The 288,226-nt window shown below is 44.9% G+C and overlaps 2 protein-coding genes across 3 annotated transcripts; both read left to right on the top strand.

Moving 5' to 3' along the window:
* The first annotated feature begins 37,095 nt into the window (after window positions 1–37,095).
* On the top strand, window positions 37,096–114,765 carry LOC138303869 (targeting protein for Xklp2-B-like). The gene is made up of 17 exons (XM_069243369.1): window positions 37,096–37,118; window positions 37,620–37,730; window positions 42,914–43,037; window positions 43,114–43,344; window positions 44,399–44,452; window positions 44,674–44,781; window positions 46,971–47,101; window positions 47,191–47,345; window positions 60,564–60,747; window positions 67,902–68,040; window positions 75,323–75,542; window positions 75,644–75,742; window positions 75,867–76,037; window positions 76,253–76,402; window positions 76,653–76,761; window positions 77,072–77,242; window positions 114,309–114,765. Exons 2-16 carry the CDS (start codon window positions 37,628–37,630, stop codon window positions 77,230–77,232), a joined length of 2,139 nt encoding a protein of 712 aa, XP_069099470.1. The 5' UTR covers window positions 37,096–37,118; window positions 37,620–37,627; the 3' UTR covers window positions 77,233–77,242; window positions 114,309–114,765.
* A 12,932-nt stretch (window positions 114,766–127,697) lies between these two features.
* LOC138303867 (interferon regulatory factor 4-like) lies at window positions 127,698–253,743 on the top strand. 2 transcript variants are annotated; one of them, XM_069243368.1, is made up of 9 exons: window positions 127,698–127,760; window positions 170,395–170,574; window positions 172,633–172,822; window positions 187,115–187,236; window positions 194,752–194,887; window positions 217,614–217,715; window positions 219,567–219,959; window positions 221,222–221,340; window positions 253,018–253,743. In XM_069243368.1, the coding sequence occupies exons 2-9, from the start codon at window positions 170,401–170,403 to the stop codon at window positions 253,156–253,158; spliced, it is 1,377 nt and encodes a 458-aa protein (XP_069099469.1). In that variant the 5' UTR covers window positions 127,698–127,760; window positions 170,395–170,400; the 3' UTR covers window positions 253,159–253,743. The 2 variants fall into 2 exon arrangements, with proteins under 2 accessions (XP_069099469.1, XP_069099468.1); XM_069243367.1 differs by lacking the exon at window positions 127,698–127,760 and having other exon boundaries at window positions 169,227–170,574.
* The last annotated feature ends 34,483 nt before the right edge of the window (window positions 253,744–288,226 follow it).

Below are 288,226 nucleotides of genomic sequence, written 5' to 3'. Positions count from 1 at the left end.
TCCTAACGTGTTCTGGATTGGCCGACAACCACTGCAGTGAATCGGTTCCCAGGCAAGAGTCTGCAGCTGGTTTGAGGGTCTCCGATGGCAAGACCATGGTTCAGGTTTACTCCAGCACAGGCTTTCTAAAGAGCTTCAGGTTGATTCTCTTTAACAAGCATTTGTAAACGCATGTGACACCTTGCCCAGCGACACGTCTGTTAAGAGCATGCGGATCAGACCTTAGTTTTTTTATATGAAGGTTTATATGAAGGTTAGGCAGGTTTTTTGCACTAGATATCTGCTAAGCCTCTGTGGGCGGGAGTGTATTTTATGGGAGCACAACCTCAGATACTCGTAGACAGTTAACTCTAGAGACGCACCCCTGCGGTAATTCTTGTAGTAAAGCCAGTGGTCATGTTTTGGGATGGCTAAAATGCTAGTGCTAATTGCATTGATCCAAGGGCAGGCTGCGAGGAAATGGGCACTTACTTTTAGTAAAACATTAATCCAAACATTGAAAGAAAAAAAAGGAAAAATTCCTCTGTCTCTTTCTACTTTACTCATATTCCTGTCCAAACACGGATTACAAATTTTCGAAATCAGTGCAGGTCTTAAACGAGTTAGAGCTATTAGCATTGTACACTCCTAAGTGGACTTTTCTTTCCACATAAATTGAAAATGAAAAGTAATACAGTTTCACATAAGCGAGCCGATTCAAAGCGCCACACCATGAGCATGAAGATACACAAAAGGAAAAAGAAGTTTGCTCGCAGTCAAATGTTTTGGCAAAAGTGCAATTGAGTTGATGTCCAAGGCAGTAACAAAACTGCCCCAAGGAAGGACAAACGTAAAGCATTTACCAATGATAAGAAAGGATTTTTGAAGGGCAAGCCCATGAACAAGTGATAGTAATGGGCGTGAGGTGGGCATGGTTAAAAGCCCAAATAGATAGCAAAACGTCAGAAAAGCAGTGCTTGCACGCTGCTATGCTCGACCTAAAAATGAAGAAACCAAAATAAATTTGAGCTATCATTCTAAGTTTGATTAGGGCACAGTCAAGGTTTAGTCAACTGAGCTTTCATTCTCTAGGGGAATCGCATTCATCACACTGAATTAATGCATCTTATTTGCCTACGTGACCAACTACATCTTGCACGGTACCATATATTGTGGATAGAATTAAAAAGTCTACTAGTTATATACGCATGACCAAAAGCAAGGAAATACAAAATACCTTGTTAAGTGCTTCATGAGGTGCAAGATGTGAAAAATAAAAACCCAGTCATGGCTAGGAAGGACCCACTGGAAGTGGATTAAGGTTACCAACCTTATTTTCCATTGTGTAATTAAAAAGGAATTCAGAAGATGGAGTAATCCAATAAATGACTGAGACATCGCTTGGTCCTAAAGGGGCTTAAATCACATCATTTTTACGCAGAACACTTAGGCATTCATTTTATTGATTGTTCTGATCAAGGTCAGCATTCATTAATCATGGAATTTACACCCCACAGGTTCATATCCAAAATAGCAAACCCACTTTCCTGACCCCCCAAGAAATATCTACTGAATGCTATAAGGGTCCTTTAAAAAGTTTTTACAATAAGCATCCAGTAGATATTTCTTGTGGGGTCAGAAGAGTGAGGGGTTTTGGTTAGGACTTTGAGCGGAGGGCAACCCGGTGTTGTCCATTTCCTCTCTATAGCTCCTCTTTGTTGGCGGACCCCACGGTGCCATGCCAATCCAGGCCTTCAGCAACTGAGTTTTGAGTACTTAAACCACCTCAACTGAATTCAACACACCCACGCCTCACATCTTCTTGGCCCTGATGTAGCAAACAACAAACTATGATCACTACGAGCAGGTTGGTGCCCGCACCCCCTTAGTCAACTGAGAATGGAGAGGGCACTCTATAGGACAGTTTGCTTATCCCACGAAACATCACATCTCGATGTGCAAATGAGTTTACATTTGCCTATGTGAGCCTTTATTTAAACGTACTTCTTACAGGATAGTTTATAAATGCCATTTTTGATTTAAAAAGTCCCTTTGGGATTGTACCACTGATATCACTGTATCATTGCTTTAACCTGCCCGGTACACTCAGTTACAATCCAGTACCACAGTACACCTGTCAAGAAATACCCATTTGTCGTTCAAGAGCCATAGCAGAGTGGCTGGGCCTTACTTTGATTTGCCTAAACAGAGCATCTGAGAGCACTTGTGCACACCCTCTTACTATGGACAGGCACTAGCTTCTGGTTCACCCAGAGAACTGCAGAGCTACAACTCCCCTCATAAGTAGAAGATGTACGTACTTAATGGACGCAAATTACATTCCTGAAGAGAAACAACTGTTTGTTTTCCCCATAGTGATGGGTAAAAATACCATGAAATTTGAAGAAAAAAGCTTGCATGCAGTGAACTTCAAATGAAATTACTCTAAAGTACTATGTACAGTCTGGAAGGAATAGGCTACATAGCGCTTTATTCATGCAAGAACTCAGAGGATTAGCTTAGAGACAGTGTCGTACACAGAGCTTGAGGATTTTCCCACACGGTAGAATCTCTTTTTATGGACCTTTCAGTGTTTTGCCACAGAGTTCTGTGATTGTGCATAAAGAACAGATTTTATCTTAGAGTAGGGTGTCCAGAACAGGCAAGAAGGGCTTTAACATGCAAAAGAGTGTCCGTGTAGACCTGAAAAGAGTTACCACAGACGGTGGTGCCCTTACACAGACGTGAAGTGTTTTGCTATGGAGAGAGAATTGCACATGCACACAACTGGAGGGTTATTGCATTGTGAGCAATGCACATGCATTGACTTGAAGGATCCTGGCATAGAGCGTGGGGTCCATGGACATGCCGGAAGAGTTTTGTGATAGAGATGGTGTTCTTGGACAGAATTCATGGGGTTTACCATGCATTGTGGTGGGCATTATTGGAGCAGCCCAGGTGTTGCTTGGATTACTGTAGGTTGGGAAATCAGGCTGAGATCATTAGGGGTGCTACTGACGAGAGACAGATGTCTGTAAAGTAGGTATGGTTGCCAAGGTTCTGACTTTAAGGAGTTTCCTATGGTAGGAGCGTGTCTGTGCAGAGATCTGGGCTGCATAACAAAGTAAGCTGGGCATGTTCATGTCACAGAACTGTACCAACATATTCCATGCAGAGAATGCTAGAGTGCAGCCATGTGTTCAGGAATACACTGAGTGAAGGTTCCATGATAGGTGTGTCATCCTGCATAAAGCAGCAGTGACACCACATAGGCCTGAGTTATGTTTCCTTGGCAGGAGTGTCCAAAAAGAAAATTGGGGATTGTGACACCCTTGCTGAGACATTAAAGAACCCCAACCCAGCCTAAGGAACATTGCCAGTGGGAGACCACCGTCACTGGGTTTATGACTGAATCCTAGAGAGGTGGTTTCTTACTGCGCAGTGTTGTGTACTCCGGCTACACAATAGGTACTGTTGAGTTGGATAATATTAACACCTACACTTTAAGCTGTAAATGATAATTCAGCTGGCTTTTGAGATTCTTTTATTATAAAGCGCTTAAAACCAATGGTTAAATCCTTTAGGACAAATTGGTAATGAAGACCTGCTATCATTTAAAAGGATGTATGGAATAAGAATATTTCAGTTGTTTTCCGACACTGAGGATTTCCCTGCCTTTTTGGAGACAGGTCCAAATGTTATTTCATTCATTAGGACCGGTAACTGAAAGTGATCACCTCCCAATGTGTTTGGGTTGAAATTGTCATCCATCAGAGCAATGGTGGTTGCTGCAGGTAATAGTGTGCTGTGTTACTTGTAGCTGACGTTTCCTTTCAAAGGGTGATGTGCATTGGAATAATGACAGTGCTCGTGTGCAGCTATCCAATTAAATAGAGACATTCTGTGCTATTATAAACTAGCTTAGGAACACCATTTTGTAAAGACTGATCGTTCTACTTACCTACCTACCAGAAAAGAACTAATTGTGTAAACCATATACAATGGCGCCTCAGCAAGTCTACATGTTCACATTTCTTGAAATAAAAAAATGTGACTCATTTATCTGGAGCATCCCTGGTAAGTTCGAAAACTTACGGAAGCCTCCGGAAGTCTCCAAAATCAAATTTTTCCATGAAGATACAACCGTAAATCACAAAACATTTTAATAACAAGCAGAGAATAATTCTTTCAACTGTTTGAATTACATTTAAGTAGGCTGGGATTTTATTTTCTGGTGCAGAATAAAGCCCTTCCCTCAGCCATAAATTGGTGGGGTCTACAATATCTCAGTACAATTTGGACCTCGTTAAAGTCCTAGATAGTTTGTTTGAGCTAAAACACATTTTTGATAACATTTATGATTTATGCAAATTGTTGCAAATTATGCAGAAGGTGAAATATGTAGGTCATCAGGAAATTCATATATATGCAGAAGAGGACACAGCCAAAAAGCACCTTTTTTCCAAAGACACTCTCAAATGTCGGCACGAGCAGCACACCAAACCCACTACTTTGATGATAACAATGGCGAAGACCTGTAATGTACATCTGAAGGCTGAATGTCTGTAGGCACTAGTATGTTTATTTATGCAAATTATTCCTCAAGGAACACCAAGCACAGAAGATGAAACCTGAAAGAAATTGAAGGTAAATAAGTTTGCAGCTGTCCCAGAACTTCTGGAGAGAAGACCCCAGAGTGAGGTTACTGGTAAGGCACTCCTTAGTTTGCAGGTCAGGTGAAAGAAGCCCATCCCTCCTGGTCCTTTGTTAAACACCCGAAAATCGAAATCCTTGCTGCACCACTCCTGGCCAGGTGAGTGCCAGTGTCTCAGAGGTGTGGTACGGAGGACAGAATAGGGAAGAGACTGGTGTGAGAGATGCCAAGGGTGCCGTGACAGCTCCGAACAGCCTGCATATCCGTGGGAATGCTAGGGTATCACACAAGTGTAGAAATCCAGCCCATTTATAACATTTGTGGCTCAGTCACAAACAATTAAATGTTACACAGTACCGTGCAATGTGATTAGGACAGAAGGTCAACCAACAGCTGCAAGACTGGCAACGAACACAGGTGTGAGTAATTTGTAGAGCGTCCTATATTAGTAAAAATAAATAAATGTTACTAACGGTGGCCAGTCGTAGAGGTAGAAATCGCACATCCACATTTTCCAACTAATTTTTGCTCCTTCTAATGGCCATCAAATATATCAAAAAAGAAAACTATTTACACAGTTAAAAACAATGTATCAATTGCATTCAAAGTCAAAGAGTCCAGCATCCATACAAAATGCATAAATACTATAAGAGCTTAAATTAACTACAAGAAAACCTTGTGGTAATCAATATAGAATTGATGGATCCAAGGATGTAAAAGTTCTATGGCATGACCAGTTTCGTTACGCTTGTAATGGCTTGGATTAGCTGTTCTATTCTCTTTTATATCCATCAGTTCCTGGCTGCATTTGTCTCTCTGGATACATCATTTCTGAATCATAGATGGACTAATACCAGCCTCCAAGAGAGTAATGAAACTGGACATGCAACACAGCTGTATAATTCTTGAAATAAGCATCGTGCCAGCATCCGTTTGGTCTCTGACTCTAAAGAAAGCCTGCTTTGCCAGAAGAATACCTGACTGAAGATTGTAAGGAGGACACCTCAAGAATCCGAGTTGCCCAAATCCCACTAGGAATGTTTACCTAAACTGCCCAAAACTGATTCAAGAAGCATCTGGGTGACACGAGATTGAAGCAGAGACACGTTCTGGGACAGTTACTGCAGCCAGCCTCAATTATGCCCAATCTGCTGAGTACTGTCCCTGGAGAAGGGGAGAGTCTGTATCCTTCACTTTCAAAGTCCAAGGGAGCCCTTCACGCACACCCTGGGTTAATGCTCCATTGACTGCAAGTGGAGGCCCTGAGACCACCATTTTGTTAATAGTTTTCCTCTCGTTTATTTTTCCATAGCTATCACTCACCCTTAATATTTATGGTTGGTTCCTGGCCCTAAATTCCGTTTCCCAGGCCCATCTTGGGGGGATTGTGGGTCCAGCGGAGACACACTTCTACCAAACATCTTGTCTATGAGAGTTCAGCTCCAGGATAGATGCCTCTAAAACTTGGACAACTGCCCACCAGGTGACCGCAGAAGTTATTTCTGTTCTAATACCCAGTCTCCTGACATTGACTGAGAGATAAATTAAGACCTCAACTGGCGTCCCACAGCAACTGTGCCCAGTGGAGCAGTCCTCAAATTAGCATCTCTCTAATGTTCTCATCAATTTCGGTTATTAGTTGGAGGATTTGATGTTTTTTGTGGGTAACTCATTTTGGAAAGTCAAATACAGAGATTAAAATCCACTGGGTTTTCTAGTCTTGCACCAAAGTCTCTAAAGAAAGTTGAACAAATATATGTCCAACTTGACACACTGCATCTTTTTTATAGCATCTCTGTTGCATTGAGGGCATTTTGTAAACAATGAGCATAGTAACACCTTGCGTCAAATTTAGAGCAACAGGTTTGTACTACAACAGCTAGAGCTGGTTCGATGACTAACACAGACACACATTCGTCCTAAAGTCTATAATCATTTTTGGAGTTACGGATCAGATGTAGAAGATTCTAGAACCTGTTTTATGTGTGCTACCTAATTTGAAATATCTTCTGTTTCTACATGGTAAATACAATATTTATGTAGGTATGGTTACAGCCAGAGTTTATTGGTTCCGATTTCTTACATCAAACTGATCCAAAGTCCAAATTCTTTACCGCCTCCTAGATTACTCCTTAGCTGATCGGCTCGCTGTCCTTGGAGAGTAAAGTGTACGAAGGGAGTAACCTCATGTTCAATAGTACCCAAAAACCTGGGATACCAGTGTTAAACAGAAGAACTGATCAGTAATACCACTAATTGTCCTAGAACCAAAAGAGTATACAATACATTCATGCACCCACTTGAATACACCGTCCCGTTATTTTTGGTGTGGTGGCCTGAAAAGTGAAAGACAATTTGTCAGACTATAGAACTTTGTCCAAGCTCTAGACTATCACTTTCTTATATGTAAAACATTATAATCAAGTTACATGTCATTAACATAATGATCAGATGCATTAAGCATTGCACATATGGATGGTGTTTTATGAAAAGGGGCAGGGGTGGCAGGGCTGACTTGTCATTGGGGCAAACATTGCTACTGAGCACTTTGTTCTGACTCCTCTTTATTGGACCACCCAAAGCTGCTGGAGGGCTCAGAGCAGATATGGTACGTCCCCTCTGAGTGCATATCCCGGTGGTTCATGAGAGGATTGATGCTCTTGAGTCCATCTTCCCCACGTCCACAGGAAACAGGAGATCAGTGGTTTCTGTCAATCCAGTTGCCAAGATGGCAGCATCAGCGCTCCTGAGCCTTAGCGGGGTGTATTAAGAGCCAAAGCAGACATTGAGGAGGGCCTCCAGGGAGGCCCTGATAATTTGAAAGTGGGCCGCAACAAGAAAAAGAGAGACCAGTGGTATACTGGAAACACCCGGTGGCACCCTTGATGGATGAGGAGGGCTTTGCCGCAAGCCTGGAGATGTGGGAGAGACTCTAAGTCCTTGCAGCATCTCCTAGAGAGAGTGAATTGACACCACTGCTCAAAGGCTGATCCTGGAGCCCTAGGAAAGACTGGTGACACCATGCCTCCCAAAGAAAACAAAAACAAGAGTAAAAAAGATCCAGCAAAACCCTCAGAGTAGAGGGACAGTAGTGTGGGAGATGATGGACGAGGCTGAAGCAGAGACAACCAGAGTACAATCGCTGATTGTGTTGGCTCGAATAGACCTGCAACAGAGCATAACTGAAATCAAGGAGAAGGCAACCACCACAGAAACAATTGCCTTCACTGACTACAAGCTTCGCAAAACAGAGAGGACATTACAGGAGAACAAGATGAGAACCAGCAACTTTGAAACTAGGGTGACAGTGCTGCAGGATGATAACAGCTGCTGATGGGTTGATAAGAGCTGAAGGTATTCAGAGGCTGTTCCTTTCCAGTTTTAGTTTGCATGCAGTCACAAATCGAATGCCTGGAAGACCGGATCCGTGCAGCCAATATCCCCCTTTTGGATGTTCAAGGACATCTAGTGGGTGACAGAACCCTAGCCAAGAGGTTTTTGAATTCTGAGCTCCTTTCCGTGGATGATGACCGAATTTTCACAGTAAGGAAGGAGTACAGACTTCACATCAAGAAAACAAAAGGTATTCAGAAATCCAGATGGAATTTTATAGTGAAACATGGAAGCAAACAAGAAAGAGAACAGATTCTGAGAGGGACATCCAGTTATAAAACAATCACCAAGGTTCACACACTAATCAATTCTTCTTTGCTTACAGCAGGTCACAGAGAAAAGGTGAGACATTGCCGGTCATCCACAAATTACATTAGACCTGGAAGCATCTCTTTGGCATTCTGCCAAGCTGGAGGTAACCCATGAGGGTAGATGCCATGTCATCACAAAGAATGAGGCAGAAGAGATCTTCCTCCAAGTGAATAAAAAAGATTATGCATAATTATGATGGGACAGAACCTAGGTGTGGTCACACTGGACTGGACTTGGGCCCATTACTATTGGCTTGATGGTACTGTTACGGATAATGTGGCTAAGGAGTGGAGAATTAGAAATGGCGACTAAGGGGGTCATTATGACCCTGGCGGAAGGCGGAGAAGCGCCGGTAAGACCGCCAACAGGCTGGCGGTCTTTTTTTTTGTATTATGACCATGGCGGTTACCGCCTCGGTCATCCGCCGCTTCTCCGTTCCGCCCGCCGGGCTGGAGACCTGGGTCTCCAGCCCGGCGGCTGTCACTATACCGCCGGCGGTATTTTGACCCGACTTACCGCCGTGGATTTCCTGCGGTTGGAACCGCCATGAAATCCATGGCGGTAAGCACTATCAGTGCCAGGGAATCCAGGACGTGATTCGCTGGGCGGTGTTCTGTTGGCGTGGCGGTGGAGGTGGAGCAACCTCCACTTCCCCGCCTCCCGCCAGTACGGCTGTTGGTGGCTCTCCGTCCGTAAAAGGATGGAGAGCTGCCAACAGTCATAATAGGCCGAGCGGCAAACCGCCACCACTGGCGGTCTTCCGCACGGCGGTCTTGGAAAAAGACTTCCGAGGTCAAAATGACCCCTAAGTGTAGGAGGCTGGCCTGGTTTGTAGTGGGTACCTTGGGTACTTACACCTCATACCAGGTCCAGTTATCCCTTATTAGTGAAGTAGTAGTGTTCTAGCAGCTTAGGCTGATAGAGGTAGCTATAACAGGGCAGCTTAGGCTGAATTAGGAGACATGCAAAGCTCATGCAATACCACTTATAGTTACACAGTACTTATACACAAGTAAAGACAATACTCAGTGTTACCAAAAATAAAGGTGTTTATTTGGGTGACACAGTACCAAAAATATCTTAGAGACAATATTCCTTCTGGAGGTAAGTATTATACACAATATATACACTACACACCAAAATTCGACAAGTAATTAGTCATAGGATAGTGCAAACAATAGGAAATGCTATAGAATGCAATGGGAGAAAATAAGTATAGGGGCAACACAAACCATATACTAAGAAAGTGGAAAGCGAATCACAAATTCCTCCTTAGACAAGTGTAGTGTGTGCAGAATCGCTGGGAGAGTAAGAGTACAGTGAAGGTAAGTAAATGACCCCACCCCAGAGCCCAGAAAAGCAGGAGTAAAGTACTGCAAGTTTCCTTAGGACACACTACACCTTGTGATATGGATTATTGCAGTAACCAACCAAGTCTGCAAACAACAACTGCTGGATTCCTGGACCTGAAGACCTGCAAAAGAAGGGGATCAAGTCCAGAAGTCGAAAGAAGTTCCAGGAAGGACAGGAGCCCCTACCAGAAGAGGGTGCAAAAGAAGAGTCCCCAGTTAGTTGAAGACTGCAGGAATGCACCCTAGGAAGTTGCCAGCGGGTTCCTGTGTGATGCAAAAGATGTCCCACGACGTGAAGATGGATGCAGACGTGATTTCATGTTGGAAGCCACCAACAAGCCTTGGTTACGACAAATATGCATTTTGAATCAAAATGGTGGTGTCTGGACCCAGGAGAGACCTGGGGGCCTCAACTCTGTGTGAGGAGGAAGAGGGGTCTCTAAGCACTTCAGAGAGCTCTCAGGATGCCAAGCAGCACCCACGGGCATCTGGGGACATGAGGACAAAGGAGGTGCAAAACGTGGTGGGTGCAGCACAACAAAGGAAAGTCCCACGCTGACTCAGTGAGTTGAGCGTCGCAGGATGGAGTGCTGGGGACCTGGGCCAGGCTGGGCACGAAGGAATTTTGCAAATAGTGCACTGTGGCCTCAGGAGGTGAAGAAGGCATAGTACACAGGGGTACCGTCGCTCTCAGGGAAGGCAAGGTCTTACCTCCTCCAAATTGCGTCAGCAGGACCTCAGGACAGTCTATGTCGATGGGGTCCACCCTCTATGTCCTTAGGAGCACGCTCGTCGCTGTGAGAGGAGTCCAAGGGTACAGGTCGTCTTCTTAGAAGGTGTCTGCATGAGCAGGGTAGTGGCTCCGTCACCCCACAGGAGATTTATTCGGTCCTTCTGGTGCAGAATGAAGACAGGGAGTCCCCAGAGCATGCCCACACTGGAAACTGTTGCAGTTGCTGGCTAGAGCTGAAGTTGCAGAAGAAAAGAATCCCTTGTGGATACTTTGTTGGTGTTACAGTGGTTACTGGAGCAGGCTGCAGTTGATCCGAGGTCAGAGGATGAAGTAGTAGTTGCAGAGGGTTCCTGAAGGAAACTTGCAAGCAGAATCTGAAGAGAACCCACAGGAGAGACCCTAAATAGCCCTGGGTTGGGGATTGGCTACCTTATTAGGTAAGGACCTATCAGGAGGGGTCTCTGACGTCACCTGCTGGCACTGGCCACTCAGAGCCCTCCAGACTGCCCCCACACCTTGCAAAGCAAGATGGCTGAAGTCTGGGACACACTGGAGGAGCTCTGGGCACCACCCCTAGGGTGGTGATGGGCAGGGGCGTGGTCACTCCCCTTTCTTTTGTCCAGTTTTGCGCCAGAGCAGGGGACAAGGGGCCCTTGAACCGGTGTAGACTGGCTTATGCAAGGAGGGCACCATCTGTGCCCTTCAAAGCATTTCCAGAGGCTGGGGAGGTTACCCCTCCCCAGCCTGAAAAACCTATTTCCAAAGGGAGAGGATGTAACACCCTGCTCTCAGAGGAAATGCTTTGTTCTGCCTTCCTGGAACTGAGCTGCTGAGACTTCAGGAGGTCAGAACCCTGTCTGTGAGGTGGCAGCAGCTGTTGCTGCAGTGCAAGCATCAGAGAGCTGGTTTGGCAGTGCTGGGGGTCCATGGTGGAGCCCCCAGGATGCATGGACTTGGCTCCCCAATACCAGATTTGGAATGGTGGGACAATTCCATGATCTTAGACATTTTACATGGCCATATTCGGAGTTACCATTGTGAAGCTACATATAGGTATTGACCTATATGTAGTGCACGCATGTAAATGCGTCCCCGCACTCACAAAGTCCCGGGAAATGGCCCTGAACTATGTGGGGGCACCACTGCTAGTGCAAGGGTGCCCTCACACTTAGTAACTTTGCACCTAACCTTCAACAAGTGAAGGTTAGACATAGGTGACTTACAAGTTACTTAAGTGCAGTGAAAATGGCAGTGAAATAACGTGTGCGTTATTTCACGCAGGCTGCAATGGCAGGCCTGTGCAAGGGTTCGGCTGAGCTCCCTATGGGTGGCAGAAGAAATGCTGCAGCCCATATGGATCTCCTGGAACCCCAATGCCATGGGTACCTAGGTACAATATACTAGGGACTTATAACGGGGGGTCCAGTGTGCCAATTGAAATTGGTAAATGAAGTCACTAGCCTACAGTGACCAATTTAAAAGCAGAGAGAGCATAAGCACTGAAGTTCTGATTAGCAGAGTCTCAGTGACACAGTCAAGCACTATACAGACACACACATTAGGCCATAAACTATGAGCACTGGGGTCCTGATCAGCAGGATCCCAGTGAAACAGGCAAAAACATACTGACATACAGGTAAAAATGGGGGTAACATGCCAAGGAAGATGGTACTTTCCTACACAACGCCCTCCCCCCCCCCCAAACGAGGGACAATAAGGCTAACTTTGCCCAGATGAGTCTTCATTGTCTAAGTGGAAATATCTGGAGAGTCCATCTGCATTGGAGTGGGTACTCCCAGGTCTATGTTCCACTGTAGAGTCCATTCCCTGTAGGGAAATGGACCACCTCAACAATTTAGGGTTTTCACCTTTCATTTGTTTAAGCCATAATAGAGGTTTGTGGTCTGTCTGAACAATGAAGTGAGTCCCAAACAAGTACTGTCTCAGCTTCTTCAGTGCGCAGACCACAGCAAAGGCCTCCCTCTCTATGGCAGACCAACGCTTTTCTCTAGGGGTCAACCTCCTACTAATGAAAGCAACAGGTTGATCCTGGCCCTCTGAGTTCAGTTGTGACAGTGAAGCCCCGACCCCTAATTCAGAAGCATCTGTTTGAACAATTAATTTTTTGGAGTAGTTTGGCTTCTTTAAGACAGGTGTAGAGCACATTGCCTGCTTAAGCTCCTCAAAAGCTTTCTGACAGCTAGCTGTCCACAATACCTTTTTAGGCATCTTCTTACTGGTGAGGTCATTAAGAGGGGCTGCAATGGAGCCATACTTCTTAATGAACCTCGTGTAATACCCAGTGAGACCTAAGAAGGCTCTGACCTGGGTAGGTGTAGTAGGGGGAGCCAAGTCCATAATGGTCTGAATCTTCCCCTGTAGTGGCGCAATCTGTTCTCCACCTACCAGGTGGCCCAGATAAACCACTTTCCCCTGCCCTATCTGGCACTTTGAAGCCTTGATAGTTAGGCCCGCCTTTTGCAGGGCCTCCAAAACTTTCCTTCTTTGCTATGTGGTTTGGGGACAAGTACCACTGGGATAGTCCAAGGCTATCAGAAGGCTCAATAACTCCAAGGTCTAAAATTTTCTGAACTTCAGCTTTTATGCAATCTCTGACATGGTCAGGTTGCCTGTAAATTTTACTTTTGACAGGTAAACTGTCTCCAGTGTCAACTGTATGTTCACACCAATTAGTTGTACCAGGTGTGAGGGAGAAGAGTTCAGAAAACTGATCAAGGAGATTTTTACAGTCTTCCTTCTGCTCAGCAGTAAGGCAGTCTGCTAAAACCACTCCTTCCACTAAGCCATCAGCTTTAGTGTTGGATAAGAGATCAGGGAGAGGGTCACTCTCTTCTTCCTCTCCCTCAGCTGTAGCCATGAGCAGGGTTAAGTCAGCCCTGTCATAGTAAGACTTTAGGCGATTGACATGAAGCACCCTAAGGGGGCTTCTGGCAGTGCCTAGGTCCACCAGGTAGGTGACCTCACCTTTCTATTCTACAATTAGATGGGGTCCACTCCATTTGTCCTGGAGTGCTCTTGGGGCCACAGGCTCCAATACCCACACCTTCTGTCCTGGGTGGTACTCTGTCAGGACAGCCTTCCAGTCAAACCATTGCTTTTGGAGCTCTTGGCTGACCTGAAGGTTTTTAGTGGCCTTTTTCATGTACTCAGCCATTCTGCTTCTCAAGCCAAGTACATAGTCCACAGTGTCTTGTTTTGGTGCTTTTAAAGGTTGTTCCCAACCCTCCTTAACAAGAGCAAGGGACCCCTAACAGGGTGACCAAATAGGAGTTCAAAGGGGCTGTAGCCCACTCCTTTTTGGGGTCCCTCCCTGTAGGCAAAAAGGAGGTATGGTAATAGGACATCCCATCTCCTTCTGACTTTTTCCGAGAGTCCCATAATCATGCCTTTGAGAGTTATATTAAACCTCTCAACCAATCCATTAGTTTGTGGATGAAAAGGGGTGGTGGACTTGTAGGTAACACCACACTCCTTCCACATTGCCTTTAGGTATGCAGACATGAAGTTACTACCTCTGTCTGACATCACTTCCTTAGGGAAACCCACCCTGGAAAAGATTCCCAGGAGGGCTCTTGCCACTGCAGGAGCTGTAGTGGTCCTTAAGGGGATAGCTTCTGGATACCTTGTGGCATGGTCTACCACCACGAGGATGAATCTATTGCCAGAAGCTGTTGGAGGGTCAAGGGGGCCAACAATATCAACCCCTACCCTTTCAAAGGGCACCCCTACCACTGGCAGTGGCATTAAGGGGGCCTTTGGGGTGCCACCAGTCTTGCCATTGCCTTGGCAGGTGACACAGGAGCGACAAAACTCCTTTGTGTCTTTTGACATATGGGGCCAGTGAAAATGTGGAACAAGTCTGTCCCATGTTTTACTCTGGCCTAAATGCTTAGCTAAAGGGATGTCATGAGCTAGAGTTAGGAGGAATCCCCTGTACTGAAGGGGGGTGACCAGTCTCCTGGTGGCACCAGGTTTGGAGTCCCTTGCTTCTCTTTCTCCACAGCCAGGGATTCCCTGTCTAAGGCCAACTGTTGCTGCATTAGCCTCAGTCTGGCCTCCTCTAACCTCAGCTTTCTGAGTTCCCTATCTAGGGACTGGTCCTCAGGGTTAGAATTGTGGGATGCTTCTGAAACAGAGGTAACATGAGAGTGTGCAGAGGTAGATCTATCTCTAACAGGGGCCACTCTAGTGACCTGGCCTCTAGGGATGAAGGGAGCCCTACTTGTGTGTGAACCCCTCCCACTACCAGTTGTACTAAGTGGCTTATTGACAGATAGATCTTTGGAAGTACCCTCCTCAGGATTGTCAGTTTGCTCCTCTGAGCGTTCCTGGTTGGAATCATCCTCTACCTCTTCTCCTTTCTGATCTGGACCAGTGCTGAGTCCCTGGTCATCTTGGAGTAGAAGATTTAAGAGGAACTCCTTATTGGGGTTCTTCCCAATCCCCAAACTTCTTTCAATACAGAGACCCCTCAAACTTTTTAAAGTTAAGACTTTCATATGTTGTTTTCACAACTCTAGGGGTAGCTTCTACAGAAGACATATTGAAAGAGAAAAAAAGTTTGGGAAAGTGAGTAAAAAGTTAGTAGAATAACAGAGCTAACTTTATAGAGAAAAGAAGAAAACTTTTTAAGACTTTGTAAAAACTTTTGCAAAGTTTAAAGAACTTTTAGAGAGTTAGAAAATGACTTCTAGGTATATACGATGTATGCTCTAAGTATTGGAGCAAGCTTTTCTTGTGAAAAGCACCAGTAACAAAAGTGGTAAAGCAATTGCAAGTACTTATCCCATCGCTGCTGCCAATGTAAGAGGCTGGCCTGACTTACACCTTATACAAGGTCCAGTTATCCCTTATTAGTGAAGTAGTAGTGTTCTAGCAGCTTAGGCTGATAGAGGTAGCTATAGCAGAGCAGCTTAGGCTGAACTAGGAGACATGCAAAGCTCATGCAATACCAATTATAGTTGCACAGTACCTATACGCAAGTAAAGACAATACTCAGTGTTACCAAAAATAAAGGTATTTATTTGGGTGACACAGTACCAAAAATATCTTAGAGACAATACTCCTTCTGGAGGTAAGTATTATACACAATATATACACCAGACACCAAAATTAGACAAGTAATTAGTCATAGGATAGTGCAAACAATAGGAAATGCTATAGAATGCAATGGGAGAAAATAGGTCTAGGGGCAAGAAAGTGGAATGCGAATCACAAATTCCACCCTAGACAAGTGTAGTGTGTGCAAAATAGCTCAGAGAGTAAGAATACAGTAAAGGTAATTAGAGCATTGGAATGTTGGCAGCTCCATTGAAAACAATGGAGTGCTCCGGGTTTTTACTGGCCGGTAAAAGCCCGCAGCGCCAACATTTTAATCTTCTTTGTTCACAGCAGCAGCTGTAAACAAAGCCTCATGGAGCCTGAGGGGATTTTAATCCCCTCCCATTCCGTGAAGGTTTTGTTTTATTTAGGAGAACATTCTGCCCTCTAATGCCCAGAAGTCAAAAGAAGTTCCAGGAAGGACAGGAGCCCCTGCCAACCCAGAAGGGGGTGCAAAAGAAGAGTTCCCAGTTAGTCAAAGACTGCAAGAATGCACCCTAGGAATATGCCAGCGGGTTCCTGTGTGATGCAAAATATGTCTCACGATGTGAAGATGGATGCAGATGTGATTTCGTGTTGGAAGTCGTCAACAAGCCTTGGTTACAACAAATATGCGTTTTGCGTAAATATGGTGCTGGCTGGACCCAGGAGAGACCTGGGAGCCTCAACTCTGTGTGAGGAGGAAGAAGGGGTTCTCAGCACTTCAGACAGCCCTCAGGATGCCAGGCACCACCCACAGGAGTCCCAGGTCACGGGGACAAAGGAGGTGCAAAATACGGTTGGTGCAGCACAACAAAGGAAGGTCCCATGCCGCCGGAGAACAACTCAGTGAGTTGAGTGTTGCAGGATGGAGTGCTTGGAACCTGGGCCAGGCTGTGCACAAAGGAATTTTGCTAATAGTGCACAGAAGCCTCAGGAGGGGAAGAAGACGCAGTACAAAGGGGTACCTTAGCTCTCAGGGAAGGCAAGGTCTTACCGCCTCCAAATTGCGTCAGCAGGACCTCAGGACAGTCTATGTCGATGGGGTCCACCCTCTGTATCCTTAGGAGCACGCTCGTCGCTGTGGAAGGAGTCCAAGGGTACCGGTCGTCATCCTTGAAGGTGCCTGCGTGAGCAGGGGAGTGACTCCGTCACCCCACAGGAGATTTCTTCAATCCTTCTGGAGCAGGATGAAGACAGGGAGTCCCCAGAGCGTGCACACCGTAGAAACTGTTGCAGTTGCTGGCTGGAGCTGAAATTGCAGAAGAAAAATATCCCTTGTGAATATTTTATTGCTGTTACAGCGGTTCCTGGAGCATACTGCGGTTGATCCGACGTCAGAGGATGAAGTAGTAGTTGCATAGGATTCCTGAAGGAAACTTGCAAGCAGAATCTGAAAAGAACCCACAGGAGAGACCCTAAATAGCCCTGAGAGGGGTATTGGCTACCTTATCAGGTAAGGACCTATCAGGAGGGGTCTCTGGCGTCACCTGCTGGCACTGGCCACTCAGAGCCCTCTAGAGTGCCCACACACCTTGCAAAGCAAGATGGCTAAAGTCTGGGACACACTGGAGGAGCTCTGGGCACCACCCCTGGGGTGGTGATGGGCAGAGGAGTGGTCACTCCCCTTTCCTTTGTCCAGTTTCACGCCAGAGCAGGGGACAAAGGGTCCCTGAACCGGTGTAGACTGGCTTATGCAAGGAGGGCACCATCTTGCCCTTCAAAGCATTTCCAGAGGTTGGGGGAGGCTACCCCTCCCCAGCCTGTAACACCTATTTCCAAAGGGAGAGGGTGTAACACCCTGCTCTCAGAGGAAATGCTTTGTTCTGCCTTCCTGGAACTGAGCTGCTTAGACCCCAGGAGGGCAGAACCCTGTCTGTGAGGTGGCAGCAGCTATAGCTTCAGTGCAAGCCTCAGAAAGCTGGTTTGACAGTGCTGGGGGATCCATGGTGGAGCCCCCAGGATGCATGAAATTGGCTTCCCAATACCAGATTTGGAATGGGGGGACAATTCCATGATCTTAGACATGTTACATGGCCATATTCGGAGTTACCATTGTGAAGCTACATATAGGTTTTTACCTATATGTAGTGCACACGTGTAATGGCGTCCCCGCACTCACAAAGTCCAGGGAAATGGCCCTGAGCTATGTGGGGGCACCTTTGCAAGTGCAAGGGTGCCCTTACACTTAGTAACTTTGCACCTAACCTTCAACAAGTGAAGGTTAGACATATAGGTGACTTACAAGTTACTTAAGTGCAGTGAAAATGGCTATGAAATAATGTGTGCGTTATTTCACGTAGGCTGCAATGGCAGGCTTGTGCAAGGGTTTGTCTGAGCTCTCTATGGGTGGCAAAAGAAATGTTGCAGCCCATATGGATCTCCTGGAACCCCAATGCCCTGGGTACCTAGGTGCCAATTGAAATTGGTAAATGAAGTTACTAGCCTACAGTGACAAATTTAAAAGCAGAGAGAGCATAAGCACTGAGGTTCTGATGAGCAGAGCCTCAGTGACACAGTCAAGCACTATACAGACACACACATTAGGCCATAAACTATGAGCACTGGGGTCCTGACCAGCAGGATCCCAGTGAGACAGGCAAAAACATATTGACAGACAGGTAACAATGGGGGTAACCTGCCAAGGAAGATGGTATTTTCCTACATTAAGGACCTGATTTATTGGGGCGAGGGGTTACTCCGTCACAAATGGGACGGATATCCCGTCTGCCATATAACGATCCCATGATAGCCTATGGGGATCGTAAGATGGTGGACGGGATATTAGTCACATTTGTGACAGAGTAACCCATCCACCAAACTCTAAGTCAGGCCATAAGTCTGTTCACTAGTTGTAACGGGCGTCTGCTTTTTTTTCTGCACCATCTCCACACTTCACCCCAACCACTGCTCCATCTCATTTGGGATGGATGTGGGTCAGAATAGCTATGTAGTGGGGGAATTAGGAGATACTAAATATTATATTTCTTTTATTAAGGGTTGTTCATGTCTCTGTTTTGTTTGAAGCCCTTAGTACATGTAAACTAGCTATTACAACCATAAAAAAGTATCCTAAAAAGAGATAAGGCTATGATATAGGTGAAAGACCTTAGGTCTTTGTTGAGGATAGGGATATTGTAAGAGGATCATACCTTTTAAAATCTGAATAAAAATGTGCCTTTTTTAGCACAATATAAAAATAAAAGCATAAAACAATTTCTGCATATTGAGAACCACATAAAACGTTTGTGACCAACCACCTAGGGAAGGATTCACTCCATGATTCAGCTTCTTCCAATAACGTAGCAGAGGCAAGGAGTCGCTTTGACCAGCAAACCCCACCTACTGCCCATTAAAGTGAAGACAGTAAAGCTAATTCAGATACTCAGTTCAGCCATATCACGTGAATTACATGTGCACTTTATTCAAGGAGAGGTTACAAAAATTGCTTCATAAGTACCATATTAGGTTGGAAAGTATGGGGATAGCGCTGTATCACAGTTCTAGCTTCTATTTCTGACTCAGGGAAATATACTGGATATATCCTGGTGCCATTTTCCAACACTGGTGCACAATTTAGAAGAACCTGCATGTTGTCTGCATTCCGTTCAGTGTAGCAACCCACAGGCAGTGAGGGGACTTTCCTATTTTCACATCTCAGCTGAGCCCAAATTATTTAACTGGACATCAGTCCTTCTTTTGTTCAAGTATCACCGTGGCTGGGAGCCATCTGGAGCCTAACACCTAGACACTAATGCACTGGAAGAAAACAAAGGCACGCAGCTTGTTAACACTTCACAAGTACTTTACAGAAACTACGACTTGAAGCCATTTTTATTTCTGTTTTATTGCTACTCATCCCACTGTATAGTGTCAGAGCACTTTACATCACACACAGGCACAATGAATCAGTGTGTAAATCAGTGTTCAGGAAATGTTACTTAAGACAAGGAAGGTTACAAGGTATGGGAATTACATGTCGTCTTCATTTGTAAACATAATAACTTTAGAGTGCCCAATTGGGGGGAAACAAAAAGTCAGGATATAAATCGTAAACCAGCGATTGGGGTTGCTTGTACTAACATGACTTTATTAATTTCCAGAGGAGCCCTTCTTTGCAATCCTCGAATAACAACATATTGAGAAAAAAAACAATAAGGATCTAAACCTGTGACTTACAGCTCCTTAATGTGGGTAAATAGATGACTGTGCTAAATTAGAAGGATAGCAACATATGACTGGAAGTAACAAAATGATCTCACTGCCACAAACAGTAGCTGTAACAGAAGTGACAAGAGCTGTATGGAACACGATGTGCTTTGCAGCAGGTACAGCAACCATCTATATTACAAAGTTGTGATTGGACAAAACACAGAACACTTCCAGAAATACATTAAGCATTAAAGTTATCTTACGCATATTAGAGTCCCCTTAAAATAGCTGGACACACAAATATCTCTTTAACAGGTGTTTTAACCCTGTAAGATATTTTAAATTACAACGTCCTTTTGACTAAAGTAAGCTAGAACAGATTTGCAGTCCCATTTGTCCTTCTTGCCAATTTATTTGCAGCACATATTTTTTTAAGTAAATGTATAAGCTGTCAGTCTCTGCTTTTCTCAAACTTGTGACATCACCCCTTTCTTCTGCCATTCCCTGACCCCCAATTTATAGGTTCCTGTAGTTTTTGGTTTTCAATTTCATTTCCTGCTTTAACTATACCAATAAAATACTGTTCCATACCACGTGAAGTTCAATTGTGCAATGTCTGTTATAACATTTCGCAAAGCACAGCCCTAGGACAGGCAAGTGGCATTTCCTCGTCCTTCCTTGGTAGTTGTGTTCAACGAAACGTCTGCGTCCTGTCAGCCTACGCAGTGACTAACGAACCACATTTCCCAAAAATGCTAGCGCGCTGCGCACTGGCCGCCCAATAGGAAGAGACGCCCATAACTGACAGCATCCCTATTGGTCCCGTGAGAGAGAACTACGACGGCTACAAATACGAGACAGTACGTCGTCCAAAAATGTAAATATATGCTTTGAAAGGACGGCGCGAGGCGAGGGTGGACGAGAGTCACTTTTAGTTGTTTGGCTCGAATAACGCACCTGCAAGAGGTTCAAAGAGGACTTGCGTCTCCTGCGCGCTTCTAGAGCGCAGACACGTTGGTAACACGTTGGTTTTATTATTGGGAAGGGGTAAAGGCGGTCCGAATATGACTAATTAGGTCCTTCCAAGTGGTTTTATGGTGCTAATCCTTGACTACCCTTCGTCAGTTTTTACGAGGCTTTTCTGTTCGTATAGATTCTACAGAGATCTTCGCAAGCTGTGAAGCAGTTCCTGTATAAGTAAATAAGTAAAATGGCTATTGGCATGGGTATGTGCCTGCTCTGCAGAAACATCCCTTAATAATTAAACTATTCCAAACCAAGTGTCCTTTTCTGCCCATGCCTCTCTTTTAAGCTTTCTAGGGTATTTTTGGCCTTACCTCGCATGCAACACTTGTTGAGCAAAAAGTGGCTTTACGTCACCTTCTTACTACTTGGAAAATATTTTGTGTAAATGGGTCAATTCATTTCCCTTGATTGTTTTTGCTAAAGCTCCCTCAAATGTTGGCAGGTGATGGTTAACCCGAAAAATGCAAACACCAGAATGCAACTTGAAGTTGAGTAAGAGTCAGGGGGAATCACATGACCTGGGACCACCTGATCGTTGCATGTCTTAAGATTGGTGTACACGTTATTGTCCGGCCCTGTTTTGGAGGGGCAGTGACCTGTGGCAAGCATAGGACCTGGGCCTCAAACGTGGAGGTTGAGGTAGTTTGCCCCTCATGTCCTGTGGTTTGTCCTACTATGGCTCTGAAAAACTGGGCCAAGTACAACGCTTTCAGTACTTGATTTCTCAATGGTAGCGATATCGCAAGCTTCTGTGGGGGCTCAGGACGTAAGCTCAGGCCTCCACAATCACACAGGAGCACAATAACTAAATGTCCAACCAAGTGTTTATCTTTCAAGGATCCAAAGTACTTTAATGCACACTAGAACGTAGTAATAAACTTACTGTTAGGCAAAGCACAGTTTACTATCTTGGGCAGGGCTTTGCCTCTCCCTCATGGTTAGGGCAATGGTGGGATTACTACTCTGGTTTAGATCCCTCCTATTCAGGTATTTGGGCTCATTCTCTGTTAACTAGTTTCAGTTTCTTACCGTTTGCAGCATAGCAGTCCTTTGGGCAGCTGGATGTATTTGTCTCAGTGTGCTGGATCCTTCCTGATTCTGGGAGGAGATGCGCGCTCACCTGCAGCTCAGTCTGGGGTCTCCTTATTGACCACGGTTGCCCACCCAGCAGACACAGCTTTAATGGTTCTGCTTTTGCACATCTTTGTTGGTTGCTGGCTGCAGTCAAGCAGGCAGGGTAAGGCTCCCCAGGGAAAGTTTGATCTTAATGTGTTCTTGTCAGCTCTGCGTGCGTGGGTTCCCTAGGATTACTGCAGCTATGCACCAGTTTATCTCTTTCCGACTGCAGCCACAGATCGGTTGATATTCCTGAGGTATTGCAACACACAGGTTGTTCTTGGCAGTGTGACACGCATAAGCAGATTTGGACTTGGATCACTGCTCCAACCAGGCTTTAGTGACCCCAGGGGATCTGTTTCTGGAGTGACTGCAGGCCCATGCCCTGGGGTATTCAAATCGGGCTCCATTGTTACGTGGAAGTTCCACCAGGGACCTACTACACTTAGCTCCTACTGGACAGGACATAACAACCCCCGCTCTCTCCCCGCCCCCCAAACAGGGTTGGCAGGCTCCTTACCTTAGCAAGCATGTTAGCTTCTAGGTGCCTTAGGATAGGTGTACAGCTCCATCAGAAGGGGTAGATGTCCCCACACCTCTGGGAAGCTGGCTGATCGGCAGCCACCAGCTCTGGTTGCACAGCAGCCCTTGGAGTGCTCTTCTTGGGCCATAGAGGACTTTGAACTGGAACGTCAGATGGGCTAATCTAGTCCCACATTTGAACAGCAAAAGGACACAGGAGGTGTGTATCTACGTCCAGGTTTGGGGTTCTTTTCCTTTAAAGTGTCCTTTCCAGATGCACACTTTGTCTAGAGAGATGCTTCTGACAAGCAGGGGTGTTGCCGATGTGGTGCACCCACAACAGAGGCACAAATAAGTGTTACGTTTTTATACCTAACTGTCATCAACCAACTGAATATGTAATCAAGGATAGACAAAAGGCCGTATCTCACTGTTAAAGAGAAATAGACTAATTAGGCACGTTGTTTCATTGGCTGCAACCATTTTGGGTGTATTTGGCTTGTCTGGACGTTGATGGTATTACCAAGCAATTAGAGACTTTGTCTGGATGTGGTATGATGTAGAGAACATGTAGTTCATTTCACACTCTTCCCACATTGCTTTCATGTGTATCATTATGACCCTTCCGTTTGATATCAGTTGGCCTTTGAAGGTGTGGGAAGAGGGATTAAGACAATAAGAAGACCGAGCTCCAGAAGGTGCACTAGTGCTTTTCACTGGTGCTTACATTGTGGCATGCTCCACAACCATCACGGTGTATTTGTTTTTACAGATATCAAGTTTGTGAGGCTGTGATTGTCTGTTGTCATAGGACTCCCTAACCAGCAGAAGTGACACTAACAAAGACTTTGAGCCATCCCTGGCCACTGATGTATGAATTCAGTCAAGTCTAACAACACCCTCCGCTTCTAAACCAATGCTAGGACTTTTCAAGTAAATAAAGAGCTGGTCTGGGGTCTTCTTGACGTCAGGTTGCCTTTGCAAGCAAGAGTGTTCTACTGCACTTGGTTGAAACCGGTCTCTGACGGACTCAATGTTCTAGGACAGGCTGTTCATTATGGAATAACTCAAACCTCTAAGTACTTCTCTTTAATTATACATTGACTTACCTGCAGAGTACTAGACTGAGACTCTTCTAAGCAGGCTTTTGTTTTTTACTTGGCCCAAGATAAGTTAATTTGCCATTGACTTTCCCTTTGAACTTGTTAAAATTCTTCAGGCTGGAGCCTTTGAAAGTGAGTGGCCAATTAATTGGTTCTGACCTGTTGTGTTATTTGTGTGTGTGCGCACCCACACACAACTGGGCTGGCAGTTAAAATTATGATGAGACATATTTAGGCTTTTCAAAGACATGTTAAAAGGGATAAATTCAGTCTGGAAACTGACTACAATTAATCCATTTAGGGTGGTAGGCTTTCCGTTTAGTCGGGGAAGGGCACCAGCCCTCCACTGTTGTGCTATAATTCTGTGAGCAACAGTCTCTGATGCATCAATACCTTATGGTACCTGTTAATACCAAAGTCATCCATAACCTGATGTAAAACTAGTTTGCGATAGTACATAATCTGGCAGCTGAGTACTTTTGACAGGGAAGTAGTCTCATCCCCCTAATGATTTGAATTATGTCACCACTCCAGCTCATGTGGGAAAAGATACCTATTTTGGAATGACATGTAACGAACTGGGAGAGTAATCTGACCCCTATTTCAGCCTTTCACGGTTCGAGTGATATTATGTAAGTATTTGGAATGGATAACGGTTTATTGCATGGAAATGACCATCTACTAAGGTGTCATGAATGTACTTCTCAAGTCAGGATTTTCCCACACAAACAAAAATGCTTTCTTGCCGCAAGGCAATTACAAGTGCCCTAGAAAATGAGTGTCTTTGCATTGTTAATACCTGGCTTGGAAAACTGTCTTTGTCAAAGATTATTCTGTTACTGTCAACATTGCAGAGCACCATGCATGATCCGGTAGACCTATCCTGATTCACAGAAAAGGCAATGCTACAAGTCGTAGACGTATGCATATTATTTTTGTAAACGTACTCTATATTGATATCCAACAAAATACTGAATGCTATGCTCTTAACCTATGATTGTGTATGCCTTAACAAATACTTCCCAATTTTCCAATGACCATAAATCGATCAGTTTACATTTAGAATAAATTGCAAATGCACCTCCAGTTTCTCCTGCCGTAATCTCTATAAGTAAAGCCTTTTCTTAATGTCGCTAATCTTTGACCTACACAATTTCTCAGTTGCAAAAAGCGTTAATTTTACCTTTTTGTGTGTTATTCTAGGAACAGCTACTTTAGTTTGATTGCATTTGCTGCATCTGGGTTAAGAAACTTGAACTCACAACACACTCCAAACTGATTTCAGGAACCATGCCCTGCTGTATTTTCAATCATTTTCTCAGTCTGTATTTCAAAATACAGCTGCTTGATTGGGAGGCTAACACTGCCCAAGTGGGGACATTCTTCCAAGTACTCCGTGCTAGACCACATTTGGGAGTCCACAGGTCAGGCAGACGCTACTGGACCACAACTGTGGTTGTCTGCCTCTGCTCTGGGCCAGTCTGCTATGGCTAAATAAACTGGGCCAAGTACAACCATTTTAATTTGATTCTTCAGTGGAAGTGATGGCAAACAGTCAAGGGCTTCTTAGGAGCTTAGTGTGGGGGTACTCTGGTTCAGTAATCGATACCATCCCTAGCAGTGCAATAAGATCAGTGTCCAGCCCAGGACCTATCTTTATAAACGACAAACACTTTATTACAAAAACATTCTATACAGTACAATCACTTGGGAATACCTGATTCACTGGTGTGAGTCTCCTGTGATTCAAAGTGGATGCGCTCTCTGCAGGCACTATGCTCCCTACTCCAAAGTTTCTGTTCTAACATTCGTGACGTAGCTTCTACTAATGTGAAGCATGCTTCCCCACTTGTCTTAGCTCAAACAGTCTCTAGGGCACGGACCTGTCGGAGTCTGTCACCTGTCCTTGGTTGGAGCTGCACAACGGTTGATTTGGCTAGTTCCTTGGGGGCGGATTCACCAGCGTTAAGCAGGGTCTGCCATGAAACCAAGAAGTGCTACTGGACGGAAGCAACAGCTGGCCGAGCTGCGGATCCTCATGAAGGCCACAGCAGAAGGAGGTATTGTGGTGTAGGCCCTCTTTTGGGCTTTGGCGTCAGTAGATGCGGGCAGGCCTCGTCCCGACACTCCATTGAGTCGCGCTGGGACCACCCAGGCAGAGGTAACTGACACACCTCTTCTCTTGGTCCAGGGTTCCGGCCATGATGATGTGCTCCAGGCAATGTCCTGGGTTTCGGCAGCAGTCACCCAATTGGCTGCTGAGCTTTTCAGTGCCTTGGTTTCCAAGGGAGGCACTTTACCTCTGGCCCTGGATATCACTGGCAAGAAAGTTTGTGGGTTTTTTTGTGCAAGGAAATCCATTAACTGAATTAGAAGCTCATGGTGGGCAGTTGGGATTCTCTATGTAGAATCTTCTGTCACGTAGGCAGTGTGGCAGTTAATAAAATATCAATCAGGTCATCCGGAGGAGGAAACGTCCAGAGACCCAAATAAGTGTGGCAAGAAAATCCACACATCCGGCTAGGAGATAGACCAGCACAGGGGCATAACTACGAGGCGTACACTTGAGGGCAGGGAAAATGGCACCCAGGTTGGAACCGGTAGACTGAGATGTTGGGATGGAGTGATGAACTGCACCCTAAAAGTGTCAAATTCAGACAATGAGATAGACGCTCATAACCTGGACAGGGAGTCATAGTCTTTATTCCAACATGTACATCTGAGAGTTTATTAATGCTTTCCGTCAGGCTGGCATCTGCTCACAAATCCCCAACCCTCCTGTTCCCTTACCTCTATAGACTGGTTTCCTTTCATGCTACTCTTCTCTCTTGGGCCCCATCTGCCATCCATATCCACTAAATAAAATGTATTTATATCCAGTGATGAACACAAGCATCAGCACTTTACCACAAATACAAGGGCAATGTAATCCAGGGAGAATTTGAGTGTCAAGTGAGGTGAGCAGGCTAGAAGGTGGGCAGATCTCTTAGGAGTGGCGAAGAAGAAATGCTGTGCTAGGAAGTGCACGCAAGCAGAGGACATGCACACACCCTTGGACTTTCATGCGAGTCAGCTAGTACTTTTCATGGAAACTCACCCAGTACTCATACTGATGACATACATGTTTTTTGGGATCAACCCATTATCAAGGGAACCACTGATCATGCACTAGTTTCAAGGCCTAATCGCTTCAAACCTTTTCACATGCGCACTGGTTCAGTGGATTGTAGCAAGATTCCCACTGCCTTCCTCCTTTGGAGCAATGCCCATTGGAATTACGCAGAAAAAGACTAATACTGACACCGGCAACACAGAAAGCCACTCTAGATACCCCCTATGTAGCCCGTCCATTGTTTATACCTTTGGCCTTTTCCTGATGATTGGTCTGTAGAATCAAGGCTTTATTACTGCACCGCAGTAAACTCTGGCCTAATAAACGGTGACCTACCTTTTACAAGAGAACGAAAACAAGCCCGTAGGCAAGCACCAAACTTGAAACAGTATGTTACATTGGCATCTCTTGATTGGACACCTTCTCTGCTTTTGGGCTGAATCTTCCTTTTTGTGACAACTCCTGCTTTATTAAAAAACATTATTTTGCACAGGCAATTTCAACCCCTGTCATCTTGTTCTTTTACGCTTTTTTTATACCTTTCTCTTGAGCTGTGGTTAGACAGTCAAGCTACCTGGGTTGAGAAGTGTTACATAGCAAGAATGTTTTGGAAGCATGCCACTGTCCACTCCACTCAAGCATTCAGCAGAGAGGGTGAGCTACTGTGTGGAATGGTCCAACAAAATCCATTGGATGACAAAATCTAATAAGAATGGGAACAGAGCTGTCACTGGGCCTAGACTTGTTGATATGGAGGCACAGAAGCAAAGTGATAGGTTTCTGGTACACTGAAACATGAGGGCACTGACAAGCTGATTTTAACAGGAAATTAGGGAGAGAAGTGAAAAACGTATACTTTGAGACAACTGGGCAGAGCTACAGATAGAGGGAAAGTGAGATCAGTTGACAACAGAACAGGGAAATAAGCATTTCCAAACACAACTTCAAGACCAAAGCCTTGCGGAAGCGGAGTAAAGACAGCGGGGAAATAAAGAACTGCACACTCGGATTGCCGCCATCCGCTTCGAAAACAGAAAAACCCTCTATGCTCAAAGAAGGGTTGTACGTTGACCAAAAGGTGGGTCAACGCACATGAGGTTATAAAATCCAAGGACAGGAGGACATTTTGTCTATGGGTCAAATGCTTTAAGCCAACCCACAATGCGTCCAGCACTAACTCCTACCATGGGGTATGGGAATCTTACATAAAGGCTCTTTAGATGAACACTACAGTGTCTGCCCCATAGCCAGTCAAGAAAGCCAGAAAAGTCTCTTGCTTCTCTTATGATGCAATCGGATCCAGACTGAAGACTCCTGACTAACCTCAGCCTGTGAAGTCAGCGCACCAATAATCCCGACTCAAGTGGCGCTTGTCATCAAACCAATGCGAACAGGAGGCGTGCCAGGACTAAGCTGCATTCCAGGCGCAGTATGAGTGGGCCCCTTCTCGATGGGCTGCAGTGATGGTTCTATTATTTCAGGAATGCCGACTAGGAGGAAGCATCCCAGAGCCATGGAAGGGTGCACTCCTGTTTCCCATCCACAAAAAAGGCTTTTAATAATGTGCTGGAAATTACCAGCTGATTGCGCTACTGGACGTCGAAGGGAAGTGCTATGCCAGTATATGGAGTCAAGAACGCCAAGTGTGGGCTGAAGAAAAGAAATTGATTCCCCTATCGCAAACAGGTTTCAAAAAGAGATGTTGTATTGAAGACAATCTATTCTGCATTGCCAATTTCAAGATGCAACAGCAGCTAAGGGATGCGCCCTCTATTTGGGGTTTATTGACTTCTAGACCGCCTTTGACAGCGTGTTGTGGCAAAACTTTGGGCTAAACTGAACCGCTGGGGCATCCCGCAGAATTTACTAAAAGCAATCATCACCCTTTATTCGGACACCTGGGTAATGGTAACGGTTGGCACTGGATGGGCCACCATGGGCAAAATCCGGACAAATAAAGGCCTGAAGCAAGTCTGCATATTGGTACCAATTTTATTTAATCTTGGCAGACCTCCCAGACCATCTGGCATCGGTGAGGGCCTTGACACCTAAAATGGCTGGCTTCAAAATCCAAACACTGCAGTATGCGGATGACACAGTTCTGCTAGATCAAATGCCGATTGGTCTCCAAAACTTCTTTACAGCGTTAGCTGGTTACTGTAAGGTCAGTTGCTTGAAAGTGAATTTAACGAAGATGATGATTTCACAGAAACTGGTGAAAAAGGGGGCATGGTTCATAAAGGAAAGCCATCGAGGTGATGACGTCTTGTAAGTACCTAGGAGTTTAGCTGAACCACAGAGGACTCCTAGCAGCCCACATCACTGCCCAATTGGGGGCACCCAACTCTCTAGCAATGAGTATGCTGGGCCTGTTGCCACTCCTGAGAGCAATAGGATGCAAATTTCTTAACACAATGGCCTATTAGGCACTGACCTTCAGAAATAGAATGGACAACTGGCTAGATAAACACAATCATCTTGTTACCAAAGAGTTTTGCTGCTCCCAAACTGCACTTCACATGCTCAAATTTGTTTGGTGTTTGAGCTAACTTCGCAGCAATGGCTACTACAATCCATGTTTTTAGCTTACAGTTTGAAAGCCAAACAGGCGAGGGAGGATACCCTCAAAAACTGCATATGGAAACTAATAAGCAGCACCCCAACAAGCTGGCATAAGTGTCTCACTCAGATTCTGGAGGACTTAAAGGCACGCACAATTTGGGTAAGCGGATGTCTGGCAATGGGACAGGTTAATTTCAGCAGCTCAGAATGCATGCAGAGTGAAAACGTAAGCATGGTAGCCTGGCTGCAATGTTTTATGAGCCCGGGTCTCTGCCACTCTACCTGTCTGTACCCTTCAAACTAACTTTGAAATGTCAGTTCATGGGCTTGTGCTTTGGGCTAGTCCCCTTGAAGGCCTACTGATGCAGCAGAGGAACTTGATGAAGGAGGATAGGCCATGCTGCCTTTGTGCGAAGGGTGAGGAGTCACTGACCCATGTGTTATGTATTTGCAAAGAGTTGATCCCACTAAGGAAGTCTTGGCTTCCACTGCTCTGGCGTAATTTAAATATTCAGACTTGCCAAGGAGCTCTAGAGATTTGTTTAAGGAGGGAATCCACACAAGTGGCTGCTCACCTTGTGAAATTTACGAAAGTTGCAGTATCTCTGCTGGCCACTTTGGTAACCACGAAGGGGCTGCCCCCAACTAGAACCCTTACAAATGATCAGTCCTTGACTGAAGAGTAAATCTTTGTGCAAACCTTCCTCTCCCATGCCTGGAAGGAAACACTTTTGGGCCGTGTGTAGTGGGGATTTTTTTTGTGGCTAGCGGAATCTGCCTATTTCTGTCTCCCCACTTGCGATGTCGGGTCCTAACATTTAAAATTGTTTTTATCTCTGTTTTTGTTGAATTATCTATTTATCTTTGAGTTCTTTTATGTTCACGACTGTGGCCACTGCTGACACATAAGGCTCATTTTAGATGTAATGATTTTAAGTAATCGTGCAATAAATAAATTTGAATTTCAAGACCAAACATGGAACAATGAATACCCTGTCCAACATATAGGTGGTGTTTTGGAAGGTTCTGAACCCATGCTCCCTAACGAGTCCTGCACTGCCCTCAATGATGGGGATTCTGGAGACAAAAAGCCCCCCCCCCCAACAATCCCACAAGAAAAACCTCAATACTGAGCAACGTAGATCAGGCTGACTGGTTAGGTAGAACCCAAGATCCAGGTCCCATCACCTCTACTCTTAGCCCTGCCATAGAGGGAACAGGTGTATACATGGAGATACCCACGCACCCATACATGTACCGTTTGGAAAATCTGATCACCTGATTTCTGCCTGAAATGGTGAAAACCCAATAGTAGATGTTTGCAAGTTACAAATAATCTCTCACAAGACACTAGTAGCTAGAAAAGCAGCCAGTACAGATGGTTAATTTTGAGCATATTGGTAGTAAGACACTACTATACAGTATAATTCTGCCCGAGTAAGATCTTCCGTATTGAGCCTCCCACTGCTCTGCCAATTGATTTCCTCATGGCTGACATCCCCAATATTCTCTCCGGACATCCACGTTGTTTCTACGTTACAGATACAGCACACACAGTAACGGTGTCAAAACATTACAAGTGAAATTTCCTCACTGGGGGGGGGGGAAACAAATGGAAGACAAATAATATCCGAGATCAACCACCCCAAAATGTGGTTCTGATGTGAACCAACAGCCCGATAGATCTTATAAAAACATTGCGTTTACATGACCAGGCATACTCTAGATTCCAACTCAAGCTGAAGAAAATTGTTCCACGAAAGAAGCGCAACTAAACACCAAGGGCACAGAATGCCACACTTAGACCTTCCTTTATAACTGAGACACGCACAGAATGCAAAACAGTTGGCGTATTTGGAGTGGTGCAAAGACTGTAACATGAAGGGAGGGAGCAGACTTTCATGAGTATAGGTGGGTTTTCAGTGCTGTATTCTGTTTGAAGGTGCACCGCTTAGGTACACATTGCATCTCATGCTCCTGAAAGGTCCTGCTACCTTCCATGTTTCATGCAGTGGAAGAGTGGATGCTTTGGTGATTTCACGTAAAGGGTCAAATCTCAGTGGGTTATTGTTGGTGAAATTTGCTTTCAGATAAACTAATATGAGCAAAAGTGTACTTTGTTTTTAATTATCTCGTTATTGAGAGTATGCACGAGTAATTGTATCTGATGAATAGTTCATTTGCCTCTCAGAATAAAAGAGGTTTTTCTCCTTCTCAAGTTATAATTGTTAGAGGCTGCAGTGCTCAGTCAACATGAAGGTTGGTTTCCGGAATTTCCGCATACAAGTAGTTGCCATAATCGGACTGTGAGCTGAGATACCCGTTACCAACATTCACTTATTCTCTGAAGAACACCCAAGTCATGTAGACATCCTGGCTTCTTTACTTGAGGTTTCGGTGTTGATGCTGAGCTAGTGATTGAAACCATTTGAAAGGCACAATCGCGTGTGTGTATTTAAAACTAAAATAACGTGTTTACCTTATGTTCAGTAACTTAACTGCTTTGATCCCCTGTGAATTCAAGAATGGGCATTAGAAGGAGAAAGTTAGCCTCCATGAACTCCTAGTATCATCTTGGTTAAGTATCATCGTGTTGTCGCTGCTGAATTTAATCCATGTGTTGAATTTTTAATGCATGTATTCTGACAGAGGTCATTGAGTTTGTGGGCACATCACTCGCAGTTTCCAGTGGAATTTTTCAAGACTTTCCCAGTCTGAGAAAGTTAATTACTGCTTTGCAGATTAAATTCTGTGTCAGGAACGGAGGTTTTGGATTAAGCTTCTCTTCCTTTACTGACTTAAATACAGCAGCCAAAGAGTTAAACATGAAAAAACTACAACTCCCATAAACATCTGTAGTCCAGGCTGCCCAATCCAAGGCTAGCCTCAGCTAGAAGTGTCACCATAACAACGACGACTCCTCTTTCTTTGCTACTCCGCAGCCGAAGTTGAGTCTCGTTTTTCTTTATTATTGCGATACTGTTTTTTGAATTGTATGCGATTTCTTTATTCTGGCCTGGGGAGCGGGGCCGAACGGCGCTGGATTGGGCTTCGGGCGATTCGTCCCTCTGATCTTCCAACGTGCGTTCGGAGGCTTGTTTGATGCTGCCTCCGATCGCGCGCCGCAACTGCATCAAGAGATTTTGCCAGCTGCGTGATCTTTGATCTGCGCGGCTCTAACTTTATTTACTCGGTCTCCCTGCAGACCGATCCAGCGCCAGCTTAGGAGAGCAGTCCGCTCTCTATTTCCCCCTTTTTTCCTCCTCCCTCGTGCCTGCACGAGTCGGAGCTGCGTACCTCTTTCGGTCTCTCGGCTTGTGCAGCACACGTTGGGGGAAAGAAGGATCTCTGCCCCAAAACACCCGACGGGGCGGGTAAACGTTAAAGGCTGGGCCTAGGAGGTTAGCAGGTGCTCCCTCCACGTGATTTGGCCGATTGCTATTTGATTTATATATTTTATAAATACATTTTGGATAACCTGCTGGGGCCTCCTCCCCCCTTGAACTCTATCTGTTTCCTGCCATGGCTTATTTTGCTGGGAGGAGGAATATTACCAAGAGGAAGTGGAAGCTCCCTTCCCTGAGCAGATGGAGGAGAGATTGGTTCAGGCTCTTGGACACCATGTTCAGGACTCTGTTAACCAGGCCTTAATTAAAGCCCTGAAACCTTTTACGGCGCCCTTAGTCCGATATGGACGGAGAGAGTTGATGGGGCCTATTCCCACTGGATCAGGGGCTAGAGACCCTACACCCAGAGATACTGGTTTACCCAGTAAGGGCCCGTTGGCTCCGCTGTCTTCAGCGGAAATTCTAGCCCAGATGGCATCGTCGGTGATCAATAATCACGAGTATAGCTCGGATCTTCAACCTCCCTCTGACAATTTCTTTCCCCCCTCTGGGCGCCTAGAGAATTTTCTCAGTCCTCTGTCTCACTCAGATTCCAACTTATCTGAACCCAAAATAGGAGGCAAACGCAATCGGAAAGCTAAACACTATGCTGCGGAGGAATTTTTCCCTCATGGGAATTTACTTTTTGACCCAGAGAACATTGTTCACCCTAGATCCACTGATTGGGTTCCTTGTGCTGAGGTGGCCCATTATGTTCAGGACAGGTTACGCAAGGGATTTGACAGATATTCGCAGTACTCTGCGATCAGAATGCCCTTGACCCTTTCTACAGGGCAAGGTGGCCGACACCCTGGAGCTAGATCCCAGTGTAGCAACCTTCTTGAAAAAATTTACAAAGGATCCCAAAAAAGGGCTTGACCGTGCCTGGAAGGGATGTCAAGAGAAGATGTTGGACCTGGCCGGCCACATTACTAAAATCCTGGAGTTGGCAGTCCAGGCCAAGGAATCTAATACTATGCTTGATCCTCAGACGATAATGGAATGGGCCCAACGGGCCATTTGCCTTCTCGGAAATGCAAACTGCGCCATGTCTTCCGAACAAAGGAAGTCTTTTCTCATGAGAATTGACCCAAAACTGGCAGAGCTTGCCCCCTCTGAGCCAGGTCCCTTGGCCAATGGTCTCCTTTTTGGAGAGAAATTTGTTAAAGATATGGGTAAATACGTCTCTGTGTTCACGGCCCTAGACAAAGCCCAATCTTCTATGAAGCGTATGTGCACTGGTGGCCTTTTTACCAGGGCCGGACGCTACCGAGGTCGAGCGTAAGGCCGTGGTTTCCAACAGACCTCCACCAACTATGCACCCAGAGGTCGGGGTACTATCAATCCTCCGGTTTCTACCCCTCCAGAGGTAGAAGAGGCCGTGGCCGTGGCTTCAGAGGTCGAGGAGCTGATCGCTCTCAAGACTCCACTAATTCAGGTGAGAATTATTCTTTTTTTAGAAGTGATTCTTGGGGGAAGATTAGAGCGACACGTTCAAGCCTGGGCTCGCATATCTCAGGACTCCTGGGTACTGCAGACAGTCTGAGGGTACAAGTTGGACTTTTACTCCACTCCGATCCAGGGATGTCCCCCGCCCCCTCTCCATTTTTCCCTAGCAGAAAGCAGTTTTATAGACGCAGAAATCGACAGCGTCCTCCTAAAAGAGGCGATTGTCCCCTCTATGCCCCTGTCAAATGGGTTCGTCAGCACGATTTTTCTCGTTGCAAAGGAAGAAAAGGGCTTTCGCCTAATGTTGAATTTGAAGGACTTCAACCAGTGGATAGTCTACCGTCATTTCAAGATGGAAGGAATCCACATGTTACGCGATCTGCTTCAAGAAAGAGATTGGTTAGTGTGTTTAGACCTCAAAGTCGCTTATCTGTCAGTGCCTATTTTTGCCCCTCATCTGCGTTTTCTTCAGTTTCAATGGAAACACCAATGGTTCGAGTTCAAGGTCCTTCCCTTTGGCCTTTTTTCAGCCCCATGGTGTTTCACGAAACTTCTCCGTCCGGTAACCCGATTTCTTCGGGAGAGGCTTGCGCCTCATCATTTATCTCTAGATCTTTTGATCATGGCTCAGTCCAGGGACTTGGTCCTAAGGCATCTCTCTTGGACAATTCAGATCCTTCAAGACCTAGGTTTCTTGATCAACAGCGAAGTCGGTGACCAGTCCGTCGCAATGTATAGAATTCTTAGGGTTTCAGGTGGATTCAGTGCTAGCTCAACTGAAATTACCCTTGGTAAAGCGGACATCTATCAAGAAAGAGTTACGGAAAGCCCTTGCCTCTCCGACTATATCGTTAAGGATCTTAGCCCGGTTGGTGGGGCTTCTAGCCTCTTCCATTCAAGCGATTTTTCCAGGCCCCTTACATTACAGAGCTCTCCAGCGCCTGAAAATTTTACATATGCTCAAGGGCCTGTCCTATACGGACCAGATTCCGCTGTCAGAGGAGGCCAAGACTGAGATCGTCTGGTGGCTGAGTCATATGGAGGCGTGGAATGGCAGAGCCATTTTTGCTTCCTCTCCGGAGATTGTCATAGTTGGATGCCAGCCGTTGGGGCTGGGGAGCTCATTGTGGAGACGGGAGGACGGCGGTCCTCAGAGGAATTGAGGCTCCACATCAATTGCTTAGAGCTCCTAGCAGGAGTGTTTGCGATTCAGTCTCTTTCCCCAAACAAAGCCAGCTGTTGCATTCTTTTGAGAATGGACAACATATCGGCAGTAAGATACATCAATCGAGTCGGGGGGGGGAGACCAGGTCTCACCTATTGGTGGAGATTGCCAGAGACTTTTGGGATTTTTGCCTTCAGAATCAGATTCATGTTATAGCGGAATACCTTCGGGTCGCTCCAATGTGGTAGCGGACTGGAACTCACGATTTTTGAGGGACAGCAGCGATTGGATGCTGCACCGACTGATTTTTCAGAAACTCATGGAGAGATGGGGGCCCTGTGTGACAAGACTTGTTTGCCTCCCGGCTCAGTGCGCAACTGCCAAAATTTCACAGTTGGAGACCGGATCCGTTGGCAATGGGAGCGGACACTTTTCTTCAAAATTGGTCTCAGCACCTCCTTTATGCTTGCCCCCCTTTTTTCAATGATTCAGAGAGTCCTTGCTCAAGTAAAGAGGCAGTTGGCCGACATCATTTTAGTGACACCCCTTTGGAAAGCTCAAGCTTGGTTTCCGGTCGCGATGTCACTAACGTGTGCCTTACCAGTTCTTCTGCCATTGTTCCCGTCTCTCCTTCTGGATCCCGTGGGGGCCCCTCACCCAATGGTAATCCAGAATCAACTGAGCCTCATGGCATGGAGACGTTGGCAAGTGCCAGGAGTTTCAGGGGAAGCTTTGTTCTTTTTGTCCCAATCCTGGGCTCCTTCCACCCATAAGCGATATGACGCATCTTGGAAGAGATGGATGGGTTGGTGTGGTGAACGGAGTATTGATCCCTTGGGGGCCCAAATTTCCATGATTGCAAATTTTCTTTCTGAGTTAGCAAAGCAGGGGCTCGCTTACAGGACGGTTAATAACTTTAGGTCTGCTATTTCGGCAGGTCATCCCCATGTAGATGGTAAACCGGTTGGCGAGCACCCATTGATTTCTAAGATCCTTCAGGGTATTCGGATGGTTAATCCCCCTCAAGCGCGATATTCGGTTTTGTGGGATGTTAATATTGTTCTTCATTTTCTTAGCGCTTGGCCATGTAATGACGATTTGTCACGCAAGCAATTGTCCGCTAAATTAACGGTTTTGTTATGTCTTATCTCGTGCAGACACGTTTCTGACGTTAAGGCATTGGATTTGACAGGTAGAGTATTTACTCCTACTGGAGTTTCTTTCACAATTTCAAAGCGTTCTAAAACTGCATCTAGATGTATTTCCTATCCAGCTTTCCCGCATAATCAGAAATTGTGTGTGGTGCAATGTTTGAAAGCTTATGAAAGCTGTACGCGAGACTCCTGCAGAGATTCGGGAGGCCAATTATTGATTTCCTTGCATAAACCTTACGGTCCTGTCTCAGCGGCCACTTTGGCCAGATGGGTTAAGTGATGGTTGGGAGAAGCAGGTAGTGATACCTCTGTTTGGGGCCCACTCAATTCGGGGAGCTATGGCTTCCAAATCTTTTGGAGCGGGTTCCAGGCTGGAAGATATTATGGCAGCGGCTGATTGGTCTTCAAACAGTACGTTTAAAGTATTTTATCATAAGCCTATTGTTGATATAGCATCTACTGTGGTAAATCATCTTTAAACTAGCATAATCCGAAGCCTCTGTTCCTGACCTAGAATAAAAAAAATTCTATCTATTGCGTCAAAAATTTTCAATTCTATTAAGGACATGGAGGCGAGGATTATCCCACCCGTTAAACAATATAAACCTGTAATATTAACTGTGATGATTATTGTCAATTGCATATTATGTCTTTGACATGTTAATATTCCCCCCCCCACACCCCCCCCCTTGAGGTTTATTGGTTCTTTCCAAGACCACTACTGGTTTGTTCTGTTTTCTTTAGGTGCAGTTACTAAAGGCGATTGAGTTCCTTTTTCCTCAGATGTCTATGATCGGAGGATTTTCGTTGGCAGGATCCGCTGCAGGTTTTAAAAGAATTGGAGTTTGGTTCGTGTTCGCAAAGAAAGAGGAGTCGTTGTTGTTATGGTGACACTTATAGCTGAGGCTAGCCTGGGATTGGGCAGCCTGGACTACAGATGTTTATGGGAGTTGTAGTTTTTTCATGTTTAACTCTTTGGCTGCTGTATTTAAGTCAGTAAAGGAAGAGAAGCATAATCCTCGCCTCCGTGTCCTTAACAGAACTGAAAATTCTTGACGCGATAGCTAGAAAAAAAATTATTACTCATGCCAGTGCATACAGCCATGAATGCTTATTGTGAATCTTAAGTGGGGAGAAATGGGGTCTAGGTGCATGGTTGCAACCTTTGTGGAGTTTATTCATAGCCTCTGTACTTTTATAAACTGTGGACAACTTGTTCCAAAGCTTAGCCAAACTCATTTCCAGTCCAGAGGTTACCTGCAGGTCTCACTCTCTTTATGAATAAATGAAGCTTGACAGTCCCGTGCAAGCGACTAACCATATGGTTTTATTTTGTGTTACCATTGCAGGTTGCTTGATGGATGCAGAGGTTGTACCTCCAGAGCAAGGTGAGATGCTTCGACGGCCGAGCAGCACCCAAAAGGATCTTCCACGTGCTGTTGTTGCACCTTTTTCATTTGGTAATGTACTGCTTGTTGATTCCAAATTAGTTGCTCCTACTTAAAGGTGTGTTTGTTTTTTTAAAAAAATTTTTTATTACAATGGCGGATGACTGTCTCATATTTAGTTGGGTTATCAACATTGATAGATCAGCAGTGAACGTGGCCTGTGTGCTTCAAATTCCTGGTTCAATGCAGCATTTAGACTGAAGTAATTACCTAGTGCTAGTATGTGCAGCTCTTTAGTGGCTGCCACATTGACATCTTGGCCTTCTTTGGGACCAGACTCCACCCACACTCTGAAGGTGGAGGAAGTTGATAATCTAGCTGAAATAACCTAAAGATATTAGTGGTTTTCAGTGGTTGGTTTGGTGGTGGGCAGAGAGAGGCAGGCATGATTTAATTGGCCGGTTTTAGAGTCGGATGCGTGTTTCAGGGTTGAGGTGCACTTCCCTCCTTCCCACCTCCCTTATTGGGAGGGTGAATGTGGTCAAGCTGTGACAGGGTTCCTCCCCCCCACATGTATGGATTTTGGTAAATGGAGGAAGGAGTGAACTATCCATGCCCTCTACTTTCAACCAATCGAGATAGTACATTGCTTTCCAGTTTTACTTTTGTTTCTCTGTACTATTGTAAGTACACTTTCTCAGTTATAGTTCTAAAATATCTAATCAAGGCTTTCTAAATACCTTTGATGTTTTTCATCTCCACTGCTTTTGCTGACGTGTTTTATTCACTCTTGGCTCCAATTTCTAGCAACCTGCAAAATTGTTCTAGTTCAGGGCTGTTTGCTGAATTGTTTCCCCATAACTAGACAGTCCCTCTGATCACCACCTTTTTCAGGATGCACTAGGATACCTTAAGGGATAGACACCATAAGTCGATGCTTGGATCTCCTGTAGTGTCCCTTGACACCAAGTGTGTGTACGACGGCACAATCAAAGCACTGGCAAAGGGCATCTAAATGCCTAGGGAAAGTGCAGGCTGGAGCTCAGTACGGCAGAGTAAGAGGGCTGTTGCATATTCCATATGCTTGTTCCTTCAAATATAGCTTTTGGATAGTCTTAGTAAAGTCCCTGGAACTGTTCAGCTTCTGAAAGCTGTGAACAGCTGGCCTGTAAGTTATTGATCTGGGTCTTGCTTACGCGTGCAAGACGTTTGTCATTTGGTTGCACAGCAATCATGGAGCAACATGATGAAGAGGAAACATGCTTAATGAATTGTAAATGAATACACACCTGCGTAACGCCAGTCTAGGATTTTGTCAATATATCCCTGCTTACAAGAATTCCTAGAAAAGTACCCAAGTAAAGCACGGCCTCTTGAATGCTCTATCCCTCTTAACTGAATCAGTTTCACTGTAGTTTCTAATACTGTTGCATCTTCAATATTAGGAGTCCTGTTGGATGCCCCCAGTGTTATGATGTTACCTGAAGTGTTCATTGTTGTGGCTACTTTAAATTAACCTTCTTTTTGCCCGTTCGAGTACATAACGTCACCTTGTCTTGCTGTTCTAAGAGGGTTTTGTGATGGGTTGTACGGAAAGAGGGTGAATAACAATACATGATTCAGGGAAAATATAAAATCACACAATTCCAAGTGATCAGCGACTTTATTTTTTATTAAACTAAGCCCTAACAAATGCCTCAGCCTGTCCCTCACTCTTGCTTTACGTTTACACGCCATGGCGATGAAGCACAACCAGATGAATCTTCAGCTAGTCCTGCTGCCGGTGAAGATGTACCAGAAGATGGCTGAGCGTATGGTGGAATTTGAACATTCCACCCTTGTTAAATTCTAGTCCCCAGAACAGTTTGCTACTTAGAGCAGATGTGACTCCGCTTGGTTAAGGGAGAAGTGGGTGTCTAATACCTTTTTGTTTAACAGTATACAAAAGATTACCTGTACCATTTATGCCGTACCATATCATTAGAGGGGCTAGCATTGTTGGGCTAATACGGGTGCATTTAAACCAATGCCAGGTGAGACCTGAATGAGTTTCTTGATGTGTTGTTAAATATAACCCTTTTGGGGTAAGCTGCCACCAACCTAATGCACTCTATGGGCTTCTCATTCCCTTTTCTGGGTGGCTCCCTTTCTTGGAAATGCTGTTATTATGAGCATGTGCAGAGAAAATGGTAAGGCCGCACAGTTAAACAATTTCCTTAACTTCGTTAACACTCTTTTGGGAGAATTTTTTTGCTAACCTCAGAGCCCTCGCCTTTAGAATATTCTGTGGCATCAGGCTTGAACTGGAATTCTTTAAAGCAGTTTCTCCCTCGCAGCACCCCAAAAATGGCAGAGTAAATTATAGGTGCTGCTTATGCATGCTGACATTAGTTTCTATTTGTTTTCGTCAGCACCCTGAAACAGGGAGTAGCTGTGATAAATCGTATCGGTATCTTGAACACAAGAACCTGAGACCATTTTTAACTGGCACAAAAGTCCACTGCACAGGACAGAGATGTAGGACAACAGTGAGGAATGTGATTAGAGCATCAACCAAAACGAGAATTACAAAAAGTTACTTTTTCTGCTGATTGATACTTCTAACTGCATGTTCCTCATCTTCAGAATTACATACCAAAGCAGTACCTCCTTAAAGGTTGAGAGTGTAAGGGGTGAACTAAAACGAAAATGTCCTGCAGAATTGAGTGGACAAAAGGGCCCTCTCTGCAGACCTGCCTGTTTAGGTAGTACTGCTGTGTGAATGTGGTCACACATGTCCATGTTGCAGCTTGACATGTATTCCACACAGAAACACCCTTGCTAATGCCATCTTAGTGGTTAATGCCATGGTGAAATATGAATTGTGGACCCTTCATGTGGGTGCTTCAGGTCATGAGTTGTGGGGTACTTTTTAGACCAAGCATAGTATGTTTAAATTCTCATAAAGATCTACCTTGGTAGGGTCCCTCCCTGTACTGCTTTTCCTCTTGCCAGCAACAAATCTCACAAAGAATTGGTCATAAGTTGGTCAAGAAAACAGCACTCCTTCATGCATTCAATATAAAAGCCTAAAGCTCTCTTGGGCTCAAGCTCACAAAGCCTCTTCTCTCCTTCGAGGGATATGGTGGAGATAAAAATGCTGGGAGGATAATAGATTAACTCAGATGGAAAGGGGATACTACGTTGACCAGGAAGGCTGCCATAGGTTCCTTTGCACCAGTTTGTGTAGAAAGGTGTATGGGCTGCAGTGACCACATATGCAGTTCACTGATACAGCATTCAGACGTGATTGTGGTAAGGAATATTGTCTGTAAGGAGCCACAGGGAACAAGCTGCGCATAAGCTCAGTGTCACAAAATGTGAGGACCACGTTAAGACCCCTTTGAGGTATGATGAAGGGTCCTGGAAGAAGCTTACATCTAAGCTTTAAGAAATCCATCAGAGCATGTGATTTGAAGAGGGGAGGTTGATCAGGCAAACCGAAAAAGGTTGAAATGTTCAATATAGAACCTTTGACTGTGAACACACTAAATCCTTCCCGGGGGAAAAAGACAAAACAAACAATAAAACATTTTACGACCTGCCCTGCAAAGATTGATGGTTCCTAGACGAGGCCACACTTTTCCCAACATCCTGAATATATTTTGTGCAATGCAACGCCTGGCTGCAAGAATCGTATCCACTACTTGAGGCTACATGTCGAAATTCCTCAGTTGACACCGTTCAGCCTCCACACATGGAGGTGTAGATTATGGTGCAGAACTGTGCCCCGTTGCTGAGACAGGAGGCCCTTCTGGAAGGGTAGCCTAATTGGAGGGCAGATGCTCAGACTCGAGTGATTGGGATACCACACACTCCTTTGCCAACCTGGGGCAATCAAGATGGCTTGGGACTGGACTATCTTAAACTTCTTCAGAACTCTACACAGGAGAAGCCGCGGTGGCAAAATGCACATGAGGCCTCTATTCCGTCGCATATGGAATGCATCCTTTAGAGACCTCCACGAAGAAAACTCCAGCATGTGTTAGTCTCAACACTGAGTTTTCTGCAGTGGCAAAAAGATCCAGCCAGGGCACATACCACTGGTTCAAGATATCCTGGACTACTCCGGAATAAAGATGCCTTTAGTGGTCCGTCCGCCTACTCAGTTTGTCTGCCTTGACATTCAGAGACCCTGCCAGGTGACTGGCCACAAGGAAAATCCACTAACGATCTAGCCTTCTCCAAAGGCTCAGAGCAATTTGGAACAAGATCCAGGACCCTAAGCTACCACTAGTACACGGTAGTTAGTAGTCTGTTAGAACCTGCATTCGCCATCCCTTGATGGTTGATAGAAAGGCTTTCAGGGCCAGTGTGATGGTAAGGAGCACCAGCAGATGGGGGAGCCAGCAGCATCTTGATAATTTGCAGCATGACCTCTTTAAAGGCCGCTTATCTGCTGAGGGGCCGATGGGACATTAGTGGTGTGCCGGGACTGCCTTCCCTAGAGTGGACTTAACGTCTGAAGACACTGGGACAGATGGCCCCTGACAGTGTCAGCAGCATTGCTTGTTGCCTGACTTCAAATGGCCTAACTTGCCTGACAAGATGGCCAGGCAAGTTTGGAGCAGGGTGGCTGCTTTGTCAAAGACCTCGTCTGAAATGTACAGGCTTGCCTCCCATGCTCTGATCGACTTCGAGGGCATCATGTCACACTTGTCACCGGAATTTGTATCCTAACCGGGGTTCTGGCTCCAGAATCTCATATCACGGGGGTCCGGTACCCACATCTGATTCCTTCAGTCGCTGCACGGCTTGAATCCCGTTTTGTGGGTTTCCTCCCTAGCACACTGTCAAATTTGGAATTGTTGGTAGGCAGACTAAGGTGGGGGAATAAGGGCCCGACAAGAAAGCAACAGATGTCTGCATGCAAGGGTATATGCGGCCCGGCTTCGTCACTTCAGGGCTGTTATGAGGGGGTTTCGGAGTTACACTGCCATCTGGTGGTGTGCAATGGCAATTGCTTGAAAGAATTACAGATCAAGTCTGGCTAGTGTGAATATTCTAAGGGTGAGGAGTCAGCAAGTAGAAGCATTTTTCTCTCTTTTGGGCTCCTTGCTACCCTGTCTTGAGCACTAAAACTATGAGCAACACTGTCGTAGCATTCACAGTTTTCTATTCGAATGTCCACGTGAAACTACTGCTTCTTTAAGCACAATGTATGATGGTGCGTAGGTGGGTCTTGCAGTCTTATTAGTCTGCCTTTAATTCCACAGAGAGCAGCAACGCGGAGCAGTTTGACGATATTGCTACCGCCCTTGAAAGCACCCATGCTGGTCTAACAAATGTCTCTACTTCCAAAGTGCTGGATGCCAGAACATCTGGGAGACTGCCAAGGAGGTAAGGTAATCAAACAAGCAAGCATCCTTGAGGCCACTGAATCACTTCTGACATAACGTCTAACATCTGCCTTTAGAGTATCCCGGAGGTTGTCCCTTCAGCAAAAGAGGAGGCAGCTGGCAAAGATCCGCGAAGGAAGACGCACCATTACTATCCTACTTCCTGTTGCTATGCCAACCCTTCCTGCTGCCGAAGAGGGCGTGGCTCCTGCTGCAGCTGATGGGTGCTCGCTGACGCCTTCTGAAGGGCACCTGCTGACAAGCACCACTTCCTCTGCTGGGCACCCACCGAATAAGAAGCCAAAGCTGTATGCTGTGTACAAAGAAAATTACAGTGGGGTCTTGGGAGAGGGGTGACATTCAATTGCAAATCTGGGGAGCACTTGCATTAGCCAGTTTTCTCATAAAACCGATTTGAAAACTCTGTAGAGTAAGAAATTTGCACTACTTGGGTAGTCTTTCAAGTGACCAGTAACACATACAAATGTTAATGTAAGACATTTAGTGGTGATGGAAATGTTTGCGTTTGTATTCAGGGATTACTTTCAGTGTGAATCGTCATTTGCAGCTTAACAGCATCTAGAAACCAAAGTGACTTGATGCACTGTGGTGATGGTTAAGGGATGTGGGTGAAGGGATGGCTTGTGAGTGTCATGTAGGCCACCCTGTTGTATGCAGGCTGGATTTTATTTCTGCTACTAAAGGGTGAGTGACCAGTGTATGTGAATAGCTGTGCACCTCTGAGGTGTACCTTGTAGTGTGTGTCTTGGCTCACTGCAGTCTCATTGCCCATCGGTGGCTCTTCGCCACAACATTGAATACATTCGCCTAAGTTCTTCATAGAGTTCTGTCTCCAAGGGCCCTACACGTGCCTTTGTGCGTTGAGTTCAACATGGAGGTGCTACTCTTCCTACAAATCTTGTAGGACTGCCGAAATGAGCAATGGACTGTATTTAGTATCCAACACCAAAATGTGCTTGTTATTTCTGGAGGGCAGTCCAGTACTTTAGTGCCTTTTAGGGTCAAAATCCATAAATTTCCATTATGGCCACTTGGATTTGAAGCTCTAATTTGTAGGCTTCAGTTTGAGAGCATAATCTGTACCAAACCATTTGTGGTGTTTCATTCTTCTTTTAGAATGCTAGCAGTTCTCCATCTATTATCCTCCACCAAGAATGCTAGCTTTTAGTTTGCTGAACGGGTTCTATCATCCTTATTGTGCATCCCACATCCCCATCCCACATTTTGTTCAACGGTGTTTCAGTTTTAAGGCCACAATATCCATGTTTTGCAAGAGAACTAATTGACACCTAAATTGTCTCCAGTTACCTGTGCAGGAGTAATAATGTTTCCTTTCCACAGTGCATGCAGAAGGAGCGCACGGAAGCTGGAGTTCGAGGCACAGGCGGTGCAACGGTAAGTGCTGCATGTGAAGCGGAGGAGGATGCATGGAGTGAGTGCCATTAAACCAACCCGTACCTTCAAAATACAAGTTGTAAAGGGGACTAGCAAACTGAAGAGGGACCGTACAAGCATCCTTAGTCGATGCTGTGGTGTGATTGCATTTGTGGAAGACTCGTGCTTGTTGTTGAACCCTGAATCCGCTAAGTTGTTAATTCTTTTCTGTTCCTCTAAAGCACGCTTAGCAGAGAGACGTCGGTGAGCAAAGGCCTTGATGGTGACTGTGGTGAGTCTATCAGACCAAACACCAAGCGATCCACTCCATCCACGCCCATGGTCCTCAGGTAATTGAGATGCTTTCTTTGAGGGATGAGGAGGACTTTGTGCACTCCCTGATCTCATCTACCTTGGTCACTTCACAGACTCTGGGCAGGAGGCAAGATATTACAATATTGAGATTGTGGGAAAGGGGAGCGCTTTACATCCCCAAGAGCAGTGATTTAGGGACGAGTTTGTCTACTTGCCTCTCGGTGCTATGCTAATAAATGATCTGGTTGAAGAGATCATGTATTCCTATGTGCAAGCCTTAACTGAGGTTTTTATGCCTTGTCTTGTTGGGTTAAGCTGGGGATCCGTATCCATGCAGTGCTCTAAAGCAGAGCATCAAATCATTTCAGTGAACTGAATGGGTATTTAACAAAAAAAATAACAATAAAATAAAAAGTTCCTGGTGTGGTGGATAGAGACGAGCAAAGGTCCCATTTTCCCATCCCGTGGTAACCAAAAGTAAAACTCAGTTTAATTTTCCACTTTCGCCTGCCCCAGTTTTGAGAAAGAAGAGTGCAAAAGAAGAATTCCTAGTTGCAGGCATTAAGGAACAAGGAATTCTTTGCTGCCTGGCACAGTTCTAGGGCTGTTCGTTAAATTAAGGGTGATTTCGTTAATGGGAGAAATTTATTGCGGGGATTTTGCCTTTAATGCTGGTTACCTGGCTGTTGTGCTGTGGCGAGTTAAGTCGTAATTGTGACTCCGTGTTTGTATTTATCGTGTTGTATGCAAACGTTATAGGTTACCTTGATCGTCTGAGAAACCTTTGAATTCTTTGCAGATGAGGTCACAGGATATCCGACGAAGTCAAGGGCTCAATTGGTGTAAATTCTTGCATTAGTAACAAGCATTGGCAAGGCATAGTCAATAGATCTCGCCTACCAAATTAGGGCTTTGGCTTTTTTATATATTTTAATTTTGACAGCCGTTGCACACCACTGCTTTCTGTTTCAGTGCTTGCACAGTTGCAGCAAAGCATTGACAAGCGTAAAGGCACAGTGGTCAGTGGCCACCTGGAAAAAGGTGTTGTTTTTTAGTTTTTTGTTTTTTAATACTTGTACCATTCCAGGATGGTTTCCCCACGTTGCTCTTACACGTGCTCTCAAGCATTGCGACCACCATCTTGGATAGTACAAGTATTAAAATAAGCAGTACCATTTGAAGATGGCTGCTCGCTGTTTTTGCCAGTGCATTGCTTTTTGCAGTTCCGGAAGAACGGCAGAAAACCAAAAGCAGACCAGGCAAAACTGAGGACCTCGGCAGTGGAAGGTGAGGCAGTACCAACAGTGAGCACTCATCAGTGTGCAGAGCCTGGAATAAGCGCGAAGAAAGCAGTGGGTTGTAAGTAGAGGGGCAGGTGGGCACAACAGCGGGAGAGAGTGAAAATAATCCCTTACGCACTCGAATTCAAGCATGACTAGGACCCAGAAAATATAAGGTGAGAGAGAGTCTCCAGTGGACTGACCAAACTGTGACTGACATCTGAAGCCAATGGCTGGAAGAGTAAGAATACAGTAAGTCAAATCTGCCTTTACGTGAGACCTAAAAATGGAGGCCCCAGAATGAATGCAACCGGTGAGTTTTGATTAAGAGCGCAACCGTGGAGGAGAGACAAGAACTTGGATGTAAAATGTAAATCCTTGTGTACCAAGATTTGTTTTGAAATGTACTCATCATTGCAGAGGCTGCGAATCACAAAATAACATGCTTTGCATTTACACGGAGACACATTGCAATGTACATATGACACATTGTGAGTCACAAATGACGTTCCAACTTGCAAAATGGCATTTGTGAGTTAATGCAAGGAGGAGCGATATGACTTCTCCTTTCTGCTTCCGAGTTGTAAATGTATGTATTGGTGGTTTGTGCCCACTGTGAATGTTGCAAGCCCTGGGTGGCATGCCCCCCTTTCCAAACAGACAGTAGCCATTCTCAAATTGTAAACTCTTACCTCGCTCTTTGGTTTTTCACTCCAGTCTGTAAACACTTATTGTGTACCCCATTCCTGTGCTTTGTAGCAAGGCCTGCATCCTACGTCACATGAGCATGTGTGTCCGAGGAGCTATTGATTAGGCCTCAGTTCCCAGGGTTGATGTCCTGGTTTGCAGATAGCAACAGTTGTTGGACTAGCAGGACATGTGAATAAGTTTAAGGGGTACTTATTGCATCTGGCCTTCCCTTGTATCGTCTTACTAACTTGCAGGAGGAAAACCTTGCCCAAAACTAAAAGCACCGAGGAACGGCAGCTGGAGACAATGCAGCAACTGCAGCAGGAGGTGGCCGAGCAGTGCAGGAAGAATGCAGAGAGTTTTAGAGGCGCCATTTTAGGTTCAGGTAAGCAAAGGTACCAGGGAGGGGCCGCGGTCAGCTTTGGAAGACTTGGGTTACGGTTATTTATTGTGTCTTTTTTTCCTCACACTTAGGTCAGCCAGTAACCAGGACAATCTTCCCGATAACAAAGCCAGTTGAGTTTCACTTTCACACAACGACCTGGCTTAAACGACATCCTGTGAGCAAGTCTACGGATGAGTTCAAAGAGATGGATTTCCCTGCACTACTGAGATCTGCTTCTTGCCCAGTAAGTGCAACTTTGTGACTCTAGAGGTCCTGCAGTACAGAATGGCAGACTCAGTAACCCCATGTGATCTCTGAGCTGGAGTACGGGCATTCGATAATACTGATTCTTTCGGCCAATCCCAGATATGCACACAGTGGCTTCACATCCACTGTTCTTGCAGCATTGGCCTCTCTCTGCCCACCGTGGCAATGAGGATGGCTCCCATGCAGTTTGCAGGGCACAGGTTCCTAGAGGCATAATTTATTACTGTATCTAAATACAGCTGGGCCTCATTGTGGGTTTCCTGTAACGTAGGATGGTAATGCCATGTAAGTGAACGCTGATACCACAGTAATGCATCCAGTGAGGTTCACTTCAGAAGGGGGGGATGACGCAGTAATATTGCAGGTTTCCCTTATTCTGATTTGTAGGACTCAAAATATTGCTGGATTTGCCTACAGATTCTTCTAGTTTTTAAGTTCTAATCTGTTTTATGGCCTTTCAGTAATGGAAACCGGAAAAGCGCAAGTTGGAGCTCACGCCAGAAGTAAGCATTTCAATATTAAAAGAAACAACAGTCAAACTGCCCGCCCAATCCCTCCCTGTGGGTACTCTGTCCAAGGCCCCTCGCTAGAAAAGAAAAAATAAACTAAACCCCCCCCCCCAAAATTATCGAATTAATGTAGTTTTAATATTAATTGGAATGAAGACTTTTGTTGTAGGGAAAAAGACTTGATGATCCTCGGTCCCAGGTCATCAAGGGGACACCCACATCTCCAAAAGCTCCGAAAACGTGGGCTATGGGTGATTCTTTATTTAAACAAGCTTCAAATGTGTTAGATTTATATCAACTACAGAGAATAAGAGAGCCTTTGTGTCCACTTTTTGCCATTTACATAGCACACCTTTATTCCTATGGTATCCAATGGGACATCCCATTTTCCGTAAGCTTCTTTTTTAAAAAACATTTTGGATTGTTATGGCCAGTGGGTTGCGATTTGCTGAAGCCACTGGGGAATTACCTGAAAGGCACCCATTTCATGCACCCATTGACATCATTATATGATCGACAACTGAACCACTTCCCCTCCCAGGGAAGGTAATATCGGGGGCGGTATAAATATTTGAAATATCACTTGTCAGTGCTAAATGATAAATCCTCATAAGACTCTTTAACATATCCCCAGGTATTATGAATAAAGTGAGAGTAATTGCCGTCATCCTCACAAAGTCCACAGACCTGATCAACCCCTACAGCACAGAGGGAGACATTCCAATCCCCACCCCACGCAATTGTGTAATCCTAATCCATACAGCACGCCATCTCCTCAATAGCCTTGGCTAAGGCATGGATGATCTCCACATTAGATCTCAAGAAATTGTTGTGATTGAAATGAACTAGTAGGATTATCGGACTACCCTTCACCGAAAGCATCACTAGTTGATAGTAAGGGGAATCAGTTCTATGTTTAATCACTTTAGCGCCTTAGGCGATATTAATCAGTCAGCAGACCCCTCACCACTTTGCCCTGCGAGCATTCGGGTTGCCAGGGTTGTGATTGATTTGAAATCCAATAATAAAGATGTTTCCTGTAGGCAGACTACCTGCTTCTTATCTTTTTTTTTTTTTATCATGGCAAGCCAGTTACTGTTAAGATGTTTCTCCCCAATGCCGGCCACATTCCAGAATAACATCTGCCAATGATGCGGGGAGATCCCTCCACATATTGTGTAGTAGAGTTTAGCCCTTGTATATCAGAGCTTCCACACTCTAGTTTCCGCATGAGTGGTTTAACCTTCTCCCCCCCCCCCCCCCCCAATGTTTTTTCCCCTCAAACCGTCGCTCACATCACCATTATGTGGGGAACTACAAATAGGCCCATTCATATCAACACTGGACACATGTTTCAGGTTTGCCAAGTGGGCTGGGTTGAAAATCCCATCTCTCTCTCTCCTTGTTAACCTACCTCTTTCAAACAGGTGGCCAAAGGGCCATAACAATTCTGAAAGCTGAGTAGGGATGAAGAATTTTAAGAGTTTTTCCCTAGCTGACTATACTCTGCTTAACTAGGCTGATTAAAAGTATCCCAGAGGAACAACCTGGATGTTAAAATCACCATCCTGCGAGGTGCCAAACTGGTCCAATATCCATGCTACCTGCTGGGGGTTTCTGAAATTTATCACCACACAGTCACCAGGGAGACTTTTCTCACTATGGCCTATCCACTGTACCCTCCTCACTCCAATGATGCTCTTCCAAAGAAACTCAGTATTTACTCTTTCTCTCCCCCCCCCCCCCCCCCCCCAAACAAAAGTTCTTCAACCAGAAAACCACTTTGTTTTTCAGTTGGTGCTCCTGCTCTGTAGTTTTGTTAGACCATGCAGGGCCACGTTTTAATACAGTTACATACTGGTAGGTTCCTTCCCTTGGGAGGATAATCGGGCTCAGACCTCTGCAACCCTTCACTCCCAGAGCCCTGCCCCCTACCATCATTTCTTGAGGATAGAGTTATAGATTTAACAGGGATCTCAAAACTATTGTCCGGCCGATCCATGGGGATAGCTGTTGATTGAGTGGGCCCTCTAGGTCTAGATTGGTCAACACTTTTTTGTACCATCTCGTAACATTTTGCTGGTGGGCCCAAGGAGCGAGTCTCCATGTCCGCCTCCACATTTTGAATAGGTAATGTACTATGTTTTGTGGGCTCCAAAAGATGTTTTAAGGAAGAGTCAATACTATTCAGTATATCCACCAAAGGTTTGAGTGCTTTCTCTAAAATATATCCGTATCAGTATTTCTCAAATGCCTATAAATTAGGAACAATTTGGAGAACACTGCATTTTTTCAATGAGCGCGTTTTATCTACCTGTGTACCCATCTTAACCAAATATCCTTCATTGATCACTACAGTTGATTCTGCTGTGATCTTTGCAGGCAGGTCTGCTATATCTGTCAGTAACATTCAGTACATCAACCCTTGAGGCCTCTACTAATGCTTGGTGGAAATTTGTATACAAGGGATGATTTTACTCTGGGTAGGAGCATACTTGGCCCCAGACAGAGTTCCAGACAATCTTGCTGGCATTTTTTTCTGAATCTACATCTGTTCCATGGGGTAGCCTCAAATGCTCTGCAATTTCTCCTCACTTTTATTCTTCTGATCAGACCATTTCCTTTACTGATGTCATATTCTTGGCTCTAAATGTAATATGCACGCAGATAAGTTAATTGTGTTAACATGGAGTACAGCAAGAAAGAAGCCTCTTATTCTACATTTTTTATGGAGGCAGTTTTCCACTCTGCTGTGAGGTTGAATGGTGGCCATCTCCTCAAACTGACCTGAGCAAAATCAAATTATGTGATTAGGATATCCTCTGGCACTCTGTTGTGCATGGTGAACAAGACAAGTGTTTCTTATTATTTAAGAAATAACATTTATTAGAAGGCTCTTCTTTAAAAAATAAAAAATGATTGTTATAGAATCCAGTATCCTAGCCTGTCCGGTTTAAGCTGGCATGTTGGGTTTTTGAAAAGTAAATGCCCAATTCGAAAAGGAGGATAAATTGACATGGGGCATGCCAACATAGTTATCAATTCTCCTGATGCCGTGGACATTCTCAAGAACGAAACTCTATTGGAAGGGCCACCAGAGGATTAAAGTTTTGGGATCATCGATTTGAAACTGTATCTGAGCATATTAAACACCCTGCTTAACGTCATGAAAGTGGTCAAAACGTTCTTGTATAGTGCCTGCGCTTTCTGTTCATGCTGTCCCTTCAAATAACTCATTGTAAGTTGTAAACTTAATACCTAGCAGTTTATGGTCTGTTGAATTCAAATATTTCACCCATGTCTGTTGTGATGGTTTTCCAGCTTTCTCTTCCAGTTCTTCCTGGATTCTAGTCTTCATTATATACTCGCCCACACACCTAATTCTGTTCATAACTACATTTTACCCCCACTAGATTAAAGCAGTTTTCCAGTGATCACTCAATCATTCTCGGGCAATGTATAATCCAAAATTTGACTTAATTTCCCTCCCACACAACTTTGCTAACACAACAAACGCGTCCATATTTATAGAAGTCATGTATTGCAGAATTTGTTATGTATTATGGGATCTTGCATGTGCAGAGCATGTTTCACCTCCAGCGTTTGAGCATGCTTGGCCTTGTGTAACTGAACTTGTTTGGAGTGTCATTCATGTCCTTCAAACAGCTTCTACATGTCTCCTAGCTTCCCCAGATTAGTTGATTCCCTCTTGCAGGTATGGATTATTTGGGAATCATCAGAACTTTTTCGTACAGAGACTCTGCGAAAGAGCATTTTGTGTACAGATTTATCCCTAGAATAACCCAGCCTGGACACTGGACAGTCACCATCTCTGTAGTCATGGGCAGCCCATCTTGACTTGCCTTCTGGTATTGGTGCTTTCGGCGTAAGTTTGGATCACCTGCGGTGCTGCACACTCCAAATGTTTTGCCTTCTTCCTTTGGTTTCCTTGTATCATCTGCTGTTTTGGAGTCATTAGTTCCAGGTACCCGACAGTCTGCGGTTGCTACAGTTAGTATAATGCTAGGCAGTGTTCCGTCAAGCATATGATGTTTCTATCCCACATCACCGCCACGGTAAAGGCAGAGCATGTTGCCAAACAGACAAAACCTTTGCAGCTTAAAAGCCTACAGAGGAAGCACAAAGAACCCAGAGAGAACATAAACCCAGTGCCTTCCACCATAGACTAGCTCCAGGTGAGAGAGTAAAGATATTATTATTATTTTTTTTCCTACCATCCAACTGCTGGGAGTTTGCTGGTTAAGGCATCCACCAGCAAAGTACAAACATATGGAAACTGTTAGTAGGATAATGTTGTTGTCAGTCAGCCTTACCTTTTCTGTCAACACCAGTTGCTTCCTAGGAAGCTACACCTATGCACTTGGGGACATGGTTATTGTGCTATTACAGGCAGCCTCAGAAGAATTGCAGGATTCCTTGGCTGCAACCATTCAGGATGGTTGAGATACGGCCAAGTTTGCCATCAAGTAAGGCCTACCCATCACCTATTGTTTAGGATGGAATATTAGGACAAGTGTGGCTTCAGTGCCACATGAAGATGAGTTTTGCAGGCTTTTCTTACGATGTCCAAGCATCCCTAATGTATATACTTCTTGATGAATGCTGTCGGTTCAGTGAATAAAGCAGACTCTGCCCTGGAGCTTTTTAAAGAGAGTAGAGCCAAAACTCACACATTGGTCTTTTGGCACCAGCTTGGCAATCTCCCCTCCAGTTTAATTTATTTCGGGGATATGCCAGTGGCTTGAAGTATTGGTAGTGCCAGGCCCCACTACCCACACTGTAGGCCTCCCAGCCCTTTTGAGCTCTGACAAGGACCTCTGCAAAAAATGACCAGGCCATCAGGGACTGCATGTCTCAGTCTCTCACTCCTTTGACATAAAAATAAAAATCTCTTTAGTGCACCCTTAGTGGCACACAACCACCTTGTAGGAGTCCGGGTCTGCCACTTCCTCTAGGGCATGGCAAAGCATCAAGTCCAGAAGGGTGCCCCTTCATTTCATCCAACAAGGCTGCGCCTTACCATTCTTTTCGATCTGGTGTATATACATCATTGCAGCTTTTGTAGGACCCTCTGTCCATTTTCTATCTGGAGGTGCGGAATCTTTTGGTCAGGCGCCACAGAGGTTTCCTGTCTCAGAATGGAGGACTGGATGTTATTTCTTTGTGCCGAAGAAAGACTGATGCCTTCAAACTATTTTGTATCTTCGTCCTCCCAATGCCTTCCTGCGGAAGGACAAATTCAGCATGCTCATGCTGGCCCAAGTTCTAACTGCCCTGGATACTGGAGACTGGATGTTGGTGGTGGCCCTGCAAGGTGCCTATTTTCATATCCCCATCTCACCTGCTCACAGACACTACCTGCAGATAAAGATGGGTAACACGCATTTGCAATCTGAGTTCATGGTAGTTATGTTGTCATGATTGTCAGTGTTTTTATTTGTATTTCTATGGTGGTTGGGATGTAAAATCACATACGGAGATTAAATGTGAGAATATAGGAATTGTTTCCCTGACTGGCTGGGGCTAATTGTGTAGTAATACAATCATGTATATATATTTTATCGATTTGTAAATGATTTGAAACTTCTTGCACCTATATGTTTGTTATAGGCTTGAAAAAGAGGGGGTGCCTCGAAAATGAGGCGGCATCTAGAAACGTGTGTTGGCTGTGTGGCAGTACTTTGAAGATTCTTTTTAAACTCAAATACGGGACAAAGGAAACAAAATCGTGAAACCATCGGAGTACACTGTGATTGGTAGCACCTACTTACTTGATGTTTGAAGATTATCCTGAAATTGACACAATCTGGGCTGCACCAGTGGGGGGTGGGTGCTCGAGGAGTGAGGCTTATGGTGGTTTTTCTTCTGACACTTGACTTTTGGAATTTGTTAATAGCATTCTTAAATTAGATTACTTTCCTTTTTAGAGCTACCTTGGTGACAGGTGGTGTATACTTGTTGCTGAAGATGTAAGGCTGGTTCTTGACGGCCATTGGGGCTACTGGAAAAGCGCCTTAATAAACATTACTTGTTGGTTGGATTCCCAGGAACTAGATCTCTCGAAGATCACTGAAATACCAAGCTTTAATTGTCTGGGTATAGCAACGTGAACTACTAAAGCATCACTTTAAAACTAATACATTTTAAACCACACAATACATTGTATTGTTCTGGTAAGTGCAGCCTATATGCGACTTTTATTCACCATTCGGTTCCACAGTTTAGCAAAGATAACATCAGTTAAACGTCTCTGGCCAGTATTGCCACAATCCGACTTCCTTTTCTATTGCATGCTGATTTGACAAGGAACGCCTGTGTTAAAAATCAGGATACAACCTCGGCCCTGAATGTCCAGTCTGTCTGAACAGTTTTCCAAGGGTACTTGTTTCAGCCTTGTGTTCTGTGATACCAGTGGCTTTGTTAGTTGTTTCATGGTCACTGCATGTACAGTTCGGAGTCGCGAGCTGCAGGCCCTTCTAAGCGCACTCAGCCTGGTGGTGTACTCTCGCTTGGGTAGCGCCCACCCCTATTGTTCTGGTGTCCGTCAGCTCGCAGGGCCGGTACCAGTCACTAACTTGGGTATATGCTTCATGATAAATGGGCTGACAGAGAGTATGCAGTGTGTCTCTTAGAGTGTGGCTGGTGTCAGTGCAGAAGAGCGTGAGAGTCTTGGACACTCTGGCTATTAAGAAAAAATGTTAACAGGCTACTAGGGGAAGGCGTGGTCCATTGAGATAAGTTGGTGGTTTGCCTCAAAGAATCTTAAGCCCTCTTCCCTTCTTATAATCCCAGCAAAGCAATGCTCGTCTCTAGAGGAAGGACCGCGCAGGACTCTAAAGAAGATGATCTGTAAATTGTAGGAATTAGTTCAGTGGGGATGGATTACCCCCTTGTCCTCTGGACAACCAGCTGCAAGCTTTCTTATTCATTCCTTGAGGCCTTCGAACTAAAGGTGTCAGAAACTGAGCTTGTGCCCTTGCCCTCACTATTTGCTCACTGAGCTCCACCGTCACCATTTGGTCACTGAGCTCCACTGAGCTTTAAAGATGAATTGATCTTCTAGATATTTCAAAGCTAGAGGAAGTCTGTGCAGTTTGATGAATTTTGTGCAGCACTTGAAAATTTAGAGGGAACAGTATTTAAGTGCATGTTTCTCGTTTGACAATACAGTCCTTCGATGTCTAGGGTCTAGGAATACCCCACTAAGCAGTGTGGTGTCCAACGTCTCATAATACGTCTCATAATACTTTCATGCAGTTCAAATCTTCTGTTTTTTTTTTTTTGTTTTTTTTTTAAATCTCATGTTGTTGAGGCTTCAGTTCGATGTAGCAGCCTGAAAACAGGATGGGCAAACAGTGGATGTGCAAGTTGCACATCCCTTTGACACAGGTGTAACCAAAGGACCATGTCCATCGACCCTCTTGCGCTTTATACAGAGCACAGGCTGCTTTGGAGCCTTCTTATGGCAAACGTTTTCTCAGCAGGAAGAGATGCTGGGTGGACCAGTAATTATAGAATCCAGTGACCTACTGCTCACCCAGGGATTTTTTACCCTATAGAACAGTGGTTCCCAACCTTTTGATTTCTGTGGACCCCCACTTTAACATTAATGGAACCCAGGGACCCCCACTGAATCATCATGGGAATCCGGGGACCCCCGTCTGAGTCATTACTGGAAGCTGGGGACCTAATTTGTCAATATTTGTTTATATTTTTTAATTTTCTAGGCTCTCATGGACCCCCTGAGCAGGCTTCACGGACCCCTAGGGGTCCCCGGACCATAGGTTGGGAACCACTGCTATAGAAGGTTTTGTTTCACCAGCATGGATTCGTTCATTTGCTTTGAAATGTCCCTTGACTAGCAGCAATTCTCTATACTTCTCCCTTTTGCTTTAGCAGCTCACCTCTCGCCATTGTGAGCTCCTTCCCCACACGTCATTCCCTTCAGCTTGATGGGCACGCAGCTCAAAGACAACAGTCCGAATCTGATCTGATGTTGCAATACTATTTAGAAGCTGCCAAGGCTCACCAGCTCCACGTTTGAGCAGGCATGAGGAGTGTTTTCGGACCAGCAGTCTATGAAAGGTTTTTGTAGACAGACGGGCATTTCCTGGGCCTGTTATCCTTTTATTGAGCAATCTTGCTAAACATTACTAATGCTCAAACATGAATGTCATGTGGAGCTTACTTGACACACTGAATTGTTTTCTTCAGGAAAAAAATAAATTCAGAACTGAAACATGTCTTTATTCAGAAAAGATGTTGTCTTTCCGGAGAATCCAATTTATGATTTCATTGAGCATCTCTAGTTCCTGGATTTGTCGCTGGCATAGAAAAATCTAAAGGAGCAAGTCCCTCAAAGGGGCAGACATCCAGCTCTGACATCACTTTCTTAGAACAGCCCAAGCAATGTTGCAATCTGGGGTCCTTCTGAACTTTAGAGGCCCTCTTAAAAACTTTTCCAGGATAACCAGCCTGTCTCTGACTAGCTGCCGCTCTCCAAGACCCCCAGCAAGTGAACCTTGAACCCTGAATGAGGACATCTTTTCCGCCAATTACTCTAACTTGGGAAAGTGGCAAGTCAACCTGTTGACACATTTTAGTAATTCCAGATTTTTCTGAAATGGCCCAAGGCAACCAGTTGGGAAAACACATTTAGGGAGACTCCAATTTTAAAGTACGCCATAAAGGAAGGTAGCACAACCTATTATTCTCAAACACTAGCTGCATTTTTAGAAAGGATATTGTGATCACACAAATGGTTTCCAGCTGATTCCCCTGTTCTAATAGGATATCAAGAGTGCAAAAGTTACTATTGGCACTTTTTCCTCTCCTCCACTTCCTTGGTCTTTGGTTAAGTCTACTTCCAGACATCTCTTGCACTAGTTCCAAAAGAATACTTTAGTTAGTGAATCCAAGTACTTCCGCTAGCACCAGGGTCTTAGAAACATGCTCTAAACACTCAAGATGGTGGTTGCGATGTGGGAAATGGCAAAGAGGATGGATACTTGGATCGTTTCTCTAGGTCAATGAGAATTTTGCTTCTGCGTCTTCTAATGAATGTTAAAGGCTACAGGTGTGTATTATAAGTGCAGCTTAGTGTTATGGACTACACCTTGCTAAAGAAAGTGTATATTCTTTTTTTCATCTTTTGAATGCATTATTTGGTTTCCATATTAGAATAACTTTGACATGCTAGTGCTGCTATTTGAAAGACAACTTTTTTGTAGGGCCTCTTAGGGACCACATTAGAAACTGATCAAGGACCCTAAGGATGTTTCCCTGCCATGTGGACCAAATTGGACAGGATGGATTTGTCTCCCCAAAGGACACAACTCTGTCTGTTCCTCCTGATGGGGTTTAGCTGCTGCTAAAAAAATCTTTCGGAGACAACAGCGGCTAAGTCATTAATTATTTGATAAATGTGATAGAGCCTATGATAAAGAAAAAGGTGTGGTTTTAGGAAAGTAAACTAGAAGAAGCTGCAGCCATCCCTAAAGCACAGACTTCAGCCCGTCGCCAGTCAACCCGAGTTGGTCTAGTGGAAGCAGGGTTCTGCAATTCGGTTGGCATGACACTGCTTGGAGGACAAGGCTGAGTAAAGGCAATGCTAAAGCACGTCATGTCTCGCACTAAGATGAAAAGTGCCTCTCCCTTATGAATGGTTTGATTATTTGAGCATGATTCTTCAAAAGTTAGAAAGAAGCGTTCCCTGACATTTTCCATTAGTTGCCCAAAAGGAGCCCAAGAACTAACAAACCCATAATGCTAAAGATTTTGCATGTTAAAAGTCCACGAATAATTGAGCACTTGTCCTCAAGAATGGCACTTTTATGAATTTACAAGATCTTAGGTAGATGAGAAGGAAAATTACCAGGTATCCAAAGATGCTCATAGGTCCAATATCATCTGCACTACTAATCTGTTGAGTCCCTAGACCGGGACATATCTGGGAGACTGAAACCTACTTCCATGTATAAAGTAGGAGGATGGTGACCAAATCTAGTCTAACTACTTGATAAAATAAATGAGACTGCTGTTATGCAATGCATCTCATCAAATTATGTATAACTTTATTGCTCATGTTGGGGGACCGCCCCTTTTCCTTAGACCTAAAAGTTTATACTTTCCTTGTCCTCATGCATCAAATGTGGTACGTAACTTCATTTTGATTTGGAAGCAGTGCTGTCCAGTTAAAGATACTTCAGTTTAGGATTGGAGCTATAGGTCTTTACCTGTGATGGCCTTTCTTTGAGAGGAGGGAAGGTTACCTGTTTCTTTGGCTTCTTATTGTAAGTGAAAACAAACGTCCATATGAGAGCTGTCCATAAACCAATGAATTGGCACCACCACATTCGTTTAGCCAAAAGTTTTCATAACAAATCTAGGTAAGTATCCAGGGCAGGTAAAACAAGTGGTAAGACACAATTGCTTGCAGCCTGAAAGTCATGTTTTTGAACACAACTCCTCATCTGTGAAATTACACATTACTCCTTGAACTGACATTGTCTTGTGTTCAGTTGATCTTAATGTACAGGCTAACGGTTGATAGCCCATCCAGGAGTTCCTAAATCAATGGGTAATGGTCATTGAGATGTGAGAGGCCATAGTAGTGATGCCCACTTTCAATGTGCCTTAAAAAGGTGGTAGCAGATCCTCAACCTCCAAAAAAGGACCTTAACACTTAAATGCTCAGTTAGCTGTTGAGATAGACTTTTTCTTCACTACGATGTTCACAGGAGTGAGGAGAAATTAGGGTAATTTCGAGATCAGATGGATGCAGTTTAAAAGACTATAGCAGTCAGACTTGGTCTGCATTACCTTTCAAGAGTAAAGAACATTGTGGCAAATACCCTCTGGGGGGGTGGAGGGGGGTCCAGGCATTTCACAAGGGCATTCTGGGACCTATTGGGGCACTTCAACAAATTCTCCAATTGTTTTGGGGTAGCATAGAGAAGGACTGGCAACGAAACAGCTCAAAAGTGCTCACTCTTTAATCCTCACACCTTAAGCACAAGCAGCCTTACTGGGAATAAGGGGTGTTTTTGTTTGTTTGTGGGCTTACTCTTTCTTGGAGTGCTCAATAGAATAAACCAGGCTTCTGCCCAATGATCCACATACACCCCAGGCATACCTGGCCAATGTGGTGACCTAATATACTTTGATTATCACTGTATCCATAACTCCAGTGCAGCCCAAGAATCCAAAGGAAATTCTGCACTATAACCTGTGGGGTTCTGATCTGAGCAGCCTATTTTGTTGAGTTCATATAGAATTTGCATCTTCACATTACGTCCAGTTACTTTCATTCTCAAAACAGATCAGAGTGACTTTTGACCAGGGAGTGTATGCCAACAAAGTGTTAATTTTTTCCTGCATATACCATGGGATGCATTCCGTGCCTGCCTTGCACCACTAGAAACTGCTGCATCATCTTGCACTTGCAGAGTCATGGTGGTTCATAGAGGGTGGGGTGGGAGGGTGGGGGGGGGTGCCTGAAATCCAGAAATATCCAGAACTGTCCACGTTGCTAAATGGATAGTTACATATAAACGAATGTGTTGAGTAGAATCACAGGTAACTCCACATGCAGTAGAGAAGATGCCAGAACTCTTTGCAAACATCTCTCCAGAAAACTGAACAGTTGCATCCAGAAGAAGTTCTTAATAATCGCTCTGTATCACCAGCGCAGAGACTCTGTGTAATAGCAGTACAGAAGGACTCGTCCATAGTAGACTGGTACTGCCTGCTCTGCCTACCCAAGCAATCACTCCTTGCGCTCTTTTGAGGTAGGTGAATATGTGGAAGATCAATCTTTTGGAAATAAAGGTTACTTACCTGTAACCACGTCTTTTGAATTGGTGAATGTTGTAGACTCCTACAGTTCCCTCTTCTCCATGGTTGCAAGGTTGCAGTGCACACTCCATGCTGTAAGAATATGATCGGCTCCTGAGATGCAGAGAGTAGGACCCTTGCACTTGGGCTGGAGGTCATGCTCTGAATTATTATTATTTTTTTTCCCCGTTCAACATAATAGATTAATGTATTTGAATATAATTTTGTACAAAGATTCCGAGGCTGACAGTCTTTCAAATGTAATGGAGTCCATAAAAGCAGTCAATGCAGCAACTGTACTGACATGTGAATCTTTTCCATATCTCGGAAGGTAGGTCCCTGCATGCAGCAGTGTTCTGAATGTGGGGTAGGCCATTTTACAATATCAGGGATATTGCCTTCTGGCAAACACTGCTATACTTATGTATGGTAACAGGCTTACACCCGTAAACCATGTCCTACCACTGAAGTTCAACTATTTAAAAGCCCTTACTGCCTACAAACTCCTCAACCATCCCACTAGCATTCATGATCTATGTAAAGGTGTGTGCTGCAGTGGAGAATGTCCCTGCCCACAGTGATTTATGAACTAAACTTTCAGTTACGTTTAGCAACAAGAATCCATTTGACACAATTATGACTACTTTACAATTGCACTTGGAAGCCTTCAAGAGGGTTTGATAACTATATAACCAAAAGAGCATTTGTGTAATTGCTTCTGGCCATTGCTTCTGCCTGGACTTGGTAAGGATAGTTGATGTGCAGCTTTACCCATTTAAGCTGAAAGTAAAAACTGGTATCCACTTAGATTCTTTTCTCTTTGTCTTTAGGCACGTCTGCCAAAAGGTGGCTGCACTATCCCAAAGCCCTTCAAGTTTTCGAAGCAAAACAAGAGGAAACTTGCGGAGGAAGAAGGACCAGGCAAATTTGTGTCAATGGCGGAGCAGGTTGAAGCTTTCTTCAAGCGCACACCTCTCCGCTTTCGCCAACGGAGCAGACTTCAGCAGAATATGGGTTAGTCTGTCTGCCCACACTTTGTGGCTTGCTAGGTTGTCTGAAAATTACTTTCTCCTATCTTCCCTGGTTTTGGTTAGAGATTTCCTATCGGCATAAATCTGGTTAACCACTGGTAAATGGCACACGGTGCCAGGTACACTTTCTCCTAAGAAAATGTATTAGGGGGCTTTCTACTATTTTCTCATTTTTTGGATGTTTACTTTAATCTTTGGGGGAGAGGTGGGAGGTTAATGCAACTGAAATGCTGGAACTCGAGGCGGTTACTTTGTTGTGTGTACTCCTGGAGTTTGAATGGGGACTCAACAACAAATCTGGTCTCCTCTGAATATGGTTAGAGTGGAAGGGAGGAGTGTGTCCGTTGTTGGCTTTTAGAAACACCTGTCTTACTTTCTACGTATTTCTCATCTGTCATTCCAGTAAGACACCTTTTTTACCTTGTCAGTTATTGATACCCGACTCCGCTATTTTCTCTGTTGTATAGTACAACATACACACCATTTCGAACTGCTGAAAATAAGTCAACAGATATTACCAAAAAGTTGGTTAATTTAAGAGCTTCTTTTATATCTTCAGACTGAAGTGCCTTCACAATTTTAGCACTCCATTTATGAGCCAGCTCAGTGATATCTTTGTGTTGAATGTATATGATGGAGATGGTGTGTGCTTGATCGTAGGAGTTGGATGTGGCATGTAGCTGTAGAACAGGGGATTTAGAAGACTGACTTATTCCAAAAATGCTAAAGTCTGATATCCCACTTTTGAAGTAGGAACAATCTGGCCAAGTTCAGTTGTATTGGTGGGGATTTAGGTAGGATGCAGAGTTAACCAACCACTCTTGTAGAATCAACAGGGTTTTGTTACCCCTGCTGGGCAGTTTTCGACTACCATGTCTAAAAGCTTATTAGCAAGGGTCTAGAAGTTTATAGCGTTTTTATTATTTTCAATTGGAATTTTTTTTTATTTATCTTTTCATAGATTAATGTGGTCCGATTATTTTTGTATTAAGTTAGGAATCCTGTTATTTACCACATCTGAATTAAAAACAAAAATAATTTGATACAGTAGTCTGTTGAACTTGTTTGGGCTCTTCAGCTGTCGCAAGTCAATCTTCAGCTATATTTGCCACATTCAAATAGTCTTTCAGGATGAGCTCTCTATTTAGGATTATACATCTGATTCCGTTAAGAGATTTGTAAACCTTAATATGCATTATTCTTGATGTCTGTAGACTGCAAAGTCTTTAAAGTTCCTGCCCCCTTAAGTAAAGGACTGTACAGTAAGGAATCTACCATACCCTTATTTATCCTCTGGCTTTACACCTAAAATGTGATTTTTCAAACCAGTTTAGAGATTGACTAGCCTAAAGCAAAAAATACTTTTACTTAAAAGTTGTAAAAAAAAAAAAAAGTTTTGTTCCAATAACACTATAGTGATGGTGCTTGTTTGCATCTGTCCCACGTGTCAGATGGTTGAGATGGATAACGGTTGTTTGACTGAAATCGTCAGACTAGTAAAGTAGTATTTATTTTTTGATGAAGATAGTTACCTAATTTCAGCTGATGTATTTTCTCATGTCACCAAAGATCTTGGTTATTGGGAAGAGGAAGATCCCAAGAGGTTTGGTATGGCACCCACCTCAGCATATGTGTAGATCGGAAGCTTTAGAAGGCAATCAAACGGGGATAGCAAATCTTTTAGGCAGGGGCTGTAACTGGGCTACAATTCTAATATATATTAAAATCAGGAAGCATCTATCATGCCACTGTCTAGTAATTTATTTGCGGGCTAGAGGGCCATGATGACAATCCTATCTTTTAGAAAGAATAAAATCCTTCTATAATAGAAGTAGCTTCAGAACTTCGAACTGGCCCTGTGCATCCTACTTTTTGAAATTTTGAAGTTTTGAAGTATTGAAGTTTTGAAGCATATTGTCCCAAGGCCTTGAATGTTGCATGTACCTTGTCCTTCCATTGGCTAACTAACCGTGCAGGAAGCAGTGCTGTTCGATTTAAATGTATGCAAGGTGATGCCAAAGAAATCAACGATAGATTTTGGATTATATTTTGGTAATCTCAATAAATTGTCTTTCTGCACTCCTGCATCACACTAAAGGGGGGTAAAAAAATTCAGATGAAGTCTCTTTACTTATAAATGGGCATCCTAGGTAGACTCTGTTAGATAGACTGAACACAGCAATGCTGCTGTAATCAGAGTCCTCCTCAAATTTATGATAGACAATGAAGGTTTTAAAACCATGATGACCCTGCCACCTCAGAACTTCAAAGACTCCAGGGTACAGGCAGTTGTCAACAACCACAATCAAGGCTTAATATTAAACCTTTACCCACGCTGTAGTAATGACTATGGACATTGTAGATATTTGTTTTCTTCATAAAGCCAGAGCTGGGGTTTTGAATCGAAGTCTTTGCCCAGTCACTCATGCCAAAGTCCTATATAACCACCCTAATGATGAGTTATAATTTTTGGGAAAACAATGTCATTGATACACATACAAGTGCTTGTAAAAGTGGACCAATCCCCCTCTAGGTCCAAGACAGGAGGACTGAGTACAATTGAGGGTTCCCGTTTTACCATAATCGTCGGCAGTGTTTCTCAACAGGAGTCTTTTGCTTAGTTTACCAATAGAAGACAATGGCCATCTGCGTCCAAATCAATCCAGGACAGGATAAAGAAAACAAAGTTTCCAAGTGTTTTGGCCTCACTTCCATTGCTTCCACCTCTTGCACCTGAGATTTGGGCCTGGGGAAGTGGGATGGAGGATATTTGCCACTTTAAAGCATGGCCCAAGTAGAGGTTTTGTGAATGGGAGGAAAGTATGATCCTCCCTGTATTTTGCATAAAGACCTCCCAATAGTCCTTGAAAGGGAAACTCCAAATGGATGCAAGTTGCTGTGAAAATGCTTTCAAGTATTATGAAAAGCAACAGTATAGAAGGGGGCAAGGTATGAAAGATAAATAGTTTTCACTCATTACTTTGTTAGGCAAAAGAACGGGGGGTGATGGATGTTAATGCTGGACCATGCATACTTCATTTTTGAGAGATTACCTTTTGGATGCTCCCCTCATATGTCTTGTTGGGAGGCTGACTCCTAGGCAGTTTGCAGTTGACGTGGATAATGGCTACATTCATATCGCTTACTAAGGAGGCATAGGGAAATTCACAGTTTTGCAGTGGGCTGATCTCACTTTGTGTGGTGCCCGCAAAACATTCTTTATTATGTTTAACCCTAATTACATCACACTTGCTAAGAGATGTGCATCTATACCATGATGACTGACATGTGCCATTTCCATCGAACACAGACAGCTCTTCAAGTAATCTAGACATTTTCACATCTCTAAGGCTGTTTCTCACCAAAATCATGCTAGATCCTCTTGAAGGATAGTGTCTTGGAGAAGAATTGGACCCATTTGACAGGACTTGAGCCCCTCGGGTGAGAGTATTCACTAATGTGCATGGTCACAGAATTGTTTGACTATAACCCAACTGCGATGAAGGAATGACATTCTCCAATACCATTCTAAAACTTCAGTTGCGGTGTATACAGGAAAATCTAGATGCACGATGACTGCAAGTGAACAGCAAAAAGCACGAGATAGCTACTTGTTTCAAGACATTGATTCAGTAGCGAATGGAAACTAAAAAACTTCCAAGGAATTTCTGCTTCTGGATGTTTATCAATTGAGCACATCGGAAAAACCTAGACACGATAGAATGTGATTAGCACCTTAATATACACCCGCCAGTAATGTATCCTGCCTCAGCAACGTGCATAGTGATGAAGATATCCAGTCGCCTGCCTCCACCGACACTCACCACTGCCACGAAGTCCTAGAATTCCAAGTGGCCCAAATGTTATGCAAACCATCACTTAAAAACTAGATGTACATTTGGTCATGATGCACAATCCTGTTGTAAGTTATAGATTGAATAAGAACAGTTGGACAAACTCTTATGTTAGAGTTCGAATATAGACCGCTTACTGCAAATGAAAGCATAACACCAGCACTTGGGCAATAGGGGCAGACAACCAAACGCCTTAGATAGTTTTTTTTTTTCCCCTGCTGGTTCCTCAATACTACTTTTTCAAAGCCTGCTAGAAAGAAGACAGCTACAAGATATCCTGGCCACAGGCTGGGCATGACCAGTCTGTTTGGCAGGTGTGATAAAGTTGAGAATACCTCCTCTGCGCTTTGAAAAGGCCAGAGTATCCTTCAGTCTGACCTCTAAGCCTAGCTGCAAGCACCCCGATATCCTAGAATGTGATCACTGAATCTAAGGAGGGTTCCACATGAGAAGTGGTTTAATTTAAAAAAAAAAAGGAATGTTGTGTCAGTGCAAATGAGATCAAACCCACCAATCCATGCTCTTCTGTCAACCGCTTTCTGTCTCTTCATGTTGCCATGGCTGCTTTACAGCCTTTATAGTCAGTCTATTTGTTGGCTGTTGGTGATCTAGATATCAGCCAAGTCAGATATTTTCATTCAGAATAGAAAACAAAATAATTCAGATTATTTGTAACACGCAGTATTGTTTCCAAACAACCACCTACTTGAAAAATGGATTCAAATCTACCCAATATGGTACCCATTTAAATCCCTAAAAAGTCTTAACAAATAACTTGTCCTGAATTATTCAAAAAATTTGTAGACAACATGCTTACTAGAATTGTTGGCAAACTTACAAGCGTGTTTCATAACTTGAATATACTAGTTTAAGGACCATGGCATTTCTCAAAAATCATGCCGTAGAAGTTTCATTTTAAAATATTATCTTGCTGGTGTACCTTCAGAGATATTCTATTCCAGCAGAGTTATATTTTGAATGTGAAGACTGTTAATTTGTCGTAAGTGAGAAACTAAAAGATTAACCCATCTCTGGGCATTGTAATACGGCAGTGGTGTGGCAGGGGTTTGGGCCTTTATTACTGTAAAAACTATCAAGGTAGATCCGGTCTAGTGAATCATTCTTCTGTGGGTGTGGATGTGCATATGCTTCCAAGGAGGACTTGTAGGGTGTTCAATTACTGGAAGAGACTGAGCAATTGATTTTTGCACTGCGGTGCCCGTACAAGTCCTCCATACAAAAGCCACCTGGCTGGAAGTAAATGGGTTTACATGTCACTGATATGTAAATGTTGATACAGAGACTGGAATAGGTTACGTTTAGAATGAACATTGCAGAATCTGTACTCACTGCAATGGTTGTGTTTTGGTTTGGGTGGGACATATTATTAATTAAACTTGAGATTCCCCCTTTGCCTATGAGCTGGTCTGGGCAATGTCCGTTAATATGAAAAGGGCAGCAGGCAGTATGACAATAGTCTAGCTCTGTCTTTGTTTTTTGATGCAAGGTCTGAGAATTTAGTGTTACTATGTCTTTGGTGCAGTTGGTGTGGCTGTAGCAGTTTCAATCATTCTGAAGCTAGAAAACCCAACAGACCTCCACCCCTCAGCACCGCACTAGACTACTGCCTCGAAGCGTTTGACTGATGACTGTTGGATGCTGAGGGACCACCTAAAAAGGACTCGCCGAAAGCAAATATCCTAACGTGAAGGATTGAAGAATTACTAGCCCAAGAACTCGGTCCTCCAGTGTCAGGTAGCAGTAGGAAGTCTGATCATGGAGCCCATCCAGTCACTGTCCCCAAAGATAATTGGATCACAAGGAATGCTTTTTACACCATGCACACTCTTCATTGCATCTTCCCACACCTGGGGTTCCCACAACTACAAGCTTCCATGCACATTGTTCAGGCTCACCGGGTAAATTCTGCCTTTGGGGTGTGTAAGACGTCAAGAGAATTCAAAGAGGCAGCAAGATCATTCCTATGCCTGTGTTGCCACATGTCCACCCCTTTAAAGCCCACTGTATTGCCCGCAGGGCCATATGTGTCACAGGTCCATTCTTCATTTAAGTAAAACTCACTTAATAAAACCCTTCTATCTATCCTGTCACCACTGCTGATTGTCCCACCTTATTAGAATTCATGCATCATTGAAACCTCCAACTGGCAGCAAAATGATGGCATTCTTTCCTAGCAAAGACCACATGGACTTTATCCAGGCAATATGACCTTCCTCTGCCCTAAATTACTTGTTTTGCTTCTAGCAAGATATGAAAAATCTCCCACACAAGGGTTTGTTTGATTTAAAATAAGGTTCAGGACTTTTTATAAACACATAAAGCAGATGAAAATCTCCAGCAAAAGGGTGATAAGTGTAGTGTCATGTGCAGCTATTTCATTCAGTTCAGGTATAATTGAACTAACCATCACAAAATCGTGATAAGAGCAAGCCGCTGCTCTTTACAAATTGCACCAGAATATTTCCTACAGACATCACACTTACAACCCACTCTTTCAAGGGAACACAACAATGCTATGCAAGCCCATGTATTCCGTCTGTCACTCTTCCTGAACCCACAGCATGCTTAGGTGCCACACATGATCTAAGACCACTTCTCTGGTCATTGCACACAACACCAATACACATGCCACATTAGGAGCCCATACCCTTGAAACCAAGGACAGTTTATGGAGTAACAGTCTACCTGCCTCAAAAGCACTCTGATGCTGTATCACTAGTATGAAGTGCTGTATACGTTTACTTCAGTACAATGAAGGATGCCAGCATTTCAGCAAAGGGGGGTATAAACGTAGATTGCTACTTGTGATGGAATGAGTGGCTGTGCGGGAGTTGATGGTAGCCCCAGGGATGACTGGTGTACTGCATCATTGCTCAGGTCTGATTTACATGTTGGGAACAGCTCAACGGCTTCTGCTTGAATCAGCCTGGGTCCACAAGGTTTCAACTCTAAGGTTGTGTAAATCAACAATTCAAATTGGACAGAAAAGTATATGGTAAGAGTAAACCTCTGACATTTTAGTTGGTTGGGGTGGAGTGGCGGGGGCTAGTTTTGAGGGTCATGAAGAGTAGGATGCTTGTGAGCCCTGTAGGTGGTTTGTTTTGTGGACAGGGGGTTTGCGAAGGTGGTTTACTTAGAGACGTATGGACAATGTCTTTGTGGATTGGCTGCAAAGGGTAAGGGTATTGCAGCCCGTTGTTTTGCTAGTAAAGCACTTCTGCTGCCCTCCCATCTGGGTTCCTAAAGTATATTTTCTTTGAAGGTCCATCACATGTGGAATGTAAGAAAGTCAAGTCAACTAATCGCAATAGTCCTCACTTTGGGACTAAACTCTGCAATCAAGTAACCTGCAAAAGTACACCAGAACCAGAGACTGACAGCCAAAAGCAAATGCTACAGAAGTAAGTACCTTTTTTCTTTTGTTCCCCTTGTTCAAAGGAAACTGTATCTAAATATCATGCCCAAACCAAACAGTTCTCTCATTTAGATTTATCTACCTCATGGGTTTTTGTATGTTGCTGTGGCGTTCCTGTGGTCTTATTTGGCTGCTTTCTGCGTTCTAAAAGCTAGCATGTTGTGTGAAAACCAGTACTGACAATCCAGTCTTCAATTTACATTTTCCTAGCATATTTCAAGCTCACTGTGATTTACCTTGCTGATCCCAGATATTTTGTAATCCATAGCAGCAAGTTAAATGATTTATCTGGGAATATCCTTGAACAGGATGCCTTCGGACTTGTCGCAGTTCCTGTATTTCAGACGTTAATTGATTCTTCTGCTTCTGAGGCTTAGCTAGGTTCCAATGCAGGCAAAAGATTTTGTATTTTTTTTTTTTTTTTTAATCTCTGTACTGTTTACCCTTGCCAAATGTGTACATAATCTTAGCTGCTTATCTCTAAATTTGACTGTACCTTGTTACTGCCGCCTTTCGAACTGCCTTTTCACCATTTTAATCTGCAATATTTTTTGTAATGTTTACAAAGAATGCATTCCCAAGGGTAGCATTTAACAATGTTCGTTACTTAGCTGTTGGAATTGCGACTTCCATTATGACATAGAAGAAAAGAAAATACATTTCTTAAGTAGGTAGTATGGACTGAAGTTGCATGTTTCAAAGATTTGGTTTATGCTACCTAACAATTTGATTGAACCACGGCAGATCAGTTTTATTTTAGCATCTTACCATTTTCTGTGAGACAGTGTTCATAGAACAAAAGAAGTAGGTCGAAGTAAAAGGTTTTATTATTTCACTAGCATACTATTTGACGCACGCATCAAATAACCATGTATTGTGTTGTGATTGGCCCATTTCTACCACTACTGGACATTTTCAATTATGATCTATTGTGGCATGGGAAGAGTGTGTGAAGTGAAAGGGAGCTGTCTTATCCAGGTGGCTGGTTGACACCTGTTCGGTATAAGTCAATAAGGACGCTCAATGAAGGACCACACGGCAATTATAAATACAATTTAGCTTTACTAGAATTTCAGGTAAATGTAGGCATTTAGCACATTAATAATAGTAGAATAAGAATAGCAATGAAAAGCATCTATTTATATATAAGTACACTACAAAGAGCATCTATGCATATATATAAGCAAAAAGTTCATTGACCGATATAAGTTTTGATTAACTGTATACCAAAATGCATCACACTAAGATGTTCAGGAAGCAAAATATAAATGAGTTGAATACTTCAGATAAGCTTTGATTTACTGCACACCAAAATGCATGTTTCAGTTACTGCTGCAGGCTCACACTACGATGTTTAGGAAGCAAAATATAAACGAGCTGAATACTTCAGGTTATAAACACAGTGCAAGCATAAATAATCAATCCTAATAATAGAGCAGAGAAACAAAGGCCTTTCATCCCTGTGTGGAACTTAACTTAGTCCACGAAATGCTGGGAAGCCCTCTACCGCCTGCTTGGGCCTCTCTCCCCCTCAAGCATCACGGTCAGCAAAACAGGGAGGCAGCGCTAGGCCACACTTCAGTGCTAGCTTGGATTCTATCTCATTCTGGCATTTTCTAGCTATGTTATCAGTACTTGGCTGCTCTGCCCTTCTCCAGCCTTTGTTTTCATTCCATCTTCTCCCTGTACTCTCGTTCTCAAGGTTGAGACGGAGTCTTCTACACAAACAAGCTTGAAAATAATATCATGAACTTTTCCACGTTGTTTGGGGGGGTTTTCAGCAGGCATCACACTCATCTACACTGCTCAAGCTAATTAACCCTTCCGCACATTTCCCTGTACTGATCAGGAGCACACCCTGGATTTATCAGACCTCAATATAAGGAAGGCCAAGCCTCCATGTGGTGCATTGTATTGTTTGATGGAGGCATTTTCCCCGTCCAAAAAGAATCTGGTAGTGCTTAGGGATGTTTCTACCTAAGAAGTCCAGCTTTAAGCCTCGTCAGTCCTGCAGTGTACAAATGTCGGTTTCCAAGTCCATGAGGCCCCTTTGTGATGCCAAAGAATGACTAAGTCATGAATCGGATGCAGTCTCATGCACGCAAAGGCCATTAAGTAGTGGGAGGCCAAGCTCTTTATGACCCTTGCACGTGCTCAGCATCTGGTTCGATGCCTGTCACAGTTGGCCTCAATCTTGCACCTCTCCATTCTCCAAGGAAAGGGAGAGGAAATCAAAGAAGAGATGACATCACTCAGTCCATTGTAGGTCACTTTGAAGCATTGTTCCTCAAGAGGAATCTTCTTCAGAATAGGAACTTGAAGACACCACTCTGCCTGAGGAAGTTCCTTCAGTGGTTTTGTAGACTCCAGCATGCACCACTATGCCCATTCTAGTCTGACCCAATGTAGTTCCTCCACAACATTATGGCATAATTCATGCATGTGGTTCTCCCTTCTGCTGTCCCTTGGGGCTTTGTTTTGGGTACCTGAGATGGATCTGCTCCCCATGCTATTCAACCCCAGAAAACACCTCTCATGTGATGCCACGGGCACTGGTCAGAGCCATTCCGGTGTCATGACCACAACCAGTGGCTTCTCCATCAGCGCTAACACCCATGGCGCTGCCAGTTTCAAAACTGGCATTGGTGCTTAAAAAAAAAAAACACATCTATGAAAGACCCCGGTATTCCTGATGAAGTCTAGGAGGAAGGTTGAAAGAAAAGCAGAGCAAGTGAGCCTGAACCCACTGCGTTCCAACGTTATAGCAGACCTTGGATGCCAATTTTGGTTCTGACATTATTTAGATGACCGAAGGGGTGCCCCTTGATGACTATAGCAATAGTGAGGTAGGCTTAAGCACTCTGACTACCTGGCATTACAGAATGCACATGCAGACCTTTGGAGGGAGGGTGACTTTTTGCCTGGAAGGGCCGATTAGGCCATTAGGTCTTGCAGATTATCATAGAACGGGGTTACACTATTCCCTTCTAACAAGCGCCTCCCCAGGTTCCTCCTTTCTAGCCCCTCCAGTCAGAGGATTACCTCCAGGTCCTGTAGCAGATTGCCTAGCAGTGGCTGGTGGCCCTACTGCAGAAGGGAGCAGTGACGTTCCTAAGATGAATGTCAAGCAGGGGTGCAATTCTATGTATGTTGTGCTTCATTCTATGTATGTTGTGCTTCATTCGATAGCAGACCTGAGGGATTTGAAGTTTTATCTTAGCAAGGAAAAGTTCAAGATTCAGCCCCTTGCTCCGATACTTTTGGGGCTGGAACAGGCGTTTAAATGGATGCAAGCACTTGGAATATAGCTGGTTGCGCACTGAACACCAGGGCTGATAGCCTGAGTCTGTTTCATCTTGCCGACCACCAGTGGCCTGTTCACCTGGAGGTGGTTCAGAACATCTTTGCCCGGTGGGGTTTCCCCTCGGGTGGAGATCTTTGCCACTCACAAGAACACGTACTGCCACAGTTTTGTGCCTCTTATTGTCCATTGCATGGTGCCTTGGGAGGCGCATATCACATGAGGTGGACTTTTCCAGTTCACTATCTGATATTGGCATACCATTTGATACCTCTGGTTTTCAAGGAAGCTGTCCAGACCAGGACCTAGTTATTATCGCCCAAATTGGCCAACTAGAGTGTGGGATGCAGACCTCATGTGTTCACTGCTTGGACTACCTCCCATAGTAAACCTCCTCTCCCAGTTGGAGTGGCAGTTACTGCTTTATAACCTCCAGTGTCTCCAGCTTCATGACTGGAGTTTCTACTGTTGTCTGAAGTGGTTGATGTCCTAGTGTCATTTCATCACCCCTCCCCACAATGTGTCCATACACAGAGGTGGAATTAGGCCTTCAATGAGTACACATTGTGCTCTGCACACCATGCGACAAACTATCTGTTGGAAGCTGTGCACTTTGCCTTTTCACTATCACAATAGCAGTGGGCACTGCTTTACTACATTGCTGCTCTCATCTTTTATCGGTCTCTCAATCAGCCTTCCCTGTTCAAATCCCCAAATGTCTCCCAATTCGAAAGGAACTCGGTTTATTTATTCCTACACCCTCTGTGATGCACCATGTTTCGACCCAGATAAGGCTTGAATAAAGCGGAATTTGTGGCTAAGGTGGTGACCATTTTTCATCTGGAGCAATCCAATACCCTTCCTACTATCTTCCCTCTACCTCATCATACCAAATAAGAGAGATTACATTGGCAGGACACAAGGAGGGCATCAGTTACTATATTAGCCTTACAAGTGAGATTAGTTAAGATGACCAGCTCATTGTTGGGTATGTAGCCAGCGGACAGGGCAAAGCAGTGCAGGAGGGAACCATGTAGTGATGGATCGTATTGTGCATCAAAACCTGTTATGCCCCTGTCAAGATGGAACTGCCACAGATAATCCATACTCACTCCACCAGAGTAAGTTTTCAACTTTAGCACCTTCCAGGGTGGTTCATGTGGCCTAGATTTGTCATGTGGTGGCTTGGGATTCCCTTCACATATTTGCAAAGCACTATTGCTTGGACTCCGAAGGGAAAAGGCATGGCCATTTAGCTGGTTCTGTGCTGCAAAAGTTCCTCATCTGACTACACCTTCAGACTTACCACCTGAGAGGTGATACTTCCGTGGTGTCTATTCAAAGGAGAGGGAGAAATATCCATCGGAGGAAATGGTACTTAGCTTCGGTAACTATCTTTCTAGTTTATTCTCTATCTACATGCACATCCTTCACTGACCCTGCTAACCTTTCCATTCAGAACGATGTTCATAGGCCACTGATACTATGAGGTTCCAAGTTAGTTACACTACACATCTACGCTTGATTTGATGCTATCCTTGCCTTTAAGGGATCAAAATGAATGGGCAAGGAAAAGTTGGTTCTGCAGGTAGATGGTAACCACCAGAAAGATCATTACCAACGGTAAGTAACTTTCAATTGCATACCCAGGTTTAGAATGCACTTGAGAGAACTCTTTTGGTGCCACAGTCTACACCAGTGATCGATGTTTAATTGATATCCCTTAGCCAGTCTGAGTTTTGTCAAGAAAAAAATCTTTGTTGATCAAACCATTTGGGAGATGTGCTTTGGTTGTTTTATCCATAGAGTCATTAACTTTGCTCACTCATTCAGTTGCTCGGAATGTCTGCTCGAAACAGTTCTTGGTTCTACAAATTCATTGCATCCATGGAGGTTCCTGGAGTGCATTTTCTAAGAAGTAATTAATAATGGTGAGCTCCATGGCAGCAGTGTATCAGGAAACATGAGGGATTTGTATCTGCAGATTGTAACACCTTGATAAATAACTTATTTTGCAAAGTCTCGACCATCTGGCTGATTCAGCAAAGTGCAATAGTTTGCTTAGTTCTCAAGTTGATAATATTCTGTTAGTGGTTATTTATCGGACAGAGACTTCTAGTTGCAGATTCCTTACCTTAGAATTTCCCCCAGGCATCAGTCTGGGTCCGGAGATTTTTCTTTGAGCAGTATCCTTGTGCGCTGTTGGGTAGCGTTTGTCAACTCAGTGTCCATTGTTGCCATTGTGGTTGCTGGATACCACATCGTGGGTATAGACACCACCCCGGTGCTCTAACTTTGTTTTTTTTCTTTCCATGCCAGCCTACACACAGATCGGGAGAAAGCCACCCTTGTAGTTGCATTTTGACTGTCCTTTCGACTTTGTCAAATTATTATTATTTTATTTTTGTATTTTTTTTAATACAAAGGTTAGAAAATACACAAACTGGAGTGCTGAATTAAAAATAGAAGAACCAAACTTGCTCTTAAGAAGGAGGGTAATCCCAATTTGTCTTGTATAGTCAGAGCAATGCAGTAGTGACTTCCACAATTGGGGACCGTATTTAGAAGCAAAGTGATAGGGCTTGTAAACAGCTTACGAACGTTAGGTTATAGGAATATTTAATGCATAATAGATGGTTAATTAAGGGTATCCACCTTTAAAAATAAACAATTTGTTCTTGGATTACTACAAAAACCTTTTTATTGAAAATACCTACTCCTCTCAATAAGTAGATATCTTTATAAATGTATCCTGACACCTCCAAAACCAGAAATGAAAGAAACTGATTGAACGAAATGAAGTGCTACTGGCAATCTATAGATCTGATAAATTAATAGAGTTGGTTAGTATTCCAATATTATATTACAAAGTCCAGTATCTGTTGGCTGGCAGAATTGGCATTGTCAAGCATACAAAAAAACACTATAGATGAACAAGACAGGATCGTGACTCATGTGTCAATGTGACATGTTGCTGTAAATCTCCATGCAATATTGCACCTCCTGTTAATATTTCACATATATTAGCTCCAAGGATGAGAATTCTTGTTTTAAGCCTTGAACAAGTTGTGGATATATTTTCGAAGTCATCTGGGTCAACATTATGAGCAGCATACCCCTAAAGTATGAAAGGCCTTTCACATGGTCTGTCCCTAATAAACCGGTTTTGCTGGCTAATTGTATGTCACAAGCAGATGATCCTCCGCGCATCAAAATATTTTTTCATACCTTTGGAGATAATTCTCTTTAAGGATAAAAATAACTCAAAAACCATCTTTAACTTGAGTCGTCTGAATTTTCAACTCCTAACTCCGCACAAACAGTGTGATGAGTGTTTATAATCCCACCTGTCAGAATATTCTAAAATAAATTGCTAGTGATAAAGACGTACCAATGAAAATAAATAAAATATGCATTTTGTTTTTCAATTTTGAGGGTGAACAAGAGAAGCCTCAAAGTCTGACCATGTTAATTAGGATTTATAACTTAAAATATGGTTCTGTTTTATCTATTCTCTAAAGGTGTCTGTATGACACTTCTTGCAAAGATGTCAAGTCTACTAATTCTGTTGCGATCTGATGTAAGGGCTAAACTTGACTCTAAATTTAAACTGTTACCTCTTTACCCATTTATTCTACTCTTGTAATTCCAATTTATGTTTAGTTATGTGTTTATTATAGAGTTGGTGTGATGGGCACTTTTGTGTCTGTGTATTTAGCTTTATCCTGTTGACCAACTAGTACATTTTCTTTCTTTTCGTGTCTGAAGTTGAATTTTTGACTCTATTATACAGTTTGTATTGGCTTGTAACAGTTTCCTCCTGGTAGGCTTGATGTGTAAAATTGCTTATATGCAACCTGAACAGCAAAGCCTGCCCACAAATTAATAGTTCTACTACTTTAAATGGATTGTGTGGCTCTTACTAGGGTTTTTTTTCCTTTCTGAGGTTTTTAATTTTTCTTTGCAGGTACAAATGTCAAGCCCAAGAGTTGCATGCCAGACCCCTTCATGAGGGACGAATTCACTCCAAAAAGCAATCTGTGAAAGACTTACCAGATCCCATTGGCTTTGACTTGGAGCATAAGAAAAGGACCCAAGAGCAAAGGGCAAAGAGGGAGAAGCCTGGACAGGAAAAGGGTGCATTCCTTGCGAGGTCTTGTCCGACGAAAATGCTGATGGGAGTGGTGGTAAGACATGTCCTGCTTGGCAATGGCTTGATCTCGCCGACATCGCACTGTGATATTTTTTTATTTTTCAGGCTTCTGGATTAACTCTTGTGTCGTTGTAGGGAGTTCCAGAAAGACCATGTCTTTCCAATACAGTGTCCAAGCCGCCTGACTTTGCTTTGAAAAACAAAGACTGTGACCACGCCCATTTGGTGGAGGAGGTGCGAGTGTTTGAGTGCATGCTAGTAATTCCAGGGGAGGGTTGGATGTCTGCTTTCAGTACAGATCTAGGCAATTCATTAGACTTGGTTGATAAACAATTATTTTTCATTTCTATCCTGTTAGGAGAAACTACCAGTGTTAAAGCCTCATACAATGCCTCATCACGGTGTGCCATTTAAACCAGTATCTTTAGAACAAAGGCGATCCAAGCTTGCACCATTCTCCTTTGACACCAGAGATAAAGAGCTTCTAGCAAAGAAGGTGAAGAAACTGGAAGATCTAAGGAAAGAGGATGTGAGCCCCACTTTGGTCCTTAGAAATCTGTCTATTTAGCAGAGTGAAGTTGATCGAAGACACATCAGCGGAGTGTTACATTAACTTGAGGCTTTTTTGTATGAATGGGAGGCCAGTCGCTATCTGATTTTTAAAGTGGGGGAGAGTTCAGGTACATCGCATTGCAAATAGGAGTGGGTATTTTTTGTAACACGTTTTTTTTTTTTTTTTTACAGGTTCCATTGTTCAAAGCGAGATTGCTGCCTGCCTTTGACAAAGTTGTGCGTCCTCAGAAAAAGATGAAGGCAACACCACCCCCACAAGAACCCTTCCACCTCCAAGTAGATGAGCGAGCAGCAAAGAAAACCCAGCAGTGGCGACAGACGGTTTGTGTCTGTGTGCAAGTGTCAGTTCTATACATTGGAACAGAATGAAAGTAGGATTAACGTTGAGGTTTAATAGTCAGTATCATGTTGAAGCGGCATTTAGTGCACTGGATCCTTTTTTGGGGGGAGTCGGAGATAGCCTTGTAGACCACACTGAGCCATGGTACCTCTATAGCGCTTGTTTAGGGTCTGCAGCCAGAGCTGAAGTTATGAGTGAGTAAACCTAGTTACGCTTACTCTGTATTTATAGAAAGAAGGTGAACTGAAAGAGCAGACTGGCGCTGCAGGCTACAACACGAGTCCAAACGCGGTCATCCATGCAGAAACCTTTGCACCAAAGGACAGTCCGAATTTGTTGGGTAAGTCTTCATCTCTTTCCACACGACCAACCATTTACTGCAGGCTCTTCCCGTTTCTTACCAGTGGTGGCTTGATGGGAGGAAATCTTATACTGTGGAAGCAATGCGACTCTTGCCCCATTTCCCCTGTTTCTTTTCTGCTGCCTGTAGCTATAGTCTGGTCAGGACTAAAGTTGTCTGCATGCACAAGAATTGTCACTATTCTTCCTTCATTTAGCACCTATTGCAAATGGTACGACTGCCATTACTGATACCAAACTATGTCCAAATAAGAGGCTTACTAAATATATTTAGTGTTTATCACTTTCAGGCTGTATAGTTCAAGATCCATTCCAGCTGGTCACGGAGAGGCATGCTAAGGGGAAGGAGGAATTTGAGAAGAGGATTGCTGAGCTTCAAGACTTGAAAGAGATGATGGAAGAGGAGAGGAGACTTGGGAAGGAAGTGCAAAGGGCGAAAGAGAAGGACTAGAATTATTGTGGTAAGTCTACAGATATTGTACCAGAATTGCAGAACTGACTCTGGAGTACACAGATGTGACCTTCTAGCCCAGCAGGTTGTTTGCTATGGTAACAGCAAGGATGGCTGGAATTTAAACAAAAAATTGCATGATTGTCAACACCTGCTTCTAGAGCCGCCAGAGCATCTATTTTTGTTGGAATCGGTGGTGCTGCATCCAGCAATGTCGAAAACACAGCACACTATCACTTATGCAAATATTGGGAACTATCCGATGGCCATGGTATCAGGTGAAATCATGAAACTCTTTCAAAAATCAGATTCTGGATACCTGGTACAAATATATTTTATTTAAACCCACGAAGAAATCAATGTAGCAGGCCTAGTCTTGAGATTACTAAAAATGTATTGGAAATTAAAAAGCTCAAACACCCTGGTTACTTTTACTGAAGTAAGAATAAAAATCTGGTGTGGCTCCCGAAAGCATAACAATCTTGAGGTGTGTAATCATACAGTGAATATGAACAAAACAAGTTAAAATGTGTACAAATCGGAACAAAAAGTAGATATATAGATCAACACTACCAACAGTGTAAAATGTATCAATTCTGTCAGTTGACTTACTAGTGTTTCATCACAATATATCTGAAACACACGTAGACTACCCCCCTGTATCAGGCAGGTTTGGATGCTTTCCTTGTGAACGCATTATATGGTGAGACTCTGCTTGTCTAAGATGGAGCTGACGATCTTCCTCGTATTAATGGTTGGGAACTTTTTTTGGGGGGGGAGGGGGGATACCACCTTTAGACTTTCAGACACTACATTGTGTTTTTCTAAAGAAATGTACACCCACGTAGCTTATGTCATAATCGATTATTGTTCACAGGTTTCCTAATGCAGGAACTTTGAGGCGTGTATAGTACTCAGTTTGTGAAGGGCGTGTTCTGCGCTCCTCATATAAATGAACACACTCCACAGGAGATGTTTTCTTTTATCATGCTCCAGAGTGCCAGATGGACCTTGCTCCTGATGTGTTGGTATGACACCCAAGCCTGAGTGGTCAGAGACCACCCTGTCACCAAGACCTTTGATCAGTCTTTTAAACCTATTGCTGGGAACAAGAGGTTGGAAGTAGAGGGAGGGAGGGAGGAAAAATGGCCTCTAAGATGGAGATTTGGAAATACATGGGCACGTTTATGGCTTTGATGGGGTACAGAGGGTCTGATCCAGTGCCACAGGACAAGATGCCAGGACCCTTCCAAGATCAATGAATTCTGGAATGCCAGATTCATTTTTTCAGTAGAAATGGAGGGGGGGGGGGATATCAACTGTTGTCCTGCCCAAGGCTATCCAGGTGTCTTCCTGAAAATCGCAAATGCCTCTGCTCCAAAAGCTGCAACCTGCAGCAGCAGGATTGGGCATGTTCATACCCTCTAGCCAAAACAGTTAATTCATAAGGCAGCTGGGCTTATGTTCCCTTGTGTTTACCCTGGTTTAATCAGTGACCCTGCTGCCAGGACAGCCGGCAGTGCCGCTAAAGTGAGTCTCTTGCGCATTCATGCCGCCGCAGGGGCTGTTGCAGGGTTCAGCCCTGGTGCCTCCACATCCCTTCTTAAGTTCCGGTGCCAGGGCTCCTGTCCTGCTCCATCCCATCCACCAGCAGTCTGGACCTTTACTTTGGTGATATTCATGTACTGGGACGACCCGGTATTGCCTTTGAACATGGAATGTGCTTTCCTTGCCTGAAGTATTTTTTTCTTTTTTCTCTTTTTTTTATTTTTTATATAAGATGTTAACCTCATGCCAAAAGGAAATCTTCCCTACAAAGAATGGTATTGTTGCTCCAGTGTGGGGTGTCATGTTTTCTATTGCTGTATTTGTGATCTGAGAAATTGCATATAAATTGTTGTTTTTCAGGACCACTAAAGATCATGGCACCCTGAACAAGAACGTTTTCACGGGTTAATCAACACCAGGGCAACCCGGACTTTCAGTGGTGGCATGCAAAGAAAATGTTGCCCCTAATTGAAAAAGGAAGTGAAGCACGTATAGTACAGTGGGAAAGTAGAATGGCCGTCTCATCCAGCCTCACCATGCTGGTTCATGGCAACCAACTGGAACCATGATCAGAGTTTGGTGATCCAACTCTGATTGGCTATGCTGACACGGTATAAGTCATACAGCCGTGCATGCTACCAGCTGCAGTATGCGAAGTCCTGTTTCTGTCACAATTAAAACCTTGTGCCGAACAGAAAAATGGAAAGGACCTCCCATAAATTGTTTGCTCCACCAGAGTCATCCCCACCCACTTATTCCTATGAGGCCCTACTGGGTCTCCACCAGACTGTATGAAAAAGTGTTCTTCCTCCTTTTAAACTGACCGACCGGGCAGGTACATTTTTAGTGTGTAATTTCACTCTAAATTCGTTTTTTGAAGCAGTATTGTGTTGTTGACATGCGCTCTAGTGTAAGTTCATAATATGTTTTACCCTTTCCGTTGCCTACCTGCTTCTAGTCCTCCGTCACCCCCTTCTTTCAGTCTGTTTACTACTTACCACTGCCCTTGCCCATATCTCATGTCCACATGTCTCCTCCCACCTATGAAGCTCCTCCAGTACATGATAGTGCATAATTGTACAATTCTATGCTATGTTTTCATGTCTCACCATTTAATTTGTATCATCTGCTTCTCCAATCTTAAATCTCTTGAGTATTCAACTCAATTGTTCTTATTTAAAGGACTATTGGATCCGAATTTGTTTGATTGTGGATTCCTGAATAGTGTAAATCACACGTTGGCCATAAGCCTGCCATCAGTTTTGTAACATTTTCTTAGTGATTTTAAGTTTACAGCCTTTGGAGTTCTGTAGGTTTTGCCACTGCCTTGTTGCAGCAATGAAATTCTATAGATACTTCACACTCTATCCTATGGATTCCCTTTTGTCTACAACTTACTGTCCTCTTTGGTTGAACTCCTCCGTGAACAAGGGAGGCTTTTGAAAATCTGAATGCTTCCGTGGACCATCCTTTGTCAGAGTGGCGCTGCCAGACATTATTTCATGTTTAGATTGCATCTTTGTCCCTTATTTAAGCTGTCCTTTACATTTTGCCGGTACCTGGAAAGCCTGCAGCATTCAGTGGCCCAAGTAGAAACTAAAGGGATAACGTGTTCTACTGGAATGTCTTTTCTTGGGACGTACATTGCAAAACCCACTAAGGCCCTCATTCTGATTCTGGCGGGCGGCGGAGGCCGCCCGCCAGAATTCAGCCCTCCATAATACCGCTCCGCGGTCAAAAGACCGCGGAGGGTATCATGAGTTTTTCCCTGGGCTGGCGGGCGGTCTCCAAAAGACCGCCCGCCAGCCCAGGGAAAAACTCCCTTCCCACGAGGATGCCGGCTCGTAATCGAGCCGGCGGAGTGGGAAGGTGCGACGGGTGCTACTGCACCCGTCGCGTATTTCACTGTCTGCTATGCAGACAGTGAAATACTAGCGGGGCCCTCTTACGGGGGCCCCTGCAGTGCCCATGCCATTGGCATGGGCACTGCAGGGGCCCCCAGGGGCCCCACGACAATCCTTACCGCCATCCTGTTCCTGGCGGGCGAGCCGCCAGGAACAGGATGGCGGTAAGGATTGTCAGAATCCCCTCGGCGGCGCAGCCAGCTGCGCCGCCTTGGAGGATTCTTAGGGGCAGTGGAAAACCGGCGGGAGACCGCCGGTTTTCCCTTTCTGACCGCGGCCAAAGCGCTGCGGTCAGAATGCCCAAGGGAGCACCGCCGGCCTGTCGGCGGTGCTCCCGCCCCCGTTGGCCCTGGCGGTTCTCTACCGCCAGGGTCATAATGAGGCCCTAAGTGTTTCATAATAACAATCCTGGCTCTTATGGAGAAACGTGCATTCTACAGCAGGACTATTAAATCTTCTGATGTTCTTCTCGAAACTCCAGGTGTGGAAAATAACCTCTGGAGATGCTGTTTGGGTCTGAATACTAGCACCTTGAATTCACCAGAGCAGTCCTGATTGTTAATGAGGACTGACCAGTTTTCCTGGGAAAAATTAGATGTTTGAAGGAACTGTTTTTTGTAAACTCATAGCTAGCAAATTGTCTCATGAGGTTTTCCCCTATCCTCTTAACCTTTACTCTGGGACCAGATCATGAAAATAGCAGGCCTCATGATATCAATACTGGCTTTAAGCACAAGTGATCTGCCACAGCCCACTTCTTTACTATTGGATCAGTGTTTCCACTGATATGATATTGCCTGTTTGAGGACATTTTGTGCAGTACCCAGAGTTTGTCAGCTGAACTAGAAGTAAAAAGCAGCATAAAAACTTTGATAAAGTTGTATTTAGAAGTTTGTGTAATGATGGTACCACTCAGCACCTGAAAGAGTGACAACACTTGTCCAACTCACATTCCTGCCCTATGCCTGAACTTGGCCACCTACCTTCTGTGGACCTAATATCCATTCACTATTGCTTGATGATGGTAAGCGGGATGGTCATCAAAACCAGGTTTACAAGAATATAATGAGTAAAGCGGAGCAAATTTACCAAATGGCACTAGCTAGGCACTCTTTCAGTAGACGCTTTGTCTTTCCTAGGTTTGGTTTAGATGTTGCGTACTGCAGGTCCTGCCAGAGAAGCCTATGGAATTTCTTTTCAGAGCATGGTGTTTGAGCCCGGTTTAGGGATCTCTTTATTTCCCCCCTTTATTTCAGAGAGCTCTTCCTGTGATACTTGAACTTGGCTGTGGCTCATAAACCCTTGGAAACAGTGGTAACCATGTTCTCCAATCCATATGCACTTTTCCTGCTTATCAAACTTGCCCTTTGTTCGTAATGAAGTTCAAGCCAAGTCCCATATTCTGCGTTTGGTGCACAACTCGCTACCTTCCGAAGTGTTCTGTTTGTAAGCAAAATCAGCATTATTCAAATTTTTGCATCTTTATCAAAATGAAAACCATTCACTCCTTGAAGAATTAATATGGTGTTTCACATATGGGAAGCAGATACTCTGGGTACTATTGCATAATAAGCAGCAGTTTGTGCCCTTCATTGCTAAAGGTTTGAAAACTCCTTCCCGAAAAGGTGAGGGCTGAGGCTGTATCATTGCTTTTCAGTTAATGTCCCTTGGAGGTCACCCGTGATACAGCTATTTGAACAGGGCTGCATGATCTAGGCAAACACTATAGTGTAGATGTGAGCGCTAGGGCTGATACTCTGCTTGGTAAGGCTCTTCTGCATAAAAAATACGTTTTTAAGTTTATGTGGAATATTATGAAAAATCCTTCAACCTCTTAAGACAAATAAGATGTTCCATACATTAGGTTGACACCATTTTTGCCTACAACTTTTTTATTTTTTTTGCCTAATATGGATTACCCTTTTCTTCCAGTGCTCTTGATGCTGTGGTCCCGCTCAGGACAAATGCAATCTGAATCAAGCATGTGCCAAAAATGGAGTAGGCTGATACAGCCAATAGCACCTGAAGGGAGGAGGTAGTCTCTACAGATGTCATCCCTACCTAGTAGTTTTGTAGTTGTCGCTTAACAAGTAGCTGAACCTAAATCTGTGATTGTAGTTGTGTCCTTCTAGAGCTAAGGTCACCAAGAGCTCCATGTAGTTCAGAGCCTCTCTGTTCCCCAGCAACTTATTATTTTGCTTAATATTCACCAAAACTTTTACTAATTATCCTATGGGTTGCCTCTTGCGGAAGTGATTGCCTCGTATGACTCAATGTAATACCTATTCTGAAGATACTGAATATATTGTGGGCCTGGTGGTTGGGCAGAACTCCTACTCAGGACAATTTCAAATGCTGCTTCCACTTGGTGGCCAGATTCTCTGAAACATATTACCGAAAAGACATAGGTATTAGTCTTTGGTGAATCTTCCAACTGATTTCACCAGTGGTGGCCACAACTCTGAGCACTTGCCCTCTTCCTCCTTCCAGTGCTCGCAAAGTAGAAGTATGTTTTGTTTCTTAAACTCTCCTGTAAGCCACATTTTAACAAATTAACCCATCTTCATTTGTATGATTAAAGTCCTGAGGAAAACCCTGCTGGACTGCTGCTGGAGCTCTAGTCCAGTCCCTTATGAGTAGGTTGAACTACTGTAACACATTATTTGTAGGTCTTCCTACCTACCTTTTTTTTTTTTTTTACAGGCTGCACCTTCTACAGAACATTGCACCAGACTTGTCTGGGCTTTTCCTAAATCTTCTGAGATCTCTGTTCATCTCAAGCCTACAATTACATTCTATTTAAAAGACATACCTGTTCAAGGCGCTCTGTTTTTGTTGTGGGACTCTTCATGGCCAATCCTCTTACAGCTGTGTATCTCAGTATATTCCCCTTGTAGACCGCTCAGTTAGTTTGGCTCTTATTTTTCTAGTGTTCAGAGGTTCTGCCTGGATGCGGATTGGGGTCGCTCTTTGGCTTTTCTCACTGCTCAAGCCTGGATCAACCTTTCCCCCAGCTAGCCACTCCAATCCAATCTTTTGAGATTCCATAAACTTCTGAAAATGCATCTCTTCTGCTAACAAACTGCCTTTCTTCCTGTTCACACTGTCGTATCAGGACACTTTCGACTATTCACATGCTTCATAAAACTGAAATCCAATCATGTGAAAGATGGTAATTGATAACTTTAAAAACTGCTTTCATTGTAAATGGTACCCTCCTTCTCCCAATCTCTGTTTCTCTGTCACTGTCTGTGTCTCACTCTCTCACACGCTCTCACATTCTCACCCTCTCCTGAAAAAAACAAAAGGTTAAAGAGACGTTTTAGTTCTGTAAAAATGGCAGTTAAAACATAGTTTTAAACAAACAAAACCACTGAAATTCACCAGTCATCGTTACCGCAAGTGGCTAACTCGTGCCCTAAAATCTATAACTCTCCTCTCCACCGTGCACAGTTTTGTCAATTATGCCATTTTAGATGTTGCAGTGATGTGTTCATCTCTGTCAGAGAACATGTCATGAGAGATGTAGTAGGTGGGGTAATTAGCAGCCCATGGCAAGGGCTTTTTACTTTCACTTTTTGCACATTAACTTTTTGCATTTGTTTTCAAATTTTTCTGGGTGCTCTGGTCTAACACAGGATACCCCACAGGTGTTATTTTTTTTTTTTTTTTTTTTTTTTTGTGTTTGGGGCCATGGCCCTGCTGACTCCCTGCAAGCTGACCCATTTCTCGTGCCACAGACACTGGCATTCTTTTAAGAGGTGCCCCAGTGTCCACGTGAGGCACCCCAAGTAATTACTTTTGTTGTGGGATGCAGGAGAGCCCTAGGGCCCCCGCAGCCCCACCGACGCCCAGCTCCTGCAAGAACCAGCATTATTTATTTAATTTTGTTTTGGTAATCGTTTGCCCCAGTGCCCGCCACAGCTGCTCCCTTGTGTGTACTCCCTCAAGTACTGATGAGCATAGTCTCCTTCAAGAGTAACGCCATGTACCACATCTCCTAAAGGAACACCTTTTTTTAAGCTTCTTTCCAGGCACGCCATCAATACCTCCTGTGATACTCTTTTAGGCTCTTTAAGAGTTCCTCTCCTTCATCGATCGAGATCTAAGAAAAAAATCTAGAACCAGATCACGGTTCAGGAGATCTTTCTTCTATGTTCAGGCATAAGAGAAGATCACCTACCTAGTTTACAACTTCTTGCTCCTCAGCATGAGATTAATCCCCATCTGTGAGGGGCACACCTTCGGCAAGAGTGTCTCCAGTGGATGATCTCTTGACTTTTAATGACCTTCTAATCGGAGGGACTACCAAATTAAAGTTGGACATTCCCACTACTGCAGCAACTTTCTGTTATTTTAGAGACCCTACATCATAGAGCAGTATCTCGACCACACTTGCCAATAGTTCCGGTACTTTTGGAGCCTGCAATGCAATTATTTTTAACCCCAGCATCATTAAGATCTGCTTGGTCTCAGCTCCTTAGAACATACATAGTTGCTGATCAGGATCCTTGGTTTCTCAGGGCTGATTCTCCTCCTGATTCTGTAATAGTGGTTGCTGCACGGAAATCTCACTCTGCAGTTTTCCTCCTCGCTTCCACCTTATGAGGAGAGTAAGCAGATAGACTCCCTTGGTAAAAAGATGTGCGGAGCATCTGCATTGTTCATGAAGGCATTGAGTGAGTCTGCTATACCAGGAAGATATGAGAGTTCCCTATGAGATTCAGTAACCAGATATACAGAGAAAAATGTTTGGAATCAGACAGGATTTCCAGGAAATTTGGATTGAAGGGACTTTGTTTCTAATCAGATCATAAGTTCAGCAACAGAGAATCAGCTCAATGGGCGCATGTTTACTCGCATGGCATCTATGCAAGGGGACTATCTTGGTTAGATCTCACTAGCTTAAAACCAGAGAATCATTAAATAACCATTCTCTGGTAACACCCTTGTTTGCACTCAAGGATGAGGCGATTTCCAGGATGAAAAATGAGATGGACACTCTCAAAGCTGCTGGGCTGGAAAAGAAAAAGATTTTTGCAAAAGATAGACCTTATGACTGGAGGATTTTCCAGCACAGGGTGCAAACCCCTCACTGGACTCGTGCATCCTTGCCTGCTGCTGATGTCATTATCATCCTAGCAAACCATCTAGAGGAAGAGGGTCACTGTGACAACCTTACATCCACAGGAAAACCTCCTGCGAAACAATGAGTCCTTACTTCCCCCTTCGTCCATCATCTGACAGTGGCGTTGACTTAGTCAGTGGTGGTTCACAGACCTTCTACAGCGGTCATAGAGACTACAGAAGAGACTGCAGTGCAGACAGGATCTCCAGTAGAAGTTTGGAGGACAGCTGTTACATCCCAACCTTGTATCACTGAAATTGACAGCATGACTCCTGAATTCTTCAAATAAGGACATTTACACCTTTCTAAAGAATGCATAAACTTTTAAAGAGAGGCTTAATGACCACCCACCAAAAGATCATATGCTTTTAAATGGAAAAGGTTTTATTTATTGTGTACACAAAATGGTAACAATCCTATTCTGTGTTAAGATATGGTCATTGTGTATCTTCACCACTTAGATAAATCTGGACTGGTCTTCCATTGAGGTACATCGTATGGCCATTATGGCTGATGGGAAATCTGTCAGACATCTTGCTTTAAAATTCCAGTGCTCAAAGTTTTTGGGAAGAACTTAATAAGATGTTCCCACCACTCAGGTCACCCACTCTTCTGTGGTAACTCAATATTGTTATTTTCAAACTTATGGGTCCCCCGTTTGAACCGATACATAAAGCCTCTTTGCAGAGTTTCACCTAGAAAGCCGCTTGTCTTGTTGCCATTACTAGCTCATAGGGTAAGTGAAATTCAAGCCGCATACAGTTTTTTTTATTCCAGTAGAATAGTGATGAGAACTGATCCCAGTTTTCTTCCAAAGGCAGTGTCAAAGTTTCATGTTAACCAGAATATTTCACTACCTACATTTTTCTGTAACCCCTCCACTCCAGCTGAAAGATCGTTACTCTCTCTTGATATTAAGAGAACTAAAGTTGTACTTGAATGAAACCAAAGTTATAAGGAAATATGACCATCTTTTTGCTAGCTGTGGTCCGATGAGAACATGTTTTGCATCCTCTAAACAAACTTGTGGTAGGTGGATAGTTTTGTGTACAGTCTTTTCATACCAGCTAGCTATAAATATCCTTATCTACTAGATCTAGGGCACACTCTACAATGGGGGGGGGGGGGGGGGGCTGAAATTGCAGCTCTGTTAGGGACTGTACCTGTTTCTACAATTTGTAAAGTCACTACATAGAATTCTGCCCATACCTTTTTACTAGGCATTATTGTCTAGATCAGATGCTAAAGCAGATAATCAAGTAGGGCAGGCTTCTTTGACGAGTATTTTTGGTTAATTGTTGGAGCTGTTTTTGTTTTCAAGCCCACGTTTTATGGGATGAGATTGCTTTTCTATTCAGTGCATAGGACTATTAATGAGCATCCCCAAGAAGAGAAGTTAAAATTCTTACCTGTAATCCTAGTTCTCTTCCAGGGGAATCCTCATCAAAGTAATAAGCAACCCTCCCACTTCCTCAAATGGAAACTGTTGCAGCTCTGAACAAATTATGTACCCAGGATTCGTAGTCTCTGCAAATATGACCTAACCTGTCCCCTGTGAGGCAAGATGGGATACAGAGGGTACTGTGAGGTCTTAAAGGCACAGTGCCAGATTTTATCCAATATTAGTGGCTAATAATGGCTCACATTTCCTTTCCTTTTCCATAAAGGCTTTTGAAACTGTTTATATAGTAATTGTGCATTAATGACATGATTTTTTGTGTTGGGACAGTTGTTAAAAAAAATTTAAAAAAAACACAATGTCATCTGGCCTTTTTTTCCTACATACTGCAATTTCAGTGAATTATAATATATTTAGGCATGAGGAAGTGTGGCGACAGCCTCGCTATGGTCTATCTCAATTCCTTTCAAGGCAATGTTCACTTTGTCTGCTTCCTATCTGTTAGGCATTATTCTTTAAGATAGGCTTTACTGACCTTTTTTAATTTTTCCAGAATTTAGTTTTTTTGTCTTTCAGGTTCAAAGTTTGAATTTGTATAGTCCGTAGGGACCTTTTCTATACACTTCCATGAGTTCTGTTCTAGTGGATTTTAACATGCACCTAGAACGAATTGACAAAGATACCATAACATTTATTGACAGTCTAGTTTTGGCCTTACTTAATGGGTTACAATCTCCATGCACATGGCTTGTCATTAATTGGATGGCATTTTTTCCAAAGGCATTGCTCTTTGTTTTAACTCTGCACTACCTTGGACATAGTCCGATCATAAAGGTCCAAGCTTTAATTTAACAATTCCCAAGAGTTCCTGTGCAGACTAGACCGTCTCTGAAACTTTTATCTCAAGCATGGCATAAGGTCACTAACAAAGTTCAGTACTGCTTTAGCAATTACTACCCCGTAAGATTTCCACGGATCATCTTGCTTTGAAGAAATATACTCACTGTTTGCCAGTGGTGTTTGACATCCTAGTTGAGCAAAAACCTGTTACTTCTAAAAGATCTGCACTTATGGCTCTCTGGTTTTCAGATTACCTCAGCATTATTAAACAAAGTCTGAGACAAGAGCAGAAATGGTGCAGAAACTATGATCACTTAAATATTGAAGTATAAGGTGCTTATTTGTAATACAAGTTGCTTGTCTTTGAGGAAAAACTATTTTTTTTCTGCCAAAATTCTTTCCGCCACAAATCCTTTCAAAGAACTCTTATCCGCAGTTGGAGCACTGATCTGCTATCCAAATCCTATGCACAATGGGAATTGCGCAATCTTTTTGTGGTGAATTGGCTTTTTTTTTTTTTCTTCAATCAAGAGTAAATGATATATATATATATATATATATATATATATATATATCAGAAAATACTACCACCATTCCTAGTTCTGATCTTCCGTCAACGGATGATGCCAGAGCTTACTTCAATAGGTTCTTCTATCTCATGGAGAATTAGGTACACACCATCATTGGTATTACTTAGACTGGAGCACCATCAGATCCCTGTCCTTTCAGAATTTTACATCTGGCAATTAACCTAGTTGTTAAACATTTTACTTTGATCTATAACCAAATAATTGATTCAGGAAACTTTCTAAAGCTTTGAAAAAGAGCAACTGTGATACCATTGATGGAAAAACACTCACTTAGCCCTTGCAGCTAAAAAGAATTATCACCCCATTTCCTTGTTACCAGTGTTGACAAAAGTTCAAGAAAAAGCACTCAATCAAGAGTTAACATGATCTCCTGGATGCTTCAAAGTTGGGCTTTCGAATCGATCAAAGTACGGAATCTTCATTAGTCGCAGTGACAGTTGACATCAGAATGGTAGTGGATGGAGGTGGAAGGGCGGCTCTTGTTATGTTAGATCGTGTAGCGAATCTTGACACAGTTAACCCCTCTGTACTTATAAGCTACCTAGAGGAGTTGTGGAGAAGGGAAAAGGCCTTAAAATGTCTTAGCTCTTTATTAGAGAGCTCTCACAGTTTGTATCAACTTTACTTCAAAATATTTTTCATTCCCTTGTGGAGTTCCTCAAGGTTCATCCTTGATTGCTACTTTGTTCAATATTTACGTTCCTGCCCCTCCCCTTGCGCATCTTATTCGATGTTTTGGATTCTCTGTATGTGGATGACACCCAAATTATAGTATCCATTTTCAGTAATGAGCAGGAGGTTGCTACCAACTTTCAGAATTGTATGTGTGAACTAGGACTCTGGATGACAAAAAATTACCTTATGCTAAACGCTGAAAAAAGAGAAGTCCTCCTTTTTCGGTTTAATGCCCAGATTGTGGCCAAGTAAGCTAGGAGTTTTGCCATCCACTACCAAGGCAGCAAGAAACCTAAGGGTGATCTTTGATGAAAAATGGACATTCCCCGCACAGATCAACCACACTACCTCTGCATCTTTCCATATCATTCAAATGCTTAGAAAAAATATTTCCCTTTATTCCCACCTCAATGGGGAAACCGGGGTAGTACTAGCACAGATTTCCTCACATTGATTATTGTGATGTACTTGATCTTAACAGTAAACTGCTGTCATTAAATAACTTTAGGACTGTTCGACATGCAGCTCAGCTTATTCTTAATTTTCCCAAATTTTAGTTTCGCAGGCACTACCCAAATTACCCTGGCTTCCAGATAAAAAGATACTTATTTTCAAGACTCTGCATTACCTACAAGGCCTTGCATGATTCTGGTCTGGCCCATTTAAAAGCAAAATTCCAGTAATGCCCACCTTATAGTAACTTGTGCTCCTCTAAATGTAAAAATTTTGTTGTTCCCAGGGTAAAGAGTCACAGATGGGATGGGGAGGAGGAAGAAATTTCTGTCTGATAGCTTCAAAATCGTGGAATGCTCTCCACCAGGTATTAAATCTTTATCTTCCTGTATCACATTTAGGAAGGCTCTGAAAACGTGGTTGTTAACTTGTTAATGCTCTTTAATTTTCGTTTTGTCTTTACTTAACCTCCGTCTAGTGCAGTGGTCTAGTGCCAAAACCACTTGGATGTTAGGGCATTTTGGAAATTAGATCATTCATTTATGCTCCCTCAACAAGTACACAAGCGCCAACCATATTAATGCATCATTAAATGATATACAAGTATGTCCTTTGTTTCCTGCAGTCACTGTATTCTTCTTTTGTTGGACTAAACAGTTTTGGCCTGATTTTAGAGCTTGGCAGATGGGTATCCTGCCCACCTTATTACAAGTGTATTACAATATAATGCACTTCTAATAAAGCTGACTGGATAGCCGTAAAATTCAAATGAATCACTCCTTTTGCTTCTTGAGTGTGTGTGTTTTTATTGAATAATTCAATGTTAAATTCCACATTTTACTCTAACCCATAATTATTTCCCCAGTAAATACTAAAATAGATGCTGATCTATCTTGTAAACATGACAGCCTGCTTCTTGAGTCGTGGGGAGCAGCCACCTTATCCTTGTCCTTCCACTATGCTGTCTGACAGTGAGACTTGACTGTCACCTGATAAGTGAATGATGGTGTGTGGAGGGAGAATGTGTAGACCAGGCCCTTAGACCCCCTTCATCCTTCTTCACCCCATTGTTACTGTAGCATGACATGGCAAGAACCATGAAGTGTAACGGATCTAGACATAGGTCTAAGACACCTGAGGCTATGAGGCACCAAGCTGGTGCCAGTTTTCATAGGAAAGAAGATGCATCTGGGAGATGTCTGAAGTGTTAGGTAGTTCAGAGCTTCCAGAGCACTGCAGCTAGTTGCTTAACCTCTGCATCCCTGTACGGCTGCTCTTCTGTGCCTTCTGAATGTGTTTCTTTGATGGGTATGCTCATGGCGAACACCTGCGTAGACCAGTGCTGAGCTATATGTTTGCATTTTTTATACTGCAGCCCATTCCTAGTTTAATCTTCTTAAGTTCCAGGTGATGCCTTATGGTAAATAGGCTTTGTTTGCATGTCTCTTCTGTTGGAAACGCTTGATGAGTGGGATGTGTTGGTGCCCCTGTAGAGTATGAGGTGTTCTCCAGCTTGTTGCCATTCAGCTGACAGTCATTTGGATCTCTCTTGTGGTGTCATGGAAAAACAAAGGTTTTCTTTAGGTCAGAATCTACTTTGGAACATTTAGTCATTCAAATCCGTTGTTGAGCTCCTCCTAGTACTCCCTGGCTTTGAAGCAATTTCAGATTCGTTCTTGACCCTTGTTGTGAGAAAGTAGCCTCTTTCTAACATGGTTACCCCCACTTTTGGCCTGTTTGTGTGTGTCATTGTGTTTTTACTGTGTCACTGGGACCCTGCTAACCAGGGCCCCAGTGCTCATAGATAAAAAAAACTAAATGTCAGTGTGTTTTGCCTGTCTCACTGGGACCCTGCAAGCCAGGACACCAGTGCTCATAGTTTGTGGCATAATGTGTGTGTTGTCAGTAGTGCTTAACTGTGTCACTGCTAATCATAACCTCAGTGCCAATGCTCTCTCTGCTTTTAAATTTGTCACTATAGGCTAGTGACTTCATTTACCAATTTCAATTGGCACACTGGACCCCCCCCTTATAAGACCCTAGAATATGGTATATAGGTACCCAGGGCATTGGGGTTCCAGGAGATCCTTATTGGCTGCAGCATTTCTTTTGCCACCCATAAGGAGCTCAGACAAACCCTTTCACAGGACTGCCACTGCACTTAAGTAACTTATAATCACCTATATGTCTAACCTTCACTTGCTGAAGGTTAGGTGCAAAGTTACTAAGTGTGAGGGCACCCTTGCACTAGCAAAGGTGCCCCCACATAGTTCAGGGCCATTTCCCAGGAATATGTGAGTGCAGGACGCCATTACAAGTGTGCACTACATATAGGTCAATACCTAAATGTAGCTTCACAATGGTAACTCTGAATATGGCCATGTAAGGTGTCTAAGATCATGTGACTTGTTCCCCCATTCCAAATGTGGTATTGGGGAGCCAATGCCTTGCATCATGGGGGCTCCACTGTGGACCCCCCAGTCCTGCCAAACAAGCTTTCTGAAGCTTGCACTGCAGCTACAGCTGCTGCCACCTCACAGACCGGGTTCTGTCCTCCTGGGGTCTGAGCAGCTCAGTCCCAAGAAGGCAGAACAAAAGATTTATTTTGGAAGCAGGGTGTTACACCCTCTCCCTTTCGAAATAGGTGTTACAGGCTGGGGAGGGGGAGCCACCCCCAGCCTCTGGAAATGCTTTGAAGGGCACAGATGGTGCCCTCCTTGTATAAGCCAGTCGATACCAGTTCAGAGAACCCTTGTCCCCTGCTGGGGCGCGAAACTGGTCAAAGGAAAGGGAATTGACCACTCCCCCTGTCTATCACCACCCCAGGGGTGGTGCCCAGAGCTGCTCCAGTGTGTCCCAAACTTCAGCCATCTTGCTTTGCAAGGTGTGGGAACACTCGGGAGGGCTCTGAGTGGCCAGTGCCAGCAGGTGACATCAGAGACCCCTCCTGATAGGTCCATACCTGATGATAAGGTAGCCAGTCCCGCTCTCAGGGCTATTTAGGGTCTCTCCTATGGGTTCTCTTCAGATTCTACTTGCAAGTTTCCAGCAGTAATCCTCTGCAACTAAGTACTTCATCCTCTGACCTCAGATCAACCGCAGCCTGCTCCAGGAACTGCTGTAACAGCAACAAAGTATCTACAAGGGATACTTTTATTCTGCAACTTCAGCTCCAGCCAGCAACTGCAGCAGTTTTCACGGTGTGCATGTTCTGAGGACCCCCTGTCTTCACCCTGCACCAGAAGGACTGAACAAAATCTCCTATGGGGTGACTGCGTCACTCCCCTGCTCACGGAGGCACCTTCTATGTCGACGACTGATTATCTTGGACTCCTCTCATGGCGAAGAGCGTGCTCCTTGGAAAAGAGGGTGGACCCCATCGACACAGACTGTCCTGAGTTCCTGCTGTCCCAATTTGGAGGAGGTAAGACCTTGCCTTCCTCCAGAACAACAGTACCCCTGTGCACCATGTCATCTTCACCTCCTGAGGCCTCTGTGCACTATTTGCAAAATTCCTTCGTGCACAGCCTGGCCCAGGTCACCAGCACTCTATCATGTGACGCCCAACTCGCTGAGTTATTCTCCGGCGGCATGGGACCTTTCTTTGTAGTGCTGCACAAATTGCATTTGAAACCTCCTTTGTCCCTGTGTCCTGGGGCTCCCGTGGGTGCTATCTGGTGCTCTGAGGACTCTCTGAAGTTCTGAGAGCCCCCTCTTCCTCCTCACACAGAGTTGAGGCCCCCAGGTCCCTCCTGGGTCCAGATAGCGCCTACTTGACACAAACCGCAACTTTGCTGGAACCAAGGCTTGTTGGAGGAATCCAGCGCCAAAACTCACCTGCATCCAACTTTACGACGTAGGACATCCTTTGCATCACGCAGGAACCCGCTGGCATCTTCCTAGGGTGCATTTCTGCAGTCTTTGTCCAACCGGGTACTCTTCTTTTGCACCCTCTTCTGGGTTGGCAGGGGCTCCTGTCCTTCCTGGAACTTCTTTCAACTTCTGAACTTGGTCTCCTTCTTTTGCAGGTCTTCAGGTCCAGGAATCCACTATTTGTTGTTCGCAGACTTGGTTGGTTCTTGCAATAACTATAATCACAAGATGTAGTGTGTCCTAAGGAAACTTGCAGTACTTTACTCCTGCTTTTCTGGGCTCTGGGGTGGGGTAATTTACTTACCTTTACTGTATTCTTACTCTCCCAGCGATTCTGCATACACTACTCTTGTCTGGGGGGAATTTGTGATTCTCATTCCACTTTCTTAGTATATGGTTTGTGTATCCCCTAGACCTATTTTCTCCCATTGCATTCTATAGCATTTCCTATTGTTTGCACTATCCTATGTCTAATTACTTGCCTTATTTTGGTGTCTAGTGTAAATATTGTGTATAATACTTACCAGCATCACAAACCAAAATAAAATGATGGACTGAGTGTTTGAAAAGTTTCAAACATTCACCCCCAGTCAAAGATCTGGGTTTAATCCATCGTTATTTTGCTCGCCACGTCACCCCAGATTGGACCCAGCCATATGCAAATCAGGCTTGACCCTGTTCCCCATGGCAACAGTCCAGCCCGAACTGCTAGGCCAGGTCCTCCCTGGACAGGAAACTAGCATCCTGGGACCGGTTTCAGGGTATCACCCTTCATCAGCCAGGCTAGCTTGAATCGAGTGGCTCAGCAAGCAAGGGACCCACATATGGGCATACCCCTGTCCCTTAGGGCGCACAAAGCAACATCGCAAAACAAAATAAAATAATGTGTTGCTATAATACTTACCTCCAGAAGGAGTATTGTCTCTAAGATATTTTTGGTACTGTCACCCAAATAAATACCTTTTATTTTTGGTAACACTGAGTACAGTCTTTACTTGTGTATAAGTACTGTGTGACTATAAGTGGCATTGCAGGAGCTTTGCATGTCTCCTAGTTCAGCCTAAGCTGCTCTGCTATAGCTACCTCTATCAGTCTAAGCTGCTAAAACACTACTACATTTCACTAATAAAGGATAACTGGACCTGGTGTAAGTACCCACTACAAACCAGGCCAGCCTCATACACTTGTATGCGTATCCTAGGCCATTGACATCAGTAATGACGGGCCCTTAATATCTGGGTCTACTTGCACCAGTCTGAGGCCTTAAGTGGGAGATGTGATAACACACATAAATTTACACATGCACATAGGTAACATGTATCTAAAGAGGGAAAGCTCTCCTACTCTGGTTTCAAATAAGCTTAAAGTATTTTTGCCATCTCTTGCTCAATGCTCAGCATGCCATCAAATTTTTCATTATACAGATTTACTTTTACTCAATCCTGTCTGCAACCTAGCTCAGCCATCATGTTGGATTTTCTGATACCTAAAGGTTATTCTGGTCTGAGGTGTGACCATCCTGTGCAGGTGGAGGGCTTGTGTTCTTTGTAGGCCTGGCTTACTATAGGCTGTATTGTTCAACAATTTAAACCAGTACTCAACATAAGTGGGGATTACTGTGTCGCTGCACACCCCTGTGTTGTGCCATGTCTTTCTTTCAAACCAGAAGTGGTCATCTTGTTTAGTGAGCTATACTTTTTGTACTTTATTTTCGCATTATATATTTTTTTTACTTTGAATAGAAATTGTCACTGTAATAGCCCTTCTTTGGGAAGGGTACAGTTGGTTTTTGAAACTATTTTACCTCTTTCTCTAATTTAGTAGTTTGTGTAACAAGCTTCACACATCTCATATTGTCCCCCTTATGTCATTGTCATCTCTTTGGTCTTATTTCTAGATGATGATCTGCTGGTGTAAACTATGTATATTGCATTTTCTTTCCATTCACCTGTTTCCGGTGTCTCTACTCTTTTTTCCATTAGCTAGTCTTGTATAAGTGTTTTTGCACCTTAGTGTGCCTTTGGGTGAACTTCTGTTATGCGCAGACTGGAGAAGTCCTTACTGGGCTCTTTTTTTCAAGTTCTCTTGATCACCATTGTGTCCTTCACTGGTAAATATTTTATTTCCCATTTATTGTCTTGTAGTCTTATTCATCCATATTAACTGGTTTACCTACTTCTGTTTGGTTATCACCATTCAGGTGGTAAATGATGTCATGAGTTTTCTGTTTGGGAAATCTCACTAGATCTTGGAGTGGCTTTTGACAACATCTTGAATATCTCTTAGAGAACAGTTTTTTTTTTTTTTTTTTGTTGCTGTGTTTCTTCCCCCCCCCCCCCCCCCCCCCCCCCCAACACCTACCCAGAGCTTATTGAGGGGTTGGAAACTTGATGAGATAATCGGTATGCTAATCATACTCCAATCCTAATTTAGAATGATTTTTGTGGACAGAGCTTCCATCTGATGGTCTGTATCCGTTTTGAGGGCAACTTGTATCTTCACGTGATAACAGAACTCTATTCATATCAAACCCATGTGTGCTTCCAGTTTTGCCTTCGCATTAGGTTCTGTCTTCTTTTAGTATTTCTACCACTTTAGCTTCTACTGCTCAACATTCAACTTTTTTTCCAGGTTCACACTTTAATGACCATTCTTGTTATAAAATTGTCTTACTTTTCTCTTTAGCTTCTTTTGCTTTGTAGAAACATTAAGTCATCCAGCTTCTAGCAGGGGTGTTCCCGTAGCTCAACACCCAGGGCATATTGTTTGTGGTCAAGGACAACAGGTTTTCATGTTTATTTTGTCCTTGGGACAAGTAGGCCTAACCTCCTGCAGCACAGATTAAAGGGAAGGGAACTGTCTGCAGTTGAGGTAATATTTGTGTCCATATGTTAATGCTGTTCGAACTTGTATTTATGGTTCATTAATGCGAGCCTTGAATATTAGGGTGAGCAATCTAAATAAACATTGTAAAGTCACACTGCACTACTGATAGTGGTTGCAGTGAAAAAATGTGTGTACACACATTTGAAGAGTTTAGCAATATGAGGCTCTGTATAATACTCCCAGAATGCTCTGATTAGATGCAAATGTTTGCAGAAGCTTGAATGCAAGATTGATGATTCTTTGCTTTTAAAATAAAATCTTAAAAAAAAAAAAAAAAAATGCAAGTAGGGGAAAAAAACGTTTTTCTAAATGACTATGAAATTTTAGATACTATTACTTTGAGTAAACTGGGTTGATGCATGCAAGTATTTCCAAATAATATTCATAATGGAAACTCAGTGCAACAATTTTCAACAAGATTATAGAAACATGAAAATAAACCCAAACTTGCAAAGCGAACTGATGCGACATTGGTGGTTAGTCTTTTGGTTTTGTCAACGAGTGCCTTGTTTAGACATTGCTTTTGTAACACTTTATCATTGTGGGAGCTGCCAGGCCCTTGCCATTGTAACAAACATTGGCAAAAAGCAAAACAACTGTTCCCAAAAAAGCACACATTGGCACAGTAGTTCCTGGCACTGAACAAAACGACTTTGTGTGCCAATATGCTCCTTTTGGAAGAGCAGAATGGTATCACTGACGGTAAAGCCAGCCGATTGATGGATAGAGAGAAAAATAATTTTAATAAAAACAAAATGTCTTGGTTAACGCCATACCTAATTGTGTGCCCAAAGCTTAAAGTTAAAAAAAGAGCACCCGTGATATGCCTTTGCATTAGTGGCTTTCATGAATTCACAAGAATTTACAGAAGTAGACCAGACAATAGTACTCCTACAACATATTTGTGAACTGTATTTTAACATGAGCAGATATGCATGTATAGATTTGCTCATGTGAAAATCTGTTGAGCGTTTACAAGTTTACTTTCTCTCTAACCACTTTTTCCCAACCCTGGAAAAACATCTGCTTTGGCCCTTGTCAGGAGTAAATTTCCGACTATTCTCAATGTGGGAAAAGATTAGAGAAGAGCTGGTGAAAACCCTTAAAACGTGCATTTTAGTAGGTTTGCACAGACTCTCGCATTCCACCCCTGGAATTATTGCTTGCTGCTTCCTCCAGCCCCAGTATGTAGATCTGTGGAAAGGTGGCAAAATAAGGAAATTGCTATAATAGGGCTTAAAATTGCTAGTATTCAAACCGTACTACAGTATTAGCCCTGGCATAATAAGAAAGCCTTATTATCCGAGCTCTTACATAATGAGACTGCTGCCATCGTTTGTCGACGCACAACATGTCACCAAAGGGACAAGGAGATTCTTTTTTGTTTTACAGGAGAAGTAGATTTATGAAGCAACTTGTCCCATGGACAAGCAGGTATTTTATTCAATTGTTATGCAACTGTTCCCTTAATGCTGTTTTCTGTTACTTTTCTGTGCACTGTGTAAATTGGATTCAGTCATTTTCCAGGCACTTTCCTGGGGAATACAAGGCATTAGTGAGAGGTTGACTCTTAGGAAATCTTTGATTGTGTTGGAGATTCCAAAACCTAGACACTCCAGCAAGCTCCTTGTTTGTGAAACTCTTCCCTCATCATTTCACACCAGTAGGTCATTCTGCAATAATGAATTTCATTTAGCTAGCATTTCCATAACTGCTCACAACTTGAGTGATCAGGTATTATCCTGGATAATTGGAGCATTAGTTTTTTTATTTATTTGTATTTCTTATTTTTTATATATGTTCACTGAGAAGTACATGTCAATATATAAACAATGTGTTTGAAAGAGAAACAATAAATCCAATTATGGCCACATAGGAAAATATTATGAAATATTAACTTCTCAGATTTCTAAGTAGAAGAAACATTATATTATACAGAGATCAATACCTGAGTGATTTTTCAATCGGAGGAGTCCCGTTCGATAACTCCTCTTCCAGTACATTATGAGGGAGGTGATGAGGACAGTCCTGCTGTCTCTTCGCAAGCTGTTTGTGCAACTGGGTAATGGTGGGTTAGCCCAACCCAGAGAGCAGGTGAATGCGGCGGCAAGCAGAGAGAGAGAGTACTCTTTTGGGAGCTCCCCAATTTAGTTCAGCCCCAAATTCCACCACCCAAATTGTATTGTGGAGACATCAAAATTATCTATGGCAAAACAAACTGGTTTTGTAAGGCAGGCACCTGTGTTTTTGGCCCTGGATTCGGTGGCCATATAGAGAAACACACTAAACCCAAACATTTCTGGAAACTAGACATTCGGGGGAGTCCACAGAGGTGTGACTTGTGTGAATGCCCCGAAGTTTTCTTACCCAGAATACCCTGCAAAGCTGAAAAGTTGAATAAAAACTCTATTTTTCTCGCATTTCTGTCACACAAACTACAGGAATATGCTGGGATCCACAAAATTCCTACCACCCAGTGACTTCTCACCTGTCCTGATAAAAACACTACCCCACTTGAGTGCCTACACCTAGTGCCTGCGTCAGGAATGGATCACCCCAGGGTCAACAGCTGCCTCACGTAAGGACCAACATTGACCATTGTGTGATCTATTCCTGTCGCGGGCACCAAGCCTACCCACACAAGTGAGGTATCATATTTATCGGGAGACTTGGGGGAACGCTGGGTGGAAGGAAATTTGTGGCTCCTCTCAGATTCCAGAACTTTCTGTCACCGAAATGTGAGGAAAACATGTTATTTTAGCCACATTTTGAGGTTTGCAAAGGATTCTGGGTAACAGAACCTGGTCAGAGCCCCACAAGTCATCTCATCTTGGATTCCCCTGGGTTTCTAGTTTTCAAAAATGCGCTGGTTTGCTAGGTTTCCCCAGGTGCCGGATGAGCTATAGGCCAAAATCCTCAGGTAGGCACTGTTTTCTATGAAACAATTTGATGTGTCCACGTTGTGTTTTGGGGCATTTCCTGTCGCGGGCGCTAGGCCTACCCACACAAGTGAGGTATCATTTTTATCAGGAGACTTGGGGGAACTCTGGGTGGAAGGAAATTTGTGGTTCCTCTCAGATTCCAGAACTTTCTGTCACCATAATGTGAGGAAAACTTGTTTTTTTAGCCACTTTTTGAGGTTTGCAAAGGATTCTGGGTAACAGAACCTGGTCAGAGCCCCACAAGTCACCCCATCTTGGATTCCCCTAGGTCTCTAGTTTTCAAAAATGCATAGGGTTGGTAGGTTTCCCTAGGTACCGGCTAAGCTAGAGGCCAAAATCTGCAGGTAGGCACTTTGCAAAAAACAGCTCTGTTTTCTGTAAAAAAAAAAATGGGATGTGTCCACGTTGTGTTTTGGGGCATTTCCTGTTGCGGGCGCTAGGCCTACCCACACAAGTGAGGTATCCTTTTTATAGGGAGACTTGGGGGAACATAGAATAGCAAAACAAGTGTTATTGCCCCTTATCTTTCTCTACATTTTTTCCTTCCAAATATAAGAGAGTGTGTAAAAAAGAGGTCTATTTGAGAAATACCCTGCAATTCACATGCTAGTATGGGCACCCCGGAATTCAGAGATGTGCAAATAACTACTGCTCCTCAAAACCTTATCTTGAGCCGATTTTAGAAATGCAAAGGTTTTCTTGATACCTATTTTTCACTCTTCATATTTCAGCAAATGAATTGCTGTATACCCAGTATAGAATGAAAACCAACTGCAGGGTGCAGCTCATTTATTGGCTCTGGGTACCTAGGGTTCTTGATGAACATACAAGCCCTTTATATCCCCGCAACCAGAAGAGTCCAGCAGACAAAACGGTATATTGCTTTTGGAAATCTGACATCGCAGGAAAAAGTTACAAAGAAAAATGGCTGTTGTTTTCAGCTCAATTTCAATATTTTTTTTATTTCAGCTGTTATTTTCTGTAGGAAAACCTTGTAGGATCTACACAAATGACCCCTTGCTGAATTCAGAATTTTGTCTAGTTTTCAGAAATGTTTAGCATTCCGGGATCCAGCATTGGTTTCACACCCATTCCTGTCACTAACTGGAAGGAGGCTGAAAGCACCAAAAATAGTAAAAATGGGGTATGTCCCAGTAAAATGCCAAAAATGTGGTTTTCTGACTCAAGTCTGCCCATTCCTGAAAGGTGGGAAGATAGTGATTTCAACACCAGAAACCCTTTGTTGATTGCATTTTCAGGAAAAAAACCTTCTTCGGCAGCCCTTTTTTCCAATTTTTTTGGAAAAAACTAACTTTTCACTGTATTGTGGCTATTTTCTTGGTCTCCTCCAGGGGAAACCACAAACTCTGGGTATCATTAGAATCCCTAGGATGTTGGAAAAAAAGGACGCAAATTTGGCGTCGTTAGCTTATGTGGTCAAAATGTTATGAAGGCCTAAGCCCGAACTACCCCAAATAGCCAAAAAAAGGCCTCCGCACTGGGGGAGGGGGGAAGGCCCAGCAGCTAAGGGGTTAATAATAGCATGACTCTAAACAATAATAAAATTGTCCTAAGAATAAGAGACAAAGAAGGAGAAAACGTATGAATATTACCAGAATATGTATTAGCTTGAAAGGGTTTCCAAATTTGGCTGAAAATCCCAACATTATCTTGCAATCTGTAAATCACAAGTGGCTTTTGCGGCTGCCCATAAGATTTGTGGAGAAGAAACTGAGCCTTTGTTATCTTTCATATAAGTAGTCAAATGTGATTGTAATTGTGACTTTTCTGCTAATAGCGGTTTGTAGCGAGAGATGTTTAATCGCCATGGTTTCCTACAAGTGCGTTTCAGACCCCAATCAAGTAGGAGAATTATACGAGCGTGATCTGACAGTACAATTTCTAAAATATCACAATCTAGTACTTGTGGTGTAATAAAATGTGAAATAAGGAAGTAATCTATTCTAGAAAAGGAATCATGTACTGTCGAGTGATATGTAAACCCCTTATCTGATGGATGTAGTAAATGCCAGATATTGATCAAACCATGATCTTCTCTGTCTTCCAGTATGGCTCTATCTCTATCATGAGTTGTGTCCAGGGGACCCGTTCTGTCTAAGATCACATCTGGAGCAAGATTCCAATCTCCTCCCAAAACTATTCTGGAAATTCCCATTTCTGCTAGAATTCTATGTAGATGAAGGAAAAGGGAGCTTTAGTCCAGAACAGGGGCATAAATGGAACCCACTTCTAATATATTATTTCCACCTTTAAGCTTGGCTAAAACAAATCTACCATCCTCATCTGAATATAACTGTAGTATTTGGAATTGCAGTGTTTTCTGTATTAGAATGGCTACACCACTTTTCCTAGTAGTAGTGTGGGATGTAGTATCTCCTGATACTTGAGAAGGGGATGTGCAGCTGTAAAGAATCTGGCCTACCCAATCTCGTTTTAATGTTTCTGAGTCTCCTGGATGAGAGCAATGCCAATATGTTTGGAGGCTAAATAGGAAATCATTTTCTTCCTTTTAATGTAATTAGTAAAGCCATTTACATTAATAGAGACAATTTGCATAAGACTTGTCATGATGCTGATTGGAAATGTTAGAGTATATTTGTACTGTGTGAAACTGATTAAAAATGCTGAAAATGGGGAAAGGAAATCGATATATTATATGGTAATGTAATAATGGGAAATTATTGGAGGGGGGAAAAACCCAAACTATCTGGAATATAGTAAACCTGAAACCAATATGTGGAACTATAATCATAAAATATTGTTATCACTAAACTCTAAATGGTGTAAGTACGCCGTTCTAAGTGCTAGGATGTAAAAGAACACTGCAGATCAAAGAATATGTATCTTTCATCGGTGGGTCTAAACCTCAATTCGAGACCCAGACTCTGCAGGGGAGGAAAGGAAAACTACTCATGGTAAATAGATTATAACGATAACCATTACATTGAGTTATAAAGTCTATACAAGAGAAAATCTGCATATACAAATACAGTGTGAAATGTACATGGTTATTGATAACAATATATGAGGAAAGGAATGAATTATATCCATCAGAATGAATAACTGCAGTAAAACAGTAATAACATTATATTAATACATAGCATGTATAAATAGCTTCCTCTAGCTGGAAGAAGTGATAGTGGAAGGTTGAGCATCAGTTACTTTATCAAAAGATGTGGATGACTTTAGAGTTGATCTCAATTTGTCTCTGGAATTTTCCTGTGAGTACCTCTATGCAGTGGACTGGTTTCTCTCTGTCAAACTGTTTCTTAAAGGTACGGACGTATAATCTACAGGTTTGTGGATCATTCTGTAATTGAAGCGGACTATTCATAGATGTTTTGTTCAGGGTTGGTGGTGATGAGTCCATATGTTGATCATCCAAACTACCCAGGAAGCATACCAGATCCTCAGGCTCTGTGTAATCCCTTGATTTCCCATCCATTGTGATCCACATTGTGGCAGGTTCTAAAAGACCATATTTGATATCCCATTTACGAAGTCTTGGCCTAAGTTGCAGAAACGCTTTTCGTTTGGCATTGGTTTCAGTGGAGAAGTCTGCAGCAATAAATACTTTATGGCCTTCCAAGTCATACAGACCATGTTTACGAGCAGCTGTTAATATTTGGCGGACCTGTGCATGACGTAAGAGAAATGCTATAATCTGTATAGGTCTATATTCAAGAGATTAAGTTCTTGATCGAATTCTGTGAGCTCTGCAACTCAAGGGGATGGTCAAAAGATATGTTCATTAGCCGCGGTATTAATGTTAGTAGCAAGTTCTTCACATCATTATTGGCTTCCATTTTTTCTGGAATTCCATAAAAACAAATGTTATTTCTTCGGGCCCCGTCTTTCAAATCTATAACTTTTTGTTTTAGATGCCAGAACTCCGGGCCCCAGTACTCCGCATTATCTAATTTCTCTTCCAAAAAGGTGGTTCTTTTATCTACAATTTCCACTTTGCTATGAAAAGAGTTTAGATCCATCTGTAATATCTTAATTTCTGTTGCGGGATCTGGAATTTGGACATCCATAGATCCCCATCTTTGCCCCACGGCAGACATACCTTTTAAAATAAGGTCCTTAGAAACAATGTCTTGTGGGACAATAGTAGAAGTGCCTGGAGGTACAGGGTTCCCTACTATTTGTGTAAAACAAAGGCTTTCTGTTAGATTTGCCACTGGCCGTACTGTTATACTTTAATGTTCGAGAAGACAATAAATAAGTACAGCTTAGTAATTATACATGGTATCCAATCGAGTCACAAAGTAGGTATATATTAACCCCAGTAAATGTTGACAGACATCTGGGATTTTAAAATTATGGCTATATGTTTTCAAGAGTCGCTGAAAAGCAGTGCATCAGGCAGTTTTCTCCTGCCTATCCAAATTCACTTTACCGCCTCTGCTGATAGGCATTCCAGCGTTTACTTAATTTTGTAGTAGTCTGAATTGTCAAATTTAGAGCAATACCTCAGAAGTGAAAGTTCATATTTTTCTCATACAGCAGCCTTTTGACAGTCAAGGAAAGGAATTTCACATCTCTTCAGAAACTGTCTGTTTCCTGATAGAATGAGTAATTTTCACAAACTCTCTCAGCCGTAGGAACGGTGTACAGCACTCACTTGCCAAACTGTATTTACGCCACACACCTGGAGACAAGAAATTCCTGCACTTACATAATCCTGTAATGGAATCTGAATAGTTAAGTGAAGAAATGCCTCAGAGTTGAGAGTTCTCATATACTTCTTTTACAGCAGCCTTTTTACTTCTCATCAGCAGCTGGACGTGTTTCCTGACAGAATTAGTCTTTTCCCTAGACTTCTAGAATTTTAAAGAATGACTGAATGCTTTCAGACAGGTGTCCCTGAAAACCAGTGCTTCAAAAATAGCTCCCATCTTTTGCCTGCCTATCCAAATTCGCTTTACACCCTGCTGATAGGAATTCCAGCACTTACTTAATTGCGTAGCAGGCTCTAAACTGTCAAATGAAGAGCAATACCTCCGAAGTGAAAGTTCATATGTTTCCCGTACAGCAGTCTTTAAACTGTCAAGAAAGGGAATTCCACTTTTCTGTTAAACTGGCTATATTTCCTGACAGAATGATTAACTTTCCCAGACTCTCAGCTGCAGAAATTGTGTACAACACTCACTTTCCGAACTGCATTTGCTCCACACTCTGCTGACAAGAAATTCCTGTGCTCACATATTCAGGTAATGTACTCTGAACAGTTAAAGGAAGAGAAAATACCTCGGAGTTGAGAGTTGTCAGTGGCTTTCCCTGTACTGTGTGGAGAGTTCAACCAGAGACCAACGGTAATTTAATTTCCCTGGTGCAGCCTCCCAGTTTAAACACAAAGAGAGCCCCTTATCTCTTCAGCAGCTGACTCTGTTTTCTGACAGAAAGTGTTGTTCTTTGCTCAGCTGAGGGGCCAGTGTTCAGGTGATTTGTAGCCAGGCTTCAGTTAAGAACTCTGTTTTAACTGTCATCTCTCACTTGGGAAATAACTTCAGAGTTATGTCCCTGTAATCACATTTATCTTGCCTTTCATTCTGGCTCCAAGGAGGCTTTTTTACAGCTGTTTGGGTAATCCTTCTCCCCTCGAGTATTGGAGCTCTATGTTGAGGTGGCCATTTCAGACAGCAGACAGACTCTGCGGAGCATTAGTTTCTTATTCAAGTTATTTTATTTTTCAAATTATCTGTGTATTCATTCCTTCCTTTTTTTTTTTTTTTTTTTTTAAGACTTCCTTAAAGACCTATTGTGGACAGTACCAGTTCTTGGTGGGCTTGAGGGTCAGCACACTGCTTGTCATTTGCTTGGTTTCTTGTTATTCTCACTTTGCTTTTATTCGATCGCTTCCCTTGTGTTTGTCCTCCCTTTAAGAATAGCTTCTTTACCATCCTTTTCATTTAATGATTTGTATCCTTCCTCAGCTCACGGTGAGGGAACTTTTTTCTTTCGCTTTGCACTCCACAGGAAGGCAAGTGTGTTCTTCCATTTTTTTCTATGAGCTTCTTTGCTCCTCATCTGTGCCTCCCTCCTTACCCTCCACCCCCCAATACTTACTTGTTGCTCCGCTCCATTTTTTTTTTTTTTTGGTTATCTTCTTCTTTAATTTAAACCCTTCCCCCCCCCCCCCACATACTCTTGTTCTCACCCCTTCCTTGTTACTATTGCTTTTGCTGCTCGATTTGGCGATCTTGCCCACTCCTACACCACCCTGCCCTTCCAATCCTTACTTTATTCAGCGTGTAGCCCCGCCAGGCCCATTGTGCCTTTTTTTTTTTTTTTTAAATATAAATAAGGTCTGCTGGACAAGAGCTACTCCTTTAGGGACACACTGTTTTGCCCACATGTAATTTTAGTTATTTTTATTTCCTATGCTTATATTGGCGTCTGATCTCCGAGCACTACATAATCTTGACCTGTGCTTGTACGTACTTCATTCCACTATGCCACTTTAGCATCATGATGCGTAAGTGCACTTGCGGGATGACTAATGCATGCATACACCGTAGTGCATTTTTGCAGAACAGCATCGGCAAAACGCATTTGCAAAGCCAATATGTCTGCAGAGGCTAGTCCCTATTTGCTTTGCCAGTGCTTGTTATATGTGCTCTTAATGGGTATCTCTGAGTAGATTGAGATGTTCAATCAGCTTGTGAGTAATGTTAAGGTTTTTACTGTGGCTTTTTTTTTTTTCTTCAACCTTATCCTAGTTTCAGTTTGATTCTTGTGTCGCGCCCTTTATATTTCGCTTTGATAGTGTTTTATTTGGAGCGTTTTTTTTTTATTTTAACGTTCGTTTTAATTACTTTCATGTTCTGCTTAGACTTGTTTTGGCGCGGAGGGAAGGATACGGCTCCTTAGCAGATGCCATTTTGAATGGTTAGCGGCTAAGCTGTGTCAAGCACATATAGCATGTGCAGACAAGGCCAGGGTGAAGAAGCACTCTCTGCGACTGTGCAGCGCGTGCACCAAAGACGAGCTCATCTGCCCCGTCTGTCGGGCTCCACTGATCTGGTCCGGAATGCTGCCAGTTCCCTTCCACACTTTACCCTCATCAAGTAAGATGTGCTATGCTCGAAGAATTTGAGAACTAAAGTAGATAGTTGTGCCTGAGCAGCTATTGGCATAGCTGGAGCTTAAAATCTCCTGACTCACTCCTGACTCACTGCCAATTAAGATTTAGAGCGGTCAGAGGCACTTGCCCTTATTATGCGGGAAGTCCGATCAGGAAGTTACAGTGGCAGTGTGGTTTTAAATCTCGCCGCAGACTTTGATAGAGTGGACCTTCACTGCCTTTTGGTCTTCATTGAAGGCTGCAGAATTACAGGGCAGGTGCTATCATGGTACAAGTCCTTTCTGAAGGGACATATTTGGGTGCTCGTCCTACCATCCTCATCGTTCTCAGGAACAAGTCATCACGTGTGGTGTGCCACAAGGGTCAGCCCTCTTGGCTTTCCTTTTTAATCTCTACATCCAACCCCTGATGGACTTGATCAGGGCATGTGGCGGTGTTGTGCCCCCTGTGCTGACACACAGTTAGTAATCTGCCTACTGAAAGTCCCATAGGCATGGCCAAGCAGTTGCCCTAATGCCGTTTAGATACTCAGGCCTGAAAACTGAAATCTTGGTAGATTCTTTTGGCTGCTCAACTGTTCAGGCTCCCTCATATTAAAGAGCTCCCATCCTCGCATTACTATCAATTAACGAGTCTGAAAAAGGCTTTGGTGTTTCTGCCAAAGAACCTGCACAAACTGGTCATTTCCTCATGTAGCCAATCAACCTTCTACATACAGGCCTCCCAAATTCAGCATGGAAACGTGCCCCGGATTCAAAACTATGCAGTAAGAGTCCTCTTGGGACTTTGGAAAGTGGACTCCGCCTCAGCAGCACATCGGAGTCTGTACTGGCTACCAATCAAACAACAGATTCAGTTCAAGTCATGGTGTCTTTTGTATAGGGTCTTTTACCGATTCGAAGTCTCCCAATTGGCTGCTTGTGTTTTTTTTTTTTTTTCTTTTTTTCTTTTTTTTTTGCATTATGGATCGAAATTAAGTCTCTGATCGAAATGTACTCTGTATTCAGTTGCTAAATTTACTAGATCCAGGCTCGGAGGTAGAGCGTTAGCTGTGCGCAGCCCATGCCTATGAAATAGTTTCCTAGAATTTGAAAGGTATTGTATTCTATCAGACACTAGCATCAGGAATGCTCTTACAACATCTGTTTTCTGTTAAGGTTTTGTCTTTGACGGGCACTCCGTTTTCACCGTTAAGACTATCCTAGCCCCAGGGTGCCCTGAGGGGGTATGGTTTTGCTTTATATGCGTAATATCTTTCATGTGTAATGTGTTTTTGTTTATGTGATGTAGTAAACCGTGCAGTCCCAAGCTTGCCTCTGGGCTAAGGGCCTCACTTTCCTAACATTTATAGATCAATATGCATCAGCTATTGTGAACGATATGGTCTTCTGCCATCATTTTAAAGCATCTGCTCTCAGAAAATGGCAAATATTTCTCTGTAGTTGGTGTGGTGGGGTTCTCCCAAGGTTTCGAAGAAGATTATTAATTGAATACTTTATACCCTGATTGAGTATCAGTAAGTTTTGCAAATAACACACTTGTAGAGAGGCTCATATGAACATCATTCAGAGCAGCGTTAACAAGGGTCGAATTAAGTTCAAGAAAATGTTTGTTTTTTTACATTGTTGCAGTGCGAAAAATTGGAATATGCTTTGTTGCATACAGCAAATTTAGAGTGGAAAAAGATGGGTGCTGAAAAGAATGTTTATTTCCATCATGATGTTGTTAAAGATCCATAAAGTTAGGCCTACATACTCTGGAGGTCTGCTTTTACAAACGTGAAAGCACTATAAAGTGGTGCAACCCTTTCTTGTTGATTGTTATTACATCGACAGACCTCAACACTTTTGAAACAGTAACTTAAGGTATCTGCCTAAAGAGACCTTGAACAATCTCCAGGTAATTAATGCATTTAAACTTTAACAATGTGTCCCTACCCGAGGGATACACAATACATTTGTCCAGACCTGAGAAAATAAAGGATACAGAAAGCACTAACGTTTTCTCTTGATCCAACGGGAGCGAGGCATTCTTCCACCTCTCGCCACATCCATAACCACCCCCACACTGAATGAATGTGTAAGCTAATGGTGACAAGATGAATGGGATGCGAGAGAAAACCAACACTGGATATCAGCACCAGGGCTGGTCACTCACCCGAGCAATGGCATCTGCAGGTAAAGCGGGGCATCGAACGATAAATGAGACCGCTTTAATAGTCTGTCATTGAAGCGGACTGTGTGGCCCTAAAAGCAGATAGGATGTGCCTTACCCGTATCTTTATATACCCAACTCTGTTTTCTTGAAGTGAAGATTATTTTTCTGAAACTGAAGCAAATTAAGATTAAGTGCCTCACGAATGTTAAGCTTCCCTTCACCTACCCTGATGATTTAACTTTCTTCTTCATAAATGTGTTCTGCCTCCTTATGAAAGGATTGCAACGTAACTGGCATGACTGTGCAGCTGAACGTAATTAACATTCTTCAGTATTCAGATTCCTGTTGCACTTTTCACTATTTATGTATACATATCCCAAATATTCAGAGCTTCTTTGAGAAATTGTACTTAACAATTTCTGTATATATACACTTGCATCGTTTTTTTGTTGTTTTTTTTACTAAAATAGTTCAAAGTATGTTGTCTTCTAGCATGACTTGATTTGCGAAAGATGATTTTGTGAATTTCCAACTTCCTTCCAGGCTATCTTGTGGTGTGTGTGTGTGTGTGTGTGTGTTTATTATTATTATTTTTTTTATTTTTAATTTTTTTAATAAAACAAACACCCACATTGTAGCACATTTACCAGGATAGGACACCGCCACAAAGGAGATCTATAGCCATTGGTGCTGGTATCTCCAAACAAAAGTTCATGAATTTAAATGTACTTATCTTGTTGAGCCCCTTTTTGTAATGATCTCCGTAAACGTGAAGACTTTCACCACATGGTGCCGACATTCAGTCAGCGCTGCCTGCCTTTACTTTCTTGGAGTGAACTCTGCTCAAGCAGGTTTGCAGTATTACATCTAGGTCTGGGTGGAGTTCACTGAGTCAGACTCCGCAGAATTCTGTGGAGTTGGAAACAAACATCAGTGGAATTCCACGGAGGTGGAGTTCCGTGACCCATGGAGTCTGAATGCACCCAATCTCTGAAGCACTAAGCAGGGTTGGGCCTGGTCAGCCTGGTTCGACCCTGCTTAGTGCTTCTGAGATCGGGTGCATTCAGGAGGGCCATAGGCAGTGCACACTGGGGTTGGCTGGTGCACCAGAGGCCTGAAACGGCAGCTTTCTTTTGCTGCCTACTGCCCTGGCCTGAATTCAGGCCAGGGCAGTAGGCAGCAAAAGCTGCCAGGCCTGTTGTGCAGTACACATGGGACAGGCTGGTACACAAAAGGCCTGAAACTGCAGCTTTCGCTGCCTACTGCCTTGAATTCAGGCTAGTGTGCACAAACAATAACAAAAGAAAGAAGAGACAAGGACTTAACTGGATCTTCCAGGGGTTCCCTTCTCTACTCATCGTCTGGCGACGAGTCTCAGCGGCTGCTTTGCTCTCATCTGCTCCGGTGCGCACTGCAGCCCAGTTATGGGCTGCACAGCGGAAGGGCAGACTGTCTGCGCTTGCACTGTGCAGCCCATAACTCGGCTGCAGCGTGCACCTGGTGAGCTCTGTTCCACTAACAGAGTTTTTGGATAACTCCAAGCGGAGTGCAGAGTTCCAAAAACTCAGTTAGCTACGCCATTGAAGCGGTGCTCCCCGCACACCCCTAATTACATCCCAATGCGCACTTAACCCTGACTGGAAAACCATGCATCCTGACAGAATGTTCCCGTTAAAAGTGATCTCTCACCTGAGGGCTAAACAAGGAACTCCTGCCTTGTTCACTCTAGTTGCCTAGCAAAAAGATGGACCCTATCACCTCTGCAGCTCTGAAAAGGTGGCTTCTTGATATTGGATAGCTCTCTTCTTTTCCTGGTGGTAAGCTGCAGAGACCAGCACAACCTTCTAGGAGACTCCTGAAATCCAGACGTGAGCGAATCTGTTTGTTTCCCTGCATAGCTCTTGTTCCTTTTACAGATGGCATCTTGCTGCAGGTCACACTTCAGCACCCTTTTTCACAGCAGGTTTGTCCTCCAGGCAGGCAGGGCTGCTGCAGACTACCTGAAGAAAGGAGAAACTAACATGGTTCTTTTCTGGGTATCCCCCACAGGCAAGAACCCCTCTAGTGAAGGACCCTGACTCTTGCTGCTTAAGTGATTCCCACACACCTTGATGAAAGGGTCCTTTCACTGTTAATGAGAATATTGCCACTCTGACTGAGGGTTTCAGTTGCATTCATATGTCAAATTTTTTGACATTGTGTATTCCACAATTTCAACTCTACAGCCAGTTTCGGGCAGTTTGGGCATTTTTTTTTTTTTTTTTAATCCATCCCAGATCAGCCATGCCAGTCTGTCTTCAGTTATCAGTGGGAATTGTTGCTGTGAAGCTGAGCTGAGAATTTGATGGAGAAACCCAAAACAGACATAAAAGAAGTCTTCTTAACTCTGCTACCTCTCAATCTATTGGGCTTAATACCTCTTGGGAGGAACGAAGAGGAAGAGGGCAAAGACTGTCACTTTACTTTAAAGTGGATGTTGGAACAGAAAAGTCCCTCCCAAAGTGATGGATGTGCATCCCTGCCATGGCACTACCGTCGGAATGGCATAAGGCTACGGCCTTACCTGGAATCAAGCAGCAAGAGTGTTGCGGCTGTAAACTGTGTAGGGATCAGTAGTAGTGAATGGTCCTTATTACCTGAGTCACCTACTGGCTCACGTATTTAAAGTTCCGCTGCTGTGTGCGTAGCTCACTCTTGGCCTACATCAATTTGGTTTGTAGTTCTGCGCAGTGTGTGATAACCATGTACTAGGAGTACGTGTGCCTGTGAATTGTACAATATAGGGATAAAGCAAAACTGCAGTGCATGTATATTGTATGTATATGCTTGGTTGTATCTATGCATGTGAGAGATACAATACATAATGGGTGTAGTTCTATATAGAGCATGTATGCCATATGCATGTGCTGGGTGTATGTGTAACTGTGAAAGGTACAATACAAGAAAGACTCAGGTTTCCTTTTTGGGAGGCCCAGGGCTAACTGCAGAATCATGAGGAGGGAACGTAGAGAAATCCCCCTACCTCCATTTCTTCCCCACCCCTACCAGCCACCACCCTGAGAAGCCTTAAACTGCTTGACCCACACTTCCACTGAAGCAAGTGCTGAAAAGGGTACTTGGCCCATTTGTTCAGGATCCATAGTAGGTCAAGCCCCAGGACATCCGCAGTAAAAGTCCTCAACCCCCATGGTTGGGCCCAGTAATCCCTGCTTCCCGGTCACTCTTAATGGCATTCTGACAGTTGTCAGGAAACGATGGGGCGCCTATAGTTCATGGGCCTTGGATACAGGTGTGGTATTGGCCATTTCCAATTTATGCCAGTAGTAAAATAAGTCTTGTTTTGTACGATCAAAGTTGACACTCCTAGACAATGGAAAACACAGGGTTGGGAATAGACCTCCGCAGCATGACCATAGATTAGATTAAGGATTTATGTAGGGGTGGAGGTTGGAGGATTCCCAGGATTAAGGATGGAGAGGTATTTGCTAATTTTATTAAGGACTTTTTTGAGATACTTATTGAAAGCGATGAAGCTATAGTTGTCTCTGGGGAGGGAGCCATTGCAGGAGCCCAGGAAGAGAGCTATGTGGAGTCAGGATGTAGGATCCACTTAGGAAAGATCTATCCCATATACACACACAGTGTGTCCTGTAATGCATTTTCCAGAATGCTCCAGGTGTGTACATCGCCTCACATTTCTATAGTACCACTGTCACCTATTCCATGAGTAAATCCCTTTAGTTGGCTGAGGTGAGCTTAGACTCTGAGCTTTCAGTTGGTGCTTCAGAAGGTTAAGGCTGAGGGGGGGGGGGGGGGGGAATAATTCACTGGGACCAAGAGGAGGAGGTTGGAGAGATGGGAGGAATGGACCCAGGAAGAGAAACAGAAAGGGAGGAGAAACTGGGAAAATGGGAAGAGAGCAGAAGGAAAAAGGAAAGAGCTGGAAAGGGAAAGGATGGGCCTCGAGAGAGAAACTTACAATGGCAAATTCATCTGGGTTAAGTGACTCTACATCCAGGTCAGGCCAGGGTGTGGCCAAAGTTCCAAGAGATCTTTTGGAAGGTCAAGATATTGGAACGTTTTTCGTGCTTTGAGGTTGCTTGTAAGGTGCAGGCCTTAAATGAGGTGTCCAACGCTGCTGCATTAATTGGGTGTATGCCATTAGGAGGGACAGTTTTCATTGGAAGTATGCCTGTGGCAGATGAGACCGAATGAACAAAGGTCTGATTTCGCTGAAACCAGAGATTCTTGAACTGCAAGAGTGGATAGTGTTCGACTTGGATCCATGGTGTATTGTGTGGTTGGGATGAGTGGGTGAGAGGACTGGAGGAAGAAGGGGTTCCAGTCCCTTACCTAGCTGATGTTGACAGAGCAACTCAAGGAGTTCTCTACCCCACTTAGGCAATACAAGTTTGGTGTGACAGGGATCCAGAGAAACTTGCAGTGTAGGCTGACAAGTGGTTAGTCAACAGGTTTCACAAAGTGCTAGAGCAACATGGTTCTAAGCCAGAGGGGGGCGGGGGGAGGAACTCTCCACAGACTGTCTTCAAACCTTGGGGGCAAGGGCTAGGGTAATTCCCATGGAACTCTGAAGAACTTCCCTATCATCAGAGTCCAAGGTGGAGACTTGTAACAAGTGCCACAAGGTCAGACTCTTGTCAGGTGAAAGACCCTGAACCAGCAGCACCATGATAGCAAGCATGATACCCGTGGGTGAAAGTACCTGGTTGCCCTCCACCTAGTAGCTTTTATGGCTTGGACAATGTCAAGCTGTGTGTCCCGAGCACACCGGCCTCCGAGTGGGACTGGGATCATTCCTGATTTGCAGGGACCAGGACCCAAAACAGAGAGAAAAGGAGTCTTCCTTCTCTCAGCTACCTCTTGAGATGTTTTGCTTCCTTCCTTTTGGGAGGAATGGAGAGGATGGGGACAAAGATTGTTACTACACTTTAAAGCGGGCCTCCTTTTGTCACCTCATACCCAAAAGGGTGGTTCACTTCATATGACCTCAGGAATTCCTCGGAGGAGTCCTGGAAGTCATATTGCTGTCTTGGTCTCTTTCCAACCTGTTTGCGTACCACATAGCACTCCATGCTCCATAGTCACTCTATAATCCTCACACACAATATGTACAATGCATAGCCCTTTACCATGCTGTCTCAGTGCAGCTGGCCTTGTATTGAAAGGTGTGCACCACAGGTTGCAGTTCCTGATTCAGCTTTGGGGAGGGGGGGAGGGAAAAGAGGGAGCGAGAGAGAGAGAGATGCTCATGAGTCGGGTCCAAATACTCTGGTAAGCAAGTTAAGAGCTGAGTTTTTATGTGTTGAAGCCCATAGCCAGTTTCAAAGAGGCATTGGGAGGTTCAGCTCCCACCTACAAGAATGATGGTGTGGAGAGGTGTGTAATTTGCCTTTCCTTGTAATGACACATCCTTTTGACTGGTGGGTTTCAAGAGAAACATGAGTTCTACAGCAGTGCTTAAATGTCAGTGTAGCGCTACCTCTGGCTTGCTGTTGCCGTCCCTCCCCCGACACACCCTAACACCTATTTTTCTCCCAACCCTTGTGCAGGTATGTAAAGCTCAAACACTGAAGTACGTGACTGTGAAGATGAAGGACTGTGAGGTGCTGAAGAATGGCCTCAGATCACCCAGCCTTAGACCACTTCCAGTTCTGAACCTGATGCCCTCAAAGTTCTTGCCATTTAAGAGGACAGTTGTGTTTGAGTTGGGGTGTTTTGTGATGTATATGTAGCTTTTGTATATAGCTTAGCCCTTGAGATGGCCTTTCTGTATGAAAGTGCGTATTCCATGTGCCATTAATATTCCTTGTACATCTTTGTAAAGGTCATAGAATCTGCGTCCTCTGACCTCCAAGTAGGTCTTATACCTTCTGAGTGATCTGTCAATACATGTTGTGACGCTTGCATGGTCACTTTTTTAGTGTTAAATTTCTATTTATTACATGAAAATAAAATAGACCGTTGTCTAGGTCTTAATTTTTATATTTTTCTAATAAACATGACACATTAAAAGCGTGGTTTTGCTTTTAATTTATAGGTTGAATTGTCTTGCAGCACGTATAGATTCCAAGCGTTTCTTATTGATAGTGGGAAACAGATAGAAAAACCTTTGGTTAAAAAATAAAAAATAAATCATAATTTTGCATTGGAGCATGAATCTGGCCTTGCACTCAAGTTTACGTGGGTCAGTTACGGATGTGGGACATTTAAAAAAAAAAAAAAAAGCATAACACCCATACCCCATCTACCAACCTTCCGGTTCCTGCGCCCCATTTAGAGATGGCAGAAGTGTTGGGGTTTTGTTGGTGAAGTCCTACGCGGGTGAAACCCTTGGTCCTGCTGTGCATTGCCGGCCGGGCTGATGGTGAAATAGTCTCCTTCTTTCCCTGGCCAGGTCACGGGCATGGAAAAGACTCAATGGCGCTGAAGCACTGGGAGGAAAGTCGTTGTCGGGGCTTTTGTCTCGGAGGATCGAAGGAAAAAAATCTACTTTGAGTTTTGTTTCAGAAACAAAGTGAAGGAATGCAGAGTGGGGTCAAAAACAAGCATTGTCAAAGCCAAAAGGTCTCACCTATGAGACCTATTGTCTTTGCCAGTATTTTTAGCCATGCTGTCCTCATCATGACTGCTGTGCACCCTGACTAAAAAAAACACTAAAGACGGCACCGTGACGTGGCACCTGCATCACTTTAGAGAGACACACCTGTGATCAACGTGTGCCTATTAAAGAACATGGCTTTTGTCTTTTTATTTACTGCTTCAATATGGATCTATGAATAAGTAGTAAAGTGCTTGGTTTTTATATGTAAGATGAATTAACATGTTTGGGAGGGAGTGGGGGGAAGTGGCACGAGGGGATGCAGCATGAGGGAGAGAACATGAGACAAAGGGAGAACACACATGTGGAGTCACGTGAAGCTGGGGGGAAGCCCACAGGCAAGAGCAGCACAATCCCAGGTGGGGGAGAGGATCACGTGGGCGAGGGAGCAGCGTGGCTGTGGGAGAAAAGCACGCTGGGTAGACGGCTGGAAAACACTGCAATGACGTGCTTAAACAGAAGGAAAGGCGAGCAAGGAACAATGGAATCGAGTCAACTAGGGAGCTGCACCATGCTCCACGGAAGACCAACACAAGACGGACAGGCTGAAACCAGGAAAACCACTGGACAGCAAGCAAGGAAACCGAGTGACATTAAAGCCTATCACTGTTGAGGAATGGGCAGGCTGCAAGCCCCTGCGTGCTTACTGATAAGCGTAACCTGATGGTGTAAGGCCTCCTAGACTCCGCCTAGAAGTAGGATACCTCCAGTGCATCCGGCTGCTGCAGCTGATGCAGTGACAGAGATCCATGCAAGGCCGACATGGACCTTTGGGTAAGGAAGGCCTGGTTCTGCCAGTGACTGGGGCCGTGGCCAGGCCCTTCGCTGACCTGGCATGCCTACAGCCCACCTGCCACACCTCTAGATGATCTTCTGAGGTTGTTCCAGACTGTTGGACAGGAACCTTCATGTATCTGTGAAACTTGGCGATCAGAGGCCTCCAGCTGCCAGCGGAGTTCCAGTGAGAGTTGAGGATAAGCTTGTCCCGTAGGAAGTATTTTGCAGGCAGTAACTAGCAGGATGACTGTTCACCAACCTTTTTATTTTTTTATTTTAAATCTCTTGTTTGGGAGAAGACCAACTTCCCGTGTTATGCTATATTTTACAAACTCATGCAGTTGTCCAAAATGTGATGGGACTCACTTGGGCACTTTAGTCAATCCAGTTATAATGCTCAAAACATGTATTGACGTTAAAGGGGAGACTTGTAGAACTCAGTTTCTCCTGCTAGGTGCCAGACTGATCTCTCCAGCACGGTAACCACATGTTGAAATGGATCACTTGGTTGAGTGTGGCCGCAGGGTGCATTTTGTAAGTTTCCTTCTTGCTTAGAAATGGACCGGAGTGGGATCACTGCTAGGTTCATACCCCAAAGTTCATTCAGAATATGTAATGCCTAGTTCACTTTTGTGCAGTGTTCAGTGGTTCAGGTGATGGTCTCTTTTGGCCATATGAAAGCAGTGCTTTGACAGTTCTCCAATAAATGTAACTGAACCCCCTACTTCTGCATCTTGTTGCACAAACCTGAGACTTGGAAGAGGTGAGTTTAGATCGGCAACCTTCAACCTCTTGCATGGCTGGGGTAAGTTCCTTGTTTGGGGGGTGATGGTGGAGAGGTGTGTGCGCTCATACTGGTGGAGAAGAAGCAGTTTAAGATTGATGCATATTGAATCAGGGTTGCAAAGTCTGTTTCTGTGCACGCGACTGTGCCTGCATGGCACCCAAAGGGCCTCAAACAATAAATGCTGTGTGGTTCTGGAGTGTCTCTGGAATACCTTTGGCAAAGCATTTGTTACCTGCGGTCCTTATGTCATCTGCCTCCAGATATTCGGATGCAGTTCTGACCAAAAAAGTTTACTTCTCCTGGCCAGTATTATAGTAATCTTCAATTCAGGGGCACAAAGGAAGGAAGGGCCTTGTGTGTTTTCTGTGCACTGGTTCAGTATCTTCAGATTGCCAGTTGTTCCATTTTACTTCAATAATAAGTTCCCATCACTTGCATTTTTCATGTTGGTACATTTATTGTCCAGCAATTCCTTTTGGGTGTGGGGTGTTTCAAAATGTAGGCTGAGCTTGAGCAAAAGTTACAAATTCTTCCACAGTACACAGTTGCCAACTCTGCCCAGGTCAGCTTACTGTAATTTCTGTGCTCATGCTCGTCCTGGAACCGTCCAGCTCACACTGCCAAGCCAGGTCCTTCCTGGATCAGAAACAAGCATCCTAGGACCAGTTTCAGGGTATCGCCCTTCATCAGGCTAGCTTGAATCCAGTGGCGCAGTGAGCACGAGACCCACATCTGGGCATACCCTTACCACTTAGAGCGACAAATGCAAAAAGAACAAATGATGGACGGAATTCTGAACAATGCAATCATTCAGCCCCAGTTACAAAAATCTGGGTTTAATCCATTGTTTTTTTTGTTCACCACATCACCCCAGTTTGGAACCAGCCATATACAAATCAGTCTTGACTCTGTCCCCCATGGAAAACAGTCCAGCCTGAACTGCCAAGCAAGGTCCTTCCTGGACCAGAAACAAGCATCCTAGGACCATTTTCAGGGACTCACCCTTCATCAGCCAGGCTTGCGTGAATATGGCTGGGTCCAAACTGGGGTGACGTGGTGAGCAAAAAAAAAAGAGTGATTAAACTCCGATCTTTGTGAGTGGGGGTGAATGTTTGCAATGTTCAGCATTCTGTCCATCATCCGTTCGCAAAGGCAGTACCAGGGGTTGCAAGTGACAAGCCAGGGTTGCAGCTGCCACCCCTGGAGACCTCTAAATGATGTCCATGTATCTACCAGCTTATCAATGTATGCATTTAATTCCTTGTATGATGATTTCTCTCTGGTTCCTGATTTCCCCTCGGTTGAGCTGGTTTCTTTTACTTCTTTCATTGCTCAACCCACTTCGAGGCATCCTCAATAGGTGAAGACTTGCCAACCATGATATATCATTAGCTCTAGTGTGGAACCCCAGTACTTTTCACAAGCTCCCGCTACACGTCCTTGAATGAGCGTGTCACATCTTGCACCTGCAGTATATAACAGGAAATGGTGGTACTTTTGTTTTTTCAATTTCAAAGGGCTGGGTTTTCTTTATTCTGATTACCTTGTTCTTTGTAGTTTAGAAGTTGAGTCCCGACACGCCAGCTCCACTCTGCCAACCTCGGCATCGCAACCGTCCCCCGCATCCACCGTACCACATCTGGCGGCAGATCCTTCTCCCACCTTGCTGCCAAAACTTGGAACTCCGTCCCTGTCAACCTACGTCTGACCCAGGACCTCCTGACCTTCAGGAAGCGCCTCAAGACCTGGCTTTTCGAGCAGTAGTACCCCCCCCCCCCCCCCCCCCCCCCCCTCAGTGCCTTGAGACCCTTCCAGGTGAGTAGCGTGCTTAACAAATTACTGATTGATTGATTGAGGTGCTAGTGCGGTCTGTGGGGTACTAAGAAGTTTTCATCCTGAATGTCTTGTATTCCTTGTGTACCACACAACATTCTTAACCACTTTTCTGAATTCAAAACACTTCTAAATATGTCTTCCATGGAACACCTATTCTTAACCTCTTGTGGGATTCTCCCACTGAAAACTCTTCAGACTTATGTGACCCTTCTGTATCCTCAGACATGTACTCCACTGCCTTTGTCTTTGGGAGGAGAAGGAAGTCTGATTTCTCATGTGCTCCATTGAGTCTCCATGAAGATTACCCCCTCTGCTTCCTTCCTTCCTTCCCTGACATCCAATCTTCAACTCTGACTTTGTGTTCAGTTTTTGTTTTCAGATGGTCAGATGCTGAGATACTTTGAGGCCTGCTCAAAGCTATGCTGCTTGCCTTTAGAAGAGTATAAAGGATGAACCCCTAAAATCAAAAAGGGAGCCTTAACTTTGTTTTGCAACGACCGCTCACCGTCTTCTCAGGCAGAGATCTATATTTCTGGAACCATTGGACAAATGACTCCGGCAGCCGTATGCTCTTATATTTGACATTGACCTTTTGGACAATGTTGTGTTGTACTGAATATTCTTATATCACCCCCTAGTGTTATCTTGAAGTCCCTAGAACACTGCTTCGGAAGCCTTTCAATGTACCTGTTAACTGGCATCACCATTAACCATAATGTTTTAGTGTAGTAGTAAAAAAAAAAAAAGTGATCTTTCTATTTTTTCGACTTTCACTTTTCAGGCCTTCTGCTGTGTGCAGTGGGGAGTTGGCCACAGGGCCTGTGAGCAAACATATGTTTTCCTGCCCGCATCTGTGGGAGATTGGGTCCCCCTTAGGACTTGGGGCTGAGTCCTAAGATGGCTGCCAACACTTCATGCTTGATGTGGTGGCAGCCAATCCGATCTCAGCAGGAGTTCTCATGTCCATGGAGCCTCTGGCGTGAAATATAGTATTTCAATATTGATTGCTCGAAAAAACTACTGGACGGATTTACACCATATCACAAAAAGCACTATTTCTGGACCAAGATCTAGCTTTCTGCCAAATGTGGTGTAAATCCGTTCAGTGGTTTGGTCTGTAGCGGTGTCTAAAGTTCCTATGTGAAAATTAATTGGGAAAACGTGTTTTGGGACCCCCCCTTTTTCTCTCGGCCTTTGCTTGACAGAGCACCTCAAACAGTCTGTGTACAAGCTAGTCAAAAAGTAGCATTTTTCAGAAAATTTTGTGGAGATTTGTCAAACTGCGCCAGTTAGTAGCAGCACAAAAAAGGCATTTCCTATGGAAATACGATAACTATAGCTACCCAGTGGCGACCACCACTGGGTAATGGAGAGAGAAGAAACAGCCTTTACCACACAACCTTTACCATGTAGCTAAGGACATAGTATAGGTTTTAACATTTGCCACGTGGTACTTTACCACACGGGGGTGTATATATGTATGTGTATGTATGTGTATATATATATATATATATATATATATATATATATATATATATATATAAAAATTTAGGATTAGGGGTTGGTAGAGGTAAAAAAGTGGTAAGAGCAATTTTTAGGTTTAGGGGTTGGTAGAGGCTAAGGATGATTTTAAGGTTTATTGGTTGGTAAACAGATTTAAGGGTACTCTTAGGGTTTAGAGGTGAATAGAGGAAGGTGAGTGGGTTTAGGGGTGGATAGAGGTAAAGTGAGGTAAGGGTATTTTTGGGGTTTAGCAGTGGGTAGAGGTAAAGGGTGGGAGGGATTTTTAGCGTTCAGGGGAGGGAAGAGGTGAAGAGAGGATAGGAGTTTAAAAAAAAAAAAAGGGGGGGAAGAGGAGGGTGGGTTTGTGGTACCCCCCAAAGAAATGTTAGAGGGGTTCCCCCCCCCAAAAAAACAATATATATATATATATATATGATGTAATACCATGAAAATTAGTGGTAGAAAACTTATGGTGCAATGGAACGTATTAGAAATGTCAATTTGCTTCACATGTATGGTAAAAGCATGTGTGGAAAAATTCTGTTAAGTTGTACTACCTATATAGAGTTGGATTTGGCTCCACTTAGAGGAGTATTATCCTCCTTCAATGCTATTGGCTGTTTGGCATTATTCAATCTCCTCTGTAGTGTTTGCATTGCAATGCATGAGGGATTGTTTTACATCTCAAAGGAACACAATAATCACTTGTGAAGTTCTTTACCTCAGGGATTTAATGTATAGAGAAAGACATCCTTTTTGTTTTTCACTGCAGCTAGTTTTCGTCAAGACACACAAATTGCAAGTCGTGCTGATTACCTTACCAATGTTTGTTTTGATGAACATTGTCAGGGTCGCCTTTAGGGGGATGCGACTGGTGAGGCCACACTGGGGGCTGACCTGAGAGGGTGGGGTGCGAAACCAACGGAGGGGACGCTATGTTTAGCAATAACTTACAATTTAAAAGCACCTGAAGCAGAGTTCCATGTGCATCCAGCTGTCAGGCAACAATAAAAATGTCAGGATAACTCTTGTGATTAATGTTCCTGGCAGAGAGAGATGGAGTTTTTCCAGTGGTAGTTTTTTAACTCACCATAAAGTAGCGCAGAGGGTTAATATGCCTGCTGCAAGAACAAATCTGTATTTTATGTGGATAGCTGAGTGGATTAGTAAAACCAGCCTTTATCAGAACTTTAAAACAAAGGAAATGTATGTGAGAGGAGCTATGGAGAGACGGGGCACTTTTGCTTGGTGGTAGTGCGGGAATCCGAGGAGGTCATTTGTGTGTGGTTGGGGGGGTGGAGGAGGGGGTCTCAACAAAAAATCTTATTGCTGGGGCGCCACCAGTGCTAAAGCCGATCAGAGCATTCCCACAGCTAGCGTTCCTCTATAGCAACGGTACTCAAAGTACGGCCCGCGGGCCGCCAGCGGCCCCACGGACCTAGCTTGGCGGCCCGCGAGACGCACACCAAACGCCACATCATAATGGCAGCAGTATGTAAACATAGAAGAGGGCCGCGGGAGCATGCTCCTGCGGCCCTCCTCTATGTTTACATACTGCGGCCATTGTTTATGGCGTTGCCCTGACGATCCTGGAAGCCAAAGCCCCATAAAAGTCAGCACTTGCAGCTAACTTTTATGGGGCTTTGGTCGTCTGCTTCCTGTCACCGGCTCCACGTCTGCTGCCCGCCTGCCTGCCTGCTGTTCCACATTTGTGGCATCTTTACAGTGCTTTGAGTCAGGTAAGGCTCTTTGGTTATTTATTTATTTGTTTTTAATGTAGTGTGTGTTACTGGGGTAGGCATGAGAGCAGATTGCGCTGTGTGTGTGTTACTGGGGTAGGGGTGAGAGCAGATGGCGCTGTGTGTGTGCGCGCTGTGTGTGTTACTGGGGTAGGGGTGAGAGCAGATGGCGCTGTGTGTGTGCGCGCTGTGTGTGTTACTGGGGTAGGGGTGAGAGCAGATGGCGCTGTGTGTGTTACTGGGGTAGGGGTGAGAGCAGATGGCGCTGTGTGCAGATGGCGCAGTGTGTGTTACTGGGGTAGGGGTGAGAGCAGATGGCGCTGTGTGTGTTACTGGGGTAGGGGTGAGAGCAGATGGCGCTGTGTGTGTTACTGGGGTAGGGGTGGGAGCAGATGGCGCTGTGTGCAGATGGCGCAGTGTGTGTTACTGGGGTAGGGGTGAGAGCAGATGGCGCTGTGTGCAGATGGCGCAGTGTGTGTTACTGGGGTAGGGGTGAGAGCAGATGGCGCTGTGTGCAGATGGTGCAGTGTGTGTTACTGGGGTAGGGGTGAGAGCAGATGGCGCTGTGTGTTACTGGGGTAGGGGTGAGAGCAGATGGCGCTGTGTGCAGATGGCGCTGTGTGTGTTACTGGGGTAGGGGTGGGAGCAGATGGCGCTGTGTGCAGATGGCGCAGTGTGTGTTACTGGGGTAGGGGTGAGAGCAGATGGCGCTGTGTGTGTTACTGGGGTAGGGGTGGGAGCAGATGGCGCTGTGTGCAGATGGCGCAGTGTGTGTTACTGGGGTAGGGGTGAGAGCAGATGGCGCTGTGTGTGTTACTGGGGTAGGGGTGAGAGCAGATGGCGCTGTGTGTGTGCGCGCTGTGTGTGTTACTGGGGTAGGGGTGGGAGCAGATGGCGCTGTATGTGTGCGTGCTGTGTGTGTTACTGGGGTAGGGGTGAGAGCAGATGGCGCTGTGTGTGTGCGCGCTGTGTGTGTTACTGGGGTAGGGGCATTGTTTTGAAAAAGGGGGTGGGGTGGTTGTTCCCCCTCTAAGACCCGCCCCCTCTAAGCCCCGCCCCCCGCTGTCACTTCAGTGCGGCCCTCGGCCGCAAACCATACTGCAATTTTGGCCCCCGAGAAAAAGTTTGTGAGTACCCATGCTCTATAGGCTGCTATCTGTAGCTCTGTGCACCTCTGCTGCTAGGGTTCCAGTAAGGGCCACTTGGATCTGCTCTATTACATAACCTCCCCTTTGTAGCTCCAGTCGTCGTTCCGAACTCCTGATCACCGGCTGAATGCCAGAGAAAGGGAAATCTAATGGGTGGAGATGGATCCCTGGTTCCTGTGCACAAGACTGCAGCAGAGTGTAGAATGCTGGGTCGGTGTCTCTGAAATGTACAAAAATAGCAGAGGGGTGAAAAGAGGTATCTGACATTTCTGTGGATGCTGCCTCACAGCCCTATCTACAAACCACAAAAGTGTCCTAATACCATTAATCTTCGTACAGGAGTATATTTGTTTTTTGTAAGACCGTCACATACTCTTAGTGGCATTTTTCATCATCAGGTCTCATCCCAGTACCCTTTGTACCAGGATGGGTTCAACCTCAACTGGAAAGAACACTTTGATCTTCCTTTTCGGGAGGACTGGGAAAAAGAAATATACCAGGGAGCGACCTCATCGCTTTTTGTTTGGGAGTGGGGGGGGGCGGGGGGGGGGCAGTGGTAATGTTAAAAGGAGATATTGTGGATGCTCATGGATATGATTATCCTGGCATCCTTGGCAACATGTTTCAGCCATACAAGTTCTGCCTCTGTGGGGTCACAGCTTTCATCAGATCTCATAAATAGCCCCATCACTGTTTTTGCTGTCCTATCCCTGCCAGTTTGGTGTATGTGCAGGATGTGGGACATATAAAACATGCTGGCTGGCTTAGCCTGGAGCAGAATCTTCTCCTATTGGTGCACTACACCTGTCTCTTATGCCCATGTAGTCAAACCTTTGTCAAAGGCGCCACGTCACCTCAGCCCTACAAATGCCCCTCCGGCTCCCAGCTACTTCTCTCTGAAACACAACCACGTTACACCAAGACAGTGATAGTCCGGCCAGTGCTTGGGAAAGACTGGTGTATGGAAGAGTCACTCAGATGTTAGTTGAGACCAGTGCTTTAACAACGGTGTGGAGGGTTTTTAAGGCTTGGGCAGTGTCCCTCTCTTGCCAAACTAGTGCTCCTGAAAATCTGGGCAAGAGTATAGCTTTTCCTACAGATCACAGGCCCTCATGAAGTGTAGTCGAATAGACTTTGCCCCTCCCAGTCCTGTAGAGTCTGAGCTGTACGCCGAGCACACCCTCTGGGTGGATGCCAACGGCTTGAGAGCAGAATAACTCTAGTGCCAGGAAGTGCCAGGCTGCGCTCATACGTGTGAGCATGAGAGCACACGTAAGGAAGCCTGTGCTATATGCCCAGTGGCATGCTTCACGCGTGGGAGAGGGGAGCATATTTCTTACTTGGGGTGCCAGATTACAACTTAGAGAAGCAAAAGCAAAATATGTTACTGCAATGTCAAATCGATATGTCAATTTACCTTTTTAGGTCTGGCCTGATGGCACAGCTGTAACCATATGTTATGTTATCAAGAAAAAGGGCAGGTATCTTGTTCCACAGAATCTTATGGCATACCATTAGTAGGCAAGGGTGTTAGTGGCCCCTGGACATACCATGGGGGGTAGACTACATGCACTCCAATAATCTTACATGTCTTTCTTAAGAGGGATTTTCTTTATATTGTTTTCACAACTTTGTCTGTACATATGTTTACTTTATTACAGGAAGGCTGATGGTTCCCTTGTGATAAAGCTTATACCCAGCATAGTATGTCTGAGTTGGTTATGGAGACAATCCAATTATAGTGGTTTTTCGCCTCATTTTTAGCTATGAAAGGTTATGATGAAGGCAGTAGGCCTGAACTATTTATTGTGAAAAGCAGATGTTAAAGCTAATAGGCGTTTGGGGGGTGGATTCATACTCTTTAATTAAGCCTGCTGATAGGTATTTTGATGTATGAAATATCGCAAAGATACAGTAGTAGGCAAAAGATTTTGTGTTGACTAGCCCCACTGATCCATTTTGGTGCAGAAGATTTGCACTGAGAGTCACGGTTACGCCCACGTAGGAGAAAGTCAATAGCTTTGCCAACAGTACTTGTTCCTGTGTTTGTAAATATTTTTTTGAGGATTGCCTTTTGGGAAAGCTTAAATTTAATACAGTAGGACTGAGTTGTTTCCGGTGGCCAACAATTTAGGCCTGGTTATTTTAGTAGGAAAATGTTTAACAGATGGCATATATCGAATTTGATTATGAAAAGTGAAACAAAGGCAGTAGACTTGGTTTATTATGTTGCACAAGTTAAAGCCAACAAGCCTTTAAGAGTGGATTGTTTTTGTGCCGTGTTAAAAGAGGTTACAAAAAAAATCTCGAAGATTACTTTTTAGGGAAGGTGTTTGTTGTTATCCCTTTTGCCAAACATAAGTTAAAGAAGATTTACAGTGTAAAAATTCTTGCCAAAAACTCTTTTGAAGGCCTGACATGGTTAGCTGTTGTAAGGGATCTTGTAACAAAAAGCATTAAATAATACCTGCATCTATACATAGAAATATATATCAACAAAGTGGGCTTTTGGGTTAGCCATGTTATGCATTCTTGTGTTTCAGTTTCATTTACACGGCTTCCATCCACAGTGGCAACCTGCAAGGGGGAATGGTTCATCCACATCAGTCATTGGCTCTGATGGCATTTTCTGACCACATTTGAACATCCACCTGAAAATCAGTATGCTTCAGTTTCCTGATGGTTTGCTAGTCCTTTGGTTTTCTCTCCTCTTTTGTTTTCATTTTTCTTAAAATACTACTACAGGTCCCCAGGCAATGCTAAAGGGTGGCTTGTTTGCTGCTCATTTCATCTGCAGTGTGCTGTATTCATCACTTTTACTTCCTCGAAACAAGGCGACCATTATGGAATGCATTTGTCCATGGTGTAACATCATTTTACCATTCCAAGATGGCCAACATAACACATCGGTTCTGAATGCGGTGGCTGTGTGGGAGCCTTAAAATGATAGACTATGAGGAACAAAACTGCAAAACAGACACCCACTGCTAAGGTTAGTTATGTTAAGTGCAAGCATTTTCCCACCATATTTAGATTGCATCATGTTTTCTTTTTTTCCTACTTGTAATATTTTATTTTTTCTTGCATATGTCATGGAGTTTGTGTCTGTATGGTTTTGTCACATAGTGAATCAAAAATGAGTCTGTGGATGAATGAATTGATACATGAGTGCAAAGATAAGTTACTATAAGATGAGACTTTAATAAGCCAGGCCGGTTGGCATTGTCTGTTCCCAGATGAAGCTGCAGAGAGGAGTCCCCTCTGTGATGCATGGGCAGCATGCAAGAAGTTAGACATGCCAGGACACCGTGGGTCAATGCACCACAGAGGCAACAACTGCACAATCATGGGCGTATATGTACAGCCATTGGTGACGGCCCACCCCGAGAACCCAGTAGTCCGATTTGGAAGATTTCTTCACTTAGTGCCATTTGTACGAACACATTTTCCCATAGACACAGAATGGGTAAAACCCTTTGATACATCTGGCCTTAAGAGACTAGGCTGAGCTCAGTATTCCGAAGCCAGCACGCCAGGAGACATATGACTCAAAGAATCCTAAGTGCATCCTACTTCTTGCCAGGGCGGCCTGTCACTGGGTGTGGCAGTGAATGACTGCTAACGGGATCCCCAGTTCTTGGGACTAAGTGAAGTGTCCTACAACTTCATGAGTGTGAGGTCGTGACATAAATTCAGGCAAAATCAATTGTCAAGAGTTCTGGTCCTCATACTGGTAACCGCTGTCACAAATGAAGCACCACTGAAAAAACAGCTGGCAGCAATACACTGAAAATGCATTAGCACATTCATTACAACATGTCACATGGAAGAAATACCTAAAACGGGTTTACGTGTGTCTCCAGCACACGGTGTTTGAATTTGCAGTTACAATACCAGATCAGCTAGTTCAAGCTGTAATTCTCATAGTTAAACAAGCATAAGAGGCAAGAGTTGCCCCCAGTAGTGGTAACTTAGTGTGAGATTAAATAACCTTCAATTCCAGCAGAGAAGTGGCCTTTACATTTAATTTTTCATAAACAGAATGTTTGTAAGGAAGAAGTTGATGTGAACCTCTGTTTATTTAGACATTCATGTCTGCCCCAGTTAGTTGCATTTCACAGGTAATTTGCAATGATCCTATGACTCTTATAACTTTGGAAAATCAGTTTCTGATGGCTAGGGAGTTGGCACGGTTTATCACTCGATGGCCTGTGCCCGTCACATGTCGCCCCCTCCCTACCCACCTTCCTCCAAGGCACTACCCTGGGACGAGAATGTGGTCATCACCCGGTTACTTCCTTAGCGCTCCCCGGGTGAGGCCTTCGACGTGACTCTGTCACCAAGGACTCCTTTCTCTTGCAACTCATTCTTTTCAACTGTTCGTTTAATAGGATGAACTGAAGTGAACCAGGCCTGAACCTTTCAGAATGCAATGGTTGGTAAACAAACCCCTTACGGGAACACTGTCTCCTTGGTGACGGGGGTGACGTGTAACCTCAGTTACGTCTGTTTGGGGGCGGGAAACAGATTCTTCTAACTTCTAGCCCGGGTGGCTGGAGACCCAGTGAATGAGTGCTCGGCGCGCGAACGCTGTGCCTTCTAACAAAAGATAGGTTAGTCACTGACTCTCTCTTTCCGTCGTTCTCAGTTCTCATTTATGCTCTTATGTTGTTTTAAGGCGATAGCTTTCCCATCTGAAACCCAGACGTACACACGTGTGTTCCCATCCGCGCTGGAAAGTCCCTTTCTCGGATTCGTTCTGCTGAATGCGGCTTCTTAGCCAGAATTCCCCCGCCCAGCAGTGCCTCCCTACTAGGGGCGGGCGGGGCGTTTGAGCGAGGCCCCGCGTCGCCACTGCTACAACGAGCCAAAGCGCTTAGAAGTCTGCAGATCAGCAAGTGTTTGGAGGTTGGGAGCTGCACGTAAGGGAGACGTTCCCTCCAAACTTTAAACTCGCCAGTGGTGGCATGACTATGTGCCACAGAGGCGTGTGAAAAAATCGAAACCGATGGTCAAAATTCAGGACATAAAGTCAATTTTACACAGAGATCTGTTTAAGTCCAGCAACAATATTACTATAACTAAACACACCTCCAAAACAAGTACAAATCAAACCAGATTTATAAAGCAGATGTATGTTTTTTGGTGTGTTTAATACAATGTTGCATTGAACATCATATGTAGATGGGCTTATTTACAGAATAAAAACTAGCAAATATTTCTAAATTTTGTATCCAACATAAAGGATAGTTACCACACGATTCGTCCCTTTATAAATTGCTTTTTATTTACTTTTGCATTTCCACTCCACAGTGCTACATTTCTGACCATCATCAAACCCGCATCCCACATTGAAGATGACCTCCACATCCAGTGCTTAATTTGTGCTTGTTATTTAGGGTGCGGAGCACCAGCACTTATTTTTGAGGGCCAGAACTTAATTTCCTGCCTCAAGCATTTACTGCGAGCAAAAGACACATATGGGAAAGACGGAGGAAGAGAGAAACGAAAATCGTCACAATGGGAGAAAACAGAAAGCTGTGAGTGAGGTGAAGGGACAGGGAGTGGCTGTAAATGGATTGAAGAGGCCCTAGATTACTTTAGTATTCCCTGCCTCATTATTCTGTGTTCGCACATTTAATTGCAGCAGCCGCTTGTTTAAGAGGAACGCTTTGGCCACGGCATGTTTTTATTTACAAATTAAGCACTGTGCACACCCGAGACTGAGGGTCACAAATTGAGAGCATGGGGTTGCGTGAACACGTTTCATGTCCATTACGGTGGGCAGCGTCCTGTGGGTGGGCGGGTGTGAAGAGAGAAGAACCAATCAACAATCAAAACCGGTGACCCTGCGCCCTTTATTTACCAGCGCGTGCTGTTTATTCCTTTTGTTCCATGTTATAATGTAATATTAGGGTCGAGCCTGCGTGGCATGCGCTTGCGTTTCGCTAGCAAGACGCGTTAGGCATTAAAAAGGGCTCGGCGCCCCGTCCACGTCAAGTCACTGTCTTTTATTGGTTCGTGGGTTTGTCTGTTAGAATCTGCTTGATTTCATTAGTGGAAGGCACGTATACATCATGCTTTTTCCTGTGGTTAGCCCTCCTCGCGCATCGACCAAGTACTGAAAACATACGAGGCTCGCTGTTTTCCCTCCGGTTCGTGGACTACTTTTTCTCTATTTTCGCAGCGCGATCTCGCTTGGCAGAAGTCGAGCGCTTTGCATAATATCTACCCTGTTGCACAGTTAATTGCACTTTTTCCGGTTACGTACATGGTTTATGTGGCAAGAGAAGTCCGGTTAGGAGTTTGCAATGCTATTAGTTCTAACACAAGCAAACGCGAGACCCGTTGCATTGCAAATGCTTGTTTGAATAGGGGAACAGTTAGAGCACAGCGCTGGGAGGAGAACGGCATGATTTATGGTGGTGCTGTATCAAATAAACCACATGGTGAATTTTCCATGCGTGGATCTCTACTTTACACCCATGAAAGCCAATACATTAACATGCCAGGGGTAGCGGAAGGGACATCACACGCCATTTGACCTTGACTTTCACTCACACATATGCTTACATACACACACAAACATACATTTACTGTCGCTCACATAAACACAGTCACCTGGAAGCCTGCACACAACCAACATGTAAAAGCATGTTTTATTCCCCTCAGCGGCCACAGTCATATTCTATCTAATTATACGCCATTCGTTATTACACTAACAGTGAATAATGTTGTATTATTTGCTATGTGTAATATATTGACAAAAAAACAAAGAAAGTAGAGCTCCAACAGAATAGGCTCTGGCCAGTGCCTAATTTGTAAATAACAAGGTGCCGGTGCCCATCCTCCTCTTAAACACGAGGCTGCTGCAATTAAATGTGCGAACACAAAATACCGAGGCAGGTAATCCTAAAGCCATCTCGGCCTCTTCAATCCATTTACAGCCACTCCCTGCCCCTTCTGCTCCCTCTAGCAGCGTCTACTTTCTCCCTTTGTGACACTTTTTTGTTTTTCCTTTCTTCCGTCTTTCCCATATGTGTCTTTTGCTCGCAAATCAAATCAAATCAAAACATTTATAAAGCGCGCTACTCACCCGTGAGGGTCTCAAGGCGCTAGTGGGAGGGGGTTACTGCTGCTCGAAGAGCCAGGTTTTGAGCTGCCTCCGGAATGCAGGGTGGTCCTGGGTGGTCCTGAGGTTGGCGGGGAGGGAGTTCCATGTCTTGGCTGCCAGGTAGGAGAAGGATTTCCCACCTGCCGTGGTGCGGCGGATGCGAGGGATGGCGGCGAGTGCGAGGTTGGCGGAGCGAAGTTGACGGGTGGGCGTGTAGAAACTGAGGCGACGGTTGGAGGTATTCGGGTCCCTTGTTGTGGAGGGCTTTGTGTGCGTGGGTGAGGAGCCGGAAGGTGATCCTTTTGTTATCGGGAAGCCAGTGCAGGTGTCTCAGGTGGGCGGAGATGTGGCTGTTGCAGGGTATGTCGAGGACGAGGCGGGCAGAGGCGTTTTGTATTCGCTGCAGAAGTTTCTGGAGTTTAGCGGTGGTTCCTGCGTATAGGGTGCTTCCGTAGTCCAGGCGGCTTGTGACAAGGGCGTGGGTCACAGTTTTTCTGGTGTCGGCGGGGATCCAGCGGAAGATCTTTCGGAGCATGCGGAGAGTGAGGAAGCAGGAAGATGATACGGCTTTGACTTGTTTGGTCATGGTGAGAAGCGGGTCCAGGATGAAACCGAGGTTGCGTGCGTGTCTGAGGGGGTTGGTGCGGTGCCTAGGGCCGTGAGCCACCAAGAGTCGACCCAGGCGGACGGGGTGTTTCCGAGGATGAGGACTTCCGTTTTTTCTGAGTTCAGTTTCAAACGGCTGAGTTTCATCCATTCTGCAATGTCTTTCATTCCATCTTGCAGGTTGGTCTTGGCGCCAGTGGGGTCCTTGGTGAGGGAAAGTATCAGCTGAGTGTCGTCGGCGTAGGAGGTGATGATGTTGTGTTTGCGTACGATGTCGGCGAGGGGGGCTCATGTAGACATTGAAGAGAGTCGGGTTGAGCAAGGAGCCTTGTGGGACGCCGCAGATTAAGTCAGTGGGGTCTGAGCGGAATGGAGGGAGGTAGACTCTTTGGGAGCGGTTGGAGAGGAAAGAGGTGATCCAGTCCAGGGCCAGTCCTTGGATACCGGTGGAGCGCAGGCGGGATGTTAGGGTTCGGTGGCAGACGGTGTCGAAGGCAGCCGAGAGGTCGAGGAGGATGAGGGCGACTGTTTCTCTGTTGTCCATCAGAGTTCTGGATGAGGGCGGTTTCTGTGCTGTGATTGGCTCGGAATCCGGACTGAGAGGGGTCGAGTAGGTTGTTGTCTTCAAGGAAGTTGGTCAGTTGCTTGTTGACGGTCTTCTCGATGACTTTAGCAGGGAAGGGGAGGAGCGAGATGGGGCGGAAGTTCTTCAGGTCGCTGGGGTCCGCCGTAGGTTTCTTCAGTAGGGCGTTGACTTCCGCGTGTTTCCAGCTCTCGGGGAAGGTGGCAGAAGCAAACAAGCTGTTGATGATGGTCTGGAGATGCGGGGCGATGATGTCGTCGGCTATGTTGAAGATGAAGTGTGGGCAGGGGTCCGAGGGGGCACCGGAGTGGATGGAGTTCATGGTAGCTTTGGTCTCCTCCGCGCTGATGTGAGTCCAGGCGTTGAGGGTGATGGCTGGGGTTGTAGGTTCTGTGGTGGTTGGCTGGGTCTGGTGTCCGAAGCTGTCGTGTAGGTCAGTGATCTTACGATGGAAGAAGGTAGCGAGGGAGTTGCAGAGGACTTGTGAGGGCGTGATGGAGTTGGAGTTGGCGTTAGGATTGGAGAGCTAATGCTTGAGGCAGAAGGATAAGCGCCGGCCCTGAAATGAAAGTGCCGGTGCTCCGCACCGGAAACAACAAGCACAAATTAAGCACTGGTCATGGCCCAGTCTCGTCATGTCCGCTATCCAAGGGGAAAGAGACAGGGCTGGCCCCAGTTCACCTAGAGTCCCAAGTGTCGCACGATTCCCCGCTTTATGTCTGAACAACAACACTGGCATCGGTGTGCTATGGACGAATGCGGATTCTAGATCACAGGCAGTAATAGTCCAGAGAGGCAGAGACGAGTACAGTGAGAGGTTACAGCACATTTGAAGGCGATTGTGTGGTCAATGTACTGAAACCCTCCGAGTAACTGTCGATTACATTGTGTTCATGAAGAATAATACAAGAACCCTTACACAATCAAACCTAAAAATATGAATGAGATATAAAAAGAGGAGAGATAACAATTAGAAAAAATCCCCTCCATACAATCCTTAATCATACTGGAGATATGCAAAGCCAGCCTTCTCTAACGATTGGCTGCTGAGCTACTGGTAGCTCTCAAGCGAGTTGGAAGTAGCTCGCCTGTTTGCAGCCCAGCTTAATACACCAGAAGCTTTTGCTTAGCTGAATTAATATATGCATGCCAAATTGAAAAAAACATGCACTCAAAATGAAAATTAGTATGTTTTCAAAACTCAAAAGCTGAGGTTTGAAGAAAATAGTTGAATTTCTAATTGAATTTCCAATTCAACGATTCCATCCACTGAGCCTGGTAATAATAAACATGTTATGTTCATGCCAATATACCTTCCGAGTGAACATGCACTGTAGAAATGCACAGTATGTTCTGTTCTAGGTAACACTGATTTTTGATAAATCATGTGGCAATTTGGAGATTTATTGTTACCTTTGCCCATTGCAGCTCTGATTGTTATTCATTATCAATTTATAGGTATTATAAATTGCTAAAGCTTTTCTTTTTGACATTACTCAGGCAACCCTTACTGAGGCACTAAACAGATTGGGGCTGATAGTTTTGCATTGGGGGGCCACTAATGGAATCTTGTGGGATTTGGTCACTATTAAAACACTAATAATATCAGTAGCACTGGAACATTTTCATTAAATATAGGTAGATCTTTTTGCAGAAAAGGTTGGCGACCCCTGTGCTAAGTAGTGCATCCCAATATGCTCTGCAAAGTTCATCATTAGTCACAGTATAGTGTACCTCCATCAACAGTATGTAGATTACCACCACATATACCACCGAACAGTCCATTCTAACCTGAGGCACACTACGCCGCCATCCTTCGAACCGTGCACCACCACCTGCGGTAAATTACACCATCACTCACTGAGTAATGTACTCCTGCAAATGTTATTGTGCACCAGCATCCAAAGCGAACGGGGGACACTAGGTTCAGTTTACAGGCAGCCCATGCAGTTAATGGAGAGATGGTCACCCTACCCCAGGAAGTCATTCAAGGGAGTTAGACTGGCTGCCAGATTTTCATTTTGGCAGTCAGTGCCATAAGCAATAGTTTTTAGCACAATCCAGTGTGTGGAAGACTTTCACTTCTTCTTTGATGATTTGAGATTTAAAATGCTGACAGGGTCTTAACTAAATTCTGCCTTCGCATCTTATGGCGCTTAGAAGGCTGCTGAGTCAAGTGCCGGAGCTCTTTACAGGGAAAGGAAGTGGTCTATGGTTTGTGTAGCACTAGGCAAGTAACCTTACCTTTGATGGGACCCACGGCTTGTCAGGTGCTCCCTTAGATTGTACCAGGAGAAGCCTAGAGAGCAGGGAGTGCCTGGAGGCATCCAGTAGTTTCAAACTGCATTTGGTGATTCTCACAGACACTCATGGTATCCATATGGGTAGCAGCTGCGTCCTTACTTCAAAGTCCAAGCCAGAACAACCTGCACCTCTGGCAAATACGGCAAGTAGGAGCTCACGTAATACTTCTACACAACAGAAAGGTTAACACAACATTGTTCAGAATGTGGACCGTAAGCTTCAAGAAATTGTGCATATCCGTTCATCTATTTATCCTAACACTAATCCATCCATCAGTTGATCCAGCCATCTACCAAGAGCCATTCATTCACCCAATTACCCATTTATAATCCGCTCATGTGCCTACGAAGATCCATCTATCAATTGTTCAACCTATATCCATCCATTTATCCATCCATCCATATATACCCATCCACACCCTCTTCATCCATCCACCCTTTTAACCGACTGCTTTTTTTGTTCATTCCCACACTCTCCATTCATCCATACCCCTTACATTCATCCAACACTGTGCAACCATCCACCACATACACCTTCATTCACCCCACACTCTCCACCCATCCATCTTCCCCCCCTAATTCATCACAAACACTATTCCTCTATCCGCACCATCTTCATTCATCCTCACACTTTTCAGTCTCTCATGCTACACCATTTTCATTCATTCTCACATCCTTCAATCCATGCATCTACACTCTCCATTCATACGCACTCTTCAATCTACACTTCTATACCCTCTTCACTCATCTCCACACTGCACCATCCATCCCTCTTCCCCAATAATGCAGCCATCCACCCACTCATCAATGCAGCTTTTGTCAACTCTCGAAACTCAAGGAAGTGTTCTTTGTTCACAGGTCATTGGAGGTTTGGAGGGCACCAAGCAAGGTGAAATAATGTAGAGCTATGCAATGAGTAAAGGGGCATCTCGATGCAGAAATAAGCCTATGCTTTTAGTTTTTTTACAAATCAAAACATAACTGAGTTCTGTAGTACAGGGAAAAGCCAGACATCAGAAGCCTAACTTGTATCTGGAGAATATTGGCATATTGCATGGAATTGAATGCGTATTTTTGTGGTGTTAGCGCACTAGAATAAAACAGACCGAAGGCAAAATGGTTTGCTTCTCTGGGAATGTACAGCACATTGAGGTTTGGTGGAAACGCTTATGTCATTTTATAAAAGTAAAAACTTGCCCAGGAATTTTAATGAACCTGTGTCCTCAGTCAGAATTAAGTTTTCCGAGGGAGGAGGTCGTACATGTCAAAGGAGCTTGCTTTGTTTTCAGGTGTTAACAGGGTGTGGGCCGGCTTTGGTGCTGGTGGCGCCCTGTGCCACAGTCTTTTTTGGCGCCCCCCACCCATGACCACCTCCTCCGATTCCATCACTACCACCAGGCAAATGTGCCCCTCATCTCTCCATAGCCTCCCTTTTACATGCATTAATTTGATTTAAAAGCGCTTGTAAAGGCTGGCGTTACTATTCCACTCAGCTGTCCACATAAAATATATTTCTGTTCTTTGCAGCAGGGATATTAACCCTCCACACTACTTTATGGCGAGTCAAAGCTGCCACTATACAGAACTCCCATCTCTCTCCCTAGCAGGAACATAAATCACAAGAGGCATCTTGACATTTTAATTGCTTCCTGAAGGCTGGACTCGCAAGACAATTTTCAGGCGGTGCTTTTAAATCACAAATTTCTAAGTTATTGCGAAACACAGCACCCCCTTGAGGTCAGCGCCCCCAATCCAGGTCAGCACCCAGTGCAGCCACACCGCTTGCACCTCCTAAAGCCAGCAGGGTGTCTGCGTGCATCTCTTCAGAGGGAGTGTGCACCTCTATGAAGACCAGCAAACAAGCCTTGCTCCAGTTCCTTATGTGGGGGTTGGGTTGGAAAGAGGAACACGCAGCCAGTCACCTCATCCCTAGTCTCTCTCTCCAGTTGGCAGCACATGCAGGAATCCAGGGTGCAGCTACCCCTCTTTTTTTTTTTATATAAATACTTATTCTTTGGTTTAGGGAAGAATTTACTGCAGCCATCCAAGTTGTTATTTTGTTGCATTGTGAAGCGATGCATAAAACCTTCTGCTACATGTAAAAGAAAAGATGCATGCTGTGAATGAAAGAGTAAAATCTCACAAAATATGCAAGCAGAGTTTCACATAGCAAACATTTGGTTTAATAAGTGAAGCAAGCAATTCTCCATGGACTAGAACACTTTTCAAAATGATAAAATATAGATGAAAAGTGGTTTCGTGACATGTATAACACCTTTGGCTTGTTCTGATATTTTAACCAACCTCACATTTCCATCTGAGGTTTTGAATCCATAATGAAAGTGTTAAAAGCAAAACTATGAGCCCTACAATGCAAAAAGCTGCTGGCATAAACACCAGGTATGGTTGATTGTACCCTATATCCTAGTGCCACTTGGCAGACTTGTGAAAAGCAAAATATAATTTAGTCTGCCTTCTGTTATTTTAGGTCTTGCCTGTTGAAAGACTTATTGTTAGATTACAGTGAGCTTAGAGCACACCTATTTCTTACCATTTGTTGGCCTAGCTGTCACTCTTGTTTGCCTACTTCTTGTTCATCAACTTCTTTCTGGCTTTCTTTCTTTTTCTTGTGTTGCTCCTTCCCTGAGCACAGATGCATTACTTGTGTCCTTTGACTCCTCATTTTTCTTGTGCTCTTTTTTTAAATTTTATTTTTTAGTTGAAGCAGTTGACAAGCGTGCATGTATTTTCCAGCTGCCTCTTGTGGCTCACCTTCCTCTGCCTCCCTTGCTTCCTTGTCTGTTTGTTGCCCTGCCCACCCTCCTACTTTGTCCGGTTGCTGCACCAACCCCTCCTGCCCACCCTCTATTCTCACTGTGTTTTTAACAAATGTATTTACCCAAGGATACAAGGAGTTAAATTTGTGCAGCAAGGTAAAATTGCATGCAAGATATACCCTGACTATTACGAGACTAATTTCCATTGTTAAAGTAGTTGTTACATGCAATTTGTCCAGAGGTAAAAAATGTTTTTTCCCATGTCACTTTTACTGTCTTGTAATAAACTCAAATTTGACCTTTGCACTGTAGTAGTAAATGTGTAGTAGTAAATGTGTGAATAGACATTTATTAATACATGTGCTCTAAATAACATCTGTTTTTTTGCCACAGTGCATGTTTGTATGTATATCTATCTATATCTATAGCGCTCTCTCTCTCTCTCTCTCTCTCTCTCTCTCTCTATATATATATATATATATATATATATATATATATATATATATATATATATATATATATATATATGGAAAATGTCACTTACCCAGTGTACATCTGTTCGTGGCATTAGTCGCTGCAGATTCACATGCTGTGCACATCCCGCCATCTGGTGTTGGGCTCGGAGTGTTACAAGTTGTTTTTCTTCGAAGAAGTCTTTTCGAGTCACGAGACCGAGGGACTCCTCCCATTTCGACTCCATTGCGCATGGGCGTCTACTCCATCTTACATTGTTTTCCCTGCAGAGGGTGAGGTAGGAGTTGTGTATGCTAGTAATAGTGCCCATGCAATGGAGTGAATACGTATGTATATAATGAAGTTTAAATAATATATTTACAAATTTACAAATGTTCCAGATCAACTTCTAAACGGCTACAGGCTCCCGGGGAGGCGGGTGGGCGCATGTGAATCTGCAGCGACTAATGCCACGAACAGATGTACACTGGGTAAGTGACATTTTCCGTTCGGTGGCATGTGTAGCTGCAGATACACATGCTTTGCATAGACTAGTAAGCAGTTATCTCCCCAAAAGCGGTGGTTCAGCCTGTAGGAGTTGAAGTTGTTTGAAACAATGTTCGTAGTACTGCTTGACCTACTGTGGCTTGTTGTGAAGTTAACACATCTACACAGTAGTGTTTGGTGAAGGTATGAGGCGTAGACCATGTTGCTGCCTTACATATTTCGTTCATTGGAATATTTCCTAGAAAGGCCATGGTAGCACCTTTCTTTCTTGTTGAGTGTGCCTTTGGTGTAATAGGCAGTTCTCTCTTTGCTTTAAGATAGCAGGTTTGAATACACTTAACTATCCATCTAGCAATGCCTTGTTTTGAAATTGGATTTCCTGTATGAGGCTTTTGAAAGGCAATAAATAGTTGTTTTGTTTTTCGAATTAGTTTTGTTCTGTCAATGTAGTACATTAGCGCTCTTTTGATGTCTAATGTATGTAGTGCTCTTTCAGCTACAGAATCTGGCTGTGGGAAGAAAACTGGTAATTCTACCGTTTGATTCAAGTGGAATGGTGAGATAACTTAGAACTACTTTATTCTTGTGTATTTGAATAAATGGTTCTTGTACGGTAAATGCTTGAATTTCACTCACCCTTCTTGGAGATGTGATGGCAATCAAAAATGCAACTTTCCACGTTAAGTATTGCATTTCACAAGAGTGCATGGGCTCGAAAGGCAGACCCATGAGTCGTGTTAAGACAATGTTGAGGTTCCATGAAGGAACTGGTGGCGTTCTTGGTGGTATAATTCTCTTTAGGCCTTCCATAAATGCTTTTATGACTGGTATCCTAAATAATGAAGTTGAGTGCGTAATTTGCAGGTAAGCTGAAATTGCAGTAAGATGTGTTTTTATGGATGAGAAAGCTAGTTTTGATTTTTGCAACTGTAGTAAGTATCCTACTATATCTTTTGCAGATTCGTGTAAGGGTTGAATTTGATTATTATGGCAGTAATAAACAAATCTTTTCCACTTATTTGCATAGCAGTGTCTAGTGGTAGGCTCCCTAGCTTGTCTTATGACCTCCATACATTCTTGTGTGAGGTCTAAGTGTCCGAATTCTAGGATTTCAGGAGCCAAATTGCTAGATTCAGCGATGCTGGATTTGGATGTCTGATCTGTTGTTTGTGTTGTGTTAACAGATCTGGTCTGTTTGGTAGTTTGACATGAGGTACTACTGAAAGGTCTAGTAGTGTTGTGTACCAAGGTTGTCTTGCCCATGTTGGTGCTATTAGTATAAGTTTGAGTTTGTTTTGACTTAACTTGTTTACTAGATATGGAAGGAGTGGGAGAGGGGGAAAAGCGTACGCAAATATCCCTGACCAATTCATCCATAGCGCATTGCCCTGAGACTGATGTTGTGGGTACCTGGATGCGAAGTTTTGGCATTTGGAGTTTTCCTTTGTTGCAAATAGATCTATTTGTGGTGTTCCCCAAATTTGGAAGTAAGTGTTTAGTATTTGGGGGTGAATCTCCCATTCGTGGATCTGTTGGTGATCCCGAGAGAGATTGTCTGCTAACTGATTCTGAATTCCTGGAATAAATTGTGCTATTAGGCGAATGTGGTTGTGAATCGCCCAATGCCATATTTTCTGTGTCAGGAGACACAACTGTGTCGAGTGTGTCCCTCCTTGTTTGTTTAGGTAATACATTGTTGTCATGTTGTCTGTTTTGAAAAGAATGTATTTGTGGGTTATTATGGGTTGAAATGCTTTTAGCGCTAGAAATACCGCTAACAGTTCTAAGTGATTTATGTGAAACTGTCTTTGCTGTATGTCCCATTGTCCTTGGATGCTGTGTTGATTGAGGTGTGCTCCCCACCCTGTCATGGAAGCATCTGTCGTTATCACGTATTGTGGCACTGGGTCTTGGAAAGGCCGCCCTCGGTTTCAATTTATACTGTTCCACCATTGAAGCGAGATGTATGTTTGGCGGTCTATCAACACCAGATCTAGAAGCTGACCCTGTGCTTGTGACCATTGTGATGCCAGGCACTGTTGTAAGGGCCTCATGTGCAACCTTGCATTTGGGACAGTGGCTATGCATGAAGACATCATGCCTAGTAGTTTCATTACCATTTTGACTTGTATCTTTTGTTTTGGATACATGGCCTGTATTACATTGTGAAATGTTTGAACTCTTTGTGGACTTGGAGTGGCAAACCCTTTTGCTGTGTTGATTGTAGCTCCTAAGTATTGCTGTGTTTGACACGGCAGAAGGTGTGACTTTGCGTAGTTGATTGAGAAACCTAGTTTGTGTAGGATTTCTGTGACATATTTTGTGTGTTGTGAACACCGTTTTAGCATGTTGGTTTTGATTAACCAATCGTCCAGGTACGGGAACACATGTATTTGCTGCCTTCTGATATGTGCAGCTACTACTGCCAGGCATTTTGTAAAAACTCTTGGCGCAATTGTTATTCCGAATGGCAACACTTTGAATTGGTAATGTATCCCTTGGAATACAAACCTTAGGTACTTTCTGTGTGAAGGATGTATTGGTATATGGAAATATGCATCCTTTAAGTCTAGTGTTGTCATGTAGTCTTGTTGTTTGAGCAGTGGGATTACGTCTTGTAAAGTAACCATGTGAAAATGGTCTGATTTGATGTAGGTATTTAATGTTCTTAGATCTAGTATAGGTCTGAGACTTTTGTCTTTTTTAGGTATCAGAAAGTACAGTGAGTAAACTCCTGTGTTTAATTGTTGTCTTGGCACTAATTCTATTGTTTCTTTCTGTAGCAATTCCTGAACTTCTATTCCTAGAAGATCTATATGTTGTTTTGACATACTGTGTGTTTTCGGTGGGACGTTTGGAGGGAATTTGAGAAAATCTATGCAATAACCATGCTGGATAATTGCTAAGACCCAAGTGTCTGTTGTTATATCCTCCCAATGTGTGTAAAACTTGGTTAGTCTCCCCCCCACAGGTGTTATGTGTTGGGGATTTGTGACCTTGAAGTCACTGTTTGTTTGTAGGAGTTTTGGGACTTTGGAACTTTCCTCTATTTTTTTTAAATTGTCCTCCTCTATATTGTCCCCGAAAACCTCCCCGCTGATACTGGCTCTGGTAAGTGGGCTTTGTTTGTGAGGTTGTGGCTTCTGTGGTCTGCCCTCAAAACCCCCCTCGAAATTGTGTCTTTCGAAATGTGCCTCTGCTCTGCGGGGAGTAGAGTGCGCCCATGGCTTTGGCCGTTTCAGTGTCTTTCTTAAGTTTTTCTAGCGCAGTGTCCACCTCCGGCCCAAACAATTGCTGTCCGTTGAATGGCATATTCAGCACAGCTTGCTGTATCTCTGGTTTAAATCCTGATGTACACAGCCATGCATGTCTCTTTATTGTTACTGCTATGTTGACAGTTCTAGCAGCTGTCTGCAGCATCCATTGCTGACCGTATCTGATTATTAGAGATACTCTGTCCCTCTTCTACCACTTGCTGCGCTCTTTTTTGGAACTCTTTTGGTAAATGTTCAATAAAGTGTTGCATCTCATCCCAGTGGGCCCTATCATATCTGGCTAACAAAGCTTGCAAATTTGCAATGCGCCACTGGTTTGCTGCCTGTGGCGCAACCCTTTTGCCTGCAGCATCGAATTTTCTACTTTCTTTATCTGGAGGTGGTGCATCTCCTGAAGTATGCGAGTTGGCTCTTTTGCGCGCTGCTCCCACTACAACAGAGTCTGGTGTTAGCTGTTGTGTGATGTACACTGGGTCTGTTGGTGGCGGTTTATATTTTTTATCTACTCTTGGAGTAATGGCTCTCCCTTTGACAGGCTCCTCAAACACTTGTTTGGAGTGTTTGAGCATTCCGGGTAACATCGGAAGACTCTGATATTGACTGTGTGTAGACAACAGTGTATTAAAAAGAAAGTCGTCTTCAATGGGTTCTGAATGAAGGCTGACATTGTGAAATGCTGCAGCTCTTGATACCACTTGAGCGTAGCCTGTACTATCCTCTGGTGGCGATGGTCTTGCTGGATAGCATTCAGGGCTATTATCTGACACTGGTGCGTCATAAAGGTCCCATGCGTCAGGGTCATCTTGACTCATTCCCGTATGTGTTGGGGATTGCATCATTGGTGGAGTGGATACAGGTGATGGTTGCGGAGAGTGATGTGGGGATGGTGGTGGTGTTACTTGTTTAGCCACCTTTGCGTGTGGCTGTTTGTCCTTGTCTTGGAAGGCAAGTTTACGTTTCATTTTGATTGGAGGAAGAGTGCTGATCTTCCCCGTATCTTTTTGAATAAAGAGCCGCCTTTGTGTGTGATCTGGCTCTATTGTCTCTAATTCTTGTTCAAATCTGTGTCTTCATTTGTGAGGACAGTCCTTGTTCCTCTGAATAGGAACTTATTTTCGGTTCCGAGGCCGGATGTTTCGGTACCGAAACCTTTTCGGCTGCTTTTTTCGGCTCGGACTAAACCTTCTTGACTTTCGACGTCGTGCCCTCTCGGTGCCGACTAATTTCGGTGCCGCTGTCTCGATGCCGAATCTTCTCGGAGCCACTATCTCGGGCCTGAGATTGCTGTGTGCCGGTATCTCGACCGGGGTCGGATGACTTCGACACCAACTCGCCCTTTTTCGGTGCCGTGGACGGTCACCTATTTTTCGGGTTAAGCCATGGTCTGTTGGCGGTGGCGTCCCCTGGGCTTTAGCGGCCTTTTCGTGAGTTCTTTGCTTCGACATCTTACTCACGGTTTTCGGCGTTTCTTCGGGAGCGATCTCCTCAGAGTCCGATTCCTGAGTGGAGAATGTTTCTTCCTCCTCCTCGAAACGCCCTTGTCCTGTCAGTGCCGACGCCATTTGCAGTCTTCTTGCTCTTCGGTCCCTGAGTGTTTTCCTGGACCGAAACGCTCGACAGGCCTCACAAGTATCCTCCTTGTGTTCTGGTGACAAACACAAGTTACAGACCAGGTGTTGATCTGTATATGGATACTTGTTATGGCATTTTGGACAGAAGCGGAATGGGGTCCGTTCCATCAGCCTTGAAGAGACACTTGGCCGGGCTGACCAGGCCCCGACGGGGATCGAAAAAGAAAAAAAAAAACAAAGGGCCACCGGAGCTCTTCTTAATTCGGTGTCGATCTGTTGTAACTAACCCGATACCGAACGCAAACAATACCGACTATTTTTCCGAGATTCTAACTAACTTTCCGACCCGAAACTCGGAGCAAAAAGGAACACGTCCGAACCCGATGGCGGGGAAAAAAAACAATCTAAGATGGAGTCGACGCCCATGCACAATGGAGTTGAAATGGGAGGAGTCCCTCGGTCTCGTGACTCGAAAAGACTTCTTCGAAGAAAAACAACTTGTAACACTCCGAGCCCAACACCAGATGGCGGGATGTGCATAGCATGTGTATCTGCAGCTACACATGCCATCAAACATATATATATATATATCTATATCTATATCTATATCTATCTCTCTCTCTCTCTCTCTCTCTCTATCTATCTATATATATATATATATATATATATATGGCTCATAGAGAGAGAGAGATAGATAGATATTGCATTTAGGGGTTCTTGTGAAAACCAAACTCCAATCTAGCTATACAGAATCATATTACATATATTACCAATTGTGTATGTTTTATATTACATGTTTATTTAGTGGTAGTTAGCTTCAAAAAGCTGTTTTTTGCCAAGCAAGTAAATGAGTAACTAACCATAGGCACAAATCCATAATAAAATATTTTGAATTTATATACCTTTCATGAATAGATTTTTTATGGAATTATGGTCAGGGCCAGTGGAACAATGTTATGCTGCACTGCTTACCACATAATTATGAATTTACCTTACTTTCCATATAATTTGCAAATCATTATTGGAAATGTTCCTACTTTTTGCTGGATTTTTGCTTGTTGGCCTTAGGACTCTGTGCACTCTAACACTGCTAACCAGTGATAAAGTGCTTGTGCTCGCTCACTTAAATATGGTTTGATTGGCATATTCCTAACTGGAATATGTAATTTACATGTAAGTCCCTTTTAGAGTGATATACCATACACCCAGGGCCTGTAAATTAAATGCTACCAGTGGGTCTGCAGCATATATTGTGCCACACACTTACGCAGCACTTAAAACATGTCCCAGGCCTGCCATTGCAACTTGAAAGCAGTATCCCACTGCCATGTCGTCTTGGCATTTAAAACCCTTTGCCAAGCCTTGAACTCCCCTTTTATTACATATTAGTCACCGCTAAATTAGGCCCTAGGTAGCACATAGAGCAGGGTGCTGTGTAATTAAAAGGTAGGACATGTACTGTTTAGTTTTATATGTCCTAGTAGTGAAAAACTCCTAGTTCGTTTTTTACTGCTGTGAGGCCTACACCTCCCATAAAATAACATTGGGGATTCCTTATTATATTAAACTGTAATCCCTAAACCAGAGGTGGTAAATAGTTCATGGTATCTATGAACTTGTAATGATAAACCCCCTTTAATGGTACAGTCGGATTTATCAGATTTATCATTACAAGTTTGAAAATGGCACTTTGAAAAAGTTGGTAACCGTCTTTAGGTCACATGACTGGGTGTAACTGACAGTTGGGACTTTGTGAATTCATACCAGAGAGTCATGCAATATGGGGATTGGCACAGCCTGAATGGGCCATTAACTGAGTTGATAGGGGGTAGAGCTAAGCACTACCCCACTTGCAAATGAATAGGCTGGGCTCTGCCACTGCACAATAGGCTTAATGCCCCTGCATTGTCAGTGCAGGCAGCTAGGAGCCAGGGCAGGGGAGGCTGGAAATTCCTGGAACTTCGGTGAACCTTTCTGGAATCTTCACCCAACATCTAGGAGCAGGGCACCATGGTATAACAATTAGGCTGTCAGGCATGCTCCTCAGTTCACTACTGGACCTGCAGAAGGACTCTCACTGGACTGCCTGCTGCTGTGACCTGCTGTGCACTCTGCCAGACTGCTGCTGTACCTGAAAGGACTGCTTTTCCGCGTGGGGCCTGTTTGGAACTTTCAGCGGCCTGCCCTGCTGTTGAGCCCTGCATTACCGCCTGCCCCCGGGACTTCAGAAGTGACTCCAATGACTAGTTAAGGCTGGTCTCCTGTTCTGAGCCACAGGGACATAACAGGCTCCCACCATCTTAAACCTGCATGTGGACCCAGCCTGAGTGAGTCTTGAACCCCCAAGAAATCCCCATCCATTCCCGGACCCTTGGTTGTGATGCTAACAGTGCAGAGGTGGCCAATTTTCCAAAACTGATGACTTGCTCTTTTGAACCTAAACTTTAAAAATTCAGAGCTCAGGTTCTACTATCAGGTTTTACTAATTGGATTTTCATGGTTTTGGTGTCATATAATTTACTAAATGTTCTTTAGTTTTTCTAAATTGGTTTGGGATTTGTGTTGTGTTTTCACTGTGTTGCTGTTTGCGTACTCCATAAATACTTAACATGTTGCCTCTGAGTTTAGCCTGACTGCTTTTTTTGATAAGCTACCCAAGGTTCAGCACAGGTAAGTTAGTGACTTTTTGTGTGGTTCACCCTGCAAGGGATTGTGACTGTTGCTCCACCAGGGCTCACAGCCCAGTCAACCAACAACCCAATTTCTCACAATCGTCCAAAGTATGTTTTGCTCAAATGGATCAGAATAGTGCTGCCAGAGAATGTGCAGTAAGACCCCTCACAATCTGAATTTCCTTGCTGCATAATTTAGATACCCGTGTTGCATAATTTGATTCTATGTTACAATGTAACTGAGTAGTCCACAAATTGTGAAAGCATTGAACAGTAGTTTGAAGCTGTCACTGTGTTGATGAAACCTATACCTCGCAGGGAGACATGGAATAATTTAGATTTTTCATGATTTTCTATGAAACAAATGTGTATATACCACTGCATCTGTGCAAGGGAAATTACACAAAAATGTTAGTAGAGTGTGGAAGGAGCATGGCTCGCATGAAACAGTGCTCCTCAGTCTTCACTATTTTGTCTCTTGCCAGTGCACGCACAACCCTAAAACCTTGATAAACAACTTACTTGAAAATGACTTGGAGAAAAGATGTAATACTTCACAACACCCAACAACAGCTGAGAGTCATTGGTTGCTTGGTGCTTCAAAACCCTCTATGTTCTACCCTATCTGTGTAATTTCAGAAAGTGTGTCATCCTCACACAGAGGGACAGTGCTACAATACTGTCAACCACAAAATAGTGTACCTGAGTAATAGTGTGCTATGGAAAAGTTTAAAAAAATAAACTTTATTGGGTAAAACAAACTTCTCATTACAATTACAGGGTCCCCAGTAGAAATATGTCACATAGTACTGCTCTGTAATGGAATAATATGCTTTAAAAACATCCCATGAAACTGGGCATCTTGGAATATTGGGTCAAGAACAATCATTTAAAATACTGTGTCGGAGGTCAGTTCCAGTAGAGAAGAGTTTTGTGGTTTATATCCTCTCGTGCTCTCCAACTAGGCTTGCCTGCCAGTCCCTTCCTTGTGGAGATTATTCTTAGTTCATCTGGTCTCACTGCAAGCAAAAGAAGATCACTTCTCATTGAGTACGCTTATTTGTTAAATGAAAGCACACACTGGAAAGATGGGTCCCTTTGATGGGAGAATATGACAGTCAAATCCCCAAGACAGCTATGGACAATTCCATTGCAGTGCAGAGCGTGTATGCATGGAGCCCATACTGAGCAGCCTTTTTGGGCAATTTCCCCATCCCTTAAACCCTAAGGGGACACCTTCCCCTTTGCGAATCGGTTATCACCTCTTTAGAAATGTTGGTAACGCAATTGCAAACCATTTATCTAATAGCGAACCGTGATTAGGAATGAAAGCCTCTTTCAAGTCCCCCCCCTAACTGTAGATTGGTATAGGTTTGTAACCCTATTTTCGGATCTAGATATGTTTCGACATTGCAAAATGTGTTTCACACATACCAAAAATCCATTTTGCAGTTGCTAACTCTGCAATCTTGAGATTTTCAGGGTTTCTGTCTACCAAATGTCTTTTATAAATCAGGCCCAAAATTTCGAGACAATGTCCAGTAACAGCATAAACTTTATGCTGGGTTCGACCTCCCTGCTTTAGTAATTTTTCAGATGGGAAAAAAAAGCACAACAGGTTGTGTAGTAACACAGCCCCACTCCATTTTGCATATTTCTGACTACACATTTACCACCCCCTCCTTGCTGTTGTTTATGGGGTAAGGATTCTATGCGCTAGACTGTTCTTTTATTACGTAAGTGGCGCTGTAAAGGTTTGCCATAGGCTGGCATACACTAAAATCATAATGAATGAATGCCAACCTTTCAGGTGGCAATACCTTTGATGAAAGATATTTGGCATTGTGTTATGAAAAAATGTTCAGCTTGACAAATTATGTAAAAAACATTTTTGGGGATTCTAATTGTGACAATTTAAAATGTAAAACATTCATTTTTTTTTACAATTGAAAGCTAATTAATAAAATCAATTTCTACTTTATATTCAACAAATTGAAATAGACATGTTTTGGTTTGTATTGATCCCACCAAAATGTTAGGGGCATATTTAAGAAAAGTGACACTGCCCACAGTGCAGCACTACTTTTCCTGCACCGCCCCGAACGCCACCATGTGTGTGCCGTATTTAAAATACGGCGCACCATGGCAATAGTTAGGGGGCTAGTGTCAGAATTGGTGACGCTAGTCCAGAAGTTTGTAGGATTAGCGTAAAAACTTCTGACGCTAATCCTGCAAAGCACCCAGAAGCCCATTGTAACCAATAAAAGCCTTCTTTTAACTCCTGAAAGTGCCAAAAAAAATGAAGCAAAGAAATCTCTTGGTGCAGGCATAATATAGCGCAAAGGGTTACCAAGTGGCACAATGCATGCATTGCACCACTTTGTAAATATGGTGCAGCGATTTTGACCTTGTTGGGCCACATTACTGTAAAAAATTACACTAATGTGGTGCAGGGAAGCACTAGGGGCTCTTAAATATGCCCCCTTGTTTTAATCGAATGTATGTTGGAACAACGCATGCTGGAACAATGCATGCCTGAACAACGAGGTCGGAACAACGTCCGTGTTCTTACCACTAATGTCTTTACCATGAATGCCTTAACAACGATTTTTCGTTGTAAAGGCATTCCTGGTAAAGGCATTAGTGATAGGCATGCATGGTTCCAGCATGCGTCCCCCTGGCCCCCCACCCCTAAAAATTACCGCGACACCCCCACCCCTAAAACCACGCCAACCCCCCCCTTGCCCCTAAAACTACCCCAACCCCCACCTCATCCCTAAAATTACTGCGACCCCCACCCTGCCCCTAAAACAACCCCAACCCCATCCCTGAAACCTAAAGTACCCCAACCCCACCCCTTAAACCTAAAACTGCCTGCCCCTAAAACTTTCCCAAGCCCCCCACCCCGCCCCTAAAACCCCCCAACCCCCCTCTCCGCCCCTAAAATTACCCAACCCACCCCTAAAACCACCCCAGTCCCCACCCCTAAAACAACCCCAACCCCATCCCTAAAACCTAAACTACCCCCACCCCTAAAACCACCCCAACACCCCTACCCCAAGCCCCCACCCGCCCCTAACACCCCCCAACCCTGCCCCTAAAATTACCTGACCCCCCAACCCACCCCTAAAACCACCCTTACCCCCACCCCTAAAATTACCGCAACCCCCTCACCCCGCCCCCTAAAACCATAAACCACCCCAATCCCCCTCCCCACCCCTAAAAACCTAAACCACCCCGACCCCCACCCCCAAATACTAAAAATACTCGACCCCCCACCCACCCCTAAAACCTAAAACCACCCTTACCCCCACCCCTAAAATTACCGCAACCCCCTCACCCCGCCCCCTAAAACCAAAAACCACCCCAATCCCCCACCCCTAAAAACCTAAACCACCCCGACCCCCACCCCCAAATACTAAAAATACTCGACCCCCCCACCCGCCCCTAAAACTAAAAATACCCCTCCCCCCAAACCTATACCGCCCGACCCCCCCACCCCTAAAACTAAAAACACCCCGACCCCCCCCACCCTCGGCCCTAAAACTAAAAATACCCCTCGCCTCCCTCCCCTGCCCCTAAACCGCCCGACGCCCCCTCCCCTAAAGCTAAAATCCCAACCCCCCACCCCTGCCCCTAAAACTAAAACCCCAAGCCACTACCCCACCTCTAAAACTAAAAATACCCGACCCCCCCCACCCGCCCCTAAAAGTAACCCCCACCCCTAAAACTAAAAACATCCCAACCCCACCCCGCCCCTAAAACTAAAACCCCAACCCCTCCACCCTGCCCTAAAACTAAAAATACCCCTCCCCCACCCCTAAACCTAAACCACCCGACACCCCTCCCCTAAAACTAAAACCCCCAGCCCCCCACCCCTAAAACTAAAAATACCCCGAACTCCCACCCCCGCCCGTAAAACTAAAACCCCAACCCCCACCCCACTTACCTGACTCATGGCTTCGTCCTCCTCAGCCGACTGTTCTGTGCCTTAACCACGCATGTGCGTTGTTCCGCTTTTGTTGTCCACGACTTCGTTGTTACGGAGTCGGCATTCAGGGCGTTTCCCGTTTTAATCACACTTCAGGATAAGGAGATAGTGGGGTTTAATATGAACCCACATAAATCCTGATACAGGAGCAAGCTGTGTTTGCATCTAGATTAAGATTCCAAATTGTATGAAAATACTTCACAGAGGAGAATGTGTATTACCACACTACCTCACAGTCCACGGTGCAGAACTGAGAATGAGTAGTAATACCTCACCTTATAAATACCACTCCACTGCTGTATTTACTGAGTGTGGTACTATCTTCCACATTCAGTGGGGTCTCATAGGGAGGCTTAATGTGCTTCATTGCTGCTGATATAGTTCAAATACTTTTGTTTATGTTGTGAACCAAGCAGCTGTTTTCGTTTACATGTTTTAAAAACAACCCACTTGCTGTAGCCTTCTCCTCTCACACATTCCTGTACCCCAGCAAGATTGTCTCTGGGGTCAAGCTGCAAAAATGCCTCACTTTGGAATCAGAGAAATGTAAAGGGCTCAAGCTGCTTTACTAGCTCACTTTGCAGGCAGAGAAAGGAAAATGAAACACAGATCTGTATGTTAAGAGAATTTTCAGCAGCTGGCTAGATGAAGCTGTCTGACACATTCCAGTGCTTAATTTGTGCTTCTTGTTTCCGGTGCTGGGCACTGGCACTTATTTTTGAAGGCCGGCACGTATTTTTCTGCTGGGAGCATTTACTGCGAGCAAAAGACACATATGGGAAAGACGGAGGAAGAGGAAAACGAAAAGCGTCACAAAGGGAGAAATCAGAAACCTGCAGGAGTGAGCTGAAGGGGCAGGGAGTGGCTATAAATGGATTGAAGAGGCCCGAGAAGGCTTCGGGATTACGCCGTCTCAGCATTCTGTGTTCGCACATTTAATTGCAGCCGCCACGGCTTTGGGCACGGGCGTTTGTATTTACAAATTAAGCACTGTGCAACACCGATATTTACAATGGGCTTTGTATTACTGATTTTCAGAGTTTAGACCTTCAAGGTCACCTGACTACTCTTCAGCTCATTCCACACTGCTAGTTCTAGCCCCACCAGCGAGCACCTTATTAATAACGAAACTAGCAACTCGATTGAGTTAGTTTCGTTATTACTTGTTCCTCCGAATTGCAGCGGCTCAGGGCAGCCCGGGCCTCCTGTCTGTCACACAAGGGCCCTCCCACCCACAACGCCAGCAGTGCTTGCTAGCCTCCCTTTCATGTTTTTTTCCTTGTGAGGAATTGGTTTTGCCACAGCGATGGCAGGGGCACAGCTGTAGATTCCTGCAGTGCACCTGGGTGCCCTTCCCACTCCCCGCTGCCCATCCACTCCTAGGCCTCTCGACGCCGATCTAGCCAGACTCTTTTCTGACTGATATGCAGGGCCACTGGAAGTATGCAGCATATATGACTAAATTATGTGGCAAAATGACAAACTATGCCTCATAATGCAGCACAGTTTTATGCTATCGCTTCATTATTTTGAAATGTGTTCACATGATAATGTTGTCTAGTCAAACATTTCACCTCATTACTAAAGGTTTCATGTCCGAATACCTAAATAACCAACTGAAAAGGACCTGTTAACCTTTGCGAAGGATATTCAAAGGCGTGCAAACACATACCACCACGTGGTTAGCAACTTTGTATCTGTTTAAAATAGAATCTACATGTTTTTGTTAAACTCGGCAGATTATGGATTATGTGGCAAATGCGGAAAATTCTTAATTATGGGGAAAAAAAGATGTGGCCACAGAATCGTATAATTCCAGGTGCCCTTCTCATATGTATGTACTCTTGGAAGATCCACGGTCTTCAGCCTCACCGATCTTCGTAAATGATCCCAGGCTCATCTCCAGAGCAGCTACTCAGTCAGCCAGACACACTGCCCTTTGCTCTCACTCTCTCACACCCCACATCTTTTCTCACCTTCAGTAGGCGATGGCGACACCAGGCAGATCAGCGCTCAGCACAAGCCCGTCATGTTCTTTGATGACTGGGCAGGTCCGCGAGCACGTGGCTGTGAACCGAGCATGGCTACAGATGCCCACTTATAATAGCAGGTAGACATGTTAAACCCTAGCGTCGGTGGTTTAATCAGTCATCCTTGAGGAGTCGATACTTTCTCCGCCATCAAGAAACGCAACATTAACTCAGTGCTGTGAAACTGAAAGACCGCGGTAGCGAGCTGTATTTTAAAAACGAGTCTGTATAACTCTTACATGTGAAACAGATGCCAGTTTTCATTTGCTACCTAGATCGTAAGTATCCCAGACACTCCCGTGCTTCGCATGGCCGCACCGATTCACTGCATACATCAGACTGAGGCAGGCTGCCTTCTGCGAGCTCTGCCACATTTCCCAAACTGCATAGCCCTTGCCATATGATGCTACCTACAAACTACATCGCCATACGTCACCAGTTTAAGGACACGCCTATTGGCATTGCCAATGCTTGTTTTTCTTCCTATACCAGAAACATGTCACACTGCACCCAGCAGGCTGCAGCTCCTACTTAATAACTTCTAAGTGGTCTCCAAGGATGTTTCTGGTTTATTAACAGCAGTACTGCTGGTGCACAAATGGGGGGTTAGGAGGTAGCATAGCTCACTTGTCTCCAGACCCACTTCTGCAGCAATCAGCTCAGCTAGTGAACTACAGCCTTAAAGCAATAGTTCTGCTTGCGCAGAGGTCACATGGGTGAGGAAGGACCTCTGTCTATAACAAAAAGATGCAAAGTGCAATTACCTAAAGGAACAGAAAAATGAGAAATGTCAAGTCAAATGTACAAAGGTTTTATAAAAACTAAGTAAAAACCTGGTCAACGCTGTACCAGGGGTGATACTGCAATAAATGGGAACATAGAGAAACTCTGGCACTCCGGCTTGGGAATGGGGGACTGACGATATATCTCTTTTGAGATTGAGGCAGATTGTTTTGAAGTGGTGCAGATTGTTGTGGATTACAGTGGGGGTGATTTTGTGTGTGGCAGATTAGTTTGTAGTGGGTTGGGGAGGATTGTAGTGGTGTGGATTGGATTAGATAGGCGTGAGTGGTTTGATTGGAATGGGGTGGATTTTAGTGGGGCGCATTGTAGTGGGGTGGATTGGACTGCACTGCACAATTATGTGTTAAAACATAATTTCATAAATTACACACAATAAAGAAACAATGTCGCATTGTAATATTTCAATTAAGATAATCATCATCGTTTGAGAAGAACATCCAGGAGCGAAAACATGAGTGGAAAATGAGAAAAGACTACTTGGCAAAATAAAAGAAAGTTAGCTATAACATTTTTTTTTTTTCAATTTTGTTTGTCCTGCTGGGCACGTTTTTGCCAGACACCAGCTGTCTGTTTTCAGGGCACTACAAGTTAAAAAGAACAAAATAGTACCTCGATCATGTCGGGAGCATCGGACGGGCACTGATTAAGCTGAATCAATCAGTGATTGGTTTTGGTGCCACAGAGAGAAACGGAAATGGTGCCAGGCCTGAAGTGACGACTTATGAGGCTGTAAAGAAGAATGTCCCGCAAGCCAACAAATGGTGAGCGACAGGTGGGCTCCACGCCCTTTACTGTGCAGAGTCCCGCGAGCGAGACGCATATGCGAGCGCATGCACTCACAGGCTTGCCCCTAAAAAAACTGCGACCACATACACTGTGACACACAGTGACTATGTTTACAAGGACAGAATTATGACCACTCAGCAATGACTGAGTCTAGAACGCAAAAAACAAAATCAGATAAGAAACACCTGCCCAAGTGTAGGTGGAGTGTGTCATGAAAATATGTGGTGTTGCCCAAATTACAATATTTCAAATATCTTTCATCATGGTACCTTTAAAAACTCCCATCCCCTAGAGAACATACATTGAACCAGCCCTGGGAGGTTCATTTCTGCCAAGCTGTAGGAAAGGGGAATGGTTTGCCTAAAGTAATGACTAAGAGTTGAAGAAAAAGGATGAAGGCCCAAACCGCCAATAGTTACGAAAAGTTAATTAACTTTCCGAAGAGAGGCAGTTTGGACCAAATACATGGAGAATGGTGTATATACATCCAGTGAATGTAATCTAGCCTCTGGGAAAGATAAAGTTGGAAATACACAATGCAGCCGACATCTGTAGAAAAGGAGGGTGCCATGAACATCAAGGCAAACAAGGTACTACTAAAATAACCTCTGCATAACTGTTTTGAATTTTGTGAAGCATCCTGGGAATCGACTGGATCAGCAGAAATACGTATAGTAGACCCTGTGTCCAGGCAGCGGAGACAGCGTCCATCCTTCAGGCCCTCATGGTTGGATCCAGACTGCAAAAAATGGCGTAAAGCGCATTCGCCAGAAATCCCAAAAGGATCTAGCAAAGCTGGCAAAATCTGCTATCTGCAGAAACTCTTTTGGGCTGAAGGAGAGAATTACAGAGGAACAAAAAATGCAGATCAAATGGTCCCCAGGCCAATTTACCTTCCCTGGAGGAAATGCTGTTGAAAGAGAAAGGAGATTGGCCTCCACTTTCAAGCATATTTTGCGTGCCAACAGGGGCAGTTTTCGGAATCTTCTTTACCCCCTGTTATTTGATGTAAGATTGAGCCACTTGATTGTCGGTTCCGATTCGTACCGATTTCTTTGTCAGATGGGATAAGAGTGGAGCTGTGCATGATGAACAACCCTTCCAAAAGGAAGAGCCCACCTTCTCCATCAGCTCCCAGTGACCATCAACTGCTAGATCTCCCACCCAGTTTTGCAGCACACATAGAAAGAGGAAAACACTATTAATGATTGTTTATGTGCAGGAAGGATCCCCTTTCTGCACATAAACAATCATCACTGCAATTCAGGCACCCTTGCACCATGGTGCAAGGGTGTCAATGTTGGCACTAGGCAGCAATTTGTGCACCAGTGCATATATGGCACATTCCTGCCCTTTTGTTTTGAAGCACAGAGATGCAGCAAAAAGACCTTGTGGTGCTGCCCTGCACCAAAACCTGGTAAATTAGGTCCTGGGTTCCAATTATGTAGAAAATGTTGGACCATAGGTTGTAGATGAAGACAAGCCCAAGTAAGGATTGCCGTAGTCCACACCACGAATACTTGGGCCCCCAAACAGTCTCATACAATTGAAGATGCTTTGAACAGCTGAGCATAACTGCGGGCACCATTTGTTTGTTTGAGTTCAAAGAAACACCTGCATCAAGTCTGTGACTGCACCTATGAACCGAAGATTCCAAACAGGCATCAACAGAGCCTTTTTCAGATTAAGCGGGAAGCCATGACCTTGTTGAGTGTTGCAAACTAGGTGAACATCCTCGGGCCCTTCAAAACAGAAGAAGAAAAGATTAGCCAGCCACCCACCTATTTAAATACCTGTATGGCTTGACTATGAAATATGACCTCCAGAGGGTCCAAGATGTTTGGAAAACATCTTGGAGGAGAAGCAAGGCTTAAAGGTAGTACTTCAAACCAGGAGCGGCTTGTGTGGCTGGGCGGGCAGGAGGCACAGGAAAAAATAATTAAATAATAATAATTTAAAAAAAAACGAAAACTTACCTCTGCTCCCGTGCCGCTCCCCCTCTCCAGCCCAAAGAGAGCCTACAGCGCATGTATGTTTGGCCGGCCCAAAGCACTCCCCACGGCTCGTCACCCCTAATTCCTCGCCCCTTTTACACAGAAAGGATAATAAACAGAGGGGCATATTTATACTCTGTTTGCGTCAAATGTTCGTCACAAATTTTGACGCACATTGGGCGCAAACCGTGCACCATATTTAAACTTTGACGCTGAGCCCGCAGATGTCAAAATTCCTCAGTGTGCGTCATTTTTTGGATGCGGGAAACTGCCTTGCATTAATGACATGCAAGGTAGGCGTTCCCGCCCAAAAAATGACTTTAAGGCCTGTGTGCCTTATTTATACTCCAGCTTCATTTTGACGCACAGGAGGGGGCGGGCCTTAAAAACAGCGCACAGCCTGATGTGCGCCGTTTTTTAACACCTGGGTCAGGGCAGGCGTTAAGGGATCTGTGGGCTCACTTCCATGGACTCTGACCATGGAAGGAGTCCAGAGGTGCACTTCCCTGCCCCCAGGGACACCCCCTGCCACCCTCGCCCACCCCTGGAGGACACCCATGGATGGGGGGACCTATCCCAAGTAAGTACATGTAAGTTGAGGTAAGTATTTTTTATAATTTTTTTAAAGTGGCGTAGGGGGGCCTAATTTGGGCCCCCCTACATGCCACTGTGGCCAATGACCATTCCCAGGGGACAGAAGTCCCTTGGGCATGACCATTGGGCAAGGGGGCATGACTCCTGTCTTTGCTAAGACAGGAGTCATTTCAGTGGGGGTTGTGCGTCAAAAAATGGCGCAAGTCCGGTTTGAGGCATGATTTTTGCCTCAAAGCTGACTTGCACCATTTTTTGATGCACAACCCCCATTTTCTCCTACGCCGGCGCTGCCTGGTTTGAGTCTTTTTTTTTTTACTCCGACCAGCCCGCAGCGCCAGCTAATGTCATTCCTTAAATAATGCACCCGCTTGGCGCGTAGGAATGGCGTTGGACGGCGGTAACATTTTTGACGCAAACCACCACCGGCGCTGGTTTGCGTCAAAAAGGATAAATATGGGCCAGAGTTTATTATCCTTTCCGTGTAAAAAGATTTGCAGCGGTTGCTGCTGGCGGGGGGAGAGGGGGTGACGCTCCTCTCCCCATACTGAGAAGCCCTGCATGCTTCAAACTGAAAATGTTAATGCTGGCCGCAAAAAAGGAATGTATCTCTGTTAGTGTGGGTGAACTGGAATATGGAAATTCTAGGTAGGCATCTAACAGAGCCAGCAAAAACAGGAGTTTTCCAGGCATCATCAAGGGACGAATGGCCTGAAGGGAGGCAATCTCGAAATACTGATGAAGGATGCAGAAACTTACTACCTTTAAGACCAGGAATGGTCTGAAGTTCCCTGATGCCTTTTCCTCCTATAACAGAACTGAATAGCATCCTGACCTTGTTTCAGCTAGTGGCACTGGGGCAATTGCTGCCTTTCTCAATAATCCTGAATGAGTTTCTCCTTGCTTGCTGTTGAGGACTGCAGTGGGGTATTGGAGTCGGATGAAATAATTACACCCAAGGGATATACACACCTAATGGTCTCCTGACAGAAAAACAAACAAGTCCCGGGGTGGCTTCGTCCTTTAGTACTTCTGAGGGGAGGGGACTAAGGGAGTCAGGAATAAGCCATATTGGAGTGAACTTAAGTTTGTCTTGGATAGGTAAACAATGTCTGTACATTGATAAAATACTATTTATGCAAGAACTGGAACAAGGTACCCAGATTAGGAGGTACTATAACTGGAAGTAATTAAGGGGTAGGGCACATTATTTACTGTATTTAAAATTAAAGCACTTTAAATACATTAAGATTGAAGGTTACTTAGTATCGTTTGAACTAATTATGGGTTAGGGTTAATTAATTATTTAATTTATTTTAAATAAGTTAAGACTTAGGGTTGGCACTATGGTTAGGTTAAGGTTACCTTTTACTGAAATTAATTATAATACATTAGGAAAGTGTTAGTATATGAGTTAGTTTAAGTATAACTATTTACAAATATTTAAATTCATTTAAATTAATTAAGGCTTGAGGTTGGCTTAATTGTCATGTTAAGGTTAGTAATTACATTTCACTTAATTTATTTAGACGTAGGGCTGTTACAATTAAGGATCAAATTAGGTTAATTAAATACAAATTAATGTTATTTTCAAAACGTCGCTGAAGTTGTGGGGTCACCTTAGTGGGGTTGAGGTAGTTGTAAATAGGTGCCTGCCTTATCAATGTAGTTGCTGACAAGGTGTTGACATTGATGTTGCAATACCTCAATGTACCGGCAATAAAGCTACTAACATACAATTGCGACTTAGAGTCCAGACCCTGTGACACAGCTAGCTACGATCCCATGTCACAGCAAACCGACACCACTTACGATGGCTTGTTGCAAACAAATAAAATGTGTCCTCCACATCCCCTTTCTAAAATGTCTTACAACTCACCTAAGGGCAGACTTTCTTAATAGGCATTGTGGAAATAGTCTAGCTTACCCGTATGTGAGTAGCTGGTCTGCAAGGAGCATTGCTACCCTCACAGCTGGAAGAGTCTAGCCCAGCTCTAGCATTCTTTAAGATGCACTCTCCTCTCCAATAATCTTGTGATTTCTCCATGGGCAGCTCCACCTCAAATATATACTCAGATAATTCACATGTCATTCAAATCTCAGGCTGCTGAAAGCACCACACACACTTTTCTTGCTGGTACATAGAAAGAAGAACTGTAAACAGAACCCGGACTTTGGAGAAACTGTAGAAAACAAAGGACCGGTAAACATTTCTAAACAGTAGATGTAAAAGGTGAACTCCTCCAGCCAAAAACAGCTGGCATTGCTCGCCCTTACCTCAGTGACTTGCGTAAGACCCCAAGATTACATGTGGGCAAATGCTGAAAATTGTTTGCCCTCCCATGTATCTAGATGAGCCAACCACCCTCCATTTGTGCTCGAGTATGACTGGATTGTGCCCTCGATCAGAGCAAGAAAGATTTTAGTCACTGAAAAAATGCAAAACTGTACTATGGACATCTTTAATATCAGCTTCAACTCTGCATTGATCAATGTCATGAAATCTCAGTGCTGTAAAAAGATTGTCCCGAAGCACAAGATCTCAGGGCCTGATTTAGGGTTTGGCGGACTGGTTACTCCCTCACAAACTTGACGGACATCCCGTCCGCCGTATTACGATCTCCATAGGCTATAATGGGATCGTAACTAACCCCCTCTGCCAAACTCTGAATCAGGCCCTCTGTCTGTGCTGACGGTACCGTGAAGACTTTTTCCATATGAAGACAAAACTGAGAATTTGAGTAAGGTCTATTGCAGACTGAACTTGGCGAAGAAACAAGGTATGGTCTTCAGCAAGAAAGAGTGTGTCTTCTAAATATATGAGCAAGCAAAGACCCTGTAGTCTGAGAATTAACACCAACAGAGTTAAATGCTTGATAAAGCACCAGTGTGTGGAGGAAAACCTAAGAGGAAAGAAGCCGACTCAAAAATCAGATTTTGGCAAAGGAATTGAAAGAACATCTTGCATTCCTTACTCACTGAAACCGAAAGATAGGCATCCTTCTTATCCATATACATTCTCCAGTCCAATAGTTGAAGGTCATCCCTGAGGTGCACAATCAATTTCTTTTCTGAGGAGGTAATAGAGAATGACTATATTGTAGTCCATCAAGTTTATCAGTGTTTTTTTTTTGTTCTTTCTTACTAGAAACATGTTACTGACAAAACCCTTCAGATGAAAACACTTTCCTCTGTATTTGAAATGTCCTGCAAAATGAGCTTTTAACTCTAGATCGTCCAGTCAAACATGGTTCTGTTTGTGTATAGAATTCATTACTCAAGAATAAAGACAAATCAAAATGTATGCAGTTGTTTATTGATATGTGACAGCATAAGGATTCATAGGTTTTCTTCCAGCCAGCAAGTGTTTCACCCTATCTTGTCATGCAAATAAAAGGGGGTTCATAAAAGCCGTGGGCTTTTGATCATAAAGATATGGGATTAACATTCTATATATGTCTATGTTCAATATCGTATATCCAAAAAGCACCAGATGAGTTGTGTACAATTACATAAAGATACGACACACAGCGATTATTAATATTTTATGCAAAATACATTAGAAAAAATGCCCTAGTTAAGTGAGTAGTATGTACAATTCTGGTAACATTAAGGTTCTTAAACCTATCTGCCCTGTCAAAAACATGCGTACCAAAGACCTGTCTTGGAGAATATTAAGCCTCGTCTGTGGATGAGAAAAGCAGAGACAAATTTGCCCATTACTTTTTTTATGAACTGATCCCACACAGAAGTTCCTTACTAGCTAACCCACCCTCAGAATTTGCCAGTGCAAAGAGTTTGAATTTTAGATTCATCAGTAAAACCTTGCATCTCTCCTAGGGAATGGCTGTGTTAGCATTTGTGTTGAAATGGAAAGTGTTATAGATCTATGACACAATGCCCTAAATGTAGCATGCAATATCTCACCCACAGGAGAACAACTTCTGAGTAAAATGTGTACTATATCATAGTCTCAGGAGAGCCCTATAGGAGGAATTAGTGTGTTGAAGTAAAGAATGGACAAACATGGAGTCCCCATTTATGCCAAGCACATCTGTTGAAGAAGCCTGGAACAGGGGCGTAGCTTGGTCAGTAAGATTAGGGAGGGGTGTGAGCTTCCGGTTTTCTGACAACCATGCTGGCATATAATGTTAAAATATATTATAAGAGAAGCAGTGCAGAAGGGGAGTTCAAGGGATGGAAAGGGAGCAGAGTGCAGAATGTAAGGGGTACTTAAAACACAATATTTTGTAAAATAACAAACATTTAAAAACCTCTAAAACAAAGAGGAGAGACAGTGCCTGTGTGTGTTTTTGTCTGTGTGTTTATGTAAAAATCCCAGTTGAAAATCCAACAGGCTCCTCGCCATACCCGACCGAAAACACCTGTGCCTGATTATTTACTAGAGAATAGATTTATTAGATGCCCTAAGGTAACTAGAACTTGTGCCCACGGCATGCATAGTTTTCTCTTAAATAATCTTTATGCAAATGTTACAGTGATATTGTCTGATGTCACAGACAATGTCATGAGTGATGTTATATCTGGGGTGATTAGCAGTGTATGGCGAGGGTGTGAGTTATAGTTACCTTAGAGTACGAGTTATAGTTAGTTGAAATAACTCAGAATTTCTATAGTTTGGTGCGTGCAAAATCTGAACCTAACTATAATGTCCCTGTTACCTTTGTTTTTTTCAGTAAATTTCTAGGGTTTTTTAAAGTTAAAAGGTCCATTCCAATGCATGGGGGTGTCGGACGCAGGGCCTGGCCTGGCATTGTGCTGCCCCCACCCAAGCTTGCTGCTCCTGCCCACCTCTTCCTTACCATCCATTGTCCAAGTCCATGCCCCGTTCCCTCATTACAGCTGTGTGACCGTTGTTCCACCATTCCTGCCTGTCCTGAACAGCTAGCTTGCTTTCCCATCCACTTTCTTTCTACCTTCTGTTGTCCGAGTCCATGCACCAGCCCCCTCCCTCCTGCCCTGCACGGTCCGATGTGCTGCCACTGACCTCAATTTAGCCTGATATCCCTGCCCACCCTCCTCCACTGCATTGCCAAATTCTACGCCTCATCATTGCCCTCCTGCTTAGCCTCTGTGCTTAGCTTGCTGCCCCTACCCTCCCTTCCCCTGCTGTCCAGTGTCTGTGTGCTTGCCCCTGCTCCCTCCTTGTTGCCCACTATGTTCCATGGACCTACCACTGCCCCTCCTATATACTATGTGTGTTCTGTTGAGCTGCCACTGCCCCTCCCACCTTCCCAGCATGGTGAGATATCTGCCGTCTGGCCCTGCCACAGCCACCTTGCTGTTCTGAGTTTCATGTCCCTATCTGCTCACCTCTGTCCTTCAAGCAACTGCTCCTCCTGCCTGCCCTGCCCTGTTGTGACGCCCCGTCCCCTGGCATCCCTTGTTTGTGTCCAGCCCCTACCCCTGCCTTCTGGCCTCGGACGGACAGCCAAACTGACATGCGCACTTAGATTACAAAAAGGGCGCTTTCTGGACCAAAAGCTACCTTTCCGCCAAATTTGGTGTAATTCCATCCAGCGATTCAGGCTGTAGTTGTGTTTAAAAATCCCTAAGGAAAAAACGATTTTTGGACCCCTCTTTTTCTTGGCCCCCTCCTGACTAATCACCCCACAATTTTCAACACAGCAGGTGAAGTGACTGTCGTGCTAGTTTTGAGAAGTTTGTGAAGGTTCGCAAACGGTGACAAAGTTATTAGCAAAACAAAAAATGCTTTTCCTGTGGAAACTAGGTCCTAACTATAACTGCCTTCTGGCGCCACTGTGTAGGTATTGTTAGAACAAGGTTTCCATAGGAAATTAATTAATTTCTTGGTTTGCTAATAAATTGATGAATCTTCACAAAACTTTCTAAAGAAAATCTTCATCCACCTCAACTCCTTCCTGGAAAGTTGCTGGGTGACCGTCAAGCAGGGCCTAGGAAAAAGGGAGGGGGATCCTAAAACACATTTTTCCCATGCAGTTTCTTCAAGGAACTTTAGACACAGCTACAGCCGGAACAGCTGAACAGAAGTACACCAAATTTGGCAGAACGTGAGCTTGTTGTGATTTGTTATTAATCCATGCAGTAGTTTTGGAGAAATGAAGGTTCAAAATGTCTAGATATCTAGAGACATGGGAGTACTGCTGGCCCAGTAAATAAAAAGATAAGGTCTGATTGGCTGCCTCACATCAACTAAGATGTTTGGCAGCCGTTTCAGAACTTGGGTCTCATTTTCCGTGTCCTGACAAAAATAAACATAACATTTAGGGGGCAGGGTAGGGATACCCTGACCTTGTATGTCTTGTGGGGTGATCCCAGAAGCACAATATATATATATATCTTTTTTTTTTATAAATTAGGAAAAGGGGGTCTGTCTGTGGGCCCCTCCCAGAGCCATGTATTGGCCCCGTGGACCCAATTCCCCTAGGCCGACAATGAATATTACTCCCATCTTGGACAGGAGCAGAAAGGTTCCCATCAAGCAGGTGTGTAAAACAACACCTCTGCCCACGAGATCATAAGCAGGCAACAATGAATGTGCTCCCGCAGTGGGAACAGAAATTAAGCTTTTGCCGAGTGGTAGCACATTCACTGTTGCCAGCACTCAGGATGGATGCTGGCTGAGGAGTTGGAAGGACTGTGCCCCATAATGCCCTATGTGGGCTTTGTTTGCAAATATTGTCATTGTTATGGTGCATCAGGGAGGGACAGGCACAACCAACAGTTTGCAAAAGTATTGTGGGGTTTGCAAGGAGCAGAGAAGTCACCATAGGAAAGTTAAAAACAAAAAAAATGTAAGTCTCCAGGGTCATTAAAGGCCTGACCCCAGGAGAGCTTACCCTAGTTTTTAAAGCACTCTCAGCTGGAACTGTATGCTCTTCAGATGGAATGCAGGGACCCCTTGTGGTTGGTGCTATGGCTGCAGTTTGTAGCTTGAAGAGTACTAAAGAAAAACTCAAAAACACATTTATGGTTTTTGGAAAAAAAGCTGTTTTAAACAATTACTGGTATGAATTAGCATGGGTGTACTTGTGAAAATACTTTGGGATATAGTTATTGATGAATTATTGTGGTGCCTATAGATCTGCTTTATTTTGGTTGATGTGCTGAACCCCTGCTAAAGCCGTTAGGTCAGCCTATTCTATTTTGGTGTTTTCTCTCTTTGACAAAGCCAGCAGTTCTGCCTTACTTTAAGTGACACCCTTTTATGATGTTACTCAGAAATTCGCTGAAAAACCCTAAGGGTAAGGTGATGTTATAGTTTAATCTGGCAATAATATCCTACTTTATGTTTAAAACAAAAACTCTGAAATGTACTGAAAAAAAAATGAAAGGTCGATGTGATTTTATATTTGAATGAAAATGTCAGTTAAAATGTAACATTTTAAACACAAAAAACACTCAAATTAATGAAAATGTCAGTTAAAATGTAACATTTTAAACACAAAAAACACTCAAATTAACTAGTTATCTTTAACTGAAGTAACTATAACTTGCACCATTGCCATACACTGCTTAAGCCCCCATATATTACATCAATACAGACATATTGTATAACATTCTTGACAACATCACTGACGGCATCTGAAATGACATCACTGATGACAACATTGCATGGCGAGGGAGAGAGTCATAGATGCTTAAGTTAACTATAACTGATGAATTTCAGTTTTTTTTGGTTCAAAATGTTATGTTTTAGCTGACATTTTCACCTCACTATAACGCCACTTTAGCTTTTGTTTTTTTCGATGAATATATATCTTACCTAGTGGCGATTGCCACCAGGTAGTTATAGTTAGGACCAGGTTTACATAGAAAAAGCATTTTTGACTTGCCTATATCTTTGACACCATTTGACGAAGCATCACGAAATTCTCCCAAAAAAGTGTTACTGTGATTCTTGTCATGCACAGAAAGTTTCGGGGTGATCCTTCAAGCGGGGGCCGAGAAAAAGGGGGAGTGAAAAAAGTTGTGTTTCCCATGTTAATTCCCATAGGACCTTTAAACACGTTTATATAGCCCCGACTGCTGGCCGGAATTACACCAAATTTGGTAGTAAGATAGCTTTCGGTACGCAGATCACTCTTTCGCTTATTTGGTGTAAATCCGTTCAGTAGTTTTAGAGATATTAAAAGGAGAACAAATTTGTATATCTCTGGCCGCAATGACTTTGCAGATATTTCGTAAATAATTCGGGAAAATTTTCACGAATACGCACGTGAAAAGAAGCATTGTAGTTGGCTGACCACAACCTGGCTAGAAAGTTGCAGCCTCCATTTTATTTCACAGGAGACACGGTCCTCAAAGTAAAAATCCAAATTGAAAGTGGCATTAGGGGTCAGCGTGAAGGTATCCTAACCCCATGGGTGTGATATAGGTGTTTTATTTCATGAGAATCAGCAAATTATTGCAAAATGTTTGCAAATATGAAAAAAATTTAAAGGAAAACTACACTCATTCTTACACTACTTTATTCACTCATACATACACTCAGACTAAGGCGCTTACTCACATACCTCCTCAGACACTCATGCACCGACTCAGACCCTCCGATAGACTCACACACCCACTTTCAGACCCACTCAGACTCTCTCGCACCCAATCACAGATCCACTGACAGAGACAGGTCCTGTGGCCAACCTGCACTGCCAAAGGCCATGCGTGACGTGGGTTGGGTGGTTATATGGGCTTGGCTGCAAGGCCTGGCTGTTGGCCAGGCCTTGCGACCAAAGGCCATGCGCGGCGGGGTTGGAATAAATTATAGTAATTAAAATGACTTTACATTAAAAAAAAACATAGAAGGGAGCGGGTTATAGTTACCTTAGGGCGCGAGTTGTAGTTACTTGAAAGAACTCTAACTATAACTGCTGAATTTCTATAGTTTTGTACAAGTAAATTCAGAACCTAACTATAACGTCCCTATGATGTTTGTTTTTTTCAGTGAAAATCTATATATATATATGTATATATATATATAACCTCCTAAAACTTGTCTGTTGCAACAGTGTATTGTTTGAATTCATTATGTATACGTTCATATGGGATATATAATTGTAAAAATACACTAGCAATTTTAGGTGATTCTTTTTTCTATCTATGATTTCTATAGCTATAGCTTCCCAGTAACTGGAACTAATCTCTACTACTATTGTTATAAAAGTACTGAATATGTGTCTTATATACCACATGGAAGCCTACAATCCCTAGGTAAGAGTGTGTTTCTAATTTCCACCTTACAGATGACTTGCAATATCTCTATTCACCCGTAATAATGAAATCATGCAACTGCTCAACTGTAATAAGCTATTTTAGTTTAGCTGAGTGTCATAATGCCTCCTATCAGGACGACATGCAGGTCACACACCATAATTACCACTGCAGTTTTAAAAACGCAACATTTTTGTGTTCTGTTTTTTCCTAAAACAAACAGTGGTCAGTAGGAAGGAACTATTTATGGCAATATGTTTATTTTTTTGCACTCTGATGATCATTGCAGGGAAACAGAAACATACACTCAATCTGTGCCTCTGCACTTTTTAATCTGCTGTATACTACACTGATTCTAATAGCAACAGACTACTAACTGATTTCTGATGTGTTTAATATTGCATTAGATTTTGCATTTATTCAGCCTTCTTCCCCTATTTGGAACTTCTCTGTGACTTGCAATATCCTTATACTGTACGACTGGGGGTGAACTGCACCTGGAGTAATTTCCAAACATTGGGACACATTCAGCAGCTCCTGCACATTGTCTGCTTTTGATCAGCAACAACGTGTAACCACTATTTTTTCTTTTATAGCGCTACTCATCCCAATGCAGGGTGTCAGGGTGCTTTACATCAGACATATACAAGTACAATAAAAACGATGTTTCTAGATTAATTTACAAGATATGGTACATAGGACAATGAGGGTTACAAGGTGTAGAAGTCACATATCATCCTTCATAGCTCACTGTGCTATATTTGGATTGCAATGCAACTGCAAGTAATATAGGGATCTATGTGTTGTAAGCAGTAACCCACTTAACTATCTACCTGTCATCTGCATGTTACGCAGTGTGCTTTGCAGGTGTCAAATTAACCCTCTATGCTACTTTGAGTCAAAACTGGGGCTAGACAAAACACAGATCTTTCCAGCAAGTGGATTAACCTCAGAGTTATTTTACCATTATTATTCACTCCGATTAACTGGGAACACACAGATCTCTGCAGCAGGTGCCATAACCCCATAAGACATTTTAAAATTCAACTTTGCAACCAATTAAGCAGAGCAGATTTGCTGCCAGTTTTCTCCTTGTTGCCATTTCCTTTGAGGCAGATCTGTTAAAAGATAAATGTGTAAGTTGAGGCCCAGATTTTGCATTGGTGGTGTCACTTTTCTGGCACAACCATGACGCAAACTCTGTTTTGGGATTTACAGTGCCACACAAATTGCGATTGTGTGGCTTTGTAAAAAAAAAAAAAAAAAAAAAACTAAAGCAAGGCAACACGTTGCCTGCCTTGCCTTACATTACCTTACTTCGGGTAGGCATTAAATGGGTGTCCCCTGCATACACCCATGTACTTAGATGCAAACCCATATTTACAAATACTCGTAAACAGAGGTTTGCACCAAACTGGTGTGTCTCCTTGAGGCTGGTGTGAAAAGGAGAAATATCTTTATTTCTCCTCATTATTTCCTCTTTGCATGTATGCTGCTTTCTGCAGCACACATCCAAAGTGGAAATAGACTCATAGGATAGTTTTGCATGGGTTTGTGTAAAAAAAAAAAAAAAAACATACAAGCACTGCGTACTGTGTACCGGGTAGGCACTGCATGGGTAGTACGTTTGCGTTCCCGTACATCCACCTATGTATTTTGTGTACAACTAATATACACAGTCTTCTTAAGGCAGGCACACTAGCTTCCCATTGATCAGCTCTCGAGTTGCGCTTCCCTGTACAAGGATCGAAGTTATTCTCTATTTATGTGAGGCGATATTCGAGCTAGGCCCTGCTAATGAGTTCAAGTCTTAGGAGCTCCATGATAGCTTTGAGAAAGTCACATAGCGTGTCAGTCAGAGCAAGCCCTGTATTGGCGGCTCAGTACTCAATCTTACCCGCTCTCGTTGGAGTGCAGGTTTGAAGTGCACTGGCGCGCGTCTGCGGCCTGGCGGTGAGCAGAAGAATTGATGCTAAGGTAGAGGTGGTAGGAGTCCACATGGTCCTCCGCCTACGTGGTCAAGCCTCCCTGAGGTCTTGAGTCCTTGTGGATTGTTGGGTAGTTGAATCGTAGCTCTTCCTCCGTGGGTAACGGCTTGCATCTACTTCAAAGCTGCATGCTGCTCTAGGGCGACAGCTCTCTCACTTCACCACTGCCCCCTTCCTGGCATACAGGGATTGCGACAGCGCACACAAGAGAACGGCCCCTTCAGTTCACAGCAAAGCACAGGGCAACAGCCTTCTTCTCAGTAGAGCAATGCACCAGAGCGACAGCCCCCAATCATAATTGCAGCACCCACCCAACATACGGAGGTCCTTGGCAGCACACAGTTTCTTTGCATTCACTTTGCACACTTCAGCCAATAAATGGAAGTCTCTTCATTTTTCATATTTCTCCTGTTTTATGTCAAAGGTTAATGCTTTGTCTTTAATTATTGGCACATGAGTTTGAAGTTCGGGCGGCAGGCAGATGCCACAACTGTGCTCATTTCACTTAAAATAAGGACTGCCTTGTATAATCCTGCTTGCTCATCCCTGGCTCAAATAGTTCAGTTTTGTGCAAAAGTATCTAAATCTGTCACACTACAACAAAAAATTATTTCCAAACATTTGAAATTAGGTGTTATATTTACCTGTTCTAACCACTAAATGTTGAAGAGCTGTTTTCCTGAAAGGAAAAAAGGTTGCTTTTTTGTAGCTTTGGAAATTTGAAAGCACTGGATTTGGCCACGTTAAATTTTGTCAAGTTGTTACCCTACCCGGGTATGGATGGTCTTGTTTTTTGCACTTCTCAAACCTACCTACAGCAGCGATACTGCAAAATTAGCAATGTACTGTATTATAACACAATAACACAGGGTACCTTTGTTGTTATGAATCACTTAGGTCTGGGAGACTAATGTAATTCAGATTCATGCTGCGTATGGAATGAAAGAGCATTTGTGCTTACGTAGGGCTGACTCCTTCAATTACAGTGAATAGGCAAGCCCACAAGTCAGTGTTACTGTAAACAAGTAGGCCATCCTCAGTGCACCATGTTGGCAGCGTAACATGACTAGGATATGCAAAGTTCTAATTAGCGAGCATAGTCTTCTGTGGATTCAGATTACTGGCCATAGTTGTGGTGTCTCTCGCTGTTCCTACCTCTCCCCACTTGGGTAGCTTTTCTATGCAAACTAGTAATATTTCCTTTTGAAGGCCACAAATTCCTTGAAATTGCTAGTTGGGACTGGAATCGCATGTGCCTTTTTCTTATGAGTTACCTCTGTCACCATTTCCTTATCATCCTTGATACTGTGCCGCTTACACGTTTTGTATGTGGAGTTGAAACCTCTTATTTTGAAATGTATGGTTCTTTGTTTGTGTGGCCATTCTGGTGGTACTGTATCCAGGGTGAGCTGTCAGGTTGTGCTGCTGAATGTGAGGGTGCTTTAGATATAGTTATGCCAACAATAAGAGCATGAGGGATATCTGCTGCTCAGTGCTTAATTTGAGCGAGTGGTTTGCGGTGCGGGCACCAGCACTTATTTTTTAGGGCCAGCACTTATTTTTCTCCATCAGGCATTCACCGCAAGCAAAAGACAAACATGGGAAAGACGGAAGAAGAGAAAAATGAAAAAGCGTCACAAAGGCAGAAAGCTGCGAGTGAGCTGAAGGGGCAGGGAGTGGCTGTAAATGGATTAAAGAGGTCTGAGATGGCTTTAGGATTACGCTGCCTCAGTATTCTGTGCATGTACATTTAATTGCAGCAGCCGCATGTTTAAGAGGAGAGCTTTGGGCACTAGCATGTTTTTATTTACAAATTAAGCACTGCTGCTGCTAAACAAGGAGATGTCATTTTGGAAGGCATTGTGTAATTTGTAAAAATCATAAATGCAGAGCCCCAAACTTTTTCTTAGGGTCCTATTGCTAAACACAAAGTTTGCCGTAACTTTTTTCTTTCACCCGCCTACAATTGCTTATTCGGGCAGGTTCTTTATTCATCCCCCTTTCTGTCTCCATCATGGTTTTCTCATCTGTCTCCTTTTTTCCCTATCTTTATTTAGAGTCATTGTCTGTTGGTGGGAAATGAGCACCAAGCTCCTAAAATGAGTGCAGGTGAGTAAAGCAGAGTATGACTAATTTGCATAGGAGAGTGGTCTCACCTCTGGCGAGTGCAGGCAGCTTAAGGAATCACATCTACATGGAGATGTGCTGCAAACGGAATATTAGGCCTGGTTGAAAAGGCTGGCAGTGCAGTTAGATTGTTTAATCCTTGGGTAAGGGAGGCTTTATGCTGACAAACGGCAGCATTGTTTCATGTATAGCGTTAAAAAATGTGAGTCTTCTGCCTAAATCAGGATGGGTTGAATGTATACTTGTAATGCACTCAAATGTACTCATGATAGACCTGCTTAACAGATATGTGAGGTCTTACAATCTGATGTCACTACTTGTGATGCCACTTCCTATAAAGTCGTGGCTTGCGATACCACTCCTGTGATGTCAATTCCTGTGGTGCCACGTGCGATGTCACGCGCCTTGACATTATGTTCCATGATGTCACTTGCATACTGCCTAACTAGGGTAGTCTCCGTACGTCTGTTTTCTTTTTTTCTTTTTTCTTTTTTACTTGTGCCCTGCTTACCTTCCAAGATGTAATACGTTCCTCAGCCCGAACAGTGCCAATATTTTTTTTTCACCTCGCAGATTTCCTGCCGAGAGTGTTACCACAGCACTTTACGGGTCAGGGCCTGGGTTTACAGAGAGAACACATTAATTCCCCTAAATCCTTCGCAAGTTACTGTGGGCCTGCCTGTCGAGTTTGAAGCTCGTGCGAGTTGCTGAAAGTGAAACTGAAAACCCAGAAAATGCAGAAAATCGGTGCAGATCCAGGAGAAGCTAGGGCTTGGCGCACTTTCCCACACAGCGACAACCCTAGCGCTGCGTGGGTTACGCAGGTCCAGCGGCGCTATCACTTTCACAGTCCAGCGGAGAAACACCGAGACACCAGAAACAGCAGTAACATCTGACCCTGAGAGCAGGTCTGCGCAGGGTGGCCGCTGTCCGGGGCAGGTGGCGCGAGGGGGCGGGGAGCTGGAGTCCCGGTCTGGCACGTGCTCCTCGAGAACCGAAAGCGGCCGCGGGAGGAAGAGCGCGCGGTTTCACTTTCAGTCCCCGCGGATTGTAGGGTGCAGCGCCCGGGAGATGCCCGGGGCCGGAGAGACGCAACCAGGAAACCGGGACAGCGGAGCCAGGAAGCAGGAAACCGGGGTTCCGGCGAGGGCACAGGGGCCGGAAAATCAGTGGACCATCGGAAGCCCACGGGGAATGGGAACCGAGCTCGGGAGACGGAGAGTTTAGGAGAAGATCGGGAGCCAAGGCAAGATCCGGAGGACGTCGTCCGCCACGAAAAGATTGAGCGAAGATCAGGAGAAGATAGGGGTAGATCGGGAGTCACGGGTAGACTGGGAGGCAGTGGAAGGTCGGGAGTCACGAGAAGATCGGGAGCCACGGGTAGATTGAGAGTCAGGGCGAAATCAGGAGAAGATTGCATACACGTGGAAGCTTAGGATAATATCAGGAGTCGTGGGATAGCAGCACAAGAGCTGGAGTCAGGGGAGGATCGGGAGAAAATCGGAGTCAGGGGAGGTCACGAGAAGGTCGACAGTCGGGGGGGATCGTGGGGCCTGAGAAGATGCGGAGATTTGGGGATGGTTAAAAACTAGAAGATCGGGAGCCGGAAGAGCATTGTTACCTAGAAGAGCAGGAGATTAGAGGCTACCAAGGCCCTCGGAGTGCCACCTAAGAAATTCCAGAAGGGGGTCTGAAGTTGTGGGAGCAGAGCATTTCCACCACTTGGGGGTCTTTGAATTTAGTAGAGCGGTTGTATGGGTTCTGCTGGTTTGGTGGATCTTGGAGAGGTTGTGGGGTACGATTCCTGACAACATCAGTACACAAGACAGGAGAGTTCCTGGGGTGTCTGTTTTTTTTATTTTTAGACTAACATGTCTGACAAGAGGGCCCAGATGAAGTTAAGGGAATGGCTGATTGCCCAGGTGGACAGTGGTCGGTATTCAGGCCTACACTGGGAGAATGCGGAGAAAACCATCTTTCGGATCCCATGGAAACACGCAGCCAAGCAAGACTACCGGGAGAATGAGGACGCAGCACTTTTCAAGGTAAGGAACCAAATGAAAGATGGGAATTTGCAAAGTAGGACCAAGGGGTGAACAGAAAATTGCAGCCCTCTTCAAGGCAAGCCACCTGTGAAATCTGGAGCTAAGGGAAGCAGCAAATTGAGCATCTTAGGTCAACGTGGAGAATGCGGAAACTGTTCAAGGTAAGGAAATCTATGGAAGTAGGAGTCTTGAGGCATAGTAACACGGAGTCACAGGAGAAGTGAATTCCAGTCCGGAGGTCCTAGCCCTCCTGAAGGCTGGAAGTTTGCAGGGCAGCGACATGGGAATCATAAAGTAACCACGACATAGCATGTCATGGCTGGCTTCAAGGTAAAGAAGGCTAGGGAAGAGAATGCAGGAGATGTGCAAAACAGCAACATGGGTGTCATGGAGCATCAGTGGGTGACCAGAACGACACATCCGTCCCTAGGGTAAGGAACCCAAGGAAGGCATTAGGTGGAAGAAGCAGCAACATGTGAATGATGGCGCAAGGGCCGAGTGTGAAGAGAAATCGCCTTCAAAGTAAGGGAAGCATAAAAGGCCGGAAATGGGAAAAGCAAGAAATCAGTGTAGCTATCATTAGGGTAAGGAGTCTAAAGAAGATGGAGGTGGACAGAACAACAGCACAGCATCATAGCAGGGGCAACCAAGATGAAGTTTCACTCTTCAAGGTAAGGAACCCGTGGAAGGCAGGAAATTGGTCAAGTGGCGACAAGCATCACACAAACTGGCTATGAAGGTAAGGAATGCAAAGAACTGAAGGCAGTATACGTGCTCAGGAGAGGGTAGAGCCAATATAGAATGAGCCAGGGCTTTGAGGCCTTCCCTGGGTAGGAGTGCAGCAGATAAAGGAAGCAAGGCTCGAGGTGGAAGCCGCAGCCTCCAGAAAGGCGAGGGAACCTGGAATGTAGCAGATGGATAAAGCAGCGACGGGAGGTGCCTAAAGAGAGCCTGGGTTAACTGGAGTCCTCTTCAAGGTACAGAACCTAACAAAGGCGGGCGGGACAAGCAAAGCAGCCCTTCTGCATGCTAGAGGGAGCAAGAGGTGAACAGCAGGGTGCAGCCCACTGTGTGGTAAGGAGCCTAGTCAAGTCCAGAGATGCGCAAAGCGGCATCATAAAGGTCCAAGGACTTGGCAGGAGGGCACAGTCCTCTTCAAGGTAAAAACCTAAGGGAAGCAGGAACTGTGTAAAGCTGCAACATGTGCATGAGTGAAGCAAGGGGCAGATAAGCAGGAAGGTAAGGAACAAAGGAAGACAGCATATGTGTGATGGCGTAATGAAGTACCCCATTATCAACTGAGCCTTCTACATCATTCTGTCATTGATTTTCAAGAAGCAGTTGTTACAGAGTTGGGTTGTGAGGTGTTGGCATGGGAGGAAGCCACCCCTTCCTTGAGTGAACAGCAGCTTTGGACAGTGGGCATAGCTGACAAGCTGTTCTAGATTCAGATGACAGTATTTAGGGCAAGATTTAAGAAAAGTGGCGCTACATCACATGTTGCGCCACTTTTCTTGTGCCCCCCTACCGCCAACATATGCGCATCGTATTTAAAATACTGTGCACCATGGCCAGGGTATGAGGCAATAGCATCAGAATTTCTGCCGCTATTGATGTACTGTTCAGGGTTAGCGCCAAAATGTTGGTGCTAACCCTGAACAGTACCTAGGGGCCCATTGAAAACATTGATGCCCCCTTTTGACGCCTGCTCTGAGCAGGCGTTAAAAATGATGAATAAAATGACGCAAAGAAATCTTTTAGATTTCTTTGCGCTGTTTTTTGCCCCCCCCCAATGTGGGGAACGCCCCCTTGCGTGCATTATGCCTGGCGTATGCACATTGTGGCATAAGGGGTCACAAAGGCAATGCATGCATTGCTCCACCTTGTAAATTTGGCACTGCGATTGTGACCTCATTGGGCCACATTAGCATAAAAAAATGACGCTAATGTGGCGCAAGGAGGCGCTAGAGGCTCTTAAATATGTCCCTCAGTCTCATAGAATGATATTTGTAGATATATTTTTGATCTTTCCTGTCTGTCCATTGTGTCTTTCTCTAGGCCTGGGCTATTTATAAAAGGAAATATCAGGAAGGTACAGATAAAGCCGACCCATCCACCTGGAAGACTCGTCTTCGTTGCGCTCTCAACAAAAGCACAGATTTTGAAGAGATCCCGGACCGCAGTCAGTTGGATATCTCGGAGCCATACAAAGTCTATCGGGTGTTGAATGAGCAACATACAAAGTCTGGTAAGGAAAACAACCTTTCACACTAAGTTAGGCTTTATTGGTCCACGGTACTACTTTTTGTTACCTCAAAGCTCACCATGTGGTATTTTGTTACAATATTTTTTTTTAGATCCTTGTCATCCGAGTTTGTCGGGTTGTTCCTATCTTTTGGCTTTATCCTGCATATATGCTGCCTTCAGACTTGGCTCAACTCTTCTGCATCTGAACCTTGTTTTCCTCCAGCTCTGACTCTCTGTTGCCTTTCAGTGCAACCATTATGTGGGTACTCAGTTGGCTCCATCCTATTTCTTTGCCCCTGATTTTTCCTGTACCAATGTCAGATTTCTGGTACAGATTTTGGTTAAAGGTCAGGCTCGATATGATCCAGGTGCCTGAGTTTATTGGACGCATACTGACTGTTTGGCATAGGGTAATCTTAGATAGGTCCCAGGTATTGGTTTATGTTAGTTTGGTACCAATTGCTTTGCTCGGTTATTGGGTTTCATGGAAATGAGCTGAGTTACTTTGCTCTAGAATACTAGAGTATGTTCAATTGTCCAGCTTCCTTGCTCTGATGTACTGTTTTATAATGCACATGCTCACATTAAGATGATTTGCAGTTTAATAAATCTTTCCCATTGACTTGCCTCTTGTGCGCTTGCTGTTTGCATATTAATTCATATTACTTTACTCAGGGCACTAGTCTATGCTGTGTCACCATCCAGTTCCATTTGCTTTGAGTATGGGCTACAATAATGTTTCCCAACTTATTCAGACTCCTCTTTAGGGCCGTGGACGTAATTGTTTCAAAGGGACTGAGTAATCTGTTCTCATTAAGTAAAAGGTGCTTTGATAAATATTTGACTATTTCCCAATTCCTTTATGCTTATATTTGCTTATAATTCATCAGTGCATTGTGCACCTCGATGCTTAATCAGCAGATTTACATTACTGCAAGACCTGTAATAGAGAGCAGACGTATGAACATTTGCCGTATAACCCAATACATTCAGTAACTATTAATCATTATTGCGTGATTTATAAAAACGAAAACCATTGCAATTCAGTATTGTACACAATAGAATGCACTAAAAAGAGAGATACATGTACCCAAGACATAGTGTGGCCTTAGGCAGAGACCGCCCCAGATAAAATAATATAATATAATATAAATAAAATGCAACAAGAATAAAAGTCACTGGGGCATGCAAGGTGGATTTAGTCAGCTCCTGAGCACATTAAAGTCAATAAGTCATTATCAGTTAAACAATAAAAACATAATGTTAAGGTTCGATTGTATGAGAGGCACAATTTGAGCTTCATCCAGGGACGTTCTAATAAAGTGCAAGGTGTGTTATCATAAAAAGTGCTGGTGCAGCAATCCAGGCATCTAAAAGGATTAGCACGTAATATAGTGCAGGAAATGTCGTCACAGGGAGTGCGGGAACACTCATGTGCCAAGGTATACCTGCAAGGTGGATTTCATCGTCTCCCAAGGACACTGAAGTCAATAGGTCGTCGGCAGATGAACAGTAAAAACATCGTGTTAACATTCAGTTGTATCAAAGACACAATTAAGCCTTTATCCAGAGACAATATAATAAAGTGCCAGGTGTGTTATCGCAGAAAGTCCTGGTGCAGTAAACCGGGCGTCTAAAAGGCTTAACATGTAATAAAATGCAAGGGATACTTTCACAAGAAGTGCTGGAACACTCATGAGCCAGCGTATGCCTGATGAAACTAAGAAAAGGGGTACAATGCAGAGTTACAAGACGCAAGCAGAAAGACGGTTATGGTAAAGCGCCTAGAAGCTCAAGGCCTTTGTTCTATCAAGGAGGGCCATAAACCTAGGAGAAAAACAAAATGTCATATAACCATATAACCACCCTTGCCCTTTCTGCCTTGTGGATCTACGCCCAGCTTTTTCTTGACTCTGAAAAAGTTGCACCAGAGCGCAGTTCAGCCTAGTGTCAGATGGCTCAAAGGCCATCACAGCCTCCCTGCAAGACCTGATGCCACGTGTATTCCATGGCCGCAGGAGAAGCTCGTGTCGGTCCTCCAAGAGGGTGTGGCACATGCACAGTACATGAACAATGCCTTCTTGGCTCTGTGCACGAAACCGGCAAGGATCATCCGCCCCTGGTCTTTTCCATGCAGGCAGGTGGTCTTAGATCGTCAGTAGTCCCAACCTGTATTTCATGAACTGGGCCTTGGACCAATCATTGAAGTTTCACCTAGATACCTTTGCGGTTTCAGACTTGTAGTTTTGGAGCATCATCCAGCCATGACGTCATCAGGATAAAGAGCCCTTATTAGCTAACAATGAGAGCAGGTGAGAACTTGCTTTTGTCCGATTTTTTTAATTGCTGGTGGCTTATATGTAGGTCCCATGCGTTTGTTAGTCTGAGAGTGTTAGGGGCCTGGTGCAGATAAACACTGGCCGGGGAACAGGTGTTTGTTTCCAATTCAGACCAAAGAAAGTGTGTCTTCCTTTGCCGGTTTTAAGGCCGCCATTTGTGTGAATGACTGCTTAGCAATGCCGAACTCCGGCTTGATTTTAAGTAACAATTTGTTGAGGATATTACTGTCTCCGCCACTGAAAGCCTCACTTCCTTAGGCTAGGTTTGGAAGAACCTTCGCTTAGGCTACTTGCAGGATAGGTGTAAGCGTAGGGCCTTTCAGTTTTGTATGGAGAGACCACAGCCCATATGCCAAGGCGAGACCTTTTTCTTAATTTCCTCTATTTTGTCCCTGATTCTTCTGTTCTCACTGAATAGGGCAGCAAGATACTTAAAGCATTTGATGACCCCTATTTTTTCTTGATGGATAGCCCACAAACGTTTCTGTCACTTAGGGCGATGGATTACAAGGATCTTGGTCTTTTTGTTGATTACTAGCCCATTCCTGGCTGAGTAGTCTAAGGTGACATCCAAAAGTCGCTGTAAGCCGACCTTAGTTCTACTAATCAGGACCAAGACATCTGCAGACAGCAGGTTTGACAGATGAAAGCCCCCCAGCTGGGAGGATGAGAATTCACTGTGTTTAAAGCTCGAGAAAGATCAGACAGGAACAGGTTTAAAAAAAAGTTGGAGCAAGAACACAGCCTTGAGCACTGTTAATTGACCTAGACAGGCGTGAGCTGTCCCCAATTTTAATTCTGACCCCTGTGACTTTGTGTAGCAATTCCAGGGCTCTTAGGAGATCACCCGGGATGTTACACCCAGTAACAAATAATGAAAGTATATGGACACATTTTCAAGAGACAATCATGAACCCAGCCCTAGAAACTCATGCACATAAGTGAGTATTTATTGCAACATTCATTACCAAAGGAAAATCTAGTGCGGGTTCCAAATACAGTATTAAGTATTGAAAAGACAATGTAGTGAAACATGAAAACACATAACAGGGATTGAACCAACAGCTAAACATGAGTGCAAGATGTGCAGAAAAGATAAGGAAAGGAAAAAGTGTCTTAGTGCGCTCTGGTTTGGGGAGTCGCTGTATATGCCAAGAAATTGATGAGAGTAGCATCAGAGTAATCCATGGCCCGGTGTCAAGAAAACATGTCAGATACAAACAGTAAAAGTGACCAAGTAAGCAATCTGGCAAAAACTAAAGCAAGATCTGAAGGGTGATTATTCCCCCTCCCCATGTCAAAGTCTAGAGCAGTGCTAAAGAATAACGTTTGACACCACAAGATAGATTAAACAATTAAAGTACACAGAAGGGCAGCAAAGGTGCAGAGGGTCATCAGGTATCAAATATGTAAAGCAGGAAGTGGGCACATGTTGTATCCATAGTAAAGACGCAGGACATTGTGCAGAAAAGGCTTAAGGGATTACCAGTTAGCAAGAGACAAACTTTGGAGGTCCAGTGTGGTTCTCAGAAAGATGGCAGTGATTAATATTTAGGCAAAAGTACCAGTCTACAATAGAAGGAGATCATGTGTCAGTGGACACAACAGGCATTCTTTGACATACCAGAAAGTCTAAGGCAAAGTCAATAAGGGTGTGCAAGAGGGAGGCCATGATAGGAAGAGTTAAAAAGGAAAGAAAACAGGGAATTGTAGATAGGCAAAAAGTAAGTGAGAACAAAGATGAAGGGTATGACGGATACCAATGAAACATGGGAGTAAGTGATGTTTATATAAAGGCAGGCTTACTTCTGCCTTTTCATGAATATCTCCTACTCCTCTACATATTTCTTGTTTCTAGTACAGGTCTTTGCGGTTATGGAAAGCTCACACAGTGAGGGTTCTGAATAAGTTGGAGAACATTTCTATAGCCAGCTGCTAATGTGAATGGAAGGAGAAATTTGGCCATCTCTCCAGGTCCTAATGGCATTGCTGCCTACTTGCATCACAGTAGACTGTACAATAACAGAGTAAAAAGGCTGTTTCATGAGGACATGTTAGCAGCTGACCTTCAAAATTGCAATACATATTTAAAAAGCCAGCGTCTCCCTAAGACATTATGACAGCATATCCCTTCCACCCGATACCTGCCACTACGTATAACTCCCCCAACCAAAACACCACAACATCCTGCTCTCTCTCAACCACTGTATTTTCACAACAGACCAATCTTGCATTCCATGCACAACATGTGCTAGCGTCCATCCTGCGATGCTCCAACACCGGTCTTCATGCCCCTTCCCTGATTTGCCTTGCAGCTACCTAGGCCCAGTGCATAGGACAACTAGCTCCAAATCTGAAAACTCCCACAATGCAACAATGTAAATATTCGCCATAAATGGCATACGTTACTCTAGTATACCAGAGGGAGGGAAGGTGGAAGCAGCCTCAGAAACTGTCCCTGCAGGACCACAGTTTTATGTTAAACTGGCACAAGGTCCTTAACCCCAAGAGTGGAATCCCAGCCAACCTCTCCAACAGCTGTTTCCACCTTAAAAACACCAACAAGGAAAAACACTTCTATGGAAGAAAAAATAACTGTTGGTTCAAAAACCCCCTCTTTAAACAGTGTCAACACCATAAACACTGCCAATTCCTTGCAAGGAACTCCTTTATACCCAATAAGTAGCGTTTGCTACCCATGAATGATAAGGCTAGACCATCTTGCCTAAACCACCATAAAACCTCCTGTGAAACGTTCCTGTGGTGTGCACAAAATTGTTCCTGATGCTACAAAATCTTCTGATTTCTTTGTTCACCTTCCGTCTTGCTTTCCCCAGTGCATTGTTCTTCACTACGCCCTGGCCTCAACCTTTTCAGAACATACACTAAGCCATAAAAAGTGTTGACTATAAATATATATCCTGGACAAAACACTCTTCATCATTTGAAATAATGCTACCTGGACAGCTTACCATTTCATTTTCCTCTAGATGAATCAAATTTATGTCTGGACATGCGTTAGCTGGCAGTAGTTCAGCTAATCATGGTAGTGATTGCCCCCACTGCACACAGGCTTGTACACCTTTCACCTGAAAAAGCATTCATTGGCAGTCCAAAAGATTTAGCAATTGGTCTCTTCCCTTTCTGTTTAGCCTCCTAATGCATGAACGGGTGACCAGTGATCCACATCATAAATATTCCCACCCGTAGTCCAGCAACACACTCTGCAAGACGAAATAAAAAACACTCAGACAACCAAACATTTTATCCTCAAGTTCCTATCTAATGTATGTAATGCAACATTCTGATGACCATTGCCCAACTTCTTGATGTAATCCACCAATGACCCTATTTCGTGATCCTCTGTAGATGTACCTATCCTGAGCAAATGGGTCCCAAACTTATTTGCTTGTTCCCCTACTTTATGCAGGACTTTGCACATAACCACCAACAATTGAAAGTCTGTAAGCGTCTTGCTGTCTGCAGAACAAAAAAACTACGGTGCCTTCTTTCCAATGGACACAACCCCCTCCAAAAGCCTTCAAAACTGTCAAGGACCAATCTACTGATGCAGGTGCAAATTGAAATCCATCAGAACCTTGGCACAAGAGTCACTAGAGTATCAAATGCCAAATCAGAGCAAGATTGAGAAAGGGGGTTAGGGAAGGGGTGACAGGAAGCAGAGCCTGTAAGTAAGTAGATGTTGTTACTTCCAATGTGTCTTAATTCTCTTGATCAGCAGGAAGGTTAGATAGTAATGGAAAAAGTGCACTTCTACTTGTCTTTGGAAGTATATGGTTATTTGGCAGAACTAAGATGACAGCTCTCCTGGGGGTCATGGGTCCATTAATGGGATTACATCTGAAGCAGAGAAAAGGTCTTTTAAGGACAAATACTGTTAGCACATAGTCACAACCTTTGCACAAATGCTAAGACTAAGGGCAAACCTCCCATTTCTTTTTTTTTTTAAGTCCCTCTCCATTAAGCTTTACCTGGCGGTAACGGACAGCAAACAAAAGCTGTCAGACTGCCTAATTTAAATGGGGTGGGCGGTTGGAAGGCTACACTCTGACAGCATGCACTCCATCAAGTCATCAGAGGAGTATGTTGTCTATGGAGCCTGAGTAGGCTTTGTCATCAGCATACTTAAGGTCCACCCTCCTCTACATCGGGCTGATGGACCTAGAGTTTGGTGCAGGATGTTCTCAGTGATGGAGTACCCTCTATGCCAAACTCTAAATCTGCCCCTTGTATCCAGAATGATCATTGTGGGTCCTCTCATTGAGCATCTTTCAAAGTCAGCAAACATTATGAGCCTTCACAAGCAGCTAGTGACTCACTGTGCCATAACCAAAGGAACCAACCAGTTGGCGCTATGGAAGTCTATGGAAAAGCAGAAAAGTTCTTCTACCTGAGTAGACCAATTGTATTCTCCTTCTGTCACGTCATGCACCAACCTCAGCTCTAGCTCTAGCATCTAGATGAACAGCGTTTCTGCAAGATAAAAGGTTGCACCTCCACGCAATGTGACAGCTGGTACTATTGCTCAATAACTGGCAGTTGGGCCCTCCTTTTATATCAGGGTTTCTCCATAAATGGTCGCTACTGATATCCTGCTTCCCAGATCTAGTGAGATCACAGCAAAAAATTGGTTCACATTTGCAGACCTACGACTTATTTAAAAAAGCAGCAACAGGGGCATCTTTTGACTGCCCTGGCAACCTTGACCAGTGTTTGAGGCCACACCTGTTCCTCGTGTACAACACTTCCCAAATTAGATGCTGCGCCTCATTATGGGGCAAGGGTTGCAGTCCATTTTTAGGTTTCGCCTACACAGCGCTTGAGCTGTGTTAGGGAAATCTATTGTATTAAAAAAAACAGTTCCTACAAGAGACTTAAACCCCACCCATTACTTACCTCTACTTTTCATTGGCTGACTCCCATGTGGGTCTCACCTCCCCCCCCCCCCTCGTTTCCTTTTACTTACCACTGACTGGCTCCCATGTGGCTCCTACGTCACTCTCATTTCCTTACCTACTATTGGTCAGTGCCTCTTCTTTGCCTCCCTCTTCTTCCTGGGCTTCGAGTCTTTGTGCCATCCTGCAGTGGAGTTTTGCCCAAGTACTGCTTTTGGTGCCTTGTGTCCTAACACTGCAGGGTCCTGCAGTGCAGGCACCCTTTTTTATTTTACCTTCCCATGTGCACTCTTTGCTGACCATGAGCGTTAAGTGTTGTTGATGGCGAGCGGTGTCAGAAGTCTTGGGCGCTGGCATCGATTTTAAGGTGAGCGCAGTCAGGCCAGCTGCAATCCAGCCTCTGTGCCCAACACACAAGCCGCCAGCACCACAGCAGCCTTCCCTGCACACACAACAGTAATCCACCCGCAAGCAACCAGCCAAGTGCTTTTCTACTAAGGATACGATCTGCATGGCCTGCTCCACCATGCTGCCCGCCTCCCCGCACACAGCCTGACCACCAACAGACTCATACACCCTGCCTGCCCACACACAACAGCCTAACCTGCAGCATTCCGTCTCACATACTCCATTCTCTCCCCCTAGCTGGGATCTGTGCCATGCATTGCAGAGTGGGCAGTACCCAATTGCAATGCCATGCAGACCAGTTGTATTATGTGCTTTGCATCTAGGAATCATGCCCCTCCCTTCCCCAGCTATGTGCAATGTACTGCAGAGTAAACAGATCCCCATTGTAATGCCATGCAGGGCAGTTATATTATGTGCTTTGCGCGTAGGGATGGTGACCCCTATGCCCCCTCACACACACAGCTCCGTGCCATACACTGCAGAGTGGGTGGGGCCCCATTACTATTCCATGCAGGGCAGTTGTGTGCTTTGAATGTAGGGATGGTGACCTCTCCGACCCCCCACACACACTCACACCTGGCTGTGTGTGGCATGCACTGCAGGATAGGCGGGCCGGTCAGTGTCTGCCTGGCATGCACTGCCAGTAAGGTGGATGTCAACCTCTGGTCCCTGCGGAAGGAGCTGTGGGTCTCCTGTCTGGGTTTGCAGGAGGTGCTACATGGCAGATCTACTCACACGTCACGTAGCAGAGGATGCTAGTCAGCCCAGATGTGCTATGTTTTTAACACAAGAGAAACCTGTGCCCCTTTTTGGGGGAGATCCTTGGGTAGGTGTGTCTGAGATATGGCCCGCCTTGTCACTCAGCAGACCCAGACCTGGGTGTTTGAGAATTATTATTGGTAGTCTTTGTTTAATTGCTGGCACAGCGGCTGAGGCTCATGAAGATCAATATTGTTTTTACTTTCCTTTTTATTTTTTAAGTAATTATGGAAAATGAAATGCAGACAGTGTAGAATCGTACGAAGACCAATAATTGCCAGCATTTGGACAGCTGTTTACATAAACAAATCAATGCATAAGACAATCGGGAGGAGAGAGATGGCCTGCAGATGCACTCAAAAGGAGTGCATGCTAGGAAATGCAATAATATAACCTTCATAGGAAACGGGCCTGTAGTCAGTGGGAGTGACCAGAAGGAGTACTTGGTCCAGAATCCACCCGACGGCATGGACAGCAGAGCAAGAATTGAAAGGAGGCCAATCAAAAACACGTAAATTAGAGATATGTTGGACTAAGCCAGTGGTAAGTTTAGGTAAGTAAGGGTGGGTTCTGAGCCCCTTCTAAGTTTTTTTTTATTCACTAAGATTTCACAAGCACAACATGCAAGCACACGTGCAGGCGAAATCTAGAAAGGGTTCAAATATTTGCATGAAATATCACAGCGCATAGGTAAGACCTTGTCTACAAATATTTGTCCCTCAAAAGCAATTTTGTACCATAAAGAATCCCTTGGGTGTACAGGAAGCAGTCTGAATGCAGATTTATTGTCATGTTTGGCCAGTTCAGAACCTAGCTCTCACTGTTGTGCTTGACCTATTGCCACGTCCACTGATGGACATTTCACTAAAGTGTCTTGTTTGGCTATAAAATCATTCACCAATTGACTCTCTGGCCATGTTATATGCTAAATCAGCATAAATTGACCCAGAGTTTTCTTAGAGATTACTCCTGAGAGTGAAATTATCAAACAGTGCAAAAGCAAAAAATCAAAAGGATGTGCCATTCTTCCTTCTTTCAATTTCTTGCATAGTTTATCCCTTATTGCTCCAGCATTTTGGTAGCAGATCGTGAATGACGAGAAAAGTTTCTCTCCCTAGAACCTTGGTACCCCAAGTGGAAGTCTTTCTTGAAGCGCCATTTCAGTGTAACCACCACCTCTTTATTTCCCCTCAGCAGTTCCTGCCATCTGACCTGCCTACAGACTCGTACTGACTTTTCCATAACACCTTTACCCACTTTTGCTGTGTATTGTTTTTTATGTGTTGCCCTTCTGTACTGCAGTAGTACTCTGTACTGTAGCCTCCTCAACCATTGGCTACTTTATATTTGTTTTGTAAAGAGGAGGAGGAAAAACACTTCCCCACTTGCCTTCCTCCATTGTTCACCTATTCTTTTAACATTGGTGGCTGGCGCGGTCTCTGGTGCCACCTGCTGTCCAGTCTATAGCACTGTACATCCATCTCATGGGACTGATGCAGGCTGCCCTCTCCCCAACTCTGCTCCTCCCCGCTCCTTCACTTTAATAGCAGCCTAACTAGCTTCTTTTCGGGTGACTGCTACTTTTGAGGCTGTCACCTCCTCCGCTTTAGCTCGCCCTCTCTGCCTAGTACCGCAGCCCATTCCTCCCTTCCACCCTGGTGGAACCTGCTGTTCTTGAAGTGAATCCACTTGCTTAGTCTCACGTTTTAAAGGCACAGTGAAGCACTCATGTAATGTCTCCCCCCACCTCTAGTTTATCCTTAGTTTTTCCACACATCAACTTACACTCCAAAATTGCAGCTTTAACAACACCAGCCGCCTCTCTCCTGGGTCTGGATGGATCCATCCATACTTGGTGCACAAACACCTCCCCGCAGGATCAAAGCCAACCGTTAAACTGGCACATGGTCCTTGATCTCTAGACTGGCATCACAAAAAATCCTCCCAAGGGCCTACCGACCTATCCCTGCAGCATGCCCCCGTACTGCACTACATGCTAAAGCACCCTGACGTTTTAAGGACCTATTACTCCAATGTCCCGCATAGTATCAGTATACTACAGGAGTGCACGAAAGACATTACCAAGATCTACAAGATTTACAATACACTGCAATGGAGTTGCTGCAAAACTTCACCTGGACTTTTCAGCTGCCTTTGACACAGTTGACCTTGACAAGTTCATACAAAGACTCTGCAAAGCTGGCATAGATGGGACTGCTCTAGACTGGATCACATCCTACTTTCAAAACAGAACTAATATCATCCATACTCCCCTTTCACATCTAAACCCTACTTCACAAAAGCAGGTGTCCCTCAAGGCCCACTAATCTCCCCCATGCTTTTCAACATCTGCATAATGTCATTACCAACAATGATCAATGAATTTCAACTCACATGCTACAACTATGCAGATGACACACAAATACTCCTTAAAAAGGAATGCCCCAAAGACATTGCAAACTCACAAATCTTTAGTTGCCTCTGAGCTGTTATCAGTGGATGACATGGAGCCATCTCAAACTAAATGCTTCCAAAATAGGAATACTCACATGTGGCGATTGGAAAAATTATGACCCACTCTGTGCCTGGCCTGATGATCTTGGGCCACCTCCAAACCTATCTAAGGAAATAAGAAACCTTGGAATTACCATTGACACCAAGTTAACAAAGAATGCTAAAGTGGACAAATTATCAAGATCAAGCTTCATCACCATGAAACCTCTGCAACACGTCTTCCCCCACCTAGGATTTACACACAAGGTGCAGGCTACTATCTCTCTTGCTCTATCTAAACTGGATTACACCAATGGCCTCTACCATGGATCATCTCTTTCTACTATGCAAAAACTACAAACCATTCAGAACTCGGCTGCCAGACTACTACTACACGTAAAGCCACTAGCCCACATCTAACTTGCATTGAGGGTCCTACATTGGTTACCGGTTGTCAGAAGAACCACATTCAAGCTGCTCTGTACCACACACAAAGCAATACATGGAACAGGACCGCTTTTCATCAAGAATAAATTCACCAAATACATTCAACGAAGAAACCCCGTCTCAAAACACCACCATACAAGAAAATAACAATAGGTGGTACATCTTTTTCTGTTCCAGCGGCCAAACTATGGAATTCATTAACCCCGAATATAAGATCCACTGATATCTATCTTATCTTCAGAAGACTACTCAAGAGTTGGCTCTTTCCTACATAACCACCATACTCAGTCAGCAATGGACTGCGTATCGCCATGTACGTAAACATGTTATAATTTGATTATGTGTATATATCTAGATATGTGTATTTCTTTGTGCAAATCTGTATAATAACTATTTTATCTTAAAATATATACATACTCTTTAGGCCTGTTTAACATATGTATATTTTACTTCAATTAAATGTATATATGGATGTATTTGTATGTGTGAGTGTATGTCTGTGTATATATATAATGGATATGTGTATTTCTATGTATATATGATATATATTCTACACTTGACATGTTTATAGGTAATTGCATAGTTTCTATATAAGTTGCTTGATTACATGCTTATGAGTCTCTGTTTTTATTTTACCACAATAAGTAAATAATATCTTAACTTTATCTACATTTATTTCACTATTGAAATATTGAGGAAAGATAAAATACTGTTATAAAAGTACACAAATAATTGAACTTCAAATACTGTAGCTCTTGAAAGCTGGTGTTTATGCAATACAACTTTAAATCTCAATATATTATATTCCTTACTCATTTATTCCCTTGATTATGTAATGAGATAGCTATAGATTTACTTCTCTAATCCTACTGTACAAGAGAAAAAAAACAAAAACAAAATTACTCTCTCGAAAGCTTTACTCAGTTCGACCACCACCCAATACCTCTATGAATCTATCCTCTTTCTCCACTCTGTGACGCATCCCAAACCCGTTCTACTACTATGATCTCCAAAATAACCCTGGCCAGACACTACCCCTCCTGGCTCACCCCAAACCTCAGTTTACGACTATAATCTGCCAAACAACCAAACTAAATTCTCCTTCATTTATCTCTCTTTTGACTCATACCAAACCCCATTCAGTTACTATGATCTCGCTAATGCCTTTCTACAGACTCTTACATCCTCCACCTTTCCTTTACTCATTCCAAACCTCATCTTACTACTATGATCTCCCAATCATAGTATGATCATAGAATGATCTCCCACTTAACACTTCTGGATTCTTCCCTCCTCTATCCCTCCATTATTCTATTCACATCAACTAACAGACTCACATGTCCTCTGCTCAAATTAACTGTGTGTTTGACGTGAGACCTTTGCTCAATGTGCCACTGGAACCAAGCTACACCCGATTGAAGAGCCCCAGTCAGTCCTAATCAGGGCAAAATCAGTCGTGGACTGCTTGTGTTCCGTTTTCCGCAACCTCACCAACACACCATTTCATGAAGGACCTGTCCTAGAAGTTCGGACTGGACTGTTCCTGTTGGAGCAGGGTCAAGACTGATTTGCATATGGCTGCGTCCAAACTGAGATGGCATGCTGGGCAAAATAACAATGCACTGGGATGTGGCCCGAGTATTTACCAGTGGCTGAGATTAATCCATATATTCCATCCATCACTTTTTTGTCTGAATTATGAGTATGTTGGAAAAATTGGACAGTAAAATTGTTCTACTCATAAATTCTGACAAGTCGGACCTGAAATTTCCCAGATGCAAAAGAGGTAGATTTGAGTGAGTAAGTAAGTACAGATTGCCCATTTTGAGAGCCAAACTCTTAGTTGCTGTTGTTTATCGAATCTGATAAATAACAAACTATTGGATATAGTTATTTATTGGTTGCAATAAATAACTGTGCTATTAAAACAAACCCAAACTTGAAGCCTTTGATTAGTAAGATTGGATGCTCCATCCACGTACAGTTCAACAATTCCCAGTTAATCGTCTTGTTTTTTTCTGAATTGTATTTAGGATGTTGCCATTAGTTAGGGATGATTTGTTGAAGCTCTTTAGTTCATTGTTATGTTGATGGGAATCTGACATGTGATACTTAGTTAAGAACTTCATTTGATGTTAAGGTTTGGTTTGGACCACTACTAGATTGTTGGTTTTATGTTTGGCTGTATTTGATTATGTTCATTCTCAGTTGTTTAGACTGTATAACTCACCCTTTAAACTCAAAGTCACAGTCTTATTTAAGCGTGGCAGTTGCAAATAACCTTAATTGGTCGAAGGCTAAGTGAAATGGGTCTCATCTAACTATAATCACAGGATACAATCTTGTGGTATTGGGTTCAGAGCTCTGTGGCACTAGTTGAGCTACTTATGTAAAATGTTGTTCTTATCAGAAATTTTGGTTTTATAGTTTCATCCTTTTGGGTTCAAGGATGCTGAGTTTGGTTGAACTTGTTTCAGGTGTTTAATACTGTATTTGTCTGTAGATTGCAGTTCATTTGACATGTCATTGCAATATCCAATATTAATTAAGTGTCTCCTTTAAAAAGCATAATTTAGTTCTAAGGATAACTAGGCACCAGTTCCCACAAGACCTGAATAAAATCCCACCCCTGGCCCTCACAGACTTTACAGAGACCATCACCTTTGATGACTGATCCATATATGTAATGTAACTGTGAGAGCCTACGCAGGATTAGGTGAGGTTGCAGATATTTTTTATAAAGCTCGTTAGCACTTGACGGGAAATGTTGTATTGTGGATGAGCGCCTACTGAATCTGTCTTAGTGTAATTTGCAGTTTGAAATTTACCCCAACCACAACATATGTTTGACACATTTTTGGTTCTTTTATCTGGTGCTATACATCTGAAGCTGTCTATAAACAATGCTGTTTGATTTTATTTTTTCTAAAGAAGAGAGGCCTAAGGAGCACATTCATACTAGGGAGCAGAGGCCACAGCAATCCCCTGTAATTCTGGAAGCACCTGGAAGGCCCCATGTACCTGATAGAGTACCGGCGGAGCCACATAACGAGGTATATTTTCCATTGTCTTCTACTTTCCTCGCACAGTGATATCGAGTGAGTTCATCCTGCATGTGTGTCATATATTATAATTTTGAGGCACAGAGGGAGAACACTCAAATGTAGACCCACTCATAGCTTATTAGCTACCCTTACAATCCAACACAGTATTTATATCCACTGAAAGAAAACTGTTGAAACAAAGTATAAAACCTCAGAAGAAAGAATTAATTCTGCATAATGAAATAAAAAGTTCTTGTCCTAATGGATGAAAAGTCTCACAAAGGAGGGCTGCTCAGTGTCAGTACAAGGTGGATGTTTTAATACCAGATTTCCAAATTATTCATTTAGGATTCTTTTACATAGCAAATAATGTTAAACAGAATAATTTATGTAGTCTGTAGTTACCTTGAAAACTTGGTGTGGACCCACATTTCCCTGATTGAAAGTATCATTTCGTAGCCAGAATCGTGCATAAATTAACATGATGGTAATTTTATTGCTCCTTAGCCAGAAATTCTTAAACGTGTACTTTTCAAAACATTTTGTCATCATTGTGGGTGTTGACTGATGAGCAGCTGTTTTTTAGACCATTGTTTGACATTGAGACTAACTTGAACTTGCCGTACACTCCCTCCACCTTCAGGTTTTATTTTCCACCCTGACTTTGGATGCAGCTGAAGAGTGAGGCAAATACTCACCAAGAATGCAGGAAAAAGAATAAAACAAAAGCAAAAATCCCAGTTGTTTTATGATGCACACTAAGAGGACAACACCATGATTAGTTTTTGGGAAAATTGGTCAGGACAGGCTCTCTGAGATTCTACTGGTGGTGGAAGCAGCAAGAAATTGAGGTTTTTAAAGGATTTGGGAAATACATTGATTTTGTATGAGTACAAGTTTTCAAACTTTTCAGTACCAAGGGATCATCTGCTTATAGACGTTAGAAAATGTGCTCTAGAACACTTCATGCTCAGATACACAGATGTTGGGACTGATGTGTCATTTAGGTAGAGGAGAATCCCTTCTCTGAAAGCCACAGGGTTAGTGCCCCAGACTCACTTTCAGAGGAGGAAATGCTCTGTTTTGACAAGGGAACTCTTTTGGGACATGAGCCCCAGAAAACGCTGAAAACAGGGATGTGTACCTTAGTCAAAACAGTATTGAATTACTGTAACTCACTTCCATAGTAAAGATAGAAGATTCAACCCTACTGAACCTCCCAACTGCTTATTAGCTCAGACTCATAAGTACTGCAACAAATTGGCTGGACACTCGTACCTCCCCATAATTGAGGTTGAGAATTGAATCCAGCACAATAACTCACTCCTCAAAACAGTTATTACGTAATACATCCAATCCTCAAGGGTTGCAGCGTGACCCACCGCCGGCCCGGGAGGGAAAAGACTCACATTACATGAAAATGTGTGGACATTTTTCAGGTCTCAATCAACTGATGCTGGAAACAATACAATTGCAGTATTGAATCTAGTTAGTGCATAGACCACAACTTTATTACTCTCAAAAGAAAGTGCACAAGATGGGCCATTTATCACTTCTATTCAAGTAGATGTTAGGCCTGGTAGCAATAGAGAAGGTTCCTCTACAGGAGATGTAATAACAGGTGTACCCTAGATAGGTCCTGGTACTTTAGACAGATGGAACACTAACATCAACCTTTGATCTGAGAGGATGGGCGTAGCAAGTGTACTGTGACAGAGCTTCATGACAACCATCTTACAGAATGTCATACTAGTGATGATAAAAGACAAATCTCAAAGCCCCGCTCACCAAGATCGTCAGACACCATGGCCTCAACATTGTCTCAGATGACACACAGCTAAATCTATCCCTCACCGAAGAACCATCAACAGCCAAGAGCAACATCCATAACGGAATGGGAGCAGTCTCTGACTGGATGAAAGACAGCTGCCTCAAGCTCAACTGGGAAAAGACAGATCCTCCTCCTTGGCTCCACACCCACCGCCTGGGAGGACTCCTGGTGGCCAACAGCCCTTGGAACCGCCCCTGCCCCCACCGACCACGCACGCAACCTTGGCTTCATTCTCAGCTCCTTGCTGACCATGGCCCGCCAAGTCATCACGATCTCATCGTCGTGCTTCCACACACGTCGCCTGCTCCAGAAGATCTTCAAGTGGATCCCCATCGAAACAACAAGGACGGTCATCCACGCACTTCTTAGCAGCAAACTTGAGTACGGCAATGCACTGTATGCTGGCATCACGAAGAAACTTCAAACAAGACTCCAGAGGATACAAAACAGAACGGCCAGACTCATTATGGACATTCCCCGCCACAGCCACGTCTCTGCCCACCTGAGAAACCTGCACTGGCTCCCCATCAACAAACGCATCACTTTCAAACTCCTGACTTATGCCTACAAGGCCTTACACATAGGACCAGCCTACCTCAACTACCGCCTATCCTTCTGTGCCCCCTCCAGACTACTCCGCTCTGCTCAACTGCCCCTCTCCGCCACCCCTAGAATCAGGAAGAACACATCAGGAGGTAGATCCTTCTCCTACCACGCCACACAGACCTGGAACACGCTGCCACTCCACCTCAGGCAGTCCCCCTAGCTGAATCAGTTCAAGAAAGACCTCAAGACCTGGCTCTTCGACTGATCAGCGCCCTCCCACCAGTGCCTTGAGACTCCTTGGGTGAGAAGTTGCGCTATACAAATGACTGATTGATTGATCACAGTATATCTAGTTGGATGATGTGCTCTTCTTAGCCCCCATATATCAGAGGCAAAAGTATCTCAGATGTTTGATAGGAGTAAAGCTTTATTAGTTCAATTTATGTGCTATATGCATTTGTTTATTTTTAGTGAGCTTACAAATTGTCTGCTAATAGTTGCCATAAACTTATAAAGAGAAAGAGTAAATATGCATGCTTCTATAGATGAAAGGCTGGTAAAGGTGAAGGCCTTTATTCTTGCCTCTGTAACAGTGTGTGAATTTCACAGCAAATGATAAGAAATCACATTTTTTTCTTGGGCCACAAAAGTCACATATTTAGGGCTGCTGTAGAGACTAGAAATCATTTTTCAAGCAGAAAAGACTTACCAATTTGCAGAACTGACCCTTTACTAGCTATCACAGCGTGATTGTGAGGAAGTTGATGACTGCTCCAAAAGCAATGGTGACAGATAACCTGGGTTTCTGAAGAACTAGTGGAAGATGAATCAGTATGAGAAGATCATAACCTTCCTAGAACCAAAAAAAAAAAAAAGATCACCATCTGAATAAACAGATTTCTTGTAAGATGGACGACAAATAAGGGTTAAGCAACAGCCTTGGAAAATTATCATTTTAAGAAACAAGTGGGATCATAAATTTCTGGACTGAGGATAGTAGGCCTTGACCACAGATCCTTTGAAAAAGATATGCAGGACACAAATATTCAGGTCTGGACTCACAGCAGCAATACCGTGTTCCATATTTTGAAATGTAGTACAGAGAAGCTCAGAACATTTGGCTCTGGTCTTTGGAGACATTGCCTTCTCTCTCCCACAGCACCACACATGGCAGACATAGAAAATACCTTAGTAGATGTCAGTATGTAGGCTCTCATAAATGAGATTTAGAACCATTCAAGACTTTTTTCAGATTTGTTCCAAAAGGTATATATATCTGCTTGCCACATGAGAAAAAAAGTAAACATTCAAATACACAGAGAAAGAACCCAGAGAGAAAGTGATATAGAAGATTTGCCACATAATATCTGCTTACACTTTCCCACTGACCTAATTAATGCAGGATATGATCAGGGCATGCGTGCATCTTCTCTAGAACTATCCTATTAACATGCACTTGTATCATAGTCATGACAACTGTGGTACAGTATTTGGTACTATAGTGTTAATAGCACCACATATAAAGCTGAAAATACACTCCAGACCCCTCTCTAACACCGAGAAGCAGTCACTATTTGTGAACCCAATCTCACTGACCCAAGCAACATAGCTTCTTCCATCATGGAGTTTGGATAACCTAGAATTCTCACCTAACTATTTGTGGACACTCAGGCAAGCTGCTGTTGCCTAAGTTATGAATGTCGTAACTCTACAAGGTGTGCTTTTCCACCCATGAATGAAACAAGTGAACATGGTTCAATGCACCAATGATGAATGTGAAAGACAGGCGATTTTAGCCCCAGAAAACACAGTTCAGTGTGTAATTGACATAAAAGTATTGCTTTTGGATTACTGACAATCTAATAAAGGTATTAGGGCATTGTGGTAACAGTAACAAACCTTCTTTCGTTATTCACAGTACCACACACACTGTACCAAGAAGAATGAACACTTTTAAGTAAATAGTATTTATTACTATAGGAATAGCCTGTTTCTTAGTACGTCTAATGCAACTACACCAAACAATATACAAAACAGAAAGAAGGCACGTTATGAATAGCAAGAATCAAATAACATTTCCAGCATTGTTAAAAATGTCATCTAAAACCTTACACCCTTACATCTATTTCTATGTGCTATACTAAGAGGAGATGGCTGGCAGAGCAACTTGCAGTCTGGAGTTTCTTAGGGAGAAGAGACGGATTGCATACCTTGTTGATAGCAATGGCTGTCTTTGGCAGCGGAGAAGTAAAGGCAGTGTTCCCTGCGAAGGGCAAACTCGCTGCGGTAACTGTCAGACCTTAGGGACTTTACATCACTGCAGGGAGTGTTAATTTCACAAATGCAATAAGTTTGCAATATTCTGTTTACACAGCTGTGCATCACCCCAATATCACCTGATGCAGGATATCATTCACTACCTTTCACTTCTATTCAAGAAAGACATGCCAGTGCCCTTGTCACTAGCGATTTGGTCTTAGAAAAGACAGAATAAAATGTACCATTCTTTATGGTAGCTGTAAATAAAGGGTGGCATGTGAAAATGTTGGTTCAGAAACGTTAGAGTAAAAAAGTAATGGGACAGAGAAAACAGGAACATAAAAAACTGACAACAAAGTCAGTGGGAATGGGGAAGGTCAGTATACAGTTGAGGGTTAGGTTAATAATGGGAAGGACAGATCAGTAAAAAGCCTTAGGGGTTATGAGTTTGATCGACGAAAACAAAGGTAATTGTCAAAATAATATGTGTTTGTGTGTGTGTATGTGTGAAAATACAAAGTATATTAAAAAATAACACAAAATGGAGCCCATATGGTCTGATTTGTAAATAAAGAGTGAAAAGGAAAACAAAGCATGACAAGTCAGTAGATGATGCAACACTGCCATTACAGTGAAAATAGATGAACAAAGTAATATTTAAACTAAAATTGTTTATTCAGTTTTAATGACAGAAGCAATAAAAAATAAAATGCCAAATTAATCACTGATATTATTCTCCAGAGATTAATGTCACAGTATTGCTGGATGCAAATTAATCCCCTGGAAGCAGTAAGTGCCATTTCGGAAGACCTAAACATAGTTTTACCCAGAGATGGTATCAGTAGTGAAATGGATTTGAACTTACTGCTCTGCAGACTCACGGGACCACCTTTCATCTTGCAAAAGACTGATGAAAACATATTGTGCTTAAAACTACCTTTCTCCTTGCCACTGTGCCTTTAGGAGGAGCACCATTAAAGTTACTCCCATTCAATTCAGCAAAACACAGCTGTGCTGTGTATGTACCCTGAGGTTTATATCAAAGGTTACATCAAACTTTCTTGTCAACCAGCCTGTTGCGTTACCTACTTTATTCCCCAATCTGCAAAGCAACGCTAATCAGAAGTTTAACATATGGGATGTGTGGAGACCTGTAATGTGGTGTTTGGAAAAATAAAGAATGATACAAAATGCCCAAGCAGCTGTTTGTTCCATACATCTCCACTAATATAGGGGGTATTTTCCAAAACTGACATACCAAGATGGAGCTTACTTTGCATCTAAACCCTTTAAAGTCTAGACCAAAAGCACACTCAGCCAAAGCGCTGGGCTCAGCTGTTTTATCTAGTTCAGTGGTTCCCAACCTTTTGATTTCTGTGGACCTTCACTTTAACATTAATGGAACCCAGGGACCCCCACTGAATCATCATTGGAATCCGGGGACCCCTGCCTGAGTCAGTACTGGAAGCTGGGGCCCAATTTGTCAATATTTGTTAATATTTTTTAATTTTCTAAGCTCTCGCGGACCCCCTGAGAAGGCTTTGCGGACCCCCAGGGGTCCCCGGACCACAGGTTGGGAACCACTGATCTAGGTCAAGCATTCCATAAAGGTGTGCAGAGTTGCAAAGTGAAGTTTTAGATACATCTTTACAGCATAATATTGCAGTGACATCAGTACAAGAAGAGATCAACAGGTGGGGTAAGCATTGTTTAAGAATTTATGCAAAACAATTACAAGTGTAAACTCATCTCCACCAAAACACTATTTGCTACTCTATGCAAAGCAGCAGAGCCAGTCAATATGTGCTAGATTTGTGCTCTTAAAGATATTAGTTACCTAACTGTAATAGGATCTTGAAACAGCATAGTTTCACATGCAATACACCCGCCCACCACCAGAGACCTAAACATTAGTACCCGCACACAACATATATTCCTATAGGGCGGGTGCAGAAGCAAATCTGAAGATGTGGAGAGCCTGCAGTAAGCTAGAATTGTGTCTTGATGTTACAGGAGTTTTCTTACAGACAATCCCAAGTCAAGGTTCACCGTAATCATACGTATAGCATACAGTTGTATACTATATCAAGTTGCAAAACAGTTTGTACAGGTAAGTAAATAGCTTTCCACTCACTGTGTGATAGCCACAGAGCCGCTGGTGTTATCTGCATTCCACAGCTTATCCATCTGAAGAGTAATGTCTGACCAACTAGTTACATTGACCCAAACTGTGAAAACCAAGTTTAGGGTTAAAACAGTAAAGGTTGAATCACTAATAGCACAATAGCAATGTTCCGTCATTATAGTTACGCAGAATGGCACCTTGCCAAATAACTTGCCCACACAAAGTGATCCTTACTAGTGGAGTAGTAGCAGCCTAGGCATCTATCCAAGGTGTGATAGCTATACAAAGATGATAGAGACACAGAGTATTATCTGTCTCAAATATGTCTATCCTCATATTATTTACACTGAAAGGTTGACATGCACATAGAGTAAACTCTGACCAGTAACTGAGTATCTAACTAGAGCATAATATTAACTCAGAGTTTCATTTGTTCATTGTTTCTGTCCTCCAAGTGGTTTGCATCAGGCACAGTATGGAGTAGTGATGACTGTGCCTTTTGGGGATTTTTTATACTCCAAGAGCTGACCTTCGTCAATACACCACGCCGCATATTTGTCTAACAAACCCGGAGCTATGTTTCTCCAGTTGGAACCACTTGATCATCAGTTGTAAACCATATTGACATTTTTTGCTTACAATTAAAATGCATTACAAGAAAAGCCTTAAAACAAGAGGTGTCTTGTGCTCTGTTTCTTCATGTTCTGTTCTTGTATCTTCACCAGTGATTTAGAAACTATTTATCCTTTCCTTCCTGTCTCAGTCCACTGATTCATCACTTTTTCGGGTACAAGCAATTTCAGTTCTGGAAAAGAACAAGACAGACAAGCCTGCTGGGTTGGGCTGGGCCTCTCCAGAATTTCCAGCTCCTCGTATGCCCTGTGAACCTTTGGACAATGGTAAGAAATCCCATCCCTTATTAAACTCCTGGCAAAGCATGATTGATTTCTCAGACGGATGCATGCTCTACTGTACTGAGCTGGGGAAGGGTAAGAGCAAATGGCATATCTTCTGCTGAGAAATCCCACTAATGGGCTCTTCCAAGTCATGGCAATTCATCTCTTCTGTTCAAGTACAGGTGAGGCTCTTCTGTGGCCACACTTCCTAGATTTCTTTATTTTTCTGTTACTGCGCAGGCTTACTCATAATCTGCATCCATGCACACTGCTAGTTAAGCTATGAATGGGCTAGGGGTTATTTATGATTATTTGGTCTGCATGGGTATAATTTGTATGGTACTTTCAAGGCAGTGCTTATTAATAAGCAGTTTTTGGGTCACAGCCTACCAGACAGCGTGGCTTTCTGGTTTGCTAAAGACACCTTGGGGACTTTCAGAAAGTTGACCTAGGAATGCATTACACTTGTTGATTACCATTAGCTATATGGTTTGTAACTCACACTGTCTGGCTTTCCATTTGCTGACTTCATTTGCTTTAGGCTCTCCAGGTTCAGTTTGTCCCTTCCATTGCCTAAAGCATGTTTTCTGTATTCTTGCACAAATTTGCTTTCTGTTAACTGGCTTTTAAATCTTCTTCTTACCTCTTCACCTTTGCCCTGCATTCAAAAAACAAGGTCAAATGTCAGGAGCTGTCTTCAAAGGGCTCTTGTTTACTTTTCTTTCTCTGACTTCAAAGTGAGAGGATTTAAGTGACAATCTTGCTGGATACTAGGGGTAGGAGAGAGTTTTTTTCTCGCACACAGCAAAATTTAAATGAACTGTGTAAGTATTTCAGACTATATCAGAATTATGAACACACAAATAGAGCACATTTTATGTAATTTCTGGAATGTGTTGGAAACAAATACTTTAATATGATAAAAACTAATCATTAAACTAGGTGATGCAATTTCCACATATTTATGTCCATGCACTGTATAGTTTTATTACTAAAACTGTATATCTGTGCAAATGTAATGGTAATTTCAATTGAAAATATGTTATCTGTAATAGTACGGTGCTATCACACCATGAATACTCCACTCTATGCCACTCCACTCTACTCTGCACCGCTCCACACCACTACACTCTTCGCTGCACCCCTCCACGCCACTGCACGTTGCTCCACTCCATTCCACCTATCTATGCTACTCTCTACCACTCTGTACTTCTTTGCCAAACCGGTCTAAGCTGCATCAATCTACTTTACACAACTTACTCTACGCTACTGTACTCTACGTCACTCTGCAACACTGCACTGTACGCCTCTGCACTCTATGCCAGTACACTCTGTGTCAATGCACTCTGTGCCACTCTAATCAACTGCATTCTACCCTGCGCCACTCCACTCTACGCCACTTCACTCTACTCTGAAACAATCTACTCTATGCCACTGCATTCTGCCACTCTACTCCATTCTGCGCCACTCCACACTATGCCACTGCACTCTACGCTACTCTACTGTTAACCACTGCACTCTACACTAGTGCACTCTACACAACTGCAGTCTGTCACTGCACTCAAAACTGCTTCATTGTACTCTACACCACTGCTCTCTACGCCACTCTACTCCACCCTACAGCACTCCACTCTGAAACTCTACTCTGCAGCACTGCACTCTCTGCCTCTGAACTCTATGCCATTCTACTCTGCACTATTCCCCTCTATGCCACTGCACCCTCTGCGACTGCACTCTGCACCACTTTGTGCTACTCTACACCAGTCTATACCACTACACTCTATGCCACTGAACTCTACTCTCCACTCCATGCCACTTGACTGCGCTGCGCCACTGCCCTCTGCATCATTCAACTCTACTCCACTCTGCACCACTCTACTCCATGCCACTGCACTCTACGCCACTCTACTCTTCGTCACTCTGCTTTGCACCACTCTTCTCTGCGCCATTCTACTCTGTGCCACTCCACGCCACTCCATTCTGCACTGCTCCACTCTGCACCACTGCAGTTTACTAAGCGTCACTCTAATCTACTCCAATACATTCTACGGCGCTGCATTCTACCCCGTTGAATTCAATGCCACTGCACTCAATGCCACTGAACTCTACACCTTTATAATCTGCAACACTCTATGACAGTGCAGTCATTACCAGTCCACTCTGCTCTGTGCCACTGCAGTGTATGCCACTCTACACAACTGCACACTGTGCCACTACAATACACAACACTTTCTGACACTCTACTATACAACACTCTACTCCACTCTTAGCCATTCCACTCTAGGACACTCCATGCCACTCCCCTCTATGCCACTAACTTTTAGCCAGGCTGAACAGCAGCCACGCTGATGAACATGGCTAATACACATTGGCAAAGCCAATAGCTCTTCCATAGGCGAGACCTATTGTCTTTGCCAATAATTGTTGGAAATAGAAGTGTGTAATGATCTTTTCAGTTTTAACCTGTAGCGTTTCTGTTTTGGGGTGTTTGTGATGTACTTATAAGAGGCTCATTGTCTGGAGGTAATTTGCATTCCAGCATCATCAGTCAGTGTCCGCAGCTTCGGCAACTTAAGGCCTGATTTATTGTTTGGTGGATGGATTACTGCATCACAAAAGTGTCAGATATCTCGTCTGCCGTATTGCAAGTGCATTGTATTTAACGGCACTTGCAACCCGTCACGTTTGTGACAGACCTAACCATCCGGCGAACCATTGAGCTAGAAACAATTTTTTTTGTTAAAATATGCAGATTATGCAGAAGATGATGGATTGTGTGGCAAATGTGTAATGCTGTGAAAATTACTGCACAATTGTATAATTCCAGTGGACGTGACCTACATCCAATTTGTCTCACTATTGTGTGATTCCTAGGAAAAGCAGCAAGATAAACAGTAACTCCCCTGGCCTCATGCTCTGATCCCACTACTTTAACCTAATAATTTGATTCAGTGACTAAATGTTTCTTGCCATATTCACAAATTACATTTTGTAGTATGGATGTAGTACTACAGTAGTACTACTCACGTGCTACAAAATGCTCTGTGTGTGTGTGATTTTGTGTCACAATAAAGTATGAGGACGTCTTACTCTTGAGGTGCCTCTGCGGGTCTTGTATGTCTTATTTCAGTGGGAGTAGATGCAGATATATAGTGTGTGTATTTAGTATGTGTGTGTGTGTGTGTGTGTGTGTACATGTATAATAGTGCGTACGTATAATGTTAACAATTATATATAATTCTGAATTATTGTAATATTTTAAAATGTAAACTTAAAAAAATATATATTAATTACATTTTATAACTTTTAAAACATTTAAAAAAAACAGAATAATGTACTTAATTCAAGACAACTTTTAACAAAATGTACGACCTACATATTAACTAAAAATAAAGTTAGTGGAGGTGGAATTTTTAAAAATTATAGTTTAAAAATTGTTTTTTTAAAACATTCTTTTTATTGAGGGTTTTGTTTTACAGTGAAAGAAAGATTACATAGAATCAACTAGGATAAACATCAGTTTTAACAGCAATAGGATCAGTTAGTAATCAACTTTGCAGGCGTTGTACATTGTTTTCCAAGATAAAATGCTTTGGAGGTCCCTGCAGGGCTATTCCTATGCCCTAGAATTGTGAAACAACAGGTAGCAACTTGATACCTGGGGGTAAGGAAGAGGTTGGAGACTGTGTGGCAATTAATATAGGAAAATGGAGTCCATGTATGGTCCGGGGGAGAGGCACAGCTATTGTGCTCGGGACTCGATGGGGCAGATAAGCACTGCTCGGGCCTGGGATTGAGGGCGCACACACAACCCCAACCATGGTGCTGTCAATGGGCCAAAGGTGCGGCCAGGTGTGGGTGACTGAGAACATCACGTGGAGGTGGCTTGCAGGGAAGGCGCTGGGTAACTATCAAGTGGGACGGCAATTTGCAGAAAATGTGAGTGTATGGTTTCTCAGACTGGGGACAAGGGGCATGACAAATGCGTCTAGCCTCCTCATATCGGAGGGCTACACCCTCTGCTGTGCCCCATTTCCACAAAGCGCTGTACTATGCCTCGGGGGGGGAGCAGAAGATGCCTTCCAGTAAGTAGTGAGTTTGCGTTTGGCCAGTAGCGGGGCCAGGCTGGCAAATTGGGTGCGAGCTGCATTATGTTTTCACTTAAAGATACCCAAGGCTCTGGTCTCCTAAGAGTCAAGGTTGGTGAGATCTGTGATGTTCATGTCTAGCAAAAAAGAAAGCGGAGCAAGGCATGACAATAACATATGGTGGATGTCCGCGTCGCCCGATCCACAGCAAGGACAGGTTAGATTTTGTGTGGGAAAGTATCTGTTATGTTGGGTGGGGTGAGATATGCCCAGTGTAGGATATGGTACTGTTTGTTTTTGAACCACGTGTCCCTGGAGACTATGGGGGTTATTACAACTTTGGAGGAGGTGTTAATCCATTCCAAAAGTGACGGTAAAGTGACGGATATACCACCTGCCGTATTACGAGTTCCATAGGATATAACGGACTCGTAATACGGCTGGTGGTATATCCGTCACTTTACCGTCATTTTTGGGACAGATTAACACCTCCTCCAAAGTTGTAATAACCCCCAAAGTGTGGGAATGCAAAAGCCCAGGTCCATTCCTTACCATTAAGTATCATACCAATCTCGTCCTCCCATTTAGCGCGGAGAGTCCTTAATGAGATGCCTGTGTGGCCACGTAGACTTTTATACAGCTAGGTGATTAAATGGCACCCAGAGCCAAAGGTGAGTAAGGTCTGTAAGACGTTATGTGTTGGGGGCATCTTGTGGTCCCCACAGCCTGTGGCATGTGTTACGTAAGCCATAACAGGTGAGGAATTGCCCAGATAGGAGGTTGAAGGCCTCCTGGAGCTGGGGAAAGGAGAGGAAGTGGCTATCCGAGAACAGATCTCCAATCGTGGTGAGCTGCCGTGCCTGCCAGTCATGCAGGGTCTGGTTAGAGTAGGATCCAGGGTAACTTGGAAGGCCCATCAATGGGAAGCTCGGTGCATATGGACTGACATGATGGGTAAGAGTGTGGAGTCTGTGCAGGTATCTACTTGCCACCTGTAGCTTGAGGGCTTGCTGAGGATGAGGTGGGAGGTTCGGGAGAAAAAGGTTCCTGATTTCAGAGACCGTGAGGGGGAAGAACACTGGCAAGTCTTGCCTAGGTTCTTGCCTGCTATCCACCGGGCAGTCCACTAGAGTTGGGCAGCCAAAAACTACAGCTTGAAAGAAGGAGACCCCAACCCGTCCTTGCCTGGGGATAGTTGCAATTTACGTATGGCAATTATCCGGCGTCTTCCTCCCCAGATTAATTCAGTGAGTATGGAGTACAAATCTTTGAAGAAGGCGCGGGATGGGATTACCAGGAGATTGGCAAAATAGTATAGGAGACGCTGTTGTGGTCAGTGGCAGCTTCTTCTAAATCGCCACATAGGACTGAGTTAAGCACGGGGCTCAGGTTGCTGTCAAAGAGGACGTCCAGGGACTGGAAGAGGCAGATGCCTAAATAACGTACTGCTGTGGTTTGCCAGGCAAGGGGTGCACCGCCCACGCTGAATCTGTGGCAGGCTAAGGTGTCATGAAGTGGGTAAATAGTGGATTTGTCCGAGTTGACCCGGAGGCCGGACATTGTGACAAATATCTGTAAGGTGTTGTGAATGGGGGAGTGGGACATCAGATGTCATGAAGGAATAGTAGTAGGTCGTCCGCATAGAGTGAGACTGCTTGCATCCTGCCCGCGAGCCATATGCCTCAGTGCTTTCTGTGCAGAGTTGGATAGCAAGAGGCTCCATGGCCAGTGCTAAGACCAGGAAGGACAGGGTGCACCCATGCCTGGTACCCTGTTCTGTTGGGAACAATTCTTAGATGAGACATCCCACCCACACCTACGAGAGCGGTCCTTAAATAATAGTCATGTGTAGGCCAACAGGCGGGTGTCCTATGCCTATGCGCTTGAGGACACTGAAAATGTATGTCCAGTATAGGGTATCAAAAGCCTTCTCTAGGTCCAGCACCAGGCCTGCAGCATCGGCACAGTCATTTTCAAGCTACCCATGGTGGAGCTGGGCTGGTCAAAGATTGTCTTGTGTCATAGGTGGTAGCAGTGCAGGCCAGACTTATGTGAATGCCCAGGTGGTGCTCCTCGCCACACCCCTAGGTATAGGGGGCTGGCAAAATCGTGACGCACTCCCTCACTGATGTAGATACCTAGGCCACTGCGGTACCTGCCCCACCTTGTTGAAGGTGGTTCGAGGCCAGGTGGAGGGGGCTGAGCCAAGTAAGATCTACCAGCTGGCACCAGGCAGCGGTGGTCCTGCCTTGCAGAGGGCTCATTCAGGTTCCCCCCCAGCCGGTCATAGTCTGTCATCTGAGCTCAATCAAGGGGCGGCCTCTTTCAGTGGATAGCTGGGATCCAACGCAGTGTGAGAAGACGGGTCGCTGGTTTCCCCAAAGTAGGTTTAACCCCGTTGGAAAGGCTATGGGTGATGTGAGTGTCTTGCCGGCGACCTCCCAGTCTCCCCCATCAGAATTGTCAAGATCGGTGCAGTCCCACGTCTGTGGGCGTTGTTGAGGTGGCAAGGCTGTAGGTGGGCCTTCTGCTTCTCAGGCAGGCCCAAAAGTCTCTGGAGTGGGGTGGGGGAGGAACCCATACCCCACGCTGCAGTGTGTCCTTGCTGAATGTCTCAGGTCTCACTGCCCTTCCAGGCCTGTTCTCTCAAGGCCCTGGCATTTGGCTAGCCAATTGATGTCTCCGTCCGTCAGGTCCCCAGTGAGCAAGTTGATCAGAGTAGGTGAGAGCCATATATAGTCCCCATGTGTCCGGGCAGGTATAGGCAGCCACTTGGGCCGCAAGGAAACACACCGCTCCTGTTGGTGCTCCGCGTGCTCCAGAACCCACCACCGAGCAAGGTTCGTGAAATGCCCCCCACTAGTGTTTGCTGAGTCGTAGGCTGGGCCTCTTACCCCCCGCATCATCTGTGAGGCGTCACTTGACTTGAGGCTGGGGGAATTTGCTGGCCTCCACACATCTCCAGGCTCGTCAACTCGGTGGGGCTGGACTAATGTCAGGTCCCCCCCCTCTGGTCGGGCTGCAATCGGCGGGCGAGGCTGCGCATCCCCTGATCTGGATTTCTGGCCACCCCCACAGTTGTAGTCCGTTCGAGGAGCAGGAGCACTGCCTTCTGCAAAGGGCCACTGGTGCTGCGAAGAGTTTCCTAGGCTGCCATGATGCGAGCGATGGTGTCGGTGGGCCGTGAGTGTAGCTGTGCCCGCCTGGGAGGTGCATGGGAGTGAAACCTCCCTCAACGCAGCAAGTGTCCGGCGAGATGTTCCCTCATTTGGGGGTGAATGACAGGTCCCAGACCAGATAATTCATTGATGGCGAGGTGGCAAGCGAGGAGCGTTATTAGAGCGCATGCGCCGTTGCTGCCTGCCAGGCCACACCCGTTAAAAAATTATTTAGAAATAAAATTCTATTTAAATGAATTATTCAATACACCTTTAATTTGATGAGTTGATGTTCTGTAACGTTTTATTTTTTTCTTGTTTAATAGTTTTTATTAGTTAATAGACATTTTAAATTAATTTACATGTATATTATGCATTAAATTATTTTCTTTCTCATTGTTTTTTTAAAGAATTAGAAACGCTAGTAATTTACCCTATACTTTCCTACAAGGAGATCTCCCCCATGGTGGAGGTTATGGTGTGCAATGTTAAAAGTAGTACATTTACACTAGTAAATCCGAGACTCCACCCTAGGATGTTAGGGGGTGGAGATATGTAAGTCTACACCATGCTGTAAGTCTACACTTAGAAACAATAAGGCCCATATTTATACTTTTTGATGCAAACCAGTGCCGGCGCTGGTTTGCGTCAAACATGTTACTGCCGGCTACGCCATTCCTACACGCCATGCAGGCGCCTTATTTAAGGAATGACATTAGCCGGACTGGTCAGAGTAAAAAAAAAAAAGATTCAAGCCAGGCAGCGCCTGCGTAGGGGAAAATGGGGGTTGTGTGTCAGAAAATGGTGCAAGTCAGGTTTGAGGCAAAAATCATGCCTCAAACCGGACTTGCGCCATTTTTTGATGCGCAACCCCCATTTAATGACTCCTGTCTTTGCGAAGACAGAAGTCATGCCCCCTTGCCCAGTGGCCATGCCCAGGGGACCTCTGTCTCTTGGGCATGGCCATTGTGCACAGTGGCATGTAGGGGGCCCCAAAATAGGCCCCCCTATGCCACTTAAAAAAAAAAAAATACATACCTGGGATGGGTCCCCCCATCCATGGGTGTCCTCCAGGGGTGGGCGAGGGTGGTGGGTGTGTCCCTGGGGGCAGGGAAGGGCCCCTCTTGATTCCTTCCATTGTCAGAGACCATGGAAGTGAGCCCACAGGTCCCTTAACGCCTGCCCTGACCCAGGCGTTAAAAAATGGCACACATCAGGGTGTGCGCTGTTTTTTAAGGCCTGCCCCCTCCTGTGCGTCAGGACAGAGCCCCACATGTTTTTTCGATCTGGTTGGCTGGCATTTTCAAGTGAGATAACAATCCAAGCAGACTCACTAGAAGAGACCTTTAAATATCCATTAAAAAAGGAGTAATAGCTAGTTACTAAGCCCAGTATTTAATTTTAGCAGAGCAGAGGCAACCAGGTTACCAGTTGCAACTTAATAGTAGTCTTGCTCCATGTTTCAAGGCAAGGGATAGAAACAAGTCTTCCCCTTTTACAGGGCTTGTTCTGGAAGTACTGAAGAGGGATAGTGTCTGGGCTCTTTGAGCCATATTTGTGTTGTATTCATTCTGAGTCAGGATAGGGCAGGTCAAAGGTTCTGAGGCACCTCGACAGAGAAAGTAGTCAAAAAGGTTCCTTTTTTATATCTTTACATCTGGGAGTGAGGCAATTCATCACAGTTTAGTTGTTTTCAATAAAACAAAAGCAAAGGGACACCCGCATCTCAAATGTAAACAATGAAAAAATATAAAAGAAAATATAAAAAAATGTAAATATGGAAAGCCGGTGTACTAGCAAAGTAAAGTGTGGGTGATGAAGTACTTAGTGCAGTAACAAATACTGTATAGATGAATATTAACCTGAAACACTTATAGTGGCTCTAAAGGAAATCCGTATTTAGGTGATCTGGCAGAGTGGAGTGGGGGCGTAGAGCACGGTAGAGTGAAGTAGGGGGAGTTGAGTGTTGTAGGGTTGAGTGGAGAAGAGTAGAGTTCAATAGTTCAGTGGGAGAGAGTGTCTTGGCGTGGAGTGTTGTGGGGTGGAATAGGGTGGAGTGAGTTGGAGTGGATTGAGGTACTGGGGTAGATTGGAGTAGAGCAGAGGTCTTCAGTCTGTGGGTCGCGACCCCCAGGGGGGCGTGGAGTCCTGTGCAGGGGGTTGCACATTCCCCCAGCCTCACTTTGTCTGTCCAATCATAAAAATGCCTCAGCTGAACTTTGATTTATTTAGTCTCCTGTGATGTGAAACGTAGCCACAAAGACAGCTAAAGATGCCTTCCTGTCAGAGCGCCTGCTTCCTGAATGAAATGCAAATGTGCACTCCGAGTAGATCTGCAAATGTAAAGAGTAATCTATGCTGGTTCTGGCTTTAAATGATCGAGTCACTCAAAGCTTTGTGATGACAACCATTTATTCTTTTTGAGTGGTAGTACAAAGAGTTAACAACTGCGCTGTGAAGTGTGTGCTTTTAATTGTATTTACATAGTGCTTACTTCACCTGGAGGTATTAAAAATGGTATTGCATATGTCTGGTATTACTTAAATCTACATTTTGGAAGTACCCTTTTATCTTAAACCTTTTTGTCCTGGCACTTAAAAAAAATCCTTCAAATGGATTCCCCCAGAAACCAGAAAGACAGTCACCCACGCACTCATCAGCAGCAGACTGGCCTACGGTAACGCCCTCTACGCCAGCACCACACTCAAACTCAAACGCAAACTCCAGAGAATCCAGAACACAGCCGCACGCCTCGCCCTTGGCCTTCCCCGCCACAAACAAATCTCACTACACCTCAAATCCATTCACTGGCTATCCATAGACAAGAGAATCACATTCAAGATCCTCATCCACGCACACAAATCCCTCCACAACACCGGCCCAACCTACCTCAACGAAAGAGTTAACTTCCACACTCCCACAAGCAACCTCCGATCAGCCGACCTCGTCCTAGCCACAGTCCCCTGCATCTAACGCACCACCACAGGAGGCAGATCTTTCTCCTACCTCGCCCCCAAAACCTGGAACTCCCTCCCCACCGACCTTTGCAAAACCAAAGACCTCCTGGTCTTCAGAAAGAACCTCAAGACATGGTTGTTCGGTCAGTGACCCTCCCTGCCCCCCCCCCCCCCCCAATTCCCCCACCCCAGCGCCTTGAGACCCTCACGGGTGAGTAGCGCGCTCTACAAATCTTTTTGATTGATTGATTGATTGATTAATTGATTATACTGTGTGTAATGCAAGTATAAATACAGGGAGTGCAGAATTATTAGGCAAATGAGTATTTTGACCACATCATCCTCTTTATGCATGTTGTCTTACTCCAAGCTGTATAGGCTCGAAAGCCTACTACCAATTAAGCATATTAGGTGATGTGCATCTCCGTAATGAGAAGGGGTGTGGTCTAATGACATCAACACCGTATATCAGGTGTGCATAATTATTAGGCAACTTCCTTTCCTTTGGCAAAATGGGTCAAAAGAAGGACTTGACAGGCTCAGAAAAGTCAAAAATAGTGAGATATCTTGCAGAGGGATGCAGCACTCTTAAAATTGCAAAGCTTCTGAAGCGTGATCATCGAACAATCAAGCGTTTCATTCAAAATAGTCAACAGGGTCGCAAGAAGCGTGTGGAAAAACCAAGGCGCAAAATAACTGCCCATGAACTGAGAAAAGTCAAGCGTGCAGCTGCCACGATGCCACTTGCCACCAGTTTGGCCATATTTCAGAGCTGCAACATCACTGGAGTGCCCAAAAGCACAAGGTGTGCAATACTCAGAGACATGGCCAAGGTAAGAAAGGCTGAAAGACGACCACCACTGAACAAGACACACAAGCTGAAACGTCAAGACTGGGCCAAGAAATATCTCAAGACTGATTTTTCTAAGGTTTTATGGACTGATGAAATGAGAGTGAGTCTTGATGGGCCAGATGGATGGGCCCGTGGCTGGATTGGTAAAGGGCAGAGAGCTCCAGTCTGACTCAGACGCCAGCAAGGTGGAGGTGGAGTACTGGTTTGGGCTGGTATCATCAAAGATGAGCTTGTGGGGCCTTTTCGGGTTGAGGATGGAGTCAAGCTCAACTCCCAGTCCTACTGCCAGTTCCTGGAAGACACCTTCTTCAAGCAGTGGTACAGGAAGAAGTCTGCATCCTTCAAGAAAAACATGATTTTCATGCAGGACAATGCTCCATCACACGCGTCCAAGTACTCCACAGCGTGGCTGGCAAGAAAGGGTATAAAAGAAGGAAATCTAATGACATGGCCTCCTTGTTCACCTGATCTGAACCCCATTGAGAACCTGTGGTCCATCATCAAATGTGAGATTTACAAGGAGGGAAACAAGTACACCTCTCTGAACAGTGTCTGGGAGGCTGTGGTTGCTGCTGCATGCAATGTTGATGGTGAACAGATCAAAACACTGACAGAATCCATGGATGGCAGGCTTTTGAGTGTCCTTGCAAAGAAAGGTGGCTATATTGGTCACTGATTTGTTTCTGTTTTGTTTTTGAATGTCAGAAATGTATATTTGTGAATGTTGAGATGTTATATTGGTTTCACTGGTAATAATAAATAATTGAAATGGGTATATATTTGTTTTTTGTTAAGTTGCCTAATAATTATGCACAGTAATAGTCACCTGCACACACAGATATCCCCCTAACATAGCTAAAACTAAAAACAAACTAAAAACTACTTCCAAAAATATTCAGCTTTGATATTAATGAGTTTTTTGGGTTCATTGAGAACATGGTTGTTGTTCAATAATAAAATTAATCCTCAAAAATACAACTTGCCTAATAATTCTGCACTCCCTGTAATGCCTTACATATTCACAGTGCTTTCTGTCACAGGCTGTGATCTTGTGGCACTAAAAATACACAAGTCACTATTCTCCACTGCGCAAACCAAGATTTAATTTGGTTGCCCTACGGTTACACACAGACCTCTGCAGTGTATTAACTATTAACTAATAGAGGTTTCATAATGCACTACAGTGCATTTCCCAATGAGTAACACATTTCTTTTATTCATTTCTCATTTAAGCTTGCTGTTATTTTATATGTAGCTACCTGACAGTGAAAGACTTAAAAAAAAGTACAGACTATTTTGGGGCTTATTTATTAGAGGCTTTAACCCCCCGGAGCATCACTCTTTTTGACGCTTCGGCGGCACAAACCTCTCAATCTTACCTATTAAGCGACACAAAGCCACCCTGTATGGCTTTGCATAGGCTGATAGATATGGAATAAGGCAAAGCAGCGCAAGCCGCTGTGTTATCTTACTTTGCTTCAAGGAGGCATTTCATGGGCATTGTGATGGGTGTTCCCACACAACACCCATGGGTTTGACGCTGCCCCAGATTGACAAAATCACATAAACTGGAGCAGTGCCAAAGCGTTACGCCTCCCCAGAGCAGGCATCATTTGGAAAAATGTTTTAATTTCTCCTAGTAGTTTTTTCCTCTTTCCATGTGTGTTGCATTTCACGCACATATACAAAGAGAAAAATGCCACTTAGGATTATTTTTGTGCAGGAAGGTAACACTTCCTACCCAAAAACAGTCCCACCTTCTTTGGCGCTAGGAAGCAATTTGTGCACCAGCGCAGAGGGAAAGGACAGGAATGCACTGTTATTTCATAAATATGGTCCACTGCTACCCTTTTATATTAGCGTAGGGCAGTGTAGCAAGAAGACTTGCGGGACTGCCATATACCAATTCCTCATAAATTAGGACTTTTGTTTTATTCACACCTTTGACCACACCCCCACACTCACTGACCTTTGGCTTGTTAAACACTGTTTAATATTTTTTCCTCACCATAAAAATGATTTGCTGTGGGAATTGGGGACGTCTATGATTGTCAATGATGAGGAGTACCAGATTCTAGAAATTCTTGTCAGGAGGGAGTCATTACACCTGAAAATTTTTAAGATGGGGCCCGACATCAAAAGGTTTGAAGACCTCTGGAGTAGAGTGTAGTCGATTGGTTTGGAGTACAGTGGGGTGGATTGGAGTGGGGTGATTAGAATGGATTGCAGTGGGTGGATTGGACTGAATGTGATAAGACTAGATTGGGGTGGATTGTTTTTATTTTTTATTTTTAGTGAGATGAATTGGAGTGGGGTGGATTGGACTGGAGGTGGAGGTATGGATTCATTGGATAGAGTTGGGTGGATTTGGCTGTAATGGGGTGGGTGGATTGGACTGGGGTGGATTGGAGTGGAGTGGATGGATTGGTAAGAGGCCAGCTGGGCAGATGCCCTCAACACCTCCACCCCGCTACCACCACTAACCTTGAACAAGGAGTGAAAAACTTAAACGCCTGGATCACCAAAAGCGCCAGCAGCATTGACCCTATCAAGAGCAACATCCAGAGAAAATCATCCACAAAGACCAGCTGGTACACCCAAGAACTCAAAGAGGAGCTGGCGCACCAGCAAGGGCACCTCCAACAGAGCAGCCGTCAAGACCTCCCTCAACTCCTACCATAGCCTGCGGAGGGTAACAAAGAAGACAGTCCTTGTGGCACGCATCGAAACCAACACCAACAACACCAAGGAACCTTTCAAAATCGTTAAGGAATTCTCCAACATGGCTGCCAGCAGGCGGGGCCCGTCCTTTAGGGCGGAGGGGCCACGCCCCCCCCCCCACCTTTTGCCCCTCATGAAGAGTGTCTGTCAGGCTGAACAAAGGTCAGCCTGACAGACACTCTTCATTTTCAGCTCAGACAGCCAGGAGTGAGACATGCGTGATTTGCGCAGACTCCTGGCTGCCTGAGCTGAACTTTGCTGGACTGAGGAGGTCACAGCTCCCATGGGCGTGACCTCCTCAGCTCAGCAAAGGTGCCTCGAGGCCCTCCCCTGGGTGATGAGGAAAGCGTCACCCACTGACTTCGACCTGGGCGCTTCAGGCTTAAGCCCCAGGGTGAGAGTCAATCAGTGACACTTCGTCACAGAGTGGGGTGGGGTCAGCAGTCTCACTGACCCCATCCCACTCTGTTACGAGGTTGGGACTGCTGCCTTCCCTCATTGGCTGACCTGAGGTCAGCCAATGAGGGAAGGCAGCAGTCCCAACCCTCCTGGGACCTCGAGGCTGAAGGTAAGTGTGTGTGTGTGTGTGATGTTTTAAAATCAATGTTTGGTGCATGCGTGCATGTTTGAATGGTATGAGTGTTAATGGATGTGTGTGTGTGAACTTTTAAAATGAATATTTGGTGCGTGCATGTTTGAATGTTATGAGTGTTGGTAATGGATGTGCGTGCGTCCGTGCGTGCATGTCTGTGTGTGAAAGAATGAGTGTGTGTGTGTCCATGGAATGACTTCTGGTGGCCATCAGACCTAGGAACCACACCCACTCCTTCCGACCATGCCAGAAACCTCGGAATCTTCATTGACAACAAGCTCACCATGAAATCACAGATCAATGCTGTCTCACCCGCCTGCTACCTCACTTTGCGCATGCTATGTAAGATCTTCAAGTTGCTACCTCGAAACATGAGACGCACTATGACACAGGCCCTCCTCACCAGCTAACTGGACTATGCCAACGCCCTCTACGTAGGAATCTCCACACATACCCTACAGAGACTTCAGACCATACAGAACACCCCAGCCAGACTCATCCTCTGACTTCCCTGGCAAACCCCCATCACACATCACCTCAGGCAACTCCACTGGCTCCCTGCACAGAAAAGATGTCAATTCAAGCTGCTGACCCACGCACACCAGGCTCTACACAACCAAGGACCCACCTACATTAACCTCTGCCTGAACTTCTACCTATTATCTAGAAGACTACGTTCTGCCTCTCTTTCAGTTGCCAATACTCCCCGCATATACCAAAGCAGAAGTGGAGGAGGCTTCTTCTCTCACTTCATAGCAAAAAGCTGGAACAGCCTCTACACCCACCTCCAGACCATCACCTCATTTCTGGAATTCCGAATGGCTCTCAAGACCTGGCTATTTGAATAAGCCTCGGGGAACTCCAATTGCCTGGATACCCTATCAGGTGATTAGCTGCGCTTATAAATCTTGATTCATTGGAGTGAGATGGAGTGCAGAGGTTTGGAGTGGGGTGAGCTGGATAGATAGGAGTGGGATGGATTGAACTGGGGTGGGGTGGGTTAAATTGGAGTAGAGTGGGAATAGAGTGGGGTGGGTGGATGGAGTGGAGGAGGGTGGATAGGAGTGAAGTGGTTGGATTGGAGTGAAGTGGGGTGGATTAGAATGGGGTTGACTGGATTGAATTGGGTTGGGTTGAATTTGGGTAGAGCATGATGGATTGGACTGGAGTGGGGTGGATTGGACCGGAGTGTAGTGGGTAGACTGGAGTGGAGAAGGGTGGATTGGAGTGGAGTAGGGTGGATTGGAGTGGAGTTGACTGGATTGAATTGGTGTGCGGTGGCCTGGAGTGGGGTAGATGAGAGTAGGGTGAATTGGAATGGAGTGAGTTGAATTTGAGTGGAGTGCGGTGGATTGGACTGGAGTGGGGTTGAATGGAGTGGGGTGGATTGGATTGAGAGAGGTGGACTGGATTGGGATGGATATGATTGGGGTGGGGTGGGGTGGATTGGAGTGGAATAGATTTCAGGGTTGGGTGGGGTGGGGAGTATTGGATTGGAGTGGACTGGATTTGAGTAGGGTGGGTTGTGAGGAATTAGACTGGGGTGGACTGGACTGGAATTGGTTGGTTTGGATTGGAGTGGGGAGAATTGTAATGGAGTGGGGTGGATTGGATTGAGTGGGGTTGATTGGTGTGGATTTGATTGGTGTGGGTTAGGGTAGTTTGGAATAAGGTGGGGTGGAGTGGGGTGGATCGGGGTGAGGTGGACTGGATGGGGATGGATTGGACAGGAGTAGGGTGGTTAAAGTTGGACTGTACTGGACAGGAGAGGGGTGTTTTAAGGAGAATTAGATTGCATTGGTATGGATTGGACTGGCTTGGGTGGATTGAACAGGGGTGATATGGATTACATTGGGGTAGAGTGGATGGGGGATTGAAGTACAGTGGACTGGTTGGATTGGAGTGGAGTGGGGTAGGGTGGATTTGACTAGAGTGGGGTAGAGTGGATGGGTGGATTGAAATGGGATGGTGTGGACTGGATAGGGTGATTTGGAGTGGGGTCGATTGAATTGGAGTGGGTGGATTCGGGTGAGTTGGATTGAATTAAGGTATGGTAAAGTTGATTGGAGTGGGGTGGAATGCATTCAGGTGGGTGGATTGGGTTGGAGTGGGTGGGTTGGATTGAGTGGGGTGAATTGGATTGGAGTGGGGTGGATTAAGGTGTGTGGGGTGGATTGGATTGCAGTGGGAAGGATTAAGATGAACTGGATTGGACTGGGTGGATTAAGGTGGATTGGATTGGAGTGGGATAGACTGGAGTGAGGCAGATGGGTTGGAAAGGTGTGTATTCAATTAGATTGGATTGGGTTGGGTTTGTTTGGAGTGGGGTAGGTTGGATTGGAATGTAGTGGATTGGAGTGGGATGGGTTGGATTGGAGTGAGATGGGTTGGACTGGAGTGGGTTGGAGTGAAGTAGATTGGAATGGGGTAGATTTGATTGGACAGGATTGGGGTGGATTGGATTGGTCTGGAGTGTAGTGGATTGGATTGGTGTGCGTCGGATTATGGTGGATTGGAGTGGGGTTAATTGTGATGGAGTAGGGTGAATTGAGATGAAGTGGAGTGGATTGGAGTGTGGTGAGGTGGACTGGAATGCAGCAGAGCAGTCTGGAGTAGGGTGTATTAGAGTGGGACAGATTGTTGTGGATTTGAGTGGGACAGATTGTTTTGGATTGGAGAGGGACAGATTGCTTTGGTTTGCAGTGGGGCAGATTGGAGTGGGGCGGATTGTTTTGGATTGGAGTGGGGCAGATTGTTTTGGATTGGAGTGGGGCAGATATTTTGGATTGAGAGGGCAGATTGTTTTGGATTAGAGTGGGGCGGACTGGAGTGGGGCATATTCTTTTAGATTGGAGTGGGCATTTTATTTTGGTTAGCAGTGGGGCAGGTTGGAGTGGGGTAGATTGTTTTGGATTAGAGTGAGTCATATTTTTATTGGAGTGGGGCAGAGTGGTTTGGGACAAATTGTTTTGGATTGAGTTAGGCAGATTGGGGTGGGGAGACTGTTTTTGATTGGAGTGGGGCAGATTGTTTTTGAATAGGGTCGGCATTTTGTTTTGGTTAGCAGTGGGACTGGTTGGAGTGGGGTGGATTATTTTGGATTGGAGTGGGGCAGATTGCTTTTGGTTGGACTGTGGCAGATTGTTTTGGATGGGAGTCGGGCAGATTAATATGGATTAGAGTGGGACAGATTATTTTGTACTGGAGGCAAATTGGAGTAGGGCATATTGGAGTACAGCAGATTGTTTTAGATTGGAGTGGGGCAGATTGTTTTGGATGTGATTGGTGCAGATTGTTTTGGATTGGAGTGGGTTGGATTGTTTTGGATTGAATGGCGCAGATTGTTTTGGATTGGGTTGCGGATATTGTTGTGGATTGGAGTGGGCAGATTGTTTTGTATTGCTGTATTGAGTGGGGAAGATTGTTTTGGATTGGAATGGGGCAGATTGGTTTGGATTGGAATTAGGCAGATTGGTTTGTTTCGGAATGGTGCAGATTGTTTTGGATTGCAGTGGTGGGGATTGTTTTGCATTGAACTGGGGCAGATTGTTTTGGATTAGAGTGGGCATATTATTTTGGAGTGGAGTGGGGCAGTTTGCTTTGGACTGGATAGCGGCTGATTGTTTCAGATTGGATTGGTGCAGATTCGAGTGGAACAGACCATTTTGGATTGTAGTGGGGCAGATTTCTTGGTTTGTAGTGAGGCAGACTGGAGTGGGGTAGATTACTATGGATTGTAGTGGGACAGATTGTTTTGTGTTGGAGTGGGGAAGATTGTTTTGGATTGGAGTGGAATGGATTGCTCTGGAGTGGGAAGCGGGGCTGATTGAAGAGGAGCAGGTCGGAGTGGGACAGATTAGAGTGGGACGGAGTGGGGTGGATTGGATTGGGGTGAGGTGGACTGGATTGGAGTGGGGTGGATTGTATTGGAGTGGGCGGATTAGATTAGAGTGGGGCAGATGGTTTTAAATTGGAGTGGGGCAGATTGTTTTGGATTGGATTGAGGCAGATTGTTTTGGATGGAAGTGGGGCAGATTGTTTTGGATTGGAGTGGGGCAGATTGTTTTGGATTGGGGTGGGGCAGATTGTTGCAGATTGAAGTGGGGCCGATTGTTTTGGATTGGGTGGGGCAGATGGTTTTAAATTGGAGTGGGGCAGATGGTTTTAAATTGGAGTGGAGCAGATGGTTTTGGATTGGATTGAGGCAGATTGTTTTGGATGGAAGTGGGGCAGATTATTTTGGATTGGGTGGGGCAGATTGTTTCAGATTGGAGTGGGGCAGATTGTTTTGGATTGCTGTATTGAGTGGGGTAGATTGCTATGGATTGAAGTGGAGTAGATTGCAGTGGGGCAGATGGTTTTGGAGTGGGACGATTGTTTTTGATTTAAAAGGGGCAGATTGGAGTGGGCCATCTTGCAGTAGGGCAAACTGATTTATATTTGAGTGGGCAGATTGGTTTGGATTGCAGGGGGCAGATTGGAGTGGAGCAGAATGTTTTAGATGGGGTTGGGCCAGATTGTTTTGGATTGGAGTGGTGAAGATTATTTTGGATTGGAATGGGATGGATTGTTTTGGACTGGAATGGGGCAGATGGGAGTGGGGCAGATTACAGTGGGGTAGAGTGGGGTGGATAGGGGTGAGTTGGACTGGATTGGAGTGGGGTGGGGTGGGGTGGATTGGATTGGAGTGGGACGGATTGGATTGGAGTGGGGCAGATTGGATTGGAGTGGGGCAGATTAGATTGGAGTAGGTGGATTGGAATGGGGCAGATGGCTTGAGGTTGGAGTGGGGCAGATTGTTTCGGATTGGAATGGTGCAGATTGGAGTGGGGCAGATTGTTTTGGATTGAGTGGAGCAGGTTGGAGTGGGGAAGATTGTTTTGGATTGAGTGAGGCAGATTGGGAAGTGGGGCAGATTGTTTTGGATTGGAGTGGGGCAGATTGTTTTGGAATGGGGTGGGGCAGACTCTTGCGGATTGGAGTGGGGCAGATTATTTTGGATTGCTTTACTGAGTGGGGCAGATTGCTTTGGATTGAAGTGCAGTAAATTGGAGTGGGGCAGATTGTTTTGGAGTTGAGCGATTGTTTTGAATTGGAGTGTACATATTGGAGAAGGGAAGATTGTTTTAGACTGGAGTGGTGCAGATTGGTTTTAATTGCAGTGAGGCAGATTGGAGAGAGCAGAATGTTTTAGATGGGGTTGGGCCAGATTGTTGTGGATTGGGGTGGGGCAGACTCTTGCGGATTGGAGTGGGGCAGATTATTTTAGATTGCTGTATTGAATGGGGGAGATTGCTTTGGATTGAAGTGGAGTAAATTGGAGTGGGGCAGATTATTTTGGATTGCTGTACTGAGTGGGGCAGACTGCTTTGGATTGAAGTGGAGTAAATTGGAGTGGGGTAGATTGTTTTGGAGTTGAGCGATTGTTTTGGATTGGAGTGTACAAATTGGAGAAGGGTAGATTGTTTTAGACTGGAGTGGGACAGATTGGTTTGGATTGCAGTGAGGCAGATTGGAGTGGGGCAGAATGTTTTGGATTGGAGTGGGGCAGATTGTTTTGGATTTGAATGGGGTAGATTGGAGTGAGTCAGATTGTTTTGTATGGGAGTGGGCGAATAGTTTTAGATTTGTGTGGGGCAGATTGTTTTGGATTGGGGTGGGGCAGATTGTTGTGGGTTGAAGGGGGGAAGATTGTTTTGGATTGAAATCTGGCAGATTGGGGTGGGGAGGGTCGGCAGTGTTGGAGTGTGGTGGATTGGATTAGGACAGATGGTTTTAGAGTGGGCAGATTCTTTCGGATTGAAGTGGGCAGATAGATTGGGGCAGGTTGGGAGTGTTGAAGTGTGGCAGATTGGAGTGGGGCAGATGGTTTTGGAGTAGAGAGCATTGTTTTGGATTGTAGTGAGGCAGATTGCTTTGGTAACAGTGTGGCACATTGTTTTAGATTAGAGTGGGGCAGATTGTTTTGGATTGGAGTGGGAAGATTGTTTTGGAATGGAGTGGGGCAGATTGTTTTGGATTAGAGAGGTGTAGATTATTTTGGATTGGGGTGGGCTGGATTGGGGTGTACTGTACAATTATGTGTCAAAGAATAATTTTGAAAATTACACACAAGAATGAAATATTGCTGCTTTAGAATATTTAGAACAAGATAATAGTCCTCTTTTGAGAACAGCACCCTTGAGCAAAAACAAAACAAAACATGAGTGAAAAGTGGGAAAAGAAGACTTGGCAAAATAAAACAAAAAGTTAACTATAGAAAACACAACTTTGAAATGTTGTTTGTACTGCAGAGCAGTTTTTTGCTAGTCACAAGCCTTCTGTTTGCAGGGCACTAGAAGTGAAAAAGAACAAAGTAGTACCACAATTATGTTGGTAGCAGTAGACCGGCACTGATTAAGTTGATTTAATCAGTGCTTTGGTCCCTGCTCCACGGGCAGGGACGGAAATGATGCTCTGCCAGCACTGACCAATTATGAGGCTGTAAAGAAGAGTGCCAGGCAAGCAAACAAATGGTAAACAACAGGTGCTCCAAGCCCTTTTCTAAATATAATAGCATCTTGCAAGCGATACACATATGCATGTTTTAGCGCATGCTATCGCAGGCTCGACACTAAACAGCATACTCACTCAGGGATCAAGTACGAAAGAGGCAGCAACCATCACTATCCACAGGCAAGGATTGTAATCAGTATCTCACTGCCTGAAGTTTAAGTATTCAAAACAAACTCTTGTCGTCTATATTTTATTCATTCAGAGCCTGCCCAACCCTTTTAACAAATCTTCAAATAAATTAGTCAGCAAGCATCATCCACCTGTGTTGCCGAGCCTTTGACAAACAAATTCAACTGTATGTCTTTACAACAGTCACTTTCTTTGACTCCTGCATAACTAGCCACAAGTTCTCCACAGATCCACCAGTCTTCAGTACAACACAACATGACCATCGGTACATCTTCACCACAGCATCCTGCACCAACATGTCTGTGGAGTAGTATTTGCTAGAGTCCGCCTGGTGGATCCTCTATAAATGTCACCTAACAAGAATTTATGCCACTTTATTTAGACCCTCTTTCTCAGATCACAACCTGCAAACCCGAGTTAGATCTTCAGACATTGCCTAAATGCGGGAGAACGCCAAGGAACTCCATTCTTATCCAGAGCTGAACGTCTTTCCTAGGAGAATTGTGAATTTTAGCATGCGCACACAGAAAACACAGACACACTGGCAGAGGCTTTAATATCAACTGACACACAATAATGGATCCACATTTGCAGACATAGGCAAATGATCAGTACAGTGCAAATGGTGTAAAACCCTACGGTGCACAATTAACTCTTGAAAAGTATTTGCACCAATCAGCACAAGGTAAGTAATTTCTACCATTAAACAGTACCCAGCATGTATATGTTTAAAAGTCCGGGCTAGTTTTTTGTATGCTATGTTATTGTCATTTCCACAGTGCCCGTCTCCCAGTGGCATGGCATTCTGTCTGCTACAAGACTGAGAGCTGTGGTCTGTTGGAGCCAGTGTTTCCTTCTCTGCGCAGAATCGGGTCTCCTGGAGACCTGCTCTGGTGTTTGCGAACCCCAGCTTTCCAACCGTGCTCTTTGAAAACTGAACTAAGGCCAGATTTTCATGATACCCTCATAAGATACATTTTCATAATAACAAATCTAGATGGGGAATCAATTGTACGTTCCGTGGTTTTCCTAAAAAATTCGAATTGGTTCTGGCCCTCACCTGCCTGCCACTTGTCTGGTCCAAATAAAAGTATGTGAGCGCTCTGACCAACCCACTCATCTCTTGGTGAGATGCAGCACCAAACATAGCAGAATCCATGATCCACTGATAATGTAAATATGGAACTTCTGAGCATTTAATGTTCATCTCTTTGGATCCTAGGAAAGCAGCAGCCACCAATATTCATATCATTGGGCTATGAGGAGATAAAGGCATTCAGCGGGTTCCAGCAGACATTTGAAGAGAAGATACGTGCTTTCCCCCCAGGCCCAGAGAGATGAGGCCCATCAATTCTTTCTTGGCTAATGGAGGATGTAACAAGCGTAGCTGACTTTATCATATTCCATCTTAAGAAGTACACACTCACTTTGCACTCTGTGGAGATAGACGCGTGTCTCTAGTTCATACGTTGCAGTCAGTGTGACTGGCTTCTTAGGGAACCTTCTGACACAGTGGGCATGTACCGTGATACCTTCTTCTCCTTGAGGCTACAGGGGTATGTTAGGGAGAGTGTTCATGGGGCAATATAGAATCACGAAATATCCTTGTAGGGGTGCCACAAAATCCTATTTGGCTGTTTCCTCCTAAACCTGTTGTTCTTTGTTTTGCTGAACAGGATGTCGAGTGAAAGGGCCTGCTTATGACTGGACAGCAGTCAGCAAGAGTGCAAACCTATTTGAGCCCTACAATATTTTGAGCAAATCTAGGAATGTCTCAGGTAAAGTACACTTGTTTTTGTGTGTCAAGTACATATGTGTGTTGAAGTTTCTTTGTAAGAGTCTGTGTGTTGCAGTATGTATGTGACTGCACAAATATGTGTGTGCCGTCTGTGTGTGTCTATGAGAGCATCACTGATCTACCTACTCACTGAGTGGGTGGTTGTGTTCACCTATCCCTGTATATTGCTCTCCATATATTTCATCTGTGCTGGTGTCCCTATGGGTGAGAGTACTTCCTGAGTCTGGAGAGGTAGATTACTTTATAGGGATATCCAGACATTTCCTGACAGGCTGATGCTTCTGAAAGGCCAGTAGGTCTCAGTGAAAGTCAGTGTGAGCTTGAGTCTCTACCTTCATGTGAGTCTTTGCCTATTTGTGTGCATGACTGTATGTGTCTACTTTCAGAGAGAGAGAGTGTATATGTGTGTGCGTATCTTGTTTTTTTCAGTGCCTCTCTTCCTGCCTGTATTTGCCTCAGTGTGCCTTGTATCAGCTTGTGTGTTGTTGTCTTTACTCCCCTGTATATAATCTTTTAGACGGCCTATTGCAGGCTGTGGAAGATGGAACCACTGAAGAGATACCACCTCACACAATTCCAAGTGTATCAAGTGTGGGCTTAAACTTCATAAGCAGTACTTCCTAAGTACACAATTCCCAACTGTTGGTTGGAAATTGTGAGTAAAACATGCTCAGAGTTCGTGAAGCACACGCGGGAAAGCATGTGATAATTCTGAAGCGCACATGTAATTCCTCCTTCCAGGCCTGAACAGTCATATTTGGAATACTGACTGCAAATGGTAATTCTGGACCCAATATTCCCAAACTCTGTGTACCAGGCAACTTGGAAATGGCCCTTATGTGTCTCACAGCATCTACACGTCTCCACTTCAGTACTTGAGTTTTTGGATCTACTTGGTGTCTGCCTGTTGCAGTCTGCCATAGCATTGTATTTATATGCATGTGCTATATTAAAAAAGGTGTTCTGAGATGTAATGCACTGTGTTCGACGTAAGTGATGCCAGCCCTGAAGTGTAGAAAGGAAGGATATTTTGTGCTCTGAAAGACGGAAGAGACAGGAGGGCTCAGAAGACCTTGAGGAACAGAGCAGCATTAACATGAGACTCTGCCAAGGTTGGGCTGGCTAGAGGAGGGCACAGTTAAAAAAGGGCTAAAAGGTTGATCAATAAGAGAGCTTACTTTTGTGAGGTAACCGTCATTCTCACACTCCCTGCCTGAGGCTTCTGTCACACCTTGTTTCATGTTCTCAACAGTGACTTTCATAACAATATATCAGATCTTCTTTTGGGAGGGGCTCCTTTCAACAGAAGCATGTCATAGGCCTCACTCCGGCATGTCTGTCTGCTGCCTAAGGGTGCAGGTACTATGCCACAGCCACCGTGTCCCCCAGAGTGGCATTTAGTTGCAACATGTTGAGATCTTCGTAGAGAGAGGTTTCTAAGACAACCTACCTATTTGATGGACGTTTTTGTCTTAATATGTGTATCTGTGTTTTTCAGTGAAGTTTCCAGCAGACCTTGTTCTCTTGTTCCCTGAGGGATACAGCTGTTGTGATACAGGCACCAGTCCCAAGAGGGCGGCCTCCATCACATGGTTCATTAAGATTTATATAGCACAAATATAGCAACTGAGTCCTGCACACAGTAGAGAGGAAGGAAGGGATGAGACTGGTGAATCCCTACGTACCGTTAACCAGCTATTCCCTAAACATGGCTTCATAGCACCTGTGGACAATTGGATTCTTTTGGCTCGACACTATTTTATCTTAATCTGCTAGTGATGTCATCTAGTCCCGCCTTCACTCTAACCGTTTTTCTCCTTGTCACCAACAGATTTCTGGCTTCACATCCGCCTATACTATCGGGATGTGCTAGTGAAGGAGTACACAACTCGCACTGTGGAAGGCTGCAGAATCACACACCGACCCACGCCAGCAGATGAGGAGCAGTTATATGGCCCTTCGTGCATCGAACAGCTTCCATTCCCCTCACCGCGGGCCATGAGTGTCTGCGGGTTTCCTGATGTCATGTTGGTCCTCGAACGCCTGCTTTCACACCTCGATCGAGGGGTACTGCTTTGGGTGGCTGGAGAAGGTGTCTTTGCAAAGCGTCAGTGTCAGGGGCGTGTCTACTGGAGCGGCCCGCTGGCTCCCAACAAGGACCAGCCTAACAAATTGGAGAGGGAGAAGACCTACAAACTTCTAGACACAAAGCAGTTCCTGAAAGGTAAGTCAAGTTATTCGATTAAGCTGGCCGGACCCAGAACACTTTATGGGAGTGTGGGTTGAGAGCAGGGCCTATCAAAGAAGTTTGCCTGGAATCTGTAAGTCTGAAGCTGGTGGCTGATGATGGGTATGTAAGGAACAGCATTGTGTCGTCAGTAGTAGACTATCTACTATGTACTGCCATCTCTCTTGATTGAATGCTTGTTCATGGTGTTTAGTATCTGACTCTTGATTGGATTGTTAATGGTGGGTGATGTCTCTTCATGTGATATAAATCTTGACAAAGATTGAAGAAGTGCTGTCTCATTGGTACTGATTGCTTTGTTTGGTTTAGGAAAGTGCTGGGAGAGAGTCCTTCTTTCTTACTTTGAATTTTCTGAATTTTGAATGTTTGGAACTGTTTTAATATGGGGGACAAATCCCTTAGGGGGGAGAGCTTTTCTCTTTGACATAATCTAGAACATTTATTTTTAGGTCGTTCAGTGTCTGGCTTGGTATAGAGAGCCTATGCATTTAATGACATCTGAGACTGTGTCATCTCTCGAAGATAAAGAACTGTCTTGTAATGGGACCAGTCTTTAGTTGGAAATGGAAATTTACTTTTGTGTAAAGATACTTAATATATCTCTAGTTTGATATTTAGAAGACCTCTCTTTGGGCTGTCAACCTATAACTTTATTTTTGGGGATCATGTATATTTTGGGGGATACCTGTCTCTGAATTCTTATGGACAACGCATCTTTGGGAATGAGTAGTTTTTCATGGTGATGCAGTGATTTATTAAGATGGAAAGCTTGTTTGGTTGTATTTGTGATGAACGTATCTATTTGAGATGGTGGGTCCGTCACCAGTTAGGTGAGAAGAACACATTTAGTGAAAATGGGAGCCTCTCTCCTCTGTATTTTGGGAACATCTCTGTTTTGGATAGACATTTTGCAGCTCTAGCTCATATTTCTTTGGGAAAGCACGTCTGTAGTTGTGTTTGGGGAATGAGTCTCTGTAATTAATTGAGATCTGCTTTGAACTTGGGAAGTGCTTCTCTTAGAGACAGCAGCATATTGTGGGTTGATCGAGGGAACCAACTCAGTGACTGGAACATATCTCTTAGGCTGCAGCTCTCTTTCTGATTCGATAAGGGCTAGCATATTTTTTGGGGTGCAAAGGTGTCTCTGGATTTGTTTAGCAAACCTTTCTCTGTGGAATTGAGAGCTGGCAATGGTTTTGTTCAGGAGCCTAGTCTCAAAGGCTGCTTTTTGCTTTCAGGGCTTCGAGATTTCCTAAAGAATGGAAAGCCTGCACCAAAATACCAGATACAACTTTGTTTTGATGAAGAATTTCCAGAAACTACCTTACAGAACACCAAAAAACTGATCACAGCACATGTAAGTCTCTAATTCACAAGAGGAAGTGGTGACCGAGTGGGGTAACTTTTTGTTTAAACCATTGCACATTATGGACTTCAGGTTTTGGATTGTCACCAGTTTGTTTTTATCCTCCAGGATTGCAGGCTTCCTGAATTGATTATAAATCTCTAATTGTAGCTTCACTATTGATTTTCACAGTGGCAGAGGTGAAAGGGGAACCAAAACCTCAGGGACAACTTTTTTACCAGGCTCCACCACCTCCTTTTTTTCAGCTTTATATAGTGCGAGCTTTGCCCAAGTGCATCAGAGCGCCTTTATGTGAGCACCAGATTACATTACACAAAGTCAGATTTTTGTCGGGCACATCGAGATTAAGTGATTTGTCCAGAATCACAGGATTTTGGGCCGACGCAGGGACTCAAACCTCGTTTCCCAGTTCTAGAGTCAGCATCTGTGGCCATTAGGCCATAATTCCTCCTCAGTGAGCGAGCACTCATAGCAAGGGAGCCCAATCTTTTTAGGTGATCATACTAGATTTCTCCAAAGAACTGTTTAAAAAAGTTAAATTTACCTGTGCATTTTAAATAATGTGTGTTTCAAAACACTGCTTAAAGGTATATGTCTAAATGGAAACCCTTGACATTTCCAGTTCTTCAAGGTCTGCCACACTATCGAGGTGCAAAATTCTCCTGTGGCATATATGTTCGTGAGCTCTGTGTAAAATTGTGTGCAAGTTGGATGCACATGAGGCGCAGCAGAGAAATGCTTGTGTTATCGAACAAGCAGTGCCCACCTGATACAGTGCACCCCAGCAGAAAAAAATTACCGTTATTCAATCCTGTGTCAGTGGGAATAAAATCAGTTGTAAATACTGTGTCAGTGAACATATGGCCCATCACAGTTCCCATGACAAAGAAAAACTAATGAACATACATGTGCAAGCAAATAAAACTCCATCAGATATGTCTGCCACAATTTGCAATCTGCTGCCATATCTTATCTGGGTTCTGTGCATATACTACCTAGCACTTTCAATAATGTCATGAGCACCTCGATTTTGCCAGTGAACAGCTTGAGTGTTCCAGTTTGTCACATCCTCATTTTGCTGGCCTGCTCAAATGTGCCAGTCTACTGCTCAACTTTTTCAATATTGTCTCTCCACTGTGCTAGTACTGATGCTCAGTCATGTCAGTGGCAGCCTAATGACGCTGCTGTTGCTGCTCTGCTTTTCAGCAGGTACTTCTCATTAATGCCACTGTTTTTCTTCACGTTATTGTCAGATGCACTTCTCATTGATGCCAATTGCACTTCTAAAATATGCCAATTGGCTGCTCCTTGTGGCCAGTGGTGCTGCTCACCCATACCATTTATGATGTTTAGTTATGCCAAGGGCTCTCCAGTGCCAGAGGAAAGCCCACATATGCTGGGTAGAGGGACTCTCTAGCTACAGATTACTGCCTATTGTACTGGGCTGGAGGATTGCAGAGTTGATGGATTTTTGTTCATGACCACACAGACTGCCTTTGACTGACCACATCAGCAGTACAGGACACTATTGCACCAGATAAACCAAGTAGCACCCTGGGACTAGGCCGCGCTTCATCCTGTCAGTCGAATGTATTTCACCCTTGCTCTAGTAACCTGAATACTGCTTTTGAGCGCCCTCTCCCTTTTTTCTCCATTACTCCACATACATTATAGGTTCCATCCCCAGAGTGCTGGAGCTGTCCTGTAGGTTGAGGGACTACGGAGGCAAAAGAGCCATTGCACATAGCTCTTTATTTGGCTGAGTGGGCAGTAGGACTTGTTCCCACCAGAACTCACTCCTGACATTCAGAAGCCTTTGTCCTTTTCCTCACTGCCAGCAACCCTAGCATTTCTGCTCGTTGTCCCACCTTCATGCTCACAATCTCACAAGGCCAGCTCTGGGGCCTGTGGAGAGGCAAGGGACATTGACAGCCAGCATGGCTTCTAGGAGCAATCTCTGCCCATAGTGAGTGGTTAAAGGCTTTATGGTGCCACACCAGGAGCTTCCACTGTCACACATTTTATCTGCACAGTTTACCTGCCTATAATACATTCAAACTGGTGGATAGACTTCAAGTATATTTGAGGTGGTCTACCTGCTAGAAGATGTACCAATGACTCTTCAGGCTTATTCACGGCAGGGGATATGTTGGTAAAACTGCCCCATCTCTTTGTTGTACAGACCTCAAATTCTACCCCTCAAAATCTGTCTTGTGGGTCTTGAGAATTGCAGGCAGTTTCTTTTCTAGGTACAGACATATATCACTGATGTACCAGAAAATAAGGTGATAGAATGGCACTTGAATTATTCTGCGCCCCAACCGATCTCGGGCCTTACTCCATTCTGTTGTTATTCGCCCTCTGTACCACTTTAGACAGAGACCAGTCATATGCAAATCAGCCTTGGTCCAGGTCTGCTAGGAACAGTCCATCTTGAACATGATGATACCGTTTGAGATTGCTTGTGTTCCTGTTTAGACGGGTCCTGACATTGTAGTTTTGGAGCAACTGTTCTTTGGCATGGATGGAATGACAAGCAAAAAAACGATGAACTTGAATGTGGCCCTACAAATTAATCCAAGCATTTTTTTTAAACTGTTTAAAATTATTCATTATACAGCAGCCCACATGATACAGACGAGGCACTTTGACATATGATCGAAGCAACATAGGAAATATTACTACATTTATAGGTAATATGTAATAAAGAGCTCTTATTATCGTCTAGAAAAGGAAGACATGAAGATAAATTTGAATGAGAGGAAACAGTTGATAAAAGAATGAGAACAGTGACAAAAAAGAATGGAGCCATTTCACCCTTCACTTTTTTGTTTTTATCATCAATATATCTGGGACGCCAATGCTATTGCAATCTAATTTTACATCTATTCATCTAAGTTACTCCTGCTAGAGTATACGCTCTTCACAGCTAGGGAAGACACGCATTTTTCAATGAGCAATTAGGTGTATGTGTTAGACGAATACAACCTTTGTGGTAAGTAAAAATATTGGTTAGAATCATGCTGTACATCTGTAAAACAGAAGTTTGCAAGGAGCTCCTGTGGCCGAGATGTGTCCACTAAGAGTTTTAGCACATTTACAGTCTTAGCAGATTTTACATAAAGCTGCCCATTACCCAGTGTTATTCCATAGGGCTGTGCTTAGGTCAACTCGAGATTTACTACAATATCTACTAACTATCAAAGTCTCAGTGAATGGGACTGAAGTGAATGACACAAACGATAGTGTAAGAACTGTGCTATGATCTGTCTGAAGGCTTGGATCAGTGGTCCCTGGCTGTGTCTTCAACACTGGGTAACTCAACTAAGGTATCAGCTGCCTAGTTCCTAATACTTGCTGCCAAAAAACACCACACAAGGCTTCCACCCTAGTAAAGTCACTTGTAGTGGGCTGGTGATGGCATGAGTCTCAGATAAGCGCAAATGTCCTCCATGCTTTGCAGTGTGGACAGATGTAGGAGTGGTTCGCCATCCAATGAGATGTTCTGCAGGATAAAGTCCTTCAGCACAACCAGGCATGCACATAAAATACTAAAAAAGTATTCAAAGATCGAAGTCACTTTACTTTTACACTAACTCACACAAATCATTTTGAATCAGCCTCTCCATCTTAATCCTGCACCTCCGACTCTCACTTACATGCCTAAACCTGCCTTAAAATCATGGCAAAGATTTGGCAATTTTAGTGGTCATGATTCATCTCTTGAGATTGCTGCCCCTTGCTTTCTTCACTCTGCTTGTGTCGATGAACATTTTTCTCACTGATGTCTTGATTTCTCTGAAATGTTGACTCTGGGGGTCACCGACCACGGGAGCACCGCCAACAGGCTGGCGGTGCTCCGTCGAGCATTCTGACAGAAACGGAAAGTCGGCGGTCTCCCGCCGACTTTCCGCTGCTCGGGAGAATCCTCCATGGCGGCGGAGCGCGCTCCACCGCCATGGGGATTCTGACACCCCCTACCGCCATCCTGTTCCTGGCGGGTCTCCCGCCAGGAACAGGATGGCGGTAGGGGGTGCCGCGGGGCCCCTGGGGGCCCCTGCAGTGCCCATGCCAATGGCATGGGCACTGCAGGGGCCCCCGTAAGAGGGCCCCACAAAGTATTTCAGTGTCTGCAATGCAGACACTGAAATACGCGACGGGTGCCACTGCACACGTCGCACCCCTGCAACTCCGCCGGCTCCATTCGGAGCCGGCATCCTCGTTGCAGGGGCATTTCCGCTGGGCCGGCGGGCGCTCTTTTGGAGAGCGCCCGCCGGCCCAGCGGAAATGTAAGAATGGCCGCCGCGGTCTTTTGACCGCGGTGCGGTCATTTGTCGGCGGGACTTTGGCGGGCGGCCTCCGCCGCCCGCCAATGTCGGAATCAGGCCCTCTGTCTGCATCCATCATGGACATTGTAGTGGCATGGTTCTCTGGTTTTATTCTGATAGTGTAAGGCCTTTGCCAGAGTAGGTCTGCCCAAATCACACGTCCAAAGAAGAAACAAAGCCAGTCTGACTAAACAGAGACCTCTTCTGAGAACATTCAAATATAGTTGCACATCAACAGTTCTCTCTTGTGTAATCCCCCTGTCTTCACTCGGCAAAGCATCCTGCATCTCTGCCTTCATTGGATTCACACCAGCTTAAGCAGCGTCCATGAAAAAGAGCAAAAATTATACAACGTGCAAACCAAGACATATGATTAGTGGAGAGAAACAGAAATTGAAGAATGCTCTGCTAGCTGCCCATTAGACACAGGATCCTCCAATAAATGGCAAATGCCACCTCCACCAAACCCACATTTCCCCCTCTGCTTTTAAAGCTATGAAAACCACAGGGCTCCTACCTCAGCTGCCTCTGCTGGTGGAAATCTTTGACCTGGTGATCTGTCTGGCATAGGACCCCCAGGTCCCAGTGATGGTCGACCCACCAAAGAAGGTCTGATGATCAGGACTGCATTTCACTGTCTGGGGCCTCCATGTGAGGCATGCCGGTCCTATGCTAGGAAATAAGTCAGTCATCTCTGATGCTCCACAGAGACTTCCAAGCTCCTCTAGGCTACAAAACTCTTACAGTGACAGAGCAAGGGCTGGAGATGTCTGCAGGGCACATCCCTTAGACTTTGACTTTGGTCACGGGCCCAAAGCACCCTTCTGCACCAAGGGCAACACTCCAGATTTCCCACAAGGACTGCTGGGCTATTCCAGGGCAATACCAGCTCTAGTGACTGCTGAGGCAGGTTCTCCAATACCTCAAGGACACAGCCTCCAGAGATGTACCCTAGTCCATGATGCACGGTTCCCCCTGAGCACCCAAGGCCCAACCCAAGAAGTCCCATTGGGACTCCAAGACTCTGATGGGCCGAAAAGCTCTAAGGAAAGCAGAAGTAGGCCTACAAGAGCCTCCAAGGTGCCACCCCAGGAATCGAGTCTAGTCACGACCCATTGTGCCCTTCTGCACTGAGAACCCTATACTAGGAATCCCACAGATATGTCTAACCTCCCTTTAGGCTTCAACTTCTGATTAGACCCCATTCACACCACTAGGCATCCCGTCTGCACATCCTGGCATCAGCACTGGACCCGTGCTCCAGCCTACGTCTGGAGAGTCAGTCCAAAGGACCAGCAGGGCCTTCAAGCGTCTTTGAGGCAAAACAACTCTAATATGGACTTTGTTAGTGGCCCGGAAGTCTTCTGGCCTGCCCAAGGCACCACATTAATGGCCCAGAGGTCTTCAGACCTTTCCAAGGCACCTTTCCTGAACGTGGGTTTCAGCATTCAACCCATGACGGCCCCCATATGACTGAAGAATGCCACTCAGCTGGGACAGGGCTCCCTGGGGTTTTCACGAATGCCCGGCTCTGACAAGACTCAAGTTAGAGCTCTATCTGGCTGCTGCACCTAGACCCTTTTTCTGGACTGCAGCCACCTCCTGGGACATCCCTTCACACCAAGAGCAGGGCACCAGAAGTCCCTAAACTATAAACTGTGGTAGGACCTGTGTTTGAACTCCACGAGCCCACCCTAGTGCAGGAATAAGGCATGCCCCCTTCTTTACTGTGTCTTTGTTCAAAGACCCAAGGTGGACTTCTCCAGTTAGGGTAAGGTTCCAGAAACTTGACAGAGACTCATAGGCTCTTCTGGATTGCAAAGTTCTATAGGTGGTTCAGGCTACCCCTGTCTCTTTTGGGGTCTGCCCACAGGCTGGCCCAACCTGATGGCATGGCCCTTTTGTGAACTGTTTGTCAACTAAGTATGATGGGTGGCTATCCCTATCTCCCACTTGGGTGAGAGGTATGAACATGTGCCCTGGGCACGAAGACTAAGGCCAGAAGTCCAGGTTATTCTGGAAATCCTGATGGAAGCTTATTTTGAATTTTCTCCCAGCCACACCTGTGAAAGGTCTAATATATTTACTTACTTGTGCCACTGTGGACCACAGACTACATGAAAACCTTTTCACTTGTCTCTGGATTAGTATGCACACAGAGCAAGAGTCTTCTCTGATATCCACATAGTCTGGTTGTTGTAAACCGGCTTTGCAAAAAAAAAAAAAACAGCATTCCCAATGATCTTGGTTTTCAGCCATCTTCCGGCCACCCAGCAAGTGGCTTTTCCACAAGCCTGTCTTCCCAGAAAGCAGGCAGGTACACAAAGCAGATACTCTGGACAGGGCATTTTGCTCATGGATGATCTGCCCAGTTCTATACTGAGATCAGGCATACATGGCTCATGTAAAGATAGACTGGGGGGCTTGCCTTAACATTGTTCTGAATAAAGAACTCCCCCAATTCCCTTCTTGCACCCTCTGACTTGAAGGTGCAGGCCTCAGGCATCTCCAGCCTGTGAACTGAAGGCCAAGCAAGCTGGCAGCTCCACTAGACATCCAAACAGGGTGAATAGGGTCAGGAGGTGGTAGCCTCAGAAGCTGCTAGGCAGTCTGAGTCCAGTGTAATATGCAGCTACCCTTCTTCACCTGAGCATTTCCACAAAAGCTCAGAATGACCCATTTACTACCAAACCTGTTATAAAAACAAGAAATATTTTTTTCCTACTCAGGCTGCATCTTGGCCTAATTCGCCATTCCACCGGTATTGCTGTAATTGTCATGTGCCCTCAGCTCCTAGAAGAACTAGTAGTACAATATGTGTATGTAGCTCCATGTTATTTGTCCAGTAGGTGTGGCTACCCTGTTGATCGTCCAAAGAACCAAAGCAGAAGCATTTACCAAGAATTCTTCCATGAATCAAGAATGAAAGTCGGAGGCCAGAAGGTAATCTGATGTAGTTCCTACCATAAACTAAGCCAATGAACGATTGAGGGGCAGTATTCTAGAGACCTGGCAAGTATCTCCCAACAAACCTCTTTGTGTTCTGGGAGGATTATGGTTGCAAAGCTGAAACTTAATGAAATTGTTGGAAGTGCACCACCTTTAGTGGAGCCTATGGTCTAATATGATTTGACACAGCATGGACACCACAACCATTGACAGACTGATATCACTTACCCATTTTTGTTGGTGGTGGTGGTTCATGGCCACTTTTAGTCTGTGGAATGATTGTGATAATGAACATGAATCCTCCAGGTTAACTAGTTATGTGAGCCCACTGTAGTCTGCATTCAACTTCTTGGAGAGGCAGTCAGCCACACAAGATTGAGCAGTAGTAGGTCTGCAGCACCGTTGGATGTCCAGGCGTATGTGCAGCCCTATTGTGAATAAGGCATTCTCTGTAATTGTAGGTCATAAGGTAATATTTATGTCCCATTCACTCTGGCCGTTTCTTCTGCTGATTGTATGCTTTAGTGCGTTACTGGGATCAGCCATATTGAAGTTGCCAGTGGCCCTGTTGGAACTCTGATGAAGATGATAAACCTGACTTTCAAGGCTACCCTGAGTGAATCAGTGGAAGGATCATTATCCGCTCAGCTGCCCAAGTGATGGGTCTTGCCTGCCTCCCAGACTGCACCCTGGCACATGATCTGGCGCTTCCTATACATGCAAAGAGCAGTATTGGTCCCTGTCTTCTAGGCACATGGGTGAGGAGTGGGCTGGGGCGGACTCTTGCCCAGAGGTCCCAATCAAACTCAAGGATTTTCCTTTGTTTGCCACAGGGAAGTCTTGGTAGAGAGGTGTACAGGGCAGTGGTCGTTGGTAGGGACTCTGGCCACATAGTCTGTCCTGGGCCTTAAATGGGGCCCGATCCAAAATTCCCTCACAGGACTCAACCAGTGCTAATTCAGCAAAATCACAGGGAAAGTAGGGAAGCAAACTACTGCGCCTCCCTGAACTGGACTCAGGAGGCCACTTGGATCCTCCATACCCGCTCCCAGACAGTCTAAGTTCGAGCACTAAAGGGCTTCTCCGTCCCCTCCATGCTAGTTTGTGCTAGGTTAATACTTTGCCAGCTCAACTGGTGCGCCACTGCTTGTATCATTATTAAAGCTCCCAGTTTTCAGTTTTTACTGATTTTTACAGATAAATAAATACAGAAAAAAAATAATGTGTTTCCTCTCTGTATTTATTTTTAAAAGTGGAAAAATATAGAAAATTGGGCTTCTTGTGAGGGAGCCTCCAGGTTGTCTTTTATTAATTTCAGGCCAAGAACTGAGAAGATAGACATAATGGGAGCTAAAAACAGGATAGGATTCCCTTCAATACAGGCATATTTTAACACATATTTGTAGTATAATACAATTATTTAAAAGGCTCCCGGTTTTATGTTTTATTTTTTAAAAATATTTCCGTCTATATTTATCCATGTTTATTTGTTGACCATTTTATTAGTATTTATTCATATTTATTTTGTATTCTGAGAATAAATGAAGTCGTAAAATGGTATATTTCCACATTTATTTAACTGATAAAAATGCAATCATACTTTAATGCCTGTTGTGTTTTAGCAAAATAAGTACCTATATATAGCACCCACAAGTAAATAGTTGCATTATACTACTTTTTCTTAACTCCCCATGTGTCTATCTGCTCAGTTAATCAGTTAGAACTGAAAACTGGGAGCCTTCATTATTTGCTTGGAGGTGTAATGTTTTGTTTTCTGGAGGCATGTGGTGTTTGGTACAGCTTCACATGAATAGTACAAAGCATACTTCTGGGTCCCTCAGGTGTAAATTGATTGATGCCAGGAAGTTTAACACACAAGTGCTTAAAAACTTTCACAATTCACTGAGCTGGGGGGAAGATAAGCCAATGCCTGGGCGAGAGGTCTGCAAATGAAAGCAGAAGCAATGACCATACTTTATTACTGTTCACAAACATAATAACCCTGTAATGGCAGAAGATCCACAGTCATAGGGTGGGTCCACATGGATATACTCCAGGAAAGTCATATAAATTGTGTACCTGAGAACTTTGTAAATCAGGTTTGCAGTGCTTTGCAATTTGTCGGGCAGAAATATGGAAATCCTACAAGTTGTATGTGCCTGGATTTAACTATTCTTTGTGAACAGGCCAACAAGTTAAGAAGGAATGGATGCAGATTTATATCCACATTTTGTGCAGTGCCACCAGCTCTGGTTCTAGATGCTTCTACCCAAAATGGCAGAGACACCAATGGCTATTGGTTGTATGACCTTTAACTTTTTGAAATTCAGAAAATGAATTTATTTCACTGTATTTAATATTTGCTTACCCTCTGTATAAATACACACAGTCTGTTCAATGAAGCAAATCTGTATATCTAAAATAAAAGTGCTACATTCAGTCAAGTTTGGAGTTTGGGGTTTTGTTAGGTGCAGCCCGCAGATTACAGGATGCCCAGGTGTGGCAAACATTCACATAAATGACTGGGGATGGCCAAGGCCTGGAAAGCACATTCAGGTTTACGAGGAATTAGGTTTTGGCATTAAACCAGCATTGTTGCGCAGTCTTTTCAGAAGAACCCTAGTTTTGTAGACAACAGTATTGGTACTGTATGACAAACATATTAATGAACAACTACAAGGAAAGCACCTGAAAAACCACACTTATAATAACAAATGTCTCTGTGTAATTAAAAGTACATTTCTCAAGTAACAGCACAAGTTGTGTGATGGAAGCGGTGGCTCCATCTTGCAGTAGAGGGCCAACACTCTGTGGGGGACTTGGGATAAGACACCTCTCCCAAACTTTGTGGTGATACATTTATCACTGGAGGAAAAGACCTAGAGAAAAAAGCAATAACTTTTCAAAGCTTGTGATGTACATATAATCCAGTGTTGCAGGCAACCTCCCAAACAAACTCAGTACTCTGAAGCAAAATGGTAATGTGCACAAATAAAAAGCTAAGTTTTAATGACAAGCAAACAAATAAAAACAATCGCTCCATTTTTAGAAGAACCATATGCGTCAAGTAGATCTGTTTTAATGTTGTTGTGTCTTGTGTACGCCTTACTCACTGCACCACAACAGTGTAATTTTCATCATCCACAGTTAAGGGGAGGCTTTAAATCCTCATCTAATGAGACTTCCACCTCACAAACAAGGCAGGGTGCCCATTTCTATCACAGAGGTTCCTTTAGAGGTTCATACAGAGGTGCAAACAATAAAGACGGAGAGGAAATGCATCTACTTCTAGAGGATCCACCCCAAATACACACTAGTGACTACTCACACATTCCACCAGCAAACACCTCTCCATTAGGAGGAAGATTAAGGCAGTTCTACCAACAACAATGGCACAATATCACCACGGATCAGTGAGTTGTATCCATTATCCAACATGGTTACTGTCTAGAACTCATCTCCACTCCACCAAATATTCCCCCTCGCACTCACAAACTTTCACTCGCACATCTTACTCTCTTGAAAGAAGAAGTACAATCCCTTCTTCTCAAAAGGACTATAGAGCCTATTCCCCTAACACAGCAAGGGTTAGATGTATATTCCCTGTACTTAGCTATACCATAGAAAAATGGTTCACTAAATCCAATTCTAGATCTCAGACCTCCAATCGATACATTCTCTCAGAGCATTTCCATATGGTCACTCTCCAAGATGTCATTCCCCTACTAAGGCAAAACAACTTCATGACAGCTTTAGATCTGAAGGACGCATATTTCCAGGTTCCCGTTCATCTAGCACATCGCAAATACCTCAGGTTTGTCATTGCGGGAAAACACTATCAATTCAAGATTTTACCATTCGGGGTAACAACTGCTCCCAGAGTATTCACAAAATGTCTAGCAGTAGTTGCCACTTTCCCAGAAGATAACATATTCACATCTTCCCATGCTTGGAAGATCATCTTATCAAGGCAAATACTATCTAACAATGTCAGAATCATACTCAGTACACAGTAAATCTTCTGCACACTCTGGGATTTACACAATCACCTTTCTCAAATCCCATCTACAACCCTCACAGATACAACCTTACCTGGGAGCAGTTCTCAATACTCAGGTCTGGCATATCCAAACCCAGCTCGCATTCAAGTTTTTCAAACTCTTCTGTCTCAGTTACAGGAGAACCACACTTACACAGTGAGAGAAGTGATGTAGCTGTTAGGTATGATGGCTTCATGCATTGCCATCGTAACTCATGCCAGACTACAAATGCATCCCTTACAGCAGTGTCTGTCTCATCGGTGGTCTCAGTCACAGGTTCATCTGCAGGATCTAGTGTTGCTGGACCGCCAGACTCACCACTCTCTACAATGGTGGAATCCCATCAACCTCTCCAAGGGGCGGTCCTTTCAAAACTGTGTGCCTCACTTCAGATGCATCACAGATAGGTTGGGGAGCTCATCTCAACAGCCTTACAATACACCTATTTGGAGTTACTAGCTTTCTTTCTAGTGCTCAAAGCATTTTTGCCACGACTCTCCCACAAAAGGGTTCTAGTCCGTACAGACATATAGACAACATGACAACCATATATTATCTGCGGGGCGGTAGGCACACTCATCTCACTTGTCCCTTCTTGCTCAGACAATTTGGAAATGGGTAATTCGCTATCACATTTAATCAGTCTGCAGACCTCTTAAGCAGGATGCAGCAACAAGTCCACAAACGGGAACATTATCCACAACTACTTCACCAATACATTCACCTGTGGGAAACACCAGAAATAGATCTCTTCGCCACTGCAGAAAATTCTAAATGTTAAAACTTTGCATCCAGATATCCACACCCTCAGTCCAAGGGCAATGCTCTATGGATGAATTGGTCAATGATATTTGCTTATGCTTTTCCACCTCTCCCACACATTCCATGTCTGGTTTGCAAACTGAGACACTCACCATGATCCTTGTAGCTCCCACATGGGAATGTCTGCCTTTGTACACAACACTTTTGGATCTGTCTGTGGTTCCCCACCAGAAACTTCCCAAAAGACCAGAACTTTTGACTCAAAAGCAAGGTCAAATCAGACACCTAGACCCCAAAACACTCAATCTTGTGATATGACTCCTGAAGTCATAGAATTTGTGTATATACAACTCCCCTCTGACTGACTGACATTCTTAAAGAGGCGCGTAAACCTACAACTAGACAGTGTTATGCTGCAAAATTGAAACTTTTGTATTCTACAGTCAACCTAAACACATTGATCCATTCAAGGCATCAGTACAATACATTGTTTGTTATCTTCTACATTTACAGAAGGCAAATTTAGCATACTCATCTATTAGGCTTCATTTAGCAGCTATAGCTGCTTACCTCCAAAACAGACAACACATTCTTTGTTCAGAATTCCTGTAATCAGTGCATTTATGGAAGGACTTAAGAGGGTTATTCCACCCAGGGTTCCACCAGCTCCAGTATGGAACCTCAATGTTGTCCTTACTAGACTCACAGGTCCACTGTTTGAACCCATGCACTCCTGCTCTTTGAAATTTCTTTCATGGAAAGTTGCCTTTTTAGTGGCTATCACTTCCCTAAGATGTGTAAGTGAAATAAAAAGCTTTCACCTTACGAGAACCTTTTTCCAAGTACATAAAGATAGAGTAGTCCTTAGGACAAACCCTAAATTCCTACCAAAAGTAGCTTCACCATTTCACATTAACCAACAAGTGGAGTTACCTGTCTTCTTCCCACAGGCAGACTCAGTTGCTGAAAGAGCTCTGCACACACTAGTTGTTAAAAGAGCTCTTATGCATTATATCGATAGGACCAAAAGTTTTAGAAAAACCAAACAACTTTTTGTAGCTTTTTCAATGCCTCACAATGGTAATCCAGTCTCCAAAAATGGGATATCTAGATGGACAGTCAAGTGTATTCAAACTTGTTACCTTAAAGCTAAAAGACAATTGCCTTCAACTCCTAGAGCACATTCCACCAGGAAAAAAGGTGCTTCTGTGGCTTTTTTAGTAAATATTCCAATAGCAGATATTTGTAAAGCTGCTACTTGGTCTACAACACACACACATTCACTAAGCATTATTGTGTAGATGTTTTAGCTCGTCAACAAGCAAATGCTGCCCAGGCAGTGCTCAGGACACTTTTTCAAACTGCTTCAACTCCTATAGGCTAGCCACCTCTTAGTGGGAGAGGACTTCTTTACAGTCTATGCAAAGCATGTGTATCTACAGCCACACATGCCATTGAACGGAAAATGTTACTTACCCAGTAGATATCTGTTTGTGGCATGTAGTGCTGTAGATTCACATGCGCCCTTCCATCTCCCCGGAAGCCTGTGGTCACTGTAGTAGAATTATTTCACAAATATTGTACATATGTCTATAAACTGTGTGGACGTCCTTTTTATACACTATCTGTATTTATATGTTCGATGGCATGTGTAGCTGCTATACATATCGATTCCGACATCTAGTGTTGGGCTTGGAGTGTTACAAGTTGTTTTTCTTCGAAGAAGTCTTTTAGAGTCACGGGATCAAGTGACTCCTCCTCTCGGTTCCATTGTGCATGGTCATCGACTCCATTGTTGGATTGTTTTCTTTCCGCCATCGGGTTCGGACTTGTTTCCTCTCGCTCCGAGATTTAGATTTGGAAAACTTTAGAAAACCTTCCCTTTCGTCGGTATTGTCTCGATTGCGTTCTCCATCTAGCATCAAACCAGTAGAACCCTCTGAGTGAGCGTCTAAGTGGGCGTCCACTTAGTTCGCCCTTCGGGGCGCGGGCGCCCAACTCGGGCCTATTCAGGCCGACCATGTGGAGAGCCTGATGGATCGGACTCCATCCCGATTCTGCCTTCTGTGCCACGCCAAGTACCCATACACAGACCAGCATTTGGTTTGCAACCTGTGTCTTTCTCCAGACCATCGGGAGGAAAACTGTGAGGCCTGTCGATCGTTTCGATCAAAAAAGACTCTTAGAGACAGAAGAGCAAGAAGGTTGGAAATGGCGTCGAAGAGCAGTGAACATCTCAACGTCACCGAAGAGTGGCAGGCGCAAACAGCAGTCTCTATCAGAGACACAGAGTCTGAGCAGGAGTCCCAAGACGACAGACCCATCACAGCCGGCCAGCATGTGAGTACGTCTGCCCCTGCACCCCCACACAACAAACATCATAAGGCCTTGGGTACACCACTGCCGGAAGGCAATGGTTCGGCCTGAATAAAGACTGTCGGTGACCGACATTCGGGTTCGGCACCGAAAAAGGCCACACCTCCGACTACTTCGGAGTCGACAAAGAATATCAAGGGCTCTATTTCAGACTCCAGCAAAAGACAACAATTTTCAGAGTCAAAAATTAGAAAGACAGCTTCGGAGCCGAGACCTTCCACAACATTTTCAATACAGAAAAAGCATCAAACTTTGGAACCGAAAAAGACATGTTATACAGAGGAGCAAGGACTTTCCAAAAAACTATGAGAAAGCCATAAAGCCTCTTAGGAAGAGTCAGACATTGAGCCCATTCTACAAGTTATCGATGAGAGGCAATCTAGGATCCACATCCATAAAGAGAGGGGGAGAATTATTACAGCACCTCTTCTAAAGTCAAAGAGAAAGCTGGCATTCCAAGAAGAACGGGACACTGTGCAGCCCCCAGCTAAAGTGCCAAAGCAAAAAGAGAAGTCAGTACCTCCTCAGTCTTCTCCTCCTTATTCTCCACACCTATCTACCTCTCCTCACACCAGCCCTCCTCCAATGCCTTCTCCAACACATTCTTTTGATTCACAAGAAGACATTGTAGATCCATGGGACCTTTATGATCCTGATCCCATCCCAGATAACGGCCCCGATACCTACCCATCTAATCCATCTCCACCTGAAGATACCACAGTATACAATCAGGTCATAGCCAGGGCTGCAGCTTACCACGGGGTAACAATGCACACAGAACCACTGGAGGAAGATTTTTCCTTTAACACGTTATCCTCAACACATTCTAGGTACCAATGCCTCCCAATGTTACAAGGCATGGTAAAACATGCAGACCAAATTTTCAATGAACCTATGAAATCACACCTAGAATAGAAAAGAAATATAAGCCTGCCTGCACCCTCTGACCCTGATTATATTGCCCATCAGGTGCCTCTGGATTCAGTGGTGGTTAGTGCTGCACGAAAGAGGGCAAATAGCCAGTCTTCAGGCGATGCACCCCCTCCTGATAAAGAAAGCAGGAAATTTGATGCTGCAGGGAAAAGAGTTGCGTCCCAAGCAGCAAATCAATGGAGGATAGCTATATCTCAGGCACTACTAGCCCGTTATCATAGAGCTCATTGGGATGAGATGCAGGATATCTTACAGCATCTCCCAAAAGAACACCAAAAGCGGGCACAACAAGTAGTAGAGGAAGGGCAAGCTATCAGTAACAACCAGATAAGGTCTGCCCTTGATGCGGCTGATACAGCTGCAAGGAGCGTCAACACAACAATTACCATTCGAAGACATGCATGGCTGCGCTCCTCTGGTTTTAAACCAGAAATCCAACAGGGTGTGTTAAACATGCCATTTGATAAGAAACACCTCTTTGGCCCAGAAGTGGATACTACAATAGAAAAATTGAGAAAAGACTCCGATACAGCAAAAGCAATGGGTGCTCTGTATACTACACCATATGTGGGGGCATTTCGTAAGCCTCCGTTTCGAGGAGGTTTTAGACCACAATCCTCCGAGGCATCAACTTCGCAAACAAAAACCAACATATCAAACCCAGTACCAGCAAGGTGGGTTTAGAGGAACATACAGAGGATAATACGCTAGAAATAGAGTTAGATTCCAAACCTTTAAACAACCAGCAACACAACCAAAACAGTGACTCCCTTCCACTCCACACATCTGCTATGGGGGGAAGACTACAGCAGTTCCACGCATATTGGCAAAATATCACCACAGACAACTGGGTGTTATCAATTATCCGCAATGGCTATTGCCTAGAATTGATAAACACTCCTCCAAATATTCCACCAAGATATCACAAGTTACCCCCAGAACATACAGTTCTGTTACAAGAGGTTCAATATCTTCTACTCAAACAAGCAATAGAATTAGTTCCACAGTCTCAACTGGGAACAGGAGTATACTCACTATACTTTCTAATTTCCAAAAAAGATGGCACCCTCAGGCCAATATTAGACCTCAGGCCCCTCAATTTTTACATCCTATCAGAACATTTTCACATGGTAACTCTCCAAGATGTTATCCCACTGCTACAAAAACAAGATTTTATTACAGCTCTAGACCTCAAAGATGCATATTTCCACATACCCATCTACCCAGCTCACAGAAAGTACCTCCGGTTTGTCATACAAGGAAAACACTACCAGTTCAAAGTGTTACCTTTCTGCATAACAACAGCTCAAAGGGTATTCACAAAGTGCTTAGCAGTAGATGCAGCATACCTAAGAAGACAACATATCCATGTCTTTCCATATCTAGACAATTGGTTAATAAAATCAAACAATCGTACACAATGCCAATACCATACACTTTACGTGATAGAAACTCTGCACACACTAGGGTTTTCTATAAACTACCAAAAGTCACACCTTCAACCAGCACAAGTACAACCATATTTAGGTGCTATCCTAAATACTCAACTAGCTCTAGAGTATCCAAATTCACAAAGGATACAAGCTTTTCAAAATCTAATTCCACTTCTACAACCCAATCAACAATACACTGTAAGATTTGTCATGAAAATCTTAGGAATGATGACATCTTGCATAGCAATAGTTCCACATGCAAGACTAAACATGGGGCTCTTACAACAGTGCCTTGCACACCAATGGTCACAGGCACACAGTCAACTTCAAGATCTAGTGTTGATAAACCCCAAAACACATATGTCCCTTCAATGGTGGAATCGCAGCAATTTAAGAAAGGGGCAGTCGTTTCAAGACCCTGTGCCTCAGACCATAATCACAACAGATGCATCAATTATTGGTTGGGGAGCTCACCTAAACAATCACAACATTCAAGGACAATGGGATGTCAAACAGAAACAGCTACACATAAACCATTTAGAATTATTAGATGTATTCCTTGCCCTAAAAGCTTTTCAACCTTCTTCTCAAACAGAAGAATGTTCTTATAAAGACAGACAAGATGACAACCATGTATTGTCTCAACAAACAGGGAGGGACACATTCATCTCAACTGTCTCTTCTAACCCCAAAAATTTGGCAATGGCAATTCACAATCAAATTCACCTATTAGCACAGTACATTCCAGGGATAGAAAATCAGTTGGAAGACTTCCTCAGCAGAAATCACCAACAAACACACGAATGGGAGATTCACCCACAAGTACTTTCAAAAGTGGGGAACACCAGACATAGATCTATTCACAACAAGCGAAAATAAAAAATGACAAAACTTTGCATCCAGACACCCACATCCCCTATCCAAGGGCAATGCTCTAGGGATCAATTGGTCAGGCATATTTGTTTACGCTTTTCCCCCTCTCCCACTCCTTCTGTTTCTAGTCAACAAGTTGCGTCAAACTTCACTCAACATGATAGTCATAGTACCAACATGGGCACGTCAACCGTGGTACACAACACTACTAGATCTATCTGGAGTACCTCACTCCAAACTACCACGCATACCAGATTTGCTAACACAAAACAAAGGTCAAATCAGACATCCAGCTCTCAACCTAGCGATTTGGCTCCAGAAGTCATAGAATTTGGATACTTAAAACTCCAATCAAAATGTATGGAAGTCATTAAGCAAGCACGAAAACCCACTACTACACAGTGCTACACAAACAAGTGGAAAAGATTTGTCTACTATTGTCAATCTAAAACCATAGATCCTCTTACAGCATCAATACAAGACATTGTATGTTACTTACTTCATTTACAAAAATCAAGTTTAGCTTTTTCCTCCATAAAAATACACCTTACTGCAATATCTGCATATTTACAAACTATTCAACATAGTTCTAGTTCTTTATTTAGAGTTCCTGTTATTAAAGCTTTCATGGAAGGGTGAAAACGCATCATTCCACCAAGAACACCACAAGTTCCATCTTGGAATTTAAATATAGTACTTACAAGACTTATGGGACCACCTTTTGAACCCATGCACTCTTGCCAAATTCAATTTCTAACATTGAAAGTTGCCTTCCTTGTAGCAATTACTTCATTAAGAAGAGTAAGTGAAATACAAGCTTTCACTCTTGTAGAACCTTTTTTCCAAGTACACAAACACAAGGTTGTACAAAGAACAAATCCATAATTTCTAACAAAAGTAGTCTCACCTTTTTACATCAATCAAACAGTGGAATTGCCAGTCTTCTTTCCACAGCCAGATTCTGTGGCAGAAAGAGCTTTGCATACACTAGATCTCAAAAGAGCTCTAATGTATTACATAGAGAGAACTAAACAGTTTTAGGAAAACAAAACAACTTTTTGTAGCTTTCCAACAACCACATACAGGCAATCCTATATCAAAACAATGTTTAGCAAGATGGATTGTTAGATGAATACAGACATGTTATATCAAAGCAAAAAACCAACTTTTAGTCACTCCTAAAGCACATTCTACAAGAAAGAAAGGTGCAACAATGGCTTTTCTAGGAAACATACCAATGGCTGATATATGCAAAGCAGCTACATGGTCAACACCTCATACATTTACTAAACACTACTGCGTTGATGTTTTCTCACAGCAACAAGCCACTGTAGGACAAGCTGTCCTAAGAACATTATTTCAAACAACTTCCACTCCTACAGGCTAGCCACCGCTGTTTTGGGAGGACTAACTGCTTTGTAGTCTATGTATAGCGTGTGTATCTGCAGTCACACATGCCATCGAATGGAAAATGTCACTTACCAGTGTACATCTGTTTGGGGCAAATTGTGCTGCAGATTCACATGCACCCTCCCTCCTCCCCGGAAGCCTGTAGTTGTTTAAAGTTAACACATTTGTACATATGTATATACATTTACATTTGAATGGACATCTCTTTTATCTTATATACTTTATCACTCCTTTCTTCACCATCTGTGGGAAACAATCTAACAATGGAGTCAATGACCATGCGCAATGGAACCGAGAGGAGGAGTCACTCGATCCCGTGACTCTAAAAGACTTCTTCGAAGAAAAACAACTTGTAACACTCCGAGCCCAACACTAGATGTCGGAATCGATATGCATAGCATGTGAATCTGCAGCACAACATGCCACGAACAGATGTACAATGGGTAAGTGACATTTTCCATATATATACTCCTTACCTCACCCACCTGCGGGAAAACAATCTAACAAAGGGCTCAATGCCCTTGCGCAATATCACTGAGAGGAGGAGTCACTTGATCTTGTGACTTGAAAAGATTGTTCAAACAAAAACAACTTGCAACACTCCAAGCCCAATACTAGATGACAGACTTATGCAAAGCATGTGAATCTACAGCACTACATGCCACAAACAGATGTCTACTGGGTAAGTAACAGTTTCCATACATCACAGGGGCATATCTCCTCATGCAGATATGCTTGCAAGTGTATTATAATGCACTCTGCCTTAGGTCTCTTAAGGCCTGCGTAAGGGTGACTTACATATAAGACATGCAGCGACTTTGGGATGGCATACAACAAGTGGGCCATGTTGTGTTTTCACACATGGTTTGCACCATGTCATGCAGCCTGCTGTGGCAGTCTACATGCCATTTCTATGGGGGCCCCTTAGGGTGGCATAATACATGCTACAGCCTTTAGGGACCTTCTTTAGTACCCATGCCCTAGGTACCCGAGCTACAATTTACTAGGGACATACAGGGGTGCTAAAGTGTGTGTCAATTGGGTTACAATTGTCATTTACCTTTCTAGGGCTAGGAACGCTGGCACTGGAGCCTGGTTAACAGGTTTCAGAGCACTGTCAGAGTAAAAACATGCATCCAGTAGTTCAAATGAGGGCAAAAGTTGGGGTAGGTGGGGCAACCTACAAAAAGCCTGGTGCCCTACAATTTTATGTTATGCCATGGAGTTTGTATAGAGCAACATTCACCAATTTGTGGACCTCTTGGTACTTTGTAGGGAGATTCATGGGCTTGGGGAGATGGGCTTTTATATAACCCATGCACAGGAGTTTGGTATTGTTATAAGACAAGGGTTGACCCTTCGGTGGTGTTTCATTTGAAGTGGGAGATCTGTAACCCTTCATGCTAAGTGTGAGAATGAGAGGTATGTCTTGGTTATCCCTGCAGGGTGCTCAGCAGAAAGGTGCAGACTTTGTAGTTCTTCTTTAAACCCAGGCCACTTATGGCAGTGATCTTGTGACCTTCCACACAACCTAGATTGTTGCATGTAACTTGAATTCGTAGGACGCTGTTTCTGGCCCTTCACTTCTTCATCTGGGGTGTAAGGTTCCCAATATAAACTCTAATATAAACTTGTTTGCTTGAGTTCTTGTTTCCACATCTTCATCTAGTTGAATTTTGCACTCAGTTGGTTGTTCCCTATCCAGGGTCTGTATGCTCTGTTAGCATAACTGAGTGTGAATATCTTTCTGTTCCTGTGTCTTGGAATCCTCTTGTTCTCCATTCCACAACAGAGATCTCCTCTTGCAGGCTCTCTTCCCAAGATCTCCTGTCCCCTGGCTCTTTGTCCATGGATCGTCCGTGTCCTTCATATCCTCTGTCCCATGTCTCCAAAGGATGGATTAATAGATGGAGACAGAGGTTTATAGATAGAGATATAGTCAAACAGTTCCACCTTTTGAGGGATGAATCAGCAGAGCAAGCCATCTATCTACTGTTTGAGAAGAAGACGTTCTCTCTGCTACCTGCACTGAGCAAAGGATCAGTAAATTGAGGTAGGGATTGCTCTGCCAAGGGTGTGATAACTCTTCTGCATGCACTGAGTGAGGGATCTGGCAGCGAAGCAAGGGATGGCTCTACTCTTAGTGACAAATAGTTGTGAGAATTGCTACTGTTTCTAGCTAGGTGGAAGTCTACTTCTTGTTCCAGTTCTATTGTGTGTTTCAAAATTCTGCCCAGGATGACTGCAGGGACAGTGAAGCAATATCTTCGCCAACAAGACCTCCCCATGGAATTCCACCTGGGGCCGTCAGAGCTAAGGCCAACACCCACAGACCACGCAAAAAATCTAGGGATCATTTTAGATGACAAGCTCATCATGACGACTCAAGTCAACACAGTGTATACCTCTTGCCTCCACATCCAGCACATGCTGCGAATTAACTTCAAGTGGTTGCCTCAGAACACCAGACGGACTGTCACACAAGTACTCATCACCAGCAGGCTGGATTATGGCAATACTCAGCACCAGAATCTTCAAACAACTCCTTCACATGCTCTAGACCATCCAGAACGCAGCCACAAGACTGATACTCAACCTCCCATGCCGCACTCACATCACACCGTACCTCAGGTAGCTCTACTGCCTCCTTGTTCAAAAGTGCAGCCAATTCATACTTCTCACACACACACAAAGCCCTTCACAACACTAAACCAAAATACCTGAACCTACGCTTTGCCTCACTCACACACATGCCCCGCATCTGCAAAGGCAAAACTGGAGCTTGCTCTTTCTCCTAAATCGTACCCAAGACATGGAATGACCTCCCTCAGAGCCTCCTCCTCATTTCTTGAGTTCCAAAAGAAACTGAAGATCTGGCATTTCATATAAGCACTTTAAGATCACACACCTACACACCTTGCACAAGTACCTGGATATCCTCTCCGGTGATTAGAGTGCCTACAAATCAACATAGCAATGTGGCTCGCTGTTTCTAATCAATACTTTTATTTGTAGAACCAGGAGCTGGAGAGAGAGTTGAAGAGGGAGATGATCTAAGGAAACAGTAATTGAGGGGGCATGGCCTGGCAATATGCCTGACAGGACATAAGCCTCAGAGCTCCTGGCCAGTCTTTTAATCTAATCGTCCCCAATCCTGCAAAATCCCGACCATTGCGCTAGAAAATACACCATTCTAGAGAAGCTGAAACGAATGGTACTGGAATCCTGTTGCAGCAAGACGAGAGGCAGCTGCAGTGGGTCCTGACCTGTGTGAGCAGAGCAGGCCACTCTTGGGATTCGAATGAGGCCTACACTGCGCGGTGTGGAAGTACGCAGTGGCTTACAGCAGTGGACAAACTCAGATGGCAGACACTTGAAGCTGGCCTGATCATCAGTGGGCAGCCCTGAGGATCCCTTCACAAGCCTCGCGAAAGCCTTGGGGATCGGCTGCTGCTGGCCAGCGAGGTGAAGGGGCCACATGGGAGTGGAGCCACTGGTCAGAGCCACCAAGTGCACCAATCCTAGCGGTGCAGCTTGGTCTCCATTTCAACTACAGCACGATAGCTGAATCCCCTGACAGGGAGGGTGGCCCCTGACGCAGGACCACTGGTTTCCTCCAGGGGGCTAGTGTGCCGGATCTACCACTCTAGAGGGATGCCAGAGAGGGGCAGGGTCACATCTGCTGCGGCAAACCACTGGCACAGTACTGAGGCCTGGCCCCACCGGATGCAACATGACCAGCCTGCTGCGACTGCCCAGCAGCGGCCGGTGGAGGGACAAAGAAGTTGTCGGTGGTGCCCCCCCCCCACACACAAGTCAAGGCAAGGACCCGGTGTGAGAAGGGACATTGTTTCCCCTGCAGTAGAAGGCAGACCTGAGGGGGCACCCTGAGACACAGTTGTGGACCAGTATGGTGGAGCCTGACTAGGGCCCTGCCTACGCTGTCGAGTGGACTTCCTGAAGGGCTCCTCCGCAGACATAGGGGCTGGCAATTGCCAGGGACCGAAGACACTGCTGGGCGCACTGTTGCAGCTTGAATCTTGTGGCTGTGCATGGGGTTTTCAGAGCCTCCTCAGGATCAAGTGATGTAGAGGACGCACCAGAAGGGGACGCGGAGCCCTCCTGAGCCAAACTACTGGCAGCAATACAGGGATTCAGAACTGCACTAGAACACAAGATAGAGTCAGCGATGATCGATGTTGATTTGTTGTGGGTGGACCTACAGAAGGTCGTGGACAAAGTCACGACCGTGAAAAATAACATTGCAGATCTGCAGGAGGAGGAGGTTGGTCGCTTTCAAACGTAAAAATTGCCCAGGTGACCACCGTCACAAAGGAACTGGAACGTTTAGGAGAGGATGCATAGGGCCGCATCCGATGTAGTGATATCCAAGTCCTGGGGGTTTCCTGAGTGGGCAGCAGGGGGCGCCACTGAAAAGTTCCTAGAGGATTGGGTGCACACTGAACTCAAATCGTCGGGGCTCTACGACTTCTTGGTAGTGGAAAGAGCGCACAGAGCACTGGCGCCGTCACCAGGGGCCCCATATGTGGTCATTATAGCCAAAGTCCTCAACTACCGCGACAGGGACTGCATCATTCGGGCAACAGTTAAGACACAGGGGATCATGCAGGATGTCGACATGTTTCCAGTGGCTAATGAAACTGAGATGGGAGCCTCGAGCCTCGCGCTGAACTTTGTGCCTGAAACATTTGTTGCCCTGGAGGTGGGAGTTGCGATATCTGAGTGGGAGAGTGGATGCCGGTATCCTTCGAGGGTTATGACAGTGTGCCTGCCACATGATTGGGGGATATGAGGGGTGCCCGGGGGAGCTGGTTTGGGGTGTGGGGTGTGACCACATCTTGTGCTCATGGGATGATGGACCTCGATGAGCTGCCCACTGTGTCCCGGTAATACGCACACCTAAATTAGACTGGGCAAGGGTGATTGCTGGTAGAGCAGGCTCTGGGACGATCAGAGATAGTTCTGTTTCACTTGAAGGAGAATGTCTGTCCGGGAATCTGACTGGTGGAGTGAGTTAAACAGTCCCTGTTGGATGGGTTGGGAGGCTCCGTACATTCTGGCACATGCCTGGGGTAGCCATTGATAGTCGCAAAGTTGAACTAAGTTTCTCCATGAGAGGTGGGAGGGTTTTTTGCATGCAATGTGTGTTAACATTCAAAGTTTCCAGCAGTTGGTGGGGAATTGGGGGGCAAACACATGGTGGGGAGGAGGAAGGCCGTTCCAAGACGTCATGTACTATGATGGGGGCTGACTTGAGACTCCTGGCATGGAATGTCAGAGGATTAGGAACATATACCAAGTAGTACAGAGTCCTTATGTTTTTTTAAATGGCATAAAACCACCATAGTCTACCTACAGGAAACACATCTCAACGATGTGGGCTCCACATTCCTAGCCAAAAAGTGGCAAGGAGAAGTATTTAATTCCTCCTACTCAACATACGCCAGGGGGCATGTGAATTTGGGTTCCCGTTCTCCCTCACGTATATAGAGGTTGATCTGGGAAGAATGTTCGTCCTGCTGTAGGGGACCTTGGACGGACGGAACCTGACCATATTGAATACCTACGCCCTAAACAGTGATGATTCCACTTTCTTCCACAACATCCAAGACCCATTAACGCAAGACGTGGACACACCGCTACTGTTGCTGGGAGACTTCAACTGTATTTTGGACCCCAACCATGACAGGGCAACTCCCAGGGTGGGCACCAAACCCTTAATGAGAAATGCGCTTCGTGGGGTGATGCAATACATGGGCATTGTTGATATTTTGCGGCTGTGTCACCCTGCACCTGTTATTCTATCACACATCAAACATACAGCCGACTGGATAGTATACTGGTAGCAGGACTTCCATGGGTGGAATACATTGAGGTGACTCATCTGACGTGATTCCTGTTGAATCATTCCCCAGTCAGTTGTGCCATGAACTGGAGAGACCCTGTGCAAGAGGCTAGGTCCTGGAGGATGTCGGTTGACACAAGCGGTGGTGAGGGGCATGGGTATGGGCTTAACCTACAGAGTATGTAGGCAGCTCCAGCAGGAGCTAGGCAGGGAGGAACCCGCACTGGCCTCACCGGAGGCCGTGGATCAATCTCATTCTGACGCACGATGCAGGGAGCAGACAGTATGAAGACGAATATCTGACATATGGGACCGACTAGATAAATACACACTTAAACAGTTCAGGCAGAGACTGCACAGGGACGGGTATAAGTCAGGTCGGTTGCTTGCCTGATAGTTTGTAGGAAGCACCTGCCACCGCTAACTGCGCACCTGATGTCGATGGATGGCACCAGGGTTACCACCTCTGATGGGATAATAGGGATATTTCAGCAGCATTTACGGCACATATATACTGCTGACCCCAGCATAACCCTCACATGCTATGTCCCATTGCACAACTTGCTGCAGAGTCGCTGAACGCCCTGGACAGCTTGAGGAATTGTGCTCAGCATTGAGTATTCTCCCAAGGGCAAAGGCATCAGGTAGTGATGGAGTCTCCTGGAGGTCCTTCTGGAGTCATGTGAAAGTGGGGTACTGCCTCCATCCATTAGGGAGGGAGAGGTTTGTATGTTTCCTAAGCTGGGTAGTATTGAGGCTGATCCATCTGCCTATAGGCCGCTCAACATGATCAATGCGGATGTGAAAAAACTTTGCAAGTTACTTGCCAACCGCCTGGTGCCATATATATCCCGGCTGGTGCACGAGGACCAGTGCAGCTTTGTCCCTGGTTGGAACACCGGTATGAACCTTAGAAATCTTGCTCATGTTCTACATGAAATGGGGTCACGTGACGAGGAGCTGCGCTGGTCTCCATCGATCTAGAAAAAGCCTTTGACACAGTGGACTGGGGCTACCTACTCGAAGTGCTTGAGAGTTAAGGGATTTGGTTCTCATTTTCAGGATTGGGTCCGGCTGCTTTACACCAACCCTACTGCAAGAGTGCACATGGGTTGAAGCCGGTTAGAGGCTTGAGCACTGGAACGAGAGACAATGCAAGGCTGTCCCCTATCGCTGCTTCTGTCCCCAATAGCAATAGAAGCTATGGCAATCTGGGCATGTCAGATACTTTTGGACTGGGGTATAAGACTGGGAAACATTGCCACATAATATCGCTATATACAGACAATGTGCTTTTCTATCTCGCTTCCCCGCTTGTAGCATTGCCCATTCTGTTGCAACTCCTAGATGAGTTTGGAGACCTGTCCATACTTCGATCTCTAATGAAACAAATCTCTGCTATTCCCCCTGACTGCCCCGGTTGGTACACCCCCAGATCGTCTCACAAACCTGGGACTGGGTTGGGAGATGGCACATTTCCGACATCTGGGGATGCATGTGGCCCATACTGAGATACAGCAGCTACATCTTAATATGGGTAGGGTCCTTGATGCCCTGCAGAAGTCAGTGGCCTCCTGGAACATAATGCCGCTATCAAGGCAGCTGGCTATAGGCAGAATGGTACTGCCGCCAAGATTCCTGTACATGCTGCAGAACATGCTTTGCCTCATTCCTAAGAAGGTGTTTAAGTGACTGAACTCCGTGCTTATCTCACTGTTGTGAGTGGGTCACCGCAGTAGGATGAATTTGACCACGTTGACCCGACAATATGCAGAAAGAGGCATGGAGGTGGTGGGACTGATAGCGATGATACCAAATGCAAGTGTGGATGATAACTCACATCCAGATGGGGGGATAGTTAATTACCGCATTGCTGGAGTGGATTTTCCACAAACTTGGTGTACTGCAATGCAACCTGAGGTGCTGGAGATAGTCCGTTAGAGTGTTTGGTGGCTGAATGTCTTTCCACCACAGACTACCATGTACAGTATAAGTGTTTCCCGAACTGCTGTTTTTGTTAATATGAAAACAAAAAATAAATGTTAAAAAAAAAAAAAAAAGGAAGCAGTGGTCGCTCAGCACTACCAAGTTTCAAGAAATAGGGCATTGTCGTGCTGGTCAGACACAACCACTGGTAATATCACATGGACCCTTGGTTAGTGGTGTGACTGCTCCTATAAGTTAGCTGTCGTATTGATCTGCTTAGCCAAAGTTGTGCACTTATTTGAATGCATTAAGAACAGAATGGAGGACATAGAATTCGACTACCAGTTTTGCTACAGGAAAGACCATTCCTGACATCTCAGAGAGATACGCTCCGACACATGAGCCCCCACTGTGGACTCCTCATAATAGAGGAGAGATTTGTGACTAATGTGACCACCTCCAGCATCTAAGGCCCACGGCACAGAATTAAATTATATTTCTTGGGTGAGATGTCTTTACTATAATTACCAAGAGCACTTGGGTAACATGTTGGAGCGGGCCACCGAGGACAGGACACTACCACCAGATCTGAGGTAAGTGCTTTTTATGGCCCTGCTCACATCCAGCAAGCTTGCTGTGTTCTGCGAATGTTACAAACCAATATGGTTGATTAATATTAAAATCAAAGTCTACATTAATTTACCTACAAACCGATTACTCCACTGTATTCAATCATTGATTCATGCTGACCATCATAGCTTTATGCTAAACCGGTCTATCTGGCATGATAGCCAGTGCCTCCACATCACTTTTGTTCTTTCTCTCACCAGCAGGAACCTCTAGCTTTATTGATGGCTTTTGATTTAGCTGACTGGAAGTATTTGTTAGCATTCTTGTGGCTCTAGGCATTGACCTATGATTTTATCATACATCGGCTACTCTGTAACAAACCCATCACCCAAATTCACATTATTATGTTTTTATTCTCCTTGTTCTCCATTGATAGGGCACCAGGCAAGGGTCTGTCCCTTGTTTTTACTTTTTACCTTGGCCATTATGCCACTGGCCCGTGCCTTCGAAGCAGATGGGATCATAGGTGGGTTGTGGTGGGAAGATGGTGTTGAATAAAGGGCCTCATTCTATGCAGTCGATTTGCATTTATGCTTAACCCATTGATAGCAGGACTCTGATATATGGTGCACCCGGACCTGTTTGTAAGGTCTTCAGACTTACAAATCCACCAAGACAAATAATTTCTTTTTCCAGTCCGAGCTGCAGTGAAGGAAGCGCTTTCAGGCCAGAAACACAAGTTGTAATCAACTGGCTTTAAATTTCTAGGAATACATGTTGCTGTCTCCGTCTCGAGGAGCTGGACCGGGAATGTCACCCTCCCTTTTGATTCACTATGGTGGCACCTGGAGTGCTGGTCTTCACTTCCCCTAAACGTAATGGGGAAGTTGTTATAACAAAGCTGGTATCTCTATCAAAGCTGTATTAGATTCTTCAAAACCAGCTGTATCCTCACTATTCTTCTTTGAACTCCTCAGCTCCCTGTTTTGAAGTTTCCAGTGGAAGCGCGGCTCTGCCAGAGCTTCCATGGCTTAATGCTGACAATCTTCCTGGAACGGCAGGCTGGGAACAAGAAATATAGGGCCTGATTACAACTTTGGCGGAGGGTGTTAATCCGTCCCAAATGTGACGATATCCCACCCACCGTATTACGAGTTCCATAGGATATAATGGACTCATAATACGGCGGGTGGGATATCCGTCACATTTGGGACGGATTAACACCCTCCGCCAAAGTTGTAATCAGGCCCATAGTCTTAAATTACCATGACTCAAAACTCCTGGTAATAAATTATTGGCCCTCCACTCTGATCTAGCTGCCAGACAGAAAGATGGATCAGGGATGACACCTCTCCTTTACACTACAGATAGGAAGGCAAATGCCCAATGGGCCTTTCCCTGCCATGAACCTTGTCATTGACGTGGATCGTTTTGTTGCATGAAGTTGGATTTGAGAGCGGCTGACCAGAAAGACCCTCCTGTGGGTGGGAACTCGCTTATATGAGGTGACTTCTCTTGAGGATTTATCAGGGAGGGACTAGACTGGTATTTTGTGGCTGGGGGACTTGCTGACCCAGACAAGCCTTCTTTCCTTCCTAAACCTATAGAATGAGTTTACCCTCCACAAATCCAGTGGCAGCTGATGATCCCTGAAAGTGGTGGGGCATGATACTTGCCACAGGTTCATCCCATTGTTTTCAAAATTTGCCTTAGGCTCCCTCACACACAAATGTACCCAAGCACTCACGCTCACTGTTCCTCACTCACAAATGCACGCACACACACACACACACACACACATTTTACAATCACTAACCCTCACAACTACTGGTGTACATGGGGCTCTTATTTGAACACAGGTGTATTTCTTTAATAGTGCAGCAGGTGCTTCACCTGTTGCACCATTGATAGTGGCACCCCACCTTACTCCCACTTCCTGTAACATTTTCCCCCTCACTCACTCATTCTAACTCACTCACACTGCTTTACTTACTCCTCACTTTCCTTTTTTTATACTCGCTCCCACTCATTGATTCTCAGGCTTTCATTCGCATTGACCCCCTCAAACCCATTAAACTAACACAGCCTCTCACTCAATCTCATTCTCTCTAAATCATTCACAAACACACTTTCCCTCACAAATGGAAAAACAACACTGATTTTTTTACTTACCTTTCTTCCTTTGCTGCCAGCTCAGAGGCCCCATGGCGGCAGCAGAGGAATCTGTTGCTGGACATGGTAACCCTTAAGGCATGATTCCTAACAAGGAGCCAGATAGTGCAGCAGGGCCCAGTCTCAGAGGAAGTCCCACCCCATGCCCTTTCCCTGCTTCCTGATAGGACTAGAAGAAAATGTGCTGCCTGAGGCATGCGCACTATGCTAAATAAAAAGGAGAGTTGAACTACGCCCTCTCACACAAGCAGTCCAGACATCCACACTGCAGCTGGATCATCACTCAACCCGCCACCTCCTACTTCTCCTGTGGACAACCAGGAGTGCTGACCTGCGCTCCACAGATTGCACGTACACATGAAAATAGTGTTTGAATGAACACTGCTAAATTCAATTATTACAAGTGTAATATTATTTAGCCGTGGTTCCTTGGGCTCACAGGTGGCAGGGCGATGTATTCCTTAGATGAGAAGGAACTGCTCTTGCACACATCACCCTTTTTTTCTTTATCTTTAGATGCAAGTGACATGGTGGACTTATCTCCCTGGTCATTAACCCTGGGACCAAAGCCCCTCCATGAAAGAGGCCTGGGAGGGAGATGTAGGTGTCCTGGTGGTGGACGACTGGAGAGATGCACTCACAGCTCCACATTCAGTGACCATTTCAGCCACATGCATTTTAATTACATTTAAGTATCACCACACAATCTCTTATAAATTGTCTCATCTCTTTAAAATGGCTTATCAATCTCATGTCAGGTGCTTTACTGCCCATGCTATAATCTTCCAAACAATCTGGGTGTGCCAGGTCATCCAGTGTTCCCTCGGGATAGGTCCTATTGGCGCTCGTATAGATGTTGGGTTGGCCAAAACCATTTACCCCAAAACAAACCCCTTACCATTTTCTAAGATCTGGACACTAACCTGTATGCACCACAAAGGCACTGTTGCATTTGGGTCTGAGGATGGTCCAGCAGGGCACAGCTTAACAGTGAAGGATGGCCTTCCAATACCACTGCAATTTTGGGTAGGAAGCATGAACAAATGTATGCTCCTCAAGAAACCAAAGTATGAGACTTGCGGGTGCCCGCATAGGCAAGACAAGGTTTAAAGCTTGTGGAAAAAAGCCTTATCATATGAAATGGTGCCTACAGGAACCGTTAAAGGAAGTGGAAAACATGGTCTATGAGGCCCCTTTTGGGTTCCTCATTTCTGTGTTACACGTTGTAGACTTCAGTTTTTGCATGTCAAGATCGCATCAAACACCATTGAATCGTTAAGATGTGAAATGTCTGATGATCAAGTGCTGTTCTGCTTTCTCCATTTCTTTTATCCCTGAATGCCATACCCAAAAATCAATAAAATGTTTATAACACAAACAAATCCTAGTATGAGCAAGCTGTCAGCCTCAAGTGCTTAAAATCTCCCATCCATCCAGTCATAGATGCGCACACACCTGACCTCTGGGCTACTCCACAGTGACCAGTTCTCAGGTCCTAAGTATGTAGTGCATGTGTGCTGAGGCAAGAAGTACCTACAGAATTTAAAAGATGCTTTTTCTCTGTTTTTGCAATTTCGACCCTCGCCTATCTGGTGTGATACATCGCAATTCCTGAAATAATCTCAGTCAACCGCCTAGCACAGTTGCATGAAAAGAGCAATAATGTTTTGTGTTTCAGTTGCAGAAATACTCCATTTATGTGTAAGTAAAACAGAAAAGCATTGATCACCTTTTTGTGTCTTCGCTGGTGAAATCAGAGTACTCCTTGAGTAAAATGTATTACGCCTTGAGATAAATATGTATGTTTCAGATCAAATTCTTGCAAGATTGCCCAGCTAACAAAGCAGCTAAGAATGTGATGATGATACAAAGTATCAGCCAATAAAACCAAGTAATACTGCAAAAAAGAATTACTTTGCACTTAATATCAAGCCAGGAAATTGTTTATATGTAACTTAAAAATATCCTAAATCCATTTCGGTCTCTCACCATCTTCCTACTTCTCTGTTGCTTCTCTCTTCTCCTTTTAGGTTGAGCCTGTCTTTGCCCGGGAACTGTTCCGTCATGCCCAGCAGATTGATCCACAGTTGCTACATACCGGTGCAAACCTGGGTTTGAGCAGTGCCCCCGACAGCATAATCAAGATCCTGAGGGAGCTGTATCAGTCTTGAGGACCAGCTTCACCCGGGACAATATTCAGGGCATTGACCGGAGGAACAAAGCCAGATTGTTGCACTGCTGGACTCTACCTGCACCGGAACACCCGTGCCATTTAAACCTCCAGGCCCCATCCTATTAAACACAGAACAACCTTTTGCTTGGTTGCCTTGGTCCTGGTAACCCTGGGATCACTTATTGGCTCATGGACTTTTGTGTGTCAGGAGCAGATTCAGCTTGATAGTGCAGTGGTCCACGTGCTGCATGCTCTCAAGGCTGCAATGAGAAAGACCCAGTGTGAGACCCAGTGTGAGCAGGACACTGAGTGTAGTGATTGCAAACACCCACCTGTGATTTAATAACTAACAATGGTAAATCTTGTCATTGGAGATAATGTGAAAAGGGAAAGTTGAGAATAGGCCTTGCTGGTAGGGGGGATGGTGTGGGCAACAGAAATAGCCTGGTGCTCACTAGGGGCCCAGGGCTCTTACTTTCCTTCATTACCTAATTTTATTTTTTATGCTTTTGTAAAATGTGTTCCTTTAGAATCTTGATGGTGTGGTAATGACATATAAATAATTAAATATTTTCTTTTTGAAGGCTGGTATTTGTCATTCAGTGACTTTGAGGTACTGAGTTTGTGGTAATTGCAGGGAGAGGTCGACATAAATAAATGCCACAGAATTTATAGTCATGAATCAGGCATTACTGAGTGAGTTAGTAGGTGTAAGTGGGCCAAATAAGCAAACCCTATGGACACAAAAGGAGACTGCTTTGACTGTGGCACTATGGGGGTCATTATGACCCCCGTGGTAAGTGCTGCTTACCGCCATGCTGACTGTCGCCAATATACCGTGACCGCAGCAGTATACCGCTACCCGCATTATGACCCACACATAGAATTCCGTCACTATACAGACACACACACAAGTCCGCCAGCCCAAAGGTCGGTGATAAACTGGCGGTACCAAAACCCACACCTTACGCCAACAGAACTATGTCCACAGCATTATGACCCACGGATAACCGCGGTGGACATTCAACCGCGGTAAACCATTGGTGGTACATACTGCTGCGGTCAAAATACACACACACATACAAAACTACACACATTGGACAATGCAAACTACACACACCTGACACACATACACACACCACACCCACACACTCACACCACTATAAAACCCACTCACACACATTACCCACAACCCTTTACGACTCAAAAACTTTGAATACTGACAGAGAGAGACACCAAGAGCACCCGGAGAACCAGAGCCACAGAACACCATCACCCATACACCGTCCACGCACCTCACTGCACACACCCAAACACATCATGCCACACACCCTCACACATACCACTCACACTACACCCATGGCACCACAAAGACACCCCAGGTTCTCAGAGGAGGAGCTAAGGGTCATGGTGGAGGAAATCATCCGGGTAGAGCCTCAGATATTCAGATCACAGGTGCAGCAGACATCCATTGCGAGGAAGATGGAGCTTTGGCGGAGAATCGTGGACCGGGTCAACGCCGCAGGACAGCACCCCAGAACAAGGGATGACATCAGGAAGAGGTGGAACGACCTACAGGGGAAGGTGCATTCCGTGGCAGCAAGACACCAGATAGCTGTACAGAGGACTGGCGGTGGACCCCTACTTCCTCCCCCACAACTAACAACATGGGAGGAGCAAGTCTTAGCAATCATGCATCCGGAGGGCCTGGCAGGAGTAGCAGGAGGACTGGGGTCTGGTAAGTCAAATCTTTATTACTATCACCCCCCCACCTGCATGCCGTCACAAACCCCCACCCCTACCCTCACCCCTATAACTCCACCACCTCACATACTCCCCACCATCACACCCCACTCATCCCAATGCCAAGCCCTGTATGCACCACTAGTGCATGGACACCAATCACAGACCTGCATGGACAACCATCACCACTGCATGCACACTAGAGACAATCACCTAGCCCACCAAACAACACATCATACTAAGGCTAATCTGCCATGGCAATATCAACTATAGAGGTAAACATTCCCATGCACAAGATGACACACGCAGAAACTATAACACTGCATTTACATCCCCGCAGGTCCCCCCACACAACGTCACTGGAGAGGAGGTGCCAGCAACATCCAGTCCTCCCCCAGAAGAGGCCCACAGTGATGACAGCAGCTCTGCACGCCTGGATCAGGATAACCAACCTGGCCCATAAGGGACCTCCAGACAGTCGGTTACCCAGGCATAGTCCCATACCACCACCGACCCTCCCCCTCAGGAAACACCACCACAGCACCCACCCAGCTGGCCCATACCACTGTCCCCAGGACACGTCAATCAGCAGTGTGTCCACCACTACAGGGACCCCAGGACACCCCACAAACACTGGACGAGCAGGGACCTGGGGTCAGTGGCAGTGGGCACACGGTTCAGGGGACAGAGGCACAGAACTACAGGAAGCTGGAAGGACTGCTGTGCGACAGGGGGACAACAGGCCCAGGGAACCGACTCTCCACAAGGCACTTGCAGGGATCCTGGGAGCATACCACCATTCCCAGGAGACGATGGGCCAGATACTGGACAAGTTGCAGGAATACCCAGCGGCTGCAGTAGGGACAGTACCTGGGGATCAGGGAGGACTTGAAGTCCATAAACACCACCCTTGCCACCATTGCAGGGATGCTGGGTGACATGGCCAACACCATGAGGGAGGCAGTGGCACACCAACAGGCCACTGACACTAGCCACAACGATGAACAGCCTTCCACCTCTGCCGACGTTAGTGGACAGGAAGCCCTGCCACAGGAACAACAGGCCACCAGCACCCCACCCCCTGCAGAAGGAGAACCACCCCGAAAATGGTCCCTGCGATCCAGGCAGAAGCCAGAGAACATTGCCAAGACCCCGCCAGGAAATGAGACTCTCCTGATTGTCACCCTTGTGTCCTACTCTGTTGCCCTGTCCACCTTGAACTTCCATTGCTCCCCTTCCTGTGCCCCATTGGACAATGCACCTGTGATACCAATAGACTGTACTCTATCCTGGACTTTCCCCCACCATCACCCCAGCCCATTGCACATCCCCATTTACTTCTAAGCACCTAAATAAACACCCTTTGAAAAAATACAAGTACGGAGTATGTCAAATGATGTAAGGATGTATTCGTGTAACAATCTGTAGACATTGCAATTAGACTGTACAGTTATGTATACATAGGCATGCCCTATAATGTGCTGCAGTCAATACACCAGGAGCCAGAGTAGGGCACAAATATCTGTGAATAGACCTGTCAAAGGGTACAGTAAGTGGCCATAGTAGTGGGAACAGCAGCCTTCCAGTGAAAATTCACTACACAAAACAGCAATGGAAGGTGAAGTTACAGTGTCTTACATGTTTGACACTGGAAGCACTGTCGAATGATAGTTGTTCTGTTGTCCACATCCTCATCCTCTGCCTCCTCTTCGTCACTGTCCACAGGCTCCACCGTTGCCACATGCCCATCACCAGCCCCATCCTCCTGCAGAAAAGGCACCTGGCATCTCAAGGCAAGATTGTGCAACATGCAACATGCCACGATGATTTGGCACACCTTCTTTGGTGAGTAGCACAGGGATCCACCTGTCAGATGGAGACACCTGAACCTGGCCTTCAGGAGGCCAAAGGTGCGCTCAGTAATTCTTCTTGTTCGCCCATGTGGATCATTGTAAGGTTCCTCTGCCCTTGTCCAGATGTTCCTCACTGGGGTCAGTAGCCATGAGAGGTTGGGGTAACCAGAGTCACCTGCAAATATTGAGGGATACCTGTTAGCCACACACTCACCCTTATGGCCAGGCCCACACCCATATACCGACATACACTGGGTGGGGACCATGGGCTCACCTATTAGCCACACCCGGTGCCTCTGGAGTTGACATCACATATGGGATGCTGCTATTCCTCAGGATAAAGGCATCATGCACAGACCCAGGATACTTTGTATTCATATGGGAGATGTACTGGTCCGCCAGGCACACAATCTGCACATTCATCGATTGAAAGCTCTTTCGATTTCTGAACACCTGTTCATTTCTCCTGGGGGGAACAAAGACAATATGTGTACCATCAATTGCTCCAGTGATGTTGGGGATGTCCCATTGCATAGAAGTCAGCTTTCACCTTGGCCAAATCCTCCACCTGGGGGAAAACGTTGTAGCTGCGCCTGTGTTTCATCAGGGCAGACAACACTCTGGTCAGCACTATTGAGAGCATTGACTGTGACATTCCTGCCGCCATGGCCACTGTCACTTGGAAGGAGCCAGATGCCAGGAAATGTAGCACTGATAGCACTTGCACAAGAGGGGGGATCCAAGTGGGCTGACGGATAGCTGAGATCAGGTCTGGCTCCAATTGGGCACACAGCTCTTGGATTGTGGCCCTGTCAAGTCTGTAGGTGAGGATAATGTGCCTGTCCTCCATTGTTGCCAAGTCCACCAGGGGCCTGTACACAGGGGGATGTCTCCATCCCCTAATCAACCTCAGCGGTTGTAATCTAGGGGGCAAAACGGTGTTGTGACAAAAACAGTATGTTTACGTGTAGTCCCTAAATGTGCTTATGTCTGCTGTGACGCAGTTATGTGCCATGGCCTGCCCCTCCCCCCCCCGACATGGCGGACGCCTGTTCTGTGTGGAGGGACAGGTGGAAATGAGGTAATTCCGCTGACCTGCGCCATTGCGGGAGGCGGTCGAGGACCGCCGTGCAACTTCTTATTGGTTATCATTGGGCCCTATGGGGTACAGTAGCAAATGGTGATTGTAGGAGGCTGGCCTGGCTTATAGTGGGTACCTTGTGGTACTTACACCTTGTGCCAGGTCCAGTTATCCCTTATTAGTAGAATAGAGGTGTTCTAGCAGCTTAGGCTGATAGAGGTAGCTATAGCAGAGCAGCTTAGGCTGAACTAGGAGATATGCAAAGCCCCTACTATACCACTTATATCATATAGCACTATATCACAAGAAAACACAATACTCAGAGTTACTATAAATAAAGGTACTTTATTTTAGTGATAATATGCCAAAAGTATCTCAGATGATACCCTCACTTAGGAGGTAAGTAATATACACATTTTATATGTACACAAACCAAAATCAGGTAAGTAACAGTAAGAAAAGTAGTGCAAACAATGTAGAATCACAGTAGGATGCAATAGGTAGAAATAGGCCTAGGGGCAACACAAACCATATCAACAGTGGAATGCGAATCACAAATGGACCCCAGGCCTATGGTAGATTGTAGAGGGTCGCTGGGCCTGTTAGAAAACACTAAGGGTGTCCAAGATACCCAACCCCAAGACCCTGAAAAGTAGGAGTAATGATAACTTACTAGCCCAGAAAGGCAGTACAGTCGAGATAGGGGATTCTGCAAGAACAACAACTGACAGAAAAACACTGAAGACGTATTCCTGGACCTGACGACCTGTAAAGGAAGGGGACCAAGTCCAAGAGTCACGCAAGTGTCCAGTGGGGGCAGGAGCCTACTTAACCCCGGATGAAGGTGCAAAAGGGCTGCCGCCGGATGGAAGAAGCCAAATATTCTGCAACAACGGAAGGTGCCAGGAACTTCTCCTTCGGTCAGAAGATGTCCCACGGCGTGCTGGAGGATGCAGAGTTGTTTCCATGCAGAAAGACAACAAACAAGCCTTGCTAGCTGCAAGAGTCGCGGTTGAGGAGTTTGGGTGGCGCTGGGGACCAGGAAGGACCAGGATGTCACCCCTTGGAGGAGGAGACAGAGGGGGTGCCCCACAGAAGCAGGCAGCACCCACAGAAGTACCGGAACAGGCACTTAGAAGATCTGAGGACAGCGGTCAACTCAGAGTCACAAAGGAGGGTCCCACGACGTCGGAGTCCAACTCAGCGAGTTGGGCAATGCAGGACGGAGTGCTGGGGCCCATGCTAGGCTGTGCACAAAGGAATCCTTGGAAAAGTGCACAGAAGCCGGAGTAGCTGCAGATCACTCAGTACACAGGATTACTGTCTGGAGTGGGGAGGCAAGGACTTACCTCCACCAAATTTGGACATAAGGGCCACTGGACTGTGGTAGACACTTGGACCCAGCTCCTGTGTTCCAGGGACCACGCTCGTCAGGATGAGAGGGGACCCAGAGGACCGGTGATGTAGAAGTTTGGTGCCTGCGTTAGAAGGGGGAAGATTCCGTCGACCCACAGGAGATTTCTTCTTGGCTTCCAGTGCAGGGTGAAGGCAGACAGCCCTCAGAGCATGCACCACCAGGAAACAGTCGAGAAAGCCGGCAGGATGAGGCGCTACAATGTTGCTGGTAGTCGTCTTGCTACTTTGTTGCGGTTTTGCAGGTGTCCTGGAGCAGTCAGCGGTCGATCCTTGGCAGAAGTCGAAGAGGGAAGTGCAGAGGAACTCTTCTGAGCTCTTGCATTCGTTATCTGAGGAATAGCCCAGAGGAGAGACCCTAAATAGCCCAAAAAGGAGGATTGGCTATTGAGAAAGGTAAGCACCTATGAGGAGGGGTCTCTGACGTCACCTGCTGGCACTGGCCACTCAGAGCTGTCCATTGTGCCCCAACACCTCTGTATCCAAGATGGCAGAGGTCTGGGACACACTGGAAGAGCTCTGGGCACCTCCCCTGGGAGGTGCTGGTCAGGGGAGTGGTCACTCCCCTTTCCTTTGTCCAGTTTCGTGCCAGAGCAGGGCTGGGGGATCCCTGACCGGTGTAGACTGGTTATGTAGAGAGGGCTCCATCTGTGCCCATCAAAGCATTTCCAGAGGCTGGGGGAGGCTACTCCTCCCCAGTCCTTCACACCTATTTCCAAAGGGAGAGGGTGTAACACCCTCTCAGAGGAAATCCTTTGTCCTGCCTTCCTGGGACCAGGCTGCCCAGGCCCCAGGGGGTAGAAACCTGTCTGAGGGGTTGGCAGCAGCAGGAGCTGCAGTGGAGACCCCGGAAAGCAAGTTTGGCAGTACCAAGGTTCTGCGCTAGAGCCCCGGGGATGCATGGAATTGTCCCCCCATACCATAATGGTATTGGGGGGACAATTCCATGATCCTAGACATGTTACATGGCCATGTTCAGAGTTACCATTGTGACGCTACATATAGGTATTGACCTGTATGTAGTGCATGCGTGTAATGGTGTCCCCGCACTCACAAAGTCTGGGGAATTTGCCCTGAACAATGTGGGGGCACCTTGGCTAGTGCCAGGGTGCCCACACACTAAGTAACTTTGCACCTAACCTTCACCAAGTGAGGGTTAGACATAGGTGACTTATAAGTTACTTATGTGCAGTGAAAAAAGGCTGTGAAATAACATGGACGTTATTTCACTCAGGCTGCAGTGGCATTCCTGTGTAAGAATTGTCTGAGCTCCCTGTGTGTGGCAAAAGAAATGCTGCAGCCCATAGGGATCTCCTGGAATCCCAATACCCTGGGTACCTAGGTACCATATACAAGGAAATTATAAGGGTGTTCCCGTGTGCCAATGAGAATTATTCAAATTAGTCACTAGCCTGCAGTGACAATTTTAAAAAGCAGAGAGAGCATAAACACTGAGGTTCTGGTTAGCAGAGCCTCAGTGATACAGTTAGGCACCACACAGGGAACACATACAGGGCATACATTATGAGCACTGGGGTCCTGCCTAGCAGGATCCCAGTGACACATAGGCAAAAACAAACATACATACAGTGAAAATGGGGGTAACATGCCAGGCAAGATGGTACTTTCCTACAGTGATGTACGCCGGCAGTGACGGTACGCACCGCCAGGGACATGCCCCCCATTTTCTATCTGTTCACTCACTTGCTACCTGACCTTCAACAGGAGAGGACCTACACTGCAAGTGTTGCTGTGACCTGTGTCTCGAAGCGACCATGGCTCGAGTCTCTGGGGAAAGGGCCCCTGCCTTCACCGCTGCGGAGTTGGAAAGACTAGTGGATGGGGTCCTAACCCAATACCGATTGCTTTATGAGCCTCCAGACCAACAGGTGTGTACACTGTGTGCACGATGCATGGGGCATGAATGCATGGAGTGCTGTGTGTGAAGGCCTCATGTAAGGGGGTGGTGTTTGAGGGGTCCTGGGCAGAGTGCTGCATGTATGGTGGTCTGTGTATGTGCGTAGGGGGATGGGAGTGATATGGTGGGCCATGGGTGTAAAAGGCCAAACGGTATGACTGATCCCTTCTTATATGTTCACAAAGGGGTGAATACATTTACCAATTCTGCAAATAGTGTGTGGTGGGGTGTTCTCTGGGTGGGGGGGGTGGGCCTGTGGGTGTCACTAGGCCAGGTCAGACATTGCAGGGTGAGTTCCATGTTGGGCAGGGTCTCTAGCACTCCACCCCCAAACATGCTAGTGGGCTTCCACTACTGGGCAGGGATCAGTGGGTCTCTGGTATGCTGCTATTAGCGATAGGCATTATTCTCCATGGCTTGGTGACTAGCATTGTGACTGGTAGTGCATTGCCTAGTGCATAGTGCTGTTCCCTGTGTGTTGTGTACGCCAACGGTGGTGTTGTTGCTGGCCTTGACCAAGTGTATCCTCTGTCTCCCCTCCCCCCCATTTTGTTTTGTCACCCTGTCCTTATGTGCATTACTATCATCTGGCGGAGGAGCAGAGGCACCAGCGACGGAGGGAGCTGCATCCCACATGGCCCATAAGGCTGAATCCACCGACGGTGAGGGCACCAGTGGGACAGAGGGCGAGGGGAGCACCACAGTGAAGACTGGAGGGGACAGTTCTGACAGTGATACCTCCTCCGATGGAAGCTCCCTGGTGGTGGCGGACACCTCTGTGACCACCCCAACTACAGGTACAGCCGCCACCCCCCTTACCAGCACCACCCTGCCAGCAGCCCCTCAGCGTGTTTCCCGTGCCCGCTCACCCAGGAGGGTGGGCATCTCCTTCGCCCCAGGCACCTCAGGCCCTTCCCCAGTCAGCCCTGAGTGAGGAGTCTATTGACCTCCTGCAATCCATCTCTGTTGGGCAGTCAACCATAGTGAATACCATCCAGGGGCTGGCAGGGCATTTGCAACAAACAAATGCATTCCTGGAGGGCATTCTCTCTGCTGTGGCGGCCCAACAGAGATCATTCGAGGCTTTGGCCTCCTCCCTGATGGCAGCCATTGTCCCTGTCTCTAGCCTCCCCCCTCCAACTTCCTCTATCCAGTCCCATACCCCTCAACCCCAGCCTATCCTAGGCACACCATCAGACCAGCATGCACCCAAGACAACACACAGGAGTGGCTCAGGCAAACACAAGCACCACACAGGCACTCACACAAACACCATCCAGATGCAGACATGGCAACATCCACTGCCTCCACTGTGTCCCCCTCCTCCTCGTCCACCTCACTCCCAGTAGCGTCTCCACTCACACGTGCATGCACTACTCCCTCATCCACTACCCCTCATCACCACCACGCATATCACTACACACCCCTCACTGGCAGTCACCACATCCATGCACATGTCCCCTGTGTCCTCTCCCACTGTGTCTGTGTCCCCTCCTCCCAAAGTACCCAAACGCAAGCCCTCAGACACCCAACAGCCATCCACCTCACAAAAGCAACCAGCCCATGCACCTGCACCCAAACACAGCAGACACCTCCAACCACCACTCCCTCTTCCTCCACTCCCAAACCTTCGCCCTCTTCCCGCCCCAGTGTCCATAAGAAGCTTTTCCTCTCCACCCTTGACCTCTTCCCTTCCACCCCACCCCCGTTCTTTACTTCGGGCCAGGGTGGGCAGAACCCAGGCCAGCACCTCAGCCACCCAGGCCACGGCCACTGTAGTTTTGGCAGCTACTGCTGGTGTGAGAGACTCCAAGGAGACACCCGTCAGCACTGCTAGTGTGCCTGCACCAGCTGCCAATGGCAAGGAGGGACCACCAGCTGCCAAGGGCAAGGAGGGACCACCAGCTGCCAAGGGCAAGGAGGGACCACCAGCTGCCAAGGGCAAGGAGGGACCCCCAGTTGCCAAGGGCAAGGAGGGACCCCCAGCTTCCAAGGGCAAGAAGGGACCACAGCTGCCAAGGCCAAGGAGGGACCACCAGCTGCCAAGGGCAAGGAGGCACCAGCAGCTGCCAAGGGCAAGAAGGGACCACCAGCTGCCAAGGGCAAGGAGGCACCAGCAGCTGCCAAGGGCAAGAAGGGACCACCAGCTGCCAAGGACAAATGGCCGGCCACTGCAGGCAGGAAGGATAGTAGGCCTGGTGCTGGAGCTGAATCTGAGCCCACAACACTAACCATGGCATTTCAGCCATCCAAGGCTGCAGGGGAAGGGCTGGAGCCTCCCCCCACCATTGGCAGCACTGCCACCATCATCACTGGCAGCAGCCTCAGCGGGCAGCTGTCCGAGACTGCAGGGGAAGGGCTGGAGCCTCCCCCCAACACTGACAGCACTGCCTCCAGCACGCCACCAGCATCACTGGCAGCAGCCCCAGTGGGCAGCCGCCGGAGGCTGCAGGGGAAGGGCTGGAGCCTCACCCCAACACTGACTGCACTGCCACCAGCACCGACACTGCCACCACTGTGCAGCCATTGCCGCCGGCGGATGGACTGTAGTCCAGCCTCCATGGAGTGTCATGCATCCTGCCCACTGCAAATCTAGTGGGCCTGACACCCGGGTGAGAGACTGTGACCTTGCCCCCCACAAGATCTGCATCACTGGGCACAAGGCCCCCTCCAGAACCATTGGAAGAAGGCATCCACTCACCCCCTCCTTGCCAGGATGAAGCACACTGGGCACAGGGCCTCCCTCCAGAACCAGTGGAAGAAGGCATCCACTCACCCCCTCCTTGCCAGGATGAAACACACTGGGCACAAGGCCCCCTCCAGAACTAGTGGAAGAAGGCATCCACTCACTCCCTCCTTGCCAGGATGAAGCACACTGGACACAAGGCCCCCTCCTGAACCAGTGGAAGAAGGCATCCACTCACTCCCTCCTTGCCAGGATGAAGCACACTGGGCACAAGGCCCCCCCCCAGAACCAGTGGAAGAAGACACCCACCAGAGAGACTGTGGCTTTGCACTCCCAAGGACCAAGCAGTGGGCAAACCACCCACTTGAGAGACTGTGGCATTCTACTCCCCAGGACCAAGCAATTGGCAAACCATCCACTAGAGAGACTGTGGCATTGCACTCCCCAGGACCAAGCAGTGGGCCACCCACCCACTTGAGACACTGTGGCTTTGCACTCCCCAGGACCAAGCAGTGGGAAAACCACCCACTTGAGAGACTGTGGCTTCGCACTCCCCAGGACATCGCACAGGGCATGTAGCCCCCTCTGGGACCAGTGGTGTTGTACCATCTTCCGGCTGAGGTGCCCCCCTCATTCCCTGTCCCCCCTGAAGTGCCTGTGCATTTTCGACGTGATGCCCCAGCAGTGTTCTGTCCGTATTGAGGCAGGAGACAAGTGGGGCCTTGGCCTATGTGATATGGCCCTGTGGCCCACGGACATTATGGAGTGGGCAGTGTCCCTCCATTTGTGAATCTGTAAATAGTGTATATAATTTGAGGACGTTTTTCAGGATTTTTTTCTTATTACATTCACTTCAATCACTTCCTTTTGTCCATGCATTATTCCTGAGGGGTACGGGGTGGATATGTTCTGTTACTGCATCTGTTTGTGTGTATGGTGTTGGGGGTGGGGGTGTTGCGTGTGTCACTCACTTTTTCCTCCCCCCTCCCCTGTGTGCTAGGGGCGGTTCTCACCGTGGTCGTCTTCGTCGGCGTTGGTATTCCTGGTGTAGGAGGAGGTAGACCAGCATGGATAACACCTGTAGTTCTGGCTCCATGGCATCGTGGTTGTTCCCTGGGTGTCCAGAGGTGAGTTGTTTCTCTTCTGTGTACTGTTTCCACCGTGCTTTTGATGGCATTGGTACCGCCCCGGAAAAGGTGGCGGATTGGTGTTTTGTAACACTGTGGGCGGTACTTTGTCTTCCGCCTGGCTGTTGGCAATTACCGCCACGGTGCTTGTTGCTACCGTCGTGGCGGTCGGAGTGTTAAAGTGGCTGTCTGTATTGGCGTTTTTTTGCGCTGTGGTCATAATTCCATTTTTTTTTACTGCCGGCCTGTTGGCGGTATTACCGCCACTTTCTCACCGATCGCTAGGGTTGTAACGAGGGCCTATGACTTTTGTCTCCCTGAGGGCTAAACTATCACAATAAGCCTATTCTCTGACAGGTGTGTACTGGGGTTACTACCACCATTGTGAAACTTTTCTGCTTCCTCCCTCAGGCAAGGGAGGTTTGAGAGTAGATGAAGATTCTGACTGTTGTACTGGAGAAAGAAAAAGTACTCCCCAGGACCACTATAATTCATGGGGAAGAGAGCAAGCATGTCTGCAGGAGAACTAATTGTCTGAGCAACAGTTAGAAAATGTACAGAACAAGAGGCCAGGCCTGGTTTTTACTTTGTATTGGGCTGAAGATTCAAGGTGTTTAGTGACTTCCTGGAATTCTCCTAGAATATAATTCTTCCTGAACTGCTTAAAATGCAGATGGTCTGCTGGCTTCGTTGTAGTCTGTAGAAAAAAAATATCATACGTTTTCTGGATTGTTGTCCAAAACAGTTCCCGGACGTGGATTTTCTAGACACTCTGGTACTATGGACTTAGTCAATATACCATCCTAACCCAGAAAATCTGGTGGACTGCAGCCATGGTGCAACCTACTGAGCATTACTCAAGTGAAATGATTTCTAGGTAATGATCAGTCCTGTGTGATTTCACAGAGATAAATTGTGAGACTCAAAACCCTCTTTCATAATGGAAAGGAACACTTACTAACACATGGAAAGTAGGAGTCTATAAAATGTATTTTAAATCATAATCCTTCCTAGTGTACACAATATGAATACTAATTATTATTAAAACAAAATATTGGCAACAATATTTACAAAGAGAGTAATAAAAAAAGATTGTGACATTATGATTGTACTAACAATAGAATACTTTATATCAGTATCCCCTCCCCCTCTTTTCCTTTGGTGAACTAAGCGAAACTTAGCACCAAAAGGAGGCCTATCCTGAGCTTCATAGATGGCTCAGACACTTTTCAGAACAACAGAACAAATGTTCAGCAAAAATGAGCAGCGGCGTCTGTGTCTCTAAGTCAGCAGATAAACTGAGCAAAAGTTTAATGTGCCTTCCCTGTCGCCTTCAGCAAGGAAAGGCGATTACAGCTCTGTCTAAACATTGTTGAATGTGTCTGTAATAAATAATTAGTACTAAGCCCTTTCTAAGCTTTCATACACTTACATTCTGTAAATTCCTGCTAATTTTTTTAAAACAATAATTGAGAAGTTGCTATATCAGCTTCCATGAAACCTTGTTTCTTGTTTAAAAACAAACACTGGGAAGACAATGTTTGAACCATGTGTGGCTGTACATACACATGCTTAGCATAATCCTGCCGTCTAGTATTGGGCTCAGATGTGTGCAAGTTGTTTTTCTTGTAAGAAAGTATTTCGGGTCACGAGGTAGTGTGACTCCTCCTCTTAATGGTAACGGGGATGGTCATTGACTCCATTGTTAGACTGTTTTCCTGCATGGCGGGTGAGGATGAAATGTGGACTAAGGCGTAGTATAAAGACATGCCCATGCGAAAGGAGTTTGTGAGAAATAGTGAAAATAACTGTAACAAGCACAGAGGGAGGGCGCATGTGAATCTACAGTGCTACATGCCACAAACAGATTCTTACTGGCTAAGTAACATTTTCCATTCGAGATGTGTGGCTGTAGATCCACATGGTTAGCCTACACTGTAAAGCAGATGGCTAGCATGTGGCAGTTAAAGTTGTTTAGAATGGTGTACGTAGAACTGCTTGGCCCACATTAGCTTGTTGACGGGCCAGTACATTTTCACAGTAATGTTTTGAAAAAGTATTCTGTATGGGCCATGTAGCTAGTTTACATATGTCAGCTATAGGTATATTTCCTAAGAAGGCCATTGAAGCACCTTTTTTACGAGTAGAGTGAGCTCCAGGAGGGATGGGTAAAGTTATTGTTGTTTTAGCATAGCATATTTGGGTGCATTTAACAATCTTATTGTACAATGCTTGATTTAGAAATCACCCTTCCTTTGTGAGGTTTTGAGAAAGCAACAAATAGTTGTTGTGTCTTCCTAAATGATTTAGTCCTGTCAATATAATACACAAGAGCAAGTTTTACGTCTATTGTTTGCAGAGCCCTTTCTGCAACTGAGTCAGGTTGGGGGGAAAAGACAGTCAGTTCAATAGATTAAGGGGGAATTGTGAAACTACCTTTGGGAGAAATTTGGGGTTGGTGTAAAGTAAAACCTTATCCCTATGAATATGGAAGAAGGATTCTTGTAAAGTTAGTGCCTGAAACTCACTGACAAGTCTAATCGAAGTGATAGTGACCAGGAATGATACCTTCCAGGATAAAAACTGGAGGGGGCAGGAGTGTAGGGGATCAAATGGAGGGTCCATTAACCTTGTTAATACAATATAGAGATTCTGTGTGAGAGCTGAGTCTAGCATAGGTTTTGTGCAGGAAAGGTATCCTTCCTGTATAAACTACTATGCCTAAACAAGTGGAAATGCTTTTCGTACTTTGTATGTGTGTTGTACAGTACAGCACAATGCCTTTCTGTAACTGACACTCAAAGTCAGAAAAGCACGGAGAAATAAAACCATTTCTCTGTTTAACAGCTGCTTTTCAGCTGCATTTATTTTTGTTGCTAAACTCTTTCTACTGATGTTTCAGAATAGGGTTTATTGCCAAAAAGCATGGGTGGTAGCACGGGTACGCCTATGTACCACCCATGCAATGCCCCATTGACGCAAAGTAATGCAAAGCAGCATTTCACACGGCTTTGTGTTACTTTGCCACACAAACCAATGCAAATATCAATTTGCGTTGGTTTGTGAATCCCAAAAAAAGTCTACAAAAGTAACGTTAACCCGCTGCTAAACCTTTGAGAATCTGGGCCCAAGTGTTGAAATAAAAAAAATATTGAAATTGAGTTGAAAACAAAAACAGCCATTTGCGTCTACGTTTTGATCTTCAACTTCTTCTAACTATGACAGATTTTCAAAAGCAATATACAGTTACATCCGCTGGGCCCTTCTGGTTGCCGGGATAAATAGGGCTTGTAGGTTCACCAAGGACCCTAGGTACCCAGAGCCAATAACTGAGCTGCACCTTGCAATGGTTTTACATTGTGTCCCAGGTGTACAGTAATTCATTTGGTAAAATATAAAGAGTGAAAAATAGGTATCAAGGAAATCAATGCCTTTCTGAAAAGGGCACAAGGTATGGAGTTTAGAAGCAGTGGTTACTTGCACATCTCTGAATTTGAGGTTACCCATTCCTGCTGTGAATTAGAGGGCATTTTTCATGATGACTTCTTTCTAACACACTGACTTACATTTGGAAGGCTCAATTGAAGAGAAAGACAATGGTAATAACACATTTTCTACTATTCTGTGTTCCCCTAAGTCTCCTGATAAAGTTGGTACCTCACTTGTGTGGGTAGGCCTAGTGCCCACGACAGGAAATGGCCCAAAACTCAACAAGGATACATAAAATTTTTCCATGCAAAACTGTCCTGGTTTTTGACATGTGGGTAGCTGTGATATATGGGCCCTACCTCAGCTGGCACCTAGTTAAACCTAGCAAACCTGTATATTTTTTAAAACTAGACACATAGGGGAATCCAGGATGTGGTGATTTGTGGGAGTCTCACCAGGTTGTTTTTACCCTTAATCCTTTACAAACCTTAAACTTTGACTAAAAACACATTCTCCTCACATTTCTGTGATGGAAAGTTCTGGAATCTACACCAAGCCACAAACGTCCATCCAACCAGCATTCCCCTAAGTCTTCTGATGAAAATGGTACCTCACTTGTATGGGTAGGCCTAGTGCCTGCGACAAGAAATGGCTCAAAAAGCAATATGGATACATAAAATGTTTCTACGCAAACTGACCTGTTTTTTGTAAAGTGGGTTGTTATGGTTTTTGGGCCCTACTTCAGCTGACACCTAAGGAAACCTAACAAACATTTTTGAAAAGTAGACATCCAGGGGAATCCAGGATGGGGTGCAAACCTCAACATTTGTCTAAAAAACACATTTACCTCACATTTCTGTGATGGAAAGTTCTGGAATCTGAGGGGAGTCACAAATTTACTACCACCCAGCACTGCCCTAGGTCTCCAGTAAAAATGCTATCTCACTTGTGTGGGTGGGCCAAGTGCCTACGACAGGGAAGAGCCCAATACATATTGTGGACACATGAATATGATCTATCACAAAACAATCTATTTTTGCAAGGGGGCACCACCGTTTTTGGTCCCGGGCTTGGTGACCATCTAGGGAAACCTACCAAACGCAGACATTACTTAAAACTAGACACCTGGGGGAATCCAGGGAGGTGTGGTTTGCATGGATCCCCCGATGTTTGCTTACCCAGAATCCCCTGCAAACCTCAAATTTATCTAACAAATCAAATTTTCCTCACAAATTCCCTACCACCCAATGTTCCCCTCAGTCTCCCGTATACAAAATGATACCTCACTTGTGAGGTCGGGCCAAGTGCCTGCCACAGGGAGGACCAAAAACGTGTACAAATTGAGGAGGAACCAAAGCGGGTCCAAAAGGACAGTTTTTTTTCATATGTTTTTAGGATGACTCTCCTTTGAGCACCCACACAAGTAGGGCACAGTTTTTATCAGTACAGATGGGGCAATGCTGGGTGGTAGGAATTTTGTGGATTCCTGCAGATTCCAGAAGTGTCTATTACAGAAATGTAAGGAAAATGCCTGTATTCATGCAACGCTGGAGGTTTTGCAGGGCATTGTGGGTAAGAAAATGGTGCATGTGAAGCACACCACCCTGGACTCCCCCAGATGTTTAGTTTTAAGAAGTGTCTGGGTCTAGTAGGTTTTTCGAGGTGGCAGCGTACCCAAGTCCAAAAAGTGCAGCCACACACCATTGCGAGTCGGACGATATTAGGAGTTAGCCAAGCTCTCTTGTCCCATATGTAAAATCAAAACCTAAAAGAGTCAAATGTCCTCTATTGTTCCATTGGAATGAGATGCTTTAGTCAGCAGGGGAGTCAGAAAGACTGTTGCCCCCTTCAGTTAAGGTGGGGGGCATAACCATGCCTATGGTGGTGGGAAGTCTCCACCCCTCTGTTTTTACAAAAATGCTTCCCTTGTGTCTAGTGGGCTTTCTTCCTGCCCTGGAGGTGCAAATTAGGGGTAATAATTGTGTGTGGGGGGTACTGCCATTCTCATTCTGGGCAGCCCCTTCCCCGACACTGCCAAAAAAAATCACTGGTGTCTAATGGGCTTTTTGCCCACCCCCAGGGGGTGTGACATGGGGCCTATTGCCCCCCCATATGCTTCTCAGAGGGTGCAGAAAGACTGTGCCGATTATTTGTGGGGGGGAGGGATGGGCGGGGGATTGCAATGCCCACTCTGGGCAGCCACCGTCCTTAGATGAATGAAAAAAATCCCTGGTGCCTAGTGGGCTTTCTGCCCCCCCCGAGGGCAGATTGGGGACCATAACCCCATCAGCCCCGCTGGTCCCCTGGGGGGGCGGGCAGAAAGACTGTGCTGATTTTTTGGGGGAGGGGTGGGATCATTGCTATGCCCATTCTGGCCAGTCCCTTCCGCTAGATGAATTTAAAAAAACGGGTTCCTAGTGGGATTTCTGCCACCCAGGGGGGCAGATTGGGGGCTATTGCCCCCATCTACTCTCCTCGGAGGCAGAAAGACTATGCTCATTTTGGGGGGTGAGGGTTGGGGCATTGCAATGCCCATTTTGGGCAGCTCCCACCCCTAAATGAATAAAAAAATCCATGGTGAATATTGACCTTTCTGCCCCCGCCCCCCGAGGTGCAGATCCGGGGCTGTTGCTCCCATCTGTCCTCTGAGTGGTGGGCAGAAAGACTGACAATTTTTGGAAGGGGTAGGGGCATTACAGTGCACAAAATACCCAAAATATAAAGGGGGAGCAAAAGCCCTTGCCCAAGGGGCCTCTCCCTCCTCCCTGGTATGTAGTGGGTGGATTCCTGCTTAGTGATCGCCCTCGTGTGGCGAACCCCAAGTAAGTATCCAGTAAAATGGGGTACCATTCCAAAGAGGAGATTCTCCCCTTTCCAATGATACCTCTCCCATCTTCCCCAGTCCTCTGGGGTGAGATAGTTCCCTCAGCACCGAGGCAGGGAAAGTGAAATGAGCTGAGTGGCTCATTTCACTTTTGTTTTCAGTGAAGTGACGACAGCACCATGAACGCTGATTATCATTTCATTGAAAACCTGAAACAGCCTTGGGAGCTGGGGAAGCTATTCCCCAGTTCCTGAGGCGGTTTTGGAAGAAAGGAAATCCCTCTAGTGCCCACACCTGAGGGATTTCCAGTGCCCTGTGCTCGGACAGCCGAGAGCCCTCCAAGGCACACTAACACTGTTGCATCGGATGGATCTCGGCCGTCTGACACATCAAAGGGGTTAAAAATATTTTAACTGGTAGTAAAGTATTACTGTTTTGCGACCGGAATTAGGTTACAAAACAGTAATAAATACCATACTGATTCGGTATTTGGAAGGGATGTCCTAAGCACGCCCCATTCCACATATCGAATTCCTAATGCAAAATGAGATTGGTAAGAAGTTACCAAATCGCATTTTCTACATTTGAAAAAGCATTTTTCTGGATTCGGCCATTTGCGACCGGAAAAATGCTTTGTACACTGATCCATTGTCATCCACTGATTCAAAATGAAAGGAGACTATAGGTTATCAGAGCCTTAATTACATGAGCTATCCACTGAGGAGAAATAGTTTTTTTTTTTACCCAGCCTTGCATCACCTAACAAAGACCACCAATACGCATTCTAGAACATTGCGTTGTTTGATGACGTCTGCTTGGGTTTTTAGACCTATTGCGACATCCTTCTCCAGATGGCCCCTTTAAATTGTAGAAAAAAAAGTCAGATGGGATCCATAATTAAATGTTAGATTTAACACTAGTTTCTGACATCCCTGTTGCTCCATAAAGATTATGGGATTTTTCTATATCCATTGCCTACAGTAATGAAATATTTTGGTGATGCCCATTTACCAGTTTCAAATCTGATGCCTTGACTGTTCCTGGCAATAGTTTGGCCATGACAACAGTTTCTTCTGAAGAACCTCCCAGGACTCCCATGTTGAAGAGTTGAAGAGTTTTTTAAAATATGTTTTTGTAGGTGCTTGTGATCGAAATGCAACTTGTTCATTTTTTATCCAATTATAGACAGGCGGGTGTGATCAATGCAAGGTCGCATGAGTACCACAATTCCTCCCAACCATTATCTATCTCCATTGTACAGTGGTTCTGGAGGCACCGCCCTATCTGTAGCAGCACATAACTGTTCATCAACATTAAGTAGCCCTGGTGTTCACCCATTATTTCTCGTTTTTGGGACGCCTCTGCAGTTATATATTGGTTTTTCGCTAATCTGCGACAGTCCATGTATTTTCTCCAGCACTCAAGAGTTAGTTGATCGCCCACTTCAAATTTGCGGTCAAAATGTCACTTCACCACGATGAACTCAATGGCAAGCCAGAGTTTTTGATTCTTCTGAACTGACTCTTCACCCCATTCATGTAGAATGGTTCTTTTGGGTAAGTTGGTCAATGGAACCCCTCACAGCCAGGCCATGTATCCTGTGGCTTCCTTTAAATAGCGTTGTATGTGAGGGCACTCCCAGATTATATGAAAGAAATATTCCACCGGGTCAGCACCCCTTAAGCATCTAACCAAGAGACTCCTCCCCATCTGTACAAAGGTTGCCCTAGAATAGTAGGAATGGTGTAGAATGCAAAGTTGCGCAAGTCAGAACCCTGATCGCATGGCAATAGTTTTTGCCCCACACCTCCTCCCATTTCCCTTCCTCAAAGTCCCCAAGGTTGCCTTCCCAGAACTCCCTGAAGGATCCTAATAGGTCAGGAGAGGTGTTTGTGATTTGTTTTGTAAAGAACTCATATGGCTCTACTGGGCAGTGGAACACAAGGGCACCATCCTCCAGTGGCGAGGAGTCTTGGATCTCCATCCCCTCTGTGATGTGGGTGGCCAGTGTGTACCCTACGTGTATGTGGCAATAGGTCTCAGTTATTGCTAATTTCTATTCTCTGTGGAGATGATGTCAACCCCCTCACACAGGTCCCCAAATCTAGAGATGCCTGTCACATCTCATTTGGCAAATCCTCGCAGGTTGCCTACAGCCGAGAGTGTTGCTGTCCCATAATGCTGTTGCAGCAGTAAGTTTCCCTTTCCAAGCCAGAATGGTTGTAGCCTCCTTGCGTATCGAGATCACTGTTAGTGTGAGCCGGAAGCCCCTCGTGGGTAATCTTCTATAAAGTGTCACGCGGTAGCCTCTTTCACGCCATCTTGTATCTATCCATCCTCTCTGCAAGCTCTGTCTGCGCCACTTTCATCCAATCATTAACCACTGACAGCTCAGATGCCCAGTAGTACTTTCGTATATCTGGTAGGGCAGTTCCCAATCATAGATTCCACACATCAGTTTATTTAGGGCAATGCAGAGGTTGGGCATCCCACAGTAGCAATCTCAGCTCTGATACAAGTTTTTGTAAGAACTCTGGAGGCATCCTATAGGCATGTTTTGGAGTGCATATGGAACGCTAGGCAAGGACATCATCTTCAACATGTTTGCCTTCCCCAGGAGAGGGAGCGCTTACTAATGATGGACATCTCTTCTAAATCAGCAGAGGAATGAATATAGGTTTCATTCCATTGAATACCTGTGGAGTAGCAGTGACATATATTCCCAAGTACTTTAATCCCTCTTGCACCACCGGCATTGTACAGTCAGGTGGCAGTTTAGGATATTCCTCCCACCAGGGGGCAGATAAGTGATTTTCCCCAGTTAACGCTATAGCCCTCATAGGCGCCAAAGTTGTGCAGAATCTGCATCTGTCTAGACACAGTAAGCTCTGTACCCGTCACATAGAGTAGTACATCATCTGCATATAACGATACCTGGTCTTCCCACAAGGAGTCCCAAAGAATCCCTCTAACCAGTGGATCTTCTCATTGAAGCTGCTAACGGCTTAAGTGCCTGTGCAAACATCATGGGCGATAAGGGGCATACCTGCCTTGTTCCTCTTTCTAACTCGAAGATGCTAGACCCTGCATTGTTGACTTTGACTCTGGCAATTGTTTCATTATGTAAGAGTTCTACTTATTCCCTGAACTGGGGGCTGTAGCCCAACCTATCCAGGACTGCAGACGTAATTCCATTCAAAAGTGTCAAACGTCATTGTGGCGTCCGGGGACATCACCAGAGCTGGTTCCTGTAGACTTGCAGCACACCCTAGTACACCAAATAGATGACGCAGGTTAAGCCTCATTCACTTGTTGGACATAAAGCTGGCCTGATTGGGGTGGACTACGGTTGTTCTAACTTTTTTTAGCATAATTGCTTATATTTTACCTAATATTTTTACCTCTGCTTTTAACAGGGAGGCCTGTAAGAGGGCAGGTCGCTCCCCCCATCTGCCACGCAGCCCCCTGTGGGTTGAACTTCCGTTGCCGCTTTTGCCGCCTGACTACTCACTCCCTTTTTTATTCTGTACCCCTGCGCTTGCCTTCTGTGCCACTTTGTTTTTTCGTTCTGTGCCCCTGTGTTTTGCTTTCTATACTCCTGTGCTCTGTTGTCCCTCTCCTGCCGTCTTTTCCCGCCGTTTTTCCCTGGGTTTTTCCATCGCCGATGAGCCCCTGCTGCGCCGCCCCCTTCACTCCCATTGGCTGCCCCGCTGCCACCTCCCAGCTGCTCCTCCCTTCCTCTGCCCTCATATGGAGGCCGCGAAGCGGTGGTAGAGAGCGACCTTTGACCCTGTCACCAGGCAGGTCGCTCCCCCCATCTGCCACGCAGGCCCCTGTGGGTTGAACCTCCGTTGCCGCTTTTGCCACCTGACTACTCGCTCCCTTTTTTATTCTGTACCCCTGCGCTTGGCTTCTGTGCCACTTTGTTTTTTCATTCTGTGCCCCTGTGTTTTGCTTTCTGTACCCCTGTGCTCAGTTGTCCTGCTCCCGCCGTCTTTTCCCGCCGTTTTTTCCCTGGGTTTTCCCTGGGTTTTTCCCTCGCCGCTGAGCCCCTGCTGCCCCGCCCCCTTCACTCCCATTGGCCGCCCCGCTCCCACCTCCCAGCTGCTCCTCCCTCCCTCCCTCTGCCCTCATATGGAGGCCGTGCAGCGGGCGCGCCTAAGGCAAGCCCGTCTGCGCCCGTCCGCGCCTGGACCGCACCCAGCACCAGAACCCCTGGAACCCGCACCCCCCGCAACGCCAGACTGCACTACGACGCAAGCACCCTCCACGCACTCAACACCAGACGAGACCACCCCTGCTACCGGGCCACCCCGAAACGCACCAAGGGGCCTTTCACCTGCCGGAACTGCAGATTCACCAGCATCCAACCCTCCACACCACCAGCCAGAGAACCCAACCACCTCCGCTGCATCCTCCTCAACACCCGCTCCGCTCGCAAGCACGCCATCGAACTCTGGGACCTCCTAGACTCCACCGCCCCTGACGTCGCCTTCCTGACGGAGACCTGGCTGAACGCCACCTCAGCACCAGACATCGCCATAGCCATCCCACAGGGCTACAAGATCTCCCGCAGAGACCACACCAACGGAGTGGGAGGAGGAATCGCCATCATCCACAAAGACTCCATCAAAATCTCAACGAACACTGATGACACCCTCACCACCGCCGAGCACATGCACTTCCAGATCCACACCGACTACAACACTACCCTCAGAGGAACTCTCATCTACAGACCTCGCGGACCCCGCCCACAGTTCAGTGACACCATCGCCGACCTCATCAGCACCCACGCCCTCGCTTCCACGGACTACATCCTCCTCGGGGACCTGAACTTTCCACCTTGAGAACAACAACGACGCCAACTCCACCGCCCTAATCGCCAACCTCGGACTCAAACAGCTCGTAACGACACCTACTCATGCCGCTGGACACACGCTCGACCCCATCTTCTCTGCAAGCCCCCACGTCTCCTTCGACCACACCACCGAACCACACTGGACCGACCACAGATGCGTCCACTTCACCTTCAGAAAACCCACCACACACCACCGCACCCAACAGCTACCACGCCGCTGCTGGGGCAAGGTCTCCGTGGACCAACTGACTACCGCCTTCGCCCTGAGACCACCCACCGACCCCACCGACCTAGACACCGCCGCGACCAACCTCACACAGTGGATCAACGACTGCGCCAACACCCTCGCCCCTCTCAAGACCTCTACAACCAACCACACCAACAAGAAAGCCGCCTGGTTCACCGAGGACCTCCGGATCCCCAAGCGCACCTGTCGGAAGCTGGAGAAGAAATGGCTCCACGACCGAACACCAGACAACCACACAGCCCTCAAGAGCGCCACCCGCAGACACCACCAACTCATCAGGACCGCCAAGAAGACCGCCTTCAAGGACCGCCTAGACAACAACGCACACAACACCAAAGAGCTCTTCAGCATCGTGAAAGAACTCTCCAACCCCAGCTCCAACACCAACGACATCCCGCCATCTCAAGACCTGTGCGACTCCCTGGCCACCTTCTTCCACTGCAAGATCACCGTCATCCACGACAGCTTCAACCCCGACCCCCCCCGCACCCACCACCGAGTCCACCACCCCTGCGACTACCACTCGCACCAGTCGCCTGACCATCTGGTCCAGCGTCAGCGACGAAGACACCATCAAAACCATGAACTCCATCCACTCCGGATCCCCATCGGACCCCTGCCCTCACCACGTCTTCAACAAAGCCAGCGCAACCATCGCGCCCCACCTCCGGAAAACAATCAACTGTTCCTTCGAGACAGCAACCTTCCCAGAAAGCTGGAAGCACGCCGAGATCAACGCCCTTCTGAAGAAGCCCAAAGCGGACCCCAAGGACCTCAAGAACTTCCGGCCCATCTCCCTGCTCCCTTTCCCGGCAAAAGTGACCGAGAAGATTGTCAACAAACAGCTGACCCACTACCTCGAAGTTAACAACATCCTGGACCCTTCCAATCCGGTTTTCGCAGTAACTACAGCACCGAGACCGCCCTCATCGCCGCCACTGACGACATCCGGACCCTGATGGACAAAGGAGAAACAGCCGCCCTCATCCTCCTGGACCTATCAGCAGCCTTTGACACGGTCTGCCACCGCACCCTATCAGCACACCTCCATGACGCCGGTATCCAAGAGAAGGCCCTGGCCTGGACCACATCCTTCCTCTCCGGCAGAACCCAGAGCGTCCGCCTCCCACCCTTCCGCTCCAAAACCACCGGGATCATCTGCGGCGTCCCACAGGGATCCTCCCTCAGCCCGACACTGTTCAATATCTACATGGCCTCCCTCGCCCACGTCGCACGACAACACAACCTCAACATCATCTCCTACGCCGACGACACCCAGCTGATCATATCCCTCACCGAAGATCCCCACACCGCCAAAGCTAACCTCCACCGAGGAATGAAGGCCGTAGCCGACTGGATGAAGGACAGCAGACTGAAGCTGAACTCAGACAAGACGGAGGTCCTCATTCTCGGACCCACCCCATCAGCCTGGGACGACTCTTGGTGGCCCACGTCACTAGGCACAGCCCCGGAACCCACGGACCACGCACGCAACCTGGGGGTCATCCTCGACTCCACTCTCTCCATGACCAGGCAAGTCAACGCCGTCTCCGCGTCCTGCTTCAACACCCTCTGTATGCTCCGCAGGATCTTCAAATGGATCCCCCTCGACACGAGAAAAACCGTTACCCAGGCCCTCATCACCAACAGTCTCGACTGCGGGAACGCCCTCTACTCAGGAACTACAAACAAGCTCCTGAGACGACTCCAACGCATCCAGACTCATCCTCGATGTCCCCCGCCGCAGCCACATCACACTCCACCTGAGAGGCCTGCACTGGCTCCCCGTCAACAAAAGGATCACCTTCAAGCTCCTGATCCACGCACACAAAGCACTGCACAACACCGGACCCACCTACCTCAACAACCGACTCAGCTTCCACACCCCCACCCGAAGCCTCCGCTCAGCCAACCTCGCCCTCGCCACAGTCCCCTGCATCCGAAAATCCACCTGTGGCGGCAGATCCTTCTCCTACCTAGCTGCCAAGACCTGGAACACTCTCCCCACCATCCTACGACAGACCCAGGACCTGCTGGCCTTCAGGAGACTCCTCAAGACCTGGCTCTTCGACCAGTAGCACCCCCCCCCCCCCCGCCCCCCCCATCGCCTTGAGACCCTCACGGGTATGTAGCGCGCTTTACAAATGCAGTGATTGATTGATTCGTCAGGTGATTTACCCTCTTTTGGGACAACCACTATGGTGGCCAATCTTTAATCTGACGGAAGTTGGCCTTCCCACTTTGCCTTGGAGTACATGTGAAGCATGTATGGCGTAAGTTTGGTGGCCATGCGTTTATAGAGTTCTGTAAGAAATCCGTTAGATCCCATGGCCTTCCAAATTGTTTGCTCCTCATCACTTTCACTGTTTTAGTGGGATCTGTTTCTGCCTCTAGCTCCTGTTGGTGCTCCAGTGAGATTCGAGGTAGCCGTACATCTTGAAGGAAATCGCAGACTTTGCTTTGGACCTAGTAGTCGTGGGCGAGTATACTGAGATGTAGTACCTTGCATATTTTTCTGGTATCTCTGAGTCCCTTTAACCGCTGTCTGTTGGGCATTTGTGATCTCAGGGACCCAGTTGGTCTTAAGGTCTCTCTGCTCTAGCCATGCTAGCAGTTGTCCCCATCTCATATAGGCAACGCTGTGACACCATAAAAATGACCTGCTCATTGTCCTCTGCTATTTGTCGATATTCCTTGTGTTTAAGACCAAGTCTGTGCTTCTCTATCTCATCCCTTTGGGGGGGTAAGATGAAGTTCCATCTCTAGAATATCCCTTTGTAGCTCTTCCATTTTCTTCTTTTTCCCTTTACTTTTTCTGCGACAGCACCCGTCCCCTTGCCACAGCTTTATAGGCTTCCAATAGTGTTAATGCAGAAACTACAGTTTCCTCATTTTCAGCCCATGTTGAAGATTTATCAACATTTGTGATAATGAAATTCCACTTGTCTAAGACCAACTCACAAATGTTCTTGTTGAAACTAGAGGCATTGATTCGTTCCCTTTAAAACAAACAAAACTTTCAAGTCGTTGATGTTGGATTCTTTTAGTTTCCTTTACTGTGTTCATCTTTTTTTCTTCATTACTATCCCCCCTATGCTTTTTCCTGGAGATTCTTTCTCATAAGCGGCACTGTTCCTAGTTTAGGACCTTGTTGAGGATTTGTATTATTGTACAACGGTTAAGGGTCTTTGCTTTGTCTGAGTTTCTGGTATAATAATCATATCTATGCCCCTTGTGTTGTCAATTTGTCTTCCAAGGTCACAGCCTCCCAAGCTGCTCTCCATTCGTGGTCTTCTGCTCCAACATGAAGGTCACAATTTCCTTTTAGCTACTGAGTTATCTCTTCATCTTATATTCGGGGATTTAGTACCACCTGCCCCATTTACCAGACTTTCTTTTGTAGAGGATTTATCACTTGTGCTCCTGCCCATGGTGGACATGATAACCGGTAGATCCAGTAGTCAGTGACTGGTGCTACCTTTAACTGCTCACCTGTGAACTTCTCATAAGCTCTTCCCACAATTCTGAGTGGTTGATAACCTGGGAGCGAGGGCCATTGGCCATCATTCGACCTCTTGGTACTAGTGTCAAATTGATCTAAGTTCATACCTTTGCGAGGCATGGTTACTTAATAATTTGAGGAAAGAAATGAAGGTGAAGTCAATGAAAATGGCCTTTGACCCCTAAGTGTACCTCTGCTCTCCTCCAAGATCTTTTTCCCGGCAGTACAAGAAACAAGTGAAATGTGTTATAATTAGTGTTGTGATAATGGCAAGAGTGACTGCAATGGTAACAATCATTGTAAAGTGCACTAATGGACTAGACCATAAGTTGGTGGTTAGCTTCCACATCCTCTTTCTCCGTAATTAACTTCTTTCCCTGGTGTATTGCATGGGTCAAAGTAGTAGAAGCTGGTTGAGTACGGTCCCAATTTCTCATCCCCTTTGCAGGTACAGAAATTAATAAATAAAATAAAAAGTGCTTTGGCCATGTTGTATTCTAGTATTGCTGATGTTCCGTATGGCTAAAAGTTAGTGGAGAGTTGTAGAGTGAAGTGGAGTGTCAAGAGAGTGGAGTAGACTGTCATAGAGTGGAAGAGAGTGTTGTAGAGTCGAGAGTCATAGAGTGAAGTGTCTTGATTGAAGTAAAGTGGCTTGAATGGAGTAGAGTGTCAGAAAGTACAGTGTTGTAGGGTGGAGTGTCATATACTGGAGTGTTGTATAGTGGTGTAGATTGGAATGGCATAGAGTAGAGTACCTTGGAGTAGATTAGCATGGATTGCCAGATAATGGAGTGGCTTATCGTGGAGTGGCTTAGAGTGGAGTGGAATAGAGTGGTGTAGCGCGGAGTACAGTGACACAGAGTAGACTGTCATATAGTGCAGTGCTTTATATATAGTGACGCCTCATAGGGTGGCGTGTGGTTCAGTGGAGAGGAGAGGAGTGGATTAGAGTGGGAGGAGTGGATTGGAGATGAGGGGATTAAAGTGAAGTGGGCTAAAGCGGATCAGACTTTAAGCAAGTAGGTTAAAGTGTATTAAGGTGTGGTGGGTTAAAGTGGAGTAGAGTGAAGTAGAGTGAAGTGGAATAGAGTGGAGTGGATTAAACTGGAGTGGATTAAAGTGGAGTGCAATAGAGTGGATTGGAGTGGAGTGAATAGAGTGGAGTGGATCACAGTGCAGTATATTTAACTGGAGTGGATTATAGTGGAGTAGGTTAGAATGGATTAAAACGGAGTAGATTTGAGTGAGAGGATTGGAGTTGAGTGGATTAGAGTACATTGGAGTCGAGTAAATTAGAGTGTAATGGATTAGGGTGGATTGAATGGATTGGAGGGGATTGGAGTGGAGTGGAGTGTTTTAGGTTGGAGTGAATTGGAGTGGAGCGGGTTAGAGCGGAGTGCACTGGAGAGGATTAGAGTGGAGTGGATTGGATTGGAATGGGTTGGGGTGAATTAGATTAAATTGAAGTGCATTGGAGTATATTAGAGTGGAGTGGCATGGATTAGAGTGGTGTGGAGTGGATTAGAGTGGAATGGATTGGAGCAGATTATTCTGGAGTGAAGTGAATTAAAATGGAGTGGAGTGAATTAGAGTGGAGTGAAGTTGATTGGATTGGACTGGAGTGGATTATAGTGGAGTGGATGAGAGTGGCGTGGATTAGAGTGCATGGAGTAGAGTGGAGTGGATTAGAATACATTGGAGTGGGGTGGGGTAGAGTGGAGAGGATTAGAGTGGAGTGGAATGGATTTGAGAGGAGTGACAGTGTAGTGGATGGAAGTGGATTATATTGAAGTGGAGTGGGTTAGAGTAGAGTGCATCGGAGTGGATTAGATTGGATTGGAATGGATTAGGGTGGATACGACTGGGGCAGATTAAAGTGAAGTGGATTGGAGTTGACAAGTGGATTAGAGTGGAGTTGATTAGAGTGGAGTCATTTGAAGTGGGTTGGAGTGGATTAAAATGAAGGGCATGGGAGTGGAGTATATTGGAGTGGATTAGAGTGGATTGGAGTGGAGTGGATTAGAGTGTGTGGATTAATGTGGAGTGGGTTTGAGTGGATTAGAGTGGGTTGGAGTGGTTTGGAGGGGTTTAGAGTGGAGTGAATTGAAGCAGATTATTCTGGAGCGGAGTGGATTAGAATGGAGTGGAGTGGTTTAAAGTGGAGTGAAGTGGATTAGCCTGGAATGCATTAGAGTGGAGAGGATTGGAGTGGATTATTGTGGAGTGGATTACAGTGGAGTAGATTAAAGTGAAGAGGATTGGATTAGAGTGCATTGGAATGGAGTCAGAGTGTAGTGGATTACAGTGGAATGGATTTGACTGGGTTAGAGTGGAGTGGATTAGAGTAAATTAGAGTGGAATGGATTAAACTGGTGGGGATTGGAGTATGTTAGAGTGGGTTGGAGTGGATTAAAGTGAAATGTTTTTGAGTGGGTTAAAGTGGAGTGAATTAGAGTGTAGTAAAGTGGAGTAGCATAGAGAGAAGGACAAACAAATGCACACACAAAAGGATATTGCTGTCAAGTACAAAGCTCACTGAACTCTGCCCCCAAAAGCACATACTAAAAAAACTGAATGTAACCTTCTGTAATGTAACTTATGCTTATGTAAGCATTCCAATGCCTTATGGTCAGGTGGCATTCACGCTATGAACAAATTGTTATAAAAAAAGAAGACTAGTATCTCAATCAAAGTGTGAGCAGCAGACGGACACTAATTAAAAGAAATCAATTTGTACTTTGTCCATTACCACACAAATAACAGAAGTAACAAAGAAACTGATGCCTGTGACGCTGACAAATTAGAAGACAGGTAGGAAGAGTGATAATGATGCTGACCAATGGGAAGTAATGGGCAGACTAAGGGGGTTATTACAACTTTGGAGGAGGTGTTAATCCGTCCCAAAAGTGACGGTAAAGTGACGGATATACCACCTGCCGTATTACGAGTTCCATAGGATATAATGGACTCGTAATACTGCTGGTACTGCTGGCTCGAGCTCACAAGTGACACCAGTGCATACGCTCAGCCCCTGGCTCGAGCTAACAAGTGACACCAGTGCATGCACTCTGCCTGCTGGCTCGAGCTAACAAGTGACACCAGTGCATGCGCGCTGCCTCCAGGCTCGAGCTCACAAGTGACACTAGTGCATGCGCTCTGCCTGCTGGCTCCAGCTAACAAGTGACACCAGTGCATGCGCACTGCCTCCATACTCGAGCTCACAAGTGACACCAGCGCATGCGCGCTGCCTCCAGGCTCGAGCTCACAAGTGACACTAGTGCATGCGCTCTGCCTGCTGGCTCCAGCTAACAAGGGACACCAGTGCATGCGCACTGCCTCCATACTCGAGCTCACAAGTGACACCAGTGCATGCGCGCTGCCTCCAGGCTCGAGCTCACAAGTGACACTAGTGCATGCGCTCTGCCTGCTGGCTCCAGCTAACAAGTGACACCAGTGCATGCGCGCTGCCTCCTGGCTTGGGCTCACAAGTGACACCAGTGCATGCTCTCTGCCTCCTGGCTCGAGCTCACAAGTGACACCAGTGCATGCGCGTTGCCTCCAGGCTCGAGCTCACAAGTGACACCAGTGCATGAGCTCTGCCTGCTGGCTCGAGCTAACAAGTGACACCAGTGCATGCGCTCTGCCTGCTGGCTCGAGCTCACAAGTGACACCACTGCATGCGCTCTGCCTGCTGGCTCCAGCTAACAAGTGACACCAGTGCATGTGCGCTGCCTCCAGGCTCGAGCTCACAAGTGACACCAGTGCATGCGCTCTGCCTGTTGGCTCGAGCTCACAAGTGACACCAGTGCATGCGCTCTGCCTGCTGGCTCGAGCTAACAAGTGACACCAGTGCATGCGCTCTGCCTGCTGGCTCGAGCTAACAAGTGACACCAGTGCATGCGCTCTGCCCGCTGGCTCGAGCTCACAAGTGACACCAATGCATGCGCTCTGCCCGCTGGCACGAGCTCACAAGTGACGCCAGTGCATGCGCTCTGCCTGCTGGCTCCAGCTAAAAAATTACACCAGTGAATGTGCGCTGCTTCCATGCTCGAGCTCACAAGTGACACCAATGCATGTGCTCTGCCTCCAGGCTCGAGCTCACAAGTGACACCAGTGCATGTGCTCTGCCTCCAGGCTCGAGCTCACAAGTGACACCATGTGCCATGTGAGCAATGTCTGAGTGCAGGCTGGAAGATGTGTGAGTGTGTATGGTGAACAGTGTGCAGGATTAGGGTGAGTGTTTTGTGTGTAGGGTGAGGGACGCGTCAGTGCAGGGTGGCAAGTGTTGGAGTGTGCAAGGTGAGATGTGGCAAAGTGAAGACTGAGTGGTCAGTATGAGTAGTGTTTCAGTGGTGTGTGAGTGCTTACTCTGTGAGTAGCGTTTGGGTCAAGGATGCCCGGTGTTTGTGTCAGAAGCGGGTGAGTGCAGGTTGGGCAGCGGGTGCGAGCAGAGTGTGAGCTGTAGGAGTGCCAGGGACACAGTGTGTGGCTACAGGGTCAGCACAGGGTGAGTGGAGGTGAGTGTGGGCAGGGTGAACAGTTTGCGAGTGTAAGGTGAGTGGTGTGCCTGTGTGACTGCAGAAAGAACAGAGGGGGAGATTTACAAACATTTACAGAAAAGGCACAGGAGCAGCACAGCAGCCAAAAATGCTGAGTTGCGTTGAGTGACAGGAAGGGAGCCTGAGAGCGCCATGTCGACGAACATATGGCTCTCTCCTCCCCTCTCCTTAACGCCGGCTCTAATTTCAGCTGCCCTGCGCCACGCACACACCTTTGCGCCGTAGTTGAAGTATTTGTGCATGAGCAAAGCATAGAATTTGTACTTGTAGGGTACTGTTCCAGTACAAAATACTATGCTTAGACACACTTCAAAACTTTTCCTACTTTGCGTGCTGCACAGTGCCGCACGCATGCACAGTCGGAAAATAAAAGAGAAATTAAAATATTTATCCCACTAACGCCTGCTTTCAAATGGAGTTAACTTTGGTGCAAAACACTGTCTAATGTTTATAGATAGGGTTTTGTGTCAAAAGGCATGGGTGGTTGCATGGGAATGCCCATGTTACATCCACTTGCTTCCAAGTAACATTTAGGGTACTTTCCAGTGCAAAACAAGTTTTGCACTAGAAAGTAAATTAGGAAAAAACATTTTCTAACCCAGTGCAAAATGTCTGTAAATCTCCCCTCCCGTGCCTGTCACCTTTGATGTAAATTCCCTTAGGTACCGCGAGTGAGTGGGGGCAGAAGGTGGATTTTAGTACTTGCGCAGGATTCAGGGCATTCTCTCTCTGCTGCTAGTTTGCACTGGACTGCTCTGATCTTAGGTGCCAATGCTTGGCTTGGAGAACGAAAGCGTCGTCCATCTGGGTCTCCCTGCCAAAGAGATACCACTCAAGTTCCAAGTTTATTTGGTTTTAATATTAGCTTTACATAAAAGCTAACAAAACGTGAAAACACAATATTAACTTCAGATTTATATATTTTAAAAGGGATACAAATACAGAAAATTCCAATATAGGGTTGCCACCCGGCGTGATTTTCACCTAAGGGGCCTCATTGACGCTGTGCCACCCAGTTGCTCAGATTTCAGCTCTTTTACCCCACTTAAAGCCACTCTCACTTGACTCATTTCAGCTTTAGATTACCCATCAGGCCCCTGGCAGGGGCGTAGCTGCCAATGGTGCAGCAGGTGAGGTGGCACCAAGCCCATTAAAGCCTGACAATGCTGTATTTTGCTACCCCAAAAATAGGCAAAGGGTCCATTTTCCTTGCTTATACCAGGGTGCCCAGCATCCTTGCAACAGTACTGCGTGATTACAGAAGAAAAATCATTAAGGCCCATATTTATACTTTTTTAGCGCTGAATTTGCGTCAATTTTTAACGCAAAAGCAGCGCAAACTTGCAAAATACAATTGTATTTTGTACGTTTGCGCCGTTTTTGTGTCAAAAAGTGGTACAAATGCGGCGCTAAAAAAGTATAAAAATGGGCCTAAGATTCCACAACTTACACAGTAATGCCATCACTAGAGGGGCACTCAGTCTGTCTATGTCAAGAGCTGTGTTCTGGGCTAGTTGTGACATGTCCGCAGAGCTGAAAACTTGCATATGGAATAGGGAAGAAAGAAAGAAACAATAATTGACACACTGCTCATGGGCTGACTAAAAGATAAACATATGTGAAAACTAGCTTGATGTCTAAAAAATATGAAGAATTTCTGAAGAAAATGTGTTCAGCATCAGCAGTTACTGCAAGAGATGTTGAAGCATTTCTTCAAAACAGGCAAAGAAAATAGCATACCCATTCAAAACACCTTATATATAATAATGTGTCATATCTATGCAGTCATTTGTATATAATTATATTACAAATGGCATTTTATAGTGTTTTGTTTGTATGGTACCTTTTCTCTTGCACTTCATAGCCCTGACGTGGCAGCAGCGCGCTCCGATTTGCTTCGTATTGCTAAGGGCCCCTTGACAGGTGAAAGGAGGCTGGATATTACTGCGACAATACAAACTAGGGGGCAGTTTTACTAAGGACTTGCCTTGTCCTTGCGTGATGCCAGTCGTTTTAAGATAGGACAAGTACATGTCTGGGATTTACAAAGACATGCAAAGTCACTTTGGGCCCGATTTGAGGAAAGGGGTGCTGCACCCAGTGCAGCGCCACTTTCCTTGCGCCCCTTAGAGCTCCCCTAACGCCACCATGTGTGCGTCGTATCTAAGATACAACACAACATTGCAATAGCTAGGGAACTTGCAACAAAATTGTTGACACTAGTTTGGCACTTTGCAGGATTAGCGTAAAAAATGTTGATGCTAATCCTGCAAAGCCCTTTGAGGCCCACTGTAAACAATGATGTGTCTCCTTTTAACACCTGCTCTGAGCAGGAATTAAAATTGCCCAAAAAAATGACGCAAAAAAATCTCTTCGATTTCTTCGCATCATTTTTTCGGCCCCGCTAATGGGGGAACACCCGCTTTGCATACATTATGCTTGGCTCAGGCATAATGTAGCGCAAAGGGTTACAAAGTGGTGTAATGCATTCATTGCACACCACGTTGTCAATTCAGCACGGCAATTTTGGCCTCGTTGGGACTCAGGGTAAAAAAAATGATGCTAATGTGGCGCAAGGAGGCGCTAGGGGCTCTTAAATCAGCCCCTTTGTGTGGCTTTTCTAGGTTTAGTAAATACAAAGTAAACCAAGGCCCCGCATAGCGCTGCCTTGCATTACTTTGCGCCGGGTAGGCATTTTTATACTTTTTTCAGTGCCGCATTTGGACCGCACCCAGCACCAGAACCCCTGGAACCCGCACCCCCCGCAACGCCAGACTGCACTACGACGCAAGCACCCTCCACGCACTCAACACCAGACGAGACCACCCCTGCTACCGGGCCACCCCGAAACGCACCAAGGGGCCTTTCACCTGCCGGAACTGCAGATTCACTAGCATCCAACCCTCCACACCACCAGCCAGAGAACCCAACCACCTCCGCTGCATCCTCCTCAACACCCGCTCCACTCGCAAGCACGCCATCGAACTCTGGGACCTCCTAGACTCCACCGCCCCTGACGGAGACCTGGCTGAACGCCACCTCAGCACCAGACATCGCCATAGCCATCCCACAGGGCTACAAGATCTCCCGCAGAGACCGCACCAACGGAGTGGGAGGAGGAATCGCCATCATCCACAAAGACTCCATCAAAATCTCAACAAACACCGATGACACCCTCACCACCGCCGAGCACATGCACTTCCAGATCCACACCGACCCCAACACCACCCTCAGAGGAACTCTCATCTACAGACCTCCCGGACCCCGCCCACAGTTCAGTGACATCATCGCCGACCTCATCAGCACCCACGCCCTCGCTTCCACGGACTACATCCTCCTCGGGGACCTGAACTTCCACCTCGAGAACAACAACGACGCCAACTCCACCGCCCTGATCGACAACCTCGCCAACCTCGGACTCAAACAGCTCGTAACAACACCTACTCATGCCACTGGACACATGCTCGACCCCATCTTCTCTGTAAGCCCCCACGTCTCCTTCAACCACACCACCGAACCACACTGGACCGACCACAGATGCGTCCACTTCACCTTCAGAAAACCCACCACACACCACCGCACCCAACAGCTACCACGCCGCTGCTGGGGCAAGGTCACCGTGGACCAACTGACTACCGCCCTCGCCCTGAGACCACCCACCGACCCCACCGACCTAGACACCGCCGCGACCAACCTCACACAGTGGATCAACGACTGCGCCAACACCCTCGCCCCTCTCAAGACCTCTACAACCAACCACACCAACAAGAAAGCCACCTGGTTCACCGAGGACCTCCGGATCTCCAAGCACACCTGTCGGAAGCTG

Source organism: Pleurodeles waltl, chromosome 7 (assembly GCF_031143425.1).
Source record: "Pleurodeles waltl isolate 20211129_DDA chromosome 7, aPleWal1.hap1.20221129, whole genome shotgun sequence".
Classification (NCBI taxonomy): Eukaryota; Metazoa; Chordata; class Amphibia; order Caudata; family Salamandridae; genus Pleurodeles; species Pleurodeles waltl.
Note: the sequence above shows the minus strand (reverse complement) of the source record. Positions and strands in the feature narration are given on the sequence as shown.

What these genes read in the sequence shown, in the direction of transcription:
- LOC138303869 (XM_069243369.1), top strand. Translation starts at nt 37,628, where the DNA reads ATGGATGCAGAGGTTGTACCTCCAGAGCAAGGTGAGATGCTTCGACGG. An exon ending in GAGGCACAGGCGGTGCAACG is followed by an intron (nt 44,453 to 44,673) that starts GTAAGTGCTGCA and finishes GTTCCTCTAAAG; the next exon opens with CACGCTTAGCAGAGAGACGT. An exon ending in CAAAAGCAAATGCTACAGAA is followed by an intron (nt 68,041 to 75,322) that starts GTAAGTACCTTT and finishes TTTTCTTTGCAG; the next exon opens with GTACAAATGTCAAGCCCAAG.
- LOC138303867 (XM_069243368.1), top strand. Translation starts at nt 170,401, where the DNA reads ATGTCTGACAAGAGGGCCCAGATGAAGTTAAGGGAATGGCTGATTGCC. An exon ending in TGAGCAACATACAAAGTCTG is followed by an intron (nt 172,823 to 187,114) that starts GTAAGGAAAACA and finishes TTTTTTCTAAAG; the next exon opens with AAGAGAGGCCTAAGGAGCAC. An exon ending in CGGCGGAGCCACATAACGAG is followed by an intron (nt 187,237 to 194,751) that starts GTATATTTTCCA and finishes TTCCTGTCTCAG; the next exon opens with TCCACTGATTCATCACTTTT.